General features: G+C 41.6%; 5 protein-coding genes and 2 long non-coding RNA genes across 8 annotated transcripts; 3 read left to right on the plus strand and 4 right to left on the minus strand.

Annotated features, from left to right (window-relative positions):
• Positions 9,801–43,998, plus strand: AKNAD1 (AKNA domain containing 1). The gene is made up of 13 exons (XM_021090095.1): positions 9,801–10,784; positions 12,460–12,499; positions 12,840–12,985; positions 13,082–13,144; positions 16,406–16,539; positions 25,168–25,324; positions 31,869–31,954; positions 35,217–35,314; positions 38,739–38,861; positions 38,958–39,065; positions 40,561–40,642; positions 41,677–41,776; positions 42,514–43,998. Exons 1-13 carry the CDS (start codon positions 9,801–9,803, stop codon positions 42,643–42,645), a joined length of 2,253 nt encoding a protein of 750 aa, XP_020945754.1. The 3' UTR covers positions 42,646–43,998.
• Positions 48,678–108,591, minus strand: STXBP3 (syntaxin binding protein 3). Its single transcript, XM_021090106.1, has 19 exons — positions 108,372–108,591; positions 99,196–99,245; positions 97,980–98,061; positions 94,012–94,088; positions 89,683–89,761; positions 88,003–88,103; positions 85,737–85,891; positions 79,348–79,438; positions 76,142–76,266; positions 72,045–72,140; positions 71,853–71,910; positions 65,594–65,659; positions 64,717–64,797; positions 63,198–63,336; positions 62,667–62,773; positions 61,747–61,839; positions 59,790–59,875; positions 49,786–49,934; positions 48,678–48,961 (listed from the first exon to the last, which is right to left on the minus strand). Exons 1-19 carry the CDS (start codon positions 108,418–108,420, stop codon positions 48,864–48,866), a joined length of 1,782 nt encoding a protein of 593 aa, XP_020945765.1. The 5' UTR covers positions 108,421–108,591; the 3' UTR covers positions 48,678–48,863.
• Positions 113,881–143,074, minus strand: FNDC7 (fibronectin type III domain containing 7). Its single transcript, XM_021090107.1, is given in 13 exon segments — positions 113,881–114,872; positions 119,396–119,425; positions 123,342–123,602; positions 125,725–125,979; positions 127,839–128,093; positions 128,777–129,034; positions 130,457–130,672; positions 130,675–130,710; positions 131,624–131,881; positions 135,534–135,794; positions 137,039–137,293; positions 142,204–142,222; positions 142,733–143,074. Coding segments are annotated over 13 exon segments (2,199 nt in total). The 5' UTR covers positions 142,796–143,074; the 3' UTR covers positions 113,881–114,840.
• Positions 153,512–162,029, minus strand: PRPF38B (pre-mRNA processing factor 38B). Its single transcript, XM_001927806.4, has 6 exons — positions 161,448–162,029; positions 158,699–158,767; positions 158,270–158,421; positions 158,129–158,189; positions 155,835–156,058; positions 153,512–155,538 (listed from the first exon to the last, which is right to left on the minus strand). Exons 1-6 carry the CDS (start codon positions 161,730–161,732, stop codon positions 154,686–154,688), a joined length of 1,644 nt encoding a protein of 547 aa, XP_001927841.1. The 5' UTR covers positions 161,733–162,029; the 3' UTR covers positions 153,512–154,685.
• On the plus strand, positions 162,100–165,010 carry LOC102160506. 2 transcript variants are annotated; one of them, XR_002343537.1, is made up of 3 exons: positions 162,100–162,227; positions 162,538–163,396; positions 164,431–165,010. It is a non-coding gene; the product is annotated as an uncharacterized LOC102160506 (long non-coding RNA). The 2 variants fall into 2 exon arrangements; XR_002343536.1 differs by lacking the exon at positions 164,431–165,010 and having other exon boundaries at positions 162,128–162,227; positions 162,538–163,911.
• Positions 175,774–178,876, minus strand: LOC102160402. Its single transcript, XR_303203.3, has 2 exons — positions 178,745–178,876; positions 175,774–175,860 (listed from the first exon to the last, which is right to left on the minus strand). It is a non-coding gene; the product is annotated as an uncharacterized LOC102160402 (long non-coding RNA).
• HENMT1 (HEN1 methyltransferase homolog 1) lies at positions 178,980–197,106 on the plus strand. Its single transcript, XM_001927894.5, has 9 exons — positions 178,980–179,232; positions 179,527–179,594; positions 180,428–180,518; positions 182,199–182,315; positions 184,837–184,949; positions 185,598–185,732; positions 192,010–192,189; positions 192,783–192,957; positions 196,532–197,106. The coding sequence occupies exons 3-9, from the start codon at positions 180,501–180,503 to the stop codon at positions 196,943–196,945; spliced, it is 1,152 nt and encodes a 383-aa protein (XP_001927929.1). The 5' UTR covers positions 178,980–179,232; positions 179,527–179,594; positions 180,428–180,500; the 3' UTR covers positions 196,946–197,106.

The raw sequence follows: 202,082 nt of genomic DNA on the forward strand, positions 1-202,082 counted from the left end.
CCTTAATCCACTGAGTGAGGCCAGGGATCGAACCCAAAATCTCATGGTTCCTAGTCGGATTCGTTTCTGCTGTGCCACAACGGGAACTCCCCAAATTCTTTTTTATCTTCCAGTCTTTGTGTACATGTGCCCTATGGTTAGAATGCTCTGCCCCAGCTCTTTGCATGGCTGCTTTTGCATCTTTCAGGATCCAGCGTGAGAAGCATGTCCTCAGAGAGCTCTTCCCTATCTTATCTCAGCAAAGTTTCTCTTCCTTTCTTACCTTCTTTTCCTACATCTCATAGCACTTATCACCCTATGTTATACACAATATTATAAATCATTTGCCTGCAATTAATGAATTAATATTTGTAAAGTGCTTAGAACAGTGTAAGGCACATAGCAAGTACTACATAGGTGATTTTTTTTTTTTTTTTTTTTGGTGCTTTTAGGGCCACACAGGAGGCATATCGAAGGTCCCAGGCTAGGGGTTAAATTAGAGGTGCAGCTGCCAGCCAAAGCCACAGCCAAAGCCACAGCCACAGCAACATGGGATCTGAGTCGCTTCTGTGACCTACACTACAGCTCACGGCAATGCTGGATCCCTAACGCACTGAGCGAGGCCAGGGATCGAAGCTGCATCCTCATGGGTACTAGCAAGGTTTATTACTGCTGAGCCACAATGGAAACTCCTCATAGATGATGATTTTAAGAAGCGATTCCTGTGATCCTCACCATCCTATCTGTGCTACTAATGCCACTGTTTTATAGATGGAAAAACTGAGAAACAGAGAACTTAAGCAAATTGTCCACGGTTGCACAGCTAATAAGCAGAATTAGCTACAAGCTCCTTAGCTACAAAGTCCACACATCTCTTTTCCATATTTCCTTCTCAATGACCTAGCACAGGGCCTGGCACCTACTAGGTATGTTTCATAAATGAAGGAACAGCTCTAATAAGACAATAAAATTTGGCTATAATTCTACCACTTAAGATATTTGGGAATTTATCCTTTAGCTTTTTTTGTTTTCTAATGCAGGGTTAGACTTTTTGTCAAAGTCATAACTTTCAGAAATTATTTCGAGGCGCATAGATTAGGCGTCAGTGTACAGTATGTTTGGTATTCTTCTTTAAAACCTACTTATAATTTTAAGTCAATGTTCTTTCTTTACACAGGGGATGGAAGGTGGGGGAAAGAAGGATAAGTCTTTAAAAAAAGAGAAAGAATTTTCCTAAAATACTCTGGCCCTTCTTTAGGCAGTGGTTTCCAAACTCGAGCTGAAAAGTTTAGGGAAAGAATGAGGTTTTTTTTTTTTTTTTAATATTATACTTTTAAAAATCAAGTGTTTTGGGAGTTTCCATTGTTGCTCAGTGGCAATGAACCAGACTAGCACTCTTGCAGGTTGGATCCCTGGCTCTGCTCAGTGGGTTAAGGATCTGGCATTGCCATGAGATGTGGTGTAGGGCGCAGACGAGGCTTGGATCCAAGTTGCTGTGGCTGTGGTGTAGGCCGGCAGCTATAGCTGTGATTCAACCCCTAGCCTGGGAACCTCCATGTGATGCAAGTACAGCTCTAAAGAGCAATGCAAAAAGAAAAAAGAAAAAAAGATCAAGTGTGTTTTAAAATTTGTCAGGAGAATTATTAGAAAATCAATTGGCAAGCGTTTTCTCAATATTCCCAAAAGGGCAGCAAAGTTCCATTGTTTATGATACAAATCAGACAATCTAGGATGATCACACAGCTATTCGATGGGAAAATTGGATAAAAAGACAGCGCTGGCCCCCAAAGGGCAAGAAAAACAAGCCAACGCTGCTGGTAAAACACCAAGAGGAAACTCCACATACTGGTTTGCTCATAGCTTTGAAGGATTTTTTGTTCTTTTAAAATAGTTTCAGGATAAATAATTTGTAGCAGCTGGTCATCAAATTCACACACATTCCTGGAAGGCCTGTGATGCTAAGACGGACAATGAATAATACATCAGCTCTTGAGGGAGGATTGGATTGGTTGGTTTCTCCTTCCTTCTGCCACTCAACAATAGCAGATGAAGTTGGACGGAGGTCCTCAGTGGTGTGTGGTTACAGCCACCGACACTGCAGTTGTGGGCACCGCACATTTCTGAGATAGAGTTAGCTGATAGAATTACCAGAGCGTAATCAAACACAGTCATTGCAGAAGGAGCCTTGGATCACATTACCTTTGAAAATATTTTAATCTAAAAGCACCCTACACTGGACGCAAAATCTGGACCTGGCTTCTGGGCGTGGCCTAGGACACACCATGCTGAGCCATCTCCTCTTTGCTTTCATAGCTACATAGAAATCTGGAGTTAGGAATAGAAGGAGAGGATTTGAAAATTAAAACAGAGTCAAAGTAAGTATTATTATTATTATTTTGGTCTTTTTTTGCCTTTTCTAGGGCTGCTCCCGCAGCATATGCAGGTTCCCAGGCTAGGGGTCTAATCGGAGCTGCAGCTGCCGGCCTACACCACAGCCACAGCAACGTGGGATCTGAGCCGCGTCTGTGACCTACACCACGGCTCACGGCAACATTGGATCCTCAACCCACTGAGGATCCTTAACCCACTGAGCGAGGCCAGGGATCGAACCCACGACCTCATGGTTTCTAGTCGGATTCGTTAACCACTGAGCTCCCAGAAAACTGTAGAGTTCTTAGTCGAAGGAACCCAGAAGAAGCAGGCACATCATGATTTTGAAGCTCAGCTTTTGTTCTATTATTCAATTCTCGCCAACCTCCAGCTATTGATAAAAAAAAAAAAAAAAGGTGATTTAGAATGAGAGGATTGCTCCTCTGTATTGCAAGGTCCTTCAGCGGATTTGTCCAGAGACCCAGAGATGGAGGTGAGTTTCTATGGCTCCTTGTAGCTTTATCTCCTCTGTTGACTGCATCGTGTGTTGCTTGAAGACTTAAGAGCATATCGTTTTATGGTACAAAATATCATTGGATCATGTTCTTAAAGATCCCAGCTGGGGAGTTCCCGTCATGAACTAGCGTGTGGTAAGCATTCAGACATCTTTTTTTCTTTCTTTCTTTTCTTTCTTCTTTCTTTTTGCTTTGCTTTTTAGAGCTGTACTTGCATCACATGGAGGTTCCCAGGCTAGGGGTTGAATCACAGCTATAGCTGCCGGCCTACACCACAGCCACAGCAACTTGGATCCAAGCCTCGTCTGTGCCCTACACCACATCTCATGGCAATGCCAGATCCTTAACCCACTGAGCAGAGCCAGGGATCCAACCTGCATGGATGCTAGTCCGGTTCGTTGCCACTGAGCCACAATGAAAACTCCCAAAACACACTTGATTTTTAAAAGTATAGTATTTTAAAAAAAAAAAAAACAAAAAACACATTCTTTCCCTAAACTTTTTGGCTTGAGTTTGTCCTCTCTGAGGACAAGGGTTCGATCCTTGGCCTTGCTCAGGGGATTAAGGATCCGGCATTGCCCTGAACTATGGTATAGGTCGCAGATGAGTCTTGGATCCTGTGTCGCTGTGGCTGCAGCATAGGCCAGCCGCTGCAGCTCTATGGGACCCCTAGCCTGGGAACTTCCAGATGCCGAGGTGCAGCCTTAAAAAGGCAAAAAAGAAAAGAAACTCTCAACTATAATCTAGTCACATTCTTAATGACACACACATATAAAGAAGTAACAAGAATTTGGATTGTCGAATCATTGCCTCTAACCCTCAGCTCCTGTTTTCTTTACAGTCAGTAGGGCTGATCTTGGCAGCGTGGGGCTCAGAACGTGAGTGTATTAGGTCCTTCAAGGGAGGGAAGCAGGGAAGTGTTGGTCGAGTTTTCTCTTCTGCCTCTGGGCCAGGCACACCCTGTCTAGAGGCTAGCAGAGCTCTCGACGTTTTGCAGAACAGAGTAATTTGGGGACAGGGCTAAGAGGCTGTCCTAGGCCCACAGCCCCAGACAGTTCCTCGAGGCGTAAACAGTCCTCTGATAACAGAACATGGTCTGTACCACTGGTGCCACCACGAGATGGGCCTGATGCAGAGTGCAAACATCACCTGCCAGCCAGAAACACTGATTCACCGACCATCTGTGGCCTCTAACCGCTAAGGAGTTTTGGGTTTTCCCAGCGAGAGACATTCTTAATTGATTCCACCCGATTCTCAGCCATCGCAGCCATGGTTGTCTTCTGTTAAACTGGGAGTTGTAGGGACATTGGGCCAGCCCTTCAGCACCAGATTCAAACTTCATAATAAAGCAGAAACACACAGGGACTAGCCGTCAGCATGGTGAGCACCCTGTTTTGCATCCCTGTTCGGGGCCTGCGCTGAACTGGTTCCATGGGGCTAGGTCACTATGAGGGGTGGGCCCTGTTTGCTCCAAGGGTCCACCTCCGGATGATTTGTGAGCTATTGCTGAGCACACAATGCTCCGTATAGCCCCATAAGCAGTCAAGGCCCCAAATATACTCACCTGAACTGAGTACGTCAAATTGGGTTCTGTAGAAAGTTTCTGTTGGGTTCCGATTGGAATCTCTGCATGTGCCTTTGGATTCCAAGACTGGGCTGAGTATTGATGTGGGACGATGTTCCAGTTCCTTCCAGCTACCTGTAAGGGGCCCATTACAATTCTAAGGATGTCGCTTGTCCTTGAACGAAAAAAATCCTTGCTATCCCACAAAAATAACAATAATAATAATAATAACAGAAGTGATGAGAGAGTTCCTCAGGCTTCTAGCTTGTCTTGGTGGTGGTTCTTTTTTTCCTTTTTCTTAAGAGGCATGGCAAAAATTACATTTTGTCAGTTTAAATGGAATGATATTTTAGGAACTAGGATCTGGCTAATGAAGGGTCTTTTCTTCCATAGCAAGAAGGCCTTGGAGCTCAGCTGTGAGCACCTCAGACTACAAAAAAGGCATGAGGATGAGTTTAGGGCTGTCATTTGGGTCATTAAAAGTCCTGCAAGGCTCGAATTCATCTTTCTTTCTTTTTTTTTTTTTTGTCTTTTTCCTATTTCTTGGGCCGCTCCCGCGGCATATGGAGATTCCCAGGCTAGGGGTCCAATTGGAGCTATAGCCACCGGCCTACGCCAGAGCCACAGCAACGCGGGATCCAAGCCATGTCTGCAACCTACACCACAGCTCACGGCAACGCCAGATCGTTAACCCACTGAGCAAGGGCAGGGACCAAACCCGCAACCTCATGGTTCCTAGTCGGATTCGTTAACCACTGCGCCACGACGGGAACTCCCGAATTCATCTTTCTTTTCTCTTTTCTCTGTAGGCATTTAAAGATGCTTTTTTCCCCCTCAACAATTAGAAAACTTAAAAAAATTGGAATATATTCGACATGTAACAATGTGTGATTTTAAGCCAGATAATATGTTCCTTTGATACATTTTTATATTATACTGTGATTACCATTGTATATCAATGATAATTAGCCCTCTATCCTGTTACATAATTATCATTTTTTAGTGGTTGGAATAATGAAGTTGCAGTCTCTTAGAAAGTTTAATGATTCTAGTACAATAATGTTGTCTATATTCTTTACACTGTGCATTGGATCCCTAGGGTTTTATTGCCTCATTGCAAGTTGTAGCTTTAAACATATATTTTATCCCCCCCCCCACTCCCACTCCATCCCCTGGTAACCATCATTCTACTCTCTTTTTATGAGTTTGGCTTTTTTATTTTTAACTATTTATGGCTGCTCCTGCAGCATATGGAAGATTTCAGGCCAAGAATCAAATCGGAGCTGCAGCTGCTGGTCTATGCCGCAGCCACAGCAACACAGTATCTGAGCCACATCTGCAACCTACTCTTGTAGCTTGCAGCAATGCCAGATCCTTAACCCACTGAGCAAAGCCAAGGATCAAACCCACATCCTCACAGAGACAACATTGGAGCCTTAACCTGCTAAGCTGCGACGGGAACTCTGAGTTTGACTTTATTAGCTTCCACATATTAGTTATGTCATACGCTACTTGTCTTTGTCTTATTTCACTTAGCACAGTGTGTTCAAGGTCTATTAATGTTATTATAAATGGCAGGATACCCAAATGGCATGATTAGGTGGTATCTATAGCTTGGCTATTGTGAGTAAATAACCCTGCAATAACACGGGAATGCAGGCATCTCATGGATATCCTGTTTTCATCTCCTTTGGGTATATACCCAGAAGTGGAACTGCTGGGTCATACGGTAAACCTATTTTTAATTTTCTGGGGAAGCTTCATATTGTTTTCCATAGTGGCCGAGCCAATTTGCATTTCCACCAACAGTGTGCAAAGGTTCCCTCTCCTCCACATCCTCACCAACATTTGTTATCTCTTTTCTTGGAGATAGCCATTCTAACAGGTGTGAGGTGACAGCCCACTGTGCTTTGGGCATCTCCCTGATGCTTTAGCAATGTTGAGTATCTTTTCATGTCTCATGGGCCATTTGGATATCTTAGACAATATTTTATCTAAGATGATTTAGTGATAGTTTTCACCATCAAACAATATATTCACTTACAGGTAGATTTTTTTCAAAAAAACCCCAGACTCCCCGTTCATCCCACTCCCTCCCCCTACCCCCCGGCAACCACAAGTCTGTTCTTCAAGTCCATGCCTTTCTTTTCTGTGGAAAGATTCGTCTGTGCTGCATATTAGATTCCAGATATAAGTGATATCATATGGTATTTGTCTTTCTCTTTCTGACTGACCACACTTAGCATGAGAGTCTCTAGTTCCATCCATGTTGCTGCAAATGGCATTATTTTGGTTTTTTTTTTTTAGGGCTGAGTCATATATATATAACTGTTATTATATTATATATATACATCTTCTTAATCCATTCATCTGTTGATGGGCATTTAGGTTGTTTCTATGTCTTGGCTATTGCGAATAGTGCTGCAATGAATATACAGGGGCATGTATCTTTTTTAAGGAAATTTTTGTCAGGATATATACCCAAGAGTGGGATTGCTGGGTCATATGGTAGTTATATATATTTAGTTATCTGAGGTACCTCCATACTGTTTTCCATGGTGGTTGTACCAATTTACATTCCCACCAAGAGTGTAGGAGTGTTCTCTTTTCTCCACACCCCTTCCAGCATTTGTTATTTGTTGACTTGTTAATGATGGCCATTCCGACAGGTGTGAGGCGGTACCTCATAATGGTTTTGATTTGCATTTCTCTAATAATTAGTGATGTTGAGCATTTTTTCATGTGTCTGTTGGCCATCTCTCTATCTTTGGAGAAATGTCTATTCAGGTCTTCTGCCCATTTTTCCATTGGGTTGTTGGCTTTTTTGCTGTTGAGTTGTATAAGTTGTTTGTACATTTTAGAGATTAAGCCCTTGTCAGTTGCATCATTTGAAACTATTTTCTCCCATTCTGCAGGTTGTCTTTTTGGGTTTTTTTTTTTAACGGTTTCCTTTGCTGTACAAAAGCTTGATTAGGTCCCGTTGGTTTATTTTTGCTTTTATTTCTGTTGTACAGGTAGGTTTTTATTGTAGTCTTAAGGATCCTGTAGAGATCATGTTTCATATATGCCGTTTTTCTTTTATGCTGTAAATATCCCACAGGTGAAGAGTGCCTAGCCTTCTGTTCCTGGGCATCCTTCAGCACTCCAACCTTGAGCTTGGTTGTTTTTCATTTCTTAACTACCCTTATTGACGCTCACTCTGTGCTAAGCACTATGCCAAGAGCTCTGTATATTTAATCTCATATTCATCCAGCAATCCTATGCACTAGGTATTACTAGTCTTCTTTTTCAGAAGAGTCAGAAAAGTTAGGTAACTTGCCCAAAGGCATAAGCTGATGAGTGGAGAAGCAGGAATTCAAACCCAGGTCTCCCAACCCCTGCTTCCCACTGTGCTTTTGACTTGCCTGGGAACTATTTCCCTTGTTCTTCAACTTGGTTGGAGTAGCCCGAAATTCCATTCATCCACCTCACTTTACAGTCAATATCAGATGCTTAAAGTAATCCTGCCTTGATGATTCTTCTCCTCCTCCTCTTCCTTCTTCTTCCTCCTCAACAAAACATTTTTATTTGAGTTCTCGAACATTGACACATATCTATCCATTCAAATTTTTTGTGCAATGTTTTATAGATGTCTTATTAACCACATTTAGTCTTTTTTACTTCTTTTTATTTTCTTCTTGGAGAATTTAGCTCCTTTTTTATTTTGGTCACATATTACTTTAGCTTTTTAGGTTATATAATAAATCACAAGTTCATAGACTCATAAACATGTAGATGGGAGAGAGGATCTCAGAGGTCTGTTCACCCAACCCCATCATTACATGGGCAAGGGAGGCCGGCCAGTGGTTGAGTCAGAGCTTTATAGTTATTCCACCTAAAACTGGAGGTAATTTTACTTCAGTTGTCCTGAAAGTTTGTAAATCAAGATGAGATAGCTAAATGAGTGTTTTCAAATTTATTTCAAAGAATAAAAGATGGATACCGAACAGCAGCTGACTTTGCTCTGACCATTTTCAGGAGTGACCCCAGGACAGGCTGCTACCACCAGACTGTGGCTGCTTGACAGGACTGCTGAGAGCCAGGCGGCCTCTTGCAGAAGAGGGACGCTTGGTGGCAGACTGGCCTCCAGGTGTTCAAAAGGCCTTTTTGTTCGTTCCTTGCTCCTATTTCTGTCCTTCTCTGCTCTTCTCCAACATATAAGGGAAAATTAGGAGATGGGGAATGTCTGAGGGGGGACAGATGAAAAAGCGCCAGAATGGAGAAGATTGATGTTTATGATTGAACTGAGCCAGCTCATGCCACCCAACTTAAAGGTCCATCAGGGATGTGTGGACAAGTGATGGCCATGGTACTTTAAAAAAATCAGTCCTTGGAGTTCCCGTTGTAGCTCAGTGAAAATGAAGCTGATCAGGATCCAAGAGGATGCAGGTTCAATCCCTGGCCTCGTTCAGTGGGTTAAGGATCCAGCGTTGCCATGAGCTGTGGTGTAGGTCACAGACGCAGCTCGGATCTGGCACTGCTGTGGCTGTGGCCATAGGCCAGCAGCTGTAGCTCAGATTCTACTCATAGCCTGGGAACCTCCATATGCCTCGGGTGTGGCCCTAAAAAGACCAAAAAAAAAAAAAAAAATCATTCCTTTACTTGCATCCTATTTTGGAGGGATAAATTTCAAACAGTATTTCTTCTAATAGCTGTTAAGAAATATCTGGCCATTAACTAGAGACCAGTGTCTCTCTCAAATTTTAATGAATAAAAAATTTAGCCTGCCTCCTTTTTACTCCTTGCTTGTATACCATTGATTATATAAAGATAGTATTTAGGATGAGTCGATCTCAGCTGAGCTTCCTGCTTTCACGTCTTATAACTGCATTTCTTGGGAGTTCCCATCATGGCACAGTGGTTAATGAATCCAACTAGGAACCACGAGGTTGCGGGTTCGATCCCTGGCCTTGCTCAGTGGGCTAAGGATCCAGTGGTGCCATGAGCTGCGGTGTAGGTCGCAGACGCGGCTCAGATCCCTTGTTGCTATGGCTGTGGCATAGGCCTGTGGCTACAGCTCTGATGAGAACCCTAGCCTAGAAACCTCCATATGCCACGGGAGCTGCCCTAGAAAAGGCAAAAAAAAAAAAAAGGACAAAAAAAAAAAAAAACAAACCATAAAACCAAAACTGAATTTCTCTAAATGAAAAGGATCCAATTTGTTCTGACATAGATACCAGGATAAACACAATTTCACACAGGACATTCTTAAACAATGAGGCTCTTTTCCTTTTGCAAAGACTAGGACACAATGAAGACAATCAAGGAAAACCAGAAGATCTATTGTTACAATTAAGAACATCAAGACCAGGCAGCAACCAACAAAGAAGGTCATGGATGAAGCCAACTTTTTGGAAGATACAACTTCTAAGCAACAGAAGGATTTGCCTTATGATGGAGATTTATCCCAAATTAAGCTATACAATGAGTACACTTTGACCTCAAAATATGACCTTCTTGATGTCTCAAATCAAATGAATTTAATAGTAGATGACCCTCAAGAAAAGGCTACACATAGAGAAACTTGCAAAAAGGCAGATATGGCCACGACCGTGGAGAAAACAACTGAAAATGCTGTTAACAAAAAATATGATAAACAATGTACTATAAATCCGCATATTCCAGCTAACCAAGGAGACACTTCAAAGTCAAATGTTTCTGATATTTCACTCCGTCATCTTTGCAAAGAGGAATTCCCAAAAGGTCAAGGCATTAACAGTGAAACTCTCCCAGAGATCTCAAATGCTGACGGTTTTGATAAAGCTGTTATTAAAAATATTATTTTGCAGCATGTGAAGAATTCTTGGCTGACAGAACAAACCGCAGAACTCCCTGACCAACTCAACCCCCAAAGGGATGGTGAGAACAGCCATAAGCCCAGTTATTCTCCAGCAATACCAGAAGAAAACACTTCTGGTTCAGAAGAATCAGTGGCTGCTGGAGAAAGCAGCCATCAAGAAAATTCAAATTTTCTTACTAACATCAAGAGTCCATGTGATAAACAAAAAAGTTGCCAAGGACAGATACTCCAGAAACAGCAGGATGAAAAATCAAGTTCTGACAACAGGTGTAAATATGGCCAAGGTCAAGTTCATTGCTGGTTCTCTGATTTCTCTGCAGTGGCTCCCAAAGTAAAAATTTCTAAAAATAACATAATCGATAAGCCACTTACAACAGATAAACAAGCCAGTTTTTCTCCTAAATTGAGAGATGAGTCAGCTATTGCGCAAGATATTTCAGAAAGTTTGTCTAGATCAAAATATGCTGAAAAGCAAGAGCAGAAGTGGAAAACTACTGAACCTTCTCAACAGACAGAGGTAAGTGAAAGTAGTCTTCAGGAAACACATTATCAGGGCCCCCACTCATGGATATCAGTGTGGGTCTTTGGAAGGTGCATAGAATTGAGTGGTAGGTCTGAGTTTCTGGGTTCTAGTTCTGGCTCAATACCTTGACCTCTCAGAGGCTCAGTGGGTATCCTCATGAGAAGAATTAGGGGCTGAACTAACAGCACATAATAGAATAAAATCCAAATTCTTCAACCTGGAATTTGGGTTTCCCCATTTTTTTATGTTATCCTACCCTTCTAAACTCAGCTCCCCACTTCCCCCCAACCCCTTGGCCCCCAGGAGTCATCCTCGCTTACCGGGCTGGCCTTGCCCTCTTTAAGCTCCTGCCTTAAGTGGAACATCCCATCTCTGCTTCCCAAAGACCTGCCCATTTTCATGGCCTCCTTCAATCCCCCACTGGCCATAGAACTTTCCAGAAGCTCCCCATCACAGTCTTTCCCATCCTGGTTTGTATAGTACTCTGTCAGAGCAATTATCTCAGCCTGCTTTGGATCATGATTGGAAATACCTGTGTCTTCCACTAGATTTGAAGACTCTGGAGGCACCTGCCTCGGCTTCATCTTTCTATTGTCCAAGGTCCCCCAGAGGCCCAGCCCTTTGTTTGCACAGGAGAATTTGAGCAGAACCTACCCCCACCTCCCTGACACACACACCAACACACGCACACACACACCCGGAGCCAACGGCCCTCCTGGCCTTCACTGGGATGCCTCTCTTGGAGAAATCTGCAGCACTGTGACACTGGAAAGTCTCTGTTCCTTATTCAGGCTTGTAGTAAATTGCCCTCCTCCCGCTGGGCACAGTTCTCAGTGCCCCGTGTTTAGGAGGGGTAGAATGGATAGCCAGTTCGTCCGTCTGGCAATAGGAATCTTAAGTTGGGTATCTCATTTTCTTTGGTCCTGTCCATTTAGGTTGGAGAACTGGACTCTCTAGGTTCCAAATCCATCATATAACTGAGATTTTCATGATCACCACAGTCTAATTTGACCACTACAGTAGCTCTCTGGCACCAGCGTGTTTGTGAGCCACGTGTATTGGGAACAATGGGGAGACCCTTCAGGTAGGCGTCTTACTCTAGAGTTTGAACTCTTGTCCAGTCAGCCTGTGGTGAGTAGAAAAGGGCATACCCTGTGTGAAGAGTCACTATCTTGACACATTTGGGGACTTAATGCACGCTGTTATTATTTTCTGGAGTGTGGCTTTGGTGTTAAAGACCAGCACAGAGCTGGTGAGGAGACCAACAATGGCCCCTGCCCTCCTGGAGCTTATGGTCCAGGTGTAGGAAGGATGTGTGAGTACCCCCCATAATAGTAGCAAACAAGATAGTAGCCACAGCTAAGATGTCTGCTTACCACACACCAGATATTAGGGTCACATTTAATTCTCTTCACAACACTATGAGGCAGGTTCTCTTACTATTCCCATTTTACTGCTGAGGAATTTGAGGTTTACAGTGATGAAGAAATTGCTTTGGGTCACCCAGCAGACAAGTGTCAGAGGGAACCTCAATGTTGGCATCAAGGCTCCAGCTCTTGACACAACACTGGGTTGCCTCCATGATAACCAGAAGACGTCGGGTCATCCTGAAAAATGGCGATCTTGATTGTGATTCACAGTAATGTTTTCTTACCCTTTAATTGTGCAGATGGCGCCCACAAGACACATCTACCAAGAACATCTCACAGGTACTAGCATCTTTAAACCTCTTTCATTTGAGGGCAAGGGCTTGAGGGCCCGTGCCAGCGTCAGGCAGCGGGTGCCTGGGTTGTGAGTGGGGTCGGGACAGGATAAGCAGCCTGCGCATGCGTGAGGCCCTCTGCTCCTGCAATAAACTCATTACAAGGAAAAAAATACATATGTATATATTTAATATATATACATATATCTTTTTGGAAAAGGTATACATTTTGAAAAAAAGTACTGATAGCAAACAGTGGTGATTGCCACAGACTTCTCTTTTCAGTACTGAATAAAACTAATGAGGTTGACATGAATGGTAGCCCAAATTTATTCTTTCTTATATAGGAATAAAATCTGAGACAAGTCTGTCTAAGTCGCCATCAACTTCTCAGAAAAACCCTTCCTCAAGTTCTTGCATATTTCAAAAGATAGCCCAAGGGAAACAGATGTGTCAGAAGTTAAAAGAACAGACTGATCAACTGAAGACCAAAGTAACACTTTAAAGCTTATTTTGAAAAATAGAACCAAGTTCAACCATAAGACATCATGCCATTAATGGAATATTGCTTTTTATTTTTTCACTGCAGGTAAAAGAATTTTCCAAAAGCATAGCACAGGACTCTCCCTATCATTTGCAAGACAAGAGAGTGGTAATGGATTTTGTCCAGTTTTAAAAATCTTTACTAGGGAATTTGATATGGGAAAACACAAATGGCCTTAAAGCATCATGTTTTCTCTACACTGGTAGGAGTGGAAATGCTTTGGTAAGAAATGCTTTGCTGAAGATTAAACTATCTTTGTGTTACGGAAACTAAAAGAGCTTAGGATTCTATTTCTACACGTATTTAGTCCTATCTTCTTCCCAGGAGATCTACTGCTTAAGGCTGTTATTCTTCACCACTCATCCCACAATAAATCTGGGACCATGGTCAAGTTCAAGAGAATAACATGTCAGCTGATATAGAGGGCAAGCACATCCAGATTTGAGGGTCCTGAGGGATAGAGGCTATAAGAATTGCGAGCATCTAGAAACTCAATATATAAAACTTCGAAAACTTAAAATCAATTTTGAAGATAAGCTTTTCAGATCAAACTCTTTGACTTTCACATCTTTGCCTGTTGTTGCATTTAATGACATCACTGGATTTAGGTTGTAACCACAGCCTTGTTCATCAGTGCCAGGGTTGTGGGAAGTAGGGGTGAAGCGGTGAGGCAAAAAGTCGAAGCAGAACAGGGATATGTGAAGTTGAAGATTAGTTTGGGCCACGGGGTCAGCAGGAAGACAGGTGGCCAGAAGCCCTGACATAAAGGACATGAGCACAGCTCAGGGGAGGCTATGCTTCAGAAACCGGACAGCACAGACCAAAACTAGGAGGACTTACATGTTAAGAGGTACAATTCGTTCTTCTTTCATCATATTAATTACATAACTCAGACATTCATTCAATAACACTTATGGGGTAATTCCTATGACTCAGACACTGTATCAGCCACTAGGAATTTAAAGATGAGGAAACAATTTCTTTTCCAAGCAGCTTATAGTCTCCTAGGAACAAGAGACCAGTAAATAGATAAGTAACATGCAGCTTAAGGAAGGTTACATGTGATGCTAAACGCAGCACTGAAGAGGCTCACCCTTGCCAGTTAGAGGGCCCTTGGGAAGCCTTCCTGGAAGTGACCTCTGAGCTGGGCATTGTAGGAAGAATACAGGTGAGCTTGGCAGAGTAGGCGCAAAGGCGCGTCAGGAAAAGGAACCAGCAGGTGCCATGGCACAGGGGCAAGAAAGTGTGAGAGTTCGAGGAACTATATGACCCTGTAATTGACCAGATGGAGCTCGGGGGAGAAGGGAGGAGCCCGGAGAGGTAGATAAGGACTACGTCATGAAAATCCTTTACACCACACAAAGGAGATTAGATTAATTTCATCCGGAGGTGGAGTGTTGGGGCAGCACTGCAGGATTTAAAGCTGAGAATGGGCGAGCACAGTGGGGGCAAGACTGTAGGGACAGAGATTGGCTAGAAAGCCTCCAGGTAACAAGTTATGGAGATTACGGAGTCCTAAACTAAGGCTGCCCATGAGGATGGAGGTGGGGGATAAATCCAAGAGTTTAAGGAAGTGGCAGCAGATCGAACAGGGTAAATAAAGGAAGAGAGGAGGCTTGGATGCATTCCAGAGTTCTAGCTCGGGTAACCAAAGGTCAGGAATCAAAGTGGAGGATCCAGTTCAGAACCGGTGTGGGAGGCAAGATGTCAAGTTCGGTCTGGGACATTTTGAGGGGCCTGTAGGACATCCAGTTGGAGAGGTCCAGTAGACAATTCAGTTCAGAGCAGTGGATCTGAACCTTGAGTTGTTTGGGTGAGAAATGTACATTTGGCTCTAGCTGTAGGTGGAAGCTGTAGGGTATAGGAGATTTCTCAGGCAAATGTGCAGAGTAAGCAGTGAAGGATCCCAAGGATAAAATCATGGGGCACAGCCACCAGGGGCAGCTGTAGGAGTAGCTGACACGTTCTGCAGCTTTTGGTAGCGACACAGCCAATCCATGATGAAACAAGCAGGAGGAAATCAGGGAAATAAAGACCCTTACCTCATCCTAGGCTTTGGTTCCTCTCTGCTGCTGTTCTCTTCTATCAGCTGAAACCAACCAAAGCCAGGGCTAGGGGAAACTGTGATAGAGTCCCCTGAAGGCCAGCCACCTGGCTGGGGTGGATCTGGGGGGGGGGGAGTGGAAACCACTTACCAAACTTACCATTCCTTATAACCCTATAGCCAATATGCTTCTACATATGTTTAATTATTTTTAATAACAGTAAGAATAACAGTAATGATGATAGTTACCACCTACTGAGTACGTACTATGATCCTGGCACTGCGCATTATCTCATCTAACTTTCACAACATGAGAGCTATTACATCAGATGAATGTATAAAATCATACAATTAGTAGGTGAGAGTCTGAACTTGAACCCTGGTGTGTCTGATCCTAGAACCCCATGATGTGATATTCTTGCCCTTGGCAACATCTCTCCAAATCATCTTTTCCTCTCCATTTGCATGGATACTGTCTGGTCCAAGCCCTCGTGAGCATCTTTAAGCCTGACTTAAGTCTGGCTTCTTCCTTGAGCCATGGCAAAGTGTTCTGCTGCATGGTCTCTTTTCCCAACTGGAGTGAAATTCCTGAGACCAGGGGCTTGATAGAACTTTTGTATCCTCGCACTTTTGGCCCAGGACCAAACATGGGCAGTGCTCAGGGAGTGTTCAGCAATTAGGGCTGTGGGGTTGCAGCTTCCATATATATCAAGACAAGACCCTGACCTGTACAGTTGAAACGTTCATCTGCATGAGGCTCCATCTGGGAGACCCATTCAAAGCTTTTGGCTAAATGTCCTGATATTCCTTCCCCATCGCACCCTCCAAGTGCCATAGATTCAACTCCAGGCCCTCTAACTTCAGCTCTTTTTAAAGATCTATGTAGCTTCTGACACACTTTTTTAGAGCTCCAGTTTCCTCCTCTATAAAACTGGGATAATAAAATCTACATTGCCGCATTTACAACATTGATGTGTGGGTTAAAGAAGATAATACATGGGAACATGCTTTATAAGGTAAAAATCACCCTGCAAATATGTAGGATTATTAGTGCCCCATTAATGAAGTTAAGAGGCCCCTAAGTGGGCTCTAGGAGAGAAACCAGAAGTTAACTGTGATGTGCCATGTAGGCGTCATCAATGTTGAGATGGTTCTTAGCTGTTTTGTATTTGAGATGTCAGGCTCTGAAACAAAACAATTGCCAAGGTAAGGATGATGGCTTCATTTTGATACTACTGTAGGGTACACTCTCCTTGTGTTTTGGAGAATAACAACTGCACACACAGGCTTCCATGCGAATGATTCCAGTGATTTCACTGCTACAGGTCCTGGAGAAACTGCAGGGACATCTTGAAGCACTGGAGCAGGAGTTTCTGGCCAACAAGGAGAAGCATCTGACTTTGCAGGGGCAAGTCCACTGGCCTGAATCCCCAGCTGTCGATGACTTTGATCCAGAAAGGTCAGGCTTAAACCGTGTGAGGTGGAAGGGTCAGAGGTGACCTCCTTCAGAGGAGAGTCTGACGCCGGCTTGGTGCCAGGAGAGCCACTGGTCTCAGGTCATAAAAAAACAGTGCCACCACTGCAGAAGTGCCACCCCATGCAACCAGGAGTAAGGAATTCCTCCTAAGCATAAGGTCCTGTGCTGGGCAGTGACCCAGATGGAGTGCCCAAAATGAACAATTGTTTCCTGAAGAAGAGACAGTGTGCCACCATCTTGTATTTTGTTGGATGTCATTATAATTGGTTCTGAGACTCAGGGGAGCACAAGAAAACCCTGGAAAGGCTGACAGGCTAACCCCAGAGGGCTCCCCCTCTCCAGGCTCCTCCTGTCCTGTCCTCTCCTTTCAATCCCACTCCTGCCTTCATTTGCCCTTCCTAGTTCTTCTCTTCTGTCCTTTTTTCTCCATCCACAGACAATTCCAAAGGGGCAGCAGGCAGGAAAGGATCATTGGATTGGTTAATGGTGGGGTGAGGGACCCACAAATCCTGATAAAGGCAAAATGTTAAAGCTTGAAGCCAAATGATTGCTGAGTTAATTGGCAAGGAACTTGGCAGCACGTTCATATTGAAGATTCTAACTGGCCGCTTGGATGGCACAGTGCTGGTCTCTCTCCAATCCAAATCATTTTAAGATGTGGTCTGGGACTCAAGGCTGGGATAGTTTCCATATAATTTCCTGGCATGAAATTAAAGAACTCACTTAGGAGTTCCCGCTGTGGTACAGAGGAAACGAACCTGACTAGTAGCCACAAGGATGAGGGTTTGATCCCTGGCCTCACTGAGTGGGTTCAGGATCCGGCATTGCCATAAACTGTGGTGTAGGTCGCAGACAAAGCTCAGATCCTACATTGCTGTGGCTGTGGTGTAGGCCGGCAGCTGTAGCTCCGATTTGACCCCTGGCCTGGGAACTTATATATGTTGCTAGTGCGGCCCTCAGAAAGAGAAAAAAAAAAAAAAAAGCAAAAATAAAAAATAAAGAACCCTTTCAGTAGACTTAATATTTGTACATTCAGCTCCTTCTATTCATAGCACTTTAACACGAATTCATTCTTGATGCCCAGATATTTTAATGGTTTATATTTTGGCCTGAGTGTCCTGAGCTATTTTTCCCAAAGTACAATTTTCTTTCTTCAAAGTGAATGAAACCTCTGTCTATTGTTATTTCAGTGCTGAGTAATTAGACAGCAAGGATGTGAAGGATGTGGTTTTAATGTTGATTTTTTTCCACCCAAAGCTTTTTTTTTTCCTTGGGGGAAAAAAAAAATCTCCCCACATGCTTTCACTATTTGTTTAAAAACTATTAGAGTAAGGATATTCATTTTTCCAAGAAATCCCACTTGTTCTGGCAGTCATTCTACAGACAGGCCTCTGTGCACACGAAGACCAGAGTCATGCAATCCTGTATTTATAGCCTAGTTACACCCACACCGTGCCTGGCCCCAATATAAATAAAGGAGTTTCAGCTGCAATTATATTCCACATACAGGAGAGGCTTTCAACACTGGGGCCAGCGAAGGCCTCGGCCTCTCCCCAAACTCCCCTCAGAGCCAGCAAAGGGTGCTCAGCCCTTCTTCTCCTCAAATGGGCTAAATGGGGCAATGAGCAGAACCCAGCACAACCCTTGAGGTCTTGGTGTGTCGAGAAGCTTCTAAATGAAGAGTCTAAAGGCCATTGTTGTTGGCTTCCTGGAAGGGAAAGAATTCTGCAAATTAATTGACTAACGGCTTAAGCCAGCTCTTGTGCTCTTATTAAATCTTATTATTGTCTCTGAAGGTAATATTCAAAAGTATTTGTTTGGATTTCATGCATCTTGATTGTCAGAATGTGGTCCCATGGTCATTGGATTCCTTCCCACACTAACACCAGAGGCCAAGGAATCAAGAAATGGAGTTCTACCTCCAGCCAGACCTTCTCCCTGATACTGTTGGCATAAAATCTTGCCTTCTATTTTACAGATCACAGAGCCCCTCAAAAATGTCTTTTCTCCACCTCTGTATCTGCATGGTTTCACCTCCTCTTTCTTCCTTCACTCGCCTTCCAGCCTCTCCAGCCTTGATCCTCGAGCCCGTCTCTTTCTGTTACCTTGAGACCTAGCTCCGTCATTCTACCTCCTTTAAACTTTCAATCTCTCCTGTTGAATTCTCTTCTGGTTCCTACATTAGAATGTATTTTCCTACATTTTCTCCAGTTTTGTTTAGATCTTTGTCCCACCATTCACTGAATAGGGCAGTGTCTCTCCTCTGACTCAAAAGCCACTTTCATCATATACAAGCCCCCTGTGTATGTAGGATTGGTTTTATTCTCCCCATCGATCTATGTTTCTTTTGCTACATTAACCACATAGTTCTAAGTTACTCTAGGTTAGTGTATATTTTTCTTTTTCTCTTTTCATAGCCACATGTGTGGCATATGGAAGGTCCCAGGCTAGGGGTTGAATCGGAGCTGCAGCTGCCAGTCTATACCACAGCCCCAGCAAAGCCAGATCCAAGCCACGTTTGCAACCTATGCTGCAGCTTATGGCAATGCTGGATCCATAACCCACTGAGCGAGGCCAGGGATCGAACCTGCATCCTCATGGATCCTAGTTTGGTTCTTAACCCACTGAGCCCAGTGAACTCCAGTGTATATTTTTTAAATGTTTCTACTTCTTTATACTTTTTTTAGCTATTCTTACCTCCGCTTCTTACTCATAAGCTTTACAATCAGCTCACCAAAATTTCAAAATAGAATTCCATTGGAATTCTGTTTAGGATTGTGTTGAATTTACAGATTAGTTTGGGAAGAGTTAAGATCTTGGGCACTGAGTATTCCACCCTATTCCTATGAAAATGTCCCCAGAATGTTTTCTTCATGTAGAATTTGCATGTTTTGTTAAATTTGTTCTCAGCTTTTTCTATAATTTTTTTCCTTTTTTCTTTTTGTCTTTTTTAGGGCCACACCTGCGGCATATGGAGGTTCCCAGGCTAGGGGTCTAATCAGAGCTGTAGCTGCCAGCCTACATCACAGCCACAGCAATGCAGGTTCCAAGCCACATCTGTGACCTACAGCTCAGGGCAATGCCGGATCCCTGACCCACTGAGCGAGGCCAGGGATCCAACCTGCACCCTCATAAATACTAGTCGGGTTCCTTAACCACTGAGCCACAGCGGGACTCCTGTGCATTATTAATAGATGTTTTCCCTGATGCATATACAGGAAATAGAATTACATGTTTAACTTGTGCAAGGCTACCTTACACAATTCTGTTTTTAGTGTTTTGTTGACTTCCAGTTGATTGTCTTAATTTTTATGTATGAGAATCATAGAATCTTGAAAATAATGACAGGTCCCTTCAACTTCCCCTTCCCCCCTAAATATTTGTACTTTATATCTTTTCTTCCCTCTGACTCTTAGATATCACATTCTTTTTATTGCTTTAGTTCATTGGCTAGGTTTTCCAAAACAATATTGAATAGTACTAGTGAAAGCAATCATTCCTGTCATGTTCCTAATGGTTATAGGAACTCTTCCAAGTACCATCATTACTATGCAGGTTCAAGTAGATCAGCTTTATCAAGAAAACTTCTATTCCTGGCTTACTAGGATTAGATTTTTTAATTTAGGAAAAAGTTCAATCAAATGGGATTCAAAAATCTATTTAATCTCCTTTAATCTATTAATAGAATGAAATATATTAATAAATATCCTAATGTTTATCTATAGAATGAGTTGGGGAATTTTCCCTTTTCATTTGAGGTTCCAGAAGAGTTACTTAGAGTCTTTGTTGAACTCACACATAATCCTACTTGGATTTGGTGCCTTTTGTGGGGAAAAACTATAAAACCCCTAGAAGGTAACAGAAGAGAAAATACAGGTGACTTTGGTTTTGGTGATGTTTTTTGAGCTCTAGCTCCAAAGACACCACCCATGAAAGAAGGAATTGGTAAGCTAGATTTCATGCAAGGTAAAAACTTCTACTCTGTGAAAGACAATATAAAGAGAATGAGAAGACAAGACACTGGGAGAAAATACTGGCAAAACACACTTCTGCTAAAAGACCGCTATCCAAAATATACAAAGAATTCTTAAAACTCAACAGTAAGAAAACAAACAACCCAATTTAAAAATGTGCTAAATATTTTAACAGCTACCTCCCCGAAGAAAATATACAGATGGAAAATAAGCATATGAAAAGATGCTCCACATCATACATCATCAGGTAAATGCAAATTGAAACAACAATGAGATACCACTACATACTATTAGAATGCCCCAAATCTGGAATGCTAAAAACACCAAATGCTAGCAAAGATGTACAGCAATAGGAAAGCGTCTTTACTCTGATGAGAATGCAAAGTGCTACAGCCACTTTGGAAGACAGTTTGGTGGTGTCTTTCAAAACTAAACATGCTCTTACCATACAATCCCAGCAATCATGCTCCTTGTATTTACCTGAAGGTGTTAAAAACTTATACCCACACAAAAACATGCACATGGATGTTTCAAGCAGCTATATTCAGAACTGTCAAAATTTGGAAACAACCAAGATACCCTTCAGTAAATGAACTGATAAATCAACTGTGGTACATCCAGACAATGGATATTATTTGTGTTAAAAAAAATGAGCTATCAGGTCATGAAAAGATGTGGAGGAAACTTAAATACATATTACTAAGAAAGATGCCAATCTGAAAAGGCTACATATTGCATAATTATGTGACATTCTGGAAAAGGCAAAACTATGGCAACAATAAAAAGATCAGAGGGTGCTAGGGTTTGGGGTGAGGGGAGGGTTGAACAGGTAGAGTACGAAGGACTTTCAGTGCAGTAAAAATACTGGGTATGACATCATAAAATGGATACATGTCATTATACATTTGTTCAAATCTATAGAATGAACAATACCAAGAGTGTCTCCCAAAGTAAACTATACAGGTTGGGTGATTACTGTGTGTCAACGTAGATTCATCAATTGTAGCAAAGTCACCATGCTGGTGGGGATGTTGATAATGGGAGAGGCTATGCATGTATGGAGGCAGGGGATATAAGGGAAATCTCTCTATCTTCTGCTTAGTTTTGCTGAGAGGCTAAAACTGCTCTAAAAAAGGTATTGAAAAATTATTGGGAGCTCCCATTGTGGCTCAGAAGGTTGATGACCTGACCTAGTAACCATGAGGATGGGAGTTCGAGCCCTGGCCTTGCTCAGTGGGTTAAGAATCCAGTGTTGCCACAAGCCACATAGCAGGTCACAGATGCAGCTTGGATGGGGTGGTATTGTGGCTGTGGTGTAGGCCTGCAGCTGTAGCTCTGATTAGACCCCTCGCTAGGAAACTTCCATACTCTGCAGGTACAGCCATAAAAAGAAAAAAATATATATATTGGAGTTCCCTTATAGTTCAGTAGGATAAAGATCTGGCATTGTTACTGCTGTGGCTCTGGTTATAGCTGTGGCACGGATTTGATCCCTGGCCCAGGAAATTCCACGTGCTGTGGGTGTGGCCAAAAAAATTATGCCATTCACATTCTCTGATAACTGGAGATTAATTACAAAAAGCTAGCAAAAAATCTAATGGGAAAACTTTAATACTCATCTAAATTCTTGCATGAGAGAGGAAATAAAAATGGAGATTAGAAATAATCTACAAGTCAATAATAAATGAGAAAACAACATGTGAGAACAAATGTAACATAGCTAAAGCAGTACTCTGCAGAAAATTTATAGTCGTCTTAAAATGCATTTATGGGGGGAGTTCAAAATCAATAAACTAAGAATTTGAAACAGGAAAGAAAAAAAGAACAATAATATAAATCCCCAAAAGGATAAGATTCATAAGAGGAAGGAGAAATAAATGAAATTTAAAAGAATTTGATCAATAAAATACTTTCTTTGACAATATTTATAAAATAAACCATTATAAAGTCTGAGAAGCATAAATAACATTAAGAATAAGAAAGGAGTTCCCGTCGTGGCACAGTGGTTAACGAATCTGACTAGGAACCATGAGGTCGCAGGTTCAATCCCTGGCCTTGCTCAGTGGGTTAGGGATCTGGCGTTGCCGTGAGCTGTGGTGTAGGTTGCAAACGTGGCTCAGATCCCACGTTGCTATGGCTGTGGTGTAGGCTGGTGGCTACAGCTCCAATTTGACCCCTACCTGGGGAACCTCCATATGCCACAGGAGAGGCCCAAGAAATGGCAAAAAGACGAAAAAAGAAAAAAAGAATAAGAAAGGAAAAATGCCAGAGGAAACACTTCAAATTAAATGGGATTGAACAACTTCATATCAACACACGTTAAAATCTAGATGAAATGGACAAGTCTCTAGGAAAATATAAATTATTAAAATCTGCCCCAAAAGAGGTAGGGGACCTGAAAAGACTAACAAATAGGGAAGAACAGAAAATATTCCAAAAAATCAACCCCTCAAAAGGCATCAAATCCAAGCGGGATTATGGGTGAGCTCAAACAAGACTTTTAAGTAAATCTTCCAGAACATAAAAAGAAAAGGGAAAATTTCTCAACTCACTCTATACTTAAACAAGATCCTACTATGCCCAGTCTATAAGCCATTCTGAGTTGATTTTCATGGACAGCATAAGGTCTGTCTCTCGATTCATTTTTTTCCATGTGGATTTCCAGTTATTCCACCACCATTTGTTGAAAAGATTATCTTTGCCCCATTGTATCTGCCTTTGCACCTTCGTCATCAGTTGACTATATTTATGTGGGTCTATTCCTGAGCTCTCTATTCTGTCTCATGTTCTAGTTTTTGTCTTTCATCAATACCACACTGCCTCAATTATGGCAGCTTTATAGTAAGTCTTGAAGTTGGGTAGTGTCAATCCTCCAACTTCGTTCTTATCCTTCAATATTTTGTTGGCTATTCTGGGTCTTTTTTTTTCTCTCCATATAAACTTTAGAATCAGTTTGTGAATATCCACGAAAGAACTTTCTGGAATTTTGACTGGGATTGCATTGCATCCATAGATCAAATTGGGAAGAACAGACATCTTGACAGTGTTGAGACTTCCTACACATGAACATGGGCTAGCTATCCATTTCTTTAGTTCTTTGAGTTTACTCTTCAGAGTTTTGTACTTTTCTTCATATAGATCTTGTGCATATTTTCTTAGATTTAGATCTAAGTATTTAAATTTTTTGGATCTTAATGTAAACGGTACTCTATTTTTAACTTCAAATTCTGCTTGTTAAAGGAGTATAAGAAAATGATTGACTTTCATATATTAATCTTGTACCCTGTAACCTTACTGTAATTACTTATTAACTCCAGGAGTTTTTTGGCTGATTTTTTTAGATTTTTGATTCAAAGTTGGTCATGTTATCTGTAGACAGTTTTATTTCTTCCTTTCCAATGTGTATACCTTTTTATCTTATTGTGTTAGCTAGGACTTTGCAAAGTTGAATAGGTATGATGAAAAGGAACATCCTTGTCTTGCTCCTGATCTTAGCAGGAAAGTATAAATTTTTTTTTTTTTTTTTGTCTATTTAGGGCTGCACCTGGGCACATGGAGGTTCCCAGGCTAGGAGTCGAAGTGGAGCTAGAGCTGCCAGCCTACGCCACAGCCATAGCAATGCGGAATCCGAGCTACGTCTGCGATCTGCACTGCAGCTCACAGCAACACCAGATCCTTAATCCACTGAGTGAGGCCAGGGATCAAACCCGAGTCCTCATGAATACCAGTCAGGTTCATTAACTACCAAGCCATGATAGGAAATCCAGAAAGTATAATTTTTAATGTTTTGGAATTTGTTGAGATTTTTCTTTGTGGAATAATATGAGATAAATGTTTATAAATTTAATGAATTTGGGGAAAATTAATTCTTGGGGCAAAATATATACTTATATACACGTGTACATATATACATATACTTTTATACAAATATGTACACATACTTATGGATCAAGCTTGTTAAATTATTCAGATTTTTTATATCCTTTTTCTTTTTCAATTGACATAAATCACTATTTCCATTGAATCATAGCTCTTAAAACTATAAGGGACCTCAAAATAATCAGATCCAGATAAGCGAAGCATTATTCCATGTTGTAGGTGAGACACGTGTACTACAGAAAGATTGACTTGCACAAGGAGCCACACTTAATGAATAATAAAAGGAGATTAGATACATACAACCTGATAAATATAATTAACACTGGTGTATGTTACACATGAAAGTTGTTAGAGGAAATCCAAAGGGGATCTCATCATAAGGAAAAATATTTTTTCCTATTTCTTTAATGCTGGATCTCTATGAGATGTTGGATGTTTACTAAACTTACGAAGGTAATCATTTCATGATGCATGTAAGTCAAATCATTATGCTGTACACCTTCAAATTAGACAGTGCTGCATGTCAGTTATAGCTCAATAAAACTAGTTGGAAGGCAGGGGGGATGAGAATTAGAGCCCAGGCCTCTGGAATGAAACTCTCAAGAGGATGCCTCTCAGGGCAGGGGTCCATTATCCTTCCTAACCCAAGACAGACCACGTTAATGATGTCATCAAAGCTAGATTCAAAACCTGTTGTGACTAATTAGAATGTTGACTGCACACCCAGTACAATGCCTATGTGTTGATATTTACCTAGAAAACTGGAAGGTGAAATCTTCAAGTTGGAGATGCTACTTGAAGATTTTAAAGAGAAGATTAATAAAGGCGAATATACTTCCTCTGTCTCTCTTCCTGCGAGTCTGCCAATCAACCGGGATGACCTGCCAGACTCATCATCTCTACCCTCAAATGAGGTAACAGAGCAGCCTACGGCCTCCCCTCAAGCCAGGAAAAATGGTTTTCATGTATTTACAGAATCCAAATTCATGGAATCACTGAATTCTATCTGAGCTTTTTATGAAAATTTGATTTTCCAAAGGCCAAGGAGTCATATTATTTTAGGTGGAACCAGGTTTTAAAAATGAGAGGCTATTTCAGATGTTGGTTTTGGAAATGCCTTTTTGGTTTAGGATGCCACAATGCAGTTTAACTTGATGAACTGTGAAAGAGCTATTCCTTCTGGATGAATAGTAACATTTTTGTCCATTGTGTGGGCCTGGAAGAAGTACTTTTTCTTCTTAATGGCTTTGTCATCCTTCTGCTACATAAAGAATAACACACTCAGTGAAAGAACTATTTCCCATGACTCCACTTCTGTGTTTTCTTTCTCTCAGTTAAATTCTTCCGGATCCTCTAACAGATGCAAGACGAGGAATGCAAATCAATCACAACTGTCTTTCAACTATCAGAACATTTCAGATTAAAATTCTGACAAATGGAATCGAATGGATAATTGCCTTAAATTCACTGTTTTGTTTCAGACAGCATTTGAAGACATGGCTTGTGGCTGTTATTCCAAATTTGAATAGGTTTTTGTCAGAGTTAAGGACGAGATGGTGAAGATTCTATAAACATCAGCCTTTCCAAAGGCAAATGCTTGCCTCCCCAAAACGCTTACCCTCCTCTTCATTCAAGGTCCACCTTCACAGTTAGTCCATTTATATAACCTTGATGCACAGCCCACCCCACCCCCACCCCCCAGGCAGAATTCTTGGCCCCAGCCTCTGTGTCCCCACAACGCTGCATCTCATTTATCCTTGTGCCTCTGTATCCATCTTTGCATCTTGAACACGTGACCGAATGCCTCATATGATAGGAATGCTCAGTAGAGTAAACGCTGAGCCATTGTGGATTTAACAAATGATCTCTGACATTTATGGCATGTTATCCCTCTAGTCCTGAACTGGAATTAACTCCAAGGTGGGGTGAGGGAGCCTAGTGAGGCAGCCTAGCGTCCTGCCCGCACACCCTCAGGACTGGGTTTGCTCTCCTTTAACTGGTCCCAAGTTTGGTCCCAGCAACGGTTGTGAAATGATGAGACCTCTATAACTTTTTGATTTACAGCCGTGAAAGAAGAGTCTACTGCTAGGATTATCCATCATTCAGCAAATATTCATTGCTAAGCACGAGACACTTTTCTAGGTGTTGGGGATACGACATAAACAAGGCAGACGACTCAGTTGCTCTCAAGATGCTTACATTTCTGTGAGGGACGCCAACAATGAACAATGAACATGGAATTACAGAAGGTTGAAAGTGCTATGTAGGTGCCATAATAATACATTCCTTATGACTCTGAAGCCAGACTGCCTGGGTCCAAGCATTGTCAACTAATCAGCTTTGTGACCTTAAGAAAGTTAGGTGACCTCTCTGTGCCTGAGCAAAGTGAGGACAATAATACTGGCTTAAGCTTCCAACTCCTCTTTAGCAAAAATCTTTGCAAACCATGAAGGTCTGAACCAACAGAACTATTACTGTTTTCTGTTTATTATAATTTTGTCATTATCATTTTAGACCCAGGGTTGTGTGTGTGTGTGTGTGTGTTTAGGGCTGCATGTGGGGCATATGGATGTTCCCAGGCTAGGGGTCAAAATTAGAGCTACAGCTGCTGGCCTATGCCTCAGCTGTAGCCACACCAGATCCGAGCCATGTCTGCCACCTACACCACAGCTCACCACAACGCCAGATCCTTAAGCCAGATCCTTAACTCACCGAGCGGGGCCAGGGATCAAACCCATGTCCTCATGGATACTAGTTGGGATTGTTACCCCTGAGCCACAATGGGAACTCTGAGCCAGGCTTGGTTTTTTTTTTTTGTTTTGTTTTTTTTTTTTTGTCTTTTTAGGGCCACTCCTGCAGCATATGGAGGCTCCCAGGCTAGGGGTCGAATCCCAGCTGTAGCCAGCTGCCTACCCCTACGCCACAGCCACGCCAGATCCTTAACCCACTGAGGGAGGGTAAGAATTGAACCTGCATCCTCATGGATCCTAGTCAGGTTTGTTAACCACTGAGCCGTAAAGGGAACTCCCCAATCCAGGGAATTTTAATTCCAGCATTTCCAGTTCATTTGTAATGAAATTATCTCAGTGTGTGGTCCCCAGACCAGCAGCAATGGCTGTACCTGGCTGCTTCTTAGAAATTGTAATGATATTGTTAGGATGTTTAAATGAATTACTATACATACTTATAACAGAGCCTGGCTCATAGCGAACCCATCACCTGGGAAGGAGGCAGGGGGGTGAGAAGGGACTCCAGGCAGGAGGTGATGCTGCCTCAGCGGTGGCATGGGGATGCGGAACCGATCCTGAGTCACCTTCCATGGGTCTGCAAGTCCCTCCCTGTGGCTCCCCAGTTTCCTAAGGAGTGACCCCAGCCATCCTGTGGGGTGAGGGGACAGGGCACTCCTGCAGGGTGGAGGTCCCCTCTTCCCAGGAGCTGGACAACCTGGTCCCGTGGCCCCAGAAAAGAGAGGCGTGACAGACCGTTCCCCCCACCCCACCCCCAGCCCCCGAGCATCAGAGAAGCGGCCCGGGACCTGGGGTCCCCCACCCCTCCCCACCCCCGCAGCCTGGCTTCTTCTCCAGAGGCCCCTCTGCAGGGGAGGGAGGGTGAGAAAAGGACAAATGGTCCCTTGATGTCCTCACCACACTCTATCTCAGGTCACTCCTTCCCATCACCCCAGAAGTGCTGAAATTCCCGTGACTCTCTACTGGATTAAACCAAAGCCAGTAATCCCCCCAAGTGGGGCCTCCCAGGTAGCTCAAGCACTGACTTTAAAATTCAAACTGCTTTAAAAAACAAAATAAAACAAAACAAAAAACCCAGACCAACCGGATCAAATGGCAGTGACTTTGTCTTTTGCTTCCAGGGTAATGTCTGCCGCCCAGCCCTGGCCCCGTTTAGTTCCTCACCTTGGCTCCTTAACCATCACCAGTGCGGCTGAAGGTGATGCTGAGACTGGCATAATTAAGATCATTTGGTTCTTATACTCCTGGGCATCCTGGGCGTTGTGCTGGTCAGAGCTGCCTGTATTGCTAGCGCTCCCCGCCCTTGCAGCGCTCAGGAGAAATCTGCCTGCCGTAGCTGGCCGAGGTCAGGGCTTCTCCACCCTCAGCCTGCCGAGGACTCGCCTTCGATCTTCTTGAAACACTGGCTTTGATTCCGGATGCCTGGGGCGAGCCTGCAGTTCTAACAAGCTCCCAGTGGATGCCGATGCTGCTGGTCTGGGGGCTGCACTTGGAGATTATTCCATTACGAAGGGATGGAAAATACTGGGATTAAAAACCCCTGGGTTGGAGGTCCCGTTCTGGCGCACTGGAAACGAATCTGACTGGTATCCATGAGGATGAGGGTTCAATCCCTGGCCTCCATCAGAGGGTTAAGGATTCAACATTGCTGCGAGCTGTGGTGTAGGTCACAGATGCAGCTCAGATCTGGCTGAGGCGTAGGCCGGCAGCTGCAGCTCCGATTCAACCCCTAGCCTGAGAACTTCCATATGCTGCAGGTGTGGCCCTAAAAACAAAGTAAAAAAAAAAAAAATCCCCAAATCAAAAAAACCCCAAACCTGGTCTACAATAATAATGACACAATTATAATAAGCTGTAAACAATAATAATCTGGTTGGTTCAGAGCTTCACTGTTTGCAAAGACTTTTTTTGCAGAAGAAAAGCTGGAAAGTCAGAAAGGAGAAGAAATTTGCGCAAGGCAAATGACAAGACACTGGATCCCAGGTCTCAGCTCAGATGGGGGGGGGGAAGCCCCACTTCCTGCTGCTGATGTAAATCTGCCTTAAATGTCAAATGCAGAGATATCCCCTCTAGGCCTAGAAGCGATAAAACATAGAGGAAAGAAGGGAGGGGGCAAAAAATCCCATTTTTTTTTAAATTATAAAAGTGATATGAAGTTATTGCAAAAAAATTAGGAAACAGAGAAAAGTATAAAGAGGGACATTTCATTGAGAGAAAAATCATTGCTAATATCTTCATGTATATCTGGTCTATTTTTCTCTGATATACATACACACTGTTGCAAAAATGGGATCCTACATGCTTTATGATATGGTTTTTTCATTTAATATTACATTGTGGGCCTCACAATCATCACAGGAAAAACCTCCAGCTTCCTTCTTAAGGACTGCCTTCTATTTCATTTTAGGGGTGCACCCTGATTTATTTAACCCTTATTGAGGACATTTAGTTTTTTCCAGTTCTTTGATGTCATGAACATCAGCAAAATCATTTTATATGCAAAACTTTGGCCACAGTTGATTATTTCTTTTCTTTTCTTTTCTTTTTTAAGATATTTATTTATTTATTTTGTCTTTTTAGGGAGGTTCTTGGCATATGGAGCTTCCCAGACTAGGGGTCTGATCGGAGCTATAGTTGCCGGTCTACACCACAGCCACAACAATGCGGGATCCAAGCCCCATCTGTGACCTACACCACAGCTCACGGCAATGCCGGATCCTTAACCCACTGAGCAAGGCCAGGGATCGAACCCGCATCCTCATGGATACTAGCCGGGGTTCGTTAACCACTGCGCCGCAATGGGAACTCCTGATTATTTCTTTTGAATAAAACCCTAGGATTGAAGGTGATGGTTCAAAAGGTAGAAATTTGGAGAAAATGGCCTTGAGTAGGGTGGCGCGGTGCCCCTTCACACACCCACAGCAGCGCCTGGGAGTGGAGGTGCCTTTGACCTGAGTCAAGTCTGGGTGTCTGTTTTCCTTTTCTTTCCAACCTTTGCTACACTGAAACGTGAAAACTGCTATCTCATTGTTTTAATTTGTAGTTCTTAGACTATGTGTGAAAGTTACCCATTTTTGTGTGTTTTTTGGCTATTTGACACCACCTCTTTGACAACGTCAACAATTTAATGTTTGCGAAAGTGAAACCACGGTCCATTTTTTTTTTTTTTAAGAAAGGCAGACAACTTGGAAAATATTAAGAGCAAATCATGTTTACTATTGAGATTTTTATCATAGAAAATTGCTGTGACAAATATACCAAGTAGAACTGTGGTTAAGAACACACACATATATGTATAAATGAATCACTGTGCTGTACACCTGAAACTAACACGACATTATAAATCAATAATATACTTCTATTTTAAAAAGTTGGTGGCCCTAATAAGGAGGGGAAAAAAAAGCCCTAAGAAGAGAAAAAATTATGTCCCCGTCCCTAAAAAAAAGAACACAAGCGTACAGGTAAAAGCTCAAATGCCAGCTCTGCCACTCTCTCTGTGTGATCTTGCGGAGCTGCTTACATTCTCTGAGCCTCAGATTATTCATCACTAAAATGGGGACAAGGTGCCAGGATGGTAGGACAGGACAAAGGAGGTGGTATGAGAGTCACCTGGCCCCAGGAGCAATCAACAAATGGTTGTTATGAATAAGAAAACACTGAAACCCTCCAAAAAGTTAATGGACCGAAGACAAGAACTCAAAGTCACAAGTAGGAAATACAACCAATAAATAAACATACCAGAAATGTTTATCTCCTTTAATAACAGAGGAACTGCTAATAACTCAGAGGCCACACCTACTCTCTAAACTAACAAGCATATTTGCAAGGGATAATTCCTGATGCAGAGGGGGTGTGGCTGAGCAAGCCGCCCACGTCCTACAGCTTTGGTGGAAAGCAATTTGGCCACATGCATCATCCCACAAACACACTGGCCACCTTTGACCCAGACATTTCCTAAGGAAGTAATTCAAAATATGGAAAAAGCTCTCTGTGCAGTGATGCTTATACTAGCACTGCTTATAAGGGTGGGAAAAGTACCTTTATTTCCTGTTTACAGAAAGGGTAAAACCATACATAGTAAGAGGGGTGCCAGTCGTTTCAGTTCAGTAGTGTGGTTTTTTTGTGTTCAACAGGGACAAATTAATAACAATTTAGGTCTCTAGATAGCCTCTAAATCTTGTTTTAATTCCTTGTTGAATACATTGCTTTGGAAAAGCTTTTAGAATGCTGCTAACCAATGGTCAGATCGATAGATTTAAAAATTGTCCTGGGAGTTCCTTGGTGCCTCAGTGGGTTAAGGATCCGTCATTGTCACTGCTGTGGCTTGGATTCCATCCCTGGCCTGGGGACTTCTGCATGCCATGGGTACCGCCAAAAAAAAAAAAAAAAAAAAAAAAAAATCCTAAATCTGTTCATCCTCTGGTGGAACTTGGGGAAATTTGAAACTAAAGGAAGAGAAAAGGGTTGTGGGGGGAGTAGTCTCTCATCTGTAAACTGGATTTTTAAGTGTCTGGAGAAGGAAAGAAGCAGAGGCAGGCTGGAAGCGTTCTTTCCCTAAGCCGGGGTCTTGCAGCGAGAAATCAGAGGGCAGAAGCCTCGACATGGGGGGTCGGAGCGAGTCTGCTTGGCTCGCTGGGCTGTGCTTCGGAGCAGCCAAGGGATGAGTCACTTCCTCGGTCACATTCATGTGTGTGTGTGCTTTGTGCTGCAGGAGGACCTCGACCGCGCCTCGGGAAGGCAGGACCGCGTAGGGACCCTCAGCGCAAGCTGTGCCTTCTGCCACCGGGTCCTGGAATGGTGAGGGGACCTTGCTGCTCAGTTCCCGGGGGAGGGGGGGTGGGAACCTGTCCTGGGCTGATGACTCCGGGGAGGGTGGACATCAGCTAAGTGAACAGCCACCAGTGGAGTTAGAGTCACGACCTCAGGGCTGGACATGTAGCCCCACCTTCCTCCCAGCTGACAAGATCCTCCAGCAGCAGGTCTCAACTGGGGAGCGCATCAGCCTTACCCGGGCCTTGAAATAAAGCTCATGCCTCAGCCCACTGACCCTATCAGCCTTGCGGGGTGGAGTCCTGGTTTTGGAAAATTTCTTTTCAAACCCCCAGATGATTTTGATGGGCCCCTTGGTTAAGAATCATCACTACAGCATAGGGAGAGTGGTTTGGCCTGTAGGCTCCCTCTAAACCATTGCCCACCTGGGAGATTATCATACACCACTGTATACCAGTTCCCACCGTCACTATCCTCTCCTCATGATGAGTGATAATCTTCCCTGGTGGGTCCCACCATTGCCCCCCAGTCCCCACCAGACACAGGCCTGATCCCACATCTCAGGGTTTACTTCACTTTAGCAAGAAATCTTCCAGCGGTGACAAGCTGTAAAGCAGGTACAAGCTGCAGATGTGAAATCCTAAGGAGAAACCCTTAATGGTTTTGAAACTCTCTTGGGCGGTCAACTGCAACACGTGGGTTCCGGATCACATGTTTGAAGCTTCTATCCGTCAGCGAAAGGTGCCTCCTTGGAGCTGAGGAGGCACGTGGACCAGGGCCAAAGCTTGGCTCGTTTACCTTAGGAGGCCGGGAGTCAAGGAGGGAGCAGCCATTGAGTCATCACCATTATGGGCGCATAATGGACTCTTCTAATAGAGGCAGATGGCAAGGTCTGAAAGACTGAAGTTTCCTGGTGGAAAGAATTCCAGCCTGGGGGGATGGGCCCTTGTCGGAAGGGTTCTGGGAAGTTTCTGCCCCCTAGAAAAAAGCAGCAGCATGGTTTTCTGGTAAAAATTCCCCTGTGTCCTCTGGTGGGGACCATGACTTTAACCCAACATGAGAGTCATCAGCTTAGACTCTCCTTTCAGTGCACGGGCCACTGAGGATGCCTACCCTCTGAGCCATCCCCGACCCACTATTTTTATTTACAGAATTAAAATCTAGGTTTGGAATTGTGTTCAGTTTGGAGTAAGGATAGTGAAAATAGTTTGACATTTAAAACACATGTTGATTGAGCGTTCAAGGGACTAAATATTTCCCTAGCCTGGACCCCCCAGAGCCCCTTAAGGACCCAGACCAGGGTTCCCCAGACCACACCTTCTCTTTTAGAAGGAACGAGGTGGAAGAAAAAACACGACCAAGTGCGAAATCAGATCTAACAGTAAATCTACTGCTGGGGCATGATGTGGAGAGACACGATTTACACACGGAAATCTTGGCAAAGTACATCACCCCTGAGGAATTAATTGAACAGAGGGCTATACATTACTCTTTTAGAAGATTAGATTTCTCCCAGATGGGATGTATTCTTTATTTAGCTTACTGATGTACATTCTGTTTGAAGGATATATATATATATTTGTTTTTGTTTGTTTGTTTTTAGGGCCACACCCATGGCATATGGAAGTTCCCAGGCTAGGGATCAAATTGGAGCTACAGCTGCCGGCTTATACCTACACTACAGCAACACAGGATCTGAGCCACGTCTGGGACCTACGCCACAGCTCCTGGCAATGCCGGATCCTTATCCCACCGAGCAAGGCCTGGGATCGAACCCGCAACCTCGTGGTTCCTAGTCGGATTGGTTAACTACTGAGCCAGGACGGGAACTCCTGAAGGATATTTTTATATATGCAGATAAATAACATATATGCCGCATGTATAAGGCTTATCCCTTTATGTCTGATGCAGAATTTTTTTTAAATGATTTTTTTTCCCACTATAGCTGGTTTACAGTGTTCTGTCAATTTTCTACTCTACAGCAAAGTGACCCAGTCACACATACACGGATACATTTTTTTTCTCACATTATCCTCCATCGTGCTCCATCATAAGGGACTAGATATAGTTGCCAATGCTATACAGCAGGATCTCATTTGATGCAGAATTTTGGATTTAAGAGTCCACCTCAGCTGCTTGTCTCATGGACAAACTGCCTTTTCAAGTAGCATTGCGTGTAGCTGTTTGGCAGGAAGCTTCCAGTGCGCAAAGCGGTTTAAAAGAGGCCGAAAAAGAAAGTCATGTGCTGGACTGAATTCACTTGAGTACGATCCAAGTTTTCCACTTTGGAGAGCAGATGTTCAAATGCCCCAGAGGAGCAGGGTGGAGACAGAAAACGAGGTGTGAGAAAAATGCATGACTCAGGACCAGGGCGTGTTTTTCCCAGAAGAGGGAAAGGGCCCGGCTTCTCAGCCCCCACACCCCCAGCTCCTAGCGCGGTGCCAGCCTCCTCTCTCCATCGCCAGCAGGCTCGCTGGACATGCCTGCATCTGCAAGCAAGGCCTCGGGCTGGTGCCCCAGCCCTGGGAATCTCTTCCTGACTCCCAGGCTGGGTCCAGGATGTTTGGGCACGGTGCCCTTCGTGCTGAGAATGGCAACTTTCCCCAGGCGCTACTACGGGATCCCAGGGCTGAGCTAGAGCTTTGTTAAGAATTGTTATCAACTAGAATTCCTTTGGAGGAATTAGGGTTTCTGCGAAGGAGGAAAACCCAAGCAAGCTACGCACAGGTCGGAGGGAGCCGTCCTGTAAAGGACCACTTCAGCGCGTGTTTCTGACGCCCCCTGGTGGCCTTGTGCGGCTAAAATGCTCTCATAGCCTTTTGCCTCATAGACGCTGGACAAAATCCATCTTGCTGGGCTTTTTGGATCCCTCAGCTGGTGCTTATGGAGCCAAAGCCACATGATCTGGGGCTGACATGTAGCACAGCTCCTTCCCCTGCTAAGAAGGGATTTTATGACATGAATATGAGGAAAACTTCAAATTTTATGATACCATACCTCAGACTTGTATCTTGTGTATGTGTGTGTGTGAGGGTTAGATATTATCCCCAGGGAAGCAAAGAATATTTACTCGTAATGTTTGGTATGGATGATCTCAGGCTAAGTTAAGCTGGAGGCATAACCTCCTAAGTTCTCAGAGGGAAGCTCTCAAACAGGCAGGCAGAGGGGATCTCTGTGTTGAGAATGACAGGCTCTGACGTAAGAAATTTTACCTCGGTTTTACCAGTGCTCTCATTATCTCCATGAGCAATGTACTAAAAGCTTACGGAATCGTATGCACCTTTTTTAGGAAGCAAAACATGGAGAAAAAAGGCTGCAGAGGCATCAGCTGTGGAAGGTTTCCCATTGCTATGCAAGACAAGGCACTGCACCCAGACTCTGTTCTCGGTAAGCTGAGGGGTCTGGGACCAGTCTTCATGGTCCACTGGTCCTTGGGGTCAGACCACCTGCCACGCTAGAGAGCATTACCTAGACTAGGCTGTGGCACACTGGTTATTATTTTTTTTTTTGCAAAATTAATAATGAATTGAAGAGCTCCCATTGTGGCTCCATGGTAACGAATCCGACTAGTATCCATGAGCATGCAGGTTCTATCCCTGGCCTCGCTCAGTGCGTTAAGGATACAGCATTACCCTGAGCTGTGGTGTAGGTCACAGATGCAGCTCAGATCCTGCATGGCTGTGGCTGTGGCTGTGGTGTAGGTCGGCAGCTGCAGCTCTGATTGAACCCCTAGCCTGGGAACTTCCATAGGCCATGGGTGTGGCCCTAAAGAGACAAAAAATAATAGTAGTGATAATGGATTGATACAAAGGAGCTGTGGTCAAGTAGGGGGAAAGTGCCCACACCCTCTGGCTGCAGTCGCAGGGCCCACGACTCAGGCATGGGACGGCCTCGGTCCTGCGTGTCAGCCCTGCAGCATCACCCGTGAGCCGCATCTGGGAGGGGTCCTGTCCATCACATCTCAGAGAGGCCAAGGAGGAGTTGGGGGTGGTGGGGACCAGAGAGCACCAGTGCATGGAATTCAATGATTTTTCAGTCGTAAGAGCCTTTCTCCAAAGCTACTTTAAGCAGAAAACACCCCTGGCAGGACTGCCCTGGGTGAGGAAGAGGTGCCTGCTTAGGCAGCTCCTGAGCACGGAAATCAGTACCTAAGCCGAATCTACCCAGTTCACACAGGAGGAAACCGGGGGCCAGAGAGCTAAGCAGGCTTGTTTACGTTCACACAGCCTGTTGGCCACGAGCCTTTCCTTCAACTCAGTGGTCTTCCTGTTACATCCCACTGAGTTCCATTTCTTCTCTGCAGGTGGCACATTTTCTAATAATAATAATAGCTTTCACGGATTGAACCCTTTCTATATATATAGCAGATAGCGTAATAGAGAAGAGATTTTCAAAGTGTGGTCAGAGGGGCCCTGGGGGTCCCTGAGTCCCTTTGAGGGGGGGGGGCGGTGTAAGGTCCTCTCTTTTCCATGCAAGAACAATATTGCAATAGGTTGAGTAGAGATCCAGGTGTGGGATCCAGCTGCCTTCTCTCAGGAAGTCTAGATACTCGCCGAAACATAAAACGCTGCCCACACTTCCGATTTTTAAAAATTTTCAAAAATAGCTATTTTTTTGTTAAAAATGTTATCTTGCAAACATGAAAGGGCTTATGAGTGTTTTAAATGACAATATTTTTCAAATGCCTCAGTTTAAAATACTAAAAAAAAAAAAAAAAAAAAGCCTTGGGACTGTTCATTCAGTCTTAGGAAAATCTGCATGATTCTCCCAGCGAAACTGACTTGAAATTTATAAATAAATAGCTCTCTACCAATCCACATTCAGCTGACTGAATATCGTATGACACCTCTTCTCCAGTGCAAGGTGAGGAGTGGATTTTAACCACAGGTATGAAAAACGCCATATATTATGTGGTAAAAAACAATAAGCAAAAGCTTTTTACAGTCCTCGATTATAAGGGTGTAAGGGAGTTCCGAAATAAAACCTTTGAGACGTATTGACATGGAGCATATATCATTTAACCACCCCAATACCCCTGTAACGTAGGAGTTCGTATCTTTATTTTATAGAGAAGTGGAGGCTTGGAGAAATTAAGTGACTGGCTAGGGTCAAAGAGCTGGTGTATCATCTATTACTGTTTAATGAGGTATCCGCAACCTTAATGGCTCGAAACAGCAAACAGTTGTTGTCCTATAGTTTCTGTGGGTCAGAAATTAGGGAGTCAGTAGTTGGGTGGTTCAGGCTCAAAGTCTCTCAAGAGGCTGCTGTCAAGATGTTGGCCAATTCTGCCATCATCTGAAGCCTGGACTGGGGCTCGAGAATCTGCTTCCAAGATCGTTCACTGGCATGGCCATGGGCAGGAGTTCCTCACCGCGCGGGCCACCCCGATAGGCTGCTTGAGTGTCATTAAGACGTGGCAGCCAGCGTCCCCCAGGCAAGTGATCCAAGAGGAAGACCGAGGTGGAAACTTCAGTGTCTCTTAGGACTTGTGATACACCAGCATTTTACTTTATTCTACTTGTTAGAAGCAAGTCATTCAGTCCAGTGCGCAATCAAGGAGAGAGGAGGTCGGTTCCCTCCTCTGGAGGAATTTGTGGGCATGTTGTCAACCATCGCAGCTCATAAGCAGCAGAGCCAGGCTGCACCCTCAGGCCCATCTGAACCCCTGCCTTGTCCCTTGCACAATGCAACCTTCCTTCTTTCTTCCTCTAGTTGTAATTTCCTCGGGTTCTGGATTAAGAAGGCATCCAGGGACTTGGCTGAGTGAGATCTGGGAAAGAAAAAAAAAAAAAAAAAAAAAACCTTCCTAGAGCTCATTTGCATCTGTGATCTGCACTTGGGAAGACAACGTGACTGATGAGTGAATCAGGAGTCAGGAGGGACAAGGCAGGTGGCTTTGCCCCCGAGCCTTGTCTTTCCTGGGGCTTAGACGCTGCTTGACTAGCAGGAAGGGCTCACCTGCCAGGCGCAGGCTCCCCCTCTGGCCTTCCCTGGAGAGGTCCACTGCCCACAGGCTGCCAGATAAGACCCAGACCTACACTGGACGCACGTGGGCTCTCCTGCCAGTCTCTCTGTGGTACTGATGAGGGCAAAGCTATGATACAGGTTCCCACATGGACTTAGGAATGGGATATAGAGGAAAACCATCTTCCCAGTTGCCTGGATGACAAAACCAAAGCTCTTGGTCGCTGCAGGGTCTGCGAAGACAATGTGGAAGTCTCAGGGCAAATCTGGAAAAATAACTACAAGTGCAAGATTGTCTGATAATTCAATGGGCCACATTCTCACAGAGCCATCCCTCCAGAAGAGCTTGACCAAACACCTATGTGTGCTGGGCAAATCCTGAGACTTTCCTGTGGGGACTGTTACCTGTCAAAACAAATGTCGCCCCGAGGCTGGCAACCCCCTTGGTAAATTTCCCCCAGGAAAGTGAACACCAGGGGCCTAATGCACACTTGCCAGGGCCAGAGTTCTACTTCCAGAGCACATTTTATGGCTATAATCCAAAAACTCAGGAGTTCCTGTCGTGGCTCAGCGGTAACGAACCCTACTAGTATCCATGAGTACACTGGTTCGATCCCTGGCCTCACTCACTGGGTCAAGGATCCAGTGTTGCCGGGAGCTGTGGTGTAGGTCGAGGATGCAGCTCAGATCCTGTGTTGCTGTGGCTGTGGTGCAGGTGGGCAGCTGCAGCTCGGATTCAACTCCTAGCCTGGGAACATCATATGCCACAGATGTGGCCCTAAAAAGACAAAAAAACACCAACACCAACAAAACCCACACATCCTTTGTGTAACTTCGGCTTTTTCAGGTTCTGATACAGGGCACAGCTGCTATTCTGCTTCTGGGGCTGGAGTGCCGAGTAATCAATGTGAGAAGTGTGGCACCAAGATTCATAACTCCCGGAGGATCCGTGGGAAAGACCCAGCTAAGGGTGAGCATGACTGGGCTGTCGTAGAAAATACAGGATTAAGTGGGGACAGCTGTTGCTCCCAGGCAGTGAGTCGTAGTTTTCATCTTTTCTCTTTAGAATTTCATTATAGATACGACACCCCAAGACAGAACTACTTTAATCATAGGGAAAGAAGGTCCTTTGCCCAACTCCGCTTTTTACATGAAAATAGAAACTCTTCACCTTGTAAGTACATCTCCTGCCTGATCCCATCTTTGTCAACAAGCTGGTCCCCCTGCGTGGGAGACCCCATCCTACTGGCCACTGGTAGTGCGGGGTGGGGGCTGCTGCCAGGTCTCCAGCCCCACCTAACACCTCCACATCCAGCCCTACACCTGGATGGCAGGAGGCTGGGCTGGGGCTCAGAGACGCTGGCAGGAAAGGGCTTTGAAGGGTACTAAGGGCTACACCAGCGTTGGTCAGTAGCACATCATGAATATTGGTGGAACAGATAGCCGACTGAATAATTGCCACTATTATTATGATTCATCAGGAATGGCAAAAGCTTTAAGGATATCCCCACTAAAAGTCAGCATGTAGAGAAACAGACTATTTTTACACTCCTAAAATATCAAATTGCTCATTTCAGTGCCAAACATTTATTGATAAAGATGAATAAAACACGGCTCCTTCCTCCCACGGAATTATAACCTATTGAGAGAAAGGAACACGTACCCAAATAAGGGACGCTCATGGCAAAATGTGCCACGTGCTAGAAGCACGGGGGTGGTCCGCTAAGGGCACCAGAGGAGGGAAAGGGACACTCTTGTTTTGCTTCTGAACGAGGACGTTCTGGTTCTCTGACACCCTTTCCTCATGAGCAAGTTCGAACCTTCAGAGCTTTCTCTCCATCGCTGGGGCCGGGGTGCCAGAGAGAATGTTTCTTATCTTTCATAACTGCAGGTGTCCAAGACTAAAGAACAGCCTTCACCCGAAGGACCTCAGCTGCGTCCCCCCCCTCAGCTGCCAGATCCTCCAGTTGGGCGTGTTCTCTCAAGGGGATGGTCCCCAAGACTCTGCAAAAGCAACAGGCAGAGTTCTTTATTACCGCCTTGGTTTTGGGGTCTACAACCCTTGAGACCTCATTCCAGTATGTGAATGAGGAAAGCAGTGGAGTCATGACAGGGAAAGAGAAGCCAGAGAAGCCAGAAGGAGGAAGGGGGCCGGGGAGGGGGGGAAGGGAGCCTCAGTGACCCGAAGGCGAATTTGTGTTCCATGGTGACTTTGCTGTGCTTATCTTCTCCTCTGTTTGGTCTCTATTTTCCAGAACTGTCTCAGTAACATAATTTAGTTCTGACTCCTAGAAGTCTTGGTCCCAAAGTGAGGAGGCCTTCAGAAATTGATTCAGTCCACGCTCTTGGAAAATATTCTCCCTCCATTTGCCACATGAAGAGGCTGAGCCTGCAGACACGCTCAGGTCACAGAGCTCACACCCAGAGAACCCAGACTCCTGGTCTCCTGTCTGCCAATAAAGCTCCTTTTACATACTGAATTTCTTTTCTTGAATACATAATACTTGATGGCTATTTCCCATGTCCCCAAATTTTCTTTATTTCCCCAAATTTTATGAACTATTTCATTCATACAGAAAAGTTCAGGAAATGATACCCATTAATCGTTTGGGGATCATTTGGGGCTCTTTTTTGATGTTCCGAATTTAATCTTAGCTAACGTTTTCCAGCTCATTCACAACCAAAATGGATCTGTTCCCAAAGAGCAAATTCAAAATCCTCACTTGATGCGTGCGATCTCATACCAGGAAAGTAAGTATTATTAACACAATGACTACCCCTCGCTTGGATGCATGCAATGTGCTTAGAGCATTCAGTTACCTGCCCTCGATCTCCTGGATCAGCAGCAGTACAGCCAGGATTCAAATGTAGGTCTGGCTAATACTTCAGTCATTCAGTGATTCATTCAACAAATACTTGAGTGTCGATAGCAGGACACTGGGACTAAGTCACCCGCCGTTCCTGCCCTCAGAGAGCTCACTTTTATTGGTAGAGGAAAAGGGGGCATACCGAGTGCTATTACCTAGTTTGGGGGTTCAGGGAAACTGAGTTCTAAAGGGTGAGTATGAATGAACTAGCAAGGGGATGGAGGTGTAAGTGGGAAGAAGGTGCCAGTCTAGGAGGGCGTCCTGGTGTGGGAAGGCCCTTGGCAAGTCCAGGAACGATGCAGCTGGAGCCTGGAAGATGGAGAAGCAGTGGGCAAGATGAGGCTGGTGAGGGAAGGCCAGTGGGATGGGCAGGGCCAGACCGTGCAGGGGCTTGTCAGCTGCAAGATTTCAGAGGCTTAGATATAATGGGAAGCCAAAGAGGTGGTTTTTTTTTTTTTTTTTTTTTTTTAACCTGAGTGTTTTTTAACATTTTCTTGTGTTTTAAAAGATCACTAACTAAGGGAGAGGGAAGAAATTAGAGGAGTCAAGGATTGCAGCACAGAGGCCAAATAGGAGGCTAGTGCAATAATCCAGGTGGCGTGATGGCAGCTTGGCCAAGGGTGGTAGAAGAGGAAAGAGAGAAGTCTCATATTCAAGAGCTATTTGGGAGGCAGGACAATGTAGCAGTGTGGCTAGAGTTCAGGCCATGCGGTCACATTCAAGTCTGAACCCCACCACCCACTCTCAGAGTGCAGTGCAGTGTTTATGGATGTGGCCCCTGGGGAGTTCTTGGGTTTGCATCCTGGTTATGTGTCCTTGGGCAGGGGTGCACCAGCTCCTTGTCCCAACACACACACACACGGCCATTACCTAACCACAGAGCTGGATGGCACTCAGGTGCCTTTGCGTTTTTTACAGTTCAGACCTGGCTACATGCTCACCCCCTTCCCAGTCCTGCAGGATTTCTGGAAGCACATCCTTAAGCAACTTTCGTGGTGTTGAGGAGATGGAATCTGAGGTGAGGAGTTAGAAAAAAATTCTAGAATCCTTGCAGCTTGTAAGTTTGGTCTGGATGACCACAAAACTGATGGCCTTTAAATTATTACAGTACAGAGCGTCAGAAAAAGCTTTGCTAAAGCAACGTGTGCTCAGCACTAACATAAAGATACACAGCCTGAGTGGCCACGTGGTTTGCATTATTCCTAAATTGGGTCCAAGGCAAACTTCCTGGAGAAAGTGTTCTATGGGTGGTGCCTTGGCACAGATTCTCCTGGCCCTGGCATGAGGGCACCCCACTCACAAGTCTGTCCAGTGACACTGGGGTGACAGCTGCCAGCAGTCTCCCATTTATTTTCAGGCCACTTTCCAACACTGCCCCATGCATGCACTTGCACCCCGGGTGCCCTCTCGGTGGTTATGGCCCGGGATCCCCTGCATTGTGCCCCCCACCCCAGGAGCTTCTCTCCTCACACATCTCTTTTTCCACAGCAGAAAACAGCCCGGCAGGTTGCTGACCTCACCCTCTGATTCATGCTCATCAGTCACGTGTTGGCCTTTTTTCTGTCCCTTTTTTCTAAAAAAACATATTCCACTCAGACTGGTTTCCTAGGAAACAAACCCTCAAAACAGAAATAGACCGGGTGGAAAAGAGAGTACTCCAAAAATTCCACTTAGCGGTGTTGAATAATGCGAACCCAATTAAGAGAAGCAGTCGTAAATTTAAGTGACGAAAACGTGTGGACTCTTTCTCTGTAGATTTTAAACTCATCTTTGGATCATGCCCTAAGGACAGCAACCGTTTTGAAACAAACTACTGATCAAATGATTAGAACTATTGCAGAAGATCTGGCCAAAGCGCAGAGATGGAGGAACCGACTGAAATACTAGTTTGACTCAAAGGCACCAAGGATTTTTTTTTTTTTTTGAATGCAGGGAAAGCTTGATTAGGCAACTTATGAAGATGAGTTTCCAGAGAAAAACTCCTTTGTGAGGGACACAAAGTGCTTAAATGAAGAAAATGGACCCGTGATTCTTAAAGATCGAAATCAACATGTATTTGTTTAAAAATAAACCTGTCATTCCTACCTCATAATAAGATAAATCAAAGCAATAAAATATACTTTTACCTACGAGTATGGCAAATACTCAAGTTTGAAAATCCCTGGCAGTGCCAGTGAGGATTGGGGAGACAGGAACTCTCGGACTGCTGCTGGAAGTACAAATTAGCGCCACCTTGTTACAAGGCACCTCGGTAACTGCCATCAAATGCTATGAATTCCAAGTGGCAATTCCACTGCTAGGACTTTGCTTTTAAGTAACTCATGCGACAGGAAGCAGTATGCAGGTGAGGACGGCCCCCAAGTGGAGCTAATCTAACACCCTATGTGATGATACACAAGCAACAGCGGTCATACTCTGCAGCCACGGAAAAGAATGAGGTGTATAATCTGTAAGACTGTGAAAAAAAGCAAGATGCCCAATAATGTATATAGTGTGACCTCATCTGTTTTTCAAAGAGTCTACGTACTTTCCGGAAAGATACACAAAACTATTCAGTGGACCCCCAGGAAGTGGAATTGGGAGTTTTGTGGGGAAGAGGGGGTCTTGACTTTTCATTTACTTTCTGGACTGTATGAAATTTTTACGATACACGTATACATTATTTAAAGATCTTCTGAAGTCAGAAATACGGAAAAACAGTAGTCTTAATGAAATTGGGACCCAAGTGAAGACAATTCGTTAAAACTGTGTGTATTAAGTGCATTAGCATTTTGTGGAGAACATAGGAACATGCTTCTGATAGGCTGGCTTAGGACTGCTGTGTGACCTCAACAACAGAGCAGCTGGTTGGTTACTGGCCCTGGTCCCTCTTTCCCGGGCCTCCATTCACTCCTGTTCCAACAGAAGCTTCCCAAGCCCCAGAGCTCTGCTTAGCGGTAAGGGGAGTTGAATCCATTTCTGCTTTGAAGATTTCTTTGGTGACCAAGGCAGCTGCGATTTGTCTAGCTGGCTGGAGAGTGAGTTATTTTTAACTTTGGGGCTTGGAAACTGGTTTAGGGTGCCTGGGAAGACATAAAGCAGGGGCCATTCAGAGGATACCTCGGACTGCGTGGCAAATTGTACTTTTAAGTTGTTGCTTTATGAGGAAGATAGTGAGGACTGGTAGCAGATTTTTTTTTTTCTTTTGTCATTTTAGGGCCACACCTGCAGCATATGTAGGTTCCCAGGCTAGGGGTCGAATCAGAGCTGCAGCCACCGGCCTACACCAGAGCCACAGCAATGCCAGATTCGAGCCGCATCTATGACCTACACCACAGCTCACGGCAACACCGGATCCTTAACCCAGAGTGAGGCCAGGGATCCCAGGGATCGAACCCTCATCCTCATGGATCCTACTTGGGTTCATAACCTGCTGAGCCACAATGGGAACTTCTGGTAGCATCGTTTTAAGAGAAAAAAGAAAGTCAACTATGCTTCAATAAAAGTAAGAGGAAAATGGAAGCCTAAATTCTATGTGCTAAGAGACCCAGATTCATCACAGATATAACTTTAATCACCAGCTGTTTTGGGGGCCATGCAGCACTATCCCGTGCCCAAGTTTAAAATCACACACTTCTCTGGCTTGAAGTGCTCTCAAATGACTCGTTAGTTCCTAACCTCTTTTGTGTTCAAACCTTTATGAGAATCTGATGAAAGTTACGGAGTCTCCCACCTCCCCCACACTCCCCTCTCCCATGGAAAGGTGACAGATGAACACGTACAATTTTGCACACAATTTTTAAAAGTTCATGGACACTTGAAGCAAATCCATGGAACCCAAGTTAGAAAGGACTGCCATTAAATGAATGGTCCTAGTCCCACATTTATTAACCATCATAGGAACTTACCATTGTAAGCATTCATGATTTAAAAACTTGGCCCATCTCTGCTTTCCTAAACCATATTCTAAATGTAATTTTACACTTCCTTGATGATTGAAGATCCTTATGAACAACCACTGCAACACGTCTAAACAAAGAAATAGAAATAGGACCATGTCCTTAAGGAATTCTAGGAAAGTGCTAGGCTCTGATTTACACGGAAACTTTTATATTTACTGTTTCTGTAGCCTTGGCTGTCTCCCCCCCCCCATGCCACTTTGTGTCAACTCTGCCACAACTTTCTTCTAATTCTGCTGGAACAATAAGTCAGAAGAACAGGCCTGTTAGGTAAAAGCCACTGTGTCTCTAATGCTGAGTCCAGGAGCTCAGCACTGAGGAGGGCTTTCGTGCTGAAAGGAAACACTCACAGTTTCTCCTATGCAGAGGCCTCTCCTGTAGCTGTGCTCTGGCTGCTGGAGGTGCCGAGCAGGACAGCAGGATGAGGTGGCACTGTTGGTGGGAGGCGTTTAGCATCTTGGCTTACTATTGCGTTTTACACATGAAAGTTCATCTTTCTGTCATTTCCTTCAATTGTCACCTTATTGTCAAATGAATTATTTAAACAGACTAATCTATACCAATTATATTTCTATTTAATACCCAAAATGTTGTTTTGGTAGAACTTTCATTGGAAGACATTTCTTGCACATTTCAACAGGGGGAGAAAATGTGCATTGGATATAGTGAATAAATGATTTCAGTTAATTGCAACAACAAAAAAGTCTTTTTCATGGTCTTGATATCAGAATCTGCAATTTCTCTCTCTAGCAGGGGTGGGAGTGCAGAATCAGTTTATACTAGGAATTTATGTAAGATGACCTCTTACATCTTCAAATCCAGTAAGAAATTTCAGAAACAAAGGGTCTCTCCAATTCTAAGCCTAAAATAAGCGAAATGTAGCCTCAAAGAATCCCCTATCAGTATGGGATGTGGAGCAACTGAATGGGTGGTCCAGTGTTGCCGTCCTCACACTTTCAGATCCACTTGTCAGAGGGTCTTAGATTGGTATGAATCTCTGTTCTACGCACGTACTAACCCTGGACAGACAGTTACCATGGCATATAAGGATCTGATAACACATAGACATCAAAAAAATTAACCCTCTCACTGGCAATGTACCGTTCTTATGCCCAGTATTTATTTGTCTTTTTAGGGCTGAACCTACAGAATGTGGAAGTTCCCAGGCTAGGGGTCGAATTGGAGCTGCAGATACACCACAGCCACAGCCACACCAGATCTTAATCCCGCTGAGCAGGGCCAGGGATTGAACCTGCATCCTCATGGATACTAGTCGGGTTCGCTACCACTGAGCCACAAGGGGAATTCCTCAGAGGGCTGTTTATTAACGTCAAGCCTTTCCTCTCCACATATACATGTCATCCAGGTTAAATTATAAAACGTCTTTGTGCCTTAGTTTCCTCAGCTTTAGAATGGAGATAATAGTTCCTAACCTTCACGGGATTAAATGAGGAGACTGAATGAGGTAATACAAGCATTTGAAAATAGTGCCTCACTTAGATATAAAGCACTAAGTAAGCATTTGCACATTATTATTTTATTATCACTACTTAGTAAAATAGCAAGTTCAAAATAATAACTTTTTTATCTATAAAAAACCTGAAAAGCCTAATAAAAGATCCAATTCACATGAACCATGAACTATATTATGGCAATATGCAGTACCCATATGAAAAAAAAATTCTTAAGGTCATACCTTCCCTGAAATAACCTATGAATTTACTGTAAACCTAACGAAAATACCAAAATAACTTTTGGTATTAACAGAATGACACTAAAGTTCATTTTTAAAAATGTAATAGAAAATTTCCGAAAAATAACAGTAATTTAGGTATGGGTGGAATAGAAATTACATCCATCGTCGGTTAAAACATAACATTACAGCAGATAAAAAGAAATACAAACTATAAGTCAATAAAACAGTCTAGAAATAGACCAAAATACAAATATAAACTTAGTCTATGATAAAGGCAGTATTTCAGATAAGTTGGGGAAAGAGGGATCACCCAGTAAAATCTGGTTATAGTATCTGACCATTTAGAAGAAAGAAAGATGGATTCCTGTTAAATTCCCTATCAATCAGGATTCACTGAAAGAACAGAAACTCCTCTGGATATTTCAAGCAGAAAGTGTTTTAATATAGAGAACTGAGTCCTTAAAAATCATGGGAAAAGCTGAGGGCAGAAGCTAGGGGCCATACTTTTGGACTTGAGGTCATATCGCCATCTGATCCAGCGAACAGGAAGCTAGTGCTACAGCTGCCACCAGCACTTCCTTAGACCTGTAAGGCAGTTGACAGACACTAAAATGTAGAGTCTCGTTGCTACAAAGAATTCCTGTGGGAAGAAACTTGCTTGTTCTAAACTGTGACTAAAAACAAACTGTTGGCAGAATCTAACCTGTTCAGGTAACCTAGTTACCTTTAGAGTCTGCAAAGCCTCCTTTTTAGCCTTTCATCCCCTGTGGTACGGGGTGAGGAGGCATGGGACAGAATGTCAATAAGAGACAATAGCTAGCATGCCTTCTCACACTAACATCAATTCCAGATGAAAGACACACCTGTAAAAAATAAAGTGAACCTATCAAAATGTTCTAGACGATCAATGAGTGAATGTACAATCTTGAGTGCAAAGATATTTCCAAGTACAACATGAATTTGGAAGCCATAAAGCAAAACTGATAGATTTATGTACATAAAAATCAAAAAATGGTGATATCCACCTATATTTTAAATGCACAAATACTGTGACAGCTATATCACTGCTGGAAACATACAGAAATATCTGTGTAAGTTTGCAAAGCTATGTACCCCAATAATGCAGCCTTATTTGTAAGAACAAAACTCTAAAGCTGAGTGATACATAAAATTATGGTCCATGACATGACAGAACACAATGCTGCCAGGTAAAGGAGAGATCTGAAATGAAGACCTTGCCTTCTATTATCCAATCTTACACAAAGACTACTTTTTTTTTTTTTAAGTCAAAAGGTATGTTATCTTGGTAGGAAGATTATGGTAGACTCTTTTTTTGTAATTCTCTGATTTAGAACTTTAAAACTTCCCAACTTCCCCTTCCCCCACAAAAAACAAAGATAATTTTTGTAACCATATATTTATTTTCTCTTAGAATGTTCATGATTATTTTGTTTTCTAATTTAAACATAATTTCAAAATTATATAAAGCTGTATTCTTTAGAAGTATCTAGCAAGACTGTATACACTGTGAAATTATTCTATTTCTACTAAGGACTAAATTATTTTACATATAAAAGAAATTATGAATTTCAGTTGAAAGAAAATCTGCACTTATAGGAAATTACTCCATCATACACACTTACAGTTTTTACTTTTATAATTTTTTCATTTAAAATCATTTTTCCCCCAAAACTATATGTCAGCACATGATAGAGAAGTATGTAACAAGTAATTAGTATGTACATAGGTGGCTGTGAAAAATTACCAACTCTAATATACTCTGTTCCAAAGCTAAAAATATTTCCTTTTAGAAAGCAGTTTAACATTTTTTCTCATTATCTACGAAGCAGCAATAATACTTAAAAATGGCAAATCTAGGAGTTCCCCTTGCAGTTCAGCAGTAACGAACTCTACTAGTATCTTTGAGGATGGAGGTTCAATCCCTGGCCTCGCTCAATGGGTTAAGGATCCGGCGTTGCCATGAGCTGTGGTGTAGGTCGCAGACTCGGCCCAGATCCTGCATAGCTGTGGCTGTGGCGCAGGTCGGCAGCTATAGATCTGATTCGAACTCTAGCCTGGGAACCTCCATATGCCACAGGCACATATGGAAGACAAAAAAGACAAAAAAAGACAAAAAAAAAAAAAAAGGCAAATCTAGAAGTTCCTTGGTGGTACAGCAGTTTAAGGATCCAGGCTTGTCACTGTTGTGGCTTGGGTTTGATCCCTGGCCCCAGAACTTCCTCATGCTGTAGGTGTGGCCAGGAAAAAAAAAAAAAAAAAAAAAAGAGGCAAAACCAATGATATTTAATCATAAACAATCTTTTAAGAAATACATCTGAAAAGTCATTATACCTTAAAATATTTACATTGTTTAAATTACATGATAGCAACAATGTCTCAATCTATTTTAGGTGAACATGTCATTTTAGTTGAACAAGTAATAAGGATCTCCAATTCTTCCCCTGCATGGATTATTCTCCATCTTTAATAAAGGAGACTTTATCCTTGGGTTTATTCAGCATCTTTATATCATCCAACAGCTTTTTGGGTGTTAAAATATGCGTGGAACCTGGTAGAGGAAAAGATATATTTTCAGAAGCCAGCAGTTAAATCAATTTTCCTTGGCTATGTTGTCCTGTCCTTCAAACAGGCAAAGTGTAGTAGCTTCAGGCAGCGTAACAAAATTTCTACCAGACACCTTCCTGAAATCTGCCTACACTACAGCACTCCCACCCATCCTCTTCACTGAGCACACTCACCTACCCTTCACAAACACCGCACACTCCCAGTGCTTGGTTTGCTTTGTGCTACATGTTAATACACGAAGAGGGAAACTGGAGGTTAGTCTATCCTCCTGACAGAATGGCTACAGTCACTGTGCGTTCAGTTACAGAGAACCAGTGAGTGGCGCTGCACGTCGAGGCTTGGTGTGCAAATGCTGCACCTCCATGGGCCAGGAGAGTTCAGGTATCAGAGGCTTTGACTGAAATTCTTAAAACTAAATTCTACACAGGCCTTGCCAATGTCAGGTCCACAGCCATCAAAAATTTCAGAATATGTCTGTAGTAGAAATGTATTTATGCTTCAAAAATTATTTAATAATGGGAGCCCCAAAAGGATAAAATGTAATATTTTAATGGATATATTTAACAATATTTAAAGAAGATAATATTTCTGAAGCTCATTCTCTCAAAATCAGTATTTAATTTAAAAAAAAAAGGTCAACCCAGGAAAAAGCCCTGGTACATCAGATAAAACACACTATAACTTGAAAAAGGCTTTTTTGCACTCAACAATTTTGTTCTAAATGTAAATTACAAGATAAAGTTCTGCATATATATTTTTGCATTTAGAGTTTTAAAAAAACAGAGAAGAGGAAAACACAAGCCTTACCAATAATAACTTCACAGGATTTATGTGCCTGAGAAACTTCATAAGCACAACGCATTTCAGAGTATGTAATTCCTCCAATTACAAAAACAATCAGCTTAGACCCATTTTTTCGATCCTCTAAATAATTAGCTCTGGGTTTCTGCCGAGCACTAAAAAATAAACGCAAACACATTAAAAACATTTCCAAAGCCATACTACTTGTAGTCTTTTAAAAGAGCCTAACTCAGGCAATCCCAAATTTGGCACCAACTGCAAAATGAACCGACAACTATGGTATGACTGGAGCACCAAGTTAGGCAGGACAGCCCCACTTCAAGTTCAATTCTGACCTGACAGAGAGTGTGGACAAATCATTCATAGTCTAGCTCAGCACTTCGACCTGTAATATAGAGCTAACGCCCTGCCTTGTCTGTTTCAGATAAAGACACAATACACCTCAGAAGTCTATGATTTTCTGAAGTTAAAAAAGGCATGGAAACTATAGGGTTTTAAAGACACAGGGGAGGCACAAACTGAAGCTGATGCGGTACTGGGACATCCTTTGCTGGAACTCAGTAAATATAGGACATAGCATACTTTATTGAACACATCTGCGTTCCCATGTTCACTGCAGTATTAGTCACAGTAGTCAAGACATGAAAACAGGAGTTCCCGTTGTGGCTCAGTGGGTTAAGAACTCCATTAGTATCCATGAAGATGCAGGTTCAACCCCTGGCCTAGCTCGATGTGTTAAGGATTTGGCATTGCTACAAGTCACAGTATAGGTCGCAGACGCAGCTTGGATCCTGTGTTGCTGTGGCTGTGGTGCAGGCCAGCAGCTACAGCTCTGATTTGACCCCTAGCCTGGAAACTTCCATATGCTGCAGGTGTGGCTGTAAAAAGAAAAAAAAGATGGAAACAACCTAAACGTCCATCAGTGAACAAATGGATAAACTTATAAGCTTTTGCGCAGCAAATGAAAAAACAACCTACAGAGTGAGGGAAAATATTTGCAAACGATAAAACCAACAGGGGGATTAATCTCCAAAATATACAAACAGCTCACAAAGCTCAATACCCCCAAACCCCAACCCAATCAAAAAATGGGCAGATCCTGCTGCGTAGCACTGGAAGCTATGTCTAGTCACTTATGATGGAGCATGACAACGTGAAAAAAAAGAATGTATACATGTATGTGTAACTGGGTCACCTTGCTGTATAGTAGAAAATTGACAGAACACTGTAAACCAGCAATAATGGGAAAAAAAATCATTATATATAAAAAAAGGGCAGAAAATATAAACAGATATTTATCCAAAGATGACATACAGATGGGCAAAAGGCACATGAAAAATGCTCAGTACTGCTAATTATTAGAGAAATGCAAATCAAAATTATAATGAGGTATCACCTCACACCAGTCAAAATGGCCATCATCAAAAAGTCTACAAATAGGAGCCCTCACTGTGGTCCAGTGGGTTAAGAATCCGATTGCAGCGACTCAGGTCACTGCAGAGAGGGACAGGTTTGATCTTTGGCCTGGGATAGTGGGTTAAAGGATCTGGCAGCTGCAGCTTGGATTTAATTCCTGTCCTGGGAACCTCCATATGCTGTGGGTGCAGTCATAAAAATAATTAATTAATTAATTAGATAAAATCTGTTTTTTTACAATTGATAGCAAGAAGAAACTTTTAAAACGTCTGCCAATAATAAATGCTAGAAAGAGTGTAGAGAAAAGGGAACCCTCCTACACTGTTGGTGGGAATATAAATTGGTACAGCCACTATGAAGAAAGTGACAGTCTAACAGTTCCTTAAAAAACTAAAAACAGAGCTATCATATGGTTCAGCAAATCCATTCCTGGACATATATCTGGAGAAAACTATAATTCGAACTTGCACTCCAATGTTCACTGCAGCACTATTTACAATAGCTAAGACATAGAGGCAACCTAAATATCCATTGACAGATGAATGGATAAAAAAGATGTTGCATATATGTACAATGGAATACCACTCACCCATAAAAAAGAATGAAATAATGCCATTTGCAGCAACATGGGTGGACCTACAGATTATCATACTAAGTGAAGTAAGAGAGAGGAAGACAAATGCCATATGAAATTACTAATATGTGGAATCTAAAATATGATAAAATGAACTTATTTACAAAACAGAAAAAGACTCACAGACATAGAAAACAAACTAATGGTTACCAAAGGGGAAAGTTAGGGGGGAGGGATAACTTAGGAATTTGGGGGTAACATATATACACACTATTATATATAAAATAAACAACAAAACACAGGAAACTAGATAACTATACTGACTAATAACCTATATGGGAAAGGAATGTGGAAAAGAAGATGTATATATCAATTTGCTGAATCAATTGGCTATACATCAGAAATTAACACAACATTGTAAATCAACTCTACTTCGATTAAAAAAAAGAAGGAAGGGGAGTTCCCATCGTGGCTCAGTGGTTAACGAATCTGACTAGGAACCATGAGGTTGCGGGTTTGATCCCTGCCCTTGCTCAGTGGGTTAAGGATCCGGCGTTGCCGTGAGCTGTGGTGTAGGTCGCAGACACGGCTCAGATCCCACATTGCTGTGGCTCTGGCGTAGGCTGGAAGCTACACCTCTGATTCGACCCCTAACCTGGGAACCTCCATATGCCACGGGAGCGGCCCAAGAAATGGCAAAAAGACAAAAAGACAAAAAAAAAAAAAAAAAAAAAAAGAAGGAAGAAAGGAAAGAAGGAAAAAAATGGTGTATATATACAATGGAATATTATTCAGCCTTAAAAGAGGTGATTTTTCCATTTGCAACATGAATGAACATGGAGGACATTATGCTCAGTGAAATGAGGCAGACTCAGACAAATACCGCATGATCTCACTTCCATGTGGAATCACAAAAAGCAGAGAACAGAATGTTGGTTGCCAGGGGATGGGGGGTGAAGAAAAGGCAATGTTGGTCAAAGGACACAAGGTTTCAACTACGCAAGATGAGTAAGTTTTGGAGCTCTAATGTAGAGCATGGTGAGTACATTAACAAAACTGTACTGTATATTTAAAATTTGCTACGAGGGTAGATCTTTTTTATATGATTTTTAGTTGGTTTAGTGTACTGTCAATTTTCTACTGTACAGCAAAGTGATCCAGTCTCACACACACACACGCACACATTCTTTTTCTCACATTATCCTCTATCATGTTCCATCATAAGTGACTAGATCTTTATTTAAGTCTTCTTGCCACAAATACACACACACAAAAAAAGAAAACGAAGAAGCTATGTAAGTATGTATGTGGAAGTGATGGATATATTAACTAGTTCGTGGTGATCATTTCACAAGGTATATGTATCAAAACATCAAGTTGTAGCCCTTACACATAAACAATGTTATAAAGTCAATTACATGCTGAAAGACAGAGACAGACAGAGGGAGAAACAAGTGGGTTTCAACTCTGACTCTAATTCTGCATGATTTTCAACAAGTTACTTAACCTCTCTCTAAACCTCAGGGGTTGTTTTCATGATTAAATGAAGTAATGTACACAATACGCTAAGGATGGCATCTGGTATCAGGAAAGCACTGGATAAATAGAATCTATTATTTCTACCATTTCCTCCCTTAGATTGCTCGAGATGTACACGGTCTAAGGCAGTAGCCACTAGCCATATGAGGCTATGTAAATTAACTAAAATTAAATATTCAACTTCTCAGTCACACTACCACATATCAAATGTTCACCAGTCACATGCGGCTAGTGGTTGTCATACAGGACAGTGTAGATACAGGACATTTCCACTGTTGCAGGAAAGTTCTGTGGGTGGCACTGCTCTATATCACAGAAATCACTATTTTTGGTCCCATACCACCTGGGTAAAAATTCTGAGCTTTTATTTGAAAAGTAAATATTTTAAACATTTATAACATCTATTAAAAAAATATATATGGGTACTAGTATATACTAATAAAGCTTATTTTTCCCTTTTCTAGTGTAAAAATAATACCAAATAGATCATCTTATTACCTATTTTGGAAGCCATATTATAGATGACGTTTAAGACTCTGCAATGTAGGATATCATGGTAATTTTTTTTGGGGGGGGCACACCTGTGGCATATGGAAGTTCCTGGACTAGGGGTCATTCTGGAGCTGCAGTGCTGGCCTATGTCACAACCACGGCAATGCCAGATCTGAGCCACATCTGCAGCCACGGCTCACAGCAATGCCAGATCCCCAACCCACTGAGTGAGGCCAGGGATTGAACCCGCATCTTCATGGACACTAGTTGGGCTCTTAATCTGGTGAGCCACAACAGAAAGTCCCTATCATGGTAAACTTTCGATAATGTTCTCGGTCTAGCCTTTTGGATGGTAACTTCCAACTACCACCTTGACAAAGCAGTAAACATAAAAAGTAAAGAGATTAACTGGTTTTGAAAGATGAAACAGGAACAAGAAACCTTCTTGGTTTCCATACACAATAAACCAAGGACAAACTAAAAGTGCAACTTTGGTTTAAAAACTTTCAAAAGGGAGCAAAATAAAGGAAGAAAGCAAGAGGAAAGGAAATATTACTACTAAAAACAATTAAGTAATTCTAACAATTTTTAAACTTCTAAATAGCAATTTTAGGAAAATGGGAGTACATTTAATTTGTTTCACATACATGTGTAAGATACTATGCTAGTGTTTTATACTCTGAAATATACATAAATAATGACTAAGTCCCCACATCTTGAAAACATCACTCTAGAAAGCACCTAGACGCACTGGTTAAAATAAAACAAATATCTTTTTAAAAGCACAGCTGAGGAGTTCCCGTCATGGCACAGTGGTTAACGAATCCGACTAGGAACCATGAGGTTGCAGGTTCAGTTCCTGCCCTTGCTCAGTGGGTTAACGATCCGGTGTCGCCGTGAGCTGTGGTGTAGGTTGCAGACACGGCTTGGATCCTGCGTTGCTGTGGCTCTGGCGTAGGCCGGTGGCTACAGCTCCGATTCAACCCCTAGCCTGGGAACCTCCATATGCCGCGGGAGCGGCCCAAAGAAATAGCAAAAAGACAAAAAAAAAAAAAAAAAAAAAAAAAACCAAAAAACAAAAAAACAAAAAAAACAAAAAAATAAAAGCACAGCTGAAAAAAAAAGTAAGAGCAATCTCCAAGGGTCAGTAGCAATAAAAAGGAAACTAAAAGACTTGGTCTGTCTTATGAAGAGTTTGTCTAATTTTAGCAAATAAGGGGCCTGAGTGTTTTCCTGTTAAACGGACAAAGGAGACAAAGCCTTAGGTGTAGTGCAAGGTAGGGATGGGGAAATGACACCCTTGCATAAGGTCGGGACACCCTCAAAAGCAAGGGGAGGTGACAAAGAAGCTTCTTGCCTGACAATTCAACACAGATCTTCATAGTATGGAAAACCCCAACTGAGAAATTAATACACAGAAGAAAAAAGTCTCTAATTCTGACAGAAGCAAATGCAAAACCTCTCTGAAGGTACCCACTTTCAACCCTGGCTACCGAAATAAGTTCCAAATCCAAAATTATGAAGCATATGAGGAAACAAGTAACCCCAAGTATCTGCAGAAATGAAAAGCAGTAAAATTAGACCCCAAAGAATGTCAAACATTGAATTTATTAAAACATAGACTAAAATTAAGTATGTTTAAAATGATAAAGCTCAGTGGGTTGTCACTGCTGTGGTTCAGGTCACTGCTGTGGCATGAGTTCAATCCCTAGCCTGGGAACTTTCACATGCTGCAGGTATGGGGTGGGGGGGGGGAGATAAAATAAAGTGGAACAGAAAGCATGACAAAATAAGAACAAAGAAGTCCAAGTATATTTGAAAAAGAAATAAGGAGTACTTCTAAAATAAAGGAAAAGTAAAGTCAATGAATACTGAAACTAGAAAAAAAAAAAAATAGCTTACCTAGCCTATTAAGCACAAATCTAACAAGAACTAAAGAACTGAAAACTAAATCCAAAGAAAAATTTCTAGAACAAAACACAAAAAGTAAAAGAAATGTTAAAACTTGAGAGATTATGAGGCATGAAGATAAAATGAGATGTTCTAATAAAACGAAGACTACAACAGTGGCCAAACTTGAAGAATTTATGAAAGATTTCTCAGATGTTAGGAAACACACTGAATCCCAAAGAAAGAAAAATAAATCCTCAGGTAGACGCAGCATAGGGAATGTATAGAATACCAAAACCAAAAAGCAACAAGAGAGAAACAGCAAATTATCTACAAAAACATGGCAAAACGACAGAAACCACCCCACCCCATAGACACAGCTTCCCGAGAGCTCAAATAGAAACCAAGAAATAGCAGAATAACACCTCAAAAGTGTTGAGCGAAAATTACCATGAGCCTAGAAATTCAAAGCCATCATGTAAGGACAGAGACATAATGTAGATGTTTATAGAGAGACAAAACCATAAAGACCTTATCATCAACAGACGCACACTGAAGAAATTTCTAAGGATATATTTCGGAAAAGAAAACTGAGCCCCTAAAATGGGATGCAAACAGAAGTGGTGTGCACACTGGTCAACTGCACATGCAACTAAAAATAATGATAATGTTTATCACCGATACGGAAAATTAAAAAAAGATGTAAGGTGAAAACAATAAAGAATTAAAATAATATTAAGGGGTGTGTGGTTTGAATTAAGTTGTTCTAAGGTTCTGCATTGTTCATGCAGAGGGCAAAGATACTAATTAATCTTAGACTTTGCTGAGTCAGAGAAGCATACTAAAATTCTAAGGTTAAATACTACAAAAGTACAAACAGGCTGTATAACCACCAAGCCAGGAGAAAAGAGAAAAATAGGAATTCCTGCTGTGGCACAGCGGGTTAAGGATCCAGTGTTGCCACAGCTAAGGCGTAGGTTGCAGCTGTGGCTTGGATTTATTTGATCCTTGCCCTGGGAACTTCCATATGCCAGGGATGCAGCCAAAACACAAACAACAAACAAAAACGAAAGAAAAAGTCCTCAGTCCAAGAGACGCACCCTGAGAAATACTCAAACCTATGGAAATGTACAAGAATGTCCACTGCATAATGCTAATAATGGTGCCAGTTTTGACACAGCCTAAATCTTGTGTGGAAAATACAGGAATAAATTGTGATACTCATATAAGAAAATACCAACCAGCAGTGAAAATCTATACATGTATCACGCTGGAATATATTTCACATACATAACGTTGAGGGAAATTTAAAAAGCAAGTTTCAGGAGGACATATACAACATGACACTATTTAAATTAAAATTAAAATCATGATCATAGAGAACTTGTATTCATGGTGGAATAAGACAGTCAGAAGATTCCCCTCCAAGTGATTAGGTACAAACCTGGATGAAACTGTGGGGAAGACGCCATTTCAGATCACTTGGAAATCAACCAAGAGCAAACAACAAATTGAGAAGTATTTACTCTTAAATATATGCAGCATATGGGTAAGAAAGGTGGTGGTGACTATGTGACTTTACGGCCTGAGGCTGCGGAAGACTTGATCTGAGGTAGGGAGCAGAGGGGGTGCGAAATCCTGCTGCTTCACTGGTGAAAGATGGCGGACCTGGTTTAGAGCAAGACGACCCGCAGCTCTGGGAGCACAACATCCGAGTGTCAGTGTGGGACAGACTGCACATGGGCCAGAAACTTAGGGGGGAAATCCTGAAAGTAAGAAAGGCAAAGAAGACAAAGACAAGTTCTCCCCACATCCTTAGCTGACTGCCCAATAATGCATGTGCCAGGGCAAGCCAGAGAAAGCCCAGGGGGAAAAACAGGGGGAAAAAAAGGAGAGGAGATAGGGGAGATTCAAGAACTGACTGTGATCTGCAATACATTTATTAACCGCCACTCAGCCTGGAGTTCCTGCTGTGGCTCAGGAGGTTAAGGACCCGATGCTGTCTCCGTAAGGATCTGGGTTCAATCTCTGGCCTTGCTCAGTGGAATTAAGTATCCAGTGTTGCTGCAAGCTGTGGCATAGGTGTGCAGCTGTAGCTCTGATCTGACCGCTAGCCCAGGAACTTCCATATGTCACAGGTGTACCCATAAAAAACAAACAAAACAAAACAAAACACACACACTCAGCTTGATCAGCGGAGGACGGAAGGCTTGGGGTGTCTAAGCACAAACCCTGCCCAGCTGGGTGGCTGACTTCTAAACTACACAGACACAGGTCAACCACTAGGACCCAAGCTAAAACATTAAAATTAAAATTAAAAATCTCTGCAATGACATCAGCGGCTATACTGTAGGGGAGAATGATGACACAGCTTAAGTCCATACAAGTTATTAAGACAAAAAAACAATTTAGAGTTGCTACAATACAGAATCTAAAAGATCCAATTTTCAACTAAAAATTAGTATATATGTAAGAAAACGGTGAATCACACTTGGAAAAAAGTGTGACTCACCCTCAGAAAAAGGCAGTTAATAGAAACTAACCTTGAGTGAATCCAGATGTGGATTTAGCAGACTTCAAAGAAGCTATTCCAAATATGATTAAATAAAGAAAACTATGCTAATGATAAGTTAACCAAGCAAGAATCTACAAAGGATATGGAAACTAAAAAAGAACCAGATGGAAATTCAAAATGTGAAAAGTATAATAACTGAAATGAAAAATTCACAAGATGGGCTCAATAACAGATTTGAGATGTCAGAAGCAAATATTAAAAAAAAAAAAAATGAAGATTGAAAAAAACCCTGAAGATGGATCAATAGGTAACATGAGGAACAGAAAGAAAAAAGGTGGAAAAAGGAAACAGAGTCTCAGTGATTCACAAGACAATGTCAAACCTTTCAATATATATGTAAGGGTGTTTTAAAAGGAGAAGGGGAGAGAGAGAAATGGACAGAAAAAAATTTGGAGAAAGAACAACGGAAAACTTCCCAAATTTGATGAAAAATATTTCACTAACTTGTAGATCTAAGAAACTCAACTAAGCCCAGATAAAATAAACACAAAAATAACTCCACCTAAGGCACATCAGAGTGAAACTGCCAAAAGCAAAGATCAAGAGAAAAATCCTAAAAAACACAACTCTATATATTGTTTTGTTCTGTTTTCTTTCTTTTTGGCTATGCCCACAACATGTAGAATTTCCCAGTCCAGGGATCAATCCTGTACCACTGTAGCAATCTGAGGCACAGCAGTGACAACAGATCCTTAATCTGCTGTGCCACCAGGGAAGTCCTCTATACATTATTTAGAATACAAAAACATGTAGAAAATATATAAAGGTGAATGATAAGCACCAAATTCAGGATAGTGAAGAGAGAGAATAATAAAAATCAGACAGTGATACCTAGGAAGCTTCAACTGTACTTACAAGGAATGATTCATCTGTTAAGCAGGGCAATGAGTATAGGCTATACATAATAATACTCTCTAAAGCTTTCTGAATGTGTCAAATATTTTGTTTTTTTACTTATTTATTTATTTTAGCATTTTAGGGCCACACCCAAAGCATATGGAGGTTCCCAGGCTAGGGATCTAATTGGAGCTGTAGCCACAAGCCTACACCATAGCCACAGCATCACGGGATCTGAGCCACATCTGTGACTTATACCACAGCTCAAAGAAATGCCAGATACTTAACCCACTGAGCAAGGACAGGAATCAAACCCACATCCTCATGGATACTAGTTGGATTCGTCTCCACTGAGCCACACTGGGAACTCCCTGAATGTGTCAAATATTTTTATCACTGAAAAATCATCAAAAAGCATTATATCCTCTGCTTACGTGAGGGGAAAAAAAAAAAAAACAGATGATGGGAGAAACTCTTCTCTAGTTTCATGAAAATATTTTTTATAATAATGTACATTTTCATATTGTCTATCTGGACTCATTTAAAACAGGTTACAGTTAAACTGCTTTTTAAGTGACTCTATGCTTCAAGGAGATTTACCGATACAGAGATACCTGTGTACCATTTCAATTATTAGTCTGCATTATCGTGCTGAAGAGTTCACTGACTTGGGTTTATAGGCTTTACCTTACAGCTCCGGAGCCATTCCATACTGCTGGACACTGGGAACAATACGGCCATTCTTTTGAATCTAATCTATTCTCAATGGCATCCTAGGGAAGAGTTAAAATCATCAATAAAATATTGTAAATTCCAAGAGTTTTTTTGTTTTACATAAAACTCAAAAGTTGTGTTTGCGATAAGGAACATAAGGATGAATAACCTATTTTCAATAAAAAAGGTTATCCCTCTCTTTGAAACTCACAAATCATACTTGCTATGAAAATTAATGCAAATATATACTTATTAAACCAATATTTACTGCATGCCCACATTTCTTCAGTTGAAGAGTGCCCGTATTGATGTGAAAATTCCAGGTACCTGATCAGAACCTTTACCTCTGGAGTGCGAGCAGTTGCTTGGTCCTGACCTACCTCTTAGGCTACCAGAGTCCAGGCTCTGCCCCTCATAGCAGTGGCTCTAAAACAGACTGTGCTCCCTGGACAATCCGATGGGATGAGAGAAGTTTTCTTCTCCATTTTAAAAATTGTCTTTCTTTTTAGGGTTAACATTTTATCACGTATTTCTGTAAATGTACACATTTTATACATAATGTTTTTATCGGTATAGCATTTACGTAGTTTATAAATAGTCATATACTGTAGGCTCATGTTCATATTTATTGTGGTTAAGTGTACATGATCCAAAAAGTGTGGAGACCACTGCTTTCCAGCGTGGTAGTACAAATGGTATCAGTAAGTAGGAATGGGCACAAGGTAGCCAGCAGTCCTAAAATATTTCAATAAGACTGCAAGATGCAAAGAAACCCAGTTTCAGGAGAAACCCCAAAGGCCTTGGATTGCCACTGAGCTAAAATAAAAGCAGATTTTCTGAATTTAGCATACAAATCTTTTTTTAAAAAAGCTTGAGAAGGCCAATTTTTTTTTTTTGGTGTTTTTTTGGGCTGCACCTGCAGCGTGGAAGTTCCCAGGCTAGGGGTCAAATCAGAGCTGCAGCTGCCAGCCTATGACAAGTCACAGCAACATGAGATCTTTAACCCACTGAGCAGGGCTAGGGCGTGAACCCACACTCACAGATACTAGTCATGTTCGTTACCACTGAGCCACGATGGGAACTTCGAGAAGCCCAATTCTTATTTTAAAAATACTAGCAAAGAAAACCTACTTAGTCGTATGTCCTTGTAATGGATAAGGAAAAAAAATCTTATGTTGCAGGAAAAAAGTCTAAATTATTTAAGCTGTTCATCTATATTAAGCATGTGTGAATGATGTAACATTAGTCAAGCAGAACAACAACAACAAAAATCACAGGAATAAACTGTATACAACCAGTTTCCAAAGGAAACCAGAAATTACAGTTTAAGCCAAAGGAAAATGAGAACAAATAGAACAACCTGATTCTGACTGAAGATTCAGTGTCATGACTGTAATGAGCTCATGTGATTTTCATTAGTTCATTTTCTAATTTCCTAGAACTGAATATTATTTTCTGAAGGCAGACAATACTAAAGGCATCAGCCATCTGTTGACTATCAAAGCAAACTAGAGTGAGGTTTACATTTTAACCACAAATACATTTCCAAAAACGCTGGAGTCTAACACTTTCTAATGGTAGTCATAAACAAATGTAATTTTGTTGAAAGTTCATTCAACTAAATTATATTTCTGCTGCATATAGTTATTTCAGACAAAAGCAGTTTTTTTCATAAAGCATATGTGTACTTATTTTAAAAATTTATTTTGAGGCAGTCACTGGTGTGAATTTGCAGTCTTTATGGAGAGAATCTTCAAGAGTTTCCTCTCCTCCCCTGACACCAGACACAGCTTTCTTTTATGAACCCTCCCAGGACTGCAGATAATTCTTGACCCATAGATATGTTTATACTGACAGATAAATACACAAAGAGTAAAAAATACTCTACAGAAGAGCACTGAGGGTATAAGTAAAATTTAACAAATTTTACCTCCAAAATATCTTTGATAAAGGGTGTCCATCGAGAGAGTTGAAAAGTTTCTTCTGCAGACCGATCCTTTCTTAATGGTTTGCCTTGTTGAGACTAATATTATTAGAGAAAAAATTAAAAATCAGTAATTTTATTTAGTGATAGTCATTAAATTTTCTAATAAGATGTTTAATTTACAAGTACTATGTTGCATTTGACTTAAAACTAATGGAAATGCCTGCTCAAAAAATCTGAATAGGACCAACTATAACAAAAACAAAAAAAACTGAATAAGCATGGTCACATAATTTCATGGTATTTCATGCATTAATGATAAAATTTATGACAGTATCAGAAAATATGTTCACTCCAAAGTGCTTATATAAAACTTGATGGGAAAGAGTGAGCTTCTACATAGAGTTCTTTTTTTTTCTTTTTAGAGCTGTATCTGCAGCATATGGAAGTTCCCAGGCTAGGGGTCAAATGGGAGCTGCAGCTGCCAGCCTACACCACAGCCACCACAACACCAGATCTGAGTCATGCCTGTGATCTACACTACAAAGCTCACGGCAATGCTGGATCCTTAACCCACTGAGTGAGGCCAGGGATCAAACCCATGTTCTCATGGATACCAGTCGGGTTTGTTTACACTGAGCCACAAGGGGAACTCCCCATAGAGTTCTTTCAAATTTTGCTATAAATAAATCTTAAAAAGAAAAGCATAATTAGCAAATTACAACAGAAGCTATAAGTTCACTAGAAAAGGGTATTTGTTCAAAGTACTCATATATGGAAAAGAAATTTTTAATATTTTATTTACCAAACCTATAGAGTAAAATTAAGAAGGCTGTCCACATGGATACTCACATAAGAAAACATACTTAATGCAAACAACCACACACGTATGTATATAAGTATATACAGAATGTAAGATTTCTTACTGGAGGGACAATGGGAACACCCAGGTAACTCCAGTTTCGAATCATGTCACTCTCATTTTCTATCTTTACATTCTGGATCAATCTGTCCAGGTTTTCTTCTGTAGTTCCTTAGATAAGTAAAAATACGAGTGTATGGTCACATAACTGCTAACACAATCAGTTCTAGGTTTTAGGAAGTACCCAAGAAAAACTTTTTTTTAAAAAAAGGAAGATTTAAATTATACAACCTTCAGTCTGCTCTCAATTTCAGACTTTTCCATTTACTTATCATAACCAAGTTCAGCCAATTTTCTTTTGGCTGCACTCACAGCATGCATGAGTTACTGGGCCAGGAAGTGAACCTGTGCCACAGCAGCAACCAGAGCCACTGCAATGACATAAGATGCTTAACCCGCAGAACCACCAAGGAACTCCTAGCCATTACTTTTGAATGTTCTAAGATTCTGTTATGATCAATAGAAAACCACTTATTGTAAAATGATTTCAGAGCTGGGTATTTTAATATATCCATGAAAATAAAGTCTTCATTACCGTTAATACTGAAGATATAAAGTAGGATTGCTCTTATTTTATCGTAAGTATCATGATTTTTGTTGAGTAAAACTGGAAGGAGTACTCGCATAGAATCTTTGACTTTCTGTCCTTCTGCATCAGTTCCAAGCGCCAGGTCCTTAATGAACATGAAATACAGTCAATGGTTTATATTTCAGTTAAAAATATCTACTACTAAATCTTGCCAATCTTTTTTTTTTTTTTTTTTGCTTTTTAGGGCTGCACCAAGGCATAGGGAAGCTCCCAGGCTAGGGGTGGAATTGGAGCTACAGCTGCTGGCCTATGTCACAGCCACCACAGAAACTCTGGATCCAAGTTGAGTCTGTGACCTACACCACAGCTCATGGCAGTGCAGGATCCTTAACCCACTGAACAAGGCCAGGGATCGAAGCCACATCCTCATGGATACCTCAATGGGTGCAGCATTTAAGATAACATCCTATTTAGGCACATTTAACTAGAGGCTCATGGATACCAGTCAGATTCGTTTCCACTGTGCTGTAACGGGAACTCCCTCTTACAAATTTTACTGGAACACTGATGATGTTTCACAGGAAAATATGAGCATCACTGTAAATTATTATTGTACAAACTGGAAAAAGTCAAAAAATAATTCAGAAAACAAAATCATTTATCTAAACCTACGCTAATAGGGTAGACATGTGGCTACTGAGCATGTGAAATGCTATCTAGTCTGAATTAAAATATGCCATGAATTATAACACCTGATTTTGAGGACTTATATATGAAAAAAAGAATAAAATATTTCAATAATTTTTATATCGATTACATTAGAAGTGGCAAAAAAGACAAAAAAAATTAACTTCATTTCTTTTTACTTTTTATTTTTTGCTTTTTAGGGCCACACCCATGGCATATGGAAGTTCCCAGACTCAGGGTCAAATCGGAGCTACAGCTGCTGGCCTATGCCACAGTCACAGTAACGCAGGACCCGGGCCGCATCTGTGACTCCCCACAGCTCATGGCAATGCCGGATCCTTAACCCACTGAGCAAGGCCAGGGATCAAACCTGCATCTTCATTAGTCAGATTTATTTCCGCTGAGCCACGACGGGAACTCCCTCTTTTCACTTTTTTCAAGTGACTTGCATTCTGTTTCTTTTAGACAGCACTGATCTGAACAGTTTTGGCGCTACAGAGGAGCCTCTAGTTAAATGTGCCTAAATAGGATGTTATCTTAAATGCTGCACCCATTGAAAAAAGTCTGCCAAGAATGCTACCTTGAAACAATGCTCCAAACGCTTAAATCATCCATTCAATCAACAACCTACTAACTAGGAAGGACCTACTACGATACTATACAGCAACTTGTTAGTGTTGGTAGGGAATGATGCATTAAATACCAAGTAAGTAAGTTTCCTAAGAGATTCTGTGATTCAGTGCACTGTACTGAGCAAAAGGTTAGGTTTTACCCTACAAAGTTCATTCTGGAACTCTATCATGAAAATTTTTATTAGAGTATTTCTAACTACACATACCTGTTCAGTTTTGCAGAGCTTTTCTATATTAGGCTTGAACTTATTCATGCAATCTTCTGCTAAATTAAGATGAACAACTTGCTGAAAAACAGAAGAAATAAGGGACTTAAAGCACTTCCATTTCTTTCTATGCAACTGATAACATCAAACTTTTGAGAGAGGCCTGAAGGAAAGCATGGGATTAGGTGGGAAGTAGAGAATACGTAAATCAAGGGAAACAGCTCAGTAAAGGGAAAACATGCAAATTATCATGATCTACAGGGGTTAATCAACAGACCACAAAACATAGAATGAAAGGTTTGAATTTGTTTTGGGCTTAGGAGTAGTGAACAGTAAGGTGAGAAAAAAAATAGCGAAATCCTTAAGGTCAAGCAGAAGTTTGATTTTATATACTGATTCTTGATTGGGGCAAAACAACAAAAAAAATCTGCAAATATTATTCCAATAATGACTTGTAAGGACGACTGGAACAGCAAAAAAAAAAAAATAATCTAGTTTACCTGCCCACATGACTGTAATTGCTCTTAAATCTATTAATATGTAACCATTAATTCACAGAACCAAGTAGAATAACAACAACCACCAGTCAATTCCATGTTGAACTTTCTTATTAAGTTGATAAATACTACACTCTCTGTTTGGCTATTCAAGATAAAGACATACAAGTTTAATCTGGAATCGAATAAATCTAGAGTATATACAGAGAACATTACTGGGAAGCTTAGATATACTCAAGGTATTTCTCAGACCTCAAGTAAGGTTTTAGAGGACAACAAACACCATGTATTCCATGGCACCCACTGCTAAACCTGGCTACAGAACTAGATGGACTAATCAACTAAAAATGGCAAGATACCTTATACACGATATTGCTTACCTTAGTAATCTGCTTACGGAAATGGGGCATCTTTTTCATCAGTTGGGCAAGAGCACTAAGTGATGTCTAGGAAAAATAAAACATTTTAAAAGCAAACTTATGATTCAGTTATTTGACATACTTTAAAATTCCTCTCATCTTAAATATTTGTTAATTTTCTAAATATTTGGCAATTGTTTTTAAAGAAAACAAATTTAAGAGGTTTCCAGACTCAGTCACAAAAAAACAGCTGATGTAAAAATTAGCTGCCCTCCAAAAACAAAGAAAAATTGGACAAAATAAAAAAGACAATAGCCTTCACACAATGGATTAAAAAAAAAAATAGCTCAAAGCTAGGTTACTTGAGCAAAGGAAGGCACAGAAGGTGATCCCTGTACTCACCTGGGCTTTTTTTCCCTGAAATATTTTCCAAAATACAGTGAAAACAAGTAGGGTACAAATAAAAAGCAAGGGAGTTCCTGCCGTGGCTCAGTGGGTTAAGAACCCAACTGCTGGCAAGGGTTCAATCCCTGGCACAATACAGTAGGTTAAAGGATCTGCCATCGCCACGACTGCGGCATAGGTCACAGCCGCAGCTTGGATTCAGTCCCTGGCCTGGGAACTTCCACATGCTGTGGGTGTGGACCTTAAGGAAAAAAGAAAAGAAAAGAAAGCAAGTTTCTCTGGGCAGAGGGAAAAGTGATCAGAGTTTGAGGGCCATGGTAGGAGAGAGAAAAGAACCAGTCAAAAAACTCAAAGATGTGTAGAGGGGTTGTTGTCTCAGGATCCCTGGCCAAATACCATGCTGCACACACAAAGGCCTAGCAGAGAACACTTGCAAGAAGGCTAAATGCCAGACAGAGATTTCAGGGGCCTTAATACTAGCAAAATACTGGCATTCTCCGACACAGATAAAGTAGAAAGTCTTAAGTGAACATCCCAGGCATTCAGTCCTGGAAGGACGATATCTTTGGACTAAATGCAAAAATGAAATACACTCAATATAACAAAAGCCTGACATGAGGTCTCAACAGAATCAAGGTTACTCATCAAGAAATTAACTGCCTGCTGGAACAGAACTCAGTACTCTTTGTAGAGAGAATATCAACAAGATCCTCTATAATATTGCATCCATAACGTCGAACGTACAATATATTGTTGGACATGAAGAACAGGAAAAAAAGATTGATACTTTTTTCGTGATAAAAGAGTCAATAGAAGTAGACCCAAGATAATCCAGCTGTTGGAGTAAGCAGACAAGAACTTCAAAAGATGGAGTATTTCAATAAACAATTACACCCATTTTTTAAAAATTCAGAGTTCCCAATGTGGCTCAGCGAAAATGAACCTGACTAGTATCTATGAGGACATGGGTTCGATCTTGGGCCCTGCTCAGTGGATTAAGGATCTGGCATTGCTGTGAACTGTGGTGTAGGTCACAGATGTGGCCTGGATCCTGTGTTGCTGTGGCTGTGGTGTAGGCCAGCACCTGCAGCTCTGATTTGACCCCTAGCCTAGGAACTTCCATATGCCACAGGTGTGGTCCTAAAAAGAAAAAAAAAAAAAAATTCAACGGATGTCCTGGAACTAAATGCAATCTCTGAAATTAAAGAACACAATAAATGACTTATACATTGTTGCTGAGACTGGAAAATCATACAACAATTTATGAAAACAGTTTAAAAGTTTCTTAAAGCATTAAATATACATCTACCATATAACCCAGCAATCTCATTCTAATTCATCCAAGTCAATGAGAATATATGTTCACACAAAAAACTTGAACGTTCATAGTGGCTTTATTCATAATTGCCAAAAACTTGGAAAAAATCTAAATGTTCTACAACTTGTGTGAACAGATAAAATGTACTACCATCCATTCAGTGGAATACTACTCAGCAATAAAAAGTGTTGAAGATACTGTTATATGTCACATGGATGAATGTCAAGTACACTATGTTAAATGAAAAACTCATACTGTGTTATTCTATTTAGATGTCATTCTGGAAAAAGCAAAACTATAGGAACTGAAAACAGATGGTTCTCGGGGATAAGAGCTGGGTGGAAAGGTTGTCTACAAGGTGGCACAAGGAAATTTGTGGGTGGGTGTTGATGGAACAGTTCTATACCTTGGTTGTGCTTATACAAGAGTATACATTTGTCAAAACTCATACAATTATATACTATAAAGGGGGAAACTTAACTCAGTTTAAAAAATAATATACTGAATGGATTTAACAGCAGATTGGACACAACAGATAGAAGCAGGGGACTCAAAGTCAGGTTAATAGAAAATATTTAATTAAAGCTCACAGAGAGAAAATAATGGGGAAAAAGGAACAGAATAGAAGAAATGTAGGATCGGTCAAAAAAAAATCTAAAACACAAGTGAATGGAATTCAAGAACAGGAGAGACAGACTAGGACAAAATCAAGACGTAAGGAAACAGTGGCCAAGAATTTTACAAATATGATGAAAGTTACCAACCCAGTGATTCAAGAAGTTCAATAAATCCAAGGAAGATAAATACCAAAAATAACACATCAAAGTAAGACATATTATGGTCACTTTGCTAAAAATCAAAGATACAGAGAAAAATCTTTAAAAAGATATTTTATCTTCAGGAAATTAACAACAACCTGACAGCTGACTTCTTTAACAGAAATTATGGTCTATGCCACAGCCACAGTGACACCAGATCTGAGCCGTGACTTCGACCTACACCATAGGCTCACAGCAATGCCGGATCCTTAACCCACTGAGTAAAGCCAGGGATGGAACCCGCATCTGCATAGATACTAGTCAGATTCATTTCTGCTGCACCACAACGGGAACTTCCAGGGATACATTTTATAATATCCAACATGATGACCATAAGGAGGATACAAAAAGGTTAAAAAAAAGTTTATATTGGAGATAAGATGGAATAGTTAAAAAAAAGAATGATAGGAGTTCCTGCTGTGGTGCAGTAGAAATGAACCCAACTAATATCCATGAGGATGCAGGTTCGATCCCTGGCCTTGCTTAGTGGATCAAGGATCTGGCACTGCAGTGAGCTGTGGCGTAGATCACAGATGTGGCTTGGATCCCATATGGCTGTGGTATAGGCTGGCGGCTACAGCTCTGATTTGACCCCTAGCCTGGGACTTCCATATGCTATGGGAATGATATATAAGGAAGGCAGAAAGTAAAAGGATAACACAAAATGAGATGGTAACAAACTCAACTGTGTCAATAATTACATGAAATAAAGATGGACCTAAACATTCTAATTAAAAGATAAAGACTGTCAGATTGAACAAACATAAACCTCAATTATAAGCTCTTTTTAAGAAGCACATTTTAAACATAAAGGCACAAATTGTTGACAATAAAGGGTGAGAAAAGATACACCATGTAAACACTAACCAAAATAAAGCAGATATGGCTATATTAATATCAAAGTATATTTTAAGGCAAGAAATACTACAAATGAAAAAAATGACATTTTACAATGATAAAAGATAAATTCAGAGTTCCCGTTATGGCTTAGGGGTTAATGAACCTGACCAGTATCCGTGAGGACCCAGGTTCAATCCCTGGCCTCACTCAGTAGGTTAAGTATCTGATGTTGCTGGAAGCTGTGGTGCAGGTCACAGACACGCTCAGATCCAGCCTTGCTGTGACTGTGGCACAGGCTGGCAGCTACCGCTCTGATTGGATCCCCAGCCTGGGAACCTCCATATGCCATGGGTGCAGCCCTAAAAAAAAAGACAAAAAAAGAAAAGAAAAGATAAATTCACCAGAAAGACACTATCTTAAAGTTATAAAGACTAATCAACATGGCTTTATCAGTTGATACAGCTTTGAAAGTTGACAAGATTATTTAAAATACACTAATTCACAGTCATAATTGATACCATTCCTAGCAACTAACATAATAGCAGATAAAAAAATCAGTAAAGAAACAGAACATTTGAGTAACATGATTAACCAACTTGATTTGACACATGAAGAATTTGTTGTATTCTTTTCAAGTACACATAGGGTATTTACCACAATTGATCATATGCTAGGTCACAAATCAAGTCTGAACAAATTTCAAGGGTCTGAAAACATACAGTGCACATTCTCTGACCACTGTATAATTAAATTACAACTCGATAACACAAAGATAAGTAGAAAATTCCCAAACCATTTGAAATAAAAACCATATTTCCATATAACATGAGTCAAAGAAGAAATCACAATGACTTAGAAAATATTTTGAGTTGAATCGAAATAAAAATAGGTATTCCAAAACTTGGGGGATGCAGCTACAACAATATTAAGAAGGAAATAACTAAATATATATAATAGGAGGGAAAAAGGGTTGGAAATAAATGTTATAAACATCCAACTCCAAAAGCTGGAAAAAGAAAAACGATTAAGCCAAAGAGAGTTGAAGGCAGGAAATAAAAATGAGTAGAAATCAATTCAATATAAAACTAAGGAGTTCCCGTCGTGGCGCAGTGGTTAACGAATCCGACTAGGAACCATGAGGTTGCGGGTTCGGTCCCTGCCCTTGCTCAGTGGGTTAACGATCCGGCGTTGCCGTGAGCTGTGGTGTAGGTTGCAGACGCGGCTCGGATCCCGCGTTGCTGTGGCTCTGGCGTAGGCCGGGGGCTACAGCTCCGATTCAACCCCTAGCCTGGGAACCTCCATATGCTGCAACAACAACAACAGCAGCAGAAAGACAAAAGACAAAAAAAAAAAAACAAAACAAACAAACAAACAAAAAAAACTAACATACAATAGAAAAATCAACAAAGCCAAAAATTGACTCTTTGAAACTCTAATAACATACACAAGGGATATTAACAGTATGTAGGCTAAAACATAAATTAACAGTATTAGGATTAAATAAACAGAACACAACCACCAAAACCTGGTAAAAATATTACCAAAACAAATTATTACAAGGAAATATTATTGTGCATAAATCTTGTTAGAAGCAAACATTCCAAGCACAATATTAGCAAATAGATATAGAAAAAGGATAATGTACCATAACCAAGTGGAGCTAATTCTAAGAATGCATAGGTTTTTTTTAAATTTTTTTTAATTTTTAAAAATTTCTGTATATGATTATTTTTTTCCATTATAGCTGGTTTACTAAGAATGAATAATTGACTTAATCGATGAATGTAATTCATCACATTAACAGAATAAAAGAGGAAAAAATTTTTCAATAGGTGCTTAGGAAGCATTTGATAAAATCTAACACCCACTGCTGATTTAAAAAACGAAAACAAACCTGTTGGCAAATATGGAATCGAAGGGAACTTCTTAATCTGACAAAGGATGTATCTAAAATAATCTAAAACTTGTTGGTTATCTATTTTCTATATTGAAGTGTGTATACTTAAGCAAAAATTAAATAATCTAAAACTACTCAATGATGAAAAACCAAACACGTTTCTCTTAAGGTTGGAAATGAGACAAAGATATCCTCTATGACCAATTGTAGTCTACATTACATAGCTAAGAGGTACTAACTGCTAAGAAAACTAGTTTATAATGTATAAAGATTTGAAAGGATCAGGCTAAATTTTCTTTACTCACAGGTATCACTGTGTAACTTTCTGAAATAACAGAACTCCTGTATCTTGTTTTAGGTGGTTCTTATTGGTGGGTGTGTGTGTGTGTGTGTGTATACATATGTATATGTATGTAAAAAGTTATTCAATATACACTTAAGATTTGTGTACTTTACTTAGGCAAATTATACCTCAAGAGAAAAAAACCTAACAAGAATGTATTAATGCAACTGGCTAAACGGCCTTTTAAAAATAAACTTTAATGAAGCAAAACAGGAGTTCCCGTTGTGGTGCAGTGGTTAACAAATCCGACTAGGAGCCATGAGGTTTCGGGTTCGATCCCTGGCCTTGCTCAGTGGGTCTGGTGTTGCCATGGGCTGTGGTGTAGGTCACAGACGTTGCTTGGATCTTGAGTTGCTGTGGCTCTGGCGTAGGCCGGTGGCTACAGCTCTGATAGACCCCTAGCCTGGGAACCTCCACGTGCTGCAGGAGTGGCCCTAGAAAAGGCAAAAAGACCAAAAAAAAAAAAAAAAAAAAAAAAAGAAGCAAGACAAGAAACGCTGCTAACTTTTGAGGCTAGGTAATGGGAAAGTTTATTTTCTCTACTTCTGTGTATGTTAGATATTTATCAAAATGGAAAGTTAAATAGATAAAATAAAAATTTTAAACAAACCTTAAAACTCACCTTCATCATTATCTTGAAAGTTAAATAACACTCTTACCTTTCCTTCTGTTGCTTTCTTCGTTGATGAAATTTCCTTCATAAGCTTGGGAATTTCCCTGTCAAATTGTGAGAGAATTCTTTAAATTTCTAAGGTGTAATTCTTTACTAAAACATTTTAAGATTACAAAATGTACCGTCATGTATTTAGTGCTTAAAAATATGGAATAAAAATTGGTGTGAGTTCACATACTCTAACACAACTGCAATATGCCGATGTCGAATTCTGACCCACAGGTCATCGTCTTCTTCAAGGATTGCCTCCTTTTCTTTCCCATCGGTTTTATATCTACAAGTAGACAGAAGTATGAGACTTTCGGATTATTTTACCCCCAAAAGTGAAAGAAACATTTTTATAAACTAATTTTAAGACTCAAGAAACTGAAGAGTATATATATTCCATCTATTAGTTTAGGGGAATACTGAGTACCTACTCAAAAACTACAACATATTCCTTTACAGACAATAAAATGAATGTCCTATGCCTACCAAGACCTTTTTATTTTCAAATATTAGGTTTAGCTGGCATTATTATAAAGTTTTAACTCAGCAAAATGGTATCTCAGAAAGAAAAATTCAACATTCCACCATCAACTTTAAGAACAAGAACGAATACACTAACAATCTGTATTCTACTGGCTCAAAACTATTTTGATGTACTAATAACCATCGACACAACTATCATACATCCATTAAAGAAAGAAATGTCACCCCCTAATGTAGCCTCTTAAGTACTGAAGGGGTTTCAGAACTAGCACAAAATTCAAGCATATATCATTTATTTCTATATTCTTCCTGAACCCTATAACTACATCTCCTTTAAAGAACAAGAAAGGGGTTCCCATTGTAGCTCAGCAGTAACAAACCCAACTTGTATCCATGAGGACACAGGTTCGATTCCTGGCCTCACTCAGTGGGTTAAGGATCCAACACTGCCATGAGCCGTGGTGTAGGTTGCAAACATGGCTTGGATCTGGTGTGGCTGTGGCTGTGGCATAGCTCCAATTCAACCCCTAGTCTGGGAACTTCCATATGCCGAGGCTGTGGCCCTAAAAAGAAGAGGGGAAAAAAAAAAAAAAAAGGATGGGAAAGGAAATGAGAAAAAAACTAATGTAGCCATAAAAAACTACGATTGCTTTAATGAGTTCTACTGAAGTGAGTAGTAATTCAAAAGGTTCATGAAGGAGTTCCCATTGTGGCTCAGTGGTTAACGAATCTGACTAGGAACCATGAGGTTGTGGGTTCGATCCATGGCCTTGCTCAGTGGGTTAAGGATCAGGCATTGCCATGAGCTGTGGTGGAAGTCGCCGACACGGCTAAGATCCCTTGTTGCTGTGGCTCTGGCATAGGCCAGCGGCTACAGATCCTATTATACCCCTAGCCTGGAAGCCCCCATAAGCCGCAGGTGCGGCCCCAGAAAAGGCAAAAAAAAAAAAAAAAAAAAGGTTCATGAAATTATTCAAAATGGGCTCCCGGTCTGCTTCCCCAAATGTAGTTTCTCATTTCTCTTTTTATACAGATAGTCTCCTTAAATTTGTGGAGCTGGAAGATTCAATCATCCTTGGGACTATCAACTTCCTGAACTAACCACAAATGCAGATTTCTGCAGTATGAATATATTCATTTCCACGGCCTCCTAAATTTCAGGTCCCACCTATAAAAACCTATCTACCTATGTGGTCTTAATCACAGATCCCCAAAGGGAGAATGACTGTGCTTAATCACAAGACTGCTGTAAGGACAAAGGCTCTTTTGTCATTTAAAATGCCACTTTGTACTTATACCTTTAACCTCTGATTTATAAACAAAGATTAAAGTAGTAAGCCTGATAATATGAAAAGATGACAACCCCATTTTAAGAGTACATTTAAAGAGGTCACCAAGATGAAAAACACAATCTGGATACTGAGAAATTGTGACGGGACGGAGTTCCTGTCGTGGCGCAGTGGAAATGAATCCAACTAGGAACCATGAGGTTGTGGGTTTGATCCCTGGCCTCACTCAGTAGGTTAAGGACCCAACGTTGCTGTGAGCTGTGGCATAGGTCACAGACGTGGGGCAGATCCTGCACTGCCAGCAGGCCAGCAGTTGTAGCTCTGATTGGACCCCTCGCCTGGGAACCTCCATATACTGCAGGCGTGGCCCTAAAAAGCAAACTAAATAAATAAAATTAAAAATCATTGCAATTCTCACTTAAAAAAAAAAACTTGTGTTTGGAGGAGTTCCTGCTGTGGCACAACGAGACTGGAGGCATCTTGGGAGCACTGGGACATGGGTTTGATCCCCGGCCTGGCACAGTGGGCTAGGGATCCAGTGTTGCTGCAGCTTGGATCTGATCCCTGGCCCAGGAACTCTATATGCTGTGGGGCAACCAAAAAAGAAAAAAAAAAAAAAAAAAAAAGATTGTGATAGGAATTCCCATGTGGTCCAATGGGTTAATATCTGGCATTGTCACTGCTGTGGCACAGGTTTTTTTTGTTGTTTTTTTTTTTGTCTTTTTGCTATTTCTTGGGCCGCTCCCGCAGCATATGGAGGTTCCCAGCCTAGGGGTTGAATCGGAGCTGTAGCCACCAGCCTACGCCAGAGCCACAGCAACACAGGATCTGAGCCGCATCTGCGACCTACACCACAGCTCCCGGCAACGCCGGATGGTTAACCCACTGAGCAAGGGCAGGGACCGAACCCGCAACCTCATGGTTCCTAGTCAGATTCGTTAACCACTGAGCCACGACGGGAACTCCCTGTGGCACAGGTTTGATCCCTGGTCCAGGAACTTCTACAGGCCATGGGTTGGGCAAAAAATAAATAAAAATTTGAAAAATTATAATGGAGGAATTCTCTCATGGCTCAGAGGGTTAAGGATCCAGCATTGTCACTGCTGAGGCTCTGGCTGCAGCTGTGGTGCAGGTTTGATCCCTGGCCTGGGAACTTATGCATGCTGCAGGCATGGCCAAAAAAAGAAAATTATGGCGGAGCAAAAACCACAAGGAATTCATGTTTTCATCTATTCTTATCTTTGGGCTTTTTGATACATAAAAAAAGCCATATCTCTTAATTTTTTGTTTTCATTTTTAAGTAAGTCTCTCCATTTCTCTTAAAAAATTAAACCTTGCTTTGCTTGCTAGCAAACCTAGGGAGGTAAATATTTAACTACTAGGTTAAAAATATCTGAATTTACGTCTATAGTCTGGAACCAAATCCTTTAGTGTCCATCAGGTTAAATCTTTTCTAAATCTCTTGAGCAATGCAGGTTTAGGGGCCTAAAAGATAAGGGAAGTAAATAATATCCTTCCTGAAAACTCTGAATAAACTGCTTGAAAGTACTTTTATATTAGAAAAATAGCTATGTTGATTTTTCTATGTCATCTAATATTAATACAAGTAACAAAAACTCAGAAGCCAGGATTTGACCAGAATGCAGATAAAATACAATAGAAAATACAAAATTAATTTAACAATATTTTGGTTTAAGAAAAAAATAAAGTATTATAATTAGCACAAGTTTTTAGATTTTAATTGATTAAAATTACTAAATTAATTTAAACATACAATTTCAGAAAGCTAATTCTCATTTTTATTGCTATGCTAATGTAGTAAATCTTAGCTGAAAGACACTAATTTGGATTTAGAGATTATATCAAATAACATGTAATATATATGTGTGTGTCTGTCTCTCTCCACATATATATACACACACTCATAAATGATACACAAAAGGTACAATAAAATGGTTCCTTGACAGAAGAGCCATTTCATTTATTTAGCTTTCTACTTGATATTATTAAAGTTAATATGCTTATATCAGAGTTAAATCAATAATAGCTGCCAAATTGGTATAACTGTGTCTATTCTCAATAGCCATCCTATTAAGTTTTATAGTTATCAAAACTTTATATTGATAAGACATGTATATAGATACTTTTGGATATATGATTCATAATAATTTCAGCCTAACCAATTTGAATGTGGTTTCCACTTCAGTGAGTATAGCAGTGAGTCTGGTATTTACTGAAAAGTACAAATTCCAGCTGTTTAAAATATATCTTTGTTATAGACATAGTTAAGGAAGCAAATACACCAAAAAAGCTTCAAAGCAGCTAAATTACCCATTAACTAACAAGGTCGAGATATTTTAAATAGATTATGATTACAGAGGTAAGAGAAAGATAAAGTCTCTGAATAAAAAAGGTTACAGAGGCTTTGGATTTCTGTGGCCTACACAAATAATTAAATGCTAATATCCTATCCTGTTTGTATATGTCCTACATATTCTCTTCGAGTTATACTTGCTTGTATGTATCATTCTCAATCGGCAGTAGATCATATGCCATTGCCTGAAAGGTCAGTTCATGCAGGACAGTGGACACAGGATCAAAGCCACGATCAATTATTATGAGCTGGGAATGAGTTTTACCCTGGAATAACAAGATAAAATTATCTTAAGAAACTTCAATTTCTTTGTGTGAACACATTTTTAATATCTTAGAAAGCAAAAACAGACTTTCCTAAGTTCCTCCACATTCTTATGAATGTGAAATTGTATTAAAACAGAAAAATCTGAGTGGCACAATAGGAGGAAAAATAAGATTATAAAACCAAAAGCTTTTACAATTAGATTAAGAGGCTATACCTAATGATACAATATTGTGAAAATCCCTTTCAAAAAATCAATATTTGGCTTGCACTAAATCTATTTCCTTAGGAATTCACCTCCATAAACACTGAAACTAACATAAATTATGAACAGTAGCTATTAACTTGAGCTCTTTACGCTACACATTGCACTAAGAAATATCCATAATATTTAATTCTTATAGCAACCCTGTGAGATAGGGATTATTAACTCCATTTGACAATGGGAGCATTAAGGCTTACAATTAAGTAACTTTCCCAAATCACATGGCTAGCATGTGGTAGACTGGAGATTCAAACCCAGGTTAGCTTCACTCCATGGCTTGTATTCTTAACCACTATGCTATTTAAAAAGATTATATTGGAGTTTTCTTGTGGCACAGCGGTTAAGAGGATGTGGCTTGTTACTGCAGTGGCTTGGGTTGCTGCTAAGGCGTGGTTTTGATCCCTGGCCCAGGAACTTCCATGCCTCAGTTGTGGTCCAAAAAAAAAGACATGTACAGAAAGATTATATTTATGCCAGCTAAGATGATAAAATCACAAGGAAAGCTTTATCATTAATTCACAAAAAACACTAATCATTAAACAGTGAATAACAGCGCTATGAAATATCATTGTTAACATCAGTATCTTTCACACTTCATTTTAAAAAGTAATCAATTCTTTGGACTATTTATTATTTGGAGCAGGAAGATAACTACAATTCATTAGACAAACGTTTCCTACTTATTAAAGCAAAGGTAAACTACATAGGATAGATCTTTAAAGTTTTTTAAATAAGTATTCACTCATTTAAAGAAACCTTGAGACAGTATGGCATAGTGGTTAAGAGCACAGCCTCTGCAATGAAGTAGATCTGGGTTTGTGTCCAGCCTTGACCATCTTCTTGTCATAAAACTCTGGACAAATAGCTTAACTTGTTAATATATCAGTAGTCTCATTTTAAAATGAGTAGTCACATATTTAATCAGAACCTCTGCCCTATAAGATTACTGTAAAGATTAAATGTAATACCATGAAATACCTAGCAGAGTGCCTGGAACTCAGTAGGCTCTCAATACAGGTAAGTTATGAGTCTTCAGAAATATGAACAGGAAAAACACAGTGCAATATAAGTGCTAAATCAGAGCTTGAGGTTATGAAAGTATGTGAGAGGAAGAATCGCTTGACCTGAAGAGTGAGGAAAGACTTCAAAAAGGGGGTGACACTTTCTCAGGTCCTTGAAAGAAGAAAAGGCATCAAGCATATAAAGGATATCTAATTTCCAAGGCAGAAAGAATAAAAAGGACACGTTTGTTTTTTGTGAATTTTGCCTTTTTAACTCGTTGAAATCAGGAAAGTCTAAAGGGATATTTAGCAAGATAGTGATTGCTTATCTTTCCTCATTCAACAAACATTTACTGACTACCTACTATGCCATGTATACTGAGCCATTATCTTCATAACAGCTTTCAAAGTTCTCCAAAAACTATTAACTTTCAAAGTTCTAAACTAACATTATATCTAAGCTTATATCCATCCTCCACTCTAGCCAAGTTGTTTGACTGCAAATTTTGTGTTTTTCTCTATGCCGCTGCTCAAAGAGTCCTGTTATCCAAGCAAAAAATTCCCTCTTCTTTCATGTTATACTCACTCTTTAAGCTCTGACTCTTCCAGGATGCCTTCTAAGACTCCAGGCAGAGGAAGGCTAAACTCCAGCCTATGTTACCACTACATCCTATGCAGTCTTATCTCACTCCACTTTACTACCTACCACTGTAGTAGGTGGTTTCCTTGCCCACCTGCATTTCTAAACTATGCAGAGTTCCTTCTTTTCATTCTTCAATTATTGTTTGGCTTCCTAGTCCTCAAGCACCATCTCTGTGAGTCTGCTCAGCCTCTTCATTCTCCAACCCAAGCTCAAATGCTGGAATTCCCCAGGTTCCAATCTTAGTCATTGATTACTTTACATTATCTTGCTAAGATAGCAACAGCTGTCATTTATTAAACTCATACATATGCCAAATACATGCTAATTTGCCTAGTCTTCAAACCAACCAAGCAAGGTACATATCATCTGATCCATTTTATAGATGAAAAGAGTAAATAATATGTCGAAAGACAAACAGCTGGTGATAACAGGAATAACTATATTTATTAAATGTTTACTCCGTGGCAAGCATTATTCTAAAAACTTTTAATGTATTAATTCATTTAACCCTTTCACTCTTTCATAAAATTGGATATTCTCTCACACCCATTTTACAGATAAGAAAACCTGGGCCCAGAGAGGTTACATAATTTGCTAATTGACTTATCTATGAAATAAATGGCAGAGCCAGGATTTAGACAAAGTACTTACTTCAAAATCCTTACCTTGCCCACTAAACTACACTGTCTATTAAGATTTCCATTAAAGGAGTTCCCGTGGTGGCGCAGTGGTTAACGAATCCGACTAGGAACCATGAGGTCGCGGGTTCGGTCCCTGCCCTTGCTCAGTGGGTTAACAATCCGGCGTTGCCGTGAGCTGTGGTGTAGGTTGCAGACGCGGCTCGGATCCCGCGTTGCTGTGGCTCTGGCGTAGGCCGGTGGCTACAGCTCTGATTCGACCCCTAGCCTGGGAACCTCCATATGCCGCGGGAGCGGCCCAAGAAATAGCAACAATAACAACAACAACAACAACAACAAAAAAGACAAAAGACAAAAAAAAAAAAAAAAAGATTTCCATTAACATCTATATTAATGATTCCTAAAATAAAACTGGGGATCTGTGTCTCATTGATTAGCAAATCAATACTGGACTAGGAATGAACAACAGTATACTTGGTTTATAAAGAAATGAGACAGACTTTATGCTTAACCACTACTTATCTTTTATATATTACCTTTATTAGGCTCTTTTCGTCAATCTTGTAGTAGTTTTCAAGTTTTTTTTCAACAAGCTGAGCAAGCTTACTGGCATTATCCAGAGGTTTACTAGAAATGGAAAAAATGTTCAAACAATTATCTTTCCATCAAGACACATTTTACAATATCATCAAGTTGAATTCTAAAATTAAACCATGAAATTATTAATTTAAAAGACTTTATAAACACGGAGAAGCTCAGATAGTAATATGTCAAATATAATGCTATGTCAATTTTCCTGGGTTTTATTAATGTAAACTTTATCATATGTGTATCAGATTTTTTCATACAAAGGAAATTATTATAAATAAGACTGCAGTTTTCTTTATTCCCTTCCCAATTGCTGGTCTTCTCCCCTGCCCCAGCCACCCCTTCCTCAAGGCAACTATTGCCATGAATTTGATGTGTATCCTTCCAGTCATTATAATTATACATATATGTACTGATTTATATGAGTTTAACAGTATTATTTTTTACAGTTATATGTATGTTTGAGATCTATGTTGACACATATATCAAATTTAATCATTTTAGTTCTATTTAGTATTCCATCACATGATTATACTGGATTCTACAGATTCATTCCCCACAAGACGGACATTTAAGTCATTCTCAATTTTATACAACTGCAAACAACATTGAAACAAGTATCTTTGTACATATATCTCCATGTACATGTTTCTCTAGACATATTATTTCCAAAGTATAATTGCTGCATCATACAGTATGAACATTTTCAACTTCTCTAGATATTACCATATCACTCTGCAAATTACTTGACCAATTACCTCTCCCACTAGCAGTATGAGATTTCCCCACATGCTCCCTTACATTTCGTCAACTTTCCAATACAATCTTTTGCATAAAATCTTATATATCACTCCCTTCTAAAATGATAGAGTCATTCTCTAAATTGTAACTTCATGAGCAGTGATTTCGGTATAACTTCTGAGTTTATATAAGAAAAATGTTGGAAAAGGCTCTTCACTTAGCACACCCACCTCAAAAATGGATGATCTCCTTGTAAAGGCTTCAAAGTATTAAAGGGGCTTTATGTCTTATACCTCAAAAGTAAATGAAGCAGGACCTATAAAGAATAATTTACTACACATTTTCTTTAAAATACTTTCAAAAGAAAATCATCTTATGTTAGAATTATACTGGAAAAGTCCTTAAGGCATAATGCAATACTTTGTGAAAGAACAGGTAGGATTTTAAAAGCCTGGATGGATGATTATTTAACTATTACAATAACTCAAAACAGGTCCATAGGTGAGCAATTAAATTATAAATTGGTTACAGCTGTCCTTCAGTATTCATACGGGATTGGTTCCAGGACCACTTGGGATATCGAAACCCAGGGATGCTCAAGTGCCTTATGTAAAATGATGCAGTATTTGCACAGAACCTATGCACAGCCCCCATATGCTTGAAACCATCTCTAGATTACTTATAACACTAATACACTGTAAATGTTCTGTGATAGCTGTCTGCATGTAGCAAATTCAAGTTTTGCTTTTTGGAATTCCCTGGAACTTCGTTTTTTTATTTTTGATCCACAATTGGTTGAATCTGAGGATGCCAAATCCAAGGATACAGATAGCCAACTGTATTACTCATTTCCTAAAGAGAGCTAAACATCCAGAGCAGAAGCTTGAGCAGAGACTGAATTCTAACATAACATCAACACTTAGTTCCGAATGTGATTAGCATATCACCCATAAGAAAAAGAATGTTTCTAGAGACGAGACGGGATTAAGATGGCGAGAATAGAAAGACTAGAGCTCAACTTCTCTCCTAAAAACAACAAAATTCACAACTAAAGACTGAGCAATCTCAACCCAAATGGACTGGAAACCCATACCCTACTCCAGAAGAAAAAGAGGAGGCCACATCCACAGGTAGGAGGGGTGATTTCGTGATATAAACAACCCCATACCTCCCGGGTGGGAAGCTCCACAGACTGAAAACTAATTGGCTCACAGAGACTCACCTACAGGAGTGAGAGTTCTGAGCCCCACATCAAACCCTCACGTGTGGGGATCTGGCACTGGGAGAAAGAGCCCCTGGAACATCTGGCATTGAAGGCCAGCGGGGCTTGTGCGCAGGAGCTCCACAGGACTGGGGGAAACGGAGACCCCATTCTTAAAAGGCGCACACAGACTTTCACGTGCACTAGGTCCCAAGGCAGAGCGAGGTCTCCACAGGAACCTAGGTCAAACCTGACTGCAGCTCTTGGAGGACATCATGGGAAAACAGGGGTGAATGTGGCTTGTTGTGAGGGAAGGACATTGAGGGCAAAGCTCTCAGGAATATTCAGCAGTTGCCTTTCTCTGGAGGTGGCCATTTTGGGAAAATCTGGCCCCACCTGTCAGTCAGTGCTGAGAAGCCCCAGGGCAAATAACAATCTAGGTGGGATCACAGCCCCACCCCTCAGTAAAACCGGCTACCTAAAGAGCCTCAGGCACACAGCAACCTCTAATCCCATCCAGAGACTAGGCCCTACCCACCAGAGGGATTAGAATCAGCTCCACCTACCAGTGGGCAGGCATCAGCCCCTCCCATCAGGAAGCCTACAGCAAGCCCCCCATACCAACTTCAGCCACAAGGGGGGCAGACACCAGAAGTAAGAGAGGTTACAACTCTGTTATCTGTAAAAAGGTCACCACACCAAAAACCTATAAAAATGAAAAGACAGAGAACTATAACTCAGATGAGGGAGAAAGGAAAAACCCCAGAAAATCAGCTAAGAAATGAGGAGATTCTCAGCCTCCAGAAAAAAGACTTTAGACTGTCGATGCTGAAGATGATGCAAGACATTGGAAATAAACTGGAGGCAAAGATGGATAACTTACAGGAAACACTAACCAAAGAGATACAAGATATAAAACTTAAACAAGAAGAGATGCAAAATACAATAACTGAAATAAAAAATTCATTAGAAGCAGCTAACAGCAGAATACAGGAGGCAGAAGAACGAATAAACGAGGTGGAGGACAGATTAGAAGAAATTATGGACGCAGAACAGAAAAGAGAAAAAAGATTGAAAACAAACGAAGAGAGTCTCAGGGAATTCTGGGACAATGTTAAACGCAGCAACATCCGTATTATAGAGGTGCCAGCAAGAGAAGAGAGAGAGAAGGGGACAGAAAAAATATTCCAAGAGATAATAGCCGAAAATTTCCCTAACATGGGAAAGGAACCACTCACTCAAATCCAGGAGGCACAACGAGTACCATATAAAATAAACCCAAGGAGGAACACACCGAGACACATAATAATCAAACTGACCAAAATTAAAGACAAAGAGAAAATCTTGAAAGCAACTAGGGAAAAGAAACAAGTAACATACAAGGGAATCCCAATAAGGTTATCAGCAGATTTTTCAGCTGAAACTCTGCAGTCCAGAAGGGAGTGGCATGATATACTTAATGTGATGAAAGGAAAAAACCTCCAACCAAGAATACTCTACCCAGCAAGGCTCTCATTCAGATTTGAAGGAGAAATAAAAACCTTCTCAGATAAGCAAAAGCTGAGAGAATTCAGCAACACTAAACCAGCCTTAAAACAAATACTAAAGGAACTTCTCTAGGCAGGAAAGAAAAGATCAGCAACAGGAAACAAAAATTCCGCAAATGACAAGGCTCACCAGTAAAGGTATATATACAGTAAAGATACGAAATCATCCATGCACAATTATACCATCAAAATCAGAAATCATGAGAAGAGGCGGGTACAAATGCGGGACACCAGAAATGAACTTGCAATTAAGAAAACAACAACTTAAAACAATCTCATATACATATAGACTCTTACATCAAAACTTCAGAATAAGTGCAAACCAAAAATCTACAATTGATACACAAACAAGGAATCTCTGGAGAAGAAATATATCTCATAGTAACTAAGTGCATAATCCACCATGAAGGGGGTCATTTGACATCATTCTTGGAATGCTGAAGTCTTCTTAGATCTGATTCTGATTTCCTCTTCATCAAAGAACTTATGATAATTATAATTAAATAATGCCACTGTACAATTAAATAATACAGTTTTACAATTGTATTATTAATAACCATTTCTCTCCATGGTACAATGGAAAGTCTATAATGTCTTGTTTATCACATCACCTAGAATGGTGTAATGCCTTTATTGAAGAATCAATGAGGAGTTCCTGTCGTGGCGCAGTGGTTAACGAATCCGACTAGGAACCATGAGGTTGCAGGTTCCGTCCCTGCCCTTGCTCAGTGGGTTAATGATCCGGCGTTGCCGTGAGCTGTGGTGTAGGTTGCAGATGCGGCTCGGATCCCGCGTTGCTGTGGCTCTGGTGTAGGCCGGTGGCTACAGCTCCGATTGGACCCCTAGCCTGGGAACCTCCATATGCCGCGGGAGCAGCCCAAGAAATAGCAAAAAAAGACAAAAAAAAAAAAAAAAAAAAAAGAATCAATGAGATGGAACAAATTGTGAAGACATATTTATATAGTTACAGTTTTTTAACCAACTTATGCATTTTATATTTTACTTCTTTTCAGAGGGTATATTATTTTTGTTATGCTTACCAGTTGTTATTCTTTTTACTATGCTATATAAAATATTTAATGGTATATAAGGCTTTCTTCTTTATAAATTTTAGTTGCATAATATAACAATTTAATATAATGCTAATTTTTAAAGAAAAATTGAAATGTAATAGATAAAACTAAGTAGTAAAGATGAAAGCCATAAAATTGGGATAAAGTATAGAATAAATTTCCTATTTGTCTCAGCATATTTTCCATTCCACTTCTCCAGTGGGAGTCACTTAATCTGTTTAAGATCCATGCTATAATAATCTGTGTGAATGTAACTGTGTGTAAATGTATGTATTTTATTCTGTAAAAAAAAAAAAAAAAAAAAAAAAAAAAGAAAAAGAATGTTTCTAATACTTGCGGTATGAATAAAGAGCTTGTTTCGTAACATCTGAATTAAGAAGATTTACTATATTTTTTAAGTAATTAAAATTAGATTTTTAAATGGTTAAGAATAATGTAACAAGTATAAACCAGTACATGAATCTTAAAAGTAAACAATTTAGCCAACTAACTTGACAAATGTCAATGTTTAAAGAACCTTTTCGAAGAGAAATGTGTGATAATACTTAGTAGTAGTACAGTATATTTACTTCTACCATTAGTGCCATGCACTATTTTGAGTGCTATACGTATATTAACTCAATTCTAAAAACACCTTATAAGGTGCATACTATTCCCTTTTCATAGATAAGAAAACTGAAGGCAGAAGGACCACGCAGTGAGCAAGTCGCAGAGATTACAACCCAAGCTGTCTGTCTATACAGGACAACATGGATGTCTCTCAGACCATAATGTTGAACAAAGCCAGAAATAAAAAAAGTCATGATTTCATGTATACCAAGTTCAAAATGAGGCAAAACTAAAATAAGTGTTAGAAGTTAGGATAGGAGTTCCTGCCATGACACAGTGAGTTAAGAATCTGACCATGGTGACTTGTTGCTGCAGAGCCACAGGTTTGATCCCTGGCCTGGCACAGTGGGTTAAAGGATCCAGCGCCACTGCAGCTGCAGCACAGATCGCACTTGTGGCTCATATTCAATCCCTAGCCCGGGAACTTCCATATGCCCTGGTACAGCCATTAAAAAAAAAAAAAAAAAAGGTTAGCAATCAGGATAGTAGTTACCTGTGGGTAAGAGACAAAGGGTGGTGACTAGAAAGGATCATGAGGGGGCCTCTAAGATGCTGTTAATGTTCTGTTTCTTGACCTTGGTGAAGTTAGATAGGTTATATTCACTTTGGAATGATTTAGTAAGTCATATAAACACAATTTATGCACTTTACAGTCAAATTCACCTTTAAAAAGAAGCAAATAAATAAAGGTACATAGTACTAAAGTCAAATTTTAACTTTTAAAAAACTCCAAAAATCTAGATTAAATGGCCACTGGGCTTAGATACCATCGATAGAGATGCTATAACCAGTATCCAGATCACATGGCCATTTAAAAACTTGCTAAAAATTTAAAAAACATGAAGTGTAAGACAGTATTCCCCATATGACAATGACACTCCTCTAAGCATCCCTTAAACTCATGAAAAATACACCTGTAAATCATACCATTTGACATACATTAAAATTTTAACCCTTTGGAGAATAACCTAGAAATTTTGAAATTCAGAGCTTAACAGAGGCTATTAGTTACTCTGAAATTTAAGCCTTAAAATTTAAATCTTCTATATGCACAGCACAATTTTATAGGGAAATTAAATTCTGCAAACCAAAAAGAAGAGATGTTACTTACGTCTACACCAAAAAGCAAATAGCATAACTTATAAAGACACTATTGAGTGTCTCACCTTTTATATCTCACTCCGGGATTCTCGTCCAGGGTAGCACATACCGTGACTATCTGATCGGCCATCGCCTCCATGATGGCATCTTTTCCATTTGCATTACTAGGGTCTGGACTGTAACAGTAGTAGAAAGCATCTGGTACATCAAGAGTATATACCTAAGTTAGGCCAAAAAAGAGACACTGTCAATGTAGAAACGTGATTTAAAAAAAAAAAAAACATACCAACATGTCAAGAAAAACACAGCTATTCCCTGAGATACTAAAAACAAACAAAAAAACTTGCACTAACCATGCTGTTTCCTGAAACAACCATGTCTTTACCTTAATCAAATCTCATTTTCTCTATCATCTTGATTTCATCCTTTCTTTTCTCACTCTCCTGCTTAGTCTACCTCTCTTCTTCAATTCTTGTTTCATATAAGATTGTACAGTTTTCTTTTCTCTACCTGTGCAGCACATGAAGGAATCTGAGAGAGTCAAACTAAAATAAAAATCTAATACCTGGCACAAAGAAATACAACAAAGACAAAACTGATCTATACATTTGACATACATTAAAATTTTAACCCTTTGGAGAATAACCTAGACATTTTGCAAAGTTTAAACATAAATATCTTCACTTCTCTAGCTTATAGTCATAATGTCTTAAAATACAGATATACGTCCTCAAAAGGCACAGCATTGTGCCAGACAAGTACTGATCTTATGATACATACAGTGAAACCTCACAGACATTTTTCACCTAACAAATGCATTCACTTACATACAAGGAACTGGATTAGAGATTTACTGTGTTATTCAAAGAATACAAAAGCAGCAGCTCTCTAATCGGACTTGAGGGTTGCCCATTAAACTAATTTTAACCTTGCCTTTTTTTTTTTTTTAAAAAAAAACAATGATATCCCCCTTAGCCTAGGCATTGAGGGTAGAAGTAGGTAATTAACATTATAGGTTAACTACTGAATTATGAATAAACTTGACTGTATTTCCTTGAATACAAAGTAATTTATTTCTCTGAACATAACCCATCACCAACAGCAATAGCCTAAACATGGACCAAGACTTAGTTGAAGTTAATCCACTTAATGTCTGTGCAGCTCAAACGCTTGGCAAGTACCCTACAGCTGGACTGGGGCTTTCTCCTAGCACACTATCCCACTGCAGTAGATAGTATCTGTTCAAAAGCATTTACTGACCCTGCTCTAGGGCCTCTCCCTATGAGACTATACTTTCCACTCGCTGCTATCAGGCTTTCTGTGGTCACTGGAATGTAAGTAGAAGGGATGTGTGCCACTTGCCCACGGAAGCTGTAAAAGCCATCACGTGGCTCCACCATTTCTCTTTTCCCTCTATGTCCCAGAATGAAGAGGATGTAGAAAAAAAGCGCCTGTCAAATCACAATGGAAATAATATGAATGAGAAATAAACTTTGTTGTTGTAATGCACTGAGATTTGAGGAGTTGTTATCACAGTTTAAATTATTCTAAGCTATTATCTAATATTCCAATGAACCATATAGAATTTACAAGCCGGTTTTCATTCTATATTCGTATTTCTTCCTTTTCCCTCTTCCACGTCCTCCTCTCCTGACTTTCCTTTTTTTTGTTTTTTTTTTGGTCTTTTTGCCACTTCTTGGGCTGCTCCGGCAGCATATGGAGGTTCCCAGGCTAGGGGTCCAATCGGAGCTGTAGCTGCCAGCCTATGCCACAGTCATAGCAATGAAGGATCCACGCCACATCTGCAACCTACACCACAGCTCATGGCAACGCCGGATCCTTAACCCACTGAGTGAAGCCAGGGATCGAACCTGAAACCTCATGGTTCCCAGTCAGATCTGTTTCCTCTGCACCACAATGGAAACTCCAAAAGTTTTTATTTCTTTGGAGGTATCTAACAAAGCACATACATAATCCTGATAGGGCTGTAAACCTTGACACACACAGGACTTAGTGGCAGATGTGAAATTTAAGCTCTACTTTCATTACTAATGACATGTTCCAATTTAGTACTCATATTCCTCCTTTCATCTGAAGAAATGTTTATTTGTAGATTTAAAATTCACCAAATACGTAACATATAAAACATCTCTAGAATACAAAACAAATAAACTCATAAAAATTCATCATGAACTAAAATTAAATGAAGTTTGGGTCTTCTGAGCATAAGCTGCCCATTCTCCTTGCTTGACCCTTGTAATAAACCTTTCTCTGCTCAAAAAAAATTTTTTTTAATAATAAGTAAATTAAAAAAAGAAAAATATAAAGTACCTGAGATTCAAGAGGAAGGAAGGAAATATTTATTTCTTTACATCTTCTTATTGACTTGGAGCAAGAAGCCTTAATTTTGTTAAAGAGACTATCAGGGCAAACTGAGAGGGAAAAAAAAATTAAAGCATGTAACTCCATCTAAATTTTCATTCTTTTGAATAAATCATTCCAACGTCCAAGAATATTTTTTATACATAATTATGGAGTTTCACAAAGGAGTTTACTATGAGGACACAAATGATATGTAGATATTGTTTCTCACTTTACAGAGCAAATGCATTCTAATCACAAGTCTGTAATAGAAATTCCACTGTCCCCATTCACATCCACCATAACCTGAGATATATTTCTTTAGCTGTCAACACAACAAACTTTAACTGTTAGGAGGGAAAATCAAGTTCAAACTGAGGACTTAATAAACTTTCATAGGACTTTGAAAACTTAAGAATTTATACTATTTTTCTAAATCTGCCACTATGTGTAGCCACTCCACACAAATTTTAAATTTTTCTTTGAATTACAGGAACTTCTCCACTGTCAGGAATTCTAAGCCTCTAAACTAATAAGTTCTGGACCACAGGGCCCATGTTGCCCCCCTTTTACCTAACTGCTTAGTTTCAATAGATCCAGGTTGGAGTCTCAATCCCTGACTCCACTGTCTTTTAATGTGATGTTCTTTAGTCTTGAGATTGCTAAAATTAGGAGGCTTCATATTCATTAAATTTTATCTATTCCACAAACATGAATTTCTAAATAATGTTACTTAAATGACAAATACTTCTGATATGGCATTTTTTAAAACTGCAAACTACTACCAACATGAGATAAATAATTTACAGGAGAAATAATATCCTACTTAAAATGATGGTTCTCACAACTTAGAGACCAAAACTTAAATAAATGACATTTTTATTGCTGCAGAATAAGATAAAACCTAAAACAGAATTGTATCTGTCTCTGGACTTCTCTGATTGTTTACCTGCTTTGTATTTGAATGTATTGCAGAGAAAAAGAAATATGATAGGTTTTTCCCTTATTTGCATAGATGGCAGCTTCTTTAGTGCTATTCCCAAAGGGTCTCATTTTTTTTTTTTTGTAATCAAATCCCAAGTTGAAACTTTGATATAAAGAAGAATTCCAGAGTTCCCATTGTGGCTCAGCAGGTTAAGAACCCAACTAATATCCACTAGGATGAGGGTTCAATCCCTTGTCTCACTCAGTGGGTTAAGCATCCAGCATTGCCACAAACTGCAGCATAGGTCACAGATGTGGTTTGGATCTGGTGTTACTGTGGCTGTAGTGTAAACCAGCAATTGCAGCTCTGATTCAACCCCTAGCCCAGGAACTTCCATTTGCTTCAGGTGCAGTCCTAAAAAGAAAAAAGAAAAAAAGAATTCTCCCTGTCATTGGCACAGAATCTGACGGACAGCCCTCTCCATCAACCCCTTCATCTGGTATACCAGCAAGAATGGCTCTTCTGAATCTAGTTTAGAATGATTTGATTTTCTATCTCATCAACATGAATTAGATAGATAGCATCTTATATTTTTAGATTCTTTCTAACCTAATTAGAGCAAACAATAAATAGAAAGTCACTAGTATTGAAAAAATATCATAAAATACTTCATGATTCATAGAATCTCAAACAATGAAGCCATAAACTTTTACTATGCTACTTACAGTCAGTGAAGTATATATACGCTGCTTTATATTTGTTCTCCGATTTGCTTCCAAAATCACGTAAAAAGCAGTCTACAGACTTAAAAAGGTTAGATGTTAATATACATTTTATCAATTTGTAATTTAAATATGCTAGCCTTTGAAATAACTAATAATATTTTACCTTGATCATCAAATAAAACCTTAACTGTCAAAATTTTAATTTATAAACTAGTTTTTGAGATGCTATGTGGTCTAGTCAATTATAGCTAGAAACATAGTAAATAATAAGGTAAAACGTATGAACAGAGTGCTGTTTCGGTGGTGAGGAGATTAAGGAAAGAAAGGTCAAGAGAAGCTAAAGCAACACAGAAGACAAGACCACTGGAAGATAACAGACCAAGGAATTGAGAAGTCAACGAATGTGGAGTTCCCCTCGTGGCACAGCGGAAACGCATCCAACTAGGAAGCATGAGGGTGCAGGTTAGATCCTTGGCCTTGTTCAGTGGGTTAAGGATCTGGTGTTCCTGTGGTTGTGGTGTAGGCTGGCAGCTACAGCTCTGACTCGACCCCTAGCCTCGGAACCTCCATGTGCTGAGTGCGGCCCTAAAAAGAAAAAAAAAGGAAAAAGAAAAAGACAAGTCAATGTGTACTGGAAGTATTACCTCTACAGACAATAAAACCATTGAGACAATGACTGGACAAGTGTCAGAGCTCCTGACTGAGCAAGGAGCTAAAGCTGTCAAGGGGGATTAGAATGAAAGACCCACAAAGGTTAGAAGGCTGCAAGGAGGAGGAACAGCACATAGTAACGTCTTAGTAGTATTTGCCTCATACCACAGTCTGAAAGCAAAAATGAAGAAAAAAGAATTTCACTCTCCCTCCTCCATCTGTTTCTTTTTCTCCTCCTAGAACTAGTGTACTCCTGTTAGAGCTCATGAATCTATCCTGCAAGTCTCTTATCTTTCCTGCCATGATTTCCATGACTGTTTTTTGCTTTGAGATACTCCATTTTGATCTCACTATCAATTCAAATTTGCATAGCAATTATCCTCTTCTTCAATTAACTATTTAACTGAGAAAATACACTTCTGGGCTTTACAAAGTTTTTTATATGCCATACCAGACTCTTGAGTGTACTATTTTTCTGTTCAGGTTATCATCCTTCCCTCCAAGCCCCTATATCTTGCTAGACATGCGTTTTCTTCATTCTTACTAAACCTCTCTCTGGCCATATGACCCATTTAGACATGTGGTTGCTTTTCTCTGTCAGCTCACCTGAGGTTTAGGTTTAGCTGTTGGAGTAGCCTAAACAGAGGCAGTACCATAAGAGGAGGAAGGTAAAGAGGTTTCTCCTCCTGAGGGCTGTAGGTACAAAAGCAAACAAACCACCCAGCTGACCTTTCCCCTAGGTTCAGAGATCTCTTACAGCCAAACCCTTCCTAAAATCTGTCATTTTATGATCCTTGCCTGGGAACTCTCTCGGATGCTGGTCTCCAGGTACTCACCCAGCCCCTAAGGGAGGAAATCTCACACCAAGTTTCTCTATAAGCACGCAAGCAACCCCAGGCCTCACTTACACCTACAGGCCTAGAGGACCCAAGAGGTAATGGGACAGGAACAGAAACTGAAGTTGACTACAGGAGAAAAAGGAGTCACAGTCAGGTACCATTTTCTCTGAATCCGTTACTGATACACAATTTTGCATGCTGCTTTTGTCACAACATTAAAAATAAACATTTCCATAGAGCATTAAATTTTTCTAGATTTTCTAGATTTTCAGTGGCCACATGGTCTTTCATAGTATTTTTTGTTAATGTTAAGAACTTATTTTGATTTCTTTAAATTTATGCCATATAGCAAAGTAATTCAGTTACGTGTGTATACACATTCTTATAATCTTTCCCACTATGGTTTATCACAGGATATTGAATATAGTTTCCTGAACTATACATAAGGACCTTGTTTATCCATTCTATATATAATAGTTCGCACCTGCTAATTCCAAACTCCCAATCCATCTCTCCCTCACCCTGCCTCCACCTTGGCAACCACAAGTCTGCTCTCTATGTCTGTGAGTCTGTTTGTTTTGTAGATAAGTTCATTTGTGTCATATTTTAGATTCCACATATTATCTAGGAATTTAGTTTTATCATTTATTTGATTATTTCTTTACAATAAACTCCAATATACAGAACTTTTAAAGGTTTTTGATATGGCAAACTATTTTCCAAAAAGGCTATATTAATCTATACTCCCAATAGCAGTATATAGTAGTTTCTGCTCCATTACCCATTGACAATGGATGTTGATGCTAGAATATGATAATATGGATAAAATAAATATATAAATACACACATACTTCTTTTAATCCCTCTGCCAATTTAGTAGGTGAAAATGTTGCTTTTTTAATTTTATTTTTTCTGATCATGAATTTTATCTTATGGAATTATACTATGGGTAAGATACGTCATTAAAATTCACCAGCAGCCAATATGTAGAGACTACACAGTAAATGTCTGAGTTGTTCCCTACTGTCTGCTAGAGCTAGAAGAAATGAATTGCAAAGTTAACATTTCTAGGTAAGAATCAGCTAAAGGATGCATTCAAAAGCACATTCTCAGGAATTACAGAGAATAAAAGTGTCTCAGATTTAATAGGGCTCTAAAAGTTTGGGTTTTAAATATGAATTAAATCGTGGTTAGATCATAAACTAAAGAAATTCCTTTGCCATAAAAATAAACATATATGCATATATACATACATACATGTGTGAGTACACATACATATATGTACACTCCAGGGAAGTTACTAAATAAATGAAAGATTAATCCAAGACTATTTCTTCTACATACATGTCCATCCTCCTAAAAATTATGGTTGAATAGAAACTGCACAAGCAACAAATTATTGAAAGAAACTATTACTTATATAATTAAATTCTGCTTTCATAGAATTTAAAGAAAGGAATCTTTTCACTTACATATTCTCTCTGAGAAGAATGCAAATGAAACCATTTTCTAACACAGAAAGAATTCCCTAAGCAAATGGCTTTCTTAGTTTTATTTTTCTAATAAAGGACATTTTATTACTTTGCATTTTCTAAGAGCAAATCATGTCAATGGTAAAAATACTGAAGAATGTATTTTTTACATACAGATGGCCAACAGGCACATGAAAAGATGCTCAGCACTGCTAATTATTAGAGAAATGAAAATCAAAACTACAATGAGGCCCTATCTCACACCAGTCAGAACAGCCATCATTAAAAAATCCACAAATAACAAATGTTGGAGAGTGTATGGAAAAAAAGGAAACCCTCCTACATTGTTGGTGGTAATGTAAACTGGTGCAGCCACTATGGAAAACAGAACGGAGAGTCCTTAAAAAACTAAAAATAGAATTGCCATATGATCCAGCAATCCCACTCCTGGGCCTATATCCAGACAAAACTATAATTCAAAAAGATATGTGCACCCCTATGTTCACAGCAGCACTATTCACAACAGCCAAGACATGGAAACAACCCAAATGTCAGTCAACAGTTGAATCGATAAAGATTTGGAACATATATGTGATGGGATATTACTCAGTCATAAAAAAGAGTGAAAAAGGAGTTCCCGTCATGGCGCAGTGGTTAACGAATCCGACTAGGAACCATGAGGTTGCGGGTTCGGGCCCTGCCCTTGCTCAGTGGGTTAACGATCCGGTGTTGCCGTGAGCTGTGGTGTAGGTTGCAGACGCGGCTCGGATCCCACGTTGCTGTGGCTCTGGCGTAGGCGGGTGGCTACAGCTCCGATTGGACCCCTAGCCTGGGAACCTCCATATGCCATGGAGCGGCCCAAGAAATAGCAAAAAGACAAAAAAAAAAAAAAAAAGTGAAATAATGGCATTTGCAACAACATGGATGGACCTAGAGATTACCATACTAAGCAACCTAAGTTAGAGAAAGAAAGATAGAAACCATATGACATCACTTATATGTAGAATTGAAAATAAGACACGAATGAACTCTTTATGAAACAGAAACAGATTCACAGACATAGAGAACAGACTTGTAGTTGCCAAGCAGAAAGGTGTCAGGGAGGGGTGGACTGAGAGTTTGGGATTAGCAGATGCAAATGGCTAAACAAAAAGGTCCTAGTGTATAGCACAGGGAACTATATTCAACATCCTGTGGGAAACCATAATGGAAAAGAATATGAAAATGAATGCATATATTTATATATATAAATAACTGAATCACTCTGCTCTACAGCAGAAATGAACACACTGTAAGTCAAGTCTTCTTAATAAAATAAATTTTTAAAAACAAAAAAGAATGTACTTCAAAAAATTCAAAATACTCACCTTTGATGTTGGAGTGATAAAATAAAGAGCTTTCATTTGTCTGACAGGTTCTCGATTCTTGTAAATATTTTCCACAACTAATAACAGAAAAAGTCATTTTATATAACCACTTGAAATAATTTTTAAATGAACTTTACTATAATTCTTATTTATAAGAAGAGGAAAACATAATTATATATCCTGGGTTTAACATTTTGTTTTCATTTGAAAAATTAATCCTTAAAATGTGTCTTCCCTAAACTCTGGGCTAAGTGGTTATCATGAGAAAAAAAATAAAGCAATTATTTGATAGTTAGATCTACAAACATAAGCAATCAACATGCCATGAAGAAATGAAGAAAAAGTAGGAGTTCCCATCATGGTGCAGCAGAAAAGAATCCGACTAGGAACCATGAGGTTGCAGGTTCAATCCCTGGCCTCGCTCAGTGGGTAAAGGATCCAGCATTGCCATGAGCTGTGGTGTACATCACAGACAGGGCTCGGACCTGGCATTGCTGTGGCTGTGACATAGGCCAGCAACTGTAGCTCTGATTAGATCCCTAGCCTGGGAACCTCCATATGCCACAGGTGCAGCCCTAAAAACCAAAAAAAAAAAAAAAAAGTATTTAAAATGTGTATTTCTTTTAAAAATATTCTACTATAATAAATAGAAAATAGGGTATCAGAAATCAGGGTAGGAGTTCCCTTTGTGGCTCAGTGGTTTAGGACCCAACATAGTCTCACGATCCCTGGCCTCACTCAGTGGGTTAAGTAATGTGGTGGTGCCACAAGCTGCTGTAGGTCACAGATGCAGCTCCAATTTGAGCCCTAGTCCGAAACTTTCACATGCTGCGAGTGTGGTCAAAAAAGGGAAAGAAAAAAAAAAAAAGAAAGAAAGAAATCAGGGTAACCATCTGTTAAACTTCATAACAACTCTACATGTATTTTACAAAGGAGGAAACTGAGGCTTAAAAAAATTAGGTAACTTATCCAAGTTACACAGTAAGAAAGAGACAGAATTCCAACCCACATCTGTCCATCTCCAGAATCTTAAGTTTTTTAACTGCTATATTATTCTTTAAATAAACTGCCAGAGTTCCCGTCGTGGCTCAGCAGTAATGAACCCAACCAGTATCCATAAGGATGCGGGTTTGATCCCTGGCCTTGCTCAGCGGGTAAGGATCTGGCTTTGCCGTGAGCTGTGGTGCAGTTCTCAGATGTGGCTCAGATCCCACGTTGCTGTGGCTGTGGTAGGCCAGCAGCTGTAACTCTGATTCATCTCCTAGCCCAGGAACTTCCATGTGCTGAGGGTGCAACCCTAAAAGACAAAATAAATAAATAAACTGCCAATTAACTTTTTCTTTTAAAACCACAAATTAATATTTATAAAGCATTTTTCAACAATGAAATATCACCATAATTTACTCAATTATATTTTTATTGTTGAAAGTTTATAAAATACCTAATATAAAACAGTGAATTTAAAACTGCTGAATTCTAAATTGTCAAATTAATTATTAAGACTGTGTTAAACTAATTCTAAGTATCATTCTACAAATCAAGAGAACTATCTTAAGATTCATGCTGGCAAAGAGCCTACAAAGAATTAAAAACACTAATCTGACATGCAAGGAAGGCTACTGCTGGACTTCTCCTTTATTTATTTATTTTTTGCTTTTTAGGGCCGCACTCTCCGCAGCATACGGAAGTCCCCAGGCTAGGGGCTGAATCAGAGCTACAGCTGACCTACACCATAGCTCATAGCAAGGCTGGATCCCTGACGACTGAGTAAGGCCAGGGATTGAACCTGCATTTGTTTCCACTAGGCCAAAACGGGAACTCTGTAGACTTCTCTTTTAAATACGATGATTTATTCTCTCATTCATAAATTTATACTAGTAAAGGCTAAGTTCACCATAGCTTCTGTTAGATAGGGTACCTTATAAGATTTCCAAAGAAGTATTTAATTTTATTTTTATCTCCACTCCCAACAATTGTAATTTTACCTTTAAATGATTGTAGTGAAATCTGTGTTAACTTACTTTTATTGCTTAATGTCCCCAAAAAAGTGTCTCACAGTCTTCTTATGCCATACATATTTTATGTGAATAATGTATATGTTAAAATATGGTAATGTGGAGTTCCTGTTGTGGCTCAGTGGGTTACAAACCTGACCAGTATCCATGAGGATGTGAGTTCGATCCCTGGCCTCGTTCAATGGATTAAGGATCTCAGTGTTGCCACAAGCTGCAGTGTAGGTCACAGATGCAGCTCGGATCCTGCACTGTGGCTGTGGTAGAGGCCAAAAGCTGTAGCTTTGATCTGACCCCTAGCCTAGGAACTTCCATATGCCGCAGCTGCTGTGGTAAAGGAAAAAGCAAAAAAAGCAAAAGAAAATATTGTAATATGATTTAGAAAACAGACTTTTAATTATTTTGAAATGTTGGAGTTCCCGTCGTGGCGCAGTGGTTAACGAATCCGACTAGGAACCATGAGGTTGCGGGTTCGGGCCCTGCCCTTGCTCAGTGTGTTAACGATCCGGCGTTGCCGTGAGCTGTGGTGTAGGTTGCAGATGCGGCTCGGATCCCGCGTTGCTGTGGCTCTGGCGTAGGCCGGTGGCTACAGCTCTGATTCGACCCCTAGCCGGGAACCTCCATATGCCGCGGGAGCGGCCCAAGAAATAGCAACAACAACAACAACAACAAAAAAAGACAAAAGACAAAAAAAAAAAAAACAAAAAAAAAAAAACAAATTGGGGCTTTAACATCTGTCTTTGAAGTGTTGTTATAAAGATCAAATTTAAATAAATGAGTTAAAGGATGATGAGTTATGGATGATAATGTGATTATGAATGTCACAAGACACTGGTATTCCCCCTCACAATGAAGAGAAATTAAAATCTCATTAACACAATCCTTGGGAGTTCCTGTTGTGGCACAGCAGAAATGAATCTGACTAGGATCCATGAGAACACAGGTTCGATTCCTGGCTTCGCTCAGTGGGTTAAGCATCTAGCGTTGCCTTGAGCTGTGTGGTGTAGGCCAGCGTCTACAGCTCTGACTTGACCCCTGGCCTGGGAACCTCCACATGCGACAGGTGTGGCCCTAAGAAAGCAAAAACAACAACAACAAAAAAGCAACAATTGCCTAGTGGAAGACAACAACTTGTGGCAGTGTGATTTTTTTTTTCATAATCCCACACTAAAGCTGATTTAAATTTACAGTTAACTGCCTCATTTCTAGATAGTAAAGAGAAATGTAAAAGTCAGTATTATATACTTATAAATATGTACAAAAGTTGATTTTATGATATAAATCTTACTATCTATTTAAAAACAATATACGAAAACCACAAACAATCAAAATATCAAGGTAAATCTAGTGCAAAGTACAAAACTCTGACAAACACCTAAGAGTAAAAAATATCAAGAACCGGAGTTCCCGTCGTGGCGCAGTGGTTAACGAATCCGACTAGGAACCATGAGGTTGCGGGTTCGGTCCCTGCCCTTGCTCAGTGGGTTAACGATCCGGCGTTGCCGTGAGCTGTGGTGTAGGTTGCAGACGCGGCTCGGATCCCACGTTGCTGTGGCTCTGGCGTAGGCTGGTGGCTACAGCTCCGATTGGACCCCTAGCCTGGGAACCTCCATATGCCGCAGGAGCGGCCCAAGAAATAGCAAAAAGACAAAAAAAAAAAAAAAAAAAAAAAAGAACCAACTCAACAAGGCAACTGACTTAGTGTTGGTTGGGGTGCTTACTTATATATGGGTCAGCTGAGGGAAAAAAAAGCCCTGACTTACAGAGGTTATACTGAAGATTCACAGAGAAAAGACTACCCAGTGTAATTATTATGCCTAGAGTTACTAAAAAAAATAAATAAATTTAAACATAACCTTGTGAGAAACACAACTACTAACTAAAATTTACTACTATTTCAAACTCTCTCAATCATTATAAAAAGAGTTTTTCATGATAAGTATTTATAACACTTACCAGTTATACCCTCTGCTAGAAGATCTGTCATTTTGCAACATGATGCCAAAAGCTTAGTGGTAAATTCATCCAGAAGCATTATCTTAAAATGAACATAAATCAACAGTATAAGCATTTGACTGCCAAGAATTCACAAGACAGAATTTAATCCCTCAAACCTATTCAAACTTAATAACTTTTTGTAACATAAAATTAAAATGTAACCACAGTAAGCAAAATTATCTCAACTCATCAATTAACTTGCATGACTCAGAAACTTACTTTGTCAATATATGTACATATAAATTATACATAAGTGAGCAAATGGAAATTTTTTTTTTTTTTTTTTGTCTTTTTGCCATTTCTTGGGCCGCTCCTGCGGCATATGGAGGTTCCCAGGCTAGGGGTCGAATCGGAGCTGTAGCTGCCAGCCTACGCCAGAGCCACAGCAACGCAGGATCTGAGCCACGCCTGCGAACTACGCCACAGCTCACGGTAATGCCGGATCGTTAACCCACTGAGCAAGGGCAGGGATCGAACCCGCAACCTCATGGTTCCTAGTCAGATTCGTTAACCACTGCGCCACGACGGGAACTCCAAATATTTTCATTTTGAAGCAGAAAATTTGTTCAATTTAAATGTACCTTATGGAGTTCCTGTCATGGCTCAGTGGTTAACAAACCCAACTAGTATCCATGAGGACACGGTTTTGATCTCTGGCCTCTTTCAGTGGGTTAAGGATCCAGCCGTGAGCTGTGGTGTAGGTCGCAAATGTGGCTCGGATCCTGAGTTGCTATGGCTGTGATGTAGGCTGGCAGCTACAGCTCCGATTCGACCCTAGCCTGGGTATCTCCGTATGCCACGGGTACGGCCCTAAGAAGACACACAAACAAACAAACAAACAAATAAATAAATGTACCTTACATCAAACATCAAATTTTCTTAAAATTAGAAAATGCCACTTGTAGAATAATAATTGTTCTAGGCGCTATTTTAAGTATTTTACATGGATTATTAATTCATTTAATATTTATAATTACTCTGAGACCCCCGCTTTGCAGACAAGGAAACAGCACAAAGACAGCAAGTAAGTTACCGAGAAGCCATGCTAAGAGCTGGTGAGGCTAGGATTTAAATGCAAACAGTATGATTCTAGACCCTATACTCTTACAGAAGTATAATTAAAATATATATGCTTTAGCCTTAGGTAAATTCTATGCAAATAAACAAATTATACCTTCCATTCGTCTTCTTTCTTACAGTCATCAAACACTGTTGCCTTTATCTCTGCAAAGAAAAAGAGAATTATTTAGGAATCTTATTCAACAGAATAACTACTGAAAAGATCCAAGATGGCTAGGGAACTATCAACTGGAATTGCTCAGCTACATAAAAAGCACATACACTTGTTAAACTCTAAGTAAAAACCCACTTCTCTTATGGTACCTTTAAACTAATATATTTTTTAACTTTTGAGAATAAAAATATAAGTAAGGTTAATATATTTAAGTATATAAACACATCTTGAGAAGATTTCTGAAAGTATTATCTGACTCGGTTTTTCCTATTCTACTTAAATCCTAAGTAAACAAGATGAAAACAAAAACCCATAGGAAAATCCCTAACTACTCCATTGATAAATTACATCTGACAATCAAAACTAGATAAGTAATTTTCTTCCTGATTGACTACATTATAATTTTCAAAAATGTGTCACAGCATTAGGATACAAATATTCATAATTTATTTATAATCAATAAATATTATTAATATGTTCCTTGCAATGACCTTCAAAATTAATCTAAATTAAATATTTTAAGTTAGTAAATAAAATACACAAAGGCAAGTCTCACAAATACCTGTTATTCTACTTTGGAACATGAAAATTTCCCACATTTAATGTTTTATTAATTTGCAATTAATTTTGAAAACTGCAGTAATATATGTAATACATAAAATACAACTAAATATAAATTACAGTAATTCTTCTGTCTCATTAATTCTTGATAGTGAGATTTTTTATAATTTCTTTAAACTATTTCTATTTCTTCTTTTATATTTGTTTAAGTTAACACTTTTGGAAATATACCATCAGATTTTTGGTATCATGTTAAGAAAAGACATGTCCAAGCAGAGGGTATATTTAATAAGGATTAATGATACTCATCATAAGAATGGTGATCTGAAAGGTTTTACTGTGATGAGAAGATATCAAAGTGTTAATTAAGATATATTAGTTAATGGGCTTATATATATCTGCTGGGAAGATTATAATGTTATATGAGATTTATGGCAAAAGCCTGAAGTATTTAACCATAATTTAGGCCTAAAGCAGTGGTTTCTGGTATTCTACAGGCACAGGAAGGATTTTCCTCAAGTAGTGCTGAGGCACTGAAACATTATGGGATGTCCCTTTCTAAGTTTGCTTTATTTCTGCACACCTAAAACAAGCTGAAAATTAAAGACATTTCACTTGACTTTGCCAAATTTGTGTCTTTCTCTTTTTAACACCTTAGAAATTGCACTGTCCTATAGGGCAGACACTAGTCATGTGTGGCTGAAATGCAGCTAGCCAGAAGTGGATGTCCTACAAATACAAAATACATACCAGGAGTTCCTGTCCTGGCGCAGTGGTTGAGGAATCCGACTAGGAACCATGAGGTTGCGGGTTCGGTCCCTGCCCTTGCTCAGTGGGTTAACGATCCGGCGTTGCCGTGAGCTGTGGTGTAGGTTGCAGACGCGGCTCGGATCCCGTGTTGCTGTGGCTCTGGTGTAGGCCGGTGGCTACAGCTCCGATTCGACCCCTAGCCTGGGAACCTCCATATGCCGCGGGAGCGGCCCAAGAAATAGCAACAACAACAACAACAAAAAGACAAAAAAAAAAAAAAGAAAAACAAAATACATACCAGATTTCAAAGACTTGGTACAAAAAGAGAAATTTAAAATTCATTTTTTATGTTGATTACCTGTTTAAATGATAACATTTTGGATATACTGGGTTAAACAAAATATATATTTAAAAATTAATTTCATCTCTTTTTACTTTATTTAAAAAAAAATGTGGCTACCAGAAAATTTTAAGTTACATACATGGCTTATATTTTATTTCTACGAGATAGCACTGCCTTAGAATCTGAGGATACCAAGTCAGTCAGTGTTAGCATCTCAAAAATAAATGATAAAGAGATAACTAGTTTTGTGGATAGAGATTAGTGGTTATAGGTAAAACATGTTTGGAGGGGAATCAAAGGAAATCATAACAACTAATATTATAGAACTAAAAAGGTATTTCCTTTAACTATTAATGAAAATTATTTGACCTTATAATATCCATTTCTCTAGCATCCTATAGATATATCCCAAAACTCAATTCTCTTACTTTTGCTCTGCTTGCTCTATCCTCTTCCTCAGAGACCACATTCATCATCCAAGTTTCATCTATCAGTACAATCCTTCAATTTTCCAACTTCACTGAGATATAACTGACATATAACACGCTTTAACTCTAAAGTATATGTGTTGATCTGATACACATATTATTGCAATACAATCACCACTGTACTGTTAGTGAACACTTCCATCAACTCACATAAATAACTACTTCTTTTCTGGAGTAAGAACATTTAAGATCTACTCTCTTAGCACCTTTTTTTTTGGGGGGGGTCGTTTTAGGGCCGCACCTGCGACACATGGAAATTCCCAGGCTAGGAGTTGAATGGGAGCTGCAGCTGCCAGCCTATGCCACAGACACAGCCACATGGGATCTGAGCTGCATCTGTGATCTATACCACAGCCTACAGCAACAATGGATCCTCAACTCACTGAGAGAGGCCAGGGATCGAACCCACAATCCTCGTGGACACCAGTAGGGTTCTTAACCCGCTGAGCCATGACGGGAACTCCCACAACTTTGAATTATACAGTACAGTGCTACTATCCGTAATCGCGACGCTGTGCATGAGATGCCCAGAACCTGCCCATCTTCTAACGGGAAGTCTGTCCTCTTTAACCAACTTCCCCCATTTCCCCTAACCCCTAGCAGTGCTTCAATGTCCAAAAATCCTCTTCTCTCCTAGGACTTCATTCAATCACACAATACAGGTTTAAGCACCAATGTGCCTCAAATTGAGATTAAATACCCTAAGAACTGCTCTAGACTTCTCCATTTCTATGAGTTCTACTGTTGTTTTCTTAGTCATAGTCTTTGGCTATTTCCTCCCTCTCCCATTTCCTATAATTGGGCAGCACTGATTGCTCTACCTGGTGACCGCACTGTCACCAGCACTGCCTTGATTTACCTATCCCTGAACTACTGCAACAGTCTCCTACCTGGATTTCCTGCTCTCCACCTCCAATCCCTTCACCTTTTCCAATCCATTGTTTGCACTGCTGTCAGAGTCATCCATTTGTTCTATCAATATCCACCTCAAAACTCTCTCAAATGCTTACTGTTACCTATAGAATAAAACCTAGACTCTACCATCCGATATCCTTCATCAACTGGCCTCTACCTAATCTCTAAATTAGTCCTGCATCAGTCCAAACGCTACCTGATTAATGACCTACTAATACCAATCACCCTCTCTTTGCTCCTTCTGTTTCTCCAATACATAAAAGGAAATGTGTTTAAAACTGTAATGCCGGAGTTCCCGTGGTGGCGCAGTGGTTAACGAATTCGACTAGGAACCATGAGGTTGCGGGTTCGGTCCCTGCCCTTGCTCAGTGGGTTAAGGATCCGGCGTTGCCGTGAGCTGTGGTGTAGGTTGCAGAAGCGGCTCGGATCCCGCGTTGCTGTGGCTCTGGCATCGGCAAGTGGCTAAAGCTCCGATTCGACCCCTAGCCTGGGAACCTCCATATGCCGTGGGAGCGGCCCAAGAAATAGCAACAACAACAACAACAAAAAAAAAGACAAAAAGACAAAAAAAAAAAGAAAGAGTAAAACTGTAATGCCAAAGAGGATATGAAAACAGTGAAGGGGAAAATGAAAGGAGAACCAACAAAGAAGGATGCAGCAGCATCAAGGCTGAAATGTACTTGCACAACTATCTTAAATCAGAGAGAAGCTATTAAGAAACCTAATAATGACAATGCAGGAAAAACTCATTTGTATGGAAAATAGGAAAGGAATGGGTAAGAATCTTTATAAACGTAATCCCAGAGGTCTGGGGTAGAGGCAAAAGTAATACCTATTACTAGTTGAGTAAAAACAGACTGAATTGCGCCTGGGAAATACCACTTAAGGCTTTCAAAGTTCACTGTTTAAAAACTGGATAAGGCGTTCCCCTGTGACAGAGAAGGTTAAGGATCCGGCTCATAGTGCAGGTTCACTTCCTGGCCTGAGAAGTTCCACTTGCCACAGGTTTGGCCAAAAAAAAAAAAAAATTTACAAAAGTACAACATACAAAAACAGGACTATGTGTTGCCATTGTGGCTCAGAAGATTAAAGACCTGATGTTGTCTCTATAAGGATGCGGGCTCGAACCCTGGCCTTGCTCAGTAGGTTAAGGATCCAGTGTTGTTGTGGCTGTGGCTCTGATTCCACCCCTAGCCTGGAAACTTCCATATGCCACAGGTGTGGCCATAAAAAGAAGGAAAGAAAAAAAAAAAAAAAAAAAAAAAAACGAAAAACAAAACTGAGGACTACTATAAGACCACGTGAACATATACCAAGGCAAATGGTAAATTATTCCTAGGTAGAAATCTAACAAGTTCTATATCTATTCTTCAGGAAAATACAATTTAAGAGTCTGAAGGGTTCCTCTCTTAAACACAAGGATGTAAAGACAAAAAGCCACCACTGTAAAACTGCCTGATGGCAACATTAAGTCAAATAGTAGTTCCTCTGGGGGAGAGGGTGGAATTTGGCCTGGCAGAGGTTATGGGGTGCTTGGGAACATTCCATACCTCAATCTACGTGATAGTTACATGGGTAAAAATTCACCCAGCTGTACACTTAGCGTTAGTGCACTTTACCGTTATACTTACTGAAATTGAAAACTTTAGGATCAAGAAAATGACTTCCTTTCAGCACTGTTCTAATACAGACCCCAAACTGCTGAGGATGACTATTTGAGGAAGGAAAAAATATTTCATCTTTAATGGTTTCCGACTGCTTGAGAATGTCTAAACAATTAAGCTCCAACCTACCTTTTAGTCTTTGTCCCTCTATTTCTTGCAGCAAGTATTCTGTACTCAGAAAAGGGAATTATCCCCTCTTCCATAAATATCATATATTTTCATACCTTCGAGTTTTGGCTCAGATTTCCCCATCTGGTAAAATCCTCCTACCTTTCAATGTTACCTCCTCTTTTGAATCCTCCCTGATTTACTCCCAGAGAGGAAATAATTACTTTTTCTTCCTTCTCCCATGAAACTTCTTTTTTTTTCCTTCCTCTTCTTAGGGCTGCAACTGTGGCATATGAAGGTTCCCAGACTAGGGGTCAAATTGGAGCTGCAGCTGCCAGCCTACACCACAGCCACAGCAACATGGGATGCAAACTGTGTATGGACCTATGCCACAGCTCAGAGCAATACTGGATCCTTTAACCCACTGAGCAAGGCCAGGGATCGAACTCAAATCCTCATGGATCCTAGTTGGATTCTTCTTCTTTCATCTTTTTAGGGCCACATTCGAGGCATCTGGAAGTTCCCAGGCTAGGAGTCTAATTGGAGCTACAACTGCCAGCCTACACCACAGCTCACGGCAACACCAGATCCTTAACCCATTGATCGAGGCCAGAGTTCAAACCCACAACCTCATGGTTCCTAGTCGGATTCACTTCCACTGCACCACGATGGGAACTCCCTAGTTGGATTCTTTTTTTTTTTTTTTTTTTTTTTTTTGTCTTTTTGCCATTTCTTGGGCTGCTCCCGCGGCATATGGAGGTTCCCAGGCTAGGGGTCGAATTGGAGCTGTAGCTGCCGGCCTACACCACAGCTGCAGCAACATGGGATCTGAGCCACGTCTGCAACCTACACCACAGCTCACGGCAACGCCAGATCCTTAACCCACTGAGCAAGGGCAGGGATCGAACCCGCAACCTCATGGTTCCTAGTCGGATTCGTTAACCACTGCGCCACGATGGGAACTCCCCTAGTTGGATTCTTAACCCACTGAACCACAATGGGAACTCCTCTATCAGGTTTTTAAAAGTAGCTTTATAATTTACATACCATATAATCCATCCAAAGTGTACAATTAAATGGCTTTCAGTATATTCAGAGTTGTGCACTCTTCACCATATTCAATTTTAGGACATTTTCATTACTTCAAAGGAAACCTTAGCCATCATTCCCCACATCTCTCCATCCCCGCAGATGTAGGCAACCACTAATCTACTTTCTACTAATCTCTATAGATTTGCCTATTCTGGACATTTAATATAAATGGAGTCATATAACACATGGTTCTTTATGACTGACTTCTCATTTGGCATAATTTTTCCAAGGATCATCAAAACTATAGCATGTATCAGTACTTCATTTTTTTTTTTTTTTTGTCTTTTTGTCTTTTTTGTCTTTTTGTTGTTGTTGTTGTTGCTATTTCTTGGGCCGCTCCCGCAGCATATGGAGGTTCCCAGGCTAGAGGTCTGCAACCTACACCACAGCTCACGGCAACACCGGATCCTTAACCCGCTGAGCAAGGGCAGGGACCGAACCCGCAACCTCATGGTTCCTAGTCGGATTCGTTAACCACTGCGCCACGACGGGAACTCCACTTCATTATTTTTTATTGCCTAGTAATATTCCATTGTATGTACCAATGGTATTTATCCACTCACCAGTCCATGGACATCTGGGTTGTTTTGGCTTTTTGGCTGTTAAGAATAAGGCAGCTATACAGGGAAAACTATTTTACAGCTCACAAATAATCTTGTGAACAGTAAAAGCCTGCTTTACTCCAAAGAATTTGAGTTTACAAGAAAAGGAGCGGAAAATTATTCCCCTACACCCTTGCTTTATGATTAATTCCACTTGTAAAAGCTTAAGGGTAAAGTCTAATTAAAGCTGAGCCAATGATTTAAAAAAAAAAAAACAGAAGAATGCAGCAATAATAAGAGTTTTAACATCTGTCAAATAGAGGTAATAAATTCTCAAGTTTTAATATATGTAAAGAATTGTGCCTGGCATAGAGTAATTGTTCAAGAAACATTAGTTCCCTTTTCCCTACTTTGTAGGTAAACCGAACGGCTTTGGGGGGGGGGCTTTTTTATCTTTTCAGGGCCACACCCGAGGCATACGGAGGTTCCCAGGCTAGGGGTCTAATCGGAGCTATAGCCGCTGGCCTACACCACAGCCACAGCAACACCAGGGATGGAGCCCGCTGCCTCACGGTTGCTAGTTGGATTCGTCTCCGCTGTGCCGCAAGGGGAAGTCCTTTTTTTTTTTTTAAAAAAAAAAAAAAAAAAAAAAAAACAACTGAAAGCTACTTAGCTTTCTACCCAGACCTAACTATACTACCTATATAGTTAGCAGAACCTTTTCTCAGTCAAATGTGTGATTCTCCTACCTCTGAGAAGATGCCTTCATTTCTTTCAGACTGTCATCTTCTGCTGACAGAACTGAGAGGCTCCCCACTTCTCTTTTCTCTCCACTTACTTACTAAATGTGGAATGAACATCACCTGTCTTTTGGCTATGTTCCTACTTACACAAAAGTTCTAATAACTAATTTTTTAATCCTCATAACACCTTCCTTCCATTCAGTGTCCCATCTTCTTTATCTTACACGCCATCTGGATATCCTGGTGCCACCTCAGGTTCACAGCCCACGACGGAAAATTGTTATCTTTAAACGCTCCCTCTTGCCTAGTTTCCATGCCATCAACACCAACATTACTGCCATTAACCTTTTTCCTTTGCTAATAAATGCTGACCATAAGGACCATCTTGGAAATTACTTATAAAATACAATTCATTACCCATTTCCAACATATATTTACAATGTAATTCCCATTTACAATATAAATGTATTTAAATACCACTGTGATTTTAAAACATTACCAAATCTTAAAAGTAACCCATGCAAATTTTGAAAAACAAATTTCTAACTTTACAATTATCCAATTAAAAGAAATAGTTTCAAGGAGTTGCCATCGTGGCTCAGCGGTTAGTGAACCCGACTAGCATCCATAAGGACTCGGTTTCGATCCTTGGCCTCACTCAGCGGGTTAAGGATCAGGCGTAGCCCTGATCTGTGGTGTAGGTCGCAGATGCGGCTCGGATCCCAAGTTGCTGTGCTGTGGTGTAGGCCGGCGGCTACAGCTCCAATTAGACCCCTAGCCTGGGAACCTCCATATGCTGCGGGTGAGGCCCTAAAAAGACAAAAAGACCAAAAAAAAAAAAAAAAGGTAAAAAGAAAAAAGTAATAAAAATATTTTCATAACTTTTTTCCCTCTTTTATTTATACACTTGTTTTTAGTATCTGATGTGCTAATCACTATGCCAGTCACCAATTTGGAGTTTTAATTTTATACAAGGAATTCTATAACTCCCAGAAGTTTGTTAACTCAGGTGCTATTTCTGTTCCTTCTTCAAAGCTGGAGTCAGAAATACTAATTGGATGTTACTCCCTTTCCACCACTAGACCATAATTACTTTGAACGCAGCAATGCCAAACAATGATAGTTCTTCCTGTTTGGCAGTATTATTCCTTCTCTAACCTGACCGGTCTAGGTTTGGTGTGATATTTATGAAAGTCGTGGATGATATGGCAGAATATGAGTAACCAATAAGTAGTACAGTCCTAGCAAAACGGAGTGACTCGGAGAGTAGAAAGGAAAAGGTGGATGAAGGTACAGCTTTGCCCCGAGATTTAATCATTCCAGCGGTCCCTTCTCTTTAGAAAGTGGGCTCTTCTAGAAGGGAAGAGGGGTCTGTTTAACAGTGAGGTTTTGTTTTTGTCTTCTTAAAGGACAGATAAAGTACGGTTATAAAACCCTCCCTGATACTAAGACCAATAAGCAAGAATAAGCACTTTTCGGAAACCCAAGTGCGGGGAGAGTGGGAGGGACGAGAGAGAAAAACAGTGCTTAGATTGTCTCCGGTGGAGAGACATCGCCGACTGGTGGGGCCTCGACGCGGGCGCGGCGGAGGACCGGCGCCGGGGCCCCGGGCGGAAAAGGCCGGCCGGGGGCCGCTCACCCAGGGCGGGGCTTCGGGGCCAGGGCCCCGCCGAGCGGAGAGGGTGCCAGACGCCAGGGCCGCGTCCTCCCGCACCCCGCCCATCCCTGGTCCTGCCAGAACTGCGCTGGGAAGGAAAGCAGGAAGAAGTCCTAACAGGGACGTGGGCGCCAAAGCAACAAGTGGCCGCCGCGGCTCCCCAAGGGACTGCTGGTCTGGGGCAGGAACGCAAGGCCGGGCGCCACGGCCTCCTTGGCCTTCCCTCTCTCAGCCCCTGCCCCATCGCACTCACTCTGCCACACGACGCTCTTCAGCCCCCGTTCCGTCACCGGCGGCGCCATCTTTCCAAACACTGCGGAGCAGCCGCCGGCGCCTCCCACTCGCAACCTACTTGAGCTGAGGGAAAGGGGTCGGGCGGGCCCCGCCTCTAGCTGCGGGGGAGGCCCCGCCCACGCCCACGGTCCGCGCCCTCCGGTGACGTCACGGGCTCTGTAGGGGCTTCCCGCCCATCCCTAGACTGAGGCTGCGCAGTGCGGATGGACGCTCCTTGAGCAGTTGCGCGCCCCCTAGCGGGAGGCTGTCAGATGAATTTCGACGACCTGTGACGTCAGAAAACGAAACCGTGCCAACGGATTGGGAGCTAACAGCATCTGAGAAATTCCGGATTACACGTAGGGTACATGAAAACGGGAGGGAGTTCTGCACTTTGTGAAGCGATTTGTAATGGACTTCATTCAGTCGCCTACCGAATAGAAAATTTATCCTTCAAAAAGTTTATTCATCGTTCAAGGAGGCAATAATTGGGCAGAAATGTGAGGTGCCATCCAGTGTGCCCAGAACTGTTCAAGACTTTCAGGAACGTCAAATAAATGAGACCAGATTCTGAAGAATTAAAAATCTAATTAGCTCAATTCTTGATATGCTGCAGGTAGTCAAAAGTTGGTTAAGGAGTTCCTCCTCGTGGCACAGTGGATAACGAATCCGACTAGGAGCCATGAGGTTGCGTGTTCAATCCCTGGCCTTGCTTAGTGGGTTTAGGATCCAGCGTTGCGGTGAGCTGTGGTGTAGGTTGCAGACGTGGCTCCGATCTGGCGTTGCTGCAAAAAGACAAAAAGACAAAAAGACAAAAAAAAAAAAAAAAAAAAGTTGGTTAAAAAGTAAATGCCCTTGTGATGATAGTATACCTGTATGAACCAATAAAATAATTATCTATTCAACAAACAAATTCAGGTGGGAGAGGCTATCAATGCTTTAGCATTTAAAAGAAGGGAATTATTGCTGATTCAACAAAGGAGACAATTTAAGCTCAAACATAGCAAGTGTAGGTAGAGAGATCTATTTCCTGAGACTTGCAATCAAACTAATCACTCATGAATTGAATGAGTTTAGTTGCTGAGCCCCCCAAACTGTGACATAACCATCATAGACATTAACACAAAGTATGCTTTCTCACAGGGATTTGCAAAGAACCAATTTTACGTTATTTTTTTCTTTTTATGGCCGCACCTGTAAGTTCCCAAGCTTGTGGTCAAATCTGAGCAGCAGCTGCTCGCCTACATCACACTCAGGACACCACCAGATCTGAGCCACATCTTCAACCTACATCGCAGCCTGTGGCAACACCAGATCCTTAACCCACTGAGCGAGGCCAGGGATCAAACTTGTGTCCTCACAGAGACAGTGTAGGGTCCTTAACCTGCTAAGCCATAATGGGAACTCCCAATTTTCTTAATTCAACTTGGTCACATAGAGAAGTGTAAATGGTACTTACTATTAGTAATTATAATAGCTAACATTTACTAAAGCAGGCACCGTGCTAAGTGGACTATCTCATTGATCCTCAAAGCAACCCTTACAGACAAGGAAACAGGCTTAGTGAAGTCAAGTAGCTTGCCAAGGATGCACAGCTAGTGGTGGAGTGGGAAGAAGGATTAGCCTTGAGCTACGCAGAAAGCAAGGGAGCAGACTATGGGATAACCTCAGTTTTTGCTCTTTAGGAGAGAGAAAGCTAATGAAAAATAAAAACAGCCATAGGAGTTCCCACTGTGGTGCAGCATGTTAAGGATCTGGCATTCCTGATGCTGGGGCACAGGTCACAGCTACGGCTCAGATTCGATTACCTGGCTGGGAACTTCTGTATGCCATGTGTGTGTGTCTGGGGGCACAAAAAAAACCCAAAACCAAACAAACAAACAAAACCTGAAAAAAAAAAACAACAATGACCAAAAAAAAAAAAAAGATTATAAACAGCCACAAAATGGCTTTAAGCAAAACCTATGGCATGAATAGCTTTTCCACTTAAGGTTTATATAGGCTAAGGTGGAGCTCTGGCCTCTTTAAAAACTTTTTTTTTTTTTTTTTTTTTTTTTTGGGCTGCACCCTTGGCATTTGGAAGCTACCAGGCTAGGAGTTGAACCAGAGCTATAGCTGCCGGCCTGCACCACAGCCACAGCAATGTGGGATCCGAGCCGCATCAATGACCTACACCACAGCTCATGGCAATGCCAGATCCTTAGCCCACTGATTGAGGCCAGGGATCAAACTTGTGTGCTTATGGATGCTAGTCAGATTCATTTCTGCTGAGCCACAATGGGAACTTCTCAAACTTATTTTAAATGGGTTTATCTGCTTAGAATTTTAAACAAAGACACACATTACATTCGTCTTCCTTTTCAATTTTAAATCAGGAGTTCCTGTCATGGCGCAGTGGAAATAAATCCGACTAGGAACCATGAAGTTGCGGGTTCAATCCCTGGCCTCACTCAATGGGTTAAGGATCTGGCGTTGCCGTGAGCTGTGGTGTAGGTTGCAGATGGGGCTTGGATCCCTCGGTGCTGTGGCTTTGGTGTAGGCTGGCAGCTGTAGCTCTGATTGGAGCCCTAGCCTGGGAACCTCCATATGCCACAAGCGTGGCCTTAAAAAGCAAAAAAAAAAAATAATTACATCAGCTTCTGCTTAGTATAGCAGAATGGAAACCCCAGCCATAAGAAAAAGTACAGACTGACCTTCTGAAATGGAGCTCCTGGCTCTAGAGGCTCAAACCGAGATGGAGGAGTATGATGAGTCAAAGTGCCTCCATCCCTTACCCTTGAGGAGAATAACCAGGTGCCAGGGAGTGATACAGAAAGGCCCTGCTGGGTTGCAGGTTTGACTTGGGTCACAGGGGGTGTAGCTGTAACTCATGCCCCTGAAGGCCAGATTCCAAGGTAGCCCTGGGAGTAGTGGAGTTCGTGTTGGCTTTGGCAGCACATAGACATGGGTCTACATCTACCACACCTACAAACTCTGATTCTGCCTGGTTTTTTTTTTTGTTTGTTGGTTTTTTTTTTGTTTGTTTTTTTTTTTTGCCACTGCTCCTCTGCCTCTCTTAGTAGTGGGACTTGAAACACTTCAGTTTTATTGCATTTGTGTGTTGAACATGAGTGTAACATCTCAAACCTCACAGCCAGCTAACCAGATGATAATGTTTATTGCCATTTTACAGATGTGAAAACTGAGATTCAGAGAAGTGAAATCACGGAAGACTTCAAGATGCCTCTAAGAACCTGCGTCCTCATGTGATACTGGTCAGATTGTTTCCGCTGAGTCACGCCCTTACCTTTGTACTGCACTGCCTGCCCTCCCTCCCCTAGTTTCACATAACTTCCCTGAGCTGTCTCTCTAGTCTCCTCTAGTTTGTTTGGCTAAACAAACTGAACAAGGAATCTGAATTCCCTGAAAACAGCAGAATGGAAGATAAAATCCACCAACACTGGTCAGAGATAAAAATTTAATTTGTAGAGCAGATAAACAGCCAAAATAACCAAGGGGTGAATGTAAAAGTTCTTGGATTAGGACAGATCACTCACTCACCACCCTATTCCTAAGTCTACTTCACTAATAATTTATCACTTGATCATGATAACCCATAGGAATATGGTCTATATATACCACGGATTGGAGTTCCCGTCATGGCGCAGTGGTTAATGAATCTGACTAGGAACCATGAGGTTGCAGGTTCGATCCCTGGCCTTGCTCAGTGGGTTAGGGATCCAGCATTGCCGTGAGCTGTGGTGTAGTTCGCAGACGTGACTCAGATCCCACATTGCTGTGGCTCTGGTGTAGGCCGGCAGCTACAGCTCCAATTGGACCCCTAGCTTGGGAACCTCCATATGCTGTGGGTGCGGCCCTAGAAAAGACAAAAAAAAAAAAAAAAAAAAAAAAAAAATCACGGATTAGCAGGTGTAATGAATGCTGCATACTTACTTGGCTGCCTGGGAATTTGTGTTCCAACTGGTTAGCTGTGTGAACATGGATGAGTTCCTTGACCTTTCCAGGTCTCTTTTTCCTTATCTGTATAAAGGAATAATATTATTATCTAGTTCACAGGGTTATGATGAGAATGAAGTGAGTTTGTTGAAACATGTAGTATGTGCTGCATCCATGTTTTGGTTTCATGTCCACCCAACGTGGACCACATTACCTTCTGTGGAATTTTGACCAAAGCAACCCAGACATAGATGCCTAGATAAGTAGATGGCCACTTCATTTTATGTGTCCTCATATGTATTTATAAGGTGTGACATGTACCCGTTCCAGGCCTGCACTGTCCTAGGATCCTGGCCTTCCATCTGACCTTTGTCCTTGGCTCTTTGGCTAGTCCAGGCAGCCCTAGACACAACTCTATTCAGCAGGCATTACCCTGTCAGGAAGCGGGCTCAGCTGAACCAGAGCCTGGAATGCTGCTCCAGTCCTGAACCCTCCAGATCTTCTCTCCAAACTTCCCTCACTTGCCCTCTGTCTTCTGTTAAATTAATTAAATAAGGAGGCCATTAGCCTGGGGTGGTTCTAGTCCCTTAGCAGCCTTTGTAAGCAAGCCAAAACCTAAGCCTGTACGTGTCTCAAGTTTAAGAAACCAAAATCTAAGGACAACCAGTCATGACCAGCCAACTAGGGTTCCCCAAATAAGCCAACCCCTTAAACTATACCTCATCAAATAATATCTTTGCTTTGCTGCCACCTCATTTCTATAAACACCTCTCCCTACCCCCACCCCAACCCCCATCACCCCCAGCTGCTGTCAATGGAATGCACCTAACCATTTCTGTTTTGGTGCTGCTGAATTCAAATCAACTGCTGCTCAAATAAGCTCTTAAAATTTGTGATATGCTGTAGTTTATCTTTTAACACTTCTCAGCTTCCCATCACTGCAATTTTGCTTCAAGGAAGAATTCACCAAGCAAGTCTTTTAAGATTCCCAAACCTGACCACATGCCAGAATCACTTGGTGTGTTTGTTGCAAGTATAGATTCCCAGACTGGTCCCAACCCTGCTGAGTTAGAGTCTCCAGAGGTGGTACCAGGAAATCTATATTAGTGAGTTCCCCAGTGGATATGGATGCACCTAGCCTCACTCCTGTTCATTCACTTGTACTTAGGAATGAATGTGAACTAAACTCGGCCCTCCTCTGTGTGTGCTCTGTGATCCAACAAATTCCACTCTTCAAGATCTATGTCTTTGGCTTATTTCCTTTTCAAGTGTGGATGGTCTAAGGAGTATCTCTTATCAGGGACACCATCTTTCACAGAAGGAAAAGCAGCCACAGAAAAGGAAGTTCGCTGCTCCCTCCCAGGGTACCTCAAGCCGAATTCCATGCTCCAGTTCCCTCTGGGCAGAGTTTTATCCTTGTTCCCAGCTACAGACATTCTTGGCTCCACAGCTATGTTCTGGGGAGAAAACAGTTATGTGTGTGTTACACAAACCCCATTCGTACTATCTTTTAATAAAGTTACTGGCACTCAAAGGGCAAACTTTTTTGCATATCACAGATTTATATTATATATCATTGCCTTATCTGTCCAAGAAGCAGCAGCAGCAGAAGCTGTTAGTGTGAATAATTACAGTGTGAACAGGGGCTACAGCCAACAAGAGTTAGATCATCCTCCCCCTAAAAGATGCATGTGTGTCCATCTGCCATAATTTGAGGCTCTGGCCCTGGTTGTCCCTCCATCTGAAGCCTTTGCTCATTCAAAAGAATGACCACCACCCTTCCAGCAAAAGGCCAGCAGCTCTGCTTTCCCAAACGCTCACACACAAGTCTCATGACTCGATGCTCTGGCTTGGTGGAGTCTGCAAGCGGCTCAGCTTCCTCTTAACTTGAGATGACGGTGTTTGTTACTGCAGGTGGCGCTGGCAGCTGCTGCTAACCAACCTGGGCAGAAGTCCTGGTGGAGGTTTGCCTTGGTTGAGCACTGTCTCTGTGCGGTGGCTTGATTTCAACTTGTCCGGGAGTGGACGTTTTCAGCTCTTGAATGTCTGGAGGGCTCCCTGGCAAGTACTGGGGTTGATAAAACACTTATGAAGTGGGTGTGCTGAAGTGTGTGTAAACGCCGAAAGAATTTCTGATAAGTAGAAACTTAACATTTCCAGAGTGCTGGCTCACTCTGACAGCCTTCCAGAGGACTTTCCTGGATTCATTTCTCTACCGAGTGCTCTCTGCAGCAGATCTTGAGTTCCTATACAGGTGAGGACACACTTGACCTTGCCCTCAAGACGTGGAGTCAGAGTGGTTCTTCTGAAGGCCAAAGCATGTCCCATCCTAGAGGCGTTTGGTATTCTAATAGCTTTTTCCCATCTCTAATCACACTAACAATTGAAAAACCTTTGCAAAAATGTGGGAAGAATTTTTTCAAAGCAAAGAAAAAAAATTGCCTTTGAACCATACAATTTCCATTGAAACTACTCACTAGTCAAGTCTTTGTTTTTATCCGTGGTTCACTATGTCATTCTGCATTTCTCTTCCCTCTGTAAATCACTGAAAAGGCAAGGATGGGAAGAAGACACAAAATCCATTAAATATGCAGACACTTTCTTAAATTAAAAAGCCCTCAAACGTCTCTGAGATGTAAATTAGCATTTTTGTTTGAAATGCCATTTACTAGCGCTTTGCAGCAAGTAACCAGAACGTTAAGACAATGTGAACTGTTAAAGGCCAAGAAGAAATTGACCAAGGTTCTAACTGATCAGGGTTGTCTCTCTCCTGCTTCATGAGATGAATCCTCCCAAGAATCTCTTTGAGCTCAGACTACTGACCCAGGACAGAGAATGGGCCTCTCCATCCCCAGGCCTTTTATTCATTGAGCTGACTGTGGGCCTGTCATTGTCAACAATTTTATCTCCCTTAATCTTCAAAACATCTTATGAGGGGTTGTTCCAATGTACAGATGAGGAAACCAATGCTTAGATCGAATTGCAGCAACTTGCCTAAGGGTAAGAAATGCAGCAGGATTTAAACCCAGACCTGTCCCTCAAAAAAATCCACTTGTGCTTCTGAAAAGCTTCAGGATAATCCAAGAGTCAAGCAAGACAAAAAGTCTTAGACCAACAAGATTCCCAAGGCTTCTCTTAACAGATCTGGAGGCTCCATGTCAGCCAGGGACCTACTCTGATGAGTCCTATGTACAGAGAGGAGAAATGCTGATGCTGGACAGCAATTTAGAATCTCTCCCTTAATATGGTGAATGCCATATGCCATAGGGGACCTCAAATACTCTTTTTGAGAGTTTTGCATGATTTCTACAAGGATCAATTTTTTTTTTTTTTCTTTTTAGAACCACACCTGTGGCATATGGAAGTTCTCCAGCTACCGGTCAAGTCAGAGCTGAGCTGCTGGCCTACACCACAGCCACAGCAACACCAGATAAGAGCCGCATCTGCAACCTACACCACAGCTCACGGCAATGCCGGATCCTTAACCCACTAAGCAAGGCCAGGGATTGAACCCACATCCTCATGGTCACTAGTCAGGTTTACTCCTGCTGAACCACAATGGGAACTCCAAGGATCTGCTTAAAGAGAGGGTCAGATCTCAGGTTGATGACTGAAGCTTGCTAATGAAGGGAGACGCAACCGAGACAACCCAGAGGGACAGAGGAAGTGGAGAACAGTGACCTCGAGCAGTGCTTCTCAGACTTGGAGAGTCAGAATCACCTGGAAACTGATAGAAATACGGAGGCCCAGGTCTTACCCATTTCCACAGGCCTCGACCTCGACATCCTTTATTAGCTTCCAAGGAATTCTGATACACACCAAAGTTTGAGAACTACCACCTAAGCAGATATCCCCAAAGTTGCATATGCATGGGAATTACCTGGGATTCAGTAAATCCCGGTGGGGCCCGAGATTGTGCATTTTGAACAAGCTTTCTGGTGATGGTGATGAGTAGCAGGCACCACCAGAAACATTTTTTAAAACACATTTTAAACATTTTTAAAATGTTTTCAGGAGTTCCCGTCGTGGCGCAGTGGTTAACGAATCCGACTAGGAACCATGAGGTTGCGGGTTCGGTCCCTGCCCTTGCTCAGTGGGTTAAGGATCCGGCGTTGTCATGAGCTGTGGTGTAGGTCGCAGACGCGGCTCGGATCCTGCATTGCTGTGGCTCTGGCGTAGGCTGGCAGCTATAGCTCCGATTCGACCCCTAGCCTGGGAACCTCCATATGCCGTGAGAGCGGCCCACGAAATAGCAAAAAGACCAAAAAAAATAATAATAATAAAATAAAATAAAATGTTTTCAACAAATTTTTAAGAAGCACTGCAAGAGTTCCTGCTGTGGTGGAGTGGGTTAAATATCTGGCCTGCCACCGCCGCCGTGGCTGAGATTCAATCCCTGGCCCAGGAACTTCCATATGCCACAGATGAGGCCAATAAAAATAAAATTAAAATTAAAAAGCATTGCAACTTTTTTGTTGTTGTTGTTTTTTGTTTGTTTGTTTGTTTTTTTAGGGCTACACCCATGGCACATGGAAGTTCCCAGGCTAGGAGTCAAATCGGAGCTACAGCTGCTGGCCTACACCACAGCTCACAGCAATGCCAGATCCTTAACTCACGGAGCAAGGCCAGGGATTGAACCCACAACCTTATGGTAACTAGTCAGATTTGTTTCCGCTGTGCCATGACAGGAGCTCTGCAACTTTTTCTTTAACAAAATCTTAAGGAAGGCTGGTATATAACCCACCTCTCCTCATCTCCTAAGGCCCCTACTATCACTCCTCTGTGGCTCAGGGAAAACACTGATTAAAAAGGGCTGTCTTTTTATTTTTAATTAATTTTTATTTTATACTGGAGTATAACTGATTTACAGTGTTATAAGAAAACAATTAGTAATTTTAAAACTATCCACAGAGAAACCTCAGGCACAGATTGCTTTACTGGTGCATTCTACTGATATTTAAAGAAGAAATAATACCAATGATTCACAAACTCTTTCCAAAAAATAGAAAAAAGGAAAACTTCCCAACTGATTTTATGAAGCCAGTATGACCCTGAAACAAAACCCAGAAAACTCTGCAAAAGCTTTTGTTATACAGATGGATATTTTGACTTACTTAAAACATCTGCTAAATTCCAAATTTCTGTAAAATCTATTGTGCCTATGATAAACTTTCCTATATCACTCCTTGTCATTTTTAATTATTTTTATTTTGTATTTATTGTCTTTTTAGGCCACACCTGAGGCATATGGAGGTTCCCAGGCTAGGAGATGAATCAGAGCTGTAGCCGCTGGCCTTCCCCACAGCCACAGCAATGTGGGACCAGAGCCACGTCTGCAACCCACACCACAGCTCACGGCAACGCCGGATCCCCAACCCAATGAGCAAGGCCAGGGATCGAATCCGCATCCTCATGGTTCTAGTCGGGTTCATTAACCACTGAACCACAATGGGAACTCCTCCCTCCTTGTCATTTTTATGGATTCTATTAATGAAAGGAAAAGGCATGTAGAATAAAGGCAGAAATGGTTGTGACAATGCCAAAAAAAAAAAAAAAAAAAAAAAAAAAACCCAACCAAACAAACAAAAAAACAAACAGCCATAATACTGGAAATTCTTGACTTCACAAATGCACACTCAGGTACATTCATGTAAATGACCAGGACTTGTGGTCATTAGTACACTGAGGTTTTTTAAAAGTAATTTATTTGTAATTTATAAGTTTCCCCACAGTCTGTTTTTAATAAGCCAGGTCTGTTTCCCTGAAGTCACGGAAAATAAACTCTTTAAAATTTAATAGGGATGATTCTTATTTCAGACCTGCAGGTGGGGCAAGAATTAGAAAGCCTGTGTCCTGCTGTACTCCCAGAAGCAATGGACTGGGAGAGGACATAGAGACCAGGCAGTGAAGAGACCCCAGACCGAGCCCCTGCCAGTGAAAGGAGGTGCTGGAGGGGAGCTGGCCAGGCTGGGAGGCTGGAGGGGTTGACTGGTAGGAAGGCTTCATTTCCACTCACACCCTCTGTGGTCAGACACGTCTGACTGTGTGTGTGTGTGTGTGTGGGTGGGTGGGTGGGTGGGTGGGTGTGTGTGTGTCCTGCCTGTACTTTGAGGTTGATGATATACCCTGGGGGTTCTCCCAAGGCCGCAGATTAAGCAGGCCTCCTGGAAGAGTGTGACAAAGATTCCCCATGAAGCAGCATATGTTACTTACTGGGTCAGCAGCTCCGTGTGATCAACTCTGCAGCCTGTAACGCCACCGGGCGCCAAGAACAGTCTAGATGGGATCAGCCCTGAGCACCCCTGAGCGGCAGTGAGGGTTGTCTTTATTCCAGCTGCCCGTTCTGTACCCTTTTCCTCTGTGGGCCACATCCACCCATGCAGACTGGAAGCAGACATCCTAGCTCTCTGCAGATTCCAACACCCGACTCCTTCAAGTGTGGTCAGACCAGCAGCATCAGTGTCATCTGGACCTTGTTAGAAGTACAAAGTCTCAGACCTTTCCTACACCCACCAGCTTAGACTCTGGTTTTAACAAGGCCTCAGGTGATCTATAGGCACAATAAGGTTCAGGAAGATCTGCTCTAAAGCAGCAGTGCTGGTGACACTTTAGAATAACCTAAAGAGCATCGAAGAAAAAAAAAAATCTTCATCCCCAGACTTTCCAGCCCAACTAAATCAGACTATCTGGGGGTAGAGCCCAGCCATCAATTACTTCTAGGCTCTCAAAGTGACTCAATGTACAGAGGGCTGGGAACCACTCTCAAAGGAAGAATGAAGCAGCTGCCTCTCTGAAAAATATTTACATTTCCCTGTGGGACCCTGGAAGACCGAAAAGATTTCAGAATCCAAAGGAATTCATCTCCGCTGGTGGAGTCTGAGGGGAGACATTCTAACAGGGGAGAAAATGCTGTAGGAGAGGAGAGCATGCACCCCTCGCATCACAGACAGAAACCATTTGCCTTTCTAATTAACTGAAGAGTCAGCTTTGATCTCAACTTCATTAAGTCACCCTAGAGAACAACAACGAAAATTCCTTTCTATTGAATCCATGAGAAAAATGGCTTACCCATTCCAAGTGTACTTCCAGAGCAGGTTACTGTAATAAATAAAAACACAAGCATTAAAATATATTAAAATATATAGCTCCCGTCGTGGCTCAGTGGTAAGAAACCCGACTAGTGTCCAAGAGGACTTGGGATTGATCCCTGGCCCTGCTCAGTGGGTTAAGGATCTGGCATTGCTGTGAACTGCAGGGTAGGTCACAGAAGTGGCCTGATGTTGCTGTGAACTGTAGTGTAGGTCACAGAAGTGGCTTGGATCTGGTGTGGCTGTGGCTGTGGTGTAGGCTGGCAGCTGCAGCTCTGCTTCGACCCCTAGCCTGGGAACTTCCATATGCCATGGATGCGGCCCTAAAAAGACAAAAATATGTGTATATATTGATGTGTCTGATATGGTGAAGATACAATTTAAGAAAGAACAATAGGAAAGTAAGCCAAAGAATGATTAAGCTTGGGTGATAAGAGAAGGAAATACCTGCTAACAGTATGAACTTGGATAAGTCACTTTAGTTTTCTGACCTTCGGTTTAACTGTAAAGGAGTAAGAATGAGAATGGCAACCTCAGGGAGTTGTTATAAGGATCAACTGGATTAATGCATGTAAAGCCCTTAGCATAATGTCTGGGACAGAACACTCAACAAATGCTAGTAATTATTATCATCTATAGTATCGCCCTAATTATAAGATCAAGGCATTACTGATATGGGGGGGGACACCAAAGCACACACACACCAAAAAACCCCCTAAACTTCCCCCAAATGTATGGTTTTCACCAGGGAGACAAAGTAAATGTAAATTCCCTAACTTGAGTCTAGACACCCAACCTTTACTAAAGTGAGATGGCTACAGGCTTGAGAGGGCATTCCCCCCTGCCTCAAACGGTATTAAAGTTCCAACTAAGAAATCATCAGAGGAATGACTCTCTAAGGGTTGAATTGTGAATATGAAGGAGAAAGAACTTCCATCACTCACTTGCTGTATGATTATAGACAAACACATAAACTCTTTTATTTTAAAAAATATATAATTATATACTTATAGATTTTAATATATAAGTATATATTTATATCTTTAATATATAATTTTATGATATAATTTTTAAAAATATGGGGCCACAGTTATACGCAAGGTACTGAGAGGCTAAGCGACTACCATTTAGCAGAAATAACACATTCAACTCACAGGAACATGACGTGGTAAAGGCAAGGGTGATGTAGAGTCACAACCGAGGGAGAGAGAAGATAAGCTCAGCCTAGGAGAACAGGAGAAGACTTCACAGAGGGGAACCTGGGGCTGGTGGAGTTCCCTTGGTTGCCGCAGGGTGGAATTCCAAGCAAAGAAAGGCATGCTGCCTTACTCAGAAGCATGTGGTCTGGCATGTGTGGCTAGGGCAGCTGTGTGTGAAGGATTCCATGTGACTAGACTGGAAAGGGTCTTCTCAAGAGGGATATCGTGGAAAGACCTAGACTCTCACTTTTTTTTTTTTTTTTTTTTTTTGTCCTTTGTCTTTATAGGGCCATACCCTTGGGATATGAAAGTTCCCAGGCTAAGGGGTCTAATTGGAGCTGTTGCTGCTGGCCTGTGCCAGAGCCACAGCAACGCCAGATCTGAGTTGCGTCTGCAACCTATGCCACAGCTCATGGCAACGCTGGATTCTTAACCCACTGAGCGAAGCCAGGGATCGAACCTACAACCTCATGGTTCCTAGTCAGATTCGTTTCCGCCATGCCATGACAGGAACTCCGACTTGTACTTTCCAATACAGTAGCTACTCTCCACATGAAGCTATGAGCATTCCAAATGTGGCTAGTCCGAACTGAGATGCTCTGTGTTAAATAAATGCACACTAGGAGTTCCCGGTCATGGCACATTGGAAACAAATCTGACTAGGAACCATGAGGACGCAGGTTCAATCCCTGGACTCAGTGGGTTAAGGATCCAGTGTTGCTGTGAGCTGTGGTGTAGGTTGCAGATGTGGCTCAGATCTGGCATTGCTGTGGCTGTGGTGTAGGCCACAGCTATAGCTCCTATTCGACCCCTAGCCTGGGAACCTCCATATGCTGCAGGTGCGGCCCTAAAAAGACAAAAAATTAAAAAAAAAATCTTTCTAGATTTTGAAGACATAGTGTGGAAAAAAAATTTTTTTATATTGATTACAAGTAGAATATTTTGGCTCTATTGAATTAACTAAAATATGCTACTCAATTAATTTTACCTATTTTTTTTATCCTTTTTAACATGGCTACTAGAATATTTAAAATTTTCAGACTTGCATGAGATTTTCATCGGATAGTACAGGTGTAGGAAGACAGACTGGGAACAGACTGTAAGGGACTTTAAATGTCACACTCAGAGGATTGAGGTTTATCCTATGGGATAGTAGAAAACTTTTGAGGATTTTGTCATTGACCCAAAGACAACCAGGTCAATGTCCTGGAATGACAACTCTGGCAATAGTAGGAAGACTGGCAAGAGGGCAGGAAGACAGGACGGGTATAGTAGTAGAGGGGAGAAGTAGTGAGACCATGAACTACTCAAGAAGCTAAAGAAATAAAGAGAAGAAGTTGGATTTAGAAACCATGATGGAGTGAATAGGAGAGGGCTTGGAGTCTAAGGAGACTCCTTAGATATGGAGGGTGAGGGAGAGGGAAGTTGACTCCAGGGTTTTCAGCTTGCACACTTGGAAACAAGTATGATGGGAGGTCAGACATTGCAGAGGGTCAGAACTTCCTTTTGGTGCTGAGGAGTTGAAATGCCTGGGGCATATCTCCAAGTAGATAGAACAATGTTTGAATATGGATTTAGATGTTAGAAGAAGAGAATGATTATGGGTAGAGATTTGGGGAACCTCTTTCTCCTTTACAAATCGGAGATAAGAAAATCTGTTGAACTTACTGCATAGAGTTATTTTGAGTATTCAGTGAAATAGTGAATGTGAAAACACTCGGTAAATTTCAAAACCTTATGCAAATATAGTGATGCATTGTTATTGAGTGGCAGGCTCTTCTTCCAAGAGCTTGTTCTCACCCAACCACCCATTCCCATCCTTTCCTGTCCTTTTCCTATGCTTTGGGCCAGCCTGTCCTCTGGACGGGATAATGAAAAAGCAAGGAATCAGAGCGTGACATCCAAGCACAGCGAGAACACCCCCGGAAGAGGAACTGGCCTGGTTCTCTCACCAGGAGCCATCTTGAACCTGCTCGTCACCTCCACATAATTGGAAATTTTAGATTCTGGGTATTAGGAAAGGTTTCTGAGCCAATATTGATTCCCCTTTCTGTGTTCACCTGCAGAGTCCTAGGGCTTCATCATCATCTCTCTCTCTTTTGTTTTTTAGAAATATATGAAAAATACATGACTATGCCCTGGGCAAGGTAGCAGAAGGTGCTGGAATACAGAGCAGGAGAATTGCTGATGTTTCTCTGCCAGCTCTGGTGAGATGGCAGGTGCTGACAGTCGTGTTTTGTGATCAGAGACTGTCTGCCTACTCGTATTTCCAAACCAAGCTTATGATTTACAAATTTGTTTTTTTCTCATTTTCCCCTTCGCCCTCAGTCATAAATCCGAATCTGTGCAAATAAAGGTTTGTGTCTCTTAATTCAAACATCCCAGGCTGTCATTATTTCTTATACCATGTTAAAAACCTATCCTGAAATCTCAAAGCAGAAAATCATTTTAAATCCGCTTTACTGTTTAAACAGCAAGCACTGGGTCCTTTTTCTGAAGGAGAAGAGCAGGAGAGGGATGGCAGGAGTGTCTTTGAATCAAATAATAATAAAGCATTACAATTCCAAAGAAGCTTGGGGTCCCTGGCAGCCCATATTTCTCCATGCCGGCAGGATGTCATGCCATCTCTGACCTTCCTACATGGCAAATATGTGTCACTGCTCCGAGTCTCAATTCACAGATTGAGTTGAGGGCTAGCTTGAAATAAAGAGTTATAACTTGCTCTACCTGAATATATTTTTTTGGGACAGAAAGTAAGCTTCAGTCCTGTCTCAGCAACTGGTGAGACCATCACGGTATAGACATCCCCGCAGGGGATCTCGGCGACATCACAGAAACTGAGGCCAGCACTTGGGGCACACGTGAAAATGCCTTTGGAACCATAGAGGTCAGTGCTGTAATTGGCAGAGCCCCTGGCAGCCTGCCAGTAGATCCGGATGCCATTAGGACCCAGCCTGTATAATTTCACCCCCAAAGGGCAGCAGGCACCTGAAGGATAAAACAAGCAAACACATCACTTTTCCACCGTCAAACAAACCTGGCCTTTGTTACTATGAGGAAACAATATAAGTAGCCTACTCTAAATAATAAATGATGAGAGCTGGATGTGAGGAGGTATTTAAGATCTTTCTGTGGTTTCTGTGATTAGAAATCCATGTGCGAGGCTGACATGGGGCAGGAGTTTGTTGCTTTTTCTTTTTCTTTTTTTCTTTTTTACAGCCTCCCTTGGGGCATATAGAAGTTTCCAGGCTAGGGGTGGAATTGGAGTTACAGCGGCCGACCTACACCACAGCCACAGCAGATTGGACCTGCCACCTCATGGATACTAGTTGGGTTTGTAACCCACTGAGCCATGGTGGGACCTCCCAGAGCAGGCGTTTTTAGTTAAGAACCCTAGTGAGTCCAGAGGTCTGTCTTTAGCAGGTATATATTGTCTATGACTCAAATTTTATGAGCCAAATGCACAGAATCTTTGTCAAGATCCGTCGTAATGCCCTATTTCATATGATTTTAGTAGGATTTAATTTCAATATAATTAACTGCATTCAGCTTGCATGAAGAGACCTATTTTGCTGAGCTGAGCAGCATGATGCCCGCTGCTGGTCCACACTTCATCCGTGCCAGCTGATTAGGTACTTTTCCTTTTGCCTTTTCTGAAAACCTTGAGCAGGCCACACCTTGGGTGTCCAATGGTGGATTCCTCAGTAACTAAAATAAAGATGCTATCATATAATAATTTAAAAAATTCAGTTATAGGCATTCTCTTGTAGCTCAGTGGGTTTAAGGATCTGGTGTTGCCACTGCTGTGGCTGGGGTTGCTGCTGTGGCGTGATTCCATCCCTGGACCGGGAACTTTCTGATACCACGAGTATGGCCACACACACACACACACACACACACACACACACACACACACACACATTCAGTTATAGACAATCCACACACACACACATTCAGTTATAGACAATCAGCCTCCTTTGATTTATTCCTTTAAAAAAAAGGAGTTCCCGGATGGCTCAACAGATTAAAGATCTGGCATCGTCCCTGCTGTGGCTCTGGTTACTGTTGTGGTACGTGTTCCAGAAAGTCCTGCATGCGGCAGGTACAGCACCCTCCCCCCCAAAAAAGGTTATTTTGGGCGTAAAGATAAGCAATGGGCCATATTTCCAGAACTGGACATCAAGGTGAGAACTCAGCAAGTTCTAGTGGAAGACAATGGGCCAAAAGAAAGTATAAACCAGCTTACATATGGGTCGCACATTCTGAATGCTTTCCCATTGTGGCTATTCCTATTTCTCCGACCAACGAGGAAACAGAACCAGGGAAGATAAGGCAACACAGCTTAGGAAGCCATGTCTTTAGACTCCTAGTTGAAGGTTCACTCTACCATACCGGGGATACCAAAATTATGTTTCAGCTCTCCCATCCCATGCCCCGGGGGCAGATACAACTAACTCTTTCCCATTAAGCCTGAGAGACATTCTCAGGAGTTTGGTTTTTTTTTTTTTTTGGGGAACAGTGCTCCAAGCAGCCACTTTAATGGACTAGAATCATACCAGAGATGGGCCAATCCCGTCCCACTGCCTACCTACCCCCTGTATTCCCTAATGGTTTGGTCTTTGTGAAGAACAAAATGGAATACTTTCCATAGACAGTGCTCTTTTAGCCTGTTGAAATAAGAAACCATAGAAGGGGCTGGAGTGGTTTAGAAGAGAGAGCTGGTAGCATAATAATGAGAAAAAGAAAAAAAAAAACCTCAGGCCAATTAGAATGTGTGATCTAAATGCTTTCTGAAAACTCTGCCAGCCTGAGTTACTCTGAGCTGCCAGTAGCTGTGTCATATAAACACCTATCCTTCTTTCAGAAAAAATATCCCTGAACCTTGTTACTAAGGGAGTTAATTCACCAACTACCAACACTGGCTTCGGGAACTAGGAGGTTCTCAGTTGAGGAAAACTATAAACATTTTAGAAAGGCAGCTGAAGTTACCATGCAATGCTTGGTGAGAAGCAAAACATTTGTCAATGAGATATGGAAGCGCTGGTGCCTGGATCTGTAGTAGTCAACGTCCTTATCATGACTTTAGAGCTAGAGTTTAGAATTCACTCACCAGAGGAGTAACTTTGGTAGGTGCAGTCCGCAGTCAACCCAGTGGCACTAATTGCTTTTAATGCCACTGTGTAATTGATGCCACATGTGATGCATCCCAGGAGGCAGTGGTTTTGATGGGTGTGACACTTAGACTGCCCAGTGTGTGACTCCAAAACCGTCACATAGGTTTGGGCCCCAGTCCCAATGGTCCAGCTCACGTTGATTACTGATTGGGTGACCTGAGTGACAGTCAGACTGGCTGGACAGCATGGCACTTAAATGTGGAAAGAGAAAAAATGGGGGATTTATTTCCATTGAGGGTTATATGTGAGAAATAAACAAGTATGGTATTTTGCCTGTGTTTCATTCAATACCCTAAATTTCTCAAATTTTTAACTGTTCTTCATAACAATAAATGGAATAGAACCTTTAAAATTGTGAATCACTATATTGCAACTTATACAACATTGTACATTAACTAAGCTTCAATAAAAAAATAAATCCAGGGAGTTCCTGTTGTGGCTCAGTGGGTTAAGAACCCAACTAGTATCCATGAAGATGCAGGTTTGATCCCTGGTCTCACTCAGTGTGTTAAGGATCTGGCATAGGTCACAGACATGGCTCGTATCTGGTGTTGTTATGGCTGTGCTGCAGCTGCAGCTCTGATCAACCCCTAGCCTGGAACTTCTATATGCCATGGGTGCAGCCCTAAAAAGAAAAAAAGAAGAGAAAAAACAAAACAACCCCCCAAAGAAAACAATAAATAAATAAATACATTTAAAAAATTTTTTAATTTCTTTTTGAGGAATCACCCTTGTGACTCCATAGATCTGGTGTTGCCATGACCTGTTGTGTAGGTTGCAGATGCAGCTCGGATCCTGCGTTGCTGTGGCTGTGGTATAGGCTGGCGGCTACAGCTCCAGTTGGACCCCTAGCCTTGGAGCCTCCATATGCCATGGGTGCTGCCCTAAAAACCAAAAAGACAAAAAAATACATACATATTCCAGTTGCAAATTTCAAAGCAATAGTTGCCTTCACATCTTCTCCCAATACATTTTATCGCATTTGTAATGAGATGTATTTTGCCTTTCTCATGCATTTCATAGTACATAGTCAATATAAAAGCTCAGAATACTCCTAGCCACCTAAGAGTATCACAACCAATTATCAACTTTCCAGGGACCCATTAGACAGGATATAGACGATCTGGATTCTTCCTGCATATTTGGCATTGTCTCTGCCTGCCGCTTTAGATGTTCCCACTTATCTAGCCCAAAGGGCCATCTATCACTGTATAGAAAAGAAAATAATGTCCAAGGCTTTAAGTAATTTGCTAAATATCATTCATACACAATGCTCTGAAGCAATAACCGTTTTCTCTATCAAGCTCTTCTCTGCACCAGGCGCAAAGCTAAGTGCTTTGCAGCATTAATAACTTACTATTCACAACCACCCAATGAAGCCATTATCCCCTTCTACCAATTGGAAGACTGAAACTTAGAAAGAACTTTTTTCAGGAGGGAAATATTTGAAAGGGCAGAACCAAAGAAATAAATATTGAACTAGCTCATTTGGTCACTGGTTATTCGTTTTGGTGGACTGTGTCATGGGGGATGACGAATTCAAATAAATGCTTTTGCAGAGCCAATGCATTCTTCCTTTGAGGCTGGTGTATGAATATATTAGAGCCTTCAGATGATATTTTTACAGAACCTGCATTGAAAAATTTCTTTTAAGGAGTTCCCGTTGTGGCTCAGCGGTAACAAACCCCACTAGTATCCATGAGGATGCGGGTTCGATCTCTGGCCTTGCTCAGTGGGTTAAGGATCCCACGTTGCTGTGAGCTGTGGTGTAGGTTGCAGACGCAGCTTGGATCCAGCATTGCTCTGGCTGTGCTGTGGGTGGCAGCTGCAGCTCTGATTTGACCCCTAGCCTGGGAACTTCCATATGATGCAGGCTGAGCCCTAAAAGAAAAAAAATAAATAAATAAAAGTTTTTTCTTTCAAGACTGGGGCTCTCTGAAAGCCCTCTGAGTTTAAAGTATTTCTCTCACACTTGGGGTAAATCAAATAAGAAAGTTCATGTCCTACAGACCCCACTGAGGCTGAGGGTCAGGCTGTGGCTGCTACCTACCTGTTTCTAGCGGCACAGTGTAGCTGGGCAGGCTCCGTCCAGCCCGTGTTTCAGCCACAGCGGTGACGGAGAACACGAAGCCGCAGGGCAAGCCCCCGAGGGCACAGGACTCCCTGGAGCTGCTGCACTGGTACTGCCCTTTCTCTCCCTGGGCCGTCACCGTGTAGGTGGCGTCGTCATTAGTGGGTCGCCAGCGCACATGAATCATGGAGAAGGCATCCTTCGAAATGTTTGTGATTTCAGGACTGCAAGGAGCTAAGAGATTTTAGATTACGAACTGAAACAGAGAGAACAATAGCGCACATGCCACGTGGTCTAAAACTGATTTTTCCTCCCAAGAGAGGTCATTACTTTCTTTTCTGATTGATCGTCACCCCTCAGCATGCAGAAGTTCCTGAGCCAATGATCAAACCCAAGCCATGGCAGTGACAACGCCATGTCCTTAACGGCTGGGCCACCAGGGAACTCCAAGGTAATTACTTTCTACCGAACCATGCATCTAGACTAAACTCATAGAGCCTCTGCGGGGAAACCGTGCCGACCTTGACGTACGGTTATCATGCTCCCATAGAGTCAGATGAGGTGGAAAATGTTAGGGGGCCTTTTGAACTTCAAAAGTAAAAGTAATTAAGTCAAATATTTGTGGTTTTAACCTTCATGGTGTGCACACAGGCAGGCAAGGTAGGAGGATGGGAACGGCTGAAACAATCACTGGCAAAACCTTCCACCCTCCCCGTGGTCTCCCCTTCTGCTTCGTTTTTGCCCTCTTTCCCTTGCCCACCTTCTCTTCTGCTTCCCCTCAGTAAGATTCAGGGTCCCCACCAACTCAGGTTGGTGGCGGTTAGCCTTTTCACCATTCTTGCAAATGTCCCTCCGGAAGGACAGAGGTGGGGTGAGCCTTCCGGTCATCAGTGAATGAAATCATCTCTGTGTGGTACCTGTGGTTATAAATCGGGAAGCACACGACGTATTGCTGCCCCGGACCTCGCTGAAGGAGTACACTGTGATGTTGTACTTGGTGTCACACTCCAGAGCAGAAAGCGTGCAAGCCGGAGCAGTGTCATTGCACTCAACCACGCTGAACCCATCGACAGCCTTGGTTTCGTAGAGTTCAGCCCCACGGACAGGAGACCAAACGATCTCTACTCTGTCACTGGACACCAGCACCGGGTTAATGTCACTAGGACAACAGGGAGCTGACAGCAGGAGCAGAGAGAATGGAGGTCAGTACAGGAGCTGGGCATTTGAGTCCTGATGTCCCGGTGCCCAGAGCCTCTGGGCAACCCTCCTGGTCCCTGCAAGGATCTCCTCTAGGTCCGTCCAACTCCAATCTTGGCCTAACACCCACTGGATAGAGGGTGACTTCTCTGTGCATGGCATTCAAGGTTATCACAAGCTGTTCAGTCGACACGTTCGGCTGCCTGTCCCCCCACCCCCTGCCACACCACATCCCTCAATTCCCCACACCCCATGCACCTTTATTTCCCTGTGCCTCAAAGACTCTGTCCCCTCTGCTGGAATGCTGCTCCCTTCTTCTGCCTGTCTAACTGCTACATCCGATCCATCTTCCCAGACGCTAAACTAGATAAAACTAGGGGGCTGCAGGATGGGAGGAAGCACTGTAGGAGATTTTAGATGAGGCCCTACATTGTCTCACGAACAAATTCTGACAAATGCCTAACTCACGAGGGGTTTCTCTGGAAGGCTCTGGCCCCACCTGCATTCCATCCATCCTTAAAGGTCCCGTTCAAGGCCACTCCCTCTGGACGGCCCTCGTCTGCTCTTGAGACCTTATTGCTAGCCTCTTACTCCAAATTCCAAAGGCACCCGTGGTTTGATTCCCTCATCCTGGTAAAAAGGTATTGTAATCCAGCTAACATTGTTATTTATATAATTATAGTATTCTTGTTTGTAAATAGAGTTAATTTTAAGTCACTCACTCCTTTCCTTCTTAAAAAAATGGAGGGTCTCCCATAAGCCAGTCATACTATGATGAGCTTCAGGATAAAGAGATAAATAAAACACAACCCCTGCCCTGTAGAAGACCCAAGCCCAGTGCAGGAGAATAATTGTGCCAGTAATAAGGATGCTAAAAATAAAACTATGGGCGTGGCGCTTTTCTCACATCCAAAGACCTTTTCATATTCATGTTCTTAATTATTCTTTGTCCCAGTTTGCAGTGGAGAATACGAAGGAACTTAGCCAGGGAGACATCAACATGCCCATTTTACAAATGAGTTGCGGTCAAGTTAGGACCTGAACCCAGGCATCTTACGCCAAAGCCCTCTATACCCTGTAGCACCTCTGCCGTGGTAGCTCGGTTTTCTGGGCTTGGGGAAAGCGGGAACTCTGAGACGTAAGGATTGCATCTCCTTCAGCATCCAGCACAGGGCCCGACACGGACTACGTCTTGGGGGAGGGTTTGATTTTTCAGAGCAGCGTTGATCAACAACGTTATTTCTCCTCTTTTCACTCCTCAGCCTTGCATTCTTATTAAGCTCGAGTCCATGAAACCCAAATGCCCCAGTCTGGAAAGATGTGAAAGCAGAGATTCATGTTCCATCCCTGGCCTGTGGATGGCTCCCAGGTGGTCTGTGGAGGCATCAGGTGCAACTCACCTGTGGTATAGTTGAACACATCGCCCAAAGGACTCTGCCCTGCCTTGTTATAGGCAAACACACTAATAAAATAAGTGAAGCCACACTCAGATAAGAAATTGCACTGGGTGAGGGAGGTGTTGCAGTGTACTTCCAAGCCATCATCACTCTTCACAAAGGCCACATAGTAATCACCCAGAACCACGGTGGACCAAGCCACAGACAGGTGGCCAGGGGATCTTCTTGGATAGTCACTCGTCCGGGTGCACAAGCAACTAGGAAATGATAAAGAAGACACAGCTGAGTTCCGCAAGAGATTTTTTTCTTCTCTGCATCTTTGCACAGTAGCTCTTCATTCAACATTAGTTCTCCTCCCCAGACACAGATATTTCTAAATTGAGGTCTAAAACTCCACATATGTGCATTTTATCTCTTTGATAAGAATGAAGGTTGGAAGCTATCTAAACACATAATTCTTTTTTTTTTTTTTTTTTTGTCTTTTTGTCTTTTTGCCATTTCTTAGGTCGCTCCTGCGGCATATGGAGGTTCCCAGGCTAGGGGTCCAATCGGAGCTGTAGCTGCCGGCCTACACCAGAGCCACAGCAACGAGGGATCTGAGCCGTGTCTGCGACCTACACCACAGCTCACGGCAACGCCGGATCCTTAACCCACTGAGCAAGGCCAGGGATGGAACCCGCAACCTCATGGTTCCTAGTCGGATTTGTTAACCACCGAGCCACAATGGGAACTCCTAAACACATATTCTAAGCTATAGACAGTTCATCTCTATCTTTTTAAAAAAGTAGCTCCCACCAAGCCTAGGTCTGTGAAACACGACATAAATAAGAGGCCACTATCTGTACTGCATGGCTAGAGCTATAACTCAAAGTAGATATTAGTATATTTACAACTTTACCAATGAAAAAGAAAATAAATTAGTGAAATATCTGAAATAGGAACCAGGCCTCCTAATTTTCAAAGAAGTATGTTTTTTCAACGCATAAGATCTAATCTCACTATCAACATCATTCAAACTCGTCAGAATGTCCAGATCAATGCTTTTAGATGAGGTTTTCATTCTCACTTCTTCTAGAGTGTTCTGGAACACTGCATCTGCATTATTTGTTTCCCTAATGGCAGTCACTTTGGCTTACCAACCCCACGATGATCTCACTCTTGTTTACTTACCAGTTTTCAGTGTCACTGCTGAAGTTGATTTGCTAGACCCAGCATCATTACTTGCTAGAACTGAAATCAGGTACTCAGTTCCACAGTGGAGGGAGGAGATGGTGCAGGAACTGAAAGTTGTACTACAGCTCAGCTTGGAAGAGTCACTCAAAGCCACCACAGTATAGTTGAAAGCTCCCTCTGTCGGTGCCCATGAAACAGATGCCTTCAGAGCCCCACTATCAAAAGAGACTTGAATGTTGGCAGGAGCACGAGGACCTACATTTTGGAGAAACAATTAAGATTTTACAGTAGCTTCTGGAGTTCCCATTGGGGCTCAGCAGAAATGAACCCGACTAGAAGCCACGAGAATGTGGGTTTGATCCCTGGCCTAGCTCAGTGGGTTAGGGATCCGGCATTGCCGTGCGCTGTGGTATAGTTTTCAGAAGCAGCTCAGATCCCGTGGTGCTGTGGCTGTGGTAGGCAGCTGCAACTCCAATTCGACCCCTAGCCTGGAACTCCCATATGCTCCAAGTGCAGCCCTAAAAAAAAGAAAAGAAAAGAAAAGAAAAAAATTGCAGTAACCTCAAGAACCCAAGTAAGATTTGGCTTAACAAGACTGCAGAACTTGGAGGATCCGGCACTCTGATAAATAGGATAATTGCAAGTGTACCACACATAAAATTGGGTTTAAGGTATCTGAGAACTGGTAACACATCTGCCACTAACTATGCAAACTCATAACTAGTTATATGACGTTGGCCATGTTATTTAATCTTTTTGTTACTTATTTTTTTTCTCATCTATAAAATAGATCTAATAAGATCAGTCCCTAGCCCATATAGGTGGCACACATATTTTATTTTATTTTATTTTTTGGTCTTTTAAGGGCCATGGCATATGGAGGTTCCCAGGCCAGGGGTCGAATTGGAGCTACAGCTGCCAGCCAACACCACAGCCACATCAACGCAGGATCCGAGCCACGTCTGCAACCTACACCACAGTTCACGGCAATGCCAGATCCTTAACCCACTGAGTGAGGCCAGGGAGCGAACCTGCAACCTCATCGTTCCCAGCTGGATTCCTTAACCATTGAGCCACGATGTGAACTCCATATTTTAAATGAATGAATGCGTGAATGCACAATTTGATAAGTGATTGAAATAATTAAATGAGATTATGAAAGTGAAGGGCTAAAAGGGCCATGTAGGTATGTTATTAAGTGGGAGGGCACATATTCTATAAAGTTAAACAGATGAGCTTCAACAGCATCCATTCTTTACTTTTGACCCACGCTAAGACTTGTAAGAGCTTTTAGTCACAGTCGTTTCTAGAAAAGCAGACTTTCTTTCCATTCTAACTCAAAGGGAAGGAAGGAGAGTATCAAGTGTGATGCTCACACAGGAAGATAGTCTTTTCAGTGTCTCCAAAACAAGTTTCTCCACATTCTTAGGACTATGCCTTCCTTTCCTCGGGGTTATCCTCTTGAAGAAGCTTGAGGAGTGTTCTCGTGGGCCGAGAAGGAGAGAGGTTGGCCTCAGTTCTCTGGAACCTGTGCTGTAATAAGGACTACCTCACAGGCCTTAGAGAACTTTAAGACAACCTGTGAGCAGAGACCAGCACCTTCTGGACAACAGAGGCTCAACTCATCTTCTGCAAGGCACACACCTGCCATGTTTCTCCTGCAGGCCATCTCGACAGGCCCCTTCCTATGCTGCACAGCCAACTTATCTGCAGAGGCAGGTATGCTCTGGGGTAAAGCTGGGCCCAAGGATGGTAGGGTGGTATGCAGTGTTTTAGAACAACCTCATTTTCCCACACGGGGCATGGAAGAATTAGGAAAAGTGAGTAGAGTAGTGTGAGGTTGTTATAGGTTGAACTGAGTCCTCTCACAAAATTCATATGCCAAAGTCCTAACCCTCAGTGGTCCGGAATATGTTCTCATTTGGAAATAGGATCATAGCAGATAGCATTGGTTAAGATGAAATCATGAGGGTGGGTCCTAAGACAATATGACTGATATCCCTATAAGAAGAGAAAATGTAGACACAGACATACACATATAGGGAGAATGCCATGTGAATATGAAGACTGGTATCGACAAGCCAAGGAGAGAGGCCTGGAACAGATCCTGCCTTCACAGCCCTCAGAAGGAACCAAGCCTGCCAACATCTTGATCTCAGACTTCCAGCCTCCAGGACTGTGTGCCAATAGACTTCTGTTGTTTAAGGCAGCTAGTTTGTGGTACATTGTTGTGGTAGCCCTAGCAAACTAATATAGAGGCTAAATCCAATATCTCTTCAACTTTTTAAACAAAGAGAAACAAATGAAGACGAAGGCTTTAAAACAAAAAACAAAAAAAATGATCCAGTCACCTCTAGGAGATGGCTCTCCCTGTTCCTCAGCTTGACAGAGATGCTCCTCTCAGTGCCACCCTGTGCCCGCACATCCTTCATTAATGCACTTGTGACATGGAACTATGACCATTGATTTATGCGTCAGCTTCTCCTGGGACCAGTCAATTCTTTGAGTGTAGGAATCCTTATTTGATTTTGTATCTCCATCAGCTAACTATGTCCAGCATATAGTAGGCCTTCAATAACTGTTTGTGGAATGAAAGAATGAGGCCCAGGGAGACTGGCTTGTCACAGACATCCTGACTCACAAGGCCCGTCACTGATCACTTTAGAGCCACTTTGCTATCATTTCTTCCTAGAGAAACATCAGGAAAGGCAAACCCTTCTCTCTCCCCTACATTTCTGCCTTGGTCTGTAGACAATGGGGCTTCCACCCCCCTTCAAACTGAGGGGCGGATGGAGAAAACATCTCTTGTTTCCTTCCACCCTTTCCTTGGTCCTTCCCTAGAGATGACACAGCTAATCTGGTTGATGAGCCCAACATCCATAGACTTTACTGCCTCAAGAGAAGGAAAAAACAATCTCCTTCTCTTTCTCCCCCATCTCATTGTTTTGGCTCACTGCAGCAGCTGGGTTTGGGCTTCCAGCTATCTTGCAGCAGGATGCCCTGGTCAGGTACCCCTGTGATGGGAATGGTGGGAGCATGGAGCACACCATGCTCCAGCTTCTTAGCCTGCAGCTGGAGGAGAGGCAATGGGAAGGCCCATGCTGACCTCACGCCTAAGTTGAGGCCTTTGGGAAACATATCTGGAATACTGATTCCCACCACCGCATAAAAAGTCCCTAACAGGAACTTTGTTTTCTCTGCTGCTGCTGTGTCTCTAGAACAATACCAGCTCAAAGTTGGTAAATACTCATTAAACGGCTGCTGAATAAATTCTTGTTTTTGTCTATACTCTTGGTCTGACCCTAGGAAGGGATAAGAGGGGACTGATAACCCTAATAAGAATTATCTCCTGCTATGGGCTATTGAACATGTATGTTGAAAATAAGCTGGGTATCAGAGGAGAGGTGCCACGCTCTGTGTACTTTGAGCAGCATTTCTCCATACAAGCAGTAAGCATTTAAACTACTGAGGAAGAGAGTTCCCATCGTGATGCAGTGGTTAACAAATCTGACTAAGAACCATGAGGTTTCGGGTTCAGTCCTTGGCCTTGCTCAGTGGGTTAAGGATCTGGCGTTGCCGTGAGCTGTGGTGTAGGTCGCAGATGCGGCTTGGATCCTGTGTTGCTGTCGTGTAGGCCAGTGGCTACGGCTCCGATTAGACCCCTAGCCTGGGAATCTCCATATGCCACGGGAGCGGGCCTAGAAAAGGCAAAAAGACTAATAATAATAATAATAATAAACCACCGAGGAGGAATTGTCAAGTCCCTATAAATAAGCTCATAATAAATTTAAATAGCTGCTGCCAGCCGCTCTGTACTTATCACTTAACACGGCTCTCGCTGGCGGCGATGCACAGCCCTCACTGATCAAAAAGGAGAATGGTCGGGGCTGGGCTGAGAAGTCCTTACTTGTTCTCTGATTGCAGGTGGAGTCGTCCCCAGGGGTCCCGTTGGCGTTCCACGCGTAGGCCTTTATGGTGTAGAGCGTCCCGGCGTCTAAGCTAGTGAATGTCAAGGAGGTGTTGGTAGTGTTCTCTTTCCAGACTCTTCCCAAACCATTAGCTCGCATGATGGACACAGAGAACCCCATCGCCATGTACACGGCCTCCCACTGCACAAGGATAGAGTCTGGACTTGGAGAGCTGACTTCTAGAATTGGTGCAGCCAGTACTACAAAGACAAAAGGATGTGCATTCGCGTTAGGAAAGTGCCTTAGGGGATAATTCAAATTTAGGAACAGGTAATTGGAGGTTGATTATCCACAACCTATGGCGTTGCAATAGGATTCATGGCAGAGTTTCATTAAGTAATTGCTAGTTAAATATGTATTGGGAATTCCCCTGTGGCAGCACGTTATGGATCCAATGTTGTCACTGCAGCGGCTCAGGTCACTGCTGCGATGTGGGTTGATTCCTGGCCCAGGAACTTCCACATGCTGTAGGCATAGCCCGCCCCCACCCCCAAAAAAAGAGTAGTCAGTACATCAGAAATTATCACAGCACTGTAAGTCAACTATACTTCAATAAAACTTAAAAAAGATGAATGAGAATGAAAAAATCTGTATTAGTTACAGATGATTCAGCAGAGGAATGGGAAACAGAGAAATTCTAATAGTAAGACATTCCTTCAGCTGGAGTTTGGTAAGAATGTCGATAAAACCTCCTTGTCATCATAATATAAGTCAATGGGGGAATGACAGTTTATACTATACTATTTTAATGTGCACACCATCTTTCAGAAACATGCCCAGGCACAATTTTATCAAATCAGTTTAAGCCGCACTGATGACAAACTTTAAATGGTTTTATTTCAAACAAGTCAAAGTGCAGCAAAATCACTTCTAAGTGTTCTTTATTCCGCATGGTCTTTAGAGGTAACTGAAGCTAAAAACAGAAATCCCTTTTTCAGAGATTTAAAAGCAGGGATGCTTTTAAAGATACCCAGAAATGAGTTTTATTTTCTAAATCATCTTTTTTTTTTTTTTTTTTTTTTTGTCTTTTTAGGGCCATGCCTGGGGCATATGGAAGTTCCCAAACTAGGGGTAGAATCAGAGCTGCAGCCACCAGCCTACACCACAGCCACAGCAACGCAGGATCTGAGCCTATACCACAGCTCATGGCAAGGCCGGATCTTTAACTCACTGAATGAGGCCAGGGATCGAACCTGCGTCCTCATGGATACTAGTCAGATTCGTTTCCACTAAGCCATGACGGGAACTGCATATCTGAAATTTAAATACCACCTCCTCGACAGATATTTGAATTAAAAAAAAAAATGTCACTTGGTGGCTTTCACTCCTGGGCCTTGAACCATAGGCACTCACGTGACACAAGTTTACATCATGCATTTGCTTCCTCAGTACAATTGATCCGGGTCACAAGCAATTGCTCAACAGAGGAGGAGCACAGAGCTACCTGTCTTTGCCTGTTTCGGAGGTGATGGCTGGCTTCTCCCAGCAGCACTGACGGATCTGACCGTGATTTGGTACAAGGTCGCAGCCTTCAGGCCTGTCACCGTGCCTGGGGAACCGGCCACCATGGTTTCAATGACAGTGTTCCCGTCTTCGGCCGTAAGGAGGTAACTGGTGGCACCTGGCACTGTAGCCCATTCCACGGTGATACTGTTGCTGATTTTTGAATAGGCCTGATCAATAGAGGGTATTTCAGGAGCTGCAAGAGATTTTGAAGGTGTACTTTAGCTAGAGTACCTGCAAGAATTACCTCTTGCATCATTTTACTTTTCCAACTCAATTCGCCTCATGCCATCCTTCAGACATAAACTTTGCCCTTCTTTTCCAGGTCCAGAAAAAAACAGACAAAAGGAAAGACAAAAGCTGCTCTCCCAGAGAGAGCCAGAAAGCTCAAACCTCCCATTCACGAATGGGATTTCGAAGAGGTTTTCCCCAGCCGGCTCTGGGACAATGTGTGCTGTTCGTACTCTTAAAAGAATTAAACAAGAGTGGGGAGTGATTTGGGGACAGAACTCTCAGAGGAGGGCCAGAGTACATGAGGGGCTTCCTTGCAGAGGATTCGACTCCAGTTTGCAGATTCTGTGAATCCCCGCCACGTGGCCACCCATCTCCCGGCCCTGGCCCACCACCCTGTTCCACTGCCTGCAGCCTGCAGCCAGCAGCCCCGTCCAGCCCCCACCTCTGCTGGGGCTGTGATTTCCATTCGTGCAATTCGCACACTTCCCAAGTTGGCATTTTTTTTTTTAATCTTTTTTTCTTTTTTTTTAAGGGCCACATTTTTGGCATATGGAAGTCTCCCAAATGAGAAATGCAGCTGCCGGCCTACACCACAGCCACAGCAATGCCAGATCTGAGCAGCATCTGCAAACTACACCAGAGCTCAGAGCAACAGTGAATCCTTAACCCACTGAGCGAGACCAGGGATCCCGAACCTGCACCCTCATGGATACGAGGTGGGTTCTTAACCCGCTGAGCCACAGCGGGAACTCCCCAAGAGGCATTTAATCCAATGGAGGAAGAGGGAGAACAGAGTTCTTTGTTCTATAATTGTTCCAACCTACCGTTTTTAATATTATCAGAGCGTAACGATTTTAAGATTCTTCTCTATAAAGTAAAAAGAAATTTTATTCTTTCCCTCTCTATCAAAATATCTGCCCCAGCATAAAAACGAGATGCAGTGGTCCCTTCTCGCCTGGACCTGGCCATGGTTTTCCAGGAGGCGATGAATGCTTATGTCATAGGTTTACCTAAGGCATTCCTACACATCGGCCATGAGGTAAGAGAGAGAGCGTGGAAATCAGATTTACTGCTTTGCAAAACTCTGCAGCACAAAAATGCCCTGGGTATAAGAGGTCCCCATGGAAAAAAGGATCGAACAAAAATAGCTGAGTTTTAGGTGTGAAACCCACTCTTGGCCTTTTATGTTTAATGTACTGCATTTGCTGGGTAAAATCACTACACGCCAAGTTCAAAACTAAAAGGCAAAAACAAAAACAAAAACAAAAACAAAAACAAAAACAAAAACAAAAAACCCTCGAGAGTGAATGAAGAGAAGGAATAAATACAGTCCAAACGTGTGATTTGCCAGCATCAACTCCCTCCATCCGGCAGACCCTCACCTTCCAAATCCCTTGTGCAGGACACAGACAACCTTTTCTTTCTGTCCCCAGAGCCCAGCGAGTCCGCTTTGGCAGCACCTCAGAAATAACCACGCTGCAGGAATGAACAAAGCGTCCACTGTGCCCCGGCCGGACATTCCTTGAACATCAACCAGGACAGTCTCCGCTGCCATCGAAAGAAAACTAGGCTGGTAGGATACACTGGGGCAAAGCTGCCTGGGCTCATCTGAGCCATTTGCCAGCAGAAGGGAACTCGGCAGGGAGCACCCGTGTCCCCTCCCGGTTGCAGGATAGAAAGGCCCCCTTGGGGCTCTTACACGCACCCGCCCACATGCTCCTCCCTTCTCTGCTCCCCCAGCTCGGTGGTGTCTCTCAACTCCTACTGCTTCCTTTGTCCCCATTGTTCGTCTTATCTCCTGTGATCCAGTCCTGCTGCTAGAACGGACTGACTTCCTGGACAGATGACAACCAACCCAGACAGTGGCATGACAGTGCCTTCCTGGGGTTTTTGAAAGGCATAGAAAAGGCTAGCGTGACACAGACTGTGTCTCCACAGGGCTGTCAAGGGGCCTGAGGACTCCACTGAACTAAGCTGGGAGGGTCACATTTGCCTAGAATAGTAACACATGAAGCGAGTATTAGCAGGAAGAAACAGGGCTGTGCGGTGGGAAAAGAGCAAAGGATGTGGATTTTGGAACACTGGGTTTGAGCCATTTATTTCTGTTTACAAGTGATTTCACCTCTTCCGGTCTTGGTTTTCTCCCTCGAGTATGCACAACATTAATAATTCCTATAGGGAGTTCCCGACTTGGTGTAGCGAAAACGAATCTGACTAGGAACCATGAAGTTGCAGGTTCGATCCCTGGCCTCACTCAGGGTTAAGTGGGTTAAGGATCCATGAGCTGTGGTGTATGTCACAGATGTGGCTCAGATCCCGTGTTGCTGTGGCTGTGGAGTAGGCCGGCAGCTGTAGCTCGATTGGACTCCTAGCCTGGGAACCTCCATATGACGAGAGTGTGCCCCAAAAAACCCAAATAATAATAATAATAATAATTCCTACGTCTTTAGGTTTACTTTGAAATGTAAAATATCTACATTTTAGGATTATTATTGTTACTATTATTTGCTTTTTAGGGCCGCACCCACGGCATATGTAAGTTCCCAGGCTAGGGGTCCAATTAGAGCGACAGTTGCTGGCCTACACCACAGCCATAGCAACTCGGGATCCGAGCCACGTCTGTGACCTACACCACAGCTCATGGCAACACTGGATCCTTAACCCACTGAGGATCCTTAACCCACTGATCGAGGCCAGGGATCGAACCCGCATCCTCATGGATCCTAATCAGGTTCATTAACAGCTGAGCCACGAAGGGAACTCCCTGGGATTATTGTAAAGATTAAGTGAAATAGTACATGTAAGAGCATGCCCAAAGGCAGAAAGGATGTGTGTGTGTGTGTGTGTGTGTTTACCAGGATGAGCAAATTTTGGGTGTGGAAAAGCCAGGACACATGCACTGCCATGGAAGGGATGCTGCTATGGAAGGTGGGATTCTGGAGAGTCTGAGGTGAGAACGGGCTGGAAAGATAGACTGCTTGTTTTTTGTTCTTTGTTTTGTCTTTTTGCCTTTTCCAGGGCCTCACGCATGGCATATGAAGGTTCCCAGGCTAGGGGTCTAATCAGAGCTGTAGCCACTGGCCTATGCCACAGCCACAGCAACACCAGATCCAAGCCACATTTGCAACCTACACCACAGCTCACGGCAACACTGGATCCTTAACCCACTGAGCGAGGCCAGGGATTGAACCTATAACCTCAAGGTTCCTAGTCGGATTTGTTAACCGCTGAGCCACAACGGGAACTCCAGATGGCTTGTTTACACATCCTTCTGGAGCAGGATCTGACCAGCAACAGCCGTGAAAAAAGAGCAACACCTTTATGCTGTTTCCCTTCGAGAGATGAGAAGATTGAGTAGGATGTGTAAAGCCTCCACAGATTAGCAGCGGTTCTTCACTCTGACTTAGTTCTATATTTGGCCCACTTACTGCATTGATGAAAGAGAAGAATGTATTCCCTAGATTTGCAAGCAGGCACTCTGACTAGTCAAGAGTGAAACCCTTTGATTCTCAGCATCTGCACTTTGTGCCAACTCAGAGATCTTAAGTAGCCTCTGTGGCCCCAGTGGCCAGACACAGATAAACAGCTGAGGCCAGGGACCAGAGGGCATCAAAATACACACACCCAAAATGCACAGCCCTCCCAGAAAGTGTCAATAAAACACACTGCATCTATTAAAAAGACAGGATGACTCCATGACTATCAGCATCAGCATCTCAGCCTGCCCCATTCTTGACCCCAAATAGTGTGGATCGTGTGGGACTCAAACGGGGTCAGTGTGTCCTGGCACTTTCTAAGGGACAGCTGAACTAGATTTTGCCCAATTCGAAGGCCACATATTTTTAAAAATCACTTTGCATGTGGGAAACAGTCCTTCTCATAGCTTCCTGGTCAATCCTAAAGAGGTCTCAAGGCCAAGTGAGGAAGAACGAAGCATGAAATGATAATTTTTAAAAACTTACTGTAATTGAGAACTTTGTCTAGATACTCATGTTGCAACAGAACAAAGGGTGGGGGAAAAAAATGTAATTGTAATATACACATGTAAGGATAACCTGACCCCCTTGCTGTACAGTGGGAAAATAAAAAAATTAAAAAAAAAAAACTTATTGTATATGCACAGATTGTATGGCTCCGCCAGAGATCTATAACAAACATTTTAAGTGCCTTATTTACATTCTCTTTTCTGTGGCATAAACAAAATAATACATACAAATTGCTAAGAGAGTTTATTGGTGATGTTATTGATATTATTTCCTTTCAATAATCTAAATCCCTTTGAACATAAACTTCCATTCGAGCACTTACATTTCTGGAATATATGAGCCAGGAGAGACCTCGAAAGAAATTATCCTTGCCTTCAGTTATTTATTCAAGAAAAAAATGGTGATAAAATCTTTTAAAAAGAAGCCCTTTTCCAGGTCTGGGTTATCCCAGTCTATATTTCAAAGATGTAATATGAGAACAATAAAATCTTTTTTGCTAAAGTAGACAGTTTTCTCCCTTAATTCCTCAGAAGACAAATAAGAAAAGCTACATAATTTAGGTCTCCACTATTTTATAGCTAAACATTCGTGTCTTTGACTGCAATGATGATCACAGATATTCTACTACGGCTAACTGTATTTGAGAAAAACCTATGACTCCATGCCTCTATACATCTCAGTACTCGAGAAGAATATCTTATGAGGATCTATCTTCAAATTTGGATCCATGTATCTGTCTTACCAGTGACACTCACAGGTTTAGCGCTTCGAAAATGTCGCATATTTTTCTTGGTGTAGTCTTTGTATGTCAAAGTAGCCCAAGAATTAGAAATGGAAATCAGCATCAAAGAAGGGGAGGGTAAACTTGCATTTCAAAGAATTTTACCTGTTTTTACTGAAGCCACCTGAAAAGGAAAGTTTAGAAAATTAGAATCACAAAGAAAAGCGCCATTTGGGGAAAGGTACAGTCTAAAGTAGAGCAGTAGTATACTCAGCACAACATGCTTACGCATAATGGGAGCAATTTTCCAATCCACACACAATATTTATTTGCACAAATTATTTGCCAACACTCAAATCTACCACAAAGCCATCCCAAACAGAATTGAGAGGCTGGAGACAGATCGTATGACTATTTCATTTTTTCTCCCTGAATCTGCCTATTGAACTAAGTCAGTAGCTGCTGACAGATTTTTCAGAAATCTTTGTTCTTAAAACATAATGGTATTCTTGTTTTCCTTCTCTGGTAAATGGCATTAAATTTCAAACACACAAACATATACAATTTTGGTATGTTTCCAAAGTATTTTGATGTCTACCTCCCCAGCCTTGAGGCTTTCAAAAGAAAGAGAAAGATGTGGTATGTGGGTCCCCCCCCCCAAATAGTTGCAGGTAGGTTGGAAGGGTGAACTCACCATTTTAAGATAGATAAGACTGAATCCAATCACAGACACACATTCCATCGATCCAGCAGCCATCCTGTTGGACTGAGCACTCACATGGCACACAAACAAGTGGGCAGGGTCCTCTTTGGTCTCCAGGTGGGCAGCGCTGTTGGTCGATGGGACTTGGAGCTGTGATGCTGGGAACAGACCCTGGATGTAGCTCCTCCCCTTTCGTGAGGAGCTGACCTGTAACGAGGGGCACTTGGAGGCTGGCAGCTACAGGTATTGCAAAGACTGAAAAAAAGAAGAGTGGAAGAAAGCCATGAGTGGAAGAAAGCCATGTTGAGCAGGCCAAAAGGCGACTGTCACCTGGGCTTTCCAGGTAAGGTGTAGAAAGCTGTCCTTTTCTGCTGAAATCTTTTTCTAAACGTAATTTTACAAAGCTGTATAGAAATTATTAACACAGTGGAATGATCATTTTAAACTTGGGAATCCTGACCAGTTTCATTTATTCTTTTTCACCTTTATGTGTTGTTATTGTTGTTGTTGCAACAACAATAACACAGTGATCAGTCCTGCTGTCGGCTGGGGGGAGGAGGGGATAGGGCAGATGGTGTTTAAAGGTAAAAACTTACAACTAGTAGATAAATAAGTTCTGGGGATCTAATGCACCACATAACGATGACAGTGAACAGTATCATGTTATAAACTTCAAAGTCGCTGAGACTAAATCGTAACTTCTCAACACAGAAAAGAAATAATTCTGTGATGTAATAGAGGTGTGAGCCAATGCTACTCCAGTAATCATATTGCAAGAGATACTGTATCGCATTAACACTTAATGCAAATTAAAACCACAATGAGATACCACTGCACACTATTAGACGTATTTAGACGTCTAAATTAGAAAGACAGATGACACCAAATGTTGGCAAGGATAGAGAGCAAAAAGAAATCTCATTCCTGTCGGAACATAAAATGGTGCAACCACAGAAGACTTTGGCTATTTCGTAAGAAGTTAAACATACCCCTATTATATGACCCGGTCCCTCTATTTCTAGGTGTTTACCCAAGAGAAATGAAAGCATATGTCCATATAAAAACATGTACACAAATATTCCTAGTGGCCTTTTTAAAACAGCCCCAAACTATAAGCACATTAAATGTCCAACAACCAAACTGAACAATAAAGAAATAGAAAACTGCTCAGTAATAAAAGAAATGAACTATTGATACACACAACATGGATGAACTTGAAAATAATAAAGCCAGACCAAGAAGGAGGGGAGGAGGAGGAGAAAAGGGAGAATACAGGTTGTTTGATCCAATTATATAAAATTCTAGAAAATGCAAAATACTCTGAAAGCAGGAGTTCCTCTTGTGGCACGGTGGAAATGAATTTGACTAGTATCCTTGAGGATGTGGGTTCAATCCCTCGCCTCGCTCAGTGGGTTAAGGATCCAGTGTTTCAGCAAGCTACAGCCTAGGTTGCAGACAGGGCTTGGTTCCCAGATTGCTGTGGCTGTGGATAGGCTGGCAGCTGTAGCCCTGATTTGACACTGAGCCTGGGAACTTCCACATCATATGCCAAAGTGTAGCCATAAAAAAAGCAAAAAAACAAAAAAACAAACAAACAAAAAAAAAACCACAAAAGAAACACACAAAAAAACCAACTCTGAAAGCAGAAAGCAAGTCAATAAATCAATGGTTGCCTGGGAATGGGGAGAAGGGATTATAAAAATACAATATATAAATATATCAAGCTAACATTTGTACACCTCAAACTTGTCAATGTTCTATATCAATTACATTCAATGAAAGAAAAGAAAAAAAAAAAAAAGGCAGGAGCATTCCCTGTGCTGAGACAGTTGGAGGTCCTTAATGAGCACCTTAAAGTCATCCAGCCCCAGTACTACCCCACCATTTACCAAAGGGATTGCAAAAGTGAGGAGGAAGCGTAAGTTTCGTATCTGAATTATGGGGATGGTTTCTTGTGTGTACACATATGTCAAAGCATTGAGTTTATATTACAAATGTGGGTAATTTGTGCTATGTCAGTTATATCCCACCAAAGTTGTTTTTTAAAAAATCGGTTGACCTGCGCACTCTAAGATGCTTCCACTAAACTACTCTGTCTTCTATGAGTTGACCATTATGATTTCAAGGCATCTTCATTTGTGCATATAACAAGTATATACGGAGTAGCTACTGTATACCAAGGACTGTCCTAGACAGGGGGTATATAAACATAAGCCAATGAGGGCTCTGTGCTCAAGGAACAAACAATTCAGTGGAGGAAGGCCAAAATCAGGAGCTCAGGTAAGAAATATCTAACGGGAGTTCCCGTCGTGGCGCAGTGGTTAACGAATCCGACTAGGAACCATGAGGTTGCGGGTTCGGTCCCTGCCCTTGCTCAGTGGGTTAACGATCCGGCGTTGCTGTGAGCTGTGGTGTAGGTTGCAGACGCGGCTCGGATCCCGCGTTGCTGTGGCTCTGGCGTAGGCCGGTGGCTACAGCTCCGATTCAACCCCTAGCCTGGGAACCTCCATATGCCGCGGGAGCGGCCCAAAGAAATAGCAAAAAGACAAATAAATAAATAAATAAATAAAAATAAAATGCTGCCCCCCGACCCCATGATCCTCATTTAAAAAGAAAAAGAAAAAAGAAAAAAGAAATATCTAACGCCAGGTGCCTCTAAAGGTTATGCAGAAAAATAAAGCAGAATAACAGGTAAAAATATTGAGGTACAGAGTTTAGTTTACATACCACGGTCAGGGAGGACTTCTCCAGTGATGATGTGCTTGAGCGAGGGCATGAGGGAAGCGCGGATGAGGCCTTCGGGACCCTAGGAAACGTCAGGCAGAGGGAAGAGGAAAGCCCAGGGCCCTGAGGAGCAAGAAGGTTGGCCAGAGCGCCGTGAGCACTTACGCCCCCTCGCGGTGGGAGTGTGGGTAGCTGACAGCTCTAGCTGAGTCTCAGACTCGCCCTTAGACAAGAGCTGCCTTGCTCAAAGTCACACCCTCTTCCCTGAGCAGCCAAATCCAAAGACTGGTAGGTAAATATAAGTTCCACTTGCCGATTTCAGGAGGGGGGCCTGCATGGTGAACCACGGCATCCTCTAGGGTCATTTGAGGGTGAGGCTAGAGAGGCACCTAGGGAGCAAAATTTAAGAGGGCACTCACTTTCAGGTTCTCACAAGCCCAGGGTTTCAGAGGTTTTACCGTCATGAATTTAAAGAGAGGCCAGTTGGCATGACTGTATATTTTTTTTCTGGTCGTGTGCAGACACAGAGTAGACTGAGAGTTGTATTTAACTAGAATGAGGGTATTACTAGACCAGTATAAAGGAGGGCAACTGCAGTAAGGGAATTGAGAAGTGATTTATAATATCGGACTGTGGAAACGAAGCTGGGTGGGCAAGGAAGTGAGTCTTGCAAAGCCTTCCTACCACTGAGGCTGAGAGGACTGCAGTGGAGACTGAGAGACTGGCAGGAACAATAGATGGGAGGCCCTGGTGGAGTTAATGAATGAAAGGATGTTAGAAGTAAGCTGAAGGGAGTTCCTGTCGTGGCGCAGTGGTTAATGAATCTGACTAGGAACCATGAGGTTGCGGGTTCGATCCCTGCCCTTGCTCAGTGGGTTGACGATCCGGCGTTGCCGTAAGCTGTGGTGCAGATTGCAGACACGGCTCGGATCCAGCATTGCTGTGGCTCTGGTGTAGGCCAGTGGCTACAGCTCTGATTAGACCCCTAGCCTGGGAACCTCCATACGCCGCGGGAGCGGCCCAAGAAATAGCAAAAAGACAAAAAAAAAAAAAAAAGAAGTAAGCTGAAGATAGAGGAGTTGGTATGGAGAGAATGGGGTGTTTGAAGTGGAAACTGGAGAACTTTCAGTGATTGGTGATGGGCTGGTTCTAGGATATAACCATGGGAAATGGCAGCTGAGGTCATGTGGAAGGGAAAAAAAAGATCATTGGAAGTCAGGAGATCAAAAAATTGAGAGGCCTCGAGAACTGGAAAGACTGTTCAATGGGTATTGGAATCACTAAGAATTCTGGCCATAGTCAGGAAATAGGGGTTATGATATTTGTAAAACTCTAAGCATTAAACATTCTTAGTGACTAATAGGGTAATACTAAGAAAATTGAAGTTACCCGATAATCCGAAGACCAGGAGAGGGGCTGAAAATAAAAGATACAGACAAGGGGCTAGAAAGAAAGAGGGAGAAAATGTTAGGATGCTGCATAACAAGTCATCTTCTCTCTAGCCCGCAATGCCTGTGTCCGTGTTTCCTGACCTCCAACCTCCTTCACTAAGCTGATGCTAAATTAGGTTTGGTTGCTTGGTATACAAGTCCGGATTTCTGTAATGCTAGACTCTTTTTGCTGAGAGTGACAGAAAACCTTTAAAGAAAGTGGCCTACGTGGAGCCCCTTGGTGCTCATGGCCTGATGCTGGGTGATGGCCAACCCCCACCCCCCACCAGGGCAATGCAGCCTTTGTTCATGCAATCTCTCTTCTGCACTGAGGCAAAGTCCAGATCCCTGGGGGACAAGCCTGACTGATGGCTGCAGGCCGATCGTGCACAGGCGTGTCCTCCTGGGTGTCAGCCTTGCCCCTCCTGGGTCACTGGCCTCTTGGAGGTTTCCATCAGTTGTTTGGCCTGCAAACTCAGTTCTCTGAGGGGCTCATTCATTTGAAGGATTTCTAGCTTTTTATCTTTTGAAGGTGAGAGTAACACAATTCCCTCTCTGAATTGTTCCTGGGAAATATTTATTAATATTTCTTTTTTAAATATTATGTAAAAATACTATCCCAATCTATTATTCATCTTTAGAAATTTTATCATGTTTTTGTCATAAAGAGATTTACCTCTTTTATTTAGTAAGATTTTTTCTTTATGTTATGAAGATATTGTGCTTCAGAAAACCTTACTATGTATTTCTGTATTTTCTGATTATAGCTCTAATTTTCTATTCAGTGAATTTGTCCACCTTGAAATTTACTCTTCATGTAGCATGACATAAACATAAAATTAATTTTTTTCTAAAGAAAAGAGAGATAGTGGCCTAAACAGAAGTTTCTTTCCAATATCAAATATCAGAGCAGAACATCCAGAAGTGGTATGACAGTTCTATTCCACGGGGTCCTCAGAGACCCAGGCTTCTTTCAATTTTTTTAGTCTGCATCGGGAGGATAAGACCCTCTTTTTATTGGTCCAAGATAAAGCACCAGCAAACATATCAAAGTTCTGGGCAGAATTCAGTAAGGGGGGAGGGGAAAAGAAAAGATTAACTACATGCTAGTAAGCTCTAAGGAAATGTTCCTGCTGCCACTCACATCCTGTTGGTTAGAAGTTGGTCTCATGGCTATGCCAATGGAGCTGAAAGGAGAAAAAAACGTTTACACAGTCCAAAAAAAGTCTATTGCTATGGAAGAAGAGAAGAATGGATAATGAACAGTGGGCAGTCTCTGCCACATAAATGAATGACTAAGGTATAAGCATAAGCATAAGATTAGGGCAGAATTTGCAACATCCAGCAGAAGGCTAAAGAGAGAGAGGTAAGGAGAGAAATGGGACAGATGTGACAGCAGTTAATCTTAAATGCAGTTAATCTCAAAGTTTAAGGAACAGAAAGCAGCAAGAACAGGGACTTTTTACTTGATAGTCTCTGTACATGAAGTGAGAATGTGTATGAAGGCGGGAGACCTAGACTAGTGAAGACTTAAAGGAACCATGAGGTTGCGGGTTCGATCCCTGGCCTCGCTCAGTGGGTTAAGGATCCGGCGTTGCCGTGAACTGTGGTGTAGGTTGCTGACTCAGCTTGGATCCCGAGTTGCTGTGGCTGTGGTGTAGGCCAGCAGCTACAGCTCCAAATAGACTCCTAGCCTGGGAACCTCCACATGCCACGGAAGCGGCCCTAGAAAAGGCAAAAAGACCAAAAAAAAAAAAAAAAATATATATATATATATATATATATATATGAAATAAAAAGAATTGTTTAGCCAAGTAGAAGGAATATGGAGGAGAACTGATTGTCCCGGACACTATGAGATGTATGGCTGTCCTCACTCCTACTGCCTTCTTCCACCATACCTGTACCTGCTCTCCCCTCCCCCCGCCAGATCATTTCTACTAGTCCCAGGAATTGTACCTGGGACTTCTTTGTCAGGTCTAATCAAGTAGATGACGTTTTCTTCCTGGTGCCAAGCACAGACAGATAAGAGTTATATGTCAAGGAAATGTCAGGAAGACTTCTTCACTGATCAGGGCTCCCTCGTGGTTACCATAAAATAAACCAGAGTGAGGCTTCCTTGGGTTCCAAGGAAGAGGCCCTCAGCCCTTCTAATGGAAAACAGAGAAACTGCAAGGATACCCACAGTCCCCATGAAGGAAAACAATCAAACAAACCACAAACCTAAAACAAAAACCCCAAACCATAAAGTGAGCAAAAAGTGAGGCAGATTTGTGACAGTTATTTATCATGGTATCTTTGACATGAGCAGCCTCATGCGACAACTACATATGCCTTGTCCATTCTTCTGAGGCCTGGATCATTCTTAGTTCTCAGTCAAATTTCTAGAAGGAGCCAGTCTGATTCACTTACATAATTCTCAACAAATATATTGGGTTGAGTCCTTTATACCAGCCTACATCAGGAGTTATCAACCAACCTAATCATCAGCACCCTTATGTTTGGTATCTTAATCCACTATAGCAGTCAGGGTCTAGTCAGCAGACTAGGGGAAGTTTACTATAAAGAATTACTATCCAGACTAGCCGGGAAACTGGCAGGGGCACCGTGGACTTAGGAAACACCCTCCTGTGAGGTGCTGCTGGGTGTCCTATATGCCACTAGCCCCTACACACTGCAGAGGCAAGAAAAACAAAAGCAACAAAAACCCCCACCAGAACCAGGGAGAGAAGCTCCTTTCTTCTGCAACATCCTTCCAGCTTCCTCCACTAACAAGTTTAATACCGTGCCAGCAGGCAAAAGAGAAATGTCTAAAGGGCTCAGCTCCTGTATCACAAAGCGGAGCAATGAAGGGCAGACTTAGGAGTTAAGAAATTGATAACTGGCAAGGGGTGGTCCCTAGACAAGGCTAAGGATAACTCAGTTCCCCAGGGCAGGGGTCAGAGATAGAGCACTTCCCTCAAGAAGAAGCGTTCATTGAACCAGTACCTGGATTGGCTGGAGGAGTCCAGCATCTAGGAAATTTCCTCTTTGGGTACTGTTGAGTATCTAGGACACTGGTGACTTCAGAATTTCTTTTTTTTTTTTTTTTTTTTTTTGTCTTTTTGCTATTTCTTGGGCCGCTCCCGCAGCATATGGAGGTTCCCAGGCTAGGGGTCTAATCGGAGCTGTAGCTGCCAGCCTACGCCAGAGCCACAGCAACGCAGGATCCGAGCCGCGTCTGCAACCTACACCACAGCTCACGGCAACGCCGGATCGTTAACCCACTGAACAAGGGCAGGGACCGAACCCGCAACCTCATGGTTCCTAGTCGGATTCGTTAACCACTGCGCCACGACGGGAACTCCAGAATTTCTAAAAAGGAGTGAAAGAGAGAAGGCAAGAGGACTTCTCTTGCTTCAGCTCAGCAGGTACGATTTTTTGTTTTCAGTTTACTCAAGATGTTAGGAATTTGTGGGTGGCAGCTAAATCCACTGACTCATTAGAGAAAGAATTCATCATCGGAATGGCTAGAAAAAATACTGACCAAAGAGCACCAGCTTTATTGCTGGATTTACATGTCTGCAGATCTGGAAAGCTTAAGTGAGACCTTCTTTACAATAGTTTTTCTTTTCCTGATTCTCATGATAAAAGGTCCTGGCTTTTATGTTCTATGAATTGCAAAAACATTCAGCTGTTCAACTTAAACAAGTATAACTTGTTTTTCCAATAGCCTGAAAAGATTTGCCACCAACCCGAACATTTTGCTTATGCAAAACATTATGGATCATGATTATGTAAAAGAAATTCAACTATCAACACTCTGAGAAACAGAATGGATTGTTTTTACGGCCACAACTGCTGCATATGGAAGTTCCTAGGCTAGAGGGGTTGAATGAAAGCTGCAGCTGCCGGCCTATGCCACAGCCACGCCAGATCTGAGCTGCATCTGTATCCTACACCACAGCTCGTGGCAATGCTGGGTCCCCAACCCACTGAGCAAGGACAGCTATCAAACCTGCATCCTCAGGGACAGCTCTACTTGAGATGCCATAATTGGATTAGCCATTCAAGGCTGAATCCAACATTAATAAGAATCAGATCAGGATCAGAATCAACCAGTTGGCCAGTATAACCAGTGAGAACTAGTCAGCATTCACAACCGATGCTGCACATTGGAAATCAGATGAAAAACTTACACACTGTCAGTGTCTGGGCCTCATCACTAATTGTCCAAACCAAAAACTACTGGAGTTCCCGTCGTGGCGCAGTGGTTAACGAATCCGACTAGGAACCATGAGGTTTTGGGTTCGATCCCTGCTCTTGCTCAGTGGGTTAACGATCCGGCGTTGCCGTGAGCTGTGGTGTAGGTTGCAGACGCGGCTCGGATCCCGCATTGCTGTGGCTCTGGCATAGGCCGGTGGCTACAGCTCCGATTCGACCCCTAGCCTGGGAATCTCCATATGCTGCGGGAGCGGCCCAAGAAATAGCAAAAAGACCAAAAACAAAAACAAAAACAAAACAAAACAAAACAAAACAAAAACTACTTATAAAGAATAACTTCCAGGGGGTAAGAGAATTAAGTGAATGCCATTAACTTTTTTTACTCCCCTTCATATTTTTTTACTTGTATTTTTGTCTGTGCCTGTGGCATGCACAAGTTCCTGGGTGATTCCACCATTTCATCTTTTAAAGTAAAAAAGAGACACACACACACACAAACCAACTAAGTTCCCATGGTAACGAACCTGACTGGGATCCATGAGGATGTGGGTTTGATCCCTGGCCTCACTCAGTGGGTTAAGGACCCAGCATTGCCCTGAGCTGTGGTGTAGGCTGCAGATGCAGCTTGGCTAGTGTTCCTGTGGCTGTGGTGTAGGTCAGCAGCTGCAGCTCCAACTGGACCTCTAGCCCGGGAACTTTCACATGCCTCAGGCATGGCCATAGAAAACAAACAAAAAAACCCCAAATGAAAACCCAAAGGCTACTGCCTTTGTGACATTTAAGTTCCAAATTGGCTATTTGTTCCCAACTACTTAACACCTAATCACAGCTTTTTAAAAAAATCAGGGAGTGCCGTCATGGCCTAGTGTTAAGCATATGGCATTGTCACTGCTGTGGTACAGGTTTAATCCCTGGCCTAGGAACAGGGACAGGCCATGGACACAGTCCATTAGAGAAAAAATCAGTAAGGACACTGCACAGAAGCCCTGGGGCAGTTTAACTCTTTTGAAGTCACATTTTAGACATTTTTCTAGACATCATTTATAGCTTTCATTTAGATTTCTAAAGAGGGGGCTGCAACTCAAAGGTTTAAGAACCACTGCCTCAGAGGAACTAAACCCAACTAAACAGATTATAAATTGGGGAGTATTAAAATGGAAATTTTGTATTAAAATATCACAATTGATAATATACCAGATCATGTATATTTAGGATTTAATTGCAAACTGAACATTAGAAAACAGAAGATACTAATACCTGGCAAGGTGAAATCACTAAGTTGAGACAAGTGGATGGAGGCTGCCTTGTTATATTAAGCTTTATTTTATCTAAAGCTTTTCAAATTTTCTCCCATTGCAAGAAACAAGTCTGAGATGCCTTTCAGAGCCATTTGTTTTCCCAGTCTTGTAGAAAGCTACTCTCCAAGTTAAGTCATGCATGTATCTGGCATTAACTAGTATTATCTACATGTTCTCCTATATCAAAATGCTCCTCAAAAGCAAACTTAAATCAAATGCAGTTTGTTATTTTCACTCCCATTTGAAATAATTCCACATTTTACCAAGAACATTACCACTGAATTAACTATCAGGGGGAACTATATTCAAAAGAGTAGCACCATCCATTTAGATATGTTAAAAGTATTTTCAATGTAAGATAAATCTATTGGCTTTCATTGCTTAGGAAGTTTTCTAACTTCTGCAAGTGGGTTAATTCACTTGACGCTCAATTGAAGTTAATTGATTTCTACTCTTAAAAGAAAAAGCATAGCATCTTCATAGAGGAATTCCTTCATTTAATGAGGTTTTTTTGGAGTTAGGTACAAATGTAAGCCCACATATGAAGTACTTTACCAAACGTACTCCTTTGTTTCCCTTAACCCTTCTTGCGAGGTGGTTTTGGGGTGCCCATCAGTTGGCCAATATGAACAAGTGAGATAAAACAAATGTCAATATGATATACACAGTCAGTAACACTCAATTTTTGTCCTGGCAATGACTTTATAAACCACGTGTGACCTGTTTCTCTGTTCTAGAAAGAACTGATTATCTTTTAAAAGTTCCTTGAAGTCCAAATTTTAAATGATTCTAATATATAACCCAAGGGCAAAGTCTCACAATAAGGACCTCTGATATGAAATGGAGTTATCACCCAATGTGAAGAAGCACCTGATGACACAAGCAACGCCCAACGACAAAGGTAACTGCCATTATAAAGAACTCTAGGGAGGATTACTGGCTATCACATACCTCCAATTCGGTCTGTAAGTCTGTAATTCACTTGTCATCTGAGCACTGAGATAATGCCTCCACACAAAGTGTAACTCTACTATGGACATTGTTATCTGTTTCCACAATTATAAATACTCTGTAAAAAAATGTTAACAAGTGGGGGGAAAAGGCAACACCCAGGATCAAGGATTTAATCCAGTATTTATTCCACACTCATGATCCTTCTCTGTAATCAGAATACAAGTCATAAGAACAATCTATCAAATAATTTGCTGATAATCTTAAATAATGCAGCATAGCATTACTTTTAATACTTCTCTGTTCTAGATTAAGTTTAAAAACTCAAACAGCAATCTTCATTATCAATAAAAAAAGTTTTGAATTTAAAAAAAGGACACTATATCAAGCTGTTTCATAATTTAAGTATTTTCCATTTATAAAAACGCTTTGGAAGCTTGAGGCTTGCAACTATTTCTCTACTCATCTGCCCCACCCTCTCCCAATTTCATGTTAGTACAGGGTTGCTGCAAGAATGCTAGGCTTAGACATGAATTTTTCCTTTAATATAGTACTTTAAAATCTGAAAAATTCAAGAAAAAGATTACATGTCATGTATTTTTTCAAATAAAAAAGGAAAACTAAGTGAATAAACTTTAGGCAGACTAACAGTGTCCCTTTGAGGTAGAATGCTAAAAGGACTTTTGATCAAATCACAGCCTAATTTAAACCTCTGCATCAGAAACTAACTTCTCATAAATTCTCTCTAAAGTTACCTGTGGAGAATATTAAGTTTAACATATTAACAAGAGCCGTCCAAGATAAATACAGTGGACAAGAATGTTAATCCTACAACTGTTGCCTTCATGTACATTGAAAGCATGTAATTCTCCTATAATAGACATCCAAGATCCATTTTCAAAGTCTTTAGCATTCTATTACGAAAAGCACAGCCATGCTAACTTCAGTACACAAACCATAATCCCACACCTACAAAACAAAAATAGAATTAGTGGCAGTTTATTGCCTTATACAAATTTAACCAACATGGCAACCATGCCAAAGGAATTAAAACATTTTCAGGACATATGTACAGACTGTACATCTCAAAAACAAACAATAAAATGCAAGAACAATCTGTGCATCATGTATCGAACTCAACAATTGGGTGAAAACATCAATGCAATAAATGGGATTACAAAGGCACTTCCCTACACAAAAGAGGAAATGAAAATGCAGCCTACAGGGAGCTTGAAGAGTGCGTTAACTACTGCACAATCTCAACTCGGGAGGAAAAAAAAGCAGATTTAATCCAACATTTATAGGATTCAATGTGATCCACTTTTACAAAAAAAATTTTCACACAGTCTCCTCTTTGTTTTTATGTTGTTTTTCTTGGCTCTCTGGTTCTATACTTTGGCTCCTTCGGCGGTCATGTTTGTCAGACTGGTCCTTACCATCGCTGTGATCTCGTTTGTGGGAACGTTCTTTGCTTCTGCTGCGCTTCCTAGATTTTTCTTTGCTGGGGCTATGTTCCCGTTTTCTTGATTTTTCAACACTGTCAGTTCTTCCTTGACTGCCACTTCTACTCCGTTTATTTGATTTTTCTTTACTTTCATTTTTATGTTTACTTGCTTTCTCTTTGCTCCTGCTCCTACTCCGTTTCCCAGCATTTCTACTTCTACTCCTACTCCTATGTTTTCTTTCTCTGCTTCTACTTCTACTGTGCTTCTTCTCTCTCTTGGGATCTTTTTTGTCATCTCTGTGCCGCCTCTCATCTTTGTCTTCTTTATGCTTCTTCTCTTCCACCTCCCCTCTACTTCGCCGTTCCTTGGACCGTTCTCTCGACCGCTCCTTTTCTCGGTCATTACCTCTTTCCTTGTCATAGTCTCGATCTCGTCTTCTACCCCTCTCATTTTCTTTCTCTCTTTCCCGATCCCTGTCCCTTCTGTCTCCTTTCCTATCACGACTTCGACTACGGCTTCTATGTCTTTCCCTACTCCTGCTATGCCTGCGTTCTAGCCCCCGATCAATACTTCGGGATCTTCGCCTTTCTTTCTCTCTTTCTTTGGCTTCACGCTCTAGTCGCTGGCGTTCTTTCTCTCTTTCTAGTTCTCGGTCAAAACTAGAGGACCCATGGCCCTCCCGATGATGGCTTCTACTTCTGGATCTTCTTGGGGACCTCCGTGGACTCAGTGATCTCCTTGGAGATCTAAAATTTAAGAAAGCGGGAGGGAAGAAAACATGTGAATGAATAAAATATTGTAAACAATACAACTTTCATCAGTGGTACAGGTCAAGAATAATTAAAAAGCAAAAAATTTGCCTGTTCTTATTTATAGATTCGTAATTTTGATGAAAGTACCCTAAAAGGCAGAGGATGGGGAAAGGTGACAAACTAATAAACGATATAAACAGAATTTCCCAAGAACTTGACACTGATTTCCAAAAACCTCTGTGTAAAGCATATTTTATTTAAATATAAGTGTAATTCTAAAGTCACATTACCTCGAACGTCTGCGTTCAACATGTCTGTCTATTTCCTCAGCACCTTCCTTCCCATCTTTCTTGATTTTTCTTGGCCGGGTTTTAATCTGTTGATCGATATTCTTCTGAACTGGAACTGGAATTCTTGGGAACAAAGTAGAAAACCACTCCAGTTTTGTGAGGAAAGACCGAAGCATTTCTCCAATGGTCATTACACAGCCTCCACCAGCCTTCACATCCAGGTCCTACAGAAACACAAAAGATACCCTGGCCGTCAAAAAAATTTATCTCAACAAACAAGAATACTATAAAAATATAACCATTTTTGGAATCTCAAATACAAAAAAATTCTAACAGAAAAATTTCAATTTGTGTACCTTTCTAATCTGATAATGAATGATAAAGAGAAATATCTGGGCTTAGTGTGTGCATGCAGGTGAGAACAAACCCTGCAGCCTCATGACAGAAAGAGACGTGACCTCACTTAGTTAACAAGAATACGAAACATCCACTTACATCACTAAGTGATTTGGAACAATCAATTTAAATTTACATTCCACATACCTACTAAGTATGTATTTTATTTCTGTGGGCAAGTCTGCACACATCATTCCTAGCAGTGTAACCTGGCTACATATGAACTACTTCAGACAATTCCTAACTATTCTTTTAACAATTCTCTTAACAGCTCTAATATAAAATGAAGCCCTAATAAAACTGGAAGCAATAGCAAACCAACTGCCATGAAGCAGTGAGGTTTCTAATTTAGAGTTATGTAGAAAATAAATAAATGAACAAATAATTGGAAACGCATAATCCATGATGACCATTGTCTCTGAAAAGGGTCATTACCGCATGAAGGCCTTCTTGCTATGCCCTCTCACAGCTCAGGACATGTTAGTCAGCTATTGTCAGTCCCAAACCTATAGTGCAAGCACACAAGGAAAGTGAGATTTGTTATCTAAACAGGAAAACAAGAGCTAAAGGTAAAACTGCTTGCACTCACACACATTTAAGTGTTCAGATATACAGTATTTCCAAATATAATCGCTGCAGATATCTAAGGAAGAAAACAATAAGTTAGCTTAAATAGAGAGTTTTAGATTTGTAAACACAATAAACAGATTAAATAGAAGCATTCAGAAACAAACCTAATACCAATTATGAAGCAGGACATGCTTTTTAAATAGAGAAGAGAGAAGTGCCTCAGTCTGAAAAATCTCATCTAAAAAGAAAAACACCTTAAAGATTGTGATTTATTACCTAACATTCTTTTTGGCTTCTTCCAAGATACTAAGCAGCTCATAAATAGGCTAAAAAATGCAGAGAAAAATTCTCTATATCTACATGAGTGAGTTTTTTTTTTAGCTGTGCATATAATAAAAAAACACACTAAAAAGAGTTCCATTAGAACTATCTTTTAATTCAACAAATTCTTTGGATAAACGTTTTAAATAGGACTACTTTTTAAATAGGACTATACACTGCTCAGGTTACTTTATATGAACTATAAAACATAAAGTAGTGATGGGGATAAATATATGAACAACACTGCTCATTATTAAGATCCTTTTGAGATTTTGGATTTCAATACTCATTTATGATTTAAATCTGACAAAGTAACGTTTCCCAAAATAACTTTTCTGAACATATGCAACAAGCTCAACCTTGCTAAAAGCTTGAATGGTAAGCTAGATTTTTAGTTTTTTTTTAAAAAAATCTAAACTAATTAGTTTAAAGAGGTTTCCTTCTAACTTTATAAATATGTGTAACAGGTGTCAGAAAATTAGAACTGAAATATTTTAATCACTGAGAAGAAGTCATCTAAACCCTTAGCTTATTAAAGTTCCACCTGGCTCTTTAATTCTGCACTTCTATGCAAGTGGGAATATTATTTCAAAGAAGTTAACAGGTAAAAAACTGAAATGTTCCAGGGGGAGAAAAGCTATAAATATTTCTATGCACATGTCTTACCACCTCAATCTTGAGCATGGCTCATTTTAAAAAGTCACCATCAACTATACAAGTCAAGATCAACACAATACACAGAACAGAATTAGGAAGAGAAAATTTTCAATGGTTATCAAAATACATCTAAATAATTTAAAAACGTGAAAATAAAACTTTAAAAAATTTAACATAGGAATATAAAGTCTACTCCATGGCTTAGTAATAGGATATTAATTCCAAAAGTACTTGAGTGAAATAAATTTAAGTACAGAAAATTCTGGAAGATGTTAAACCACTAATATATGAAAGATACTAAAAAATGAGAGTAATCAGAAGAAAACTAATTATTACCCTTTTTGACATACCTCTTCATCATCAAGGAAGGATTCAAACCAGTCCCATAGATCTGTGGGGGGCTGTGTGTACCTAGAATTATAAAATTCTGATTAGGATTATGTCAATTAAGATGAGATATTTACTGGTGATGTAGAGAAACATATGCTCACCTTATATACATAAATCCAAGAGCTCTAATATATGGAGAATCTGTGTGTGTTATGAGACCCATCACTTGCTTGCGAGTTAACTTCAGAGTAAATAATTTGTACAATAGGCAAAAAGCTGTAGAAACAATTCCTCCTGTTCCAACACCTCGAACCTTCAAAGGAAAGAATTATGAAAGAATGGTGAAATAATTAACAGAGATACTTAACCCAATTGAATACCTGTTAGGTATTATAACAGGTATAACAAAAAACTGAGAATGGAGCATAAACAAATGCTTTTCTAAACCCATTCACAGAACACTTGAATTTAGATTTTTAAAAAACACAACTAATTGTAAATTAGTGAGTAATTGACAGACTTTTAGTTTTCTAAACAGACTTTAATTATTAGACACAGAAAAACTGAAAAATGCACGTACTTCTACTTACCCCTCCGCACATCCCTGTTTGGCCAGCTGTTTTCCTGCTTCCTTTCTCCCATGGCTCAACATGCGTGACCTGAAAATAGAAAAGAGGAACACAACAAACATTCATGCTTCGAATTTTTTTTTAAAGTACTGATTCAAGTAAACTCCAATTCATAATAGAGCAGCTCTTCCAAAAGTTTGGAAGCTGGATATTTTGACATGATGTATATATTCTGTTTACACACATTAAGGTATGTAAACCATCTTTGAAAACTGCTTAGATATTTAAATCCCATTACAGTAACTTTGTAGAGAGCTGATACATGTGGAGATGGGGAAATTTCTAATCTCATACACTTGTCAATAAAAATTCTCACTTAAAAATGGATTTAAAGCTCCAATTTAAAGCAAAAAAAGTATTAACAAAGTTCTATTTCAAAAAAATCTTTAAAATACCCTTAATATCTCAGTTTTACGGTGTCTTAAAATTCCACACTATAAAACAAGGAAAAATGACTTTAAGAAAGTATGCTAAAACAGTAACAGAAGTTACTTCTGTTGTAAAATTATGCAACTATATTCATATATATTTTTTAACCATGATCAGGCATATGTTCATTCCTGACTGAAGACGAAATTACAAAGGCCACACCCACACAGATCATTCTTGTTAATGTATGATTTATCTTCAGCCTAACTGTGAACCAATTCAATTTTTCCCCCAGAATAGAAACTGTGTCAAAAACTAAGTGTGGTTTGTCATGTTAATATACTCAAAGATACAGATCTATGCTAAGATGGGGCACCCTATAAAAACCACATTACTTCCCCTAAAAATAGCAGAGAATGTTTGCTCTACAACAGATATAACTCAAAAGAAGGTCTTTTAGAAAGATCTTAAACTTGAAACAAAAAGTAAAATCCTGTTCATTCACTTCATATTTCTAAAACCTTACTTCCACCCACCCATGGTTACATGTCATAGTCTTTTTCAATGGCTTTAGACGGAAAAGCATGCATTTAAATGTAAGCACTACACTATTTTGCTCAGTAGACTGCTGCATTGCTTCACTGTTTCATTTCCTTCCCCCAGCTAGCTGTATAAATGATGTTTCAATTCCTTAAAGCCTAACCAAAGGGGCCATACAAAATCGACTTACAAAACTGCAAGCCTATATATTTCAATGATTATTTTATTTGGATATCTAGATAACAAAACCTGATAACTAAGTTTAAGTAATTTGTAGTAGTTGTTTCAAAACACAGTACATGAAATTTGAAAACAAGCTTTTCCCTATGGCATTAACATCTGCCTGCGAAACAGAACCTGCCACAAAAAGAGAAGGAAACTAATTTTCAACTGATTGAAGTTTGCCACATAACTAAATCTAAGGGTTAGATATTCGCCACACTGTATCCCTGCTGAAAAGCATCTTACCTTAAAAACAAACAAAAACAAGTTCATAGTATTACAATTACTTACAATAATCTTTTAAGAGGATACCAAAATTTCAGTGTACTTTATATACCCAAAGTTGAACTGTATTCTCAAAACAATAATCAAAAGTAACAAATATTACAAAATCCTTCAAAAAAACCCCACTTAATTGGGGAAAAGGTGGACAAAACATAACTTAAAAGCAAATAAAGAAAATTTCCTTCTCTTAACACCTCTACAGAAGTGTTCAGGTCACAGAAAATACTTTGTGATCTGTCAAATGTTTTAAGAATCAATACAGACAAAACGGATTGTATCATATTAGATGTTCTAGCTAATAGCTAATGATCATTGATTAATATTCTTTAAAATATAAATTAACCTTAGGAGGCCTGGAAGGTATTTTTAAAACTACATAATTTGCAGGTAAGTGGAGAACGCCTATCAAATTGGTGAGGAAAAGACCAAAACTAATGGCCAAAAAAAAAAAATCTAATTAGCCGTTCATTTAACCAGGGAAATGCATTTATGGCGATTGAGCATGATTAATAATGCATACCTCTACCTGCGACCCTGGGCTGCTCCGAGCCTCGCTGCAAGACTGAGTCAATCCTGCTAACGAAACAAGAACTGAGACAAGAGTGCAGTGAGGAGGCGCCAGGTGAGCTCCCCAGCACAGCCAAGCCAGCACCGACCCTGCCGCAGAAGCCCAGGGCCCAGATAATTCTAAATAAGCCCAATGCACAGGTGACTGAGACCACTTACTCCTGACTTCCTGCTGCGAAAATTTCCAGGCCTTCGGTACATCTCTTCCACTTGCACCTCTCCACCCTCAACCCTCCCACCCCACCCGACGCACACTGACCACTTCCCTGTCTTAATCGGACAGTGAACACCGACTACACGAGGCCAACATTGAAGTCAATACACGCCCTGGCCCGGGGTGAGCAGGAGAAGCGCCAACAAGTTGGCGCTGAGTAGATCCACGTGAAAAGAAAGAAATTTAAAGCTGTAAACTGGAGAGGCTTCAGTCTCGTTTCTCCTCTCCCCCACCTCTCCCGTCCAACTCCCCCCAGGGACGGGCAGGAGGTGGGGGGAGGCGAGCGAGATCAATGGCGGCGGGCTCTCCGGGCCCTAAAAATCTGAAAAGGAAATGAGAGGGCGGCCCCAGTTTGACCCCTCCCTGGCGGACTACTGACCACCACAACCCCTCCGCCCGCCGCCCCCCACCCACCACCAAATCCTCAGTCCTCCGGGGCCGCCTCCGCCCGTTTCCTCTATACCCCCTCCTCCGAACTTAACCCCCACCCCCCCAGGTCTAGACGTTTCGTACCTTAAAGTAGATCTCGTCCACCACCTCGTGGTAGGTTTTGAGCTCGTAGAGCTGCACTTTGAAGTAAGGCGACGACAGGATATTGGTCAAGATCATGGGGTTGAGGTTCATAGTCTTTTCGTTGCCCCACAGCGGCAGCACATTGCCCTGCTTGCCCGAGACTGCCGGCTTGGTGGCGCCACCGCCGCCGCCGCCGCCGCACTGCTGCTGCTGCTGAGCCGCGGCCGCGGCTGCCTGGTGCTGCGGCTGCGAGTTGCCTGTCAGCGCGGGGCTGTTGTTAGCCATGTTGCGGCGGAAGGAAGGAGGGAGGGAGAAGGGAGGGGGAGGGGGCCAAGCTCGATCTCGCTCTTCGGGACAACGGTCCGGGACCCTACTCCATGGAACGCCGTCGGAAGAGGGGGCCGCGTAGCTGTGCCCCAGCCAGCTGAAGGAGGGCAACTAGGACGCCGACAAATGGACCCCGAGTGGAGAGCAGACGCCAAGACGCGGGCCGCGAGAACTCCAAGCAGAAAGCGAGCCGGCGGCCCGAGAGCGCGATCTCTTCCGCCAACTGCCCCTGGGAACAAGATGGCGGCCCCGGCGGATGTGACGCCACACGCCCCAGAGTTCCAAGCTTAGCCGGCGGCCAATCAGAGTTGCCCAGGTGGGCCGGAGAGTCTTCTTCCTTGTTCCGCGCGTTCGGAGCGCGCTGCGGTGGCGTTGGTGCCCTCTGCTCCCCGACTCTTAGGCGATTTACACTGGAAATTGGGGGTCAGGGGAGGAAGATTGTAGGTCTAATTGGTATGTTTTAATATTTGGACTGCGGGCCCCGGTTTCATCTTTCGAAAGCTGAGCGGTCAGGCGTTCTCAAGGCTGTATACTTGCAAATCCATGACTGACTACTGCGGAGTAACCGAACCTCCTGAATTCAGTTTTAAGATTCTTTGGAAGGGATGATAGTACCGCACTCCTTCGTGTGATTCCAGTGCAGTCTTTCTGCCCTCTGTCCGGCTAGAGATCTTATTATTTGAGCCTAAATTTATTCAACCGTAAGGTCAAGATAAACATCTTGCTGGGCTAAATTTTTTTTTTTTTTTTTTTTTTTTTTTAGCATTTAAGAGCTACTGTATCTGTAGTGCCATTCGTTACCTGATTGCTTTCTTCCTACTGGAGTTCTTCCATTCTGCGGTGCATTCCGAGTGATAGCCTTGGGCGAGGCATTGAAGGGAGGTAGAGGGAAGAAGGTGGTGGGTGCGCGAATGAGTCAGAACCCGTGTCATCTTTCAAAAGCTACTGTTCACCTAGAGAAGAAGCATGGTGAATTTGGGAGTCAAGAGAAGACAACAAAAGCTACTGAAGTTTCTGCAGGTTCATGGACTTGGCAGTTTTACCGACAGAGAACAGCCTGAGTATATATAGAAGCAGGGAAGATCAAGTCTGTTAGAGGGTAAATCTAGTTGACAGGAGCCAGGAGATATGCTTATGGAGGAGTAATGACTAGATAGGAATTGGGCTATTTAAGTGCCTGGAATGCCAAGATGAAACATAAGGAATTTGATGACATTTAAGCCTAAGGGTTACATAATTTCGTCTATGACCCCAAAGTTACCTTAAGATGCTAATGTTTGGAATATTCTCTGGCTCCAATTCGTTCTTCACAGGGCGTTGCTAGAGTCATCCTTCCAAAAGTGCAGCACTCCCTGCTCAAAACCTGTGATGACTCATGTGGTGATACCCTAATTGCCAAAATCCAGTGACCTTTTTCATTCTCCATGCTATTTGATTTCTCATTGTGGCACTTTTTATCATTTACGCTTTCCTAGAAACTGTTGAAGTAGGAAGTTTGAAGGCAAGATTAATTTCAGTGGCTTAAACACAGAGGGGAAAGGGATGAGACAGAAATCTTGGGGAACATCTACAGCTGGATGAAGTTGAACCAGCAGGAGAGAGGACAAGCAGAGAAGTAGAAGGTAAATGGAGACATAGTGTAAGGAAAGATAAATGAGAAGTAAATGAATGATTGGAGTGATTAATATTTAGAATGGACAATATATAAGTGATCATTCTGTTTAGTTCCTTTATTTTATGTTGGAGGGCTAAAGCTTTTGGAAGTGGTTTAAACTTAGTAGATTTTTTTTTTTTTTAGGGCCGGCTGCACCTGTGGCATACAGAAGTTCTCAGGCTAGGGGTGGAATCAGAGCTGCAGCTGCTGGCCTACCACACAGCAATGCCAGATCCCAGCCATCTGCATGCTATATGGCATCTCAAGGAAATGCCCAATCCTTAAACCATGGAGTAAGGCCCGGGGTCGAACCCATGTCCTTATGGATACTTGTCAGGTTCGTTAACTGAACCATAATGGGAACTCCAGATCTTGTTTTTCCGTACATTAGTTTATACAAACTTACTTCCCAAGGGAAATAGATGATCCCACTCTCTAAAGACTCACCAAGTTTAAAATAAAATGAAAAAAAACTTGAACTCATTTTTTCCTTTATGTGTTTTTTGCCTTGATGAAAAGTTTATTGAGTTTACCCAGTAACACTAATTGCCAAATCCTAATTGCCTAAATCTTTTAAAATTCATTTATCCCTAGACTCTGAGTAAAGAGCTTAGTAGAGAGGTTGAAGTTTGATAATAAAAGTTTCAGTGGCATCAAATGAAGTATCAAACCAGGTATTGGGATAAAGTGCTTGGCATATTCGGTGAATCCCTAAAGCAATCTGAATATATAAGTATTATCCCCATTTAAAAAGTTATATTTAGGAGTTCCCTGGTGGCTCGGCAGGTTGAGGATCTGGTGTTGTCACTGCTCTGGCGAGTTTAATACCTGGCCCAGGAACGTCCATATGCTGCAGGTGTAGCTTAAGTTATATTTAACCTGGGTATACTACACTGTACATAGGATAAAACTGAGAAGTTTGGTTTGTTTTAGTCTTTTGGGGCTGTAGCAAAATACCACAGACTGGGTAGCTGATTAACAAAAGAAATTTATTTTTCACAGTTCTAGTGTTCTGTAGAGTCCAAGACCAAGGGACAGTCCTCTTCCTGCTTCATGGATGGCCCCACGTTGCTGAGTAATCACAACTTTAGAAGGATGAGGAAGCTCTGTGAGGTCTCTTTTGTGAAAGCACCAACCCCATTCATGAGAGCTCTACCCTCATGACTTAAGTACCTCCCAAAGGCCTTACCTCCTAATACCATCACCTTTGGGGATAGAATTTTGAGGGAGACTTCTAGACCTCAGTACTGATTAAACTGTCACCACAAGCAAGATAACAGTCATACGTCACCCCAGTTCTCCTGTCTCCTTTTGCAATCCAGTCTCTCTCCACCTCCATCCCCAGCAACCACTTTCTGTCAATATAGACTAGTTTGCATTTTCTTGAATTACAATAAATAAATGCAATCATATGCAGGTTCCCTTTTCACCTGGCTTCTTTGACTCAGAATAATACTGATACTCAGTCTTGTTGCTGGTACCAACAGGTTGTATGTGTTTTCTTTTTCTTTTTTCTTTCTTTTTTTTTTTTTTAATCATACTACTGACTTTATATTTATTTATTTTTTTGTCTTTTCTAGGGCCGCTCCCGTGGCATATGGAGGTTCCCAGTCTGGGGTCTAATTGGATCTGTAGCCGCCAGCCTACACCAGAGCCACAGCAACGCAGGATCCGAGCTGTGTCTGCAACCTACACCACAGCTCAGATCCTTAACCCACTGAGCCAGGCTGGGATCGAACCCACCACCTCTTGGTTCCTAGTCAGATTCCTTAACCACTGTGCCATGACGGGAACTCCTCTTTTTTTTTTTTTTTCCACAACCACACCTATGGCATATGTAAGTTCCCAGGCTAGGGGTTAAATCCAAGCTGTACCTAAGGCTTAGGCCACAGCCATGGCAATACTGGGTATCTGAGTCACATCTGTTATCTAAGCTGCAGCTTGCAGCAACACAGGATCCTTAACCCACCGATTGTATTTGTTTATCCAGTTGTCTGTCGTTAGGCATTTAGATTTCTAATTTTTGGGCTATTACAAATAAAGTAGCTATGATAATACATTTATTGAGTTTTTGTGCAGACATTTTTGTTTCGCTTGGCTAAATACCTAGACATCAAGTGACTAGGTCATATGATAGGTATATGTTTAACTTTTAAAGAAACAGACAAACTGTTTTCCAAGGTGACTTTACTATTTTACATTTCCATCATCAATGGGTGAGTGTTCCAGTTGTTTCTTGTCCTCATCAATACTTGATGTGATGGATTTAAAAAAAAATTTCTGGAGTTCCCGACGTGGTGCAGTGGTTAACGAATCCGACTAGGAACCATGAGGTTGCGGGTTGGATCCCTGACCTTGCTCAGTGGGTTAAGGATCCGGTGTTGCCGTGAGCTGTGGTGTAGGTTGCAGACGCGGCTCGGATCCTGCGTTGCTGTGGCTCTGGCGTAGGCTGGCGGCTACAGCTCCAATTTGACCCCTAGCCTGGGAACCTCCAAATGCCGTGGGAGCGGCTCAAGAAATGGCAAAAAAAAAATAAATAAATAAATAAATAAATATAAAAAACAATTTCAGTCATTCTAAAGTGTGCATGGTGGTACCTCATTGTGGCTTTAATTTACATTTCCCTTATGACTAATGATGCTGAACATCATTTCAGGAGCTTATTGGCATTCATGTCTCTTCCGTTGTAAAATAACTTCATCCCTTTTGCCCATTTCCTTATGTGGTTGTTTTAGTATTTGTTGAGATGGAAAACTTTTTTACATGATCTGGGTAAAGTCCTTTGATAACATGTGTTGCAAGGATTTATCACACAATCTGTGCCTTGCCTTTTAATTTTATTAATGGTGTTTTTCAAATAGCAGTTTTTTTAACTTTAATGAAGTCTCAATTATCACATTTTTGTTTTATGATTTGTGCTTTTTTGCCCTAAGCACTGCCAGTCTTAAGGTTGAAATGATATCCTCTTAACGTTTTCTGAAAGTTTTATATAGTTCAGGGTTTATGGTGGCCCTTCAGTATTCATGGGAGATTTGCTCCAGGACCCCCTGCAGATACCAAAATCCATGGATGTTCAGGTCCCTTTTACAAAATGGCATAATGTTTGCATATAGTCTCTGCACATATTCCTTTATTTTATTTTATTTTTTTGTCTTTTTGCCATTTCTTGGGCTGCTCCCACGGCATATGGAGGTTCCCAGGCTAGGGGTCGAATCGGAGCTGTAGCCACTGGCCTATGCCAGAGCCACAGCAATGCGGGATCCGAGCCGCGTCTGCAACCTACACCACAGCTCACGGCAACGCCGGATCCTTAACCCACTGAGCAAGGGCAGGGATCAAACCCGCAACCTCATGGTTCCTAGTCGGATTCGTTAACCACTGCGCCACCACGGGAACTCCCATTACAAATAATTTTTGATGAAAAATCACCAAGTCTATTTGGCCTAACTTGGAAGAAGTTCAAGGAATCAAGTTACAAAGTTACAATGCTATAACAAAACTCCTATCAGATTGATCCATTCATTTATACAAATAAGGTTTGTCAGCACATATATATGTATAAAAATGAAAAAATAAGGGTAGTATTGATGCGATACTGTGTCTTAAAAATCAGTAATATTCTTTTTTATTATTTTTTTGGGGGGGGGCTTTTTTTTTTTTTTGCTATTTCTTTGGGCCGCTCCTGCGGCATATGGAGGTTCCCAGGCTCGGGGTCGAATCGGAGCTGTAGCCGCCAGCCTACGCCAGAGCCACAGCAACGCGGGATCCAAGCCGCGTCTGCAACCTACACCACAGCTCACGGCAACGCCGGATCGTTAACCCACTGAGCAAGGGCAGGGACCGAACCCGCAGCCTCATGGTTCCTAGTTGGATTCGTTAACCACTGCGCCACGACGGGAACTCCAAAAAAAAAAATCAGTAATATTCTTAAACAGCTATATGTACTGATTGTTTAAAAAGGCTTATCTCATTAAAAGATATATTTCCAATAAAATGTTACTTTTGTATTTAATAATCACATTAATATTTATAATATATGCTATTTTGATCAGTTGTGCATTAATAGTAACTGTTAAAACAGTCATATAGGAGAAAAAAGTTGTGTTTTTTCCTCACTGCTCCACAGCATATGGAGTTCCCTGGCCAGGAATCAGATGTGAGCTGCAGTTGCAACCTACTCTGCGGCTGTGGCAACGTTGGATCCTTTTAACCTACTGTGCCAGGCTGGGGATCAAATCTGCATCCTGCTGCTGCAGAGATTTCACTGATCCTAACGTGCTACAGCAGGAACTGCAAATGTTTCAATTCTTAGAGTTTTATAATCCTAGGAAATGTTTTAAAAGCTTTTTTATTTCTTTCTTCTTTTTTTTTTTTTTTTCTTTTTTCTGGGGGGACTGCACACGTGGCACATGGAGGTTCCCAGCCTAGGGGTCTAACTGGGGCCAGAGCCACAATTGCTGGCCTACACCACAGCCACAGCAATTCGGGATCCAAGCCTCTTCTGCAGCCTACACCACAGCTCAAGGCAACGCCGGATCTTTAACTCACTGAGCAAGGCCAGGGATCAAACCTCATGGTTCCTAGTCGGATTGTTTCTGCTGTGGCCGTGACGGGAATTCCAGCTTTTTTCTTTAACATGCATAGTTCTGTTTAGAGAGACGTGTGATGTTAAAACAGCACAACTCAGACTGGGACTTGAACACAATTGTCTTTTAATTAAAATCAAACACATCAGATATTAGCATTTAACTGAAATGCAGGTTTTTAATGTCTCAGCGTAGAAGGAATTCAGTGAGAGGCAAAGGGAGTAGGTAAGAAGTAGACTTACTGAGAGACAGAGACTGTGGGCCATCTTAAACTAGAGAGGCCTGGAAGACACATATTCCATAGACAGTGCAGTCTAGCTCAAAAGGCAAAAGGGTGGCTTGAAATCTGGGGTGGTCAGTTTTTATGGCTGGGTAATTTCATAGGCTAATGAGTGGGAAGATTATTCGGACTATTTTGAGGGGGAGGGGAGAAAGGGGCAGGGATTTCCAGGAATTGGGCCCCTCATCACTTTTTGGCCATTTACAGTCGCTTCAGAACCTTCCCGGCGCCAGTGGGTGTGTCATTTAGCTAATGTCTTACAATGAGCACATAATGAGACTCAAGGTCCCCTCCCTGGGAGTTGAATCTTTTGCCATCCTGGACCCAACTTATGTTGCATCTTCAATGGCTCTGTCACTCTTTCAGGGTTGCCCCCTTCACTCCTGTTTCAGTGTGATCACTAGAAAACGTGTGAGCATAAAAATATGACATTTGGAAAAAAATTTGTAAGTGGAATGGAAATGCTAGATAAAGGAAGAAAGGATGATATAACATTTCTCACTTCAAAAGGAGCTTTTTCATGTCTTTTTAAAAATGGTTAGTGGTATCAGCTGTAGTATTAAATTTCATTGAACACCATTAAAAAATGGTATAAGTATTATTTTCAAGTGTCAACAACACATAGAAAATTATATCCAAGGAGTTCCCTTGTGTTGCAGTGGGTTAAGGATCCAGCATTCTCACTGCAGCAGCTTGGGTCGCTGCTGTGATGCAGGTTTGATCCCTGGCCTGGGAACTTCTGCATGCCCTGGGCATGGCCAAAATAATAAAATACATATTAAAAAAAAGAAAATTACTGCTGAGACCAGCTCAGCAGGATGGGGCTGAAGAATGGGTGCTGTGAAACTTAAGGAAAAAAGTTAACATAAAACAAGACACAGAGACATTTATCTTAAGTAAGGGTGGGAACTGGGGGACTCAAGGTCTCAGGGACCAAGAGCTCTGCCTCAAGAAACCACACTGCTTTTATTATGCTCTTTAGGATTATGTCAAGTGAGGAGGGGGCTATAGGCGGAGGACATAGGGTTTTTTTAATTATTATTTTATAAGTTCTTTTATTATTTTAAAAGTCACATAGCTGGTAGATGATTAAGCTTTTACTCTGACCTTTAGGCATTTAACAGTCATTAGCATTTGAGGAAGCTTGGCCTTAGCTATCTATGCATAGCATTTCTGAGAATCCTCACTGTGCTTTGCAAACGGCACACCTATCTGCAACAACCCGAAGGCCTAGGTTTGGACCTTGACTCTCTTCTGCTCAAGACCGCTTATAAACCACTTAGGGCCATGAGGTTCCTCTTATTCTTTAGAGGACATATCATGCTGTGCAAACAGCGTGCCAGTCTTCACAGGTCCGGCATGCTTAGACCAATGCATTAGGTCCTCATTCAGCTGACCCTATGAATAACTTACGCCTTTAGGTCTTTGTGCTTAAGCTTAAGTCATTCACCAGCACTGCGACTGTTTTTCAAGCAGGAAGATGGGGGAAAGTAAAGCAGGACAAGATGGAGTTTTCAGCAGAGAGGCAAAGAAAATATTGTAGAAACATGTCTCGTGACAAATTACATCTATTACAACCGTTTAAGCATTTGATGAAAATTTTGATATCAATTAAAAATGCGTGGGGAGTTCCCCAGTGGTCTAATGTTTAGGAATTGGCACTTTCACCACTGTGGCCTGGTTTCAATCCCTGGTCTGGGAACTGAGATCCCACATTAAGCCGCTACACCCTACAGCCCCCCGGCCCCCCAAAAAAAGTCAGATCAAGCGAGTTGCTGTCGTGGCTCAGCAGGTTAAGAACCTGACTAGAATCCATGAGGATGCAGGTTCAAGCCAGATGGCTCAGATCTGGCGCTGCTGTGGCTGTGGCACAGGCTGGCAGCTGTAGCTTAGATTTGACCCCTAGCCTGGGAATTTACATATGCCATGGGTGCAGCCCTTAAGAAAAAAAAAAATCAGGAGAGCAAGAAGCCAAGCCACAAACTTGGAAGAAATATCAGACACAGCTGATAAAGGACTATTATCCAAACTATACGAAGAACCAACAACTCAGTAAGAAAATGAACAATCTAATTAAAAAAGGAGCAAAAGACTTGAACAGACGCCTCACCAAAGAAGATATACAGGTGGCAAGTAAGCATATGAACAGATGTTCAACATCATGTCTTTAGAGGACTACAAATTTAAAAAATGAAATACCACTATACATCTATTAGAACGGCCTATACCGAGAACACCGACACCACCAAATGTTGATGGGGATGAGAAGCAGCAAGAACTCGCATTCATTGCTGGTGGAAATGCAAAATGCTGTACTCACGGTGGAGGACAGCTTGACAATTTCTTACAAAGCTAAACATACTTAAGGATTCTGATCACAATTACAATGCGTCTCGGGGGAGGTATTTCTCCACACCATCAAGCAATGTTCCAGACACAAACTTGGGTGTCTTACAATTTAAGTCAATGTGACACTCTGTACCTGGAGATAATATAAGATCCCACAGGTTAAGAGATCTGTTCTATAAGACTGCCCACCCCCAGCCCTCAGTAAGACACTGGTCACCCGTCTAAGCTGTCACCTGTATTTGTGAGCAACTAGCTATACAGATTATAGATTCCAATGACCCCCTCCTCACATGTATTAATTTGTCACAGTGGCTCACGACTCAGAGAAACATTTTACTTACTAGGTTACCAGTTCATTAGGAAAGACTAGAACTCAGGAACAGCCAGGTGGGACAGACACACAGAGCAAGGTCTGGCTAAGCGGTGCGGAGGTTCCATGCCTTCTCATAGCTCGTCAAACCCCCTCGTGTGCACCAACCCAGTAGCTCTCTGAAACTCGCCTTTTTTACTTTTTATGGAAGCTTCATTATGTAAGTATGTTGACTAAATCATCGGGCCAGTGGAGATCCATGTACCTTTCAGCCCCTTTCCCCTCTCCAAGCATGGGGTGGAGGGGGGAGGACTGAAAGTTAAACCCTCTAATCCTGTCAACCAGCACCTACCCTTAGGTGCTTTACAAAAATCACCTCATTAACATAAACCCAGCTTCTGGGAAGAGGGCGTGTGATGAAGAACAAAACATACAATTCACACTTATGGCTCTAAAGGGTTTTCAGGAACAGAGGTCAAGAGACCAAATACTTTGTGAGATGCTCCCACTGCTCAGGAAATTCCAAGGGTTTTGGGAACTGTGAGCCAGGAACCTGGGACAAAAACCAAATATGTAAGCAGATAAAACCAGCCAGTTTTTTTGGCCTAAACCATTTTGGGATCTAAGTCTGGCCAATGCGTGCCCTTGAACAGGTCTCAGTAATTAATTAGTGATCTTAAGGGAAGTAAAGAATGTAGGAACAGAGGGAAAGCAATTGAGAAATGATAGTTCAGCATTAAAACAAAGTTCTAGTTCCTCCTCAATGTTATTCAGAACAGTCTGATACGGTCTTTGAGTTCTGCAGGAATCTAGGCCCACATCCAGGTAGGGGACGCAATGATGAGTTGACCCTTCCAACTTCAATCAACTAAATCCTGGAATCTGTCCAGCTTTGTTCCAATTCTATGCTGAATTCTCCTCTGCTCAAGTCCCTTCCTGAATATGCATACATTCTTAGCTTAAAAGTTCCCCAGCTTTGCTGTTTGAGGAGTCACTGCTTTCTGAAAGATCTTTGGTGTTCTCCTTACATGATGAAAGTAATAATAAATCTTTCCATCTTAAGCTCTTTGGCTTGGTTGTGTCTTTTGGCTCAACATCCAGCAAGAAACAAGCCCAGTTTTCAAGTAGCAAATATATAAGAAATATATTTTGGTTATCTGAAGTACTAAATATTTCTTTCTTTTTTTTGCCTTTTTTCTTTTTTAGGGCCACACCCAGGGCACATGGAGGTTCTCAGGCTAGGGGTCTAATTGGAGCCGTAGCTGCCAGCCTACACAGCAACATGTGGATCAGAGCCACATCTGCGACCTACACCACAGCTCAAGGCAACACCTGATCCTTAACCCACTGAGTGAAGCCAGGGATCAAACATGCATCCTTGTGGATACTAGTCAGGTTCTTAACCTGCTAAGCCACAATGGGAACTCCACAACATCTTAATACTTTTTTAATTGAGATATAATTGAAAGAAATCATTGTTTTATTATTTACAGTATTTTTCTTTTTAAAGAAATACTGGCATTTATCTCATGTCCTGGAAACAGGACTCCAAGGGTAAGAGTGCATTCCAAAGAGACATGAAGGAAAGTAGTATGGTTGGGGTCCCCATGGCACCCCCCCCCCAGGATAACTCACTAGAAGCACTAGCTGGGCTCAGCCTGTGGTGTTGCTCATGTTAACCCACCTTTATTACAGGGAATCTCAGCCAAGAACTCAGAAAGGTGGAGGAAACATCATTTTTTCCTCCCCTTTAGTATGATTCTATTTATACAGGATACCTAGAATAGTTAAATTTATAGAGATGGAAAGTAGAAGGGTGGTTGCCAGGAGCTGGAGGAGGGAGCTGGAAGTTACTGTTGAGTGGATACAGATTTTCAATTGAGCGGATGGAAAAGTTCTATAGGTGAATGGTGGGGATGGCTGCACAACAATGTACTTAAGGCCATGCACTGTCCACTTAAAAATGGTATGTTTTGTGTGTATTTTACCACAATTTTAAAGATCTAAAGAGGGAGTTCCTGTCATGGTTCAGCAGAAACGAATCTGATTAGGAACCATGAGATTGTGGGTTCGATCCCTGGCCTCGCTCAGTAGGTTAAGGATCCAGTGTTGCCGTGAGCTGTGGTGTAGGTCGCAGACATGGCTTGGATCTGGCGTTGCTGTGGCTCTGGCATAGGCCTGCAGCTATAGCAATTTGACCCCTAGCCTGGGAACCTCCATATGCCATGGGTGTGGCCCTAAAATACAAAAGACAAAGAAAGAAAGAAAAAACTTTAGGAGTTAATAAATGATCTGTAAGATTCCTGGATTTAGAGGTTTTGCTTTGCCTGCTGGTTGACTCATTTATGAAATTGAAGTCTCATGTCCTGCTCCAACTCGCTCTCCAAATTTGCCCGTTTCATCTTTCTCCTGGTCTCCTGCTCTCTCCAAGCCTGAACATCATCCTTGGCTCTATCCATGTCCACCCTCCAGACATTTGGACAGTCACCAAACCTGGACCTCTTCAAGCTGTCTGTTGCACCTGTTCCTTCCCACGGCCAATATAGCAACTGATCCTTTGTCATCTCCTTTTCTCTTCATACCTAATTTTACCTTCCTCCACCAGATTCTAAGTGCCACAGAGATACAGGCACTTAGATAGACACATCTCTTAGATAAATATCTGTTTTCAAAATGAGTTTTAAGTCAAATAGACTTTAAATCCTGATCGACTATTACTCTCTAATCTTTGGAAATCTACTTACCTTCTCTGTCAACTTTTTCAGTTGAAAAATGAGAAATAAATAAGATTATCTATTCACTAAGTATGTATGGTGTACCTATTATGGACCAAGTGCTGGCTTGAGTGAGAAAGACAGAGAAAGGTTTTCTCTTACAGCTCTTCTGTTCCAGCAAGTATAAATGTCTGACATGAAATAAGTGACCAGAAGTTATCCCAGATGCCGCTTTGAGCCTGATGTTCAAAATAGTATGAAATATTTGAAGGGGGCCTAAAAGAGGGTGATTGTATTTTGAATGTAAAAGGAATGCCCACAGTTCATGGTTAAGAGGAAGGTTAAGGTGCACAAAATCTTTGACCCACCTATGGAGAAGGAAGTTCTATTCTCTTTTTGAATCTGGTTGGATTTGGTGTTTTCACCAATGACTGGAATACTAAAATGTTTCAGGCCTGGACGTTAAGTAACTGGCAGCTTCTGGTACAGAGAGGGAGACACTCTTCCAAATGGAGATTTCCTTTAAAAATGTAAACTTCCATTTTAAAAGGGTTGACTTCTATTGTGTTTTCTGAGATTCTCCTGTGTCTGCTGTTTCTTTAAACAATTAGCTCGAAACAGTATTTATCCCAAAGAAACATATTTTGGGGTGCCATATTCTGCTCCCCTTTGTTGACTGAAAAAAATATGCAAAATGTAAACACGGAGAGTAAGTTTTATTGGTGGCAAAATGAGACTATAGCCTGGGAGGCAGCATTTCAGAAAAGTCTGAGAAACCAAAGAGGTGGGGGGGGGAATGTTAGCACAGATGTGATTTTGGTGAAGCTGGGGAGGTACCTGCAACCAAGCAAACATTTTTACAAAAAGGAGCAGACATCACCATGAAGGATTTTAGTGCTTTTCTGGATAGCAGGAGATGCAAGAATTGGGCTCATAAAATCTTCTGAAAATATCTAACTGAAGCCCTGTTCTGCCACTTTTCCCAGAGCAGAGTGCCTCACCCCTGATCCCACCCTGAGCTCCTTTCAGGGAGTGTGGAGGGTCGGGCAGCTGTGGCAGCTCAGGAGTCAATCTGTGCAGAGGCAGATGGAAGTGCCAGTCTCAGTTCAAACCTTCATTCCTGAAACTTCCCCAGAAGTTGAGTTGGTAGGTTGTTCTGATGCTGGGTAGCTGTAGGGTGGTCATGGCCTGCAGTGGCTTGCAGTAGGAACTCAGCTCCCCGACCAGGGACTGAACCCTGGCTGCAGCTGTAACAGCACTGACTCCTAACCTCTAGACCACTGGAGACTAGGTGCTGGGAGCAGGGCCTTGACTTTTGTTCTGCTTTGAAGAAAGAATTCGGTAAAGAGATAAAAAGTAGTAAGGCAAGTAAAGTGCTTCTTAGGAGGGAAGATACAGGCAGAGAAAGAAGAGGCAGGCAGAAAGAGAGCGAGCCAGCACTGGGCACTTTTGGAGCAGTTGAAATCAATTATACCTTTGAGGTTCCAGGTCTCTGTGAAGTTGACAAAACATACACGATCCTTTTTGTGCATGCATAGTTTGTGGTGTGTGTGGGGGTGTCTTCTTGACCTCAAGAAATTGGGTCTATTTACAAAACGGAAATTATGGTCTGTTTGTTTTTTATCCATTCTTGCTTGCCATTACTATTTATTTTTTTGCTGGCTTACACCACAGCCAAGCCACATCTGTGACCTATGCTGCAGCTGTGGCAATGCTGGATCCTTAACTCACTGAGCAAGGCCATGGGTTGAACCTACATCCTCAAGGATACTAGTCAGGTTCTTAACCTGCTGAGCTATAATGGGACAAAAGGAACTCCCATTTTTTTTTTTTTTTTTTTTCCTTTTGTGGCTTGAGGTATGTGTAAATTCCTGGGCTAGGGATCAAACCGACACCACAGCAGCAACCCAGGCTCTGCAGTGACAACGCCAGATCTTTAACCTGCTGCACTACAAGAGAAATCCATCTTTATCTTAAAGTATCTGTCCATAGGGGACAGGTTCCAGCTGCTCAACCTGGGGTTCATTCATCTCTTGCCTCAGTTCCATATCTCATTGAACTAGTCTCTTCATTATGAGAATAGGTTAGTTAAATTTAACACTTTTATTTCATTTCCAGGGGCAGTGATTCAGGTGGGCTCCCAAAGTCAGGTGTATATAGTGCAAGTAATCGGGTCTCTGATAAGAGGCATCTCTATGGAAACAAAAGAAAAACAAAGTTAATGGTTAGAGCAGACATTAACTCAGGTTTTGAGTCTGGGGGTCAGTTAGTTGTGAAGATTTCTAGGTGTTGGGCTTGAAGCATCTTCAGTTAAGAGGAGGCAGTGGCAATCTGATAGACTTTCTGGTTTTGCAGTTGTTAATACCTTTGGTGATGTCATGAGGTGTTCCAGTGAACTTTCTGAGTGGCCCAAACAGCAAAACACAAAAGTTTTGCCTGTACGTGAGCTTTTGTGGGGATTTCTCTGAAGTTTATATCAAGCCAGCCAGCTTTAATTAGCTTTTAGGGCTTTGAGAAGAGGGCAGTTTTTATTCTCAGGGATTCCAAGACAGAAAGACGGGAGAAATGTGGAAAATGTTAGCTTAGTAACTCAGATGTTGGTGAAAACTAGAAGAATTCAGGATCCAGTCCAGTTTGCAGGTAGGTATAACACACCCTCAAAGGCAATGAATAGGACTAGAACCCAGTATCCACAAAAATGCTCTACTGCTAATTACTTTTCCTTCACCAACCACCATACATTATTTGCCCTTTTGTGACTAGCTTATTGCACTTGGCATAATGCATTCAAGATTTATCTGTGTTGAGGCGTGTCAGAATGATTCCTTTTAAAAGCTGAATAATATTACATTGTATGTATATGCCTCTTTTGTTTATTTATTTGTTGATGGGTATTGAGGTTGTTTCTTTTACTATTGTGAATAAAGCTACTGTGAACATTGGTGTACAAATATTTGCTTTCAATTCTTTTGGATATATGGACAAATTGAGGCATACTGGAATTTTTAAGAATTTAAGGAAACAAACAAATGAAGAATTTGAGGAGCTCCCGCTGTGGCGCAATGGGATCAGCAGCGTCTTGGGGCGCTGGGATGAGGATTCCACCCCCAGCTAAGCACAGTGTGTTAAGGATTTGCCATTGCCGAGGTTGCAGCTTAGTTTGAGGCTGTGGCTTGGATCTGAGCCCCAGGGTGCTCTGTGTGCCAGAGCAGCAAAAAAAAAAAAAAAAAAAAAAAGATTATGAGCAAACATCAATTCAAATCCGGTAATCTGGTTAGCTCCTAATCACTGCCAGGAACTAGATGAAAGACTTGTAGGGAGGATGCCAAAGTGAAGCAAGGAAATTACTCGATTGGCTATAGCTTACTGACGAAGAAATGCAGAAACCTGCAAATAAGTAGTGTATTTGGAGTCTCAGGAATTGCAACTCAGGAGACACAGCTTTGTGTAAAAAACCGTGTTTGGGGAAAGAGGTGGTCAGGGGCTTATGAAGGCAAAAGCACAAGGTTGTTAGAGCTGTTTGGCAAGAATTATGATTGGACACAAGAATGAAATATTTGTCCTTAAGGGCTACCCTGTCAGGAGTTACTTAAGGGTGGGAGTTCAGAAAGTGCCCCATGTTTCTGGAACACTGAGCAGATGTTCTGGATGCCTGTGTTAAAAGACAATAAGTAGTCTAAGGTCAGATTGCACCCAAGCTGAGATGTGCATTTCACACTTTCTCCATGACCCCAGGCTGCATTTTAGAGAGCTCTTTAAGCAATGCCCACTCCGTCTTGGTTTTTTTCCTTTCACAGCTTAAGCTGGTGCCTTACCTGGGAAATCTACTTGGTTATGATTGGTTGTAGCTGGGTTTCCATTTCTTAACATTGAGGCACTTGCAGGTTTTGGTTTTAGTTTGCTTATTTACGCTGTTCAGGGCCTTAGAGCCACCTCAGTCTAATGGCCCCCTTATTGAACTAATTTAAAAATACAGAGGCATTCCCGTTGTGGCTCAGTGGTTCACCAATCCAATTAGGAAGCATGAGGTTGCAGGTTCGATGCCTGGCCTCACTCAGCGGGTTAAGGATCTGGTGTTGCCGTGAGCTGTCGTGTAGGTGAGCTGTGGTGCAGGTGAGCTGTGGTGCAGGTTGTGGATGCGGTTCGGATCCCGCATTGCTGTGGCTGTGGTGTAGGCTGTCGGCTACAGCTCTGATTAGACCCTGTTGGGGACATAGCTCCAATCGTCAGTGTTGAAAAATGAGACACATGACCACAGAGAGATCTCAACAAGGCTCTTTACTTCTGCAGAAGGGCACAGATACTCCAAAAAGTGCGAAGGCCGAACAAAGGACCCTCCTCTCTTTATTCCTAACGCAGGTGATTTACCTCTCCCCTTCCCATTGGTCAGGTCAGGGCCCACATTCTTCCCGGTTGGCTAATTTGAAACAAACTGTTACTGGGGGAGAAGAGGGAAAGGGGAGGGGTGGGGGTCGCAGGAAGGTGAAACCAGAGCAAAATGGAGTAGCCAAGATTTTCTTTGATAGAAAAGACATTATGTTACTTTCCACAACCCCTAGCCTGGGAACCTCCATATGCTGTGGGTGCGGCCCTAGAAAAGACAAAAAGATGAAAAGAAATAAATAAAAATACAGAGAAGTGGAATTAATTTACTAACATTTAAAGATTCTGTTTATTATATATTCTGTGATAAGAAAAATTTGCCTTCGAGGAAGTCTGTTGGTTAAAACTTTTGTGTCCCAAGGCCAATAGGAACTTCTCAAACATTGAAGTTTATCTTAAGTTACATACTTTTTGCTATGAGACTAGATTCCTCAAAATGTCAAAACCAAAACTCGTGCAGTACATCTTTATGATACCCCGAAGGCATCGCATACAGTTAAGTGTTTGAAAATATATTGTTTCCCCAATATATTGTTTATGGTATATTAAGCGTTATTAATTCATTAGTAAAACATGATTGTCTTTTAAAAGAGGACTAAGTCTCTTTCCACCCCCCCACCCCCCCGCCAAAAGGCAGCTTCACTTCTCTCTTCTTCCTTAAACTCTAGCCTCATACAAGAAAGAAGTAACTTACTTGTGAAGTGTTAGGTTGAATCCTCTGCAGCGGAAGGGGTCTTGATACAGTAACTTTTCTCAGCGAGCAAATAGTTGCCTCATCAGTGGGCGGTAGTCACCAGCTGGAGGTTTGCCCGCTGAAAAGTTTGGTTTTTCTGGGTTCAGATGTTACAGGACCAACTGTAGCCAGCCCAGGGTCCCCCTTAAGGCCCTGTGGATTGTGGGTGGGAGTGCTGGCTGGTTCGGACACGAGCCGCGGCCCAGCTCGCGCTCAGCCCGGTCGCTCCCCCTGCCGCCTTCCATTGGTCCGGACCGTTTTCAGCTCTTTGCTGCGCACGGGGAGAGTCACGAAGCCAACAGCCACGGGAGCCCGACGCCCTGCGCTCGACCGTGGATATCGTGAGCGAGGCGCTGCCTCGGGCCAACAGTCGCGGCTCCTGGCCGATTGGACGGGGTCGGAACCGCTCGCGAGGGGGGATGCTGCAGGGACCGTGGTCCCCCGCCAAGGTGGGGAGGAAGACTTAGATATGGCTTGGGGCGTGCGCCACAGCGGCCGTTAAGAGACACAAAACCGACATCTGGGAACGGGGAGCCTAGAGGAATGGGGCTGGACTCCAGGCTGGGCTTGGGATGCCTGGGGTGGAGGAGGAGGTGCCCCCCGGGGCCAATCCCGCAGCGCAGGTGTGGGCGGCGCAGGCGTGGCAGCGGGTGGGGAGCATCACGTGATGAGGACCTGGGTGCGCCAGTGTCAAGGGCGGGGCCTGGAGTTAAAAGCGACTGCGGGCTTCGCGGAATCCACAGGTTCCAGCTTCGTGCGCAGATTGCTCCCGCGGCTTGCTTTTCCATTTGGAGGTGCTTCTTACTCAAAGGTAATAGTTGCGTCGATTTATGCTCTGTGACTGCCTCAATGTTGGCTCGCTTGAGGGTTTCGGAGTTTCAGTTTAGAGAGTAACTCAAAAAGTTAGGAGATTGACATTACTACCCTTTAGAATTGTAGTTGATAGAGACAGCTGTGCAATAGAGAGCTAAAATTTAAATTCAAGGCCAGTAGTGAATTGGAGGTACGCTGGAGCAGCTTTAGTTTATCAGTTGTTTAGGATACTTTTAAAATTTCATTTCCGGAGTTTCTGTTGTGGCGCAGTGGTTAACGGATCTGACTGGGAACCGTGAGGTTGCAGGTTCGATCCCTGGCCTTGCTCAGTGGGTTAAGGATTCGGCGTTGCCATGCGCTGTGGTGTAGGTCACTGACGCGGCTCGGATCCCATGTTGCTGTGGCTTTGGTGTAGGCCGGCGGCTACAGCTGCGATTAGACCCCTAGCCTGGGAACCTAGGGCGGAGCGGCCCTAGAAAAGGAAAAAACGGACAAAAATAAAATAAAATAAAATAAAATAAAATTTCCACCATGTGTGAAAGAGTAGTTGAAAGTGATTTGAGTGAGGTGGAGGGCTGTAATGAAATAGTCACAACTGAAATAATTGTTCAGTTTATATCAAACATGATAAAAGGAAAACATGGGTCTTACTGCCTGAAAGTTACTTATGCTTTCTGAGCCTCTTTGTTCTTGTCTGAAATAGTACTTGGATAATTCTGTGGATTAAATGTGAAGAGGAGGGAGAAAGCTCACTCTTTTCTTTCCCAATGATCTAGGCAGCTGTTTAGTCCAGGCCCTGCCTCTACAAAAACTGACATGTTGTATTTACAGCCTAGTCATCTTCTGATTTGGAAGAATTGAAGTAGACATCTGCATTTTTGTCCCAACGAAACTTGGAAACAAAATGGCAGAAGACAAAGAGGTAAGGCTTCCCTTCAAGATCTAAGGTATGACTCTGTGAGGTGGAGCCCTCCCTCGGTGTTCAGTGGTAATTGGTTCTGGGACACCCTGGTGCTCTTAGTAATGCGGAAGTTCCCTGGCAAAGGACTGAACTTGCACCACAGCAGTGACAAGGCCAGATCCTTAACCAATGGGCAACCAGGAAACTATCTCAAGTCCTTTTTATGAAACAGTTACACTGCACGTGGTTATTGACTACTTGAGATGTGGCTTGAACAACTGAAGAATGGAACTTCATTTGAGGTGTTTTTTTTTTTTTTTGAACAGTGCTGCAGTGAACATCGGGGTGCATGTATCTTTCTCAATGAAAGTTTTGTCTTTCATTTGAGTTTAAAATTAGTTTAAAAAGTCTTTCATTATTGGAAAAAAACTTGAGTATGTTTTGGAATAACTTGAGTATGTATCTCTTTTTGCCAACTACAGTTTATTTTTTATTTTTTATTTTTATTTTTTGTCTTTGTTGTTGTTATTGTTACTATTTCTTGGGCCTCTCCCGCGGCATATGGAGGTTCCCAGGTTAGGGGTTGAATCGGAGCTGTAGCCACAGGCCTACGCCAGAGCCACAGCAATGCAGGATCCGAGCCGCATCTGCAACCTACACCACAGCTCACGGCAACGCCGGATCGTTAACCCAGTGAGCAAGGGCAGGGACCGAACCCGCAACCTCATGGTTCCTAGTCGGATTCGTTAACCACTGTGCCACGCCGGGAACTCCTGTTTTCTTGTTGTTGAGTTGTTTGTTTGTATACCTTGGAGATTAAGCCCTTGTCAGTTGCATCATTTGCAACTATTTTCTTCCATTCTGTAGGTTGTCTGTCTTTTTTTTTTTTTTTTTTTGGCTTTTTGGCTTTTTGGCTTTTTGCTATTTCTTGGGCCGCTCCCGCGGCATATGGAGGTTCCCAGGCTAGGGGTCTAACTGGAGCTGTACCCACCAGCCTACACCACAGCTCACAGCAACGCCGGATCGTTAACCCATTGAGCAAGGGCAGGGACCAAACTGGCAACCTCATGGTTCCTAGTTGGATTCGTTAATCACTGCACCACGACGGGAACTCCTTTTTTTTTTTTTTTATGGTTTTTTTTTTTTTTATGGTTTTTTTTTTTTTTATGGTTTTCTTTGCTGTGCAAAAGCTTGCAAATTTGAGTAGCTCCCATTTGTTTATTTTTGGTTTTATTTCTATTGCTTTGGGAGACTGACCTAAGAAAACGTTTGTACAGTTTATGTTAGCGTATGTGTTGCTTACGTTCTCTTCTAGGAGTTTGATGGTGTCTTATTTTTAAGTCTTTCAGCCATTTTGAGTTTAGTTTTGTGCTTGCCGTGAGGGTGTGTTTTAGTTTCATTGATTTACATGCGGCTGTTCAGTTTTGCCAGCACCACTTGGTGAAGGGACTGTCTTTTCCCATTTTATATTCTTGTCTCCTTTGTCAAGATTAGCTGACTCTAAGCTAAAGGAGTCATTAAAGCCAGATACTCACTTAAAAGACTTGAGAGGTTTAAATGAGGTTTAATCTTAGGACCTGAGGTGGTTTATGGGCTTACGTTCTAAGATGTGGTTGGGGGAAGTAAAGCTTTTTTTCTTAATTCCTGAAGGCATGCATGATTAGAACACCTCCCTTTTATTGTTTGTTTATAAACTTTCAGTGCCATAGCGTGGTTGAAGAGGTTCCCAGCAAAAGGATAATTAAGTTTAATCCTCCGTTATACAAACAACGTTACCAGTTTGTTAAAAATTTAGTGGAGCAACATCAGCCTCAAAAGGTAGGTATTTCTTTCCAAACCTTTAATTTTTAAGAATGCCTTATAATGCTTTATCAAATAAAATCTTAATAAGGAATTAGTAAGCAAGCAGAGACTATACAAAAAGACTTTGCAGGGAGGGAAAGGGCTTGCAATAGGGAGAGCCCCTGTCTTAATCCATTCATCTGTTGATAGAGGTTTAGGTCATTGTCATGTCTTTTTTTTTTTTTTTTTTTTTGGTCTTTTTGCCATTTCTTGGGCTGCTTCCTTGTCATATGGAGGTTCCCAGGCTAGGGGTCGAATCAGAGCTGCAGCCACCAGCCTATGCCAGAGCCACAGCAATGTGGGATCCGAGCTGCGTCTGTGACCTACACCACAGCTCATGGCAATGCTGGATCCTTAACCCACTGAGCAAGGCCAGGGATGGAACCTGCAATCTCGTGGTTCCTAGTTGGATTCATTAACCACTGAGCCATGACGGGAACTCCTGATTCCTTGTCTTGGTTGTTGTAATAGTGCTGCAATGAACATATGGCTGCATGTATCTTTTTCAAGGAAACTTTTATCCAGATATATGCCCAAGAGTGGGATTGCTGGGTCATATGGTAGTTCTATATTTAGTTTTCTGAGGTCCCTCCATACTGTTTTCCATGGTGGTTGTACCAATTTACATTCCCACCAAGAATGTAGGAGGGTTCCCCTTTCTCCACAACCTCTCCGGCATTTGTTATTTGTGGACTTATTAATGGTGGCCGTTCTGACTGGTGTGAGGTGGTACCTCACAATAGTTTTGGTTTGAATTTCTCTAATAATCAGTGATCTTGAGCGTTTTTTCATGTGCCTATGTAGCCATCAGGATTTTTCTTTTATAGAGAGGAGACTGAGCAGAAGAAGGATATAAAAGGGTGATGTGCTTGGTTAGTGGCACGTGTGAACGCTGAAACCAGCCTGTTTTCTGGGAGGGACACTTAGCTAAATGCAGTCTGATGTTTAGGGGCCTTGAGGAAGGAGAGAATCTGGGGACAAGTAGTCGAGGTAATTAATCACTCAAGGCAAAGAATGGGAACATCAGGCTGCATCTTTGAATATGGGCTTTACCTTCTGGAAGCCCTTTCTGGAGCTACAAAGCCTAGGTGGCTACCATTAACCTGTTTACTGGGAGCACAGAGCTGAGCTCACATTCAGCACTGCCAGTTTTAGATGTAAAGAAAATCTGGGCATTTTACCATTGGGTGTGATTGTTGGGTATTTTATGTTTCTAGAGCATTTAGTCCCAACCTCAAGCAGACTAGTCTTAACGTAGATACTCTGGTTCTTTTTAAATAATAATGGTGGGGGAAAGGCAAGGAGCCCTTGGCATCTATCCACCTTCCTCTGTAGCAAAGGTTCATGATCAGGGCTGGCACTAGATTCTGTCTGGGTAACACCTCGCTTCTCTGTCAGTGTTTGGACTTCACAGGCCCTAGGGAGCTGGCTTCCCCAGTGAACATTGGAAGTCTGTAGGGTCAGTTATAGGCTAAGGAATGGAGGACCCCTTAAGAAAATAGTGGTTTCTAATGAGTTAGATGCTGTAGACCTCTTTTTGCTAGGTGGTTTGCAGGTATTGATGGGACTCATGTCCTTGGCATAGTTTCAACTCAATTCCTGTTTGGAAGAAAATTGGGTATACTGTTTAAAAGTGCAGCACAGTGCTTCCTCTGATTAGCTCTCTGGAACTAGATTTTCATTTTTCAATTCTGTGTTCTCCTTCACCCACCAGCCCATACATGTGCCTGCCTCAAAGGGGAAAATGACTGAATAACCATGAATGCAATTTAGATTGCATCCCTTTTGGGTGGGGGAACTTTCAAGTGTTTCTCATTTGCCCTTTTTACCTAACGTGGGGTTCAGAAATACAGGGAACTCATCTGTCATTAGCAAAGACTATTGTGTGATTAAGAAAAATTAGATCTAATAAAAATCTAATAAAGATTGTGTGTGAATATATATTAAGGGGATTTGATGAACAAGATCGGGCTATGCCTAGGTACATTTGCTCAGCACTCTTTTTTAAATCTTGAAGCTTCTCAGAGGCACAGATTCTGCTTAGAGCATTTGTCATGTGTGCTGTTCCTATGCCAGGCCGCTAAGATATACTTGATACTTGAATTAGTTTATTGTTCACTCTAGAAGGTCATGGGAAGTTAACAAGACTTATACTTACACCCCCCCCCCAGGTTTACAGTATATCAGGTTAATTTCCTTTTTGTGTCCAAAAAGATACTGTATACTTTTTCTGATACCCACTCCTAATGGGAAAAAAAAAAAAAACCCCAATGACAAAACATGTTTGATCATATGAGACTGCTGGCTATGTTTTTTTTAAAGTTCCTGGGCCAGGGATCAAACCTGCACCACAGTAGTCCTTAACCCACTGTGCCACAAGGGAACTTGTTGGCTATAATGTCTTGTTTTATTTATTTATTTATTTATTTTATCATTTATTTGTACATATATATTTGTCTTATAATGTCTTTGACATAACATTCTATCTCATCTACAGGTTGCAGACCTGGGGTGTGGTGATCTTTCGCTCCTATCGATATTAAAATACCTAAAGTGTGTCACAGAGCTTGTCGGAGTAGACATCAATGAAGGCAGACTTAAATGGAATGGGTAATACTGAGTTTCTAAAAGAATTACGCATTAATCTAAAACTAGTGGTACTATTAACTATACTTAGGGGAAGCGTTTTTTATATGTTTGTGTAGCTGGTTTAAAAGGAGGCACATGAGAGGTGCAGGCTCACCGAGTGAACCTTTACCATGACACTGACTGGCTGATTGTTGCAAATACCTAGACATTTTGCTTCTACTTATGTGGAAGGTATAGCCTCAAGCAGTTAGAGCAATCAAGGGACTGAAAACGCAATTTCAAATGGCCAAATCTGATGCTGAATAGCATGGTAACTTACAGCCGAGGGTTTAAGTTGACACAGCACTGGGGCTTGAACAAGTAGCTCTCTCCTATTTGACTTTCACAGATTGTCTTAAGAATGTTTCTTCTAAAGAACAAAACAAAGAGAAGGAAAATCACTGATCTGCAGTGAGGTGAGAGAACTAGAAGTGAGGGCAGAATATCAAATACTAAAGATCTTGTTGGCCATTTAATGCCCTACGGCAGAGGAAGTTACCCTGTGACCTTGTGTTTAATACAGCAAGTCATGGAAAACAGGCCATGTCAGACTCAGCAATGTAGGCAGATCATTTACCAGTGGGTCAGAGTTTCTGTAGTTGGTAAGATCTTCTGATAATGCTTTTGCAGGTCTCGGCTGTCCCCATGTGTGGGGGACCATCTGGATCCCCGCGAGCTGGATTTAGTCATTACCTTGTATCATGGCTCTGTTTTGGAGAAAGACTGTCGTTTGCTCGGATTTGACTTGGTAACATGTATTGAACTGTGAGTATTAAACTGGTTCTTACTGTATACATTCACTTGAAAAATCTGAATGAATTAAGTCTCCGTAAATGTAGTGTCATAAATATTTGTCATAACCTGAGTTATTTGTAAAGGAAATTACTTATCTGTTGAGAATGGCTTTTTATTGGCCTTTTCCAACTTTTTTTTTTTAACTTTTTTTTATCCCACTGTACAGCAAGGGGATCAGGTTATCTTTACATGTATACATTACAATTACATTTTTTTCCCCCACCCTTTGTTCTGTTGCAACATGAGTATCTAGACAAAGTTCTCAATGCTATTCAGCAGGATCTCCTTGTAAATCTATTCTAAGTTGTGTCTGATAAGCCCAAGCTCCCGATCCCTCCCACTCCCTCCCCCTCCCATCAGGCAGCCACAAGTCTCTTCTCCAAGTCCATGATTTTCTTTTCTGAGGAGATGTTCATTTGTGCTGGATATTAGATTCCAGTTATAAGTGATATCATATGGTATTTGTCTCTGTCTTTCTGGCTCATTTCACTCAGTATGAGATTCTCTAGTTCCATCCATGTTGCTGCAAATGGCATTATGTCATTCTTTTTTATGGCTGAGTAGTATTCCATTGTGTATATATACCACCTCTTCCGAATCCAATCCTCTGTCGATGGACATTTGGGTTGTTTCCATGTCCTGGCTATTGTGAATAGTGCTGCAATGAACATGCGGGTGCCTGTGTCTCTTTTAAGTAGAGCTTTGTCCGGATAGATGCCCAAGAGTGGGATTGCGGGGTCATATGGAAGTTCTATGTATAGATTTCTAAGGTATCTCCAAACTGTTCTCCATAGTGGCTGTACCAGTTGACATTCCCACCAACAGTGCAGGAGGGTTCCCTTTTCTCCACAGCCCCTCCAGAACTTGTTATTTGTGGATTTATTAATGATGGCCATTCTGACTGGTGTGAGGTGGTATCTCATGGTAGTTTTGATTTGCATTTCTCTTATAATCGGCGATGTTGAGCATTTTTTCATGTGTTTGCTGGCCATCTGTATATCTTCTTTGGAGAAATGTCTATTCAGGTCTTTTGCCCATTTTTCCATTGATTGATTGGTTTTTTTGCTGTTGGGTTGTATAAGTTGCTTGTATATTCTAGAGATTAAGCCCTTGTCCGTTGCATCATTTGAAACTATTTTCTCCCATTCTGAAAGTTGTCTTTTTGTTTTATTTTGGGTTTCCTTTGCTGTGCAAAAGCTTTTCAGTTTGATGAGGTCCCATGGGTTTATTTTTGCTCTAATTTCTATTGCTTTGGGAGACTGACCTGAGAAAGTATTCATGATGATGTCAGAGAGTGTTTTGCCTATGTTTTCTTCTAGGAGTTTGATGGTGTCCTGTTGTATATATTTAAGTCTTTCAGCCATTTGGAGTTTATTTTTGTGCATGGTGTGAGGGTGTGTTCTAGTTTCATTGCTTTGCATGCAGCTGTCCAGGTTTCCCAGCAATGCTTGCTGAATAGACTTTCTTTTTCCCATTTTATGTTCTTGCCTCCCTTGTCAAAGATTAATTGACCATAGGTGTCAGGGTTTATTTCCGGATTCTCTATTCTGTTCCATTGGTCTGTCTTTGTTTTGATACCAGTACCACACTGTTTTGATGACTGTGGCTTTGTAGTATTTCTTGAAGTCTGGGAGAGTTATGCCTCCTGCTTGGTTTTTGTTTCTCAGGATTGCTTTGGCGATTCTGGGTCTTTTGTTGTTCCATATAAATGTTTGGATTGTTTGTTCTAGTTCTGTGAACAATGTCATGGGTAATTTGATAGGGATTGCATTGAATCTGTAGATTGCTTTGGGTAGTATGGCCATTTTTACAATACTGATTTTCCCAATCCAGGAACATGGAATATCTTTCCATTTCTTTACATCTTCTTTGATTTCTTTGATTAAGGTTTTATAGTTCTCGGCATATAGGTCCTTTACCTCCTTGGTCAGGTGTATTCCGAGGTATTTGATTTTGTGAGGTGCAATTTTAAAAGGTATCGTGTTTTTGTATTCCTTTTCTAATATTTCGTTGCTGGTATACGGAAATGCAGCTGACGTCTGAATGTTAATCTTATATCCTGCTACTTTGCTGAATTTGTGAATCAGTTCAAGTAGTTTTGGGGTTGAGTCCTTAGGGATTTCTATGTATAGTATCATGTCATCTGCATACAGTGACAGTTTGATCTCTTCTCTTCCTATATGGATGCCTTTCATTTCTTTTGTTTGTCTAATTGCTGTGGCTAGGACTTCCAAAACTGTTGAAGAGCAGTGGTGAGAGTGGGCATCCCTGTCTTGTTCCAGATTTGAGTGAGAAGGCTTTCAGTTTTTCCCTATTGAGTATTATATTTGCTGTGGGTTTATCATAAATGGCTTTGATTATATTCAGGAATGTTCCCTCTATACCCACTTTGGCGAGGGTCTTGATCATGAATGGATGTTGGACTTTGTCAAATGCTTTTTTCTGCGTCTATTGAGATGATCATATGATTTTTGACTTTTTTTTTTGTTAATGTGGTGTATGATGCTGATTGATTTGCGTATGTTGAACCATCCTTGTGAACCTGGGATAAACCCAACCTGGTCATGGTGTATAATTTTTTTGATATGTTGTTGGATTCGGTTGGCTAAGATTTTGTTGAGAATTTTTGCATCTATATTCATCAATGATATTGGGCGATAGTTTTCTTTTTTGGTGGTATCTCTGGTTTTAGAATGAGGGTGATGGTGGCATCATAGAATGTCTTTGGGAGTATTCCTTCTTCTTCAACCTTTTGAAAGAGTTTAAGGAGGATGGGCACCAATTCCTCTTTTGTTTGATAGAATTCACCTGTTAAGCCATCTGGTCTTGGACTTTTATTTGTAGGGAGCTCTTCAATTTCATTTCTAGTGATCGGTTTGTTCAGTTAGTCTGTTTCTTTTTGATTCAGTTTTGGCAGATTCTAGAAAATCTTCCAGATTGTCAAACTTGTTGCCGTATAGCTGTTCATAGTATTCTCTTATGGTTTTTTGTATTTCTGCTGTATCTGTTGTGATTTCTCCTTTTTCATTTATAATTTTGGTTATTTGGGTTCTTTCTCTCCTCTTTTTAGTGAGTCTGGCCAGGGGTTTGTCAATTTTGTTCACCTTTTCAAAGAACCAGCTCTTGGTTTTATTAATTTTCTCTATTGTTTTTTGAGTCTCTATTATTGATTTCTTCTTTGATCTTTATAATTTCCTTCCTTCTGCTGACTTTAGGCCTTTTTTGTTCTTTTTCTAATTCATTTAGGTGGAGGGTTAAGTTGTCAATTTGGGATCTTTCTTTTTTGAGAAAGGCCTGTACTGCTATAAATTTCCCTCTGAGCGCTGCTTTTGCAGCATCCCATAGATTTTGAGTGGTTGTGTCTTCATTATCATTTGTTTCAAGGTAGTTTTTAATTTCCTTCTTGATTTCCTCATTGACCCATTGGTTTTTTAGTAGCATGTTGTTTAGTCTCCATGTAGTAGGTTTTTTCTCTTCCTTTTCCCATGGTTGATTTCTAATTTCATGGCATTGTGGTCAGAGAAGATACTTGAGATAATTTCTATGCTCCTAAATTTATTGAGGTTAGCTTTGTGTCCCAATATGTGGTCGATTCTTGGGAATGTTCCATGAGCATTTGAGAAGAATGTGTATTCTGCTTTTTTTGGATGTAGTGTCCTGAAGATATCAATGAAGTCTAACTTTTCTATTGTTTCCTTTAGGATCTCTGTTGCTTTACTGGTTTTCTGTCTAGACGATCTGTCCATTGATGTGAGGGGGGTATTAAGGTCTCCTACTGTGATTGTATTCTCATCAATATCTCCCTTTATGTCTGTTAATATTTGTTGTATGTATCTGGGTGCTCCTGTATTTGGGGCATATATGTTGATGATAGTAACATCCTCTCCTTGGATGGATCCCTTAATCATTAGTGTCCTTCTTTGTCTTTATGTCTTTTGTTTTAAAGTCTATTTTGTCTGATATGAGTGTTGCGACTCCTGCTTTTCTGTCATGTCTATTGGCGTGAAATATTTTTCCCCACCCTTTCACTTTCAATCTATATGTATCCTTTGTCCTAAGGTGAGTTTCTTGTAGGCAGCATATTGAAGGTTTTTGCCTTTTTATCCACTCAGCTACTCTGTGTCTTTTGATTGGGGCATTCAGTCCATTGACATTTAAGGTGATAATTGATAGATGATGATTATTTATTGCCATTTTGAACCTCGTGTTCCAGTTGATTCTATGGTTCTCCATTCTTCCTTTCTTTTTTTTTTTTTTGGTTGGATGGTCTCCTGTTATTATCTGCTTGAGTTTTTTTTAAAATTTTTTATTTTTTGCAAATGCAGTATTTGGTTTTAGCTTGTGGGTGCCCTGTTTTTTAAGTATGCTAACCCCTTCCCATAATTGTGTGTTTTAGCCTGATGGTCCTGTAAGTTCAAACACTTCATTACTATATTAAAATTAAGAAGAGAAACATACAAACAAACAATAAAAAGGGGTTATTTATTTCCTAACATCTCTTGCCTACATTTTATGGTTTTGATGACTTTTTTATTTTTTTAGTTTTATTTTGTTTGAAGCATGTTCATGATTAAATCTGTATGCTGGCTTATTTGAGTGACTGCTCTCTGATTGCAGTTTCCTCAGTCCTAGTTCTTCCTCTTTTCCAACTTTTTATTTGGAAATGATTTCAAGTTTACAGATGCAAAATATACCTAGTAAACGGGGCACCCATATCTTTTGTCCTGAGTCACAGATGAACATTTTCCTTATTTTTTATTTATTTTTTAGTGCAAATGATTTTCTTTTTTTTAAATCTCTGGAAGATAATTTTTTAGCAATAGGTACATTTTTTTAAACATTCCTTATTTTCTTTATCTTTTGTATCTGTGCCCACCTGTATCTTTTGTATCTGTGCCCACCTGCCGACTCCCTCAGTCTCCCCCTCCCTCCACACATTTTTTTTGAACCATTGAAATGTAGGATTTACCCTTTGCCCCTAATACGTTCAGTGTTAAATAACCATTCCCCTTTATTTTTAATAAGACTATCTTCCATTTGGGCTCTCGTAAGTGATTAGATTCAGGCTGTGCATTCCTGGAGTACAGTAGAGCACTGAAGATGTTATTTGAGCCCTTCTCAGGTTATCCTATCTGGAGGCACCAATGTCCATTTGTCCTTGGATGTTAATTTTGATCTCCCCAGTCAAGGTGTGGTTGCTCACCTGTATAATTACCACTTTCTTCTCCCCACCCTGCAACCGATAAGCAGTCTAGAGACTGGAAAAGATGCACATAGCTTGTTACTCATCCATATTCCCCCCCGCAATTTCCCTTTATTATATGGTGGCAAATGTTTATTGCAACTTCAGCTCTTCTCTATATTAGTCAAAAGCCCTCCCAACTCAGTTACTTATCAGTATCAATTCATGAATTTCTAATTTTTTAAAAGGGATTGTAACTTACTGTATTTTTTTTCTTGCTCAGATTGTCCCAAGGTTTGTCAGTGGGGGTCTGCTCAAACTAGGTCCTGTGTTCTGTGACATGTCTGTCCTTGTATTGAGCACCTAATTTCTGGCATAACAAGAGGTACCAGGCTGGTTGTCTACTTTTCCTTCCAATCTGCCATTTCTGGTTCCTTTTTTTTTTTTTTTTAGTCACCCCCTTGACATAGGCAGTTCTCTGGCCAGGGATTGAACCTATGCCACAGCAGCCACCTGAGCCACTGCAGTGACAGTGCCAGATCCTTAACCTGCTGTGCCACAAGAGAACTCCCACTTCTGGTTGCTTTTAATGGGAAATGGTATTCAGAAACCAAGAGTGTCTCAATGAATTTTAATAGTAGTTAAAGGTCTTATTCTGGGGTCAATTTGCCCAGTATTGTGTTCAGATTTCCAGTTTTTAGTAATGTGTTCTCTAGAGCAGAGCGTTTTTGTTTCTTTTGTATTTCCAATTGCCTGGCACATAGGTGCCTAGTGTTTGAAATTACTCACGAGGAGTATTGGAATATTGATTGAAGAGCCAAGGAGCAGTGATCAGTGCAAACATGTGTAGCCTGGGTCTGAATTTCCTTTTTAAGGCTAAATATTCCATTGCCTGTATCATAGTTTGCTTATCCATTCATTTGTTTATAGCCACCTTTTGGCTGCTATTAGTGTTGAATGATTTCTCCCATCTGGTCTGAGAGCTCCATGGTTAGAAGTTGTTAAAAAAATTAAGAAACTACTTGCGAGTAAAGCTGTTTAATTGTATCTTTCTTACCACTTTAGAATAGAACATTTTGATTCAGAAGATCTGGCCAGGTTTCCCGAAGTTGTTTTTGGGTACATGTCTCCAGCCATGATTGTCATCAGCACACCGAACTCTGATTTCAATTCCCTGTTTCCGCTCTCAGTCTTCAGAGATTCAGATCACAAATTTGAGTGGAGTAGAGTGCAGTTTCAGACCTGGTGAGTTCCTAAGTGTTTTTGGTATTTGGGGGACTGCACTGGAGTTTTAAACCCATGAAGTAAATCTTAGTATCCACAATTACCACACACAAGTTATTTCTTACTTTATTCCAATACGCTTGATTCCCAAAGTGCGACTTAGCCTATCATTAAGGAACCACCACATTTGGGTGTTCGTTTTCTCTGTCAGGTCCCACTGGCAGGCAAGTGTGGAAAGGGTGTGTGGGCACCAGGTGCCTTTCATGCGCAGGTGTCAGGAGGGTGGGGTGATCCGGAAACAACAGGGGGAAGGTGTGGGCTGTGCAGGTGATCAGGGATATCTCCCAGGAGCATGACAGATGGTCATGTTCTGGCATAACTGCAAACCCACACAGGCGGTGGGATTATAGCCCTGATTCTCTGGTCCATCCCTGCACATGGCTCCATATTCTTGTGGTTTGTAATTTTCATAGTCTTTTCTATTAAATAATACAATAATATGATTCTATTATTAAAATTTTATTATTAGAATTCTTTTAATAGAATAATATTTATTAGGACTATTTTCTAATAATAGCTTAGAAAAATGATTTTTCTCTTTGTTTTGCCTTTAGGGCTTTAGATGTGGCAAATCGCTATAGCTACTCAGTGGAGTTCACCGGTGTAGGGGAACCGCCGGCAGAAGCTGAGGATGTTGGATATTGTACCCAGATAGGGGTCTTCCGGAAGAAAGAAAAGACAACTGAATCTGATGTTTTGGAGCACCCTGGCGAACGTGTTTATGAAGTTGTGAGTATTTGTAGCTCTCAGAGCAAGTTCATTTATTGGGATGGGGAAAGGAGTCCCCACTTTAAAGAGAAGTGTAAGTTTTGAGAGAATCTTGTGCCCCACAATGTCTCAAAGCAGGTTAGAGAGAATGATATGCTGGTGTCTCAAATACTACTAGGCTGTTTGCTGCTCACTCCAGCAACCCTACAGGAAATGTTTAACAAAGAGTGAGACTATTTAAAGAACAAGCAAACTAAGATGAAAAGCAATATCAGAAATGAAGAATAAACTAGAAGGAATCAATTACAGGAAGAAGAACAAATAAGTGAGGTAGAAGACAGAGTGGTGGTTATCACTGCCACAGAATAGAATAAAGAAAAAAGAATGAAGAATTGAGCATGTAAGAGACTTCTGGGACAACATTAAACATACCAACATTAGCATCATAGCAGTTCCAGAAAGAGAAGAGAGAGAAAGGGAAAATATTTGAAGAGATTATGGCCCAAATCTTCCTTAATATGGGAAAGGAACACTCACTCAAATGGAGGAAGCACAGAGAATCCCATACAGGATAAACCCCAAGAGAAACAGTGTGACACATACTAATCAAACTGACAAAAATTAAATAGAAAAATACTAAAAGCCCCAAGGAAAAAGCAGCAAGGGAATCCTCATAAGGATAAAAGCTGATTTTTTTCACCAGAAACCCTGCAAGCTAGAGGGAGTGGCAAGATATTTTTAAGGTGATGAAGGGGAGGAACCTTGAACCCAGAATACTTTACCCAGCAATGCTCTCATTCAGATTTGATGGAGAGATCAAAAGCTTTTCAGACAAGCAAAAGCTTAAGAGAATAGAGCATCTCCAAACCAGCTTTACAACTACTACTAAAGGAACTTCTCTAAGCAGAGAAGGAAAGGTCACAATTACAGACAAGAAAATTGCAAATGAGAGAGATCACTGGTAAAGGCAAAGATAATATAAAAGTGGGAAATAACCCATTGACAAATAGGATATCAAAACTAGGAAGCATGAGAAGAGGACAGGACAAATACAGAACATTGAAAATAACATTGGAAATTAAGAGATCAACAACCAGAACCAATTCTGTAGATATATAGATGGTTATACCAAAGTCTAAGGGAAGTACAAACCAAATTCAATGGACACACATATAAAAAAGAAATAGCAAACCAAACACAACACTAAAGATAGCCAGCAAATCACAAGAGAAGAGAACAAAAGAAGGGAAGAAAAAAGACCTAAAACAACAAATCCAAAACAGTAAAACTGCAATAAGTACATAATTATACATAATTACATTGACTATAAATGGATTAAATGCTCCAATCAAAAGACACAGACTGACTGAACACAGAAACAAGACCCATATATATGCTGTTTACAAGAGACCTGCTTCTGATCTAAGGAGACAATACAGACTGAAAGGGAGGGGATGGAAGAAGGTATTACATGTGAATGGAAATCAAAGGAAAGCAGGAGTAGCCATTCTTATATCAGACAAAATAGACTTTTTTTTTTTTGTCTTTTTGCCTTTTCGAGGGCCACTTCCTGTGGCATATGGAGGTTCCCAGGCTAGGGGTCGAATCGGAGCTGTGGTCACCGGCCTATGCCAGAGCTACAGCAACTTGGGATCCAAGAGCCGTGTCTGCAACCTACACCACAGCTAACGGTAACACTGGATCCTTAACCCACTGAGCAAGGCCAGGGATTGAACCCGCAACCTCATGGTTCCACAAAATAGACTTTAAAGAGGTCTATTTAAAGGTCACAAGGAACAAAGTGGGACACTATGTAATGATCAAAGGATCAATCCAAGAAGAAGATACAGCAATTGTAAATATTTATGCACCCAGCATTCTACATGTAAGTGATATCATATGGTATTTGTCTTTCTTTTTCTGACTTCCTTCACTATAGACCATACTACAAAGCTACAGTAATCAAAACAGTATGGTACTGGCACAAAAACAGAAATAAAGAGCAATGATATAGGATAGAAAGCCAAGGAATAAACCCAAGCACCTATGGTCAACTAATCTGACAGAGGAAGCAGGAACATACAGTGGAGGAAAGATAATCTCTTTAGTAAGTGGTGCTGTGGAAACTGGATGGCTACCTATAACAGAATGAAATGAGAACGTTTTCTAACACCATACATACAAATAAACTCAGAATGGATTAAAAACCTAAATGTAAGGCCAGATACTATAAAACTCCTAGAGAAGAACATAGGAAGAATGCTCTTTGACATAAATCACAGCAATATCTTGTTTGATCCACCTCCTAATGACAATAAAAACAAAAATAAACCCATGGGACCTAATTTTAACTCAAAAACTTTTGTATTGCAAAGGAAACCATAAATAAATTGAAAAGACAACCCCAAACAGCCCAATTGAAAAATGGGTAGAAGACCTAAATTGACATTTCTCCAAAGAAGACGTATGAGTAGCCAATGGGGACATGAAAAAATGCTCAACATCATTAATTATTAGAGAACTGCAAATCAAAACTGCAATGAGATACCACCCATACCTGTCAGAATGGCTGTTAAGTCTACAAAGTAAGTGCTAGAGAAAAGGGAAACCTCCTACACTGTTGGTGGAAAAGTAAATTGTACAAGCATTGTGGAAAACAGTAGGAGGTTCCTCAGAAAACTAAACAGAGAACTACCATATGACCCAGCAGTCCCACTCCCGGGCATCTATCCAGACAAAGCTTTCATTCAAAGAGATGTTCATAGCAGCAGTACTCAACAGTAGCCAAGACATGAAAACAACATAAATGTCCATCGACAGATGAATGGATTAAGAAGATGTGGTGCATATACACAATGGAATAAGGCTCAGCCATAAAAAAAACAAAGTAATGCCATTTGGAGCAACATGGATGGAACTAGAGACTCTCATACTGAGTGAAGTAAGTCAGAAAGACAAATATCGTATGATATCACCTAAGTGTGGAATCTAAAATATGGTACAAACGAATCTATCTACAACACAGAAACAGACTCACAGACAGAACAGACAGTTATGAAGGGGGAGATGCAGAGTGATGGACTGGGAGTTTGGGGTTAGTAGAGGCACACTATTGCATTTAGAATGGATAAGCAGTGAGGTCCTGCTGTATAGCACAGGGAACTATATTCAGTCTCTTGGGATAGATCATGATGGAAGATAATAGAAGCAAAAGAATGTGTATGTGTGTATACGGGTCACTATGCTATGCAGCAGAGATTTGGCACAACTTCTAAATCAACCGTACTTCAAGAAGAAGAAATGTACAAAAAGGAAAAGAGGAAAACCAGCAGCAGTTTCTCTGTAGCTTGGTTCAGGAAATGATTTGAAAATTGAGCCTCCGGACTTGGCAGACCCTTTTGGTTTAAGGAGGTACAGTGAAAAAGATGCAGTTTGACTCCCATTATAACTGTGGCATTCACAAGAGGTAGGGTTTGCCGTGTACATATGCTTAGTCTGTACATACAGCTGTTTCTAATGTGGTGAAGTGAGTGGTGGTTTTGAAAATTTTCTTCTATTCCAAGTCTTTTTTTTTTTTTTTTTGTCCCCCCTTCAGGTTTATACGACCTCATACCCAAGTTTACAGCAAATAAATTACCGTAGACGTGTTGTGGTTTATCTGGTATACCGAGAAGTGAACAAAATGAGACTGAGATACCAAGTGAGTCTGAGGCGGCACGAACTGGAACCTGAGTCCACAGACCCTGACGACCCCAGAAGAAAATTCATCTCAGGCCTTCCAGTTCATACACCCACAGAAGCTGACAAAGCCATGGCGATGACTCCCCAACCTTTCTGTATTGGAGATAAGTTTTACGTACCCCTGAAAAGAATCATTGCTTATCCCAGGCTGGGGTACTTATGTGGTAATGTGCAGGAGCTGAGAGAGCTCCTCGCGGACTCAATAGAACTGAACTGTGACGCGTCTGCGGTGAAGGTTGACTTGTATCACTGTAGTGACTACTGCTGACCAGCCTTAGTTCCTGAAATTCAGGGTCTTAGCAATAGTTGGGCTCATTTAAAATGTAAACTTGGGGCCATGATAATTCAGGTAGCTTCATTTTAAAATCACCTAATGTTATTTTGTGTGTGTGTGTGTTGAATGTGACATTAAAGAGTTTTTAAAGAAAACGTAATTATCCAGTAATGTTTAAGAGTAGCTTTAAAATCTCTATCCCCTTTGGGCAGAATTCTAACCTGTAATAATAATTAGCCTAAACCACCCACAAAACAGGAATGCAGGTATTCGAAGGGAACAAACTGCTGGGAGTTTTGCTCTTTGGGAGCTTACTGGCTGGAATTGGGGTGGTAGCAGCAGTAGGAGAGAGGGACATACAGGTTCTTCGAGTGGGAAAAACCATGGTCCACCTGAAGCATTTCTTTGCAACGCACAGGAATGCAGAGGTTAGCGACCAGGTATGGTAGCTGTACCACCACAGCGCCCCCTATGGACCCACATCAACACCTTGCCCTTCCACTGTACTTCCACTGTCTGCCTGGGGAACAAAGATGGATGTTTTTTTTTTTTTTTTTTTTTTTTTTTTTGTCTTTTTGCTATTTCTTTTTTTTGTCTTTTTGCTCCCGAGGCATATGGAGGTTCCCAGGCTCGGGGTCGAATCGGAGCTGTAGCCACTGGCCTACACCAGAGCCACAGCAACGTGGGATCCGAGCCGCGTCTGCGACCTACACCACAGCTCACGGCAACGCCGGATCGTTAATCCACTGAGCAAGGACAGGGACCGAACCCGCAACCTCATGGTTCCTAGTCGGATTCGTTAACCACTGCGCCACGACGGGAACTCCTTCCTTTTTTTTTTTTTTTTTTTTTTTTTTTGATGGATGTTTGAGCTCTAGCTCCCACTTGTAGGTTCCAAACCAGTGGAAAAGAAGAGGGGAGGGACAGTCGGCATGCGCCAGCTGTCTGGTTTGTTGTGCTGTTCCTGCCTCTTGGCCTGATGGACGCCTCCTGGCCACACTTCATAGCCAGGGATGCTGGGAAGTGCAGTCTTTTTTTCTGGGAGGCCAGGTGCCCACTCGGTGGGCTTCTGCCAAGCAACAAGGGGGGAGAAAGGACACAATTCACCAGAACTGGAATGTCCTGAAACAGCCTGAAGCTGGGCAGAGTGGGCACCTGGGAGGGGCCTCCTTGGGGCTGTAATTCTCAAGCTGAGTGTTGAAGGGCTAATAATTAAGTAGATGGAAAGTGGGATTTGCCATGGGGTGGGGGGAGAAGAATAGAAAAAGGGATTCTGGAAGGAAGCAGTATTAATCACAGGCTTCTCCATCAGATCCCCCCTCCCCCTGCCATGTTCTTACACTGATTTTACTCCTGAATGCACACAATCTGGAGTTTGCTCCCCACCCCCACCTGCCCAAAGGGCCCTCTGTCCTCCTCACCTTTCTAGGCCTGTGCAACTTTCAAGGGTTTCCTTCTCATTACTTTTCTCTTAGAGCCAAGATTTTCTAGCCACAGCTCCAAAAATTATCCAACTTGGTTCATGCTTAAATCACCTCCCACATTTAAATATTCAGTAAGGAAGTTCCTGTTGTGGCTCAGTGTAAATTAAATCTGACTAGCGTCCATGAGGACACAGGTTGGATCCCTGGCCTTGCTCAGTGGGTTAAGGATCCAGTGTTGCTGTGAGCTGTGGTGCAGGTCACAGATGTGGCTTGGATCCTGAGTTGCTGTGGCTGTGGTGTAGGCCGGCAGCTACAGCTCCGATTCGACCCTGGCCTGGGAACTTATGCTGTGGATGTGGCCCTAAAAAGCAAAAAAAAATCAGTGTAAAGCATTTAAATATTCATGACTGCCATGAGAGATGGGGTGTTGCTTATGTGACTCCTGTACCCATATTCTTCTTAATCTTGCTTTACCTCCCTATCTTGATATAGGCCTTTAATTGCATGTCGCATGGTTCTAAGCTGGGGGTCAGCAAAGGCTCCTCTGGGGACAGAGCACCTTTGAAGTTTGCAACTCTTCAACTCCGTGTGAGTTGGATGGAAAAGTGGCTGTGGCTGTGTCTCACTACAGTTATTTACTAAAGAGCAGCTGCCAGATTTTTGCCCTTGGTTTGTAGATCCTTGTTCTAAACCCTTCAGCAGCACAGAAATCTTTCTAAAGGGAAAAAAGGTAAAGCAGACAATTTGTTAATGCAACAAATGTCAAAGTCAGGTTTGCTAAGGGAATTATGTATATGTTGGGGGCAATATTCTCACCATGGAATTCTTGGTGCTAGACTACAGGGCCTGGCCCATCTGAGATAGCTGATTTTAAGAAAACAGGTGGGCAACCCTACCCACATCTGTATACGGAATGAGTTGTATAGGTCCTCTCCAGATTTCAGGTGTCTCACAGATACCCACAGAATGTGGGGACCTGCTGAAGTGCAGCAGAATCCGGCAGCCACTGGCTCTGTTAGTTACATTTGCCTCCTGCTCCCTTTACTGCCACTTTGAGAGCATCCCCAGCTCCCTGGAAACCAGCTCCCCAGGGTGTAGTGCTGCACGGCCTGTGGCTTTTCATTACTACTGCGTTTGACAATAACTTGTCAGGAAGTTCCTGAGAAAAAGGACAATCTTAAATTTCACAATCACATGCCTTGCTCGGAGTTGCTCCCCCCTGCCCCCCAACCCGACCCCAGTTTGGTGGGCTGCATATTAGAAAGCCCTTTGTATCTGGGGAAATGTTTTATATAATAGTCTTTTCTTGTTGGACTCCTACTGGTTATATGTTGCACCTAACACATTGGGTAAAGTGTATTTGCTGCTGTCATAAGACCCCTATGAAGCACTGCTTTAAGTTCATTTAGTTTGAGGAGTTCCTGCTGTGGCACAGTGGGTTAAGGATCCAGCATAGCTGTAGCTCTGGAGTAGGTCGCAGCTGTAGCTTGAATTTCATCCTTGGCCCCGGGAACTTCTATGTGCTGCGGGTGCGGCCAAAACAAAAAAAAAAAAAATATTTTGTTTGAGAAGTCTTTGGTTGCAGGGGGAGCAGAAGCCCATAGTATCTTCAACTTAGGCTGTGGCTGAAGCTTGACCTTAAGTTGACTGAACCTTGATTTGAAAGGTGGCTGCTACTTTTTCCCCAGCCCCCCTCAAACAAAACAACCCCCACCAATTAAACTGCAGATTGTTTTCTATAATCTAAGAACTTTAACAAAAAGTAATGTAAAAATTAAGGCAATTCATTAATGGTATTTTATTGTTATTTTTTTTTTTGCCTTTTAGGGCCATACCCACAGCATATGGAGGCTCCCAGGCTAGGGGTCAAATCGGAGCTGCAGCTGCCGGCCTATACCACAGCCACAGCAACGCAGGATCTGAGCTACGTCTGCCGCCTACACCACAGCTCACAGCAATGCTGGATCCTTAACCCACTGAGTGAGGCCAGGGATCAAACCTGCAACCTTGTGGTTCCTAGTCGGATTCATTTCTGCTGTACCACAACGGGAGCTCCCATTAATGGTATTTTAAAGTAAGCTTTGTAGACTTGAAACTTTCCTTAATACCTTCCACTGGGAACTCCTTGACCTTCAAATTCACTGCTTTTCTTAGGGCTCACTATTTCTCATAGAATTCTACTGGATAAAATGTCTATTTTCTGATACTAATTATTTCACGTAAGTGGTATTATATACATTTTGATACAGCTTTGTTATTGATAATATATTTTATAAATTAACATATTTGTACTCTATTCCTTTTAACGATACGTACTTTTTAATGAAACATTAATAGTAATCCAAGTTCATGCTAAAAAACCCAGTTGCTCAATAGGATGTAAAGAATAACCCTCAACAGGTTGCCCACAACCCTTTCACTTAATTCCCTAGAAAACAATTAAAGTTTTGTTTCTTCCCAATTAGGTCAATTCCAGTTTTGCAAGAACTAGTGGCCTCTTTTGGGGGGTGGGGAGGTGTAGATTGTTCCTTTGTATAGGAAAACCAATTGAATGGGCCACAGTTTTTTAACTATAGAAGGCTTAGGAATAGCAAACTTTGCTTCACTCCAAGGAATGAAGCTGCACTGCATGGTGATGAAAAATGGGCTTCTGTAAGAGGCAGAGTTTTATCAGCAGATTTTTCATGGAATGTTATCACCCCTGCCACCACCATGGCCACCCATCAGAGCAGGCTGTAATTGCTGTTACCGGGTATTAGTTGGAATTCCCTGGCCCTTGAGTAAAGTTTGCCTGTAATTCCTATTTCCATGGTCTGGGCAACTCCAAAACCCTTTGAAGGATTGCTGAGATTTCTGCAAGCGGCACATGGAAGTTCCCAGGCTAGGGACCAAGTCGGAGCTACAGCTGCCAGCCACAGCCACAGCAACTTGGGATCCGAGCTGTGTCTGCGACCTATGCTGTAGCTTGCCGAAACGCTGGATCCTTAACCCACTGAGTGAGGCCAGGGATCGAACCCACAACCTGATGGGTACTAGTTGGGTTTGTTACGCTGAGCCACAACAGGAACTCCTCACAGAGCTCCTTTCCTGTGCAGCTGCCACACAATGGAGATGTGACACTCCACCCCTCCCGTGTCCCCACAAGACTCACACAGCGCTTCACCCAGCAGCCCATCTCAGCATCCTTCCCTTAGTTCTCCCCGCCCCTTTCCTTCCAACCTTCTGGTCAGCGGTTCAGCTCTCTTTCAAATATTGCTCTCAGCCCCTGGGGCTCTCATTTCTGTCAGGAAATTATTTCAAATGGAAGTAATTCCCTCAGAGTTTGGGTGCCAACAAAATCACCTCATGCCAGCTGGTCCCGTGGAGACTGAGCTGAGCAGCTGGAGAGGGGAGGTCAGGGCTGAGCAGCACCATCACCAGCAGCGCCACGGCGGCGTCTTGATCATACCTTTGTGGAGGATTTGGGGGTCAGCTGTGGCCCACATGGTTGATCAACGGATATGACTCACATCTTTGGGGATACCCCCAAAGTAGGGAACACTCAGGGGTATTAGTGAGATCTAGCAAACCAGCTGGTAGGAGCTGGAACGTCACATCTGTACAGTAGATGTTAATTTCACCTCTTTCACAACTAGTTTTTGAAGCCAGTGGCAGGCCAGTGATACACCTGTCTTTTGCTTTTTTTTTTTTTTTTTTTTTTTTTAATT

This window comes from Sus scrofa, chromosome 4 (assembly GCF_000003025.6).
Source record: "Sus scrofa isolate TJ Tabasco breed Duroc chromosome 4, Sscrofa11.1, whole genome shotgun sequence".
Taxonomy (NCBI): domain Eukaryota; kingdom Metazoa; phylum Chordata; class Mammalia; order Artiodactyla; family Suidae; genus Sus; species Sus scrofa.

Excerpts from the sequence above, each read along its gene's own strand:
- PRPF38B (XM_001927806.4), bottom strand. The coding sequence starts at position 161,732 with ATGGCTAACAACAGCCCCGCGCTGACAGGCAACTCGCAGCCGCAGCAC. Across the intron at positions 158,768-161,447 it reads TGGACGAGATCTACTTTAAG|GTCACGCATGTTGAGCCATG; the intron begins GTACGAAACGTC and ends TTCTATTTTCAG. Across the intron at positions 155,539-155,834 it reads GTTGAACGCAGACGTTCGAG|ATCTCCAAGGAGATCACTGA; the intron begins GTAATGTGACTT and ends CTTAAATTTTAG.
- AKNAD1 (XM_021090095.1), top strand. The coding sequence starts at position 9,801 with ATGGATGAAGCCAACTTTTTGGAAGATACAACTTCTAAGCAACAGAAG. Across the intron at positions 12,500-12,839 it reads CTACCAAGAACATCTCACAG|GAATAAAATCTGAGACAAGT; the intron begins GTACTAGCATCT and ends TTTCTTATATAG. Across the intron at positions 12,986-13,081 it reads CTGATCAACTGAAGACCAAA|GTAAAAGAATTTTCCAAAAG; the intron begins GTAACACTTTAA and ends TTTTCACTGCAG.
- HENMT1 (XM_001927894.5), top strand. Across the intron at positions 185,733-192,009 it reads TTGGTAACATGTATTGAACT|AATAGAACATTTTGATTCAG; the intron begins GTGAGTATTAAA and ends TTACCACTTTAG. Across the intron at positions 192,958-196,531 it reads GCGAACGTGTTTATGAAGTT|GTTTATACGACCTCATACCC; the intron begins GTGAGTATTTGT and ends TCCCCCCTTCAG.
- STXBP3 (XM_021090106.1), bottom strand. The coding sequence starts at position 108,420 with ATGGCGCCGCCGGTGACGGAACGGGGGCTGAAGAGCGTCGTGTGGCAG. Across the intron at positions 65,660-71,852 it reads AGAAAGCAACAGAAGGAAAG|ACATCACTTAGTGCTCTTGC; the intron begins GTAAGAGTGTTA and ends TATTTTTCCTAG. Across the intron at positions 62,774-63,197 it reads TTATATCTTCAGTATTAACG|GAACTACAGAAGAAAACCTG; the intron begins GTAATGAAGACT and ends TACTTATCTAAG.